Genomic DNA, 288,358 nt, shown 5'->3' with positions numbered 1-288,358 from the left:
CTGGATCCCTGTGGCCTGGGAACATGACGGAGGCGTGATTCTTGAAAATTGTGGCCTGGGAACATGACATCTGTTTAGATTGTGGAATAATGTGCCCCGGGAACTTGACTGAGCCTTGGTTCTGGAACCCTGTGGACTGGGAATATGACTGAGGTTTTATTCTGGAACCCTGTAGCCTGGGAATATGACATCGGTGGATTCTGGATCCCTGAGGCCTGGGAATATGAAAACGGTTTGATTCTGGAACCCTGTGGCCTGGGAACATGCCTGAGGTTTGATGGTGGAAACCTTTGGACTGGCAACATGACTGAGGTTTGATTGTGGAACCCTGTGAACGGGGAACATGACTGAGGCCTGATACTGGCACCCCGTGGCGTGGGAACATGACATTGGTTTGATTCGGTAGCCCTGTTTACTCGGAACATGACTGAGGTTTGATGGTTGAACCCTGTGGCCTGGCAACATGATTGAGGTTTCAGAGTGGAACCCTCAGGCTTGGGAACATGAGTGAGTCTTGATGGTGGAAACCAGTGGCCTGGCAACATGACTGAGGTTTGATGGTGGAACCCTGTGGCTTGGCAAGATGACTTAGGTTTGATTGGGGAACACTCTCCCTGGGAACATGACTGAGGCTTGATGGTGGAACCGTGGTCTGGCAACAGGACTGAGGTTTGATTGTGGAACCCTCTGGCCTGGGAATATGACTGAGGTTTAATTGTGGAACCCTGTGGCCTGGGAACATGACAGAGGATTGATTCTGGATCCCTGTGGCCTGGGAACATGACATCGGTGGATTCTGGAACCCTGAGGCCTGGGAATATGACATCTGTTTAGATTGTGTAATACTCTGCCCCGGGAACCTGTCTGAGCCTTGGTTCTGGAACCCTGTTGACTGGGAACATGACTGAGGTTTTATTCTGTAACTCTGTAGCCTGGGAACATAACTGAGGATTGATTCTGGAACCCGGTGGCCTGGGAACATGATATCGGTGGATTCTGGAACCCTGTGGACTGGGAATATGAGAACGGTTTGATTCTGGAACCCTGTGGCCTGGGAACATGTCTGAGGTTTGATGGTGGAAACGTGTGGCCTGGCAACATGACTGAGGTTTGATTCTGGAAGACTGTGACCAGGGAACATGACATCTGTTTAGATTTCGGAATACTGTGCCCCGGGAAACTGACTGAGCCTTGGTTCTGGAACCCTGTGGACTGGGAACATGACTGAGGTTTTATTCTGGAACCCTTTAGCCTGGGAACATAACAGAGGATTGATTCTGGAACCCTGTGGCCTGGGAACATGACATCGGTGGATTCTGGAACCCTGTGGACTGGGAATATGAGAACGGTTTGATTCTGGAACCCTGTGGCCTGGGAACATGTCTGAGGTTTGATGGTGGAAACGTGTGGCCTGGCAACATGACTGAGGTTTGATTCTGGAAGACTGTGACCAGGGAACATGACATCTGTTTAGATTTCGGAATACTGTGCCCCGGGAAACTGACTGAGCCTTGGTTCTGGAACCCTGTGGACTGGGAACATGACTGAGGTTTTATTCTGGAACCCTTTAGCCTGGGAACATAACAGAGGATTGATTCTGGAACCCTGTGGCCTGGGAACATGACATCGGTGGATTCTGGAAACCTTAGGCCTGGGAACATGACATCTGTTTAGATTGTGGAATACTGTGCCCCGGGAACCTGACTGAGCCTTGGTTCTGGAACCCTGTGGACTGGGAACATGACTGAGGTTTTATTCTGGAACCCTGTAGCCTGGGAACATAACTGGGGATTGATTCTGGAACCCTGTGGCCTGGGAACATGAAATCGGTGGATTCTGGAACCCTGTGGCCTGGGAACATGTTTGAGGTTTGATGGTGGAAACCTGTGGCCGGGCAACATGACTGAGGTTTGATTCTGGAAGACTGTGACCAGGGAACATGATATCGGGTTGATTCTGGAAACCTGTGTCCTGGGAACAAGACTGAGGTTTGATTTTGGAACCGTGTGGCCTGGGAACATGACTGAGGTTTGTTTCTGGAAGCCTGTTCCCTGGGAACATGACTGAGGTTTGATTCTGGACACCTGTGTCCTGGGATCATGACTGAGGATTGATTGTTGACACCTGTGGCCTGCGAACATGACTTAGGTTTGATTCTGGAACCGTGTGTCCTGGGAATATGACTGAGGTTTAATTCTGGAAACCTTTAGCCTGGGAAAATGACTGAGGTTTCATTTTGGAAACATGGGGCCTGGGATCATGACTGAGGTTTGATGGTGGAACACTATGGCCTGGCAAAATGACTGAGGCTTGATTCTAGAACCCTGTGCCCTGGCAAGCTGCCTTAGGTTTGATGGCAGAAACCTGTGGACTGGCAACATGACTGAGGTTTGATTGTGGAACCCTGTGGCCTGGGAATATGACTGGGATTTTATTTCTGAAACCTGTGTCCAGGGAACATGACTGAGGTTTGATTCTGGAACCCTGTGTCCTGGGAACACGACTGAGGTTTGATTCTGGAACCATGTGGCCTGGGAATATGACTGAGGTTTGATTCTGGATACCATTGGCCTGGGAAGATGACTGATGTTAGAGTGTGGAATCCTGTGGCCTGGGAACATGACATCGGTTTCATTCTGGAAACCTGTGCCCTGGAATATGACTGAGGTTTGATGGTGGTACCCTATGGCCTGGCAACATGACTGAAGTTTGATTCTGGATCCCTGTGGCCTGGGAACATGGCTGAGGCGTGATTCTTGAAAATTGTGGCCTGGGAACATGATATCTGTTTAGATTGTGGAATACTGTGCCCCGGGAACTTGACTGAGCATTGGTTCTGGAACCCTGTGGACTGGGAACATGACTGAGGTTTTATTCTGGAACCCTGTAGCCTGGGAATATGACATCGGTGGATTCTGGATCCCTGAGGCCTGGGAATATGAAAACGGTTTGATTCTGCAACCCTGTGGCCTGGGAACATGCCTGAGGTTTGATGGTGGAAACCTGTGGCCTGGCAACATGACTGAGGTTTGTTTCTGGAAGCCTGTTCCCTGGGCACATGACTGAGGATTTATTCTGGACACCTGTGTCCTGGGAACATGACTGAGATTTGATTGCTGAAACCTGTGGCCTGCGAACATGACTCAGGTTTGCTTCCGGAACCATGTGTCTTGGGAATATGACTGAGGTTTGATTCTGGAAACCTTTGGCCTGGGAAAATGACTGAGGTTTCATTGTGGAAACATGTGGCCTGGAATCATGCCTGAGGTTTGATGGTGGAACACTATGGCCTGGCAAAATGACTGAGGCTTGATTCTGGAACCCTGTGGCCTGGCAAGTTGACTGAGGTTTGATGGCAGAAACCTGTGGACTGGCAACATGACTGAGGTTTGATTGTGGAACCCTTTGCCCTGGGAACATGAAAGGGATTTTATTTCTGAAACCTGTGTCCAGGGAACATGACTGAGGTTTGATTCTGGAACCCTGTGTCCTAGGAACACGACTGAGGTTTGATTCTGGAACCATGTGGCCTGGGAATATGACTGAGGTTTGATTCTGGATACCATTGGCCTGGGAAGATGACTGATGTTAGAATGTGGAATCCTGTGGCCTGGGAACATGACATCGGTTTGGATTCTGATACCCTGTTGCCTGGGAACATGAAATCGGTTTGATTCTGGAAACCTGTGGCCTGGGAATATGACTGAGGTTTGATGGTGGTACCCTATGGCCTGGCAACATGACTGAAGTTTGATTCTGGATCCCTGTGGCCTGGGAACATGGCTGAGGCGTGATTCTTGAAAATTGTGGCCTGGGAACCTGACATCTGTTTAGATTGTGGAATACAGTGCCCCGGGAACTTGACTGAGCCTTGGTTCTGGAACCCTGTGGACTGGGAATATGACTGAGGTTTTATTCTGGAACCCTGTAGCCTGGGAATATGACATCGGTGGATTCTGGATCCCTGAGGCCTGGGAATATGAAAACGGTTTGATTCTGGAACCCTGTGGCCTGGGAACATGCCTGAGGTTTGATGGTGGAAACCTGTGGCCTGGCAACATGATTGAGGTTTCAGAGTGGAACCCTCAGGCTTGGGAACATGAGTGAGTCTTGATGGTGGAAACCAGTGGCCTGGCAACATGACTGAGGTTTGATGGTGGAACCCAGTGGCTTGGCAAGATGACTTAGTTTTGATTGTGGAACACTCTGGCCTGGGAACATGACTGACGTTTAATTGTGGAACCCTGTGGACTGGGAACATGACTGGGATTTTATTTCTGAAACCTGTGTTCAGGGAGCATGACTGAGGTTTTATTCTGGAACCCTGTGTCCTGGGAACACGACTGAGGTTTGATTCTGGAAACCATTGGCCTGGGAAGATGACTGATGTTAGAGTGTGGAATCCTGTGGCCTGGGAATATGAAATCGGTTTGATTCCGGAAACCTGTGGACTGGGAATATGACTGAGGTTTGATGGTGGTACCCTATGGCCTGGCAACATGACTGAAGGTTGATTCTGGATCCCTGTGGCCTGGGAACATGACTGAGGCGTGATTCTTGAAAACTGTGGCCTGGGAACATGACATCTGTTTAGATTGTGGAATACTGTGCCCCGGGAACCTGACTGAGCCTTGGTTCTGGAACTCTGTGGACAGGGAACATGACTGAGGTTTTATTCTGGAACCCTGTAGCCTGGGAACATAACAGAGGATTGATTCTGGAACCCTGTGGCCTGGGAACATGACATCGGTGGATTCTGGAACCCTGAGGCCTGGGAACATGACATCTGTTTAGATTGTGGAATACTGTGCCCCGTTAAACTGAGTGAGCCTTGGTTCTAGAAGCCTGTGGACTGGGAACATGAATGAGGTTTTATTCTGGAACTCTGTAGCCTGGGAACATAACAGAGCATTGATTCTGTAACCCTGTGGCCTGGGAACATGAAATCGGTGGATTCTGGTACCCTGTTGCCTGGGAACATGAAATCGGTTTCATTCTGGAAACCTGTGCCCTGGAATATGACTGAGGTTTGATGGTGGTACCCTATGGCCTGGCAACATGACTGAAGTTTGATTCTGGATCCCTGTGGCCTGGGAACATGGCTGAGGCGTGATTCTTGAAAATTGTGGCCTGGGAACATGACATCTGTTTAGATTGTGGAATACTGTGCCCCGGGAACTTGACTGAGCCTTGGTTCTGGAACCCTGTGGACTGGGAACATGACTGAGGTTTTATTCTGGAACCCTGTAGCCTGGGAATATGACATCGGTGGATTCTGGATCCCTGAGGCCTGGGAATATGAAAACGGTTTGATTCTGCAACCCTGTGGCCTGGGAACATGCCTGAGGTTTGATGGTGGAAACCTGTGGCCTGGCAACATGACTGAGGTTTGTTTCTGGAAGCCTGTTCCCTGGGCACATGACTGAGGTTTTATTCTGGACACCTGTGTCCTGGGAACATGACTGAGATTTGATTGCTGAAACCTGTGGCCTGCGAACATGACTCAGGTTTGCTTCCGGAACCATGTGTCCTGGGAATATGACTGAGGTTTGATTCTGGAAACCTTTGGCCTGGGAAAATGACTGAGGTTTCATTGTGGAAACATGTGGCCTGGAATCATGCCTGAGGTTTGATGGTGGAACACTATGTCCTGGCAAAATGACTGAGGCTTGATTCTGGAACCCTGTGGCCTGGCAAGTTGACTGAGGTTTGATGGCAGAAACCTGTGGACTGGCAACATGACTGAGGTTTGATTGTGGAACCCTTTGCCCTGGGAACATGACAGGGATTTTATTTCTGAAACCTGTGTCCAGGGAACATGACTGAGGTTTGATTCTGGAACCCTGTGTCCTAGGAACACGACTGAGGTTTGATTCTGGAACCATGTGGCCTGGGAATATGACTGAGGTTTGATTCTGGATACCATTGGCCTGGGAAGATGACTGATGTTAGAATGTGGAATCCTGTGGCCTGGGAACATGACATCGGTTTGGATTCTGATACCCTGTTGCCTGGGAACATGAAATCGGTTTGATTCTGGAAACCTGTGGCCTGGGAATATGACTGAGGTTTGATGGTGGTACCCTATGGCCTGGCAACATGACTGAAGTTTGATTCTGGATCCCTGTGGCCTGGGAACATGGCTGAGGCGTGATTCTTGAAAATTGTGGCCTGGGAACCTGACATCTGTTTAGATTGTGGAATACAGTGCCCCGGGAACTTGACTGAGCCTTGGTTCTGGAACCCTGTGGACTGGGAATATGACTGAGGTTTTATTCTGGAACCCTGTAGCCTGGGAATATGACATCGGTGGATTCTGGATCCCTGAGGCCTGGGAATATGAAAACGGTTTGATTCTGGAACCCTGTGGCCTGGGAACATGCCTGAGGTTTGATGGTGGAAACCTGTGGCCTGGCAACATGATTGAGGTTTCAGAGTGGAACCCTCAGGCTTGGGAACATGAGTGAGTCTTGATGGTGGAAACCAGTGGCCTGGCAACATGACTGAGGTTTGATGGTGGAACCCAGTGGCTTGGCAAGATGACTTAGTTTTGATTGTGGAACACTCTGGCCTGGGAACATGACTGACGTTTAATTGTGGAACCCTGTGGACTGGGAACATGACTGGGATTTTATTTCTGAAACCTGTGTTCAGGGAGCATGACTGAGGTTTTATTCTGGAACCCTGTGTCCTGGGAACACGACTGAGGTTTGATTCTGGAAACCATTGGCCTGGGAAGATGACTGATGTTAGAGTGTGGAATCCTGTGGCCTGGGAATATGAAATCGGTTTGATTCCGGAAACCTGTGGACTGGGAATATGACTGAGGTTTGATGGTGGTACCCTATGGCCTGGCAACATGACTGAAGGTTGATTCTGGATCCCTGTGGCCTGGGAACATGACTGAGGCGTGATTCTTGAAAACTGTGGCCTGGGAACATGACATCTGTTTAGATTGTGGAATACTGTGCCCGCGGAACCTGACTGAGCCTTGGTTCTGGAACTCTGTGGACAGGGAACATGACTGAGGTTTTATTCTGGAACCATGTGGCCTGGGAATATGACTGAGGTTTGATTCTGGATACCATTGGCCTGGGAAGATGACTGATGTTAGAATGTGGAATCCTTGGCCTGGGAACATGACATCGGTTTGGATTCTGATACCCTGTTGCCTGGGAACATGAAATCGGTTTGATTCTGGAAACCTGTGGCCTGGGAATATGACTGAGGTTTGATGGTGGTACCCTATGGCCTGGCAACATGACTGAAGTTTGATTCTGGATCCCTGTGGCCTGGGAACATGACGGAGGCGTGATTCTTGAAAATTGTGGCCTGGGAACATGACATCTGTTTAGATTGTGGAATAATGTGCCCCGGGAACTTGACTGAGCCTTGGTTCTGGAACCCTGTGGACTGGGAATATGACTGAGGTTTTATTCTGGAACCCTGTAGCCTGGGAATATGACATCGGTGGATTCTGGATCCCTGAGGCCTGGGAATATGAAAACGGTTTGATTCTGGAACCCTGTGGCCTGGGAACATGCCTGAGGTTTGATGGTGGAAACCTTTGGACTGGCAACATGACTGAGGTTTGATTGTGGAACCCTGTGAACGGGGAACATGACTGAGGCCTGATACTGGCACCCCGTGGCGTGGGAACATGACATTGGTTTGATTCGGTAGCCCTGTTTACTCGGAACATGACTGAGGTTTGATGGTTGAACCCTGTGGCCTGGCAACATGATTGAGGTTTCAGAGTGGAACCCTCAGGCTTGGGAACATGAGTGAGTCTTGATGGTGGAAACCAGTGGCCTGGCAACATGACTGAGGTTTGATGGTGGAACCCTGTGGCTTGGCAAGATGACTTAGGTTTGATTGGGGAACACTCTCCCTGGGAACATGACTGAGGCTTGATGGTGGAACCGTGGTCTGGCAACAGGACTGAGGTTTGATTGTGGAACCCTCTGGCCTGGGAATATGACTGAGGTTTAATTGTGGAACCCTGTGGCCTGGGAACATGACAGAGGATTGATTCTGGATCCCTGTGGCCTGGGAACATGACATCGGTGGATTCTGGAACCCTGAGGCCTGGGAATATGACATCTGTTTAGATTGTGTAATACTCTGCCCCGGGAACCTGTCTGAGCCTTGGTTCTGGAACCCTGTTGACTGGGAACATGACTGAGGTTTTATTCTGTAACTCTGTAGCCTGGGAACATAACTGAGGATTGATTCTGGAACCCTGTGGCCTGGGAACATGATATCGGTGGATTCTGGAACCCTGTGGCCTGGGAATATGAGAACGGTTTGATTCTGGAACCCTGTGGCCTGGGAACATGTCTGAGGTTTGATGGTGGAAACGTGTGGCCTGGCAACATGACTGAGGTTTGATTCTGGAAGACTGTGACCAGGGAACATGACATCTGTTTAGATTTCGGAATACTGTGCCCCGGGAAACTGACTGAGCCTTGGTTCTGGAACCCTGTGGACTGGGAACATGACTGAGGTTTTATTCTGGAACCCTTTAGCCTGGGAACATAACAGAGGATTGATTCTGGAACCCTGTGGCCTGGGAACATGACATCGGTGGATTCTGGAAACCTTAGGCCTGGGAACATGACATCTGTTTAGATTGTGGAATACTGTGCCCCGGGAACCTGACTGAGCCTTGGTTCTGGAACCCTGTGGACTGGGAACATGACTGAGGTTTTATTCTGGAACCCTGTAGCCTGGGAACATAACTGGGGATTGATTCTGGAACCCTGTGGCCTGGGAACATGAAATCGGTGGATTCTGGAACCCTGTGGCCTGGGAACATGTTTGAGGTTTGATGGTGGAAACCTGTGGCCGGGCAACATGACTGAGGTTTGATTCTGGAAGACTGTGACCAGGGAACATGATATCGGGTTGATTCTGGAAACCTGTGTCCTGGGAACAAGACTGAGGTTTGATTTTGGAACCGTGTGGCCTGGGAACATGACTGAGGTTTGTTTCTGGAAGCCTGTTCCCTGGGAACATGACTGAGGTTTGATTCTGGACACCTGTGTCCTGGGATCATGACTGAGGTTTGATTGTTGACACCTGTGGCCTGCGAACATGACTTAGGTTTGATTCTGGAACCGTGTGTCCTGGGAATATGACTGAGGTTTAATTCTGGAAACCTTTAGCCTGGGAAAATGACTGAGGTTTCATTTTGGAAACATGGGGCCTGGGATCATGACTGAGGTTTGATGGTGGAACACTATGGCCTGGCAAAATGACTGAGGCTTGATTCTAGAACCCTGTGCCCTGGCAAGCTGCCTTAGGTTTGATGGCAGAAACCTGTGGACTGGCAACATGACTGAGGTTTGATTGTGGAACCCTGTGGCCTGGGAATATGACTGGGATTTTATTTCTGAAACCTGTGTCCAGGGAACATGACTGAGGTTTGATTCTGGAACCCTGTGTCCTGGGAACACGACTGAGGTTTGATTCTGGAACCATGTGGCCTGGGAATATGACTGAGGTTTGATGGTGGTACCCTATGGCCTGGCAACATGACTGAAGTTTGATTCTGGATCCCTGTGGCCTGGGAACATGACTGAGGCGTGATTCTTGAAAATTGTGGCCTGGGAACATGACATCTGTTTAGATTGTGGAATACTGTGCCCCGGGAACTTGACTGAGCCTTGGTTCTGGAACCCTGTGGACTGGGAACATGACTGAGGTTTTTTTCTGGAACCCTGTAGCCTGGGAATATGACATCGGTGGATTCTGGATCCCTGAGGCCTGGGAATATGAAAACGGTTTGATTCTGCAACCCTGTGGCCTGAGAACATGCCTGAGGTTTGATGGTGGAAACCTGTGGCCTGGCAACATGACTGAGGTTTGTTTCTGGAAGCCTGTTCCCTGGGCACATGACTGAGGATTTATTCTGGACACCTGTGTCCTGGGAACATGACTGAGATTTGATTGCTGAAACCTGTGGCCTGCGAACATGACTCAGGTTTGCTTCCGGAACCATGTGTCCTGGGAATATGACTGAGGTTTGATTCTGGAAACCTTTGGCCTGGGAAAATGACTGAGGTTTCATTGTGGAAACATGTGGCCTGGAATCATGCCTGAGGTTTGATGGTGGAACACTATGGCCTGGCAAAATGACTGAGGCTTGATTCTGGAACCCTGTGGCCTGGCAAGTTGACTGAGGTTTGATGGCAGAAACCTGTGGACTGGCAACATGACTGAGGTTTGATTGTGGAACCCTTTGCCCTGGGAACATGAAAGGGATTTTATTTCTGAAACCTGTGTCCAGGGAACATGACTGAGGTTTGATTCTGGAACCCTGTGTCCTAGGAACACGACTGAGGTTTGATTCTGGAACCATGTGGCCTGGGAATATGACTGAGGTTTGATTCTGGATACCATTGGCCTGGGAAGATGACTGATGTTAGAATGTGGAATCCTGTGGCCTGGGAACATGACATCGGTTTGGATTCTGATACCCTGTTGCCTGGGAACATGAAATCGGTTTGATTCTGGAAACCTGTGGCCTGGGAATATGACTGAGGTTTGATGGTGGTACCCTATGGCCTGGCAACATGACTGAAGTTTGATTCTGGATCCCTGTGGCCTGGGAACATGGCTGAGGCGTGATTCTTGAAAATTGTGGCCTGGGAACATGACATCTGTTTAGATTGTGGAATACAGTGCCCCGGGAACTTGACTGAGCCTTGGTTCTGGAACCCTGTGGACTGGGAATATGACTGAGGTTTTATTCTGGAACCCTGTAGCCTGGGAATATGACATCGGTGGATTCTGGATCCCTGAGGCCTGGGAATATGAAAACGGTTTGATTCTGGAACCCTGTGGCCTGGGAACATGCCTGAGGTTTGATGGTGGAAACCTGTGGCCTGGCAACATGATTGAGGTTTCAGAGTGGAACCCTCAGGCTTGGGAACATGAGTGAGTCTTGATGGTGGAAACCAGTGGCCTGGCAACATGACTGAGGTTTGATGGTGGAACCCAGTGGCTTGGCAAGATGACTTAGTTTTGATTGTGGAACACTCTGGCCTGGGAACATGACTGACGTTTAATTGTGGAACCCTGTGGACTGGGAACATGACTGGGATTTTATTTCTGAAACCTGTGTTCAGGGAGCATGACTGAGGTTTTATTCTGGAACCCTGTATCCTGGGAACACGACTGAGGTTTGATTCTGGAAACCATTGGCCTGGGAAGATGACTGATGTTAGAGTGTGGAATCCTGTGGCCTGGGAATATGAAATCGGTTTGATTCCGGAAACCTGTGGACTGGGAATATGACTGAGGTTTGATGGTGGTACCCTATGGCCTGGCAACATGACTGAAGGTTGATTCTGGATCCCTGTGGCCTGGGAACATGACTGAGGCGTGATTCTTGAAAACTGTGGCCTGGGAACATGACTGAGCCTTGGTTCTGGAACTCTGTGGACAGGGAACATGACTGAGGTTTTATTCTGGAACCCTGTAGCCTGGGAACATAACAGAGGATTGATTCTGGAACCCTGTGGCCTGGGAACATGACATCGGTGGATTCTGGAACCCTGAGGCCTGGGAACATGACATCTGTTTAGATTGTGGAATACTGTGCCCCGTTAAACTGAGTGAGCCTTGGTTCTAGAAGCCTGTGGACTGGGAACATGAATGAGGTTTTATTCTGGAACTCTGTAGCCTGGGAACATATCAGAGGATTGATTCTGTAACCCTGTGGCCTGGGAACATGAAATCGGTGGATTCTGGTACCCTGTTGCCTGGGAACATGAAATCGGTTTCATTCTGGAAACCTGTGCCCTGGAATATGACTGAGGTTTGATGGTGGTACCCTATGGCCTGGCAACATGACTGAAGTTTGATTCTGGATCCCTGTGGCCTGGGAACATGGCTGAGGCGTGATTCTTGAAAATTGTGGCCTGGGAACATGACATCTGTTTAGATTGTGGAATACTGTGCCCCGGGAACTTGACTGAGCCTTGGTTCTGGAACCCTGTGGACTGGGAACATGACTGAGGTTTTATTCTGGAACCCTGTAGCCTGGGAATATGACATCGGTGGATTCTGGATCCCTGAGGCCTGGGAATATGAAAACGGTTTGATTCTGCAACCCTGTGGCCTGGGAACATGCCTGAGGTTTGATGGTGGAAACCTGTGGCCTGGCAACATGACTGAGGTTTGTTTCTGGAAGCCTGTTCCCTGGGCACATGACTGAGGTTTTATTCTGGACACCTGTGTCCTGGGAACATGACTGAGATTTGATTGCTGAAACCTGTGGCCTGCGAACATGACTCAGGTTTGCTTCCGGAACCATGTGTCCTGGGAATATGACTGAGGTTTGATTCTGGAAACCTTTGGCCTGGGAAAATGACTGAGGTTTCATTGTGGAAACATGTGGCCTGGAATCATGCCTGAGGTTTGATGGTGGAACACTATGTCCTGGCAAAATGACTGAGGCTTGATTCTGGAACCCTGTGGCCTGGCAAGTTGACTGAGGTTTGATGGCAGAAACCTGTGGACTGGCAACATGACTGAGGTTTGATTGTGGAACCCTTTGCCCTGGGAACATGACAGGGATTTTATTTCTGAAACCTGTGTCCAGGGAACATGACTGAGGTTTGATTCTGGAACCCTGTGTCCTAGGAACACGACTGAGGTTTGATTCTGGAACCATGTGGCCTGGGAATATGACTGAGGTTTGATTCTGGATACCATTGGCCTGGGAAGATGACTGATGTTAGAATGTGGAATCCTGTGGCCTGGGAACATGACATCGGTTTGGATTCTGATACCCTGTTGCCTGGGAACATGAAATCGGTTTGATTCTGGAAACCTGTGGCCTGGGAATATGACTGAGGTTTGATGGTGGTACCCTATGGCCTGGCAACATGACTGAAGTTTGATTCTGGATCCCTGTGGCCTGGGAACATGGCTGAGGCGTGATTCTTGAAAATTGTGGCCTGGGAACATGACATCTGTTTAGATTGTGGAATACAGTGCCCCGGGAACTTGACTGAGCCTTGGTTCTGGAACCCTGTGGACTGGGAATATGACTGAGGTTTTATTCTGGAACCCTGTAGCCTGGGAATATGACATCGGTGGATTCTGGATCCCTGAGGCCTGGGAATATGAAAACGGTTTGATTCTGGAACCCTGTGGCCTGGGAACATGCCTGAGGTTTGATGGTGGAAACCTGTGGCCTGGCAACATGATTGAGGTTTCAGAGTGGAACCCTCAGGCTTGGGAACATGAGTGAGTCTTGATGGTGGAAACCAGTGGCCTGGCAACATGACTGAGGTTTGATGGTGGAACCCAGTGGCTTGGCAAGATGACTTAGTTTTGATTGTGGAACACTCTGGCCTGGGAACATGACTGACGTTTAATTGTGGAACCCTGTGGACTGGGAACATGACTGGGATTTTATTTCTGAAACCTGTGTTCAGGGAGCATGACTGAGGTTTTATTCTGGAACCCTGTGTCCTGGGAACACGACTGAGGTTTGATTCTGGAAACCATTGGCCTGGGAAGATGACTGATGTTAGAGTGTGGAATCCTGTGGCCTGGGAATATGAAATCGGTTTGATTCCGGAAACCTGTGGAGTGGGAATATGACTGAGGTTTGATGGTGGTACCCTATGGCCTGGCAACATGACTGAAGGTTGATTCTGGATCCCTGTGGCCTGGGAACATGACTGAGCCTTGGTTCTGGAACTCTGTGGACAGGGAACATGACTGAGGTTTTATTCTGGAACCATGTGGCCTGGGAATATGACTGAGGTTTGATTCTGGATACCATTGGCCTGGGAAGATGACTGATGTTAGAATGTGGAATCCTGTGGCCTGGGAACATGACATCGGTTTGGATTCTGATACCCTGTTGCCTGGGAACATGAAATCGGTTTGATTCTGGAAACCTGTGGCCTGGGAATATGACTGAGGTTTGATGGTGGTCCCCTATGGCCTGGCAACATGACTGAAGTTTGATTCTGGATCCCTGTGGCCTGGGAACATGACGGAGGCGTGATTCTTGAAAATTGTGGCCTGGGAACATGACATCTGTTTAGATTGTGGAATAATGTGCCCCGGGAACTTGACTGAGCCTTGGTTCTGGAACCCTGTGGACTGGGAATATGACTGAGGTTTTATTCTGGAACCCTGTAGCCTGGGAATATGACATCGGTGGATTCTGGATCCCTGAGGCCTGGGAATATGAAAACGGTTTGATTCTGGAACCCTGTGGCCTGGGAACATGCCTGAGGTTTGATGGTGGAAACCTTTGGACTGGCAACATGACTGAGGTTTGATTGTGGAACCCTGTGAACGGGGAACATGACTGAGGCCTGATACTGGCACCCCGTGGCGTGGGAACATGACATTGGTTTGATTCGGTAGCCCTGTTTACTCGGAACATGACTGAGGTTTGATGGTTGAACCCTGTGGCCTGGCAACATGATTGAGGTTTCAGAGTGGAACCCTCAGGCTTGGGAACATGAGTGAGTCTTGATGGTGGAAACCAGTGGCCTGGCAACATGACTGAGGTTTGATGGTGGAACCCTGTGGCTTGGCAAGATGACTTAGGTTTGATTGGGGAACACTCTCCCTGGGAACATGACTGAGGCTTGATGGTGGAACCGTGGTCTGGCAACAGGACTGAGGTTTGATTGTGGAACCCTCTGGCCTGGGAATATGACTGAGGTTTAATTGTGGAACCCTGTGGCCTGGGAACATGACAGAGGATTGATTCTGGATCCCTGTGGCCTGGGAACATGACATCGGTGGATTCTGGAACCCTGAGGCCTGGGAATATGACATCTGTTTAGATTGTGTAATACTCTGCCCCGGGAACCTGTCTGAGCCTTGGTTCTGGAACCCTGTTGACTGGGAACATGACTGAGGTTTTATTCTGTAACTCTGTAGCCTGGGAACATAACTGAGGATTGATTCTGGAACCCTGTGGCCTGGGAACATGATATCGGTGGATTCTGGAACCCTGTGGCCTGGGAATATGAGAACGGTTTGATTCTGGAACCCTGTGGCCTGGGAACATGTCTGAGGTTTGATGGTGGAAACGTGTGGCCTGGCAACATGACTGAGGTTTGATTCTGGAAGACTGTGACCAGGGAACATGACATCTGTTTAGATTTCGGAATACTGTGCCCCGGGAAACTGACTGAGCCTTGGTTCTGGAACCCTGTGGACTGGGAACATGACTGAGGTTTTATTCTGGAACCCTTTAGCCTGGGAACATAACAGAGGATTGATTCTGGAACCCTGTGGCCTGGGAACATGACATCGGTGGATTCTGGAAACCTTAGGCCTGGGAACATGACATCTGTTTAGATTGTGGAATACTGTGCCCCGGGAACCTGACTGAGCCTTGGTTCTGGAACCCTGTGGACTGGGAACATGACTGAGGTTTTATTCTGGAACCCTGTAGCCTGGGAACATAACTGGGGATTGATTCTGGAACCCTGTGGCCTGGGAACATGAAATCGGTGGATTCTGGAACCCTGTGGCCTGGGAACATGTTTGAGGTTTGATGGTGGAAACCTGTGGCCGGGCAACATGACTGAGGTTTGATTGTGGAAGACTGTGACCAGGGAACATGATATCGGGTTGATTCTGGAAACCTGTGTCCTGGGAACAAGACTGAGGTTTGATTTTGGAACCGTGTGGCCTGGGAACATGACTGAGGTTTGTTTCTGGAAGCCTGTTCCCTGGGAACATGACTGAGGTTTGATTCTGGACACCTGTGTCCTGGGATCATGACTGAGGTTTGATTGTTGACACCTGTGGCCTGCGAACATGACTTAGGTTTGATTCTGGAACCGTGTGTCCTGGGAATATGACTGAGGTTTAATTCTGGAAACCTTTAGCCTGGGAAAATGACTGAGGTTTCATTTTGGAAACATGGGGCCTGGGATCATGACTGAGGTTTGATGGTGGAACACTATGGCCTGGCAAAATGACTGAGGCTTGATTCTAGAACCCTGTGCCCTGGCAAGCTGCCTTAGGTTTGATGGCAGAAACCTGTGGACTGGCAACATGACTGAGGTTTGATTGTGGAACCCTGTGGCCTGGGAATATGACTGGGATTTTATTTCTGAAACCTGTGTCCAGGGAACATGACTGAGGTTTGATTCTGGAACCCTGTGTCCTGGGAACACGACTGAGGTTTGATTCTGGAACCATGTGGCCTGGGAATATGACTGAGGTTTGATTCTGGATACCATTGGCCTGGGAAGATGACTGATGTTAGAGTGTGGAATCCTGTGGCCTGGGAACATGACATCGGTTTCATTCTGGAAACCTGTGCCCTGGAATATGACTGAGGTTTGATGGTGGTACCCTATGGCCTGGCAACATGACTGAAGTTTGATTCTGGATCCCTGTGGCCTGGGAACATGGCTGAGGCGTGATTCTTGAAAATTGTGGCCTGGGAACATGATATCTGTTTAGATTGTGGAATACTGTGCCCCGGGAACTTGACTGAGCCTTGGTTCTGGAACCCTGTGGACTGGGAACATGACTGAGGTTTTATTCTGGAACCCTGTAGCCTGGGAATATGACATCGGTGGATTCTGGATCCCTGAGGCCTGGGAATATGAAAACGGTTTGATTCTGCAACCCTGTGGCCTGGGAACATGCCTGAGGTTTGATGGTGGAAACCTGTGGCCTGGCAACATGACTGAGGTTTGTTTCTGGAAGCCTGTTCCCTGGGCACATGACTGAGGATTTATTCTGGACACCTGTGTCCTGGGAACATGACTGAGATTTGATTGCTGAAACCTGTGGCCTGCGAACATGACTCAGGTTTGCTTCCGGAACCATGTGTCTTGGGAATATGACTGAGGTTTGATTCTGGAAACCTTTGGCCTGGGAAAATGACTGAGGTTTCATTGTGGAAACATGTGGCCTGGAATCATGCCTGAGGTTTGATGGTGGAACACTATGGCCTGGCAAAATGACTGAGGCTTGATTCTGGAACCCTGTGGCCTGGCAAGTTGACTGAGGTTTGATGGCAGAAACCTGTGGACTGGCAACATGACTGAGGTTTGATTGTGGAACCCTTTGCCCTGGGAACATGAAAGGGATTTTATTTCTGAAACCTGTGTCCAGGGAACATGACTGAGGTTTGATTCTGGAACCCTGTGTCCTAGGAACACGACTGAGGTTTGATTCTGGAACCATGTGGCCTGGGAATATGACTGAGGTTTGATTCTGGATACCATTGGCCTGGGAAGATGACTGATGTTAGAATGTGGAATCCTGTGGCCTGGGAACATGACATCGGTTTGGATTCTGATACCCTGTTGCCTGGGAACATGAAATCGGTTTGATTCTGGAAACCTGTGGCCTGGGAATATGACTGAGGTTTGATGGTGGTACCCTATGGCCTGGCAACATGACTGAAGTTTGATTCTGGATCCCTGTGGCCTGGGAACATGGCTGAGGCGTGATTCTTGAAAATTGTGGCCTGGGAACCTGACATCTGTTTAGATTGTGGAATACAGTGCCCCGGGAACTTGACTGAGCCTTGGTTCTGGAACCCTGTGGACTGGGATTATGACTGAGGTTTTATTCTGGAACCCTGTAGCCTGGGAATATGACATCGGTGGATTCTGGATCCCTGAGGCCTGGGAATATGAAAACGGTTTGATTCTGGAACCCTGTGGCCTGGGAACATGCCTGAGGTTTGATGGTGGAAACCTGTGGCCTGGCAACATGATTGAGGTTTCAGAGTGGAACCCTCAGGCTTGGGAACATGAGTGAGTCTTGATGGTGGAAACCAGTGGCCTGGCAACATGACTGAGGTTTGATGGTGGAACCCAGTGGCTTGGCAAGATGACTTAGTTTTGATTGTGGAACACTCTGGCCTGGGAACATGACTGACGTTTAATTGTGGAACCCTGTGGACTGGGAACATGACTGGGATTTTATTTCTGAAACCTGTGTTCAGGGAGCATGACTGAGGTTTTATTCTGGAACCCTGTATCCTGGGAACACGACTGAGGTTTGATTCTGGAAACCATTGGCCTGGGAAGATGACTGATGTTAGAGTGTGGAATCCTGTGGCCTGGGAATATGAAATCGGTTTGATTCCGGAAACCTGTGGACTGGGAATATGACTGAGGTTTGATGGTGGTACCCTATGGCCTGGCAACATGACTGAAGGTTGATTCTGGATCCCTGTGGCCTGGGAACATGACTGAGGCGTGATTCTTGAAAACTGTGGCCTGGGAACATGACTGAGCCTTGGTTCTGGAACTCTGTGGACAGGGAACATGACTGAGGTTTTATTCTGGAACCCTGTAGCCTGGGAACATAACAGAGGATTGATTCTGGAACCCTGTGGCCTGGGAACATGACATCGGTGGATTCTGGAACCCTGAGGCCTGGGAACATGACATCTGTTTAGATTGTGGAATACTGTGCCCCGTTAAACTGAGTGAGCCTTGGTTCTAGAAGCCTGTGGACTGGGAACATGAATGAGGTTTTATTCTGGAACTCTGTAGCCTGGGAACATAACAGAGGATTGATTCTGTAACCCTGTGGCCTGGGAACATGAAATCGGTGGATTCTGGTACCCTGTTGCCTGGGAACATGAAATCGGTTTCATTCTGGAAACCTGTGCCCTGGAATATGACTGAGGTTTGATGGTGGTACCCTATGGCCTGGCAACATGACTGAAGTTTGATTCTGGATCCCTGTGGCCTGGGAACATGGCTGAGGCGTGATTCTTGAAAATTGTGGCCTGGGAACATGACATCTGTTTAGATTGTGGAATACTGTGCCCCGGGAACTTGACTGAGCCTTGGTTCTGGAACCCTGTGGACTGGGAACATGACTGAGGTTTTATTCTGGAACCCTGTAGCCTGGGAATATGACATCGGTGGATTCTGGATCCCTGAGGCCTGGGAATATGAAAACGGTTTGATTCTGCAACCCTGTGGCCTGGGAACATGCCTGAGGTTTGATGGTGGAAACCTGTGGCCTGGCAACATGACTGAGGTTTGTTTCTGGAAGCCTGTTCCCTGGGCACATGACTGAGGTTTTATTCTGGACACCTGTGTCCTGGGAACATGACTGAGATTTGATTGCTGAAACCTGTGGCCTGCGAACATGACTCAGGTTTGCTTCCGGAACCATGTGTCTTGGGAATATGACTGAGGTTTGATTCTGGAAACCTTTGGCCTGGGAAAATGACTGAGGTTTCATTGTGGAAACATGTGGCCTGGAATCATGCCTGAGGTTTGATGGTGGAACACTATGGCCTGGCAAAATGACTGAGGCTTGATTCTGGAACCCTGTGGCCTGGCAAGTTGACTGAGGTTTGATGGCAGAAACCTGTGGACTGGCAACATGACTGAGGTTTGATTGTGGAACCCTTTGCCCTGGGAACATGAAAGGGATTTTATTTCTGAAACCTGTGTCCAGGGAACATGACTGAGGTTTGATTCTGGAACCCTGTGTCCTAGGAACACGACTGAGGTTTGATTCTGGAACCATGTGGCCTGGGAATATGACTGAGGTTTGATTCTGGATACCATTGGCCTGGGAAGATGACTGATGTTAGAATGTGGAATCCTGTGGCCTGGGAACATGACATCGGTTTGGATTCTGATACCCTGTTGCCTGGGAACATGAAATCGGTTTGATTCTGGAAACCTGTGGCCTGGGAATATGACTGAGGTTTGATGGTGGTACCCTATGGCCTGGCAACATGACTGAAGTTTGATTCTGGATCCCTGTGGCCTGGGAACATGGCTGAGGCGTGATTCTTGAAAATTGTGGCCTGGGAACCTGACATCTGTTTAGATTGTGGAATACAGTGCCCCGGGAACTTGACTGAGCCTTGGTTCTGGAACCCTGTGGACTGGGATTATGACTGAGGTTTTATTCTGGAACCCTGTAGCCTGGGAATATGACATCGGTGGATTCTGGATCCCTGAGGCCTGGGAATATGAAAACGGTTTGATTCTGGAACCCTGTGGCCTGGGAACATGCCTGAGGTTTGATGGTGGAAACCTGTGGCCTGGCAACATGATTGAGGTTTCAGAGTGGAACCCTCAGGCTTGGGAACATGAGTGAGTCTTGATGGTGGAAACCAGTGGCCTGGCAACATGACTGAGGTTTGATGGTGGAACCCAGTGGCTTGGCAAGATGACTTAGTTTTGATTGTGGAACACTCTGGCCTGGGAACATGACTGACGTTTAATTGTGGAACCCTGTGGACTGGGAACATGACTGGGATTTTATTTCTGAAACCTGTGTTCAGGGAGCATGACTGAGGTTTTATTCTGGAACCCTGTATCCTGGGAACACGACTGAGGTTTGATTCTGGAAACCATTGGCCTGGGAAGATGACTGATGTTAGAGTGTGGAATCCTGTGGCCTGGGAATATGAAATCGGTTTGATTCCGGAAACCTGTGGACTGGGAATATGACTGAGGTTTGATGGTGGTACCCTATGGCCTGGCAACATGACTGAAGGTTGATTCTGGATCCCTGTGGCCTGGGAACATGACTGAGGCGTGATTCTTGAAAACTGTGGCCTGGGAACATGACTGAGCCTTGGTTCTGGAACTCTGTGGACAGGGAACATGACTGAGGTTTTATTCTGGAACCCTGTAGCCTGGGAACATAACAGAGGATTGATTCTGGAACCCTGTGGCCTGGGAACATGACATCGGTGGATTCTGGAACCCTGAGGCCTGGGAACATGACATCTGTTTAGATTGTGGAATACTGTGCCCCGTTAAACTGAGTGAGCCTTGGTTCTAGAAGCCTGTGGACTGGGAACATGAATGAGGTTTTATTCTGGAACTCTGTAGCCTGGGAACATAACAGAGGATTGATTCTGTAACCCTGTGGCCTGGGAACATGAAATCGGTGGATTCTGGTACCCTGTTGCCTGGGAACATGAAATCGGTTTCATTCTGGAAACCTGTGCCCTGGAATATGACTGAGGTTTGATGGTGGTACCCTATGGCCTGGCAACATGACTGAAGTTTGATTCTGGATCCCTGTGGCCTGGGAACATGGCTGAGGCGTGATTCTTGAAAATTGTGGCCTGGGAACATGACATCTGTTTAGATTGTGGAATACTGTGCCCCGGGAACTTGACTGAGCCTTGGTTCTGGAACCCTGTGGACTGGGAACATGACTGAGGTTTTATTCTGGAACCCTGTAGCCTGGGAATATGACATCGGTGGATTCTGGATCCCTGAGGCCTGGGAATATGAAAACGGTTTGATTCTGCAACCCTGTGGCCTGGGAACATGCCTGAGGTTTGATGGTGGAAACCTGTGGCCTGGCAACATGACTGAGGTTTGTTTCTGGAAGCCTGTTCCCTGGGCACATGACTGAGGTTTTATTCTGGACACCTGTGTCCTGGGAACATGACTGAGATTTGATTGCTGAAACCTGTGGCCTGCGAACATGACTCAGGTTTGCTTCCGGAACCATGTGTCCTGGGAATATGACTGAGGTTTGATTCTGGAAACCTTTGGCCTGGGAAAATGACTGAGGTTTCATTGTGGAAACATGTGGCCTGGAATCATGCCTGAGGTTTGATGGTGGAACACTATGTCCTGGCAAAATGACTGAGGCTTGATTCTGGAACCCTGTGGCCTGGCAAGTTGACTGAGGTTTGATGGCAGAAACCTGTGGACTGGCAACATGACTGAGGTTTGATTGTGGAACCCTTTGCCCTGGGAACATGACAGGGATTTTATTTCTGAAACCTGTGTCCAGGGAACATGACTGAGGTTTGATTCTGGAACCCTGTGTCCTAGGAACACGACTGAGGTTTGATTCTGGAACCATGTGGCCTGGGAATATGACTGAGGTTTGATTCTGGATACCATTGGCCTGGGAAGATGACTGATGTTAGAATGTGGAATCCTGTGGCCTGGGAACATGACATCGGTTTGGATTCTGATACCCTGTTGCCTGGGAACATGAAATCGGTTTGATTCTGGAAACCTGTGGCCTGGGAATATGATTGAGGTTTGATGGTGGTACCCTATGGCCTGGCAACATGACTGAAGTTTGATTCTGGATCCCTGTGGCCTGGGAACATGGCTGAGGCGTGATTCTTGAAAATTGTGGCCTGGGAACATGACATCTGTTTAGATTGTGGAATACAGTGCCCCGGGAACTTGACTGAGCCTTGGTTCTGGAACCCTGTGGACTGGGAATATGACTGAGGTTTTATTCTGGAACCCTGTAGCCTGGGAATATGACATCGGTGGATTCTGGATCCCTGAGGCCTGGGAATATGAAAACGGTTTGATTCTGGAACCCTGTGGCCTGGGAACATGCCTGAGGTTTGATGGTGGAAACCTGTGGCCTGGCAACATGATTGAGGTTTCAGAGTGGAACCCTCAGGCTTGGGAACATGAGTGAGTCTTGATGGTGGAAACCAGTGGCCTGGCAACATGACTGAGGTTTGATGGTGGAACCCAGTGGCTTGGCAAGATGACTTAGTTTTGATTGTGGAACACTCTGGCCTGGGAACATGACTGACGTTTAATTGTGGAACCCTGTGGACTGGGAACATGACTGGGATTTTATTTCTGAAACCTGTGTTCAGGGAGCATGACTGAGGTTTTATTCTGGAACCCTGTGTCCTGGGAACACGACTGAGGTTTGATTCTGGAAACCATTGGCCTGGGAAGATGACTGATGTTAGAGTGTGGAATCCTGTGGCCTGGGAATATGAAATCGGTTTGATTCCGGAAACCTGTGGAGTGGGAATATGACTGAGGTTTGATGGTGGTACCCTATGGCCTGGCAACATGACTGAAGGTTGATTCTGGATCCCTGTGGCCTGGGAACATGACTGAGCCTTGGTTCTGGAACTCTGTGGACAGGGAACATGACTGAGGTTTTATTCTGGAACCATGTGGCCTGGGAATATGACTGAGGTTTGATTCTGGATACCATTGGCCTGGGAAGATGACTGATGTTAGAATGTGGAATCCTGTGGCCTGGGAACATGACATCGGTTTGGATTCTGATACCCTGTTGCCTGGGAACATGAAATCGGTTTGATTCTGGAAACCTGTGGCCTGGGAATATGACTGAGGTTTGATGGTGGTCCCCTATGGCCTGGCAACATGACTGAAGTTTGATTCTGGATCCCTGTGGCCTGGGAACATGACGGAGGCGTGATTCTTGAAAATTGTGGCCTGGGAACATGACATCTGTTTAGATTGTGGAATAATGTGCCCCGGGAACTTGACTGAGCCTTGGTTCTGGAACCCTGTGGACTGGGAATATGACTGAGGTTTTATTCTGGAACCCTGTAGCCTGGGAATATGACATCGGTGGATTCTGGATCCCTGAGGCCTGGGAATATGAAAACGGTTTGATTCTGGAACCCTGTGGCCTGGGAACATGCCTGAGGTTTGATGGTGGAAACCTTTGGACTGGCAACATGACTGAGGTTTGATTGTGGAACCCTGTGAACGGGGAACATGACTGAGGCCTGATACTGGCACCCCGTGGCGTGGGAACATGACATTGGTTTGATTCGGTAGCCCTGTTTACTCGGAACATGACTGAGGTTTGATGGTTGAACCCTGTGGCCTGGCAACATGATTGAGGTTTCAGAGTGGAACCCTCAGGCTTGGGAACATGAGTGAGTCTTGATGGTGGAAACCAGTGGCCTGGCAACATGACTGAGGTTTGATGGTGGAACCCTGTGGCTTGGCAAGATGACTTAGGTTTGATTGGGGAACACTCTCCCTGGGAACATGACTGAGGCTTGATGGTGGAACCGTGGTCTGGCAACAGGACTGAGGTTTGATTGTGGAACCCTCTGGCCTGGGAATATGACTGAGGTTTAATTGTGGAACCCTGTGGCCTGGGAACATGACAGAGGATTGATTCTGGATCCCTGTGGCCTGGGAACATGACATCGGTGGATTCTGGAACCCTGAGGCCTGGGAATATGACATCTGTTTAGATTGTGTAATACTCTGCCCCGGGAACCTGTCTGAGCCTTGGTTCTGGAACCCTGTTGACTGGGAACATGACTGAGGTTTTATTCTGTAACTCTGTAGCCTGGGAACATAACTGAGGATTGATTCTGGAACCCGGTGGCCTGGGAACATGATATCGGTGGATTCTGGAACCCTGTGGCCTGGGAATATGAGAACGGTTTGATTCTGGAACCCTGTGGCCTGGGAACATGTCTGAGGTTTGATGGTGGAAACGTGTGGCCTGGCAACATGACTGAGGTTTGATTCTGGAAGACTGTGACCAGGGAACATGACATCTGTTTAGATTTCGGAATACTGTGCCCCGGGAAACTGACTGAGCCTTGGTTCTGGAACCCTGTGGACTGGGAACATGACTGAGGTTTTATTCTGGAACCCTTTAGCCTGGGAACATAACAGAGGATTGATTCTGGAACCCTGTGGCCTGGGAACATGACATCGGTGGATTCTGGAAACCTTAGGCCTGGGAACATGACATCTGTTTAGATTGTGGAATACTGTGCCCCGGGAACCTGACTGAGCCTTGGTTCTGGAACCCTGTGGACTGGGAACATGACTGAGGTTTTATTCTGGAACCCTGTAGCCTGGGAACATAACTGGGGATTGATTCTGGAACCCTGTGGCCTGGGAACATGAAATCGGTGGATTCTGGAACCCTGTGGCCTGGGAACATGTTTGAGGTTTGATGGTGGAAACCTGTGGCCGGGCAACATGACTGAGGTTTGATTCTGGAAGACTGTGACCAGGGAACATGATATCGGGTTGATTCTGGAAACCTGTGTCCTGGGAACAAGACTGAGGTTTGATTTTGGAACCGTGTGGCCTGGGAACATGACTGAGGTTTGTTTCTGGAAGCCTGTTCCCTGGGAACATGACTGAGGTTTGATTCTGGACACCTGTGTCCTGGGATCATGACTGAGGTTTGATTGTTGACACCTGTGGCCTGCGAACATGACTTAGGTTTGATTCTGGAACCGTGTGTCCTGGGAATATGACTGAGGTTTAATTCTGGAAACCTTTAGCCTGGGAAAATGACTGAGGTTTCATTTTGGAAACATGGGGCCTGGGATCATGACTGAGGTTTGATGGTGGAACACTATGGCCTGGCAAAATGACTGAGGCTTGATTCTAGAACCCTGTGCCCTGGCAAGCTGCCTTAGGTTTGATGGCAGAAACCTGTGGACTGGCAACATGACTGAGGTTTGATTGTGGAACCCTGTGGCCTGGGAATATGACTGGGATTTTATTTCTGAAACCTGTGTCCAGGGAACATGACTGAGGTTTGATTCTGGAACCCTGTGTCCTGGGAACACGACTGAGGTTTGATTCTGGAACCATGTGGCCTGGGAATATGACTGAGGTTTGATTCTGGATACCATTGGCCTGGGAAGATGACTGATGTTAGAGTGTGGAATCCTGTGGCCTGGGAACATGACATCGGTTTCATTCTGGAAACCTGTGCCCTGGAATATGACTGAGGTTTGATGGTGGTACCCTATGGCCTGGCAACATGACTGAAGTTTGATTCTGGATCCCTGTGGCCTGGGAACATGGCTGAGGCGTGATTCTTGAAAATTGTGGCCTGGGAACATGATATCTGTTTAGATTGTGGAATACTGTGCCCCGGGAACTTGACTGAGCCTTGGTTCTGGAACCCTGTGGACTGGGAACATGACTGAGGTTTTATTCTGGAACCCTGTAGCCTGGGAATATGACATCGGTGGATTCTGGATCCCTGAGGCCTGGGAATATGAAAACGGTTTGATTCTGCAACCCTGTGGCCTGGGAACATGCCTGAGGTTTGATGGTGGAAACCTGTGGCCTGGCAACATGACTGAGGTTTGTTTCTGGAAGCCTGTTCCCTGGGCACATGACTGAGGATTTATTCTGGACACCTGTGTCCTGGGAACATGACTGAGATTTGATTGCTGAAACCTGTGGCCTGCGAACATGACTCAGGTTTGCTTCCGGAACCATGTGTCTTGGGAATATGACTGAGGTTTGATTCTGGAAACCTTTGGCCTGGGAAAATGACTGAGGTTTCATTGTGGAAACATGTGGCCTGGAATCATGCCTGAGGTTTGATGGTGGAACACTATGGCCTGGCAAAATGACTGAGGCTTGATTCTGGAACCCTGTGGCCTGGCAAGTTGACTGAGGTTTGATGGCAGAAACCTGTGGACTGGCAACATGACTGAGGTTTGATTGTGGAACCCTTTGCCCTGGGAACATGAAAGGGATTTTATTTCTGAAACCTGTGTCCAGGGAACATGACTGAGGTTTGATTCTGGAACCCTGTGTCCTAGGAACACGACTGAGGTTTGATTCTGGAACCATGTGGCCTGGGAATATGACTGAGGTTTGATTCTGGATACCATTGGCCTGGGAAGATGACTGATGTTAGAATGTGGAATCCTGTGGCCTGGGAACATGACATCGGTTTGGATTCTGATACCCTGTTGCCTGGGAACATGAAATCGGTTTGATTCTGGAAACCTGTGGCCTGGGAATATGACTGAGGTTTGATGGTGGTACCCTATGGCCTGGCAACATGACTGAAGTTTGATTCTGGATCCCTGTGGCCTGGGAACATGGCTGAGGCGTGATTCTTGAAAATTGTGGCCTGGGAACCTGACATCTGTTTAGATTGTGGAATACAGTGCCCCGGGAACTTGACTGAGCCTTGGTTCTGGAACCCTGTGGACTGGGAATATGACTGAGGTTTTATTCTGGAACCCTGTAGCCTGGGAATATGACATCGGTGGATTCTGGATCCCTGAGGCCTGGGAATATGAAAACGGTTTGATTCTGGAACCCTGTGGCCTGGGAACATGCCTGAGGTTTGATGGTGCAAACCTGTGGCCTGGCAACATGATTGAGGTTTCAGAGTGGAACCCTCAGGCTTGGGAACATGAGTGAGTCTTGATGGTGGAAACCAGTGGCCTGGCAACATGACTGAGGTTTGATGGTGGAACCCAGTGGCTTGGCAAGATGACTTAGTTTTGATTGTGGAACACTCTGGCCTGGGAACATGACTGACGTTTAATTGTGGAACCCTGTGGACTGGGAACATGACTGGGATTTTATTTCTGAAACCTGTGTTCAGGGAGCATGACTGAGGTTTTATTCTGGAACCCTGTGTCCTGGGAACACGACTGAGGTTTGATTCTGGAAACCATTGGCCTGGGAAGATGACTGATGTTAGAGTGTGGAATCCTGTGGCCTGGGAATATGAAATCGGTTTGATTCCGGAAACCTGTGGACTGGGAATATGACTGAGGTTTGATGGTGGTACCCTATGGCCTGGCAACATGACTGAAGGTTGATTCTGGATCCCTGTGGCCTGGGAACATGACTGAGGCGTGATTCTTGAAAACTGTGGCCTGGGAACATGACATCTGTTTAGATTGTGGAATACTGTGCCCCGGGAACCTGACTGAGCCTTGGTTCTGGAACTCTGTGGACAGGGAACATGACTGAGGTTTTATTCTGGAACCCTGTAGCCTGGGAACATAACAGAGGATTGATTCTGGAACCCTGTGGCCTGGGAACATGACATCGGTGGATTCTGGAACCCTGAGGCCTGGGAACATGACATCTGTTTAGATTGTGGAATACTGTGCCCCGTTAAACTGAGTGAGCCTTGGTTCTAGAAGCCTGTGGACTGGGAACATGAATGAGGTTTTATTCTGGAACTCTGTAGCCTGGGAACATAACAGAGGATTGATTCTGTAACCCTGTGGCCTGGGAACATGAAATCGGTGGATTCTGGTACCCTGTTGCCTGGGAACATGAAATCGGTTTCATTCTGGAAACCTGTGCCCTGGAATATGACTGAGGTTTGATGGTGGTACCCTATGGCCTGGCAACATGACTGAAGTTTGATTCTGGATCCCTGTGGCCTGGGAACATGGCTGAGGCGTGATTCTTGAAAATTGTGGCCTGGGAACATGACATCTGTTTAGATTGTGGAATACTGTGCCCCGGGAACTTGACTGAGCCTTGGTTCTGGAACCCTGTGGACTGGGAACATGACTGAGGTTTTATTCTGGAACCCTGTAGCCTGGGAATATGACATCGGTGGATTCTGGATCCCTGAGGCCTGGGAATATGAAAACGGTTTGATTCTGCAACCCTGTGGCCTGGGAACATGCCTGAGGTTTGATGGTGGAAACCTGTGGCCTGGCAACATGACTGAGGTTTGTTTCTGGAAGCCTGTTCCCTGGGCACATGACTGAGGTTTTATTCTGGACACCTGTGTCCTGGGAACATGACTGAGATTTGATTGCTGAAACCTGTGGCCTGCGAACATGACTCAGGTTTGCTTCCGGAACCATGTGTCCTGGGAATATGACTGAGGTTTGATTCTGGAAACCTTTGGCCTGGGAAAATGACTGAGGTTTCATTGTGGAAACATGTGGCCTGGAATCATGCCTGAGGTTTGATGGTGGAACACTATGTCCTGGCAAAATGACTGAGGCTTGATTCTGGAACCCTGTGGCCTGGCAAGTTGACTGAGGTTTGATGGCAGAAACCTGTGGACTGGCAACATGACTGAGGTTTGATTGTGGAACCCTTTGCCCTGGGAACATGACAGGGATTTTATTTCTGAAACCTGTGTCCAGGGAACATGACTGAGGTTTGATTCTGGAACCCTGTGTCCTAGGAACACGACTGAGGTTTGATTCTGGAACCATGTGGCCTGGGAATATGACTGAGGTTTGATTCTGGATACCATTGGCCTGGGAAGATGACTGATGTTAGAATGTGGAATCCTGTGGCCTGGGAACATGACATCGGTTTGGATTCTGATACCCTGTTGCCTGGGAACATGAAATCGGTTTGATTCTGGAAACCTGTGGCCTGGGAATATGACTGAGGTTTGATGGTGGTACCCTATGGCCTGGCAACATGACTGAAGTTTGATTCTGGATCCCTGTGGCCTGGGAACATGGCTGAGGCGTGATTCTTGAAAATTGTGGCCTGGGAACCTGACATCTGTTTAGATTGTGGAATACAGTGCCCCGGGAACTTGACTGAGCCTTGGTTCTGGAACCCTGTGGACTGGGAATATGACTGAGGTTTTATTCTGGAACCCTGTAGCCTGGGAATATGACATCGGTGGATTCTGGATCCCTGAGGCCTGGGAATATGAAAACGGTTTGATTCTGGAACCCTGTGGCCTGGGAACATGCCTGAGGTTTGATGGTGGAAACCTGTGGCCTGGCAACATGATTGAGGTTTCAGAGTGGAACCCTCAGGCTTGGGAACATGAGTGAGTCTTGATGGTGGAAACCAGTGGCCTGGCAACATGACTGAGGTTTGATGGTGGAACCCAGTGGCTTGGCAAGATGACTTAGTTTTGATTGTGGAACACTCTGGCCTGGGAACATGACTGACGTTTAATTGTGGAACCCTGTGGACTGGGAACATGACTGGGATTTTATTTCTGAAACCTGTGTTCAGGGAGCATGACTGAGGTTTTATTCTGGAACCCTGTGTCCTGGGAACACGACTGAGGTTTGATTCTGGAAACCATTGGCCTGGGAAGATGACTGATGTTAGAGTGTGGAATCCTGTGGCCTGGGAATATGAAATCGGTTTGATTCCGGAAACCTGTGGACTGGGAATATGACTGAGGTTTGATGGTGGTACCCTATGGCCTGGCAACATGACTGAAGGTTGATTCTGGATCCCTGTGGCCTGGGAACATGACTGAGGCGTGATTCTTGAAAACTGTGGCCTGGGAACATGACATCTGTTTAGATTGTGGAATACTGTGCCCGCGGAACCTGACTGAGCCTTGGTTCTGGAACTCTGTGGACAGGGAACATGACTGAGGTTTTATTCTGGAACCATGTGGCCTGGGAATATGACTGAGGTTTGATTCTGGATACCATTGGCCTGGGAAGATGACTGATGTTAGAATGTGGAATCCTTGGCCTGGGAACATGACATCGGTTTGGATTCTGATACCCTGTTGCCTGGGAACATGAAATCGGTTTGATTCTGGAAACCTGTGGCCTGGGAATATGACTGAGGTTTGATGGTGGTACCCTATGGCCTGGCAACATGACTGAAGTTTGATTCTGGATCCCTGTGGCCTGGGAACATGACGGAGGCGTGATTCTTGAAAATTGTGGCCTGGGAACATGACATCTGTTTAGATTGTGGAATAATGTGCCCCGGGAACTTGACTGAGCCTTGGTTCTGGAACCCTGTGGACTGGGAATATGACTGAGGTTTTATTCTGGAACCCTGTAGCCTGGGAATATGACATCGGTGGATTCTGGATCCCTGAGGCCTGGGAATATGAAAACGGTTTGATTCTGGAACCCTGTGGCCTGGGAACATGCCTGAGGTTTGATGGTGGAAACCTTTGGACTGGCAACATGACTGAGGTTTGATTGTGGAACCCTGTGAACGGGGAACATGACTGAGGCCTGATACTGGCACCCCGTGGCGTGGGAACATGACATTGGTTTGATTCGGTAGCCCTGTTTACTCGGAACATGACTGAGGTTTGATGGTTGAACCCTGTGGCCTGGCAACATGATTGAGGTTTCAGAGTGGAACCCTCAGGCTTGGGAACATGAGTGAGTCTTGATGGTGGAAACCAGTGGCCTGGCAACATGACTGAGGTTTGATGGTGGAACCCTGTGGCTTGGCAAGATGACTTAGGTTTGATTGGGGAACACTCTCCCTGGGAACATGACTGAGGCTTGATGGTGGAACCGTGGTCTGGCAACAGGACTGAGGTTTGATTGTGGAACCCTCTGGCCTGGGAATATGACTGAGGTTTAATTGTGGAACCCTGTGGCCTGGGAACATGACAGAGGATTGATTCTGGATCCCTGTGGCCTGGGAACATGACATCGGTGGATTCTGGAACCCTGAGGCCTGGGAATATGACATCTGTTTAGATTGTGTAATACTCTGCCCCGGGAACCTGTCTGAGCCTTGGTTCTGGAACCCTGTTGACTGGGAACATGACTGAGGTTTTATTCTGTAACTCTGTAGCCTGGGAACATAACTGAGGATTGATTCTGGAACCCTGTGGCCTGGGAACATGATATCGGTGGATTCTGGAACCCTGTGGCCTGGGAATATGAGAACGGTTTGATTCTGGAACCCTGTGGCCTGGGAACATGTCTGAGGTTTGATGGTGGAAACGTGTGGCCTGGCAACATGACTGAGGTTTGATTCTGGAAGACTGTGACCAGGGAACATGACATCTGTTTAGATTTCGGAATACTGTGCCCCGGGAAACTGACTGAGCCTTGGTTCTGGAACCCTGTGGACTGGGAACATGACTGAGGTTTTATTCTGGAACCCTTTAGCCTGGGAACATAACAGAGGATTGATTCTGGAACCCTGTGGCCTGGGAACATGACATCGGTGGATTCTGGAAACCTTAGGCCTGGGAACATGACATCTGTTTAGATTGTGGAATACTGTGCCCCGGGAACCTGACTGAGCCTTGGTTCTGGAACCCTGTGGACTGGGAACATGACTGAGGTTTTATTCTGGAACCCTGTAGCCTGGGAACATAACTGGGGATTGATTCTGGAACCCTGTGGCCTGGGAACATGAAATCGGTGGATTCTGGAACCCTGTGGCCTGGGAACATGTTTGAGGTTTGATGGTGGAAACCTGTGGCCGGGCAACATGACTGAGGTTTGATTCTGGAAGACTGTGACCAGGGAACATGATATCGGGTTGATTCTGGAAACCTGTGTCCTGGGAACAAGACTGAGGTTTGATTTTGGAACCGTGTGGCCTGGGAACATGACTGAGGTTTGTTTCTGGAAGCCTGTTCCCTGGGAACATGACTGAGGTTTGATTCTGGACACCTGTGTCCTGGGATCATGACTGAGGTTTGATTGTTGACACCTGTGGCCTGCGAACATGACTTAGGTTTGATTCTGGAACCGTGTGTCCTGGGAATATGACTGAGGTTTAATTCTGGAAACCTTTAGCCTGGGAAAATGACTGAGGTTTCATTTTGGAAACATGGGGCCTGGGATCATGACTGAGGTTTGATGGTGGAACACTATGGCCTGGCAAAATGACTGAGGCTTGATTCTAGAACCCTGTGCCCTGGCAAGCTGCCTTAGGTTTGATGGCAGAAACCTGTGGACTGGCAACATGACTGAGGTTTGATTGTGGAACCCTGTGGCCTGGGAATATGACTGGGATTTTATTTCTGAAACCTGTGTCCAGGGAACATGACTGAGGTTTGATTCTGGAACCCTGTGTCCTGGGAACACGACTGAGGTTTGATTCTGGAACCATGTGGCCTGGGAATATGACTGAGGTTTGATGGTGGTACCCTATGGCCTGGCAACATGACTGAAGTTTGATTCTGGATCCCTGTGGCCTGGGAACATGACTGAGGCGTGATTCTTGAAAATTGTGGCCTGGGAACATGACATCTGTTTAGATTGTGGAATACTGTGCCCCGGGAACTTGACTGAGCCTTGGTTCTGGAACCCTGTGGACTGGGAACATGACTGAGGTTTTATTCTGGAACCCTGTAGCCTGGGAATATGACATCGGTGGATTCTGGATCCCTGAGGCCTGGGAATATGAAAACGGTTTGATTCTGCAACCCTGTGGCCTGAGAACATGCCTGAGGTTTGATGGTGGAAACCTGTGGCCTGGCAACATGACTGAGGTTTGTTTCTGGAAGCCTGTTCCCTGGGCACATGACTGAGGATTTATTCTGGACACCTGTGTCCTGGGAACATGACTGAGATTTGATTGCTGAAACCTGTGGCCTGCGAACATGACTCAGGTTTGCTTCCGGAACCATGTGTCCTGGGAATATGACTGAGGTTTGATTCTGGAAACCTTTGGCCTGGGAAAATGACTGAGGTTTCATTGTGGAAACATGTGGCCTGGAATCATGCCTGAGGTTTGATGGTGGAACACTATGGCCTGGCAAAATGACTGAGGCTTGATTCTGGAACCCTGTGGCCTGGCAAGTTGACTGAGGTTTGATGGCAGAAACCTGTGGACTGGCAACATGACTGAGGTTTGATTGTGGAACCCTTTGCCCTGGGAACATGAAAGGGATTTTATTTCTGAAACCTGTGTCCAGGGAACATGACTGAGGTTTGATTCTGGAACCCTGTGTCCTAGGAACACGACTGAGGTTTGATTCTGGAACCATGTGGCCTGGGAATATGACTGAGGTTTGATTCTGGATACCATTGGCCTGGGAAGATGACTGATGTTAGAATGTGGAATCCTGTGGCCTGGGAACATGACATCGGTTTGGATTCTGATACCCTGTTGCCTGGGAACATGAAATCGGTTTGATTCTGGAAACCTGTGGCCTGGGAATATGACTGAGGTTTGATGGTGGTACCCTATGGCCTGGCAACATGACTGAAGTTTGATTCTGGATCCCTGTGGCCTGGGAACATGGCTGAGGCGTGATTCTTGAAAATTGTGGCCTGGGAACATGACATCTGTTTAGATTGTGGAATACAGTGCCCCGGGAACTTGACTGAGCCTTGGTTCTGGAACCCTGTGGACTGGGAATATGACTGAGGTTTTATTCTGGAACCCTGTAGCCTGGGAATATGACATCGGTGGATTCTGGATCCCTGAGGCCTGGGAATATGAAAACGGTTTGATTCTGGAACCCTGTGGCCTGGGAACATGCCTGAGGTTTGATGGTGGAAACCTGTGGCCTGGCAACATGATTGAGGTTTCAGAGTGGAACCCTCAGGCTTGGGAACATGAGTGAGTCTTGATGGTGGAAACCAGTGGCCTGGCAACATGACTGAGGTTTGATGGTGGAACCCAGTGGCTTGGCAAGATGACTTAGTTTTGATTGTGGAACACTCTGGCCTGGGAACATGACTGACGTTTAATTGTGGAACCCTGTGGACTGGGAACATGACTGGGATTTTATTTCTGAAACCTGTGTTCAGGGAGCATGACTGAGGTTTTATTCTGGAACCCTGTATCCTGGGAACACGACTGAGGTTTGATTCTGGAAACCATTGGCCTGGGAAGATGACTGATGTTAGAGTGTGGAATCCTGTGGCCTGGGAATATGAAATCGGTTTGATTCCGGAAACCTGTGGACTGGGAATATGACTGAGGTTTGATGGTGGTACCCTATGGCCTGGCAACATGACTGAAGGTTGATTCTGGATCCCTGTGGCCTGGGAACATGACTGAGGCGTGATTCTTGAAAACTGTGGCCTGGGAACATGACTGAGCCTTGGTTCTGGAACTCTGTGGACAGGGAACATGACTGAGGTTTTATTCTGGAACCCTGTAGCCTGGGAACATAACAGAGGATTGATTCTGGAACCCTGTGGCCTGGGAACATGACATCGGTGGATTCTGGAACCCTGAGGCCTGGGAACATGACATCTGTTTAGATTGTGGAATACTGTGCCCCGTTAAACTGAGTGAGCCTTGGTTCTAGAAGCCTGTGGACTGGGAACATGAATGAGGTTTTATTCTGGAACTCTGTAGCCTGGGAACATATCAGAGGATTGATTCTGTAACCCTGTGGCCTGGGAACATGAAATCGGTGGATTCTGGTACCCTGTTGCCTGGGAACATGAAATCGGTTTCATTCTGGAAACCTGTGCCCTGGAATATGACTGAGGTTTGATGGTGGTACCCTATGGCCTGGCAACATGACTGAAGTTTGATTCTGGATCCCTGTGGCCTGGGAACATGGCTGAGGCGTGATTCTTGAAAATTGTGGCCTGGGAACATGACATCTGTTTAGATTGTGGAATACTGTGCCCCGGGAACTTGACTGAGCCTTGGTTCTGGAACCCTGTGGACTGGGAACATGACTGAGGTTTTATTCTGGAACCCTGTAGCCTGGGAATATGACATCGGTGGATTCTGGATCCCTGAGGCCTGGGAATATGAAAACGGTTTGATTCTGCAACCCTGTGGCCTGGGAACATGCCTGAGGTTTGATGGTGGAAACCTGTGGCCTGGCAACATGACTGAGGTTTGTTTCTGGAAGCCTGTTCCCTGGGCACATGACTGAGGTTTTATTCTGGACACCTGTGTCCTGGGAACATGACTGAGATTTGATTGCTGAAACCTGTGGCCTGCGAACATGACTCAGGTTTGCTTCCGGAACCATGTGTCCTGGGAATATGACTGAGGTTTGATTCTGGAAACCTTTGGCCTGGGAAAATGACTGAGGTTTCATTGTGGAAACATGTGGCCTGGAATCATGCCTGAGGTTTGATGGTGGAACACTATGTCCTGGCAAAATGACTGAGGCTTGATTCTGGAACCCTGTGGCCTGGCAAGTTGACTGAGGTTTGATGGCAGAAACCTGTGGACTGGCAACATGACTGAGGTTTGATTGTGGAACCCTTTGCCCTGGGAACATGACAGGGATTTTATTTCTGAAACCTGTGTCCAGGGAACATGACTGAGGTTTGATTCTGGAACCCTGTGTCCTAGGAACACGACTGAGGTTTGATTCTGGAACCATGTGGCCTGGGAATATGACTGAGGTTTGATTCTGGATACCATTGGCCTGGGAAGATGACTGATGTTAGAATGTGGAATCCTGTGGCCTGGGAACATGACATCGGTTTGGATTCTGATACCCTGTTGCCTGGGAACATGAAATCGGTTTGATTCTGGAAACCTGTGGCCTGGGAATATGACTGAGGTTTGATGGTGGTACCCTATGGCCTGGCAACATGACTGAAGTTTGATTCTGGATCCCTGTGGCCTGGGAACATGGCTGAGGCGTGATTCTTGAAAATTGTGGCCTGGGAACATGACATCTGTTTAGATTGTGGAATACAGTGCCCCGGGAACTTGACTGAGCCTTGGTTCTGGAACCCTGTGGACTGGGAATATGACTGAGGTTTTATTCTGGAACCCTGTAGCCTGGGAATATGACATCGGTGGATTCTGGATCCCTGAGGCCTGGGAATATGAAAACGGTTTGATTCTGGAACCCTGTGGCCTGGGAACATGCCTGAGGTTTGATGGTGGAAACCTGTGGCCTGGCAACATGATTGAGGTTTCAGAGTGGAACCCTCAGGCTTGGGAACATGAGTGAGTCTTGATGGTGGAAACCAGTGGCCTGGCAACATGACTGAGGTTTGATGGTGGAACCCAGTGGCTTGGCAAGATGACTTAGTTTTGATTGTGGAACACTCTGGCCTGGGAACATGACTGACGTTTAATTGTGGAACCCTGTGGACTGGGAACATGACTGGGATTTTATTTCTGAAACCTGTGTTCAGGGAGCATGACTGAGGTTTTATTCTGGAACCCTGTATCCTGGGAACACGACTGAGGTTTGATTCTGGAAACCATTGGCCTGGGAAGATGACTGATGTTAGAGTGTGGAATCCTGTGGCCTGGGAATATGAAATCGGTTTGATTCCGGAAACCTGTGGACTGGGAATATGACTGAGGTTTGATGGTGGTACCCTATGGCCTGGCAACATGACTGAAGGTTGATTCTGGATCCCTGTGGCCTGGGAACATGACTGAGCCTTGGTTCTGGAACTCTGTGGACAGGGAACATGACTGAGGTTTTATTCTGGAACCATGTGGCCTGGGAATATGACTGAGGTTTGATTCTGGATACCATTGGCCTGGGAAGATGACTGATGTTAGAATGTGGAATCCTGTGGCCTGGGAACATGACATCGGTTTGGATTCTGATACCCTGTTGCCTGGGAACATGAAATCGGTTTGATTCTGGAAACCTGTGGCCTGGGAATATGACTGAGGTTTGATGGTGGTCCCCTATGGCCTGGCAACATGACTGAAGTTTGATTCTGGATCCCTGTGGCCTGGGAACATGACGGAGGCGTGATTCTTGAAAATTGTGGCCTGGGAACATGACATCTGTTTAGATTGTGGAATAATGTGCCCCGGGAACTTGACTGAGCCTTGGTTCTGGAACCCTGTGGACTGGGAATATGACTGAGGTTTTATTCTGGAACCCTGTAGCCTGGGAATATGACATCGGTGGATTCTGGATCCCTGAGGCCTGGGAATATGAAAACGGTTTGATTCTGGAACCCTGTGGCCTGGGAACATGCCTGAGGTTTGATGGTGGAAACCTTTGGACTGGCAACATGACTGAGGTTTGATTGTGGAACCCTGTGAACGGGGAACATGACTGAGGCCTGATACTGGCACCCCGTGGCGTGGGAACATGACATTGGTTTGATTCGGTAGCCCTGTTTACTCGGAACATGACTGAGGTTTGATGGTTGAACCCTGTGGCCTGGCAACATGATTGAGGTTTCAGAGTGGAACCCTCAGGCTTGGGAACATGAGTGAGTCTTGATGGTGGAAACCAGTGGCCTGGCAACATGACTGAGGTTTGATGGTGGAACCCTGTGGCTTGGCAAGATGACTTAGGTTTGATTGGGGAACACTCTCCCTGGGAACATGACTGAGGCTTGATGGTGGAACCGTGGTCTGGCAACAGGACTGAGGTTTGATTGTGGAACCCTCTGGCCTGGGAATATGACTGAGGTTTAATTGTGGAACCCTGTGGCCTGGGAACATGACAGAGGATTGATTCTGGATCCCTGTGGCCTGGGAACATGACATCGGTGGATTCTGGAACCCTGAGGCCTGGGAATATGACATCTGTTTAGATTGTGTAATACTCTGCCCCGGGAACCTGTCTGAGCCTTGGTTCTGGAACCCTGTTGACTGGGAACATGACTGAGGTTTTATTCTGTAACTCTGTAGCCTGGGAACATAACTGAGGATTGATTCTGGAACCCTGTGGCCTGGGAACATGATATCGGTGGATTCTGGAACCCTGTGGCCTGGGAATATGAGAACGGTTTGATTCTGGAACCCTGTGGCCTGGGAACATGTCTGAGGTTTGATGGTGGAAACGTGTGGCCTGGCAACATGACTGAGGTTTGATTCTGGAAGACTGTGACCAGGGAACATGACATCTGTTTAGATTTCGGAATACTGTGCCCCGGGAAACTGACTGAGCCTTGGTTCTGGAACCCTGTGGACTGGGAACATGACTGAGGTTTTATTCTGGAACCCTTTAGCCTGGGAACATAACAGAGGATTGATTCTGGAACCCTGTGGCCTGGGAACATGACATCGGTGGATTCTGGAAACCTTAGGCCTGGGAACATGACATCTGTTTAGATTGTGGAATACTGTGCCCCGGGAACCTGACTGAGCCTTGGTTCTGGAACCCTGTGGACTGGGAACATGACTGAGGTTTTATTCTGGAACCCTGTAGCCTGGGAACATAACTGGGGATTGATTCTGGAACCCTGTGGCCTGGGAACATGAAATCGGTGGATTCTGGAACCCTGTGGCCTGGGAACATGTTTGAGGTTTGATGGTGGAAACCTGTGGCCGGGCAACATGACTGAGGTTTGATTGTGGAAGACTGTGACCAGGGAACATGATATCGGGTTGATTCTGGAAACCTGTGTCCTGGGAACAAGACTGAGGTTTGATTTTGGAACCGTGTGGCCTGGGAACATGACTGAGGTTTGTTTCTGGAAGCCTGTTCCCTGGGAACATGACTGAGGTTTGATTCTGGACACCTGTGTCCTGGGATCATGACTGAGGTTTGATTGTTGACACCTGTGGCCTGCGAACATGACTTAGGTTTGATTCTGGAACCGTGTGTCCTGGGAATATGACTGAGGTTTAATTCTGGAAACCTTTAGCCTGGGAAAATGACTGAGGTTTCATTTTGGAAACATGGGGCCTGGGATCATGACTGAGGTTTGATGGTGGAACACTATGGCCTGGCAAAATGACTGAGGCTTGATTCTAGAACCCTGTGCCCTGGCAAGCTGCCTTAGGTTTGATGGCAGAAACCTGTGGACTGGCAACATGACTGAGGTTTGATTGTGGAACCCTGTGGCCTGGGAATATGACTGGGATTTTATTTCTGAAACCTGTGTCCAGGGAACATGACTGAGGTTTGATTCTGGAACCCTGTGTCCTGGGAACACGACTGAGGTTTGATTCTGGAACCATGTGGCCTGGGAATATGACTGAGGTTTGAATCTGGATACCATTGGCCTGGGAAGATGACTGATGTTAGAGTGTGGAATCCTGTGGCCTGGGAACATGACATCGGTTTCATTCTGGAAACCTGTGCCCTGGAATATGACTGAGGTTTGATGGTGGTACCCTATGGCCTGGCAACATGACTGAAGTTTGATTCTGGATCCCTGTGGCCTGGGAACATGGCTGAGGCGTGATTCTTGAAAATTGTGGCCTGGGAACATGATATCTGTTTAGATTGTGGAATACTGTGCCCCGGGAACTTGACTGAGCCTTGGTTCTGGAACCCTGTGGACTGGGAACATGACTGAGGTTTTATTCTGGAACCCTGTAGCCTGGGAATATGACATCGGTGGATTCTGGATCCCTGAGGCCTGGGAATATGAAAACGGTTTGATTCTGCAACCCTGTGGCCTGGGAACATGCCTGAGGTTTGATGGTGGAAACCTGTGGCCTGGCAACATGACTGAGGTTTGTTTCTGGAAGCCTGTTCCCTGGGCACATGACTGAGGATTTATTCTGGACACCTGTGTCCTGGGAACATGACTGAGATTTGATTGCTGAAACCTGTGGCCTGCGAACATGACTCAGGTTTGCTTCCGGAACCATGTGTCTTGGGAATATGACTGAGGTTTGATTCTGGAAACCTTTGGCCTGGGAAAATGACTGAGGTTTCATTGTGGAAACATGTGGCCTGGAATCATGCCTGAGGTTTGATGGTGGAACACTATGGCCTGGCAAAATGACTGAGGCTTGATTCTGGAACCCTGTGGCCTGGCAAGTTGACTGAGGTTTGATGGCAGAAACCTGTGGACTGGCAACATGACTGAGGTTTGATTGTGGAACCCTTTGCCCTGGGAACATGAAAGGGATTTTATTTCTGAAACCTGTGTCCAGGGAACATGACTGAGGTTTGATTCTGGAACCCTGTGTCCTAGGAACACGACTGAGGTTTGATTCTGGAACCATGTGGCCTGGGAATATGACTGAGGTTTGATTCTGGATACCATTGGCCTGGGAAGATGACTGATGTTAGAATGTGGAATCCTGTGGCCTGGGAACATGACATCGGTTTGGATTCTGATACCCTGTTGCCTGGGAACATGAAATCGGTTTGATTCTGGAAACCTGTGGCCTGGGAATATGACTGAGGTTTGATGGTGGTACCCTATGGCCTGGCAACATGACTGAAGTTTGATTCTGGATCCCTGTGGCCTGGGAACATGGCTGAGGCGTGATTCTTGAAAATTGTGGCCTGGGAACCTGACATCTGTTTAGATTGTGGAATACAGTGCCCCGGGAACTTGACTGAGCCTTGGTTCTGGAACCCTGTGGACTGGGATTATGACTGAGGTTTTATTCTGGAACCCTGTAGCCTGGGAATATGACATCGGTGGATTCTGGATCCCTGAGGCCTGGGAATATGAAAACGGTTTGATTCTGGAACCCTGTGGCCTGGGAACATGCCTGAGGTTTGATGGTGGAAACCTGTGGCCTGGCAACATGATTGAGGTTTCAGAGTGGAACCCTCAGGCTTGGGAACATGAGTGAGTCTTGATGGTGGAAACCAGTGGCCTGGCAACATGACTGAGGTTTGATGGTGGAACCCAGTGGCTTGGCAAGATGACTTAGTTTTGATTGTGGAACACTCTGGCCTGGGAACATGACTGACGTTTAATTGTGGAACCCTGTGGACTGGGAACATGACTGGGATTTTATTTCTGAAACCTGTGTTCAGGGAGCATGACTGAGGTTTTATTCTGGAACCCTGTATCCTGGGAACACGACTGAGGTTTGATTCTGGAAACCATTGGCCTGGGAAGATGACTGATGTTAGAGTGTGGAATCCTGTGGCCTGGGAATATGAAATCGGTTTGATTCCGGAAACCTGTGGACTGGGAATATGACTGAGGTTTGATGGTGGTACCCTATGGCCTGGCAACATGACTGAAGGTTGATTCTGGATCCCTGTGGCCTGGGAACATGACTGAGGCGTGATTCTTGAAAACTGTGGCCTGGGAACATGACTGAGCCTTGGTTCTGGAACTCTGTGGACAGGGAACATGACTGAGGTTTTATTCTGGAACCCTGTAGCCTGGGAACATAACAGAGGATTGATTCTGGAACCCTGTGGCCTGGGAACATGACATCGGTGGATTCTGGAACCCTGAGGCCTGGGAACATGACATCTGTTTAGATTGTGGAATACTGTGCCCCGTTAAACTGAGTGAGCCTTGGTTCTAGAAGCCTGTGGACTGGGAACATGAATGAGGTTTTATTCTGGAACTCTGTAGCCTGGGAACATATCAGAGGATTGATTCTGTAACCCTGTGGCCTGGGAACATGAAATCGGTGGATTCTGGTACCCTGTTGCCTGGGAACATGAAATCGGTTTCATTCTGGAAACCTGTGCCCTGGAATATGACTGAGGTTTGATGGTGGTACCCTATGGCCTGGCAACATGACTGAAGTTTGATTCTGGATCCCTGTGGCCTGGGAACATGGCTGAGGCGTGATTCTTGAAAATTGTGGCCTGGGAACATGACATCTGTTTAGATTGTGGAATACTGTGCCCCGGGAACTTGACTGAGCCTTGGTTCTGGAACCCTGTGGACTGGGAACATGACTGAGGTTTTATTCTGGAACCCTGTAGCCTGGGAATATGACATCGGTGGATTCTGGATCCCTGAGGCCTGGGAATATGAAAACGGTTTGATTCTGCAACCCTGTGGCCTGGGAACATGCCTGAGGTTTGATGGTGGAAACCTGTGGCCTGGCAACATGACTGAGGTTTGTTTCTGGAAGCCTGTTCCCTGGGCACATGACTGAGGTTTTATTCTGGACACCTGTGTCCTGGGAACATGACTGAGATTTGATTGCTGAAACCTGTGGCCTGCGAACATGACTCAGGTTTGCTTCCGGAACCATGTGTCCTGGGAATATGACTGAGGTTTGATTCTGGAAACCTTTGGCCTGGGAAAATGACTGAGGTTTCATTGTGGAAACATGTGGCCTGGAATCATGCCTGAGGTTTGATGGTGGAACACTATGTCCTGGCAAAATGACTGAGGCTTGATTCTGGAACCCTGTGGCCTGGCAAGTTGACTGAGGTTTGATGGCAGAAACCTGTGGACTGGCAACATGACTGAGGTTTGATTGTGGAACCCTTTGCCCTGGGAACATGACAGGGATTTTATTTCTGAAACCTGTGTCCAGGGAACATGACTGAGGTTTGATTCTGGAACCCTGTGTCCTAGGAACACGACTGAGGTTTGATTCTGGAACCATGTGGCCTGGGAATATGACTGAGGTTTGATTCTGGATACCATTGGCCTGGGAAGATGACTGATGTTAGAATGTGGAATCCTGTGGCCTGGGAACATGACATCGGTTTGGATTCTGATACCCTGTTGCCTGGGAACATGAAATCGGTTTGATTCTGGAAACCTGTGGCCTGGGAATATGACTGAGGTTTGATGGTGGTACCCTATGGCCTGGCAACATGACTGAAGTTTGATTCTGGATCCCTGTGGCCTGGGAACATGGCTGAGGCGTGATTCTTGAAAATTGTGGCCTGGGAACATGACATCTGTTTAGATTGTGGAATACAGTGCCCCGGGAACTTGACTGAGCCTTGGTTCTGGAACCCTGTGGACTGGGAATATGACTGAGGTTTTATTCTGGAACCCTGTAGCCTGGGAATATGACATCGATGGATTCTGGATCCCTGAGGCCTGGGAATATGAAAACGGTTTGATTCTGGAACCCTGTGGCCTGGGAACATGCCTGAGGTTTGATGGTGGAAACCTGTGGCCTGGCAACATGATTGAGGTTTCAGAGTGGAACCCTCAGGCTTGGGAACATGAGTGAGTCTTGATGGTGGAAACCAGTGGCCTGGCAACATGACTGAGGTTTGATGGTGGAACCCAGTGGCTTGGCAAGATGACTTAGTTTTGATTGTGGAACACTCTGGCCTGGGAACATGACTGACGTTTAATTGTGGAACCCTGTGGACTGGGAACATGACTGGGATTTTATTTCTGAAACCTGTGTTCAGGGAGCATGACTGAGGTTTTATTCTGGAACCCTATGTCCTGGGAACACGACTGAGGTTTGATTCTGGAAACCATTGGCCTGGGAAGATTACTGATGTTAGAGTGTGGAATCCTGTGGCCTGGGAATATGAAATCGGTTTGATTCCGGAAACCTGTGGACTGGGAATATGACTGAGGTTTGATGGTGGTACCCTATGGCCTGGCAACATGACTGAAGGTTGATTCTGGATCCCTGTGGCCTGGGAACATGACTGAGGCGTGATTCTTGAAAACTGTGGCCTGGGAACATGACATCTGTTTAGATTGTGGAATACTGTGCCCGCGGAACCTGACTGAGCCTTGGTTCTGGAACTCTGTGGACAGGGAACATGACTGAGGTTTTATTCTGGAACCATGTGGCCTGGGAATATGACTGAGGTTTGATTCTGGATACCATTGGCCTGGGAAGATGACTGATGTTAGAATGTGGAATCCTGTGGCCTGGGAACATGACATCGGTTTGGATTCTGATACCCTGTTGCCTGGGAACATGAAATCGGTTTGATTCTGGAAACCTGTGGCCTGGGAATATGACTGAGGTTTGATGGTGGTACCCTATGGCCTGGCAACATGACTGAAGTTTGATTCTGGATCCCTGTGGCCTGGGAACATGACGGAGGCGTGATTCTTGAAAATTGTGGCCTGGGAACATGACATCTGTTTAGATTGTGGAATAATGTGCCCCGGGAACTTGACTGAGCCTTGGTTCTGGAACCCTGTGGACTGGGAATATGACTGAGGTTTTATTCTGGAACCCTGTAGCCTGGGAATATGACATCGGTGGATTCTGGATCCCTGAGGCCTGGGAATATGAAAACGGTTTGATTCTGGAACCCTGTGGCCTGGGAACATGCCTGAGGTTTGATGGTGGAAACCTTTGGACTGGCAACATGACTGAGGTTTGATTGTGGAACCCTGTGAACGGGGAACATGACTGAGGCCTGATACTGGCACCCCGTGGCGTGGGAACATGACATTGGTTTGATTCGGTAGCCCTGTTTACTCGGAACATGACTGAGGTTTGATGGTTGAACCCTGTGGCCTGGCAACATGATTGAGGTTTCAGAGTGGAACCCTCAGGCTTGGGAACATGAGTGAGTCTTGATGGTGGAAACCAGTGGCCTGGCAACATGACTGAGGTTTGATGGTGGAACCCTGTGGCTTGGCAAGATGACTTAGGTTTGATTGGGGAACACTCTCCCTGGGAACATGACTGAGGCTTGATGGTGGAACCGTGGTCTGGCAACAGGACTGAGGTTTGATTGTGGAACCCTCTGGCCTGGGAATATGACTGAGGTTTAATTGTGGAACCCTGTGGCCTGGGAACATGACAGAGGATTGATTCTGGATCCCTGTGGCCTGGGAACATGACATCGGTGGATTCTGGAACCCTGAGGCCTGGGAATATGACATCTGTTTAGATTGTGTAATACTCTGCCCCGGGAACCTGTCTGAGCCTTGGTTCTGGAACCCTGTGGACTGGGAACATGACTGAGGTTTTATTCTGTAACTCTGTAGCCTGGGAACATAACTGAGGATTGATTCTGGAACCCTGTGGCCTGGGAACATGATATCGGTGGATTCTGGAACCCTGTGGCCTGGGAATATGAGAACGGTTTGATTCTGGAACCCTGTGGCCTGGGAACATGTCTGAGGTTTGATGGTGGAAACGTGTGGCCTGGCAACATGACTGAGGTTTGATTCTGGAAGACTGTGACCAGGGAACATGACATCTGTTTAGATTTCGGAATACTGTGCCCCGGGAAACTGACTGAGCCTTGGTTCTGGAACCCTGTGGACTGGGAACATGACTGAGGTTTTATTCTGGAACCCTTTAGCCTGGGAACATAACAGAGGATTGATTCTGGAACCCTGTGGCCTGGGAACATGACATCGGTGGATTCTGGAAACCTTAGGCCTGGGAACATGACATCTGTTTAGATTGTGGAATACTGTGCCCCGGGAACCTGACTGAGCCTTGGTTCTGGAACCCTGTGGACTGGGAACATGACTGAGGTTTTATTCTGGAACCCTGTAGCCTGGGAACATAACTGGGGATTGATTCTGGAACCCTGTGGCCTGGGAACATGAAATCGGTGGATTCTGGAACCCTGTGGCCTGGGAACATGTTTGAGGTTTGATGATGGAAACCTGTGGCCGGGCAACATGACTGAGGTTTGATTCTGGAAGACTGTGACCAGGGAACATGATATCGGGTTGATTCTGGAAACCTGTGTCCTGGGAACAAGACTGAGGTTTGATTTTGGAACCGTGTGGCCTGGGAACATGACTGAGGTTTGTTTCTGGAAGCCTGTTCCCTGGGAACATGACTGAGGTTTGATTCTGGACACCTGTGTCCTGGGATCATGACTGAGGTTTGATTGTTGACACCTGTGGCCTGCGAACATGACTTAGGTTTGATTCTGGAACCGTGTGTCCTGGGAATATGACTGAGGTTTAATTCTGGAAACCTTTAGCCTGGGAAAATGACTGAGGTTTCATTTTGGAAACATGGGGCCTGGGATCATGACTGAGGTTTGATGGTGGAACACTATGGCCTGGCAAAATGACTGAGGCTTGATTCTAGAACCCTGTGCCCTGGCAAGCTGCCTTAGGTTTGATGGCAGAAACCTGTGGACTGGCAACATGACTGAGGTTTGATTGTGGAACCCTGTGGCCTGGGAATATGACTGGGATTTTATTTCTGAAACCTGTGTCCAGGGAACATGACTGAGGTTTGATTCTGGAACCCTGTGTCCTGGGAACACGACTGAGGTTTGATTCTGGAACCATGTGGCCTGGGAATATGACTGAGGTTTGATGGTGGTACCCTATGGCCTGGCAACATGACTGAAGTTTGATTCTGGATCCCTGTGGCCTGGGAACATGACTGAGGCGTGATTCTTGAAAATTGTGGCCTGGGAACATGACATCTGTTTAGATTGTGGAATACTGTGCCCCGGGAACTTGACTGAGCCTTGGTTCTGGAACCCTGTGGACTGGGAACATGACTGAGGTTTTATTCTGGAACCCTGTAGCCTGGGAATATGACATCGGTGGATTCTGGATCCCTGAGGCCTGGGAATATGAAAACGGTTTGATTCTGCAACCCTGTGGCCTGAGAACATGCCTGAGGTTTGATGGTGGAAACCTGTGGCCTGGCAACATGACTGAGGTTTGTTTCTGGAAGCCTGTTCCCTGGGCACATGACTGAGGATTTATTCTGGACACCTGTGTCCTGGGAACATGACTGAGATTTGATTGCTGAAACCTGTGGCCTGCGAACATGACTCAGGTTTGCTTCCGGAACCATGTGTCCTGGGAATATGACTGAGGTTTGATTCTGGAAACCTTTGGCCTGGGAAAATGACTGAGGTTTCATTGTGGAAACATGTGGCCTGGAATCATGCCTGAGGTTTGATGGTGGAACACTATGGCCTGGCAAAATGACTGAGGCTTGATTCTGGAACCCTGTGGCCTGGCAAGTTGACTGAGGTTTGATGGCAGAAACCTGTGGACTGGCAACATGACTGAGGTTTGATTGTGGAACCCTTTGCCCTGGGAACATGAAAGGGATTTTATTTCTGAAACCTGTGTCCAGGGAACATGACTGAGGTTTGATTCTGGAACCCTGTGTCCTAGGAACACGACTGAGGTTTGATTCTGGAACCATGTGGCCTGGGAATATGACTGAGGTTTGATTCTGGATACCATTGGCCTGGGAAGATGACTGATGTTAGAATGTGGAATCCTGTGGCCTGGGAACATGACATCGGTTTGGATTCTGATACCCTGTTGCCTGGGAACATGAAATCGGTTTGATTCTGGAAACCTGTGGCCTGGGAATATGACTGAGGTTTGATGGTGGTACCCTATGGCCTGGCAACATGACTGAAGTTTGATTCTGGATCCCTGTGGCCTGGGAACATGGCTGAGGCGTGATTCTTGAAAATTGTGGCCTGGGAACATGACATCTGTTTAGATTGTGGAATACAGTGCCCCGGGAACTTGACTGAGCCTTGGTTCTGGAACCCTGTGGACTGGGAATATGACTGAGGTTTTATTCTGGAACCCTGTAGCCTGGGAATATGACATCGGTGGATTCTGGATCCCTGAGGCCTGGGAATATGAAAACGGTTTGATTCTGGAACCCTGTGGCCTGGGAACATGCCTGAGGTTTGATGGTGGAAACCTGTGGCCTGGCAACATGATTGAGGTTTCAGAGTGGAACCCTCAGGCTTGGGAACATGAGTGAGTCTTGATGGTGGAAACCAGTGGCCTGGCAACATGACTGAGGTTTGATGGTGGAACCCAGTGGCTTGGCAAGATGACTTAGTTTTGATTGTGGAACACTCTGGCCTGGGAACATGACTGACGTTTAATTGTGGAACCCTGTGGACTGGGAACATGACTGGGATTTTATTTCTGAAACCTGTGTTCAGGGAGCATGACTGAGGTTTTATTCTGGAACCCTGTATCCTGGGAACACGACTGAGGTTTGATTCTGGAAACCATTGGCCTGGGAAGATGACTGATGTTAGAGTGTGGAATCCTGTGGCCTGGGAATATGAAATCGGTTTGATTCCGGAAACCTGTGGACTGGGAATATGACTGAGGTTTGATGGTGGTACCCTATGGCCTGGCAACATGACTGAAGGTTGATTCTGGATCCCTGTGGCCTGGGAACATGACTGAGGCGTGATTCTTGAAAACTGTGGCCTGGGAACATGACTGAGCCTTGGTTCTGGAACTCTGTGGACAGGGAACATGACTGAGGTTTTATTCTGGAACCCTGTAGCCTGGGAACATAACAGAGGATTGATTCTGGAACCCTGTGGCCTGGGAACATGACATCGGTGGATTCTGGAACCCTGAGGCCTGGGAACATGACATCTGTTTAGATTGTGGAATACTGTGCCCCGTTAAACTGAGTGAGCCTTGGTTCTAGAAGCCTGTGGACTGGGAACATGAATGAGGTTTTATTCTGGAACTCTGTAGCCTGGGAACATAACAGAGGATTGATTCTGTAACCCTGTGGCCTGGGAACATGAAATCGGTGGATTCTGGTACCCTGTTGCCTGGGAACATGAAATCGGTTTCATTCTGGAAACCTGTGCCCTGGAATATGACTGAGGTTTGATGGTGGTACCCTATGGCCTGGCAACATGACTGAAGTTTGATTCTGGATCCCTGTGGCCTGGGAACATGGCTGAGGCGTGATTCTTGAAAATTGTGGCCTGGGAACATGACATCTGTTTAGATTGTGGAATACTGTGCCCCGGGAACTTGACTGAGCCTTGGTTCTGGAACCCTGTGGACTGGGAACATGACTGAGGTTTTATTCTGGAACCCTGTAGCCTGGGAATATGACATCGGTGGATTCTGGATCCCTGAGGCCTGGGAATATGAAAACGGTTTGATTCTGCAACCCTGTGGCCTGGGAACATGCCTGAGGTTTGATGGTGGAAACCTGTGGCCTGGCAACATGACTGAGGTTTGTTTCTGGAAGCCTGTTCCCTGGGCACATGACTGAGGTTTTATTCTGGACACCTGTGTCCTGGGAACATGACTGAGATTTGATTGCTGAAACCTGTGGCCTGCGAACATGACTCAGGTTTGCTTCCGGAACCATGTGTCCTGGGAATATGACTGAGGTTTGATTCTGGAAACCTTTGGCCTGGGAAAATGACTGAGGTTTCATTGTGGAAACATGTGGCCTGGAATCATGCCTGAGGTTTGATGGTGGAACACTATGTCCTGGCAAAATGACTGAGGCTTGATTCTGGAACCCTGTGGCCTGGCAAGTTGACTGAGGTTTGATGGCAGAAACCTGTGGACTGGCAACATGACTGAGGTTTGATTGTGGAACCCTTTGCCCTGGGAACATGACAGGGATTTTATTTCTGAAACCTGTGTCCAGGGAACATGACTGAGGTTTGATTCTGGAACCCTGTGTCCTAGGAACACGACTGAGGTTTGATTCTGGAACCATGTGGCCTGGGAATATGACTGAGGTTTGATTCTGGATACCATTGGCCTGGGAAGATGACTGATGTTAGAATGTGGAATCCTGTGGCCTGGGAACATGACATCGGTTTGGATTCTGATACCCTGTTGCCTGGGAACATGAAATCGGTTTGATTCTGGAAACCTGTGGCCTGGGAATATGACTGAGGTTTGATGGTGGTACCCTATGGCCTGGCAACATGACTGAAGTTTGATTCTGGATCCCTGTGGCCTGGGAACATGGCTGAGGCGTGATTCTTGAAAATTGTGGCCTGGGAACATGACATCTGTTTAGATTGTGGAATACAGTGCCCCGGGAACTTGACTGAGCCTTGGTTCTGGAACCCTGTGGACTGGGAATATGACTGAGGTTTTATTCTGGAACCCTGTAGCCTGGGAATATGACATCGGTGGATTCTGGATCCCTGAGGCCTGGGAATATGAAAACGGTTTGATTCTGGAACCCTGTGGCCTGGGAACATGCCTGAGGTTTGATGGTGGAAACCTGTGGCCTGGCAACATGATTGAGGTTTCAGAGTGGAACCCTCAGGCTTGGGAACATGAGTGAGTCTTGATGGTGGAAACCAGTGGCCTGGCAACATGACTGAGGTTTGATGGTGGAACCCAGTGGCTTGGCAAGATGACTTAGTTTTGATTGTGGAACACTCTGGCCTGGGAACATGACTGACGTTTAATTGTGGAACCCTGTGGACTGGGAACATGACTGGGATTTTATTTCTGAAACCTGTGTTCAGGGAGCATGACTGAGGTTTTATTCTGGAACCCTATGTCCTGGGAACACGACTGAGGTTTGATTCTGGAAACCATTGGCCTGGGAAGATGACTGATGTTAGAGTGTGGAATCCTGTGGCCTGGGAATATGAAATCGGTTTGATTCCGGAAACCTGTGGACTGGGAATATGACTGAGGTTTGATGGTGGTACCCTATGGCCTGGCAACATGACTGAAGGTTGATTCTGGATCCCTGTGGCCTGGGAACATGACTGAGGCGTGATTCTTGAAAACTGTGGCCTGGGAACATGACATCTGTTTAGATTGTGGAATACTGTGCCCGCGGAACCTGACTGAGCCTTGGTTCTGGAACTCTGTGGACAGGGAACATGACTGAGGTTTTATTCTGGAACCATGTGGCCTGGGAATATGACTGAGGTTTGATTCTGGATACCATTGGCCTGGGAAGATGACTGATGTTAGAATGTGGAATCCTGTGGCCTGGGAACATGACATCGGTTTGGATTCTGATACCCTGTTGCCTGGGAACATGAAATCGGTTTGATTCTGGAAACCTGTGGCCTGGGAATATGACTGAGGTTTGATGGTGGTACCCTATGGCCTGGCAACATGACTGAAGTTTGATTCTGGATCCCTGTGGCCTGGGAACATGACGGAGGCGTGATTCTTGAAAATTGTGGCCTGGGAACATGACATCTGTTTAGATTGTGGAATAATGTGCCCCGGGAACTTGACTGAGCCTTGGTTCTGGAACCCTGTGGACTGGGAATATGACTGAGGTTTTATTCTGGAACCCTGTAGCCTGGGAATATGACATCGGTGGATTCTGGATCCCTGAGGCCTGGGAATATGAAAACGGTTTGATTCTGGAACCCTGTGGCCTGGGAACATGCCTGAGGTTTGATGGTGGAAACCTTTGGACTGGCAACATGACTGAGGTTTGATTGTGGAACCCTGTGAACGGGGAACATGACTGAGGCCTGATACTGGCACCCCGTGGCGTGGGAACATGACATTGGTTTGATTCGGTAGCCCTGTTTACTCGGAACATGACTGAGGTTTGATGGTTGAACCCTGTGGCCTGGCAACATGATTGAGGTTTCAGAGTGGAACCCTCAGGCTTGGGAACATGAGTGAGTCTTGATGGTGGAAACCAGTGGCCTGGCAACATGACTGAGGTTTGATGGTGGAACCCTGTGGCTTGGCAAGATGACTTAGGTTTGATTGGGGAACACTCTCCCTGGGAACATGACTGAGGCTTGATGGTGGAACCGTGGTCTGGCAACAGGACTGAGGTTTGATTGTGGAACCCTCTGGCCTGGGAATATGACTGAGGTTTAATTGTGGAACCCTGTGGCCTGGGAACATGACAGAGGATTGATTCTGGATCCCTGTGGCCTGGGAACATGACATCGGTGGATTCTGGAACCCTGAGGCCTGGGAATATGACATCTGTTTAGATTGTGGAATACTCTGCCCCGGGAACCTGTCTGAGCCTTGGTTCTGGAACCCTGTTGACTGGGAACATGACTGAGGTTTTATTCTGTAACTCTGTAGCCTGGGAACATAACTGAGGATTGATTCTGGAACCCTGTGGCCTGGGAACATGATATCGGTGGATTCTGGAACCCTGTGGCCTGGGAATATGAGAACGGTTTGATTCTGGAACCCTGTGGCCTGGGAACATGTCTGAGGTTTGATGGTGGAAACGTGTGGCCTGGCAACATGACTGAGGTTTGATTCTGGAAGACTGTGACCAGGGAACATGACATCTGTTTAGATTTCGGAATACTGTGCCCCGGGAAACTGACTGAGCCTTGGTTCTGGAACCCTGTGGACTGGGAACATGACTGAGGTTTTATTCTGGAACCCTTTAGCCTGGGAACATAACAGAGGATTGATTCTGGAACCCTGTGGCCTGGGAACATGACATCGGTGGATTCTGGAAACCTTAGGCCTGGGAACATGACATCTGTTTAGATTGTGGAATACTGTGCCCCGGGAACCTGACTGAGCCTTGGTTCTGGAACCCTGTGGACTGGGAACATGACTGAGGTTTTATTCTGGAACCCTGTAGCCTGGGAACATAACTGGGGATTGATTCTGGAACCCTGTGGCCTGGGAACATGAAATCGGTGGATTCTGGAACCCTGTGGCCTGGGAACATGTTTGAGGTTTGATGGTGGAAACCTGTGGCCGGGCAACATGACTGAGGTTTGATTCTGGAAGACTGTGACCAGGGAACATGATATCGGGTTGATTCTGGAAACCTGTGTCCTGGGAACAAGACTGAGGTTTGATTTTGGAACCGTGTGGCCTGGGAACATGACTGAGGTTTGTTTCTGGAAGCCTGTTCCCTGGGAACATGACTGAGGTTTGATTCTGGACACCTGTGTCCTGGGATCATGACTGAGGTTTGATTGTTGACACCTGTGGCCTGCGAACATGACTTAGGTTTGATTCTGGAACCGTGTGTCCTGGGAATATGACTGAGGTTTAATTCTGGAAACCTTTAGCCTGGGAAAATGACTGAGGTTTCATTTTGGAAACATGGGGCCTGGGATCATGACTGAGGTTTGATGGTGGAACACTATGGCCTGGCAAAATGACTGAGGCTTGATTCTAGAACCCTGTGCCCTGGCAAGCTGCCTTAGGTTTGATGGCAGAAACCTGTGGACTGGCAACATGACTGAGGTTTGATTGTGGAACCCTGTGGCCTGGGAATATGACTGGGATTTTATTTCTGAAACCTGTGTCCAGGGAACATGACTGAGGTTTGATTCTGGAACCCTGTGTCCTGGGAACACGACTGAGGTTTGATTCTGGAACCATGTGGCCTGGGAATATGACTGAGGTTTGATTCTGGATACCATTGGCCTGGGAAGATGACTGATGTTAGAGTGTGGAATCCTGTGGCCTGGGAACATGACATCGGTTTCATTCTGGAAACCTGTGCCCTGGAATATGACTGAGGTTTGATGGTGGTACCCTATGGCCTGGCAACATGACTGAAGTTTGATTCTGGATCCCTGTGGCCTGGGAACATGGCTGAGGCGTGATTCTTGAAAATTGTGGCCTGGGAACATGATATCTGTTTAGATTGTGGAATACTGTGCCCCGGGAACTTGACTGAGCCTTGGTTCTGGAACCCTGTGGACTGGGAACATGACTGAGGTCTTATTCTGGAACCCTGTAGCCTGGGAATATGACATCGGTGGATTCTGGATCCCTGAGGCCTGGGAATATGAAAACGGTTTGATTCTGCAACCCTGTGGCCTGGGAACATGCCTGAGGTTTGATGGTGGAAACCTGTGGCCTGGCAACATGACTGAGGTTTGTTTCTGGAAGCCTGTTCCCTGGGCACATGACTGAGGATTTATTCTGGACACCTGTGTCCTGGGAACATGACTGAGATTTGATTGCTGAAACCTGTGGCCTGCGAACATGACTCAGGTTTGCTTCCGGAACCATGTGTCTTGGGAATATGACTGAGGTTTGATTCTGGAAACCTTTGGCCTGGGAAAATGACTGAGGTTTCATTGTGGAAACATGTGGCCTGGAATCATGCCTGAGGTTTGATGGTGGAACACTGTGGCCTGGCAAAATGACTGAGGCTTGATTCTGGAACCCTGTGGCCTGGCAAGTTGACTGAGGTTTGATGGCAGAAACCTGTGGACTGGCAACATGACTGAGGTTTGATTGTGGAACCCTTTGCCCTGGGAACATGAAAGGGATTTTATTTCTGAAACCTGTGTCCAGGGAACATGACTGAGGTTTGATTCTGGAACCCTGTGTCCTAGGAACACGACTGAGGTTTGATTCTGGAACCATGTGGCCTGGGAATATGACTGAGGTTTGATTCTGGATACCATTGGCCTGGGAAGATGACTGATGTTAGAATGTGGAATCCTGTGGCCTGGGAACATGACATCGGTTTGGATTCTGATACCCTGTTGCCTGGGAACATGAAATCGGTTTGATTCTGGAAACCTGTGGCCTGGGAATATGACTGAGGTTTGATGGTGGTACCCTATGGCCTGGCAACATGACTGAAGTTTGATTCTGGATCCCTGTGGCCTGGGAACATGGCTGAGGCGTGATTCTTGAAAATTGTGGCCTGGGAACCTGACATCTGTTTAGATTGTGGAATACAGTGCCCCGGGAACTTGACTGAGCCTTGGTTCTGGAACCCTGTGGACTGGGAATATGACTGAGGTTTTATTCTGGAACCCTGTAGCCTGGGAATATGACATCGGTGGATTCTGGATCCCTGAGGCCTGGGAATATGAAAACGGTTTGATTCTGCAACCCTGTGGCCTGGGAACATGCCTGAGGTTTGATGGTGGAAACCTGTGGCCTGGCAACATGACTGAGGTTTGTTTCTGGAAGCCTGTTCCCTGGGCACATGACTGAGGTTTTATTCTGGACACCTGTGTCCTGGGAACATGACTGAGATTTGATTGCTGAAACCTGTGGCCTGCGAACATGACTCAGGTTTGCTTCCGGAACCATGTGTCCTGGGAATATGACTGAGGTTTGATTCTGGAAACCTTTGGCCTGGGAAAATGACTGAGGTTTCATTGTGGAAACATGTGGCCTGGAATCATGCCTGAGGTTTGATGGTGGAACACTATGTCCTGGCAAAATGACTGAGGCTTGATTCTGGAACCCTGTGGCCTGGCAAGTTGACTGAGGTTTGATGGCAGAAACCTGTGGACTGGCAACATGACTGAGGTTTGATTGTGGAACCCTTTGCCCTGGGAACATGACAGGGATTTTATTTCTGAAACCTGTGTCCAGGGAACATGACTGAGGTTTGATTCTGGAACCCTGTGTCCTAGGAACACGACTGAGGTTTGATTCTGGAACCATGTGGCCTGGGAATATGACTGAGGTTTGATTCTGGATACCATTGGCCTGGGAAGATGACTGATGTTAGAATGTGGAATCCTGTGGCCTGGGAACATGACATCGGTTTGGATTCTGATACCCTGTTGCCTGGGAACATGAAATCGGTTTGATTCTGGAAACCTGTGGCCTGGGAATATGACTGAGGTTTGATGGTGGTACCCTATGGCCTGGCAACATGACTGAAGTTTGATTCTGGATCCCTGTGGCCTGGGAACATGACGGAGGCGTGATTCTTGAAAATTGTGGCCTGGGAACATGACATCTGTTTAGATTGTGGAATAATGTGCCCCGGGAACTTGACTGAGCCTTGGTTCTGGAACCCTGTGGACTGGGAATATGACTGAGGTTTTATTCTGGAACCCTGTAGCCTGGGAATATGACATCGGTGGATTCTGGATCCCTGAGGCCTGGGAATATGAAAACGGTTTGATTCTGGAACCCTGTGGCCTGGGAACATGCCTGAGGTTTGATGGTGGAAACCTTTGGACTGGCAACATGACTGAGGTTTGATTGTGGAACCCTGTGAACGGGGAACATGACTGAGGCCTGATACTGGCACCCCGTGGCGTGGGAACATGACATTGGTTTGATTCGGTAGCCTTGTTTACTCGGAACATGACTGAGGTTTGATGGTTGAACCCTGTGGCCTGGCAACATGATTGAGGTTTCAGAGTGGAACCCTCAGGCTTGGGAACATGAGTGAGTCTTGATGGTGGAAACCAGTGGCCTGGCAACATGACTGAGGTTTGATGGTGGAACCCTGTGGCTTGGCAAGATGACTTAGGTTTGATTGGGGAACACTCTCCCTGGGAACATGACTGAGGCTTGATGGTGGAACCGTGGTCTGGCAACAGGACTGAGGTTTGATTGTGGAACCCTCTGGCCTGGGAATATGACTGAGGTTTAATTGTGGAACCCTGTGGCCTGGGAACATGACAGAGGATTGATTCTGGATCCCTGTGGCCTGGGAACATGACATCGGTGGATTCTGGAACCCTGAGGCCTGGGAATATGACATCTGTTTAGATTGTGGAATACTCTGCCCCGGGAACCTGTCTGAGCCTTGGTTCTGGAACCCTGTTGACTGGGAACATGACTGAGGTTTTATTCTGTAACTCTGTAGCCTGGGAACATAACTGAGGATTGATTCTGGAACCCTGTGGCCTGGGAACATGATATCGGTGGATTCTGGAACCCTGTGGCCTGGGAATATGAGAACGGTTTGATTCTGGAACCCTGTGGCCTGGGAACATGTCTGAGGTTTGATGGTGGAAACGTGTGGCCTGGCAACATGACTGAGGTTTGATTCTGGAAGACTGTGACCAGGGAACATGACATCTGTTTAGATTTCGGAATACTGTGCCCCGGGAAACTGACTGAGCCTTGGTTCTGGAACCCTGTGGACTGGGAACATGACTGAGGTTTTATTCTGGAACCCTTTAGCCTGGGAACATAACAGAGGATTGATTCTGGAACCCTGTGGCCTGGGAACATGACATCGGTGGATTCTGGAAACCTTAGGCCTGGGAACATGACATCTGTTTAGATTGTGGAATACTGTGCCCCGGGAACCTGACTGAGCCTTGGTTCTGGAACCCTGTGGACTGGGAACATGACTGAGGTTTTATTCTGGAACCCTGTAGCCTGGGAACATAACTGGGGATTGATTCTGGAACCCTGTGGCCTGGGAACATGAAATCGGTGGATTCTGGAACCCTGTGGCCTGGGAACATGTTTGAGGTTTGATGGTGGAAACCTGTGGCCGGGCAACATGACTGAGGTTTGATTCTGGAAGACTGTGACCAGGGAACATGATATCGGGTTGATTCTGGAAACCTGTGTCCTGGGAACAAGACTGAGGTTTGATTTTGGAACCGTGTGGCCTGGGAACATGACTGAGGTTTGTTTCTGGAAGCCTGTTCCCTGGGAACATGACTGAGGTTTGATTCTGGACACCTGTGTCCTGGGATCATGACTGAGGTTTGATTGTTGACACCTGTGGCCTGCGAACATGACTTAGGTTTGATTCTGGAACCGTGTGTCCTGGGAATATGACTGAGGTTTAATTCTGGAAACCTTTAGCCTGGGAAAATGACTGAGGTTTCATTTTGGAAACATGGGGCCTGGGATCATGACTGAGGTTTGATGGTGGAACACTATGGCCTGGCAAAATGACTGAGGCTTGATTCTAGAACCCTGTGCCCTGGCAAGCTGCCTTAGGTTTGATGGCAGAAACCTGTGGACTGGCAACATGACTGAGGTTTGATTGTGGAACCCTGTGGCCTGGGAATATGACTGGGATTTTATTTCTGAAACCTGTGTCCAGGGAACATGACTGAGGTTTGATTCTGGAACCCTGTGTCCTGGGAACACGACTGAGGTTTGATTCTGGAACCATGTGGCCTGGGAATATGACTGAGGTTTGATTCTGGATACCATTGGCCTGGGAAGATGACTGATGTTAGAGTGTGGAATCCTGTGGCCTGGGAACATGACATCGGTTTCATTCTGGAAACCTGTGCCCTGGAATATGACTGAGGTTTGATGGTGGTACCCTATGGCCTGGCAACATGACTGAAGTTTGATTCTGGATCCCTGTGGCCTGGGAACATGGCTGAGGCGTGATTCTTGAAAATTGTGGCCTGGGAACATGATATCTGTTTAGATTGTGGAATACTGTGCCCCGGGAACTTGACTGAGCCTTGGTTCTGGAACCCTGTGGACTGGGAACATGACTGAGGTCTTATTCTGGAACCCTGTAGCCTGGGAATATGACATCGGTGGATTCTGGATCCCTGAGGCCTGGGAATATGAAAACGGTTTGATTCTGCAACCCTGTGGCCTGGGAACATGCCTGAGGTTTGATGGTGGAAACCTGTGGCCTGGCAACATGACTGAGGTTTGTTTCTGGAAGCCTGTTCCCTGGGCACATGACTGAGGATTTATTCTGGACACCTGTGTCCTGGGAACATGACTGAGATTTGATTGCTGAAACCTGTGGCCTGCGAACATGACTCAGGTTTGCTTCCGGAACCATGTGTCTTGGGAATATGACTGAGGTTTGATTCTGGAAACCTTTGGCCTGGGAAAATGACTGAGGTTTCATTGTGGAAACATGTGGCCTGGAATCATGCCTGAGGTTTGATGGTGGAACACTGTGGCCTGGCAAAATGACTGAGGCTTGATTCTGGAACCCTGTGGCCTGGCAAGTTGACTGAGGTTTGATGGCAGAAACCTGTGGACTGGCAACATGACTGAGGTTTGATTGTGGAACCCTTTGCCCTGGGAACATGAAAGGGATTTTATTTCTGAAACCTGTGTCCAGGGAACATGACTGAGGTTTGATTCTGGAACCCTGTGTCCTAGGAACACGACTGAGGTTTGATTCTGGAACCATGTGGCCTGGGAATATGACTGAGGTTTGATTCTGGATACCATTGGCCTGGGAAGATGACTGATGTTAGAATGTGGAATCCTGTGGCCTGGGAACATGACATCGGTTTGGATTCTGATACCCTGTTGCCTGGGAACATGAAATCGGTTTGATTCTGGAAACCTGTGGCCTGGGAATATGACTGAGGTTTGATGGTGGTACCCTATGGCCTGGCAACATGACTGAAGTTTGATTCTGGATCCCTGTGGCCTGGGAACATGGCTGAGGCGTGATTCTTGAAAATTGTGGCCTGGGAACCTGACATCTGTTTAGATTGTGGAATACAGTGCCCCGGGAACTTGACTGAGCCTTGGTTCTGGAACCCTGTGGACTGGGAATATGACTGAGGTTTTATTCTGGAACCCTGTAGCCTGGGAATATGACATCGGTGGATTCTGGATCCCTGAGGCCTGGGAATATGAAAACGGTTTGATTCTGCAACCCTGTGGCCTGGGAACATGCCTGAGGTTTGATGGTGGAAACCTGTGGCCTGGCAACATGACTGAGGTTTGTTTCTGGAAGCCTGTTCCCTGGGCACATGACTGAGGTTTTATTCTGGACACCTGTGTCCTGGGAACATGACTGAGATTTGATTGCTGAAACCTGTGGCCTGCGAACATGACTCAGGTTTGCTTCCGGAACCATGTGTCCTGGGAATATGACTGAGGTTTGATTCTGGAAACCTTTGGCCTGGGAAAATGACTGAGGTTTCATTGTGGAAACATGTGGCCTGGAATCATGCCTGAGGTTTGATGGTGGAACACTATGTCCTGGCAAAATGACTGAGGCTTGATTCTGGAACCCTGTGGCCTGGCAAGTTGACTGAGGTTTGATGGCAGAAACCTGTGGACTGGCAACATGACTGAGGTTTGATTGTGGAACCCTTTGCCCTGGGAACATGACAGGGATTTTATTTCTGAAACCTGTGTCCAGGGAACATGACTGAGGTTTGATTCTGGAACCCTGTGTCCTAGGAACACGACTGAGGTTTGATTCTGGAACCATGTGGCCTGGGAATATGACTGAGGTTTGATTCTGGATACCATTGGCCTGGGAAGATGACTGATGTTAGAATGTGGAATCCTGTGGCCTGGGAACATGACATCGGTTTGGATTCTGATACCCTGTTGCCTGGGAACATGAAATCGGTTTGATTCTGGAAACCTGTGGCCTGGGAATATGACTGAGGTTTGATGGTGGTACCCTATGGCCTGGCAACATGACTGAAGTTTGATTCTGGATCCCTGTGGCCTGGGAACATGGCTGAGGCGTGATTCTTGAAAATTGTGGCCTGGGAACATGACATCTGTTTAGATTGTGGAATACAGTGCCCCGGGAACTTGACTGAGCCTTGGTTCTGGAACCCTGTGGACTGGGAATATGACTGAGGTTTTATTCTGGAACCCTGTAGCCTGGGAATATGACATCGGTGGATTCTGGATCCCTGAGGCCTGGGAATATGAAAACGGTTTGATTCTGGAACCCTGTGGCCTGGGAACATGCCTGAGGTTTGATGGTGGAAACCTGTGGCCTGGCAACATGATTGAGGTTTCAGAGTGGAACCCTCAGGCTTGGGAACATGAGTGAGTCTTGATGGTGGAAACCAGTGGCCTGGCAACATGACTGAGGTTTGATGGTGGAACCCAGTGGCTTGGCAAGATGACTTAGTTTTGATTGTGGAACACTCTGGCCTGGGAACATGACTGACGTTTAATTGTGGAACCCTGTGGACTGGGAACATGACTGGGATTTTATTTCTGAAACCTGTGTTCAGGGAGCATGACTGAGGTTTTATTCTGGAACCCTATGTCCTGGGAACACGACTGAGGTTTGATTCTGGAAACCATTGGCCTGGGAAGATGACTGATGTTAGAGTGTGGAATCCTGTGGCCTGGGAATATGAAATCGGTTTGATTCCGGAAACCTGTGGACTGGGAATATGACTGAGGTTTGATGGTGGTACCCTATGGCCTGGCAACATGACTGAAGGTTGATTCTGGATCCCTGTGGCCTGGGAACATGACTGAGGCGTGATTCTTGAAAACTGTGGCCTGGGAACATGACATCTGTTTAGATTGTGGAATACTGTGCCCGCGGAACCTGACTGAGCCTTGGTTCTGGAACTCTGTGGACAGGGAACATGACTGAGGTTTTATTCTGGAACCATGTGGCCTGGGAATATGACTGAGGTTTGATTCTGGATACCATTGGCCTGGGAAGATGACTGATGTTAGAATGTGGAATCCTGTGGCCTGGGAACATGACATCGGTTTGGATTCTGATACCCTGTTGCCTGGGAACATGAAATCGGTTTGATTCTGGAAACCTGTGGCCTGGGAATATGACTGAGGTTTGATGGTGGTACCCTATGGCCTGGCAACATGACTGAAGTTTGATTCTGGATCCCTGTGGCCTGGGAACATGACGGAGGCGTGATTCTTGAAAATTGTGGCCTGGGAACATGACATCTGTTTAGATTGTGGAATAATGTGCCCCGGGAACTTGACTGAGCCTTGGTTCTGGAACCCTGTGGACTGGGAATATGACTGAGGTTTTATTCTGGAACCCTGTAGCCTGGGAATATGACATCGGTGGATTCTGGATCCCTGAGGCCTGGGAATATGAAAACGGTTTGATTCTGGAACCCTGTGGCCTGGGAACATGCCTGAGGTTTGATGGTGGAAACCTTTGGACTGGCAACATGACTGAGGTTTGATTGTGGAACCCTGTGAACGGGGAACATGACTGAGGCCTGATACTGGCACCCCGTGGCGTGGGAACATGACATTGGTTTGATTCGGTAGCCCTGTTTACTCGGAACATGACTGAGGTTTGATGGTTGAACCCTGTGGCCTGGCAACATGATTGAGGTTTCAGAGTGGAACCCTCAGGCTTGGGAACATGAGTGAGTCTTGATGGTGGAAACCAGTGGCCTGGCAACATGACTGAGGTTTGATGGTGGAACCCTGTGGCTTGGCAAGATGACTTAGGTTTGATTGGGGAACACTCTCCCTGGGAACATGACTGAGGCTTGATGGTGGAACCGTGGTCTGGCAACAGGACTGAGGTTTGATTGTGGAACCCTCTGGCCTGGGAATATGACTGAGGTTTAATTGTGGAACCCTGTGGCCTGGGAACATGACAGAGGATTGATTCTGGATCCCTGTGGCCTGGGAACATGACATCGGTGGATTCTGGAACCCTGAGGCCTGGGAATATGACATCTGTTTAGATTGTGGAATACTCTGCCCCGGGAACCTGTCTGAGCCTTGGTTCTGGAACCCTGTTGACTGGGAACATGACTGAGGTTTTATTCTGTAACTCTGTAGCCTGGGAACATAACTGAGGATTGATTCTGGAACCCTGTGGCCTGGGAACATGATATCGGTGGATTCTGGAACCCTGTGGCCTGGGAATATGAGAACGGTTTGATTCTGGAACCCTGTGGCCTGGGAACATGTCTGAGGTTTGATGGTGGAAACGTGTGGCCTGGCAACATGACTGAGGTTTGATTCTGGAAGACTGTGACCAGGGAACATGACATCTGTTTAGATTTCGGAATACTGTGCCCCGGGAAACTGACTGAGCCTTGGTTCTGGAACCCTGTGGACTGGGAACATGACTGAGGTTTTATTCTGGAACCCTTTAGCCTGGGAACATAACAGAGGATTGATTCTGGAACCCTGTGGCCTGGGAACATGACATCGGTGGATTCTGGAAACCTTAGGCCTGGGAACATGACATCTGTTTAGATTGTGGAATACTGTGCCCCGGGAACCTGACTGAGCCTTGGTTCTGGAACCCTGTGGACTGGGAACATGACTGAGGTTTTATTCTGGAACCCTGTAGCCTGGGAACATAACTGGGGATTGATTCTGGAACCCTGTGGCCTGGGAACATGAAATCGGTGGATTCTGGAACCCTGTGGCCTGGGAACATGTTTGAGGTTTGATGGTGGAAACCTGTGGCCGGGCAACATGACTGAGGTTTGATTCTGGAAGACTGTGACCAGGGAACATGATATCGGGTTGATTCTGGAAACCTGTGTCCTGGGAACAAGACTGAGGTTTGATTTTGGAACCGTGTGGCCTGGGAACATGACTGAGGTTTGTTTCTGGAAGCCTGTTCCCTGGGAACATGACTGAGGTTTGATTCTGGACACCTGTGTCCTGGGATCATGACTGAGGTTTGATTGTTGACACCTGTGGCCTGCGAACATGACTTAGGTTTGATTCTGGAACCGTGTGTCCTGGGAATATGACTGAGGTTTAATTCTGGAAACCTTTAGCCTGGGAAAATGACTGAGGTTTCATTTTGGAAACATGGGGCCTGGGATCATGACTGAGGTTTGATGGTGGAACACTATGGCCTGGCAAAATGACTGAGGCTTGATTCTAGAACCCTGTGCCCTGGCAAGCTGCCTTAGGTTTGATGGCAGAAACCTGTGGACTGGCAACATGACTGAGGTTTGATTGTGGAACCCTGTGGCCTGGGAATATGACTGGGATTTTATTTCTGAAACCTGTGTCCAGGGAACATGACTGAGGTTTGATTCTGGAACCCTGTGTCCTGGGAACACGACTGAGGTTTGATTCTGGAACCATGTGGCCTGGGAATATGACTGAGGTTTGATTCTGGATACCATTGGCCTGGGAAGATGACTGATGTTAGAGTGTGGAATCCTGTGGCCTGGGAACATGACATCGGTTTCATTCTGGAAACCTGTGCCCTGGAATATGACTGAGGTTTGATGGTGGTACCCTATGGCCTGGCAACATGACTGAAGTTTGATTCTGGATCCCTGTGGCCTGGGAACATGGCTGAGGCGTGATTCTTGAAAATTGTGGCCTGGGAACATGATATCTGTTTAGATTGTGGAATACTGTGCCCCGGGAACTTGACTGAGCCTTGGTTCTGGAACCCTGTGGACTGGGAACATGACTGAGGTCTTATTCTGGAACCCTGTAGCCTGGGAATATGACATCGGTGGATTCTGGATCCCTGAGGCCTGGGAATATGAAAACGGTTTGATTCTGCAACCCTGTGGCCTGGGAACATGCCTGAGGTTTGATGGTGGAAACCTGTGGCCTGGCAACATGACTGAGGTTTGTTTCTGGAAGCCTGTTCCCTGGGCACATGACTGAGGATTTATTCTGGACACCTGTGTCCTGGGAACATGACTGAGATTTGATTGCTGAAACCTGTGGCCTGCGAACATGACTCAGGTTTGCTTCCGGAACCATGTGTCTTGGGAATATGACTGAGGTTTGATTCTGGAAACCTTTGGCCTGGGAAAATGACTGAGGTTTCATTGTGGAAACATGTGGCCTGGAATCATGCCTGAGGTTTGATGGTGGAACACTGTGGCCTGGCAAAATGACTGAGGCTTGATTCTGGAACCCTGTGGCCTGGCAAGTTGACTGAGGTTTGATGGCAGAAACCTGTGGACTGGCAACATGACTGAGGTTTGATTGTGGAACCCTTTGCCCTGGGAACATGAAAGGGATTTTATTTCTGAAACCTGTGTCCAGGGAACATGACTGAGGTTTGATTCTGGAACCCTGTGTCCTAGGAACACGACTGAGGTTTGATTCTGGAACCATGTGGCCTGGGAATATGACTGAGGTTTGATTCTGGATACCATTGGCCTGGGAAGATGACTGATGTTAGAATGTGGAATCCTGTGGCCTGGGAACATGACATCGGTTTGGATTCTGATACCCTGTTGCCTGGGAACATGAAATCGGTTTGATTCTGGAAACCTGTGGCCTGGGAATATGACTGAGGTTTGATGGTGGTACCCTATGGCCTGGCAACATGACTGAAGTTTGATTCTGGATCCCTGTGGCCTGGGAACATGGCTGAGGCGTGATTCTTGAAAATTGTGGCCTGGGAACCTGACATCTGTTTAGATTGTGGAATACAGTGCCCCGGGAACTTGACTGAGCCTTGGTTCTGGAACCCTGTGGACTGGGAATATGACTGAGGTTTTATTCTGGAACCCTGTAGCCTGGGAATATGACATCGGTGGATTCTGGATCCCTGAGGCCTGGGAATATGAAAACGGTTTGATTCTGGAACCCTGTGGCCTGGGAACATGCCTGAGGTTTGATGGTGGAAACCTGTGGCCTGGCAACATGATTGAGGTTTCAGAGTGGAACCCTCAGGCTTGGGAACATGAGTGAGTCTTGATGGTGGAAACCAGTGGCCTGGCAACATGACTGAGGTTTGATGGTGGAACCCAGTGGCTTGGCAAGATGACTTAGTTTTGATTGTGGAACACTCTGGCCTGGGAACATGACTGACGTTTAATTGTGGAACCCTGTGGACTGGGAACATGACTGGGATTTTATTTCTGAAACCTGTGTTCAGGGAGCATGACTGAGGTTTTATTCTGGAACCCTGTGTCCTGGGAACACGACTGAGGTTTGATTCTGGAAACCATTGGCCTGGGAAGATGACTGATGTTAGAGTGTGGAATCCTGTGGCCTGGGAATATGAAATCGGTTTGATTCCGGAAACCTGTGGACTGGGAATATGACTGAGGTTTGATGGTGGTACCCTATGGCCTGGCAACATGACTGAAGGTTGATTCTGGATCCCTGTGGCCTGGGAACATGACTGAGGCGTGATTCTTGAAAACTGTGGCCTGGGAACATGACATCTGTTTAGATTGTGGAATACTGTGCCCCGGGAACCTGACTGAGCCTTGGTTCTGGAACTCTGTGGACAGGGAACATGACTGAGGTTTTATTCTGGAACCCTGTAGCCTGGGAACATAACAGAGGATTGATTCTGGAACCCTGTGGCCTGGGAACATGACATCGGTGGATTCTGGAACCCTGAGGCCTGGGAACATGACATCTGTTTAGATTGTGGAATACTGTGCCCCGTTAAACTGAGTGAGCCTTGGTTCTAGAAGCCTGTGGACTGGGAACATGAATGAGATTTTATTCTGGAACTCTGTAGCCTGGGAACATAACAGAGGATTGATTCTGTAACCCTGTGGCCTGGGAACATGAAATCGGTGGATTCTGGAACCCTGTGGCCTGGGAATATGAGAACGGTTTGATTCTGGAACCCTGTGGCCTGGGAACATGTCTGAGGTTTGATGGTGGAAACCTGTGGCCTGGCAATATGACTGAGGTTTGATTCTGGAAGACTGTGACCAGGGAACCTGATATCGGGTTTATTCTGGAAACCTGTGTCCTGGGAACAAGACTGAGGTTTGATTCTGGAACCCTGTGGCCTGGGAACATGACTGAGGTTTGTTTCTGGAAGCCTGTTCCCTCGGCACATGACTGAGGTTTGATTCTGGACACCTGTGTCCTGGGAACATGCCTGAGATTTGATTGCTGAAACCTGTGGCCTGCAAACATGACTCAGGTTTGCTTCCGGAACCATGTGTCCTGGGAATATGACTGAGGTTTGATTCTGGAAACCTTTGGCCTGGGAAAATGACTGAGGTTTCATTGTGGAAACATGGGGCCTGGGATCATGACTGAGGTTTGATGGTGGAACACTATGGCCTGGCAAAATGACTGAGGCTTGATTCTGGAACCCTGTGGCCTGGCAAGTTGCCTTAGGTTTGATGGCAGAAACCTGTGGACTGGCAACATGACTGAGGTTTGATTGTGGAACCCTGTGAACGGGGAACATGACTGAGGCCTGATACTGGCACCCCGTGGCGTGGGAACATGACATTGGTTTGATTCTGGAGCCCTGTTTACTCGGAACATGACTGAGGTTTGATGGTTGAACCCTGGGGCCTGGCAACATGATTGAGGTTTCAGAGTGGAACCCTCAGGCTTGAGAACATGAGTGAGTATTGATGGTGGAAAGCAGTGGCCTGGCAACATGACTGAGGTTTGATGGTGGAACCCTGTGGCTTGGCAAGATGACTTAGTTTTGATTGTGGAACACTCTGGCCTGGGAACATGACTGAGGCTTGATGGTGGAACCGTGGTCTGGCAACAGGACTGAGGTTTGATTGTGGAACCCTCTGGCCTGGGAATATGACTGAGGTTTAATTGTGGAACCCTGTGGCCTGGGAACATGACTGGGATTTTATTTCTGAAACCTGTGTCCAGGGAGCATGACTGAGGTTTTATTCTGGAACCCTGGGTCCTGGGAACACGACTGAGGTTTGATTCTGGAAACCATTGGCCTGGGAAGATGACTGATGTTAGAGTGTGGAATCCTGTGGCCTGGGAACATGACATCGGTTTGGATTCTGGTACCCTGTTGCCTGGGAACATGAAATCGGTTTGATTCCGGAAACCTGTGGCCTGGGAATATGACTGAGGTTTGATGGTGGTACCCTATGGCCTGGCAACTTGACTGAAGGTTGATTCTGGATCCATGTGGCCTGGGAACATGACTGAGGCGTGATTCTTGAAAACTGTGTCCGGGGAACATGACATCAGTTTAGATTGTGGAATACTGTGCCCCGGGAACCTGACGGAGCCTTGGTTCTGGAACCCTGTGGACTGGGAACATGACTGAGGTTTTATTCTGGAACCCTGTAGCCTGGGAACATAACAGAGGATTGATTCTGGAACCCTGTGGATTGGGAACATGACATCGGTGGATTCTGGAACCCTGAGGCCTGGGAACATGACATCTGTTTAGATTGTGGAATACTGTGCCCCGTTAAACTGAGTGAGCCTTGGTTCTAGAACCCTGTGGACTGGGAACATGAGTGAGGTTTTATTCTGGAACTCTGTAGCCTGGGAACATAACAGAGGATTGATTCTGGAACCCTGTGGCCTGGGAACATGAAATCGGTGGATGTTGGAACCCTGTGGCCTGGGAATATGAGAACGGTTTGATTCTGGAACCATGTGTCCTGGGAATATGACTGAGGTTTGATTCTGGAAACCCTTGGCCTGGGAAAATGACTGAGGTTTCATTGTGGAAACATGGGGCCTGGGATCATGACTGAGGTTTGACGGTGGAACACTAAGGCATGGCAAAATGACTGAGGTTTGATTCTGGAACCCTGTGGCCTGGCAAGTTGACTGAGGTTTGATGGCAGAAACCTGTGGACTGGCAACATGACTGAGGTTTGATTGTGGAACCCTTTGCCCTGGGAACATGACAGGGATTTTATTTCTGAAACCTGTGTCCAGGGAACATGACTGAGGTTTGATTCTGGAACCCTGTGTCCTGGGAACACGACTGAGGTTTGATTCTGGAACCATGTGGCCTGGGAATATGACTGAGGTTTGATTCTGGATACCATTGGCCTGGGAAGATGACTGATGTTAGAATGTGGAATCCTGTGGCCTGGGAACATGACATCGGTTTGGATTCTGATACCCTGTTGCCTGGGAACATGAAATCGGTTTGATTCTGGAAACCTGTGGCCTGGGAATATGACTGAGGTTTGATGGTGGTACCCTATGGCCTGGCAACATGACTGAAGTTTGATTCTGGATCCCTGTGGCCTGGGAACATGACGGAGGCGTGATTCTTGAAAATTGTGGCCTGGGAACATGACATCTGTTTAGATTGTGGAATAATGTGCCCCGGGAACTTGACTGAGCCTTGGTTCTGGAACCCTGTGGACTGGGAATATGACTGAGGTTTTATTCTGGAACCCTGTAGCCTGGGAATATGACATCGGTGGATTCTGGATCCCTGAGGCCTGGGAATATGAAAACGGTTTGATTCTGGAACCCTGTGGCCTGGGAACATGCCTGAGGTTTGATGGTGGAAACCTTTGGACTGGCAACATGACTGAGGTTTGATTGTGGAACCCTGTGAACGGGGAACATGACTGAGGCCTGATACTGGCACCCCGTGGCGTGGGAACATGACATTGGTTTGATTCGGTAGCCCTGTTTACTCGGAACATGACTGAGGTTTGATGGTTGAACCCTGTGGCCTGGCAACATGATTGAGGTTTCAGAGTGGAACCCTCAGGCTTGGGAACATGAGTGAGTCTTGATGGTGGAAACCAGTGGCCTGGCAACATGACTGAGGTTTGATGGTGGAACCCTGTGGCTTGGCAAGATGACTTAGGTTTGATTGGGGAACACTCTCCCTGGGAACATGACTGAGGCTTGATGGTGGAACCGTGGTCTGGCAACAGGACTGAGGTTTGATTGTGGAACCCTCTGGCCTGGGAATATGACTGAGGTTTAATTGTGGAACCCTGTGGCCTGGGAACATGACAGAGGATTGATTCTGGATCCCTGTGGCCTGGGAACATGACATCGGTGGATTCTGGAACCCTGAGGCCTGGGAATATGACATCTGTTTAGATTGTGGAATACTCTGCCCCGGGAACCTGTCTGAGCCTTGGTTCTGGAACCCTGTTGACTGGGAACATGACTGAGGTTTTATTCTGTAACTCTGTAGCCTGGGAACATAACTGAGGATTGATTCTGGAACCCTGTGGCCTGGGAACATGATATCGGTGGATTCTGGAACCCTGTGGCCTGGGAATATGAGAACGGTTTGATTCTGGAACCCTGTGGCCTGGGAACATGTCTGAGGTTTGATGGTGGAAACGTGTGGCCTGGCAACATGACTGAGGTTTGATTCTGGAAGACTGTGACCAGGGAACATGACATCTGTTTAGATTTCGGAATACTGTGCCCCGGGAAACTGACTGAGCCTTGGTTCTGGAACCCTGTGGACTGGGAACATGACTGAGGTTTTATTCTGGAACCCTTTAGCCTGGGAACATAACAGAGGATTGATTCTGGAACCCTGTGGCCTGGGAACATGACATCGGTGGATTCTGGAAACCTTAGGCCTGGGAACATGACATCTGTTTAGATTGTGGAATACTGTGCCCCGGGAACCTGACTGAGCCTTGGTTCTGGAACCCTGTGGACTGGGAACATGACTGAGGTTTTATTCTGGAACCCTGTAGCCTGGGAACATAACTGGGGATTGATTCTGGAACCCTGTGGCCTGGGAACATGAAATCGGTGGATTCTGGAACCCTGTGGCCTGGGAACATGTTTGAGGTTTGATGGTGGAAACCTGTGGCCGGGCAACATGACTGAGGTTTGATTCTGGAAGACTGTGACCAGGGAACATGATATCGGGTTGATTCTGGAAACCTGTGTCCTGGGAACAAGACTGAGGTTTGATTTTGGAACCGTGTGGCCTGGGAACATGACTGAGGTTTGTTTCTGGAAGCCTGTTCCCTGGGAACATGACTGAGGTTTGATTCTGGACACCTGTGTCCTGGGATCATGACTGAGGTTTGATTGTTGACACCTGTGGCCTGCGAACATGACTTAGGTTTGATTCTGGAACCGTGTGTCCTGGGAATATGACTGAGGTTTAATTCTGGAAACCTTTAGCCTGGGAAAATGACTGAGGTTTCATTTTGGAAACATGGGGCCTGGGATCATGACTGAGGTTTGATGGTGGAACACTATGGCCTGGCAAAATGACTGAGGCTTGATTCTAGAACCCTGTGCCCTGGCAAGCTGCCTTAGGTTTGATGGCAGAAACCTGTGGACTGGCAACATGACTGAGGTTTGATTGTGGAACCCTGTGGCCTGGGAATATGACTGGGATTTTATTTCTGAAACCTGTGTCCAGGGAACATGACTGAGGTTTGATTCTGGAACCCTGTGTCCTGGGAACACGACTGAGGTTTGATTCTGGAACCATGTGGCCTGGGAATATGACTGAGGTTTGATTCTGGATACCATTGGCCTGGGAAGATGACTGATGTTAGAGTGTGGAATCCTGTGGCCTGGGAACATGACATCGGTTTCATTCTGGAAACCTGTGCCCTGGAATATGACTGAGGTTTGATGGTGGTACCCTATGGCCTGGCAACATGACTGAAGTTTGATTCTGGATCCCTGTGGCCTGGGAACATGGCTGAGGCGTGATTCTTGAAAATTGTGGCCTGGGAACATGATATCTGTTTAGATTGTGGAATACTGTGCCCCGGGAACTTGACTGAGCCTTGGTTCTGGAACCCTGTGGACTGGGAACATGACTGAGGTTTTATTCTGGAACCCTGTAGCCTGGGAATATGACATCGGTGGATTCTGGATCCCTGAGGCCTGGGAATATGAAAACGGTTTGATTCTGCAACCCTGTGGCCTGGGAACATGCCTGAGGTTTGATGGTGGAAACCTGTGGCCTGGCAACATGACTGAGGTTTGTTTCTGGAAGCCTGTTCCCTGGGCACATGACTGAGGATTTATTCTGGACACCTGTGTCCTGGGAACATGACTGAGATTTGATTGCTGAAACCTGTGGCCTGCGAACATGACTCAGGTTTGCTTCCGGAACCATGTGTCTTGGGAATATGACTGAGGTTTGATTCTGGAAACCTTTGGCCTGGGAAAATGACTGAGGTTTCATTGTGGAAACATGTGGCCTGGAATCATGCCTGAGGTTTGATGGTGGAACACTATGGCCTGGCAAAATGACTGAGGCTTGATTCTGGAACCCTGTGGCCTGGCAAGTTGACTGAGGTTTGATGGCAGAAACCTGTGGACTGGCAACATGACTGAGGTTTGATTGTGGAACCCTTTGCCCTGGGAACATGAAAGGGATTTTATTTCTGAAACCTGTGTCCAGGGAACATGACTGAGGTTTGATTCTGGAACCCTGTGTCCTAGGAACACGACTGAGGTTTGATTCTGGAACCATGTGGCCTGGGAATATGACTGAGGTTTGATTCTGGATACCATTGGCCTGGGAAGATGACTGATGTTAGAATGTGGAATCCTGTGGCCTGGGAACATGACATCGGTTTGGATTCTGATACCCTGTTGCCTGGGAACATGAAATCGGTTTGATTCTGGAAACCTGTGGCCTGGGAATATGACTGAGGTTTGATGGTGGTACCCTATGGCCTGGCAACATGACTGAAGTTTGATTCTGGATCCCTGTGGCCTGGGAACATGGCTGAGGCGTGATTCTTGAAAATTGTGGCCTGGGAACCTGACATCTGTTTAGATTGTGGAATACAGTGCCCCGGGAACTTGACTGAGCCTTGGTTCTGGAACCCTGTGGACTGGGAATATGACTGAGGTTTTATTCTGGAACCCTGTAGCCTGGGAATATGACATCGGTGGATTCTGGATCCCTGAGGCCTGGGAATATGAAAACGGTTTGATTCTGGAACCCTGTGGCCTGGGAACATGCCTGAGGTTTGATGGTGGAAACCTGTGGCCTGGCAACATGATTGAGGTTTCAGAGTGGAACCCTCAGGCTTGGGAACATGAGTGAGTCTTGATGGTGGAAACCAGTGGCCTGGCAACATGACTGAGGTTTGATGGTGGAACCCAGTGGCTTGGCAAGATGACTTAGTTTTGATTGTGGAACACTCTGGCCTGGGAACATGACTGACGTTTAATTGTGGAACCCTGTGGACTGGGAACATGACTGGGATTTTATTTCTGAAACCTGTGTTCAGGGAGCATGACTGAGGTTTTATTCTGGAACCCTGTGTCCTGGGAACACGACTGAGGTTTGATTCTGGAAACCATTGGCCTGGGAAGATGACTGATGTTAGAGTGTGGAATCCTGTGGCCTGGGAATATGAAATCGGTTTGATTCCGGAAACCTGTGGACTGGGAATATGACTGAGGTTTGATGGTGGTACCCTATGGCCTGGCAACATGACTGAAGGTTGATTCTGGATCCCTGTGGCCTGGGAACATGACTGAGGCGTGATTCTTGAAAACTGTGGCCTGGGAACATGACATCTGTTTAGATTGTGGAATACTGTGCCCGCGGAACCTGACTGAGCCTTGGTTCTGGAACTCTGTGGACAGGGAACATGACTGAGGTTTTATTCTGGAACCCTGTAGCCTGGGAACATAACAGAGGATTGATTCTGGAACCCTGAGGCCTGGGAACATGACATCTGTTTAGATTGTGGAATACTGTGCCCCGTTAAACTGAGTGAGCCTTGGTTCTAGAAGCCTGTGGACTGGGAACATGAATGAGGTTTTATTCTGGAACTCTGTAGCCTGGGAACATAACAGAGGATTGATTCTGTAACCCTGTGGCCTGGGAACATGAAATCGGTGGATTCTGATACCCTGTTGCCTGGGAACATGAAATCGGTTTCATTCTGGAAACCTGTGCCCTGGAATATGACTGAGGTTTGATGGTGGTACCCTATGGCCTGGCAACATGACTGAAGTTTGATTCTGGATCCCTGTGGCCTGGGAACATGGCTGAGGCGTGATTCTTGAAAATTGTGGCCTGGGAACATGACATCTGTTTAGATTGTGGAATACTGTGCCCCGGGAACTTGACTGAGCCTTGGTTCTGGAACCCTGTGGACTGGGAACATGACTGAGGTTTTATTCTGGAACCCTGTAGCCTGGGAATATGACATCGGTGGATTCTGGATCCCTGAGGCCTGGGAATATGAAAACGGTTTGATTCTGCAACCCTGTGGCCTGGAAACATGCCTGAGGTTTGATGGTGGAAACCTGTGGCCTGGCAACATGACTGAGGTTTGTTTCTGGAAGCCTGTTCCCTGGGCACATGACTGAGGTTTTATTCTGGACACCTGTGTCCTGGGAACATGACTGAGATTTGATTGCTGAAACCTGTGGCCTGCGAACATGACTCAGGTTTGCTTCCGGAACCATGTGTCCTGGGAATATGACTGAGGTTTGATTCTGGAAACCTTTGGCCTGGGAAAATGACTGAGGTTTCATTGTGGAAACATGTGGCCTGGAATCATGCCTGAGGTTTGATGGTGGAACACTATGGCCTGGCAAAATGACTGAGGCTTGATTCTGGAACCCTGTGGCCTGGCAAGTTGACTGAGGTTTGATGGCAGAAACCTGTGGACTGGCAACATGACTGAGGTTTGATTGTGGAACCCTTTGCCCTGGGAACATGACAGGGATTTTATTTCTGAATCCTGTGTCCAGGGAACATGACTGAGGTTTGATTCTGGAACCCTGTGTCCTAGGAACACGACTGAGGTTTGATTCTGGAACCATGTGGCCTGGGAATATGACTGAGGTTTGATTCTGGATACCATTGGCCTGGGAAGATGACTGATGTTAGAATGTGGAATCCTGTGGCCTGGGAACATGACATCGGTTTGGATTCTGATACCCTGTTGCCTGGGAACATGAAATCGGTTTGATTCTGGATCCCTGTGGCCTGGGAACATGGCTGAGGCGTGATTCTTGAAAATTGTGGCCTGGGAACATGACATCTGTTTAGATTGTGGAATACAGTGCCCCGGGAACTTGACTGAGCCTTGGTTCTGGAACCCTCTGGACTGGGAATATGACTGAGGTTTTATTCTGGAACCCTGTAGCCTGGGAATATGACATCGGTGGATTCTGGATCCCTGAGGCCTGGGAATATGAAAACGGTTTGATTCTGGAACCCTGTGGCCTGGGAACATGCCTGAGGTTTGATGGTGGAAACCTGTGGCCTGGCAACATGATTGAGGTTTCAGAGTGGAACCCTCAGGCTTGGGAACATGAGTGAGTCTTGATGGTGGAAACCAGTGGCCTGGCAACATGACTGAGGTTTGATGGTGGAACCCAGTGGCTTGGCAAGATGACTTAGTTTTGATTGTGGAACACTCTGGCCTGGGAACATGACTGACGTTTAATTGTGGAACCCTGTGGACTGGGAACATGACTGGGATTTTATTTCTGAAACCTGTGTTCAGGGAGCATGACTGAGGTTTTATTCTGGAACCCTGTGTCCTGGGAACACGACTGAGGTTTGATTCTGGAAACCATTGGCCTGGGAAGATGACTGATGTTAGAGTGTGGAATCCTGTGGCCTGGGAATATGAAATCGGTTTGATTCCGGAAACCTGTGGACTGGGAATATGACTGAGGTTTGATGGTGGTACCCTATGGCCTGGCAACATGACTGAAGGTTGATTCTGGATCCCTGTGGCCTGGGAACATGACTGAGACGTGATTCTTGAAAACTGTGGCCTGGGAACATGACATCTGTTTAGATTGTGGAATACTGTGCCCCGGGAACCTGACTGAGCCTTGGTTCTGGAACTCTGTGGACAGGGAACATGACTGAGGTTTTATTCTGGAACCCTGTAGCCTGGGAACATAACAGAGGATTGATTCTGGAACCCTGTGGCCTGGGAACATGACATCGGTGGATTCTGGAACCCTGAGGCCTGGGAACATGACATCTGTTTAGATTGTGGAATACTGTGCCCCGTTAAACTGAGTGAGCCTTGGTTCTAGAAGCCTGTGGACTGGGAACATGAATGAGGTTTTATTCTGGAACTCTGTAGCCTGGGAACATAACAGAGGATTGATTCTGTAACCCTGTGGCCTGGGAACATGAAATCGGTGGATTCTGGAACCCTGTGGCCTGGGAATATGAGAACGGTTTGATTCTGGAACCCTGTGGCCTGGGAACATGTCTGAGGTTTGATGGTGGAAACCTGTGGCCTGGCAACATGACTGAGGTTTGATTCTGGAAGACTGTGACCAGGGAACCTGATATCGGGTTTATTCTGGAAACCTGTGTCCTGGGAACAAGACTGAGGTTTGATTCTGGAACCCTGTGGCCTGGGAACATGACTGAGGTTTGTTTCTGGAAGCCTGTTCCCTCGGCACATGACTGAGGTTTGATTCTGGACACCTGTGTCCTGGGAACATGCCTGAGATTTGATTGCTGAAACCTGTGGCCTGCGAACATGACTCAGGTTTGCTTCCGGAACCATGTGTCCTGGGAATATGACTGAGGTTTGATTCTGGAAACCTTTGGCCTGGGAAAATGACTGAGGTTTCATTGTGGAAACATGGGGCCTGGGATCATGACTGAGGTTTGATGGTGGAACACTATGGCCTGGCAAAATGACTGAGGCTTGATTCTGGAACCCTGTGGCCTGGCAAGTTGCCTTAGGTTTGATGGCAGAAACCTGTGGACTGGCAACATGAAAGAGGTTTGATTGTGGAACCCTGTGAACGGGGAACATGACTGAGGCCTGATACTGGCACCCCGTGGCGTGGGAACATGACATTGGTTTGATTCTGGAGCCCTGTTTACTCGGAACATGACTGAGGTTTGATGGTTGAACCCTGGGGCCTGGCAACATGATTGAGGTTTCAGAGTGGAACCCTCAGGCTTGAGAACATGAGTGAGTATTGATGGTGGAAAGCAGTGGCCTGGCAACATGACTGAGGTTTGATGGTGGAACCCTGTGGCTTGGCAAGATGACTTAGTTTTGATTGTGGAACACTCTGGCCTGGGAACATGACTGAGGCTTGATGGTGGAACCGTGGTCTGGCAACAGGACTGAGGTTTGATTGTGGAACCCTCTGGCCTGGGAATATGACTGAGGTTTAATTGTGGAACCCTGTGGCCTGGGAACATGACTGGGATTTTATTTCTGAAACCTGTGTCCAGGGAGCATGACTGAGGTTTTATTCTGGAACCCTGGGTCCTGGGAACACGACTGAGGTTTGATTCTGGAAACCATTGGCCTGGGAAGATGACTGATGTTAGAGTGTGGAATCCTGTGGCCTGGGAACATGACATCGGTTTGGATTCTGGTACCCTGTTGCCTGGGAACATGAAATCGGTTTGATTCCGGAAACCTGTGGCCTGGGAATATGACTGAGGTTTGATGGTGGTACCCTATGGCCTGGCAACTTGACTGAAGGTTGATTCTGGATCCATGTGGCCTGGGAACATGACTGAGGCGTGATTCTTGAAAACTGTGTCCGGGGAACATGACATCAGTTTAGATTGTGGAATACTGTGCCCCGGGAACCTGACTGAGCCTTGGTTCTGGAACCCTGTGGACTGGGAACATGAGTGAGGTTTTATTCTGGAACCCTGTAGCCTGGGAACATAACAGAGGATTGATTCTGGAACCCTGTGGATTGGGAACATGACATCGGTGGATTCTGGAACCCTGAGGCCTGGGAACATGACATCTGTTTAGATTGTGGAATACTGTGCCCCGTTAAACTGAGTGAGCCTTGGTTCTAGAACCCTGTGGACTGGGAACATGAGTGAGGTTTTATTCTGGAACTCTGTAGCCTGGGAACATAACAGAGGATTGATTCTGGAACCCTGTGGCCTGGGAACATGAAATCGGTGGATGTTGGAACCCTGTGGCCTGGGAATATGAGAACGGTTTGATTCTGGAACCATGTGTCCTGGGAATATGACTGAGGTTTGATTCTGGAAACCCTTGGCCTGGGAAAATGACTGAGGTTTCATTGTGGAAACATGGGGCCTGGGATCATGACTGAGGTTTGACGGTGGAACACTAAGGCATGGCAAAATGACTGAGGTTTGATTCTGGAACCCTGTGGCCTGGCAAGTTGACTGAGGTTTGATGGCAGAAACCTGTGGACTGGCAACATGACTGAGGTTTGATTGTGGAACCCTTTGCCCTGGGAACATGACAGGGATTTTATTTCTGAAACCTGTGTCCAGGGAACATGACTGAGGTTTGATTCTGGAACCCTGTGTCCTGGGAACACGACTGAGGTTTGATTCTGGAACCATGTGGCCTGGGAATATGACTGAGGTTTGATTCTGGATACCATTGGCCTGGGAAGATGACTGATGTTAGAATGTGGAATCCTGTGGCCTGGGAACATGACATCGGTTTGGATTCTGATACCCTGTTGCCTGGGAACATGAAATCGGTTTGATTCTGGAAACCTGTGGCCTGGGAATATGACTGAGGTTTGATGGTGGTACCCTATGGCCTGGCAACATGACTGAAGTTTGATTCTGGATCCCTGTGGCCTGGGAACATGGCGGAGGCGTGATTCTTGAAAATTGTGGCCTGGGAACATGACATCTGTTTAGATTGTGGAATAATGTGCCCCGGGAACTTGACTGAGCCTTGGTTCTGGAACCCTGTGGACTGGGAATATGACTGAGGTTTTATTCTGGAACCCTGTAGCCTGGGAATATGACATCGGTGGATTCTGGATCCCTGAGGCCTGGGAATATGAAAACGGTTTGATTCTGGAACCCTGTGGCCTGGGAACATGCCTGAGGTTTGATGGTGGAAACCTTTGGACTGGCAACATGACTGAGGTTTGATTGTGGAACCCTGTGAACGGGGAACATGACTGAGGCCTGATACTGGCACCCCGTGGCGTGGGAACATGACATTGGTTTGATTCGGTAGCCCTGTTTACTCGGAACATGACTGAGGTTTGATGGTTGAACCCTGTGGCCTGGCAACATGATTGAGGTTTCAGAGTGGAACCCTCAGGCTTGGGAACATGAGTGAGTCTTGATGGTGGAAACCAGTGGCCTGGCAACATGACTGAGGTTTGATGGTGGAACCCTGTGGCTTGGCAAGATGACTTAGGTTTGATTGGGGAACACTCTCCCTGGGAACATGACTGAGGCTTGATGGTGGAACCGTGGTCTGGCAACAGGACTGAGGTTTGATTGTGGAACCCTCTGGCCTGGGAATATGACTGAGGTTTAATTGTGGAACCCTGTGGCCTGGGAACATGACAGAGGATTGATTCTGGATCCCTGTGGCCTGGGAACATGACATCGGTGGATTCTGGAACCCTGAGGCCTGGGAATATGACATCTGTTTAGATTGTGTAATACTCTGCCCCGGGAACCTGTCTGAGCCTTGGTTCTGGAACCCTGTGGACTGGGAACATGACTGAGGTTTTATTCTGTAACTCTGTAGCCTGGGAACATAACTGAGGATTGATTCTGGAACCCGGTGGCCTGGGAACATGATATCGGTGGATTCTGGAACCCTGTGGCCTGGGAATATGAGAACGGTTTGATTCTGGAACCCTGTGGCCTGGGAACATGTCTGAGGTTTGATGGTGGAAACGTGTGGCCTGGCAACATGACTGAGGTTTGATTCTGGAAGACTGTGACCAGGGAACATGACATCTGTTTAGATTTCGGAATACTGTGCCCCGGGAAACTGACTGAGCCTTTGTTCTGGAACCCTGTGGACTGGGAACATGACTGAGGTTTTATTCTGAAACCCTTTAGCCTGGGAACATAACAGAGGATTGATTCTGGAACCCTGTGGCCTGGGAACATGACATCGGTGGATTCTGGAAACCTTAGGCCTGGGAACATGACATCTGTTTAGATTGTGGAATACTGTGCCCCGGGAACCTGACTGAGCCTTGGTTCTGGAACCCTGTGGACTGGGAACATGACTGAGGTTTTATTCTGGAACCCTGTAGCCTGGGAACATAACTGGGGATTGATTCTGGAACCCTGTGGCCTGGGAACATGAAATCGGTGGATTCTGGAACCCTGTGGCCTGGGAACATGTTTGAGGTTTGATGGTGGAAACCTGTGGCCGGGCAACATGACTGAGGTTTGATTCTGGAAGACTGTGACCAGGGAACATGATATCGGGTTGATTCTGGAAACCTGTGTCCTGGGAACAAGACAGAGGTTTGATTTTGGAACCGTGTGGCCTGGGAACATGACTGAGGTTTGTTTCTGGAAGCCTGTTCCCTGGGAACATGACTGAGGTTTGATTCTGGACACCTGTGTCCTGGGATCATGACTGAGGTTTGATTGTTGACACCTGTGGCCTGCGAACATGACTTAGGTTTGATTCTGGAACCGTGTGTCCTGGGAATATGACTGAGGTTTAATTCTGGAAACCTTTAGCCTGGGAAAATGACTGAGGTTTCATTTTGGAAACATGGGGCCTGGGATCATGACTGAGGTTTGATGGTGGAACACTATGGCCTGGCAAAATGACTGAGGCTTGATTCTAGAACCCTGTGGCCTGGCAAGCTGCCTTAGGTTTGATGGCAGAAACCTGTGGACTGGCAACATGACTGAGGTTTGATTGTGGAACCCTGTGGCCTGGGAATATGACTGGGATTTTATTTCTGAAACCTGTGTCCAGGGAACATGACTGAGGTTTGATTCTGGAACCCTGTGTCCTGGGAACACGACTGAGGTTTGATTCTGGAACCATGTGGCCTGGGAATATGACTGAGGTTTGATGGTGGTACCCTATGGCCTGGCAACATGACTGAAGTTTGATTCTGGATCCCTGTGGCCTGGGAACATGACTGAGGCGTGATTCTTGAAAATTGTGGCCTGGGAACATGACATCTGTTTAGATTGTGGAATACTGTGCCCCGGGAACTTGACTGAGCCTTGGTTCTGGAACCCTGTGGACTGGGAACATGACTGAGGTTTTATTCTGGAACCCTGTAGCCTGGGAATATGACATCGGTGGATTCTGGATCCCTGAGGCCTGGGAATATGAAAACGGTTTGATTCTGCAACCCTGCGGCCTGAGAACATGCCTGAGGTTTGATTGTGGAACCCTGTGGCCTGGGAACATGACATCGGTTTGGATTCTGGAACCCTATGGACTGGGAACATGACTGAGGTTTTATTCTGGAACCCTGTAGCCTGGGAACATAACAGAGGATTGATTCTGGAACCCTGTGGCCTGGGAACATGACATCGGTGGATTCTGGAACCCTGAGGCCTGGGAACATGACATCTGTTTAGATTGTAGAATACTGTGCCCCGGGAAACTGACTGAACTTTGGATCTGGAACCCTGTGGACTGGGAACATGACTGAAGTTTTATTCTGGAACCCTGTAGCCTGGGAACATAACTGAGGATTGATTCTGGAACGCTCTGGCCTGGGAACATGAAATCGGTGGATTCTGGAACCCTGTGGCCTGGGAATATGAGAACGGTTTGATTCTGGAACCCTGTGGCCTGGGAACATGTCTGAGGTTTGATGGTGGAATCCTGTGGCCTGGCAACATGACTGAGGTTTGATTCTGGAAGACTGTGACCAGGGAACATGGTATCGGGTTTATTCTGGAAACCTGTTTCCTGGGAACAAGACTGAGGTTTGATTCTGGAAACCTGTGGCCTGGGAACATGACTGAGGTTTGTTTCTGGAAGCCTGTTCCCTGCGGACATGACTGAATTTTGATTCTGGACACCTGTGTCCTGGGATCATGACTGAGGTTTGATTGTTGAAACCTGTGGCCTGCGAACATGACTCAGGTTTTATTCTGGAACCATGTGTCCTGGGAATATGAATGAGGTTTGATTCTGGAAACCTTTGGCCTGGGAAAATGACAGAGGTTTCATTGTGGAAACATGGGGCCTGGGATCATGACTGAGGTTTGATGGTGGAACACTATGGCCTGGCAAAATGACTGAGGCTTGATTCTGGAACCCTGTGGTCTGGCAAGTTGACTGAGGTTTGATGGCAGAAACCTGTGGACTGGCAACATGACTGAGGTTTGATTGTGGAATCCTGTGGCCTGGGAACATGACTGGGATTTTATTTCTGAAACCTGTGTCCAGGGAACATGACTGAGGTTTGATTCTGGAACCCTGTGTCCTGGGAACACGACTGAGGTTTGATTCTGGAACCATGTGTCCTGGGAATATGACTGAGGTTTGATTCTGGATACCATTGGCCTGGGAAGATGACTGACGTTAGAGTGTGGAATACTCTAGCCTGGGAACATGACATCGGTTTGGATTCTGGTCCCCTGTTGCCAGGGAACATGAAATCGGTTTGGATTCTGGTCCCCTGTTGCCTGGGAACATGAAATCGGTTTCATTCTGGAAACCTGTGCCCTGGAATATGACTGAGGTTTGATGGTGGTACCCTATGGTCTGGCAACATGACTGAAGTTTGATTCTGGATCCCTGTGGCCTGGGAACATGGCTGAGGCGTGATTCTTGAAAATTGTGGCCTGGGAAAATGACATCTGTTTAGATTGTGGAATACTGTGCCCTGGGAACTTGACTGAGCCTTGGTTCTGGAACCCTGTGGACTGGGAACATGACTGAGGTTTTATTCTGGAATCCTGTAGCCTGGGAATATGACATCGGTGGATTCTGGATCCCTGAGGCCTGGGAATATGAAAACGGTTTGATTCTGGAACCCTGTGGCCTGGGAACATGCCTGAGGTTTGATGGTGGAAACCTGTGGCCTGGCAACATGACTGAGGATTGTTTCTGGAAGCCTGTTGCCTCGGCACATGACTGAGGTTTGATTCTGGACACCTGTGTCCTGGGAACATGACTGAGATTTGATTGCTGAAACCTTTGACCTGCGAACATGACTCAGGTTTGCTTCCGGAACCATGTGTCCTGGGAATATGACTGAGGTTTCATTCTGGAAACCTTTGGCCTGGGAAAATGACTGAGGTTTCATTGTGGAAACATGTGGCCTGGAATCATGACTTAGGTTTGATGGTGGAACACTATGGCCAGGCAAAATGACTGAGACTAGATTCTGGAACCCTGTGGCCTGGCAAGTTGCCTTAGGTTTGGTGGCAGAAACCTGTGGACTGGCAACTTGACTGAGGTTTGATTGTGGAACCCTGTGAACGGGGAACATGACTGAGGCCTGATACTGGAACCCGGGGCGTGGGAACATGACATTGGTTTGATTCTGGAGCCCTGTTTACTCGGAACATGACTGAGGTTTGATGGTGGAACCCTGTGGCCTGGCAACAGGAATGAGGTTTGATTGTCGAACATTCTGGCCTGGGAACATGACTGAGGCTTAATGGTGGAACCGTGGTCTGGCAACAGGACTGAGGTTTGATTGTGGAAACCTCTGGCCTGGGAATATGACTGAGGTTTAATTGTGGAACCCTGTGGCCTGGGAAAATGACTGGGATTTTATTTCTGAAACCTGTGTCCAGGGAAAATGACTGTGGTTTTATTCTGGAACCCTGTGTCCTGGGAACACGACTGAGGTTTGATTCTGGAACCATGTGGCCTGGGAACATTACTGAGGTTTGATTCTGGAAACCTTTGGCCTGGGAAGATGACTGATGTTAGAGTGTGGAATCCTGTGGCCTGGGAACATGACATCTGTTTGGATTCTGGTACCCTGTTGCCTGAGAACATGAAATCGGTTGGATTCTGGAAATCTGTGGCCTGGGAATATGACTGAGGTTTGATGGTGGTACCCGATGGCCTGGCAACATGACTGAAGTTTGATTCTGGATCCCTGTGGCCTGGGAACATGACTGAGGCGTGATTCTTGAAGACTGTAGCCTGGGAATATGACATCTGTTTAGACTTTGGAATACTGTGCCCCGGGAACCAGACTGAGCCTTGGTTCTGGAACCCTGTGGAATGGGAACATGACTGAGGTTTTATTCTGGAACCCTGTAGCTTGGGAACATAACAGAGGATTGATTCTGGAACCCTCTGGCCTGGGAACATGACATCGGTGGATTCTGGAATCCTGAGGCCTCGGAACATGACATCTGTTTAGATTGTGGAATACTGTGCCCAGGGAACCTGACTGAGCCTTGGTTCTGGAACCCTGTGGACTGGGAACATGACTGAGGTTTTATTCTGGAACCCTGTGGCCTGGGAACATAATTGAGGATTGATTCTTGAACCCTGTGGCCTGGGAACATGAAATCGGTGGATTCTGGAACCCTGTGGCCATGGAATATGAGAACGGTTTGATTCTGGAACCCTGTGGCCTGGGAACATGTCTGAGGTTTGATGGTGGAAACCTGTGGCCTGGCAACATGATTGAGGTTTGATTCTGGAAGACTGTGACCAGGGAACATGATATCGGGTTTATTCTGGAAACCTGTTTCCTGGGAAAAAGACTGAGGTTTGATTCTGGAACCCTGTGGCCTGGGAACATGACTGAGGTTTGTTTCTGGAAGCCTGTTCCCTGGGAACATGACTGAGGTTTGATTCTGGACACCTGTGTCCTGGGATCATGACTGATGTTTGATTGTTGAAACCTGTGGCCTGGGAACATGACTGAGGTTTGATTGTGGAACCCTGTGGCCTGGGAACATGACTGAGGTTTGATTGTTGAAACCTGTGGCCTGCGAACATGACTCAGGTTTGATTCTGGAACCATGTGTCCTGGGAATATGACTGAGGTTTGATTCTGGAAATCTTTGGCCTGGGAAAATGACTGAGGTTTCATTGTGGAAACATGGGGCCTGGGATCATGACTGAGGTTTGATGGTGGAACACTATGGCCTGGCAAAATGACTGAGGCTTGATTCTGGAACCCTGTGGCCTGGCAAGTTGCCTTAGGTTTGATGGCAGAAACCTGTGGACTGGCAACATGACTGAGGTTTGATTGTGGAACCCTGTGACCTGGGAACATGGCTGGGATTTTATTTCTGAAACCTGTGTCCAGGGAACATGACATTGGTTTGATTCTGAAACCCTGTGTCCTGGGAACACGACTGAGGTTTGATTCTGGAACCATGTGGCCTGGGAATATGACTGAGGTTTGATTCTGGATACCATTGGCCTGGGAAGACGACTGATGTTAGAGTATGGAATCCTGTGGCCTGGGAACATGACGTCGGTTTGTATTCTGGTACCCTATTGCCTGGGAACATGAAATCGGTTTGATTCTGGAATCCTGTGGCCTGGGAATATGACTGAGGTTTGATGGTGGTACCCTATGGCCTGGCAACATGACTGAAATTTGATTCTGGATCCCTGTGGCCTTGGAATATGGCTGAGGCGTGATTCTTGAAAATTGTGGCCTGGGAACATGACATCTGTTTAGATTGGGGAATACTGTGCCCCGGGAACTTGACTGAGCCTTGGTTCTGCAACCCTGTGGACTGGGAACATGACTGAGGTTTTATTCTGGAAACCTGTAGCCTGGGAATATGACATCGGTGGATTCTGGATCCCTGAGGCCTGGGAATATGAAAACGGGTTGACTCTGGAACCCTGTGGCCTGGGAACATGCCTGAGGTTTGATGGTGGAAACCTGTGGCCTGGCAACATGTTTGAGGTTTCAGAGTGGAACCCTCAGGCTTGGGAACATGAGTGAGGCTTGATGGTGGAACCGTGGTCTGGCAACAGGACTGAGGTTTGATTGTGGAACCCTCTGGCCTGGGAATATGACTGAGGTTTAATTGTGGAATCCTGTGGCCTGGGAACATGACTGGGATTTTATTTCTGAAACCTGTGTCCAGGCAACATGACTGAGGTTTTATTATGGAACCCTGTGTCCTGGGAACACGACTGAGGGTTGATTCTGAAAACCATTGGCCTGGGAAGATGACTGATGTTAGAGTGTGGAATCCTGTGGCCTGGGAACATGACATCGGTTTGGATTCTGTTACCCTGTTGCCTGGGAACATGAAATCGGTTTGATTCTGGAAACCTGTGGCCTGGGAATATGACTGAAGTTTGATGGTTGTACCCTATGGCCTGGCAACATGACTGAAGTTTGATTCTGGATCCCTGTGACCTGGGAACATGACATCTGTTTAGATTGTGGAATACTGTGCCCCGGGAACCTGACTGAGCCTTGGTTCTGGAACCCTGTGGACTGGGAACATGACTGAGGTTTTATTCTGGAACCCTGTGGCCTGGGAACATGACAGAGGATTGATTCTGGAACCCTGTGGCCTGGGAACATGACATCGGTGGATTCTGGAACCCTGAGGCCTGGGAACATGACATCTGTTTAGATTGTGGAATACTCTGCCCCGGGAACCTGACTGAGCCTTGGTTCTGGAACCCTGTGGACTGGGAATATGACTGAGGTTTGATTCTGGAAACCTTTGGCCTGGGAAAATGACTGAGGTTTCATTGTGGAAACATGGGGCCTGGGATCATGACTGAGGTTTGATGGTGGAACACTATGGCCTGGCAAAATGACTGAGGCTTGATTCTGGAACCCTGTGGCCTGGCAAGTTGACTGAGGTTTGATGGCAGAAACCTGTGGACTGGCAACATGACTGAGGTTTGATTGAGGAACCCTGTGGCCTGGGAACATGACTGGGATTTTATTTCTGAAACCTTTGTCCAGGGAACATGACATTGGTTTGATTCTGGAACCATGTGGCCTGGGAATATGACTGAGGTTTGATTCTGGAACCATGTGGCCTGGGAACATGAAATCGGTGGATTCTGGTACCCTGTTGCCTGGGAACATGAAATCGGTTTCATTCTGGAAACCTGTGCCCTGGAATATGACTGAGGTTTGATGGTGGTACCCTATGGCCTGGCAACATGACTGAAGTTTGATTCTGGATCCCTGTGGCCTGGGAACATGGCTGAGGCGTGATTCTTGAAAATTGTGGCCTGGGAACATGACATGTGTTTAGATTGTGGAATACTGTGCCCCGGGAACTTGACTGAGCCTTGGTTCTGGAACCCTGTGGACTGGGAACATGACTGAGGTTTTATTCTGGAACCCTTTAGCCTGGGAACATAACAGAGGATTGATTCTGGAACCCTGTGGCCTGGGAACATGACATCGGTGGATTCTGGAACCCTGAGGCCTGGGAACATGACATTTGTTTAGATTGTGGAATACTGTGCCCCGGGAACCTGACTGAGCCTTGTTTCTGGAACCCTGTGGACTGGGAACATGACTGATGTTTTATTCTGGAACCCTGTGGCCTGGGAACATGAAATCGGTGGATTCTGGAACCCTGTGGCCTGGGAACATGTTTGAGGTTTGATGGAGGAAACCTGTGGCCGGGCAACATGACTAAGGTTTGATTCTGGAAGACTGTGACCAGGGAACATGATATCGGGTTGATTCTGGAAACCTGTGTCCTGGGAACAAGACTGAGGTTTGATTCTGGAACCGTTTGGCCTGGGAACATGACTGAGGTTTGTTTCTGGAAGCCTGTTCCCTGTGAACATGACTGAGGTTTGATTCTGGACACCTGTGTCCTGGGATCATGACTGAGGTTTGATTGTTGACACCTGTGGCCTGCACACATGACTTAGGTTTGATTTTGGAACCGTGTGTCCTGGGAATATGACTGAGGTTTGATTCTGGAAACCTTTAGCCTGGGAAAATGACTAAGGTTTCATTGTGAAAACATGGGGCCTGGGAACATGACTGAGGTTTGATGGTGGAACACTATGGCCTGGCAAAATGACTGAGGCTTGATTCTGGAACCCTGTGGCCTGGCAAGTTGCCTTGGGTTTGATGGCAGAAACCTGTGGACTGGCAACATGACTGAGGTTTGATTGTGGAACCCTGGGCCTGGGAACATGACTGGGATTTTATTTCTGAAACCTGTGTCCAGGGAACATGACTGAGGTTTGATTCTGGAACCCTGTGTCCTGGGAACACGACTGAGGTTTGATTCTGGAACCATGTGGCCTGGGAATATGACTGAGGTTTGATTCTGGATACCATTGGTCTGGGAAGATGACTGATGTTAGAGTGTTGAATCCTGTGGCCTGGGAACATGACATCGGTTTCATTCTGGAAACCTGTGCCCTGGAATATGACTGAGGTTTGATGGTGGTACCCTATGGCCTGGCAACATGACTGAAGTTTGATTCTGGATCCCTGTGGACTGGGAACATGGCTGAGGCGTGATTCTTGAAAATTGTGGCCTGGGAACATGACATCTGTTTAGATTGTGGAATACTGTGCCCCGGGAACTAGACTGAGCATTGGTTCTGGAACCCTGTGGACTGGGAACATGACTGAGGTTTTATTCTGGAACCCTGTAGCCTGGGAATATGACATCGGTGGATTCTGGATCCCTGAGGCCTGGGAATATGAAAACGGTTTGATTCTGGAAACCTGTGGCCTGGGAACATGCCTGAGGTTTGATGGTGGAAACCTGTGGCCTGGCAACATGACTGAGGTTTGATTCTGGACACCAGTGTCCTGGGAACATGACTGAGATTTGATTGCTGAAACCTGTGGCCTGCGAACATGACTCAGGTTTGCTTCCGGAACCATGTGTCCTGGGAATATGTCTGAGGTTTGATGGTGGAACCCTGTGGCTGGGCAAGATGACTTAGTTTTGATTGTGGAACACTCTGGCCTGGGAACATGACTGAGGCTTGATGGTGGAACCGTGGTCTGGCAACAGGACTGAGGTTTGATGGTGGAACCCTCTGGCCTGGGAATATGACTGAGGTTTAATTGTGGAACCCTGTGGCCTGGGAACATGACTGGGATTTTATTTCTGAAACCTGTGTCCAGGGAGCATGACTGAGGTTTTATTCTGGAACCCTGTGTCCTGGAAACACGACTGAGGTTTGATTCTGGAAACCATTGGCCTGGGAAGATGACTGATGTTAGAGTGTGGAATCCTGTGGCCTGGGAACGTGACATCGGTTTGGATTCTGTTACCCTGTTGCCTGGGAACATGAAATCGGTTTGATTCTGGAAACCTGTGGCCTGGGAATATGACTGAGGTTTGATGGTGGTAACCTATGGCCTGACAACATGACTGAAGTTTGATTCTGGATCCCTGTGGCCTGGGAACATGACTGAGGCGTGATTCTTGAAAACTGTGGCCAGGGAACATGACATCTGTTTAGATTTCGGAATACTGTGCCCCGGGAACCTGACTGAGCCTTGGTTCTGGAACCCTGTGGACAGGGAACATGACTGAGGTTTTATTCTGGAACTCTTTAGCCTGGGAACATAACAGAGGATTGATTCTGGAACCCTGTGGCCTGGGAACATGACATCGGTGGATTCTGGAACCCTGAGGCCTGGGAACATGACATCTGTTTAGATTGTGGAATACTGTGCCCCGGGAACCTGACTGAGCCTTGTTTCTGGAACCCTGTGGACTGGGAACATGACTGATGTTTTATTCTGGAACCCTGTAGCCTGGGAACATAACTGGGGATTGATTCTGGAACCCTGTGGCCTGGGAACATGAAATCGGTGGATTCTGGAACCCTGTGGCCTGGGAACATGGTTGAGGTTTGATGGTGGAAACCTGTGGCCGGGCAACATGACTAAGGTTTGATTCTGGAAGACTGTGACCAGGGAACATGATATCGGGTTGATTCTGGAAACCTGTGTCCTGGGAACAAGACTGAGGTTTGATTCTGGAACCGTTTGTCCTGGGAACATGACTGAGGTTTGTTTCTGGAAGCCTGTTCCCTGGGAACATGACTGAGGTTTGATTCTGGACACCTGTGTCCTGGGATCATGACTGAGGTTTGATTGTTGACACCTGTGGCCTGCAAACATGACTTAGGTTTGCTTCCGGAACCATGTGTCCTGGGAATATGACAGTGGTTTGATGGTGGAACCCTGTGGCTGGGCAAGATGACTTAGTTTTGATTGTGGAACACTCTGGCCTGGGAATATGACTGAGGCTTGATGGAGGAACCGTGGTCTGGCAACAGGACTGAGGTTTGATGGTGGAACCCTCTGGCCTGGGAATATGACTGAGGTTTAATTGTGGAACCCTGTGGCCTGGGAACATGACTGGGATTTTATTTCTGAAACCTGTGTCCAGGGAGCATGACTGAGGTTTTATTCTGGAACCCTGTGTCCTGGAAACACGACTGAGGTTTGATTCTGGAAACCATTGGCCTGGGAAGATGACTGATGTTAGAGTGTGGAATCCTGTGGCCTGGGAACATGACATCGGTTTGGATTCTGGTACCCTGTTGCCTGGGAACATGAAATCGGTTTGATTCCGGAAACCTGTGGCCTGGGAATATGACTGAGGTTTGATGGTGGTACCCTATGGCCTGGCAACATGACTGAAGGTTGATTCTGGATCCCTGTGGCCTGGGAACATGACTGAGGCGTGATTCTTGAAAACTGTGGCCTGGGAACATGACATCTGTTTAGATTGTGGAATACTGTGCCCCGGAACATGACTGAGCCTTGGTTCTGGAACACTGTGGACTGGGAACATGACTGAGGTTTTATTCTGGAACCCTGTAGCCTGGGAACATAACAGAGGATTGATTCTGGAACCCTGTGGCATGGGAACATGAAATCGGTGGATTCTGGAACCTTGTGGCCTGAGAATATGAGAACGGTTTGATTCTGGAACCCTGTGGCCTGGGAACATGTCTGAGGTTTGATGGTGGAAACCTGTGGCCTGGCAATATGACTGAGGTTTGATTCTGGAAGACTGTGACCAGGGAACCTGATATCGGATTTATTCTGGAAACCTGTGTCCTGGGAACAAGACTGAGGTTTGATTCTGGAAAACTGTGGCCTGGGAACATGACTGAGGTTTGATTGTTGAAACCTGTGGCCTGCGAACATGACTCAGGTTTGATTCTGGAACCCTGTGGCCTGGGATCATGACTGAGGTTTGATTGTTGAAACCTGTGGCCTGCGAACATGACTCAGGTTTGATTCTGGAACCATGTGTCCTGGGAATATGACTGAGGTTTGATTCTGGAAACCTTTGACCTGGGAAAATGACTGAGGTTTCATTGTGGAAACATGGGGTGTGGGATCATGACTGAGGTTTGATGGTGGAACACTATGGCCTGGCAAAATGACTGAGGCTTGATTCTGGAACCCTGTGGCCTGGCAAGTTGACTGAGGTTTGATGGCAGAATCCTGTGGACTGGCAACATGACTGAGGTTTGATTGTGGAACCCTGTGGCGTGGCAAGATAACTTAGGTTTGATTGTGGAACACTCTGGCCTCGGAATATGACTGAGGTTTAATTGTGGAACCCTGTGGCCTGGGAACATGACTGCGATTTTATTTCTGAAACCTGTGTCCAGGGAACATGACTGAGATTTAATGGTGGAAACCTGTGGCCCGGCAACATGACTGAGGTTTGTTTCTGGAAGCCTGTACCCTGGGCACATGACTGAGGTTTGATTCTGGACACCTGTGTCCTGGGAACATGACTGAGATTTGATTGCTGAAACCTGTGGCCTGCGAACATGACCCAGGTTTGCTTCCGGAACCATGTGTCCTGGGAATATGACTGAGGTTTGATTCTGGAAACCATTGGCCTGGGAAGATGACTGATGTTAGAGTGTGGAATCCTGTGGCCTGGGAACATGACATCGGTTTGGATTCTGGTACCCTGTTGCTTGGGAACATGAAATCGGTTTGATTCTGGAAACAAGTTGCCTGGGAATATGACTGAGGTTTGATGGTTGTACTCTATGGCCTGGCAACATGACTGAAGTTTGATTCTGGATCCCTGTGGCCTGGGAACATGACTGAGGCGTGACTCTTGAAAACTGTGGCCTGGGAACATGACATATGTTTAGATTTTGGAATACTGTGCCCCGGGAAACTGACTGAGCCTTGGTTCTGGAACCCTGTGGACTGGGAATATGACTGAGGTTTGATGGTGGTACCCTATGGCCTGGCAACATGACTGAAGTTTGATTCTGGATCCCTGTGGCCTGGGAACATGACTGAGGCGTGATTCTTGAAAACTGTGTCCTGGGAACATGACATCTGTTTAGATTGTGGAATACTGTGCCCCGGGAACATGACTGAGCCTTGGTTCTGGAACCCTGTGGACTGGGAACATGACTGAGGTTTTATTCTGGAACCCTGTGGCCTGGGAACATGACAGAGGATTGATTCTGGAACCCTGTGGAATGGGAACATGACATCGGTGGATTCTGGAACCCTGAGGCCTGGGAACAGGACATCTGTTTAGATTGTGGCATACTCTGCCCCGGGAACCTGACTGAGCCTTGGTTCTGGAACCCTGTGGACTGGGAACATGACTGAGGTTTTATTCTGGAACCCTGTAGCCTGGGAACATGACAGAGGATTGATTCTGGAACCCTGTGGCCTGGGAACATGATATCGGTGGATTCTGGAAGCCTGTGGCCTGGGAATATGAGAACGGTTTGATTCTGGAACCCTGTGGCCTGGGAACATGTCTGAGGTTTGATGGTGGAAACCTGTGGCCTGGCAACATGACTGAGGTTTGATTCTGGAAGACTGTGACCAGGGAACATGATATCGGGTTTATTCTGGAAACCTGTTTCCTGAGAAAAAGACTGAGGTTTGATTCTGGAACCCTGTGGCCTGGGAACATGACTGAGGTTTGTTTCTGGAAGCCTGTTCCCTGGAAACATGACTGAGGTTTGATTCTGGACACCTGTGTCCTGGGATCATGACTGAGGTTTGATTGTTGAAACCTGTGGCCTGCAAACATGACTCAGGTTTGATTCTGGAACCATGTGTCCTGGGAATATGACTGAGGTTTGATTCTGGAAACCTTTGGCCTGGGAAAATGACTGAGGTTTCATTGTGGAAACATGGGGCCTGGGATCATGACTGAGGTTTGATGGTGGAACACTATGGCCTGGCAAAATGACTGAGGCTTGATTCTGGAACCCTGTGGCCTGGCAAGTTGACTGAGGTTTGATGGCAGAAACCTGTAGAATGGCAACATGACTGAGGTTTGATTGTGGAACCCTGTGGCCTGGGAACATGACTGGGATTTTATTTCTAAAACCTGTGTCCAGGGAACATGACTGAGGTTTGATTCTGAAACCCTGTGTCCTGGGAACACGACTGAGGTTTGATTCTGGAACCATGTGGCCTGGGAATATGACTGAGGTTTGATTCTGGATACCATTGGCCTGGGAAGATGACTGATGTTAGAGTGTGGAATCCTGTGGCCTGGGAACATGACATCGGTTTGTATTCTGGTACCCTGTTGCCTGGGAACATGAAATCGGTTTGATTCTGGAATCCTGTGGCCTGGGAATATGACTGAGGTTTAATGGTGGTACCGTATGGCCTGGCAACATGACTGAAATTTGATTCTGGATCCCTGTGGCCTGGGAATATGGCTAAGGCGTGATTCTTGAAAATTGTGGCCTGGGAACATGACCTCTGTTTAGATTTGGGAATACTGTGCCCCGGGAACTTGACTGAGCCTTGGTTCTGGAACCCTGTGGACTGGGAACTTGACTGAGGTTTTATTCTGGAACCCTGTAGCCTGGGAATATGACATTGGTGGATTCTGGATCCCTGAGGCCTGGGAATATGAAAACGGTTTGATTCTGGAACCCTGTGGCCTGGGAACATGCCTGAGGTTTGAAGGTGGAAACCTGTGGCCTGGCAACATGTTTGAGGTTTCAGAGTGGAACCCTCAGGCTTGGGAACATAAGTGAGGCTTGATGGTGGAAACCAGTGGCCTGGCAACATGACTGAGGTTTGATGGTGGAACCCTGTGGCTTGGCAAGATGACTTAGGTTTGATTGGGGAACACTCTCCCTGGGAACATGACTGAGGTTTGATGGTGGAACCGTGGTCTGGCAACAGGACTGAGGTTTGATTGTGGAACCCTCTGGCCTGGGAATATGACTGAGGTTTAATTGTGGAATCCTGTGGCCTGGGAAAATGACTGGGAATTTATTTCTGAAACCTGTGTCCAGGCAACATGACTGAGGTTTTATTATGGAACCCTGTGCCCTGGGAACACGACTGAGGGTTGATTCTGGAAACCATTGGCCTGGGAAGATGACTGATGTTAGAGTGTGGAACCCTGAGGCCTGGGAACATGACATCTGTTTAGATTGTGGAATACTCTGCACCGGGAACCTGACTGAGCCTTGGTTCTGGAACCCTGTGAACCTGGAACATGACTGAGGTTTTATTCTGGAACCCTGTAGCCTGGGAACATAACTGAGGATTGATTCTGGAACCCTGTGGCCTGGGAACATGATATCGGTGGATTCTGGAAGCCTGTGGCCTGGGAATATGAGAACGGTTTGATTCTGGAACCCTGTGGCCTGGGAACATGTCTGAGGTTTGATGGTGGAAACCTGTGGCCTGGCAACATGACTGAGGTTTGATTCTGGAAGACTGTGACCAGGGAACATGATATCGGGTTTATTCTGGAAACCTGTTTCCTGGGAAAAAGACTGAGGTTTGATTCTGGAACCCTGTGGCCTGGGAACATGACTGAGGTTTGTTTCTGGAAGCCTGTTCCCTGGAAACATGACTGAGGTTTGATTCTGGACACCTGTGTCCTGGGATCATGACTGAGGTTTGATTGTTGAAACCTGTGGCCTGCGAACATGACTCAGGTTTGATTCTGGAACCATGTGTCCTGGGAATATGACTGAGGTTTGATTCTGGAAACCTTTGGCCTGGGAAAATGACTGAGGATTCATTGTGGAAACATGGGGCCTGGGATCATGACTGAGGTTTGATGGTGGAACACTATGGCCTGGCAAAATGACTGAGGCTTGATTCTGGAACCCTGTGGCCTGGCAAGTTGCCTTGGGTATGATGGCAGAAACCTGTGGACTGGCAACATGACTGAGGCTTGATTCTGGAACCCTGTGGCCTGGCAAGTTGACTGAGGTTTGATGGCAGAAACCTGTGGATTGGCAACATGACTGAGGTTTGATTGTGGAACCCTTTGCCCTGGGAACATGACAGGGATTTTATTTTTGAAACCTGTGTCCAGGGAACATGACTGAGGTTTGATTCTGGAACCCTGTGTCCTGGGAACACGACTGAGGTTTGATTCTGGAACCATGTGGCCTGGGAACATGATATCGGTGGATTCTGGAACCCTGTGGCCTGGGAATATGAGAACGGTTTGATTCTGGAACCATGTGGACTGGGAACATGTCTGAGGTTTGATGGTGGAAACGTGTGGCCTGGCAATATGACTGAGGTTTGATTCTGGAAGACTGTGACCAGGGAACATGATATCGGGTTTATTCTGGAAACCTGTGTCCTGGGAACAAGACTGAGGTTTCATTCTGGAACCCTGTGGCCTGGGAACATGACTGAGGTTTGTTTCTGGAAGCCTGTTCCCTGGGAACATGACTGAGGTTTGATTCTGGACACCTGTGTCCTGGGATCATGACTGACGTTTGATTGTTGAAACCTGTGGCCTGGGAACATGACTCAGGTTTGCTTCCGGAACCATGTGTCCTAGGAATATGACTGAGGTTTGATTCTGGAAACCTTTGGCCTGGGAAAATGACTGAGGTTTCACTGTGGAAACATGGGGCCTGGGATCATGACTGAGGTTTGATGGTGGAACACTATGGCCTGGCAAAATGACTGAGGCTTGATTCTGGAACCCTGTGGCCTGGCAAGTTGACTGAGGTTTGATGGCAGAAACCTGTGGACTGGCAACATGACTGAGGTTTGATTGTGGAACCCTGTGGCCTGGGAACATGACTGGGATTTTATTTCTGAAACCTGTGTCCAGGGAACATGACTGAGGTTTGATTCTGAAACCCTGTGTCCTGGGAACACGACTGAGGTTTGATTCTGGAACCATGTGGCCTGGGAATATGACTGAGGTTTGATTCTGGATACCATTGGCCTGGGAAGATGACTGATGTTAGAGTGTGGAATCCTGTGGCCTGGGAACATGACATCGGTTTGGATTCTGTTACCCTGTTACCCTATTTCATGTTTCAAAACATGAAATCGGTTTGATTCTGGAAACCTGTGGCCTGGGAATATGACTGAGGTTTGATGTTTGTACCCTATGGCCTAGCAACATGACTGAAGTTTGATTCTGGATCCCTGTGACCTGAGAACATGACTGAGGCGTGATTCTTGAAAACTGTGGCCTGGGAACATGACATCTGTTTAGATTGTGGAATACGGTGCCCCGGGAACCTGACTGAGCCTTGGTTCTGGATCCCTGTGGACTGGGAACATGACTGAGGTTTTATTCTGGAACCCTGTGGCCTGGGAACATGACAGAGGATTGATTCTGGAACCCTGTGGCCTGGGAACATGACATCGGTGGATTCTGGAACCCTGAGGCCTGGGAACATGACATCTGTTTAGATTGTGTAATACTCTGCCCCGGGAACCTGACTGAGCCTTGGTTCTGGAACCCTGTGGACTGGGAACATGACTGAGGTTTTATTCTGGAACCCTGTAGCCTGGGAACATAACTGAGGATTGATTCTGGAACCCTGTGGCCTGGGAACATGATATCGGTGGATTCTGGAAGCCTGTGGCCTGGGAATATGAGAACGGTTTGATTCTGGAACCCTGTGGCCTGGGAACATGTCTGAGGTTTGATGGTGGAAACCTGTGGCCTGGCAACATGACTGAGGTTTCATTCTGGAAGACTGTGACCAGGGAACATGATATCGGGTTTATTCTGGAAACCTGTGTCCTGGGAACAAGACTGAGGTTTGATTCTGGAACCCTGTGGCCTGGGAACATGACTGAGGTTTGTTTCTGGAAGCCTGTTCCCTGGGAACATGACTGAGGTTTGATTCTGGACACCTGTGTCCTGGGATCATGACTGAGGTTTGATTGTTGAAACCTGTGGCCTGCGAACATGACTTAGGTTTGATTCTGGTACCGTGTGTCCTGGGAATATGACTGAGGTTTGATTCTGGAAACCTTTAGCCTGGGAAAATGACTGAGGTTTCATTGTGGAAACATGGGGCCTGGGATCATGACTGAAGTTTGATGGTGGAACACTATGGCCTGGCAAAATGACTGAGGCTTGATTCTGGAACCCTGTGGCCTGGCAAGTTGCCTTGGGTATGATGGCAGAAACCTGTGGACTCGCAACATGACTGAGGCTTGATTCTGGAACCCTGTGGCCTGGCAAGTTGACTGAGGTTTGATGGCAGAAACCTGTGGACTGGCAACATGACTGAGGTTTGATTGTGGAACCCTTTGCCCTGGGAACATGACAGGGATTTTATTTTTGAAACCTGTGTCCAGGGAACATGACTGAGGTTTGATTCTGGAACCCTGTGTCCTGGGAACACGACTGAGGTTTGATTCTGGAACCATGTGGCCTGGGAACATGATATCGGTGGATTCTGGAACCCTGTGGCCTGGGAATATGAGAACGGTTTGATTCTGGAACCATGTGGACTGGGAACATGTCTGAGGTTTGATGGTGGAAACGTGTGGCCTGGCAATATGACTGAGGTTTGATTCTGGAAGACTGTGACCAGGGAACATGATATCGGGTTTATTCTGGAAACCTGTGTCCTGGGAACAAGACTGAGGTTTGATTCTGGAACCCTGTGGCCTGGGAACATGACTGAGGTTTGTTTCTGGAAGCCTGTTCCCTGGGAACATGACTGAGGTTTGATTCTGGACACCTGTGTCCTGGGATCATGACTGACGTTTGATTGTTGAAACCTGTGGCCTGGGAACATGACTCAGGTTTGCTTCCGGAACCATGTGTCCTAGGAATATGACTGAGGTTTGATTCTGGAAACCTTTGGCCTGGGAAAATGACTGAGGTTTCACTGTGGAAACATGGGGCCTGGGATCATGACTGAGGTTTGATGGTGGAACACTATGGCCTGGCAAAATGACTGAGGCTTGATTCTGGAACCCTGTGGCCTGGCAAGTTGACTGAGGTTTGATGGCAGAAACCTGTGGACTGGCAACATGACTGAGGTTTGATTGTGGAACCCTGTGGCCTGGGAACATGACTGGGATTTTATTTCTGAAACCTGTGTCCAGGGAACATGACTGAGGTTTGATTCTGAAACCCTGTGTCCTGGGAACACGACTGAGGTTTGATTCTGGAACCATGTGGCCTGGGAATATGACTGAGGTTTGATTCTGGATACCATTGGCCTGGGAAGATGACTGATGTTAGAGTGTGGAATCCTGTGGCCTGGGAACATGACATCGGTTTGGATTCTGTTACCCTGTTACCCTATTTCATGTTTCAAAACATGAAATCGGTTTGATTCTGGAAACCTGTGGCCTGGGAATATGACTGAGGTTTGATGTTTGTACCCTATGGCCTAGCAACATGACTGAAGTTTGATTCTGGATCCCTGTGACCTGAGAACATGACTGAGGCGTGATTCTTGAAAACTGTGGCCTGGGAACATGACATCTGTTTAGATTGTGGAATACGGTGCCCCGGGAACCTGACTGAGCCTTGGTTCTGGATCCCTGTGGACTGGGAACATGACTGAGGTTTTATTCTGGAACCCTGTGGCCTGGGAACATGACAGAGGATTGATTCTGGAACCCTGTGGCCTGGGAACATGACATCGGTGGATTCTGGAACCCTGAGGCCTGGGAACATGACATCTGTTTAGATTGTGTAATACTCTGCCCCGGGAACCTGACTGAGCCTTGGTTCTGGAACCCTGTGGACTGGGAACATGATTGAGGTTTTATTCTGGAACCCTGTAGCCTGGGAACATAACTGAGGATTGATTCTGGAACCCTGTGGCCTGGGAACATGATATCGGTGGATTCTGGAAGCCTGTGGCCTGGGAATATGAGAACGGTTTGATTCTGGAACCCTGTGGCCTGGGAACATGTCTGAGGTTTGATGGTGGAAACCTGTGGCCTGGCAACATGACTGAGGTTTCATTCTGGAAGACTGTGACCAGGGAACATGATATCGGGTTTATTCTGGAAACCTGTGTCATGGGAAGAAGACTGAGGTTTGATTCTGGAACCCTGTGGCCTGGGAACATGACTGAGGTTTGTTTCTGGAAGCCTGTTCCCTGGGAACATGACTGAGGTTTGTTCTGGACACCTGTGTCCTGGGATCATGACTGAGGTTTGATTGTTGAAACCTGTGGCCTGCGAACATGACTTAGGTTTGATTCTGGTACCGTGTGTCCTGGGAATATGACTGAGGTTTGATTCTGGAAACCTTTAGCCTGGGAAAATGACTGAGGTTTCATTGTGGAAACATGGGGCCTGGGATCATGACTGAAGTTTGATGGTGGAACACTATGGCCTGGCAAAATGACTGAGGCTTGATTCTGGAACCCTGTGGCCTGGCAAGTTGCCTTGGGTTTGATGGCAGAAACCTGTGGACTGGCAACATGACTGAGATTTGATTGTGGAACCCTGTGAACGGGGAACATGACTGAGGCCTGATACTGGCACCCCGTGGCGTGGGAACATGACATTGGTTTGATTCTGGAGCCCTGTTTACTCGGAAAATGACTGAGGTTTGATGGTTGAACCCTGTGACCTGGCAACATAATTGAGGTTTCAGAGTGGAACCCTCAGGCTTCGGAACATGAGTGAGTCTTGATGGTGGAAACCAGTGGCCTGGCAACATGACTGAGGTTTGATGGTGGAACCCTGTGTCTTGTCAAGATGACTTAGTTTTGATTGTGGAACACTCTGGCCTGGGAACATGACTGAGGCTTGATGGTGGAACCGTGGTCTGGCAACAGGACTGAGGTTTGATTGTGGAACCCTCTGGCCTGGGAATATGACTGAGGTTTAATTGTGGAACCCTGTGGCCTGGGAACATGACTGGGATTTTATTTCTGAAACCTGTGTCCAGGGAGCATGACTGAGGTTTTATTCTGGAACCCTGTGTCCTGGGAACACGACTGAGGTTTGATTCTGGAAACAATTGGCCTGGGAAGATGACTGATGTTAGAGTGTGGAATCCTGTGGCCTGGGAACATGACATCGGTTTGGATTCTGGTACCCTGTTGCCTGGGAACATAAAATCGGTTTGATTCCGGAAACCTGTGGCCTGGGAATATGACTGAGGTTTGATGGTGGTACCCTATGTCCTGGCAACATGACTGAAGGTTGATTCTGGATCCCTGTGGCCTGGGAACATGACTGAGGCGTGATTCTTGAAAACTGTGGCCTGGGAACATGACATCTGTTTAGATTGTGGAATACTGTGCCCCGGGAACCTGACTGAGCCTTGGTTCTGGAACCCTGTGGACTGGGAACATGACTGAGGTTTTATTCTGGAACCCTGTAGCCTGGGAACATAACAGAGGATTGATTCTGGAACCCTGTGGCCTGGGAACATGAAATCGGTGGATTCTGGGACCCTGTGGCCTGGGAATATGAGAACGGTTTGATTCTGGAACCATGTGTCCTGGGAATATGACTGAGGTTTGATTCTGGAAACCCTTGGCCTGGGAAAATGACTGAGGTTTCATTGTGGAAACATGGGGCCTGGGATCATGACTGAGGTTTGACGGTGGAACACTATGGCATGGCAAAATGACTGAGGATTGATTCTGGAACCCTGTGGCCTGGCAAGTTGACTGACGTTTGATGGCAGAAACCTGTGGACTGGCAACATGACTGAGGTTTGATTATGGAACCGTTGCCCTGGGAACATGACTGGGATTTTATTTCTGAAACCTTTGTCTAGGGAACATGACATTGGTTTGATTCTGGAATCCTGTGTCCTGCTAACACGACGGAGGTTTGATTCTGGAACCATGTGGCCTGGGAATATGACTGAGGTTTGATTCTGGATACCATTGGCCTGGGAAGATGACTGATGTTAGAATGTGGAATCCTGTGGCCTGGGAACATGACATCGGTTTGGATTCTGATACCCTGTTGCCTGGGAACATGAAATCGGTTTGATTCTGGAAACCTGTGGCCTGGGAATATGACTGAGGTTTGATGGTGGTACCCTATGGCCTGGCAACATGACTGAAGTTTGATTCTGGATCCCTGTGGCCTGGGAACATGGCTGAGGCGTGATTCTTGAAAATTTTGGCCTGGGAACATGACATCTGTTTAGATTGTGGAATACTGTGCCCCGAGAACTTGACAGAGCCTTGGTTCTGGAACCCTGTGGACTGGGAATATGACTGAGGTTTTATTCTGGAACCCTGTAGCATGGGAATATGACATCGGTGGATTCTGGATCCCTGAGGCCTGGGAATATGAAAACGGTTTGATTCTGGAACCCTGTGGCCTGGGAACATGCCTGAGGTTTGATGATGGAAACCTTTGGCCTGGTAACATGACTGAGGTTTGATTGTGGAACCCTGTGAACGGGGAACATGACTGAGGCCTGATACTGGCACCCCGTGGCGTGGGAACATGACATTGGTTTGATTCTGGAGCCCTGTTTACTCGGAACATGACTGAGGTTTGATGGTTGAACCCTGTGGCCTGGCAACATGATTGAGGTTTCAGAGTGGAACCCTCAGGCTTGGGAACATGAGTGAGTCTTGATGGTGGAAACCAGTGGCCTGGCAACATGACTGAGGATTGATGGTGGAACCCTGTGGCTTGGCAAGATGACTTAGTTTTGATTGTGGAACACTCTGGCCTGGGAACATGACTGAGGTTTAATTGTGGAACCCTGTTGCCTGGGAACATGACTGGGATTTTATTTCTGAAACCTGTGTCCAGGGAACATGACTGAGGTTTTATTCTGGAACCCTGTGTCCTGGGAACACGACTGAGGTTTGATTCTGGAAACCATTGGCCTGGGAAGATGACTGATGTTAGAGTGTGGAATCCTGTGGCCTGGGAACATGACATCGGTTTGGATTCTGGTACCCTGTTGCCTGGGAACATGAAATCGGTTTGATTCCGGAAACCTGTGGCCTGGGAATATGACTGAGGTTTGATGGTGGTACCCTATGGCCTGGCAACATGACTGAAGGTTGATTCTGGATCCCTGTGGCCTGGGAACATGACTGAGGCGTGATTCTTGAAAAGTGTGGCCTGGGAACATGACATCTGTTTAGATTGTGGAATACTGTGCCCCGTTAAACTGAGTGAGCCTTGCTTCTAGAACCCTGTGGACTGGGAACATGAGTGAGGTTTTATTCTGGAACTCTGTAGCCTGGGAACATAACAGAGGATTGATTCTGGAACCCTGTGGCCTGGAACATGAAATCGGTGGATTCTGGAACCCTGTGGCCTGGGAATATGAGAACGGTTTGATTCTGGAACCCTGTGGCCTGGGAACATGTCTGAGGTTTGATGGTGGAAACCTGTGGCCTGGCAACATGACTGAGGTTTGATTCTGGAAGACTGTGACCAGGGAACCTGATATCGGGTTTATTCTGGAAACCTGTGTCCTGGGAACAAGACTGAGGTTTGATTCTGGAACCCTGTGGCCTGGGAACATGACTGAGGTTTGTTTCTGGAAGCCTGTTCCCTCGGCACATGACTGAGGTTTGATTCTGGACACCTGTGTCCTGGGAACATGCCTGAGATTTGATTGCTGAAACCTGTGGCCTGCGAACATGACTCAGGTTTGCTTCCGGAACCATGTATCCTGGGAATATGACTGAGGTTTGATTCTGGAATCCTTTGACCTGGGAAAATGACTGAGGTTTCATGGTGGAAACATGGGGCCTGGGATCATGACTGAGGTTTGACGGTGGAACACTATGGCCTGGCACAATGACTGAGGCTTGATTCTGGAACCCTGTGGCCTGGCAAGTTGCCTTAGGTTTGATGGCAGAAACCTGTGGACTGGCAACATGACTGAGGTTTGATTGTGGAACCCTGTGAATGGGGAACATGACTGAGGCCTGATACTGGCACCCCGTGGCGTGGGAACATGACATTGGTTTGATTCTGGAGCCCTGTTTACTCGGAACATGACTGAGGTTTTATTCTGGAACCCTGTGTCCTGGGAACACGACTGAGGTTTGATTCTGGAAACCATTGGCCTGGGAAGATGACTGATGTTAGAGTGTGGAATCCTGTGGCCTGGGAACATGACATCGGTTTGGATTCTGGTACCCTGTTGCTTGGGAACATGAAATCGGTTTGATTCTGGAAACAAGTTGCCTGAGAATATGACTGAGGTTTGATGGTTGTACTCTATGGCCTGGCAACATGACTGAAGTTTGATTCTGGATCCCTGTGGCCTGGGAACATGACTGAGGCGTGACTCTTGAAAACTGTGGCCTGGGAACATGACATATGTTTAGATTTTGGAATACTGTGCCCCGGGAAACTGACTGAGCCTTGGTTCTGGAACCCTGTGGACTGGGAATATGACTGAGGTTTGATGGTGGTACCCTATGGCCTGGCAACATGACTGAAGTTTGATTCTGGATCCCTGTGGCCTGGGAACATGACTGAGGCGTGATTCTTGAAAATTGTGTCCTGGGAACATGACATCTGTTTAGATTGTGGAATACTGTGCCCCGGGAACCTGACTGAGCCTTGGTTCTGGAACCCTGTGGACTGGGAACATGACTGAGGTTTTATTCTGGAACCCTGTGGCCTGGGAACATGACAGAGGATTGATTCTGGAACCCTGTGGAATGGGAACATGACATCGGTGGATTCTGGAACCCTGAGGCCTGGGAACAGGACATCTGTTTAGATTGTGGCATACTCTGCCCCGGGAACCTGACTGAGCCTTGGTTCTGGAACCCTGTGGACTGGGAACATGACTGAGGTTTTATTCTGGAACCCTGTAGCCTGGGAACATGACAGAGGATTGATTCTGGAACCCTGTGGCCTGGGAACATGATATCGGTGGATTCTGGAAGCCTATGGCCTGGGAATATGAGAACGGTTTGATTCTGGAACCCTGTGGCCTGGGAACATGTCTGAGGTTTGATGGTGGAAACCTGTGGCCTGGCAACATGACTGAGGTTTGATTCTGGAAGACTGTGACCAGGGAACATGATATCGGGTTTATTCTGGAAACCTGTTTCCTGAGAAAAAGACTGAGGTTTGATTCTGGAACCCTGTGGCCTGGGAACATGACTGAGGTTTGTTTCTGGAAGCCTGTTCCCTGGAAACATGACTGAGGTTTGATTCTGGACACCTGTGTCCTGGGATCATGACTGAGGTTTGATTGTTGAAACCTGTGGCCTGCAAACATGACTCAGGTTTGATTCTGGAACCATGTGTCCTGGGAATATGACTGAGGTTTGATTCTGGAAACCTTTGGCCTGGGAAAATGACTGAGGTTTCATTGTGGAAACATGGGGCCTGGGATCATGACTGAGGTTTGATGGTGGAACACTATGGCCTGGCAAAATGACTGAGGCTTGATTCTGAAACCCTGTGTCCTGGGAACACGACTGAGGTTTGATTCTGGAACCATGTGGCCTGGGAATATGACTGAGGTTTGATTCTGGATACCATTGGCCTGGGAAGATGACTGATGTTAGAGTGTGGAATCCTGTGGCCTGGGAACATGACATCGGTTTGTATTCTGGTACCCTGTTGCCTGGGAACATGAAATCGGTTTGATTCTGGAATCCTGTGGCCTGGGAATATGACTGAGGTTTAATGGTGGTACCATATGGCCTGGCAACATGACTGAAATTTGATTCTGGATCCCTGTGGCCTGGGAATATGGCTAAGGCGTGATTCTTGAAAATTGTGGCCTGGGAACATGACCTCTGTTTAGATTTGGGAATACTGTGCCCCGGGAACTTGACTGAGCCTTGGTTCTGGAACCCTGTGGACTGGGAACTTGACTGAGGTTTTATTCTGGAACCCTGTAGCCTGGGAATATGACATCGGTGGATTCTGGATCCCTGAGGCCTGGGAATATGAAAACGGTTTGATTCTGGAACCCTGTGGCCTGGGAACATGCCTGAGGTTTGAAGGTGGAAACCTGTGGCCTGGCAACATGTTTGAGGTTTCAGAGTGGAACCCTCAGGCTTGGGAACATAAGTGAGGCTTGATGGTGGAAACCAGTGGCCTGGCAACATGACTGAGGTTTGATGGTGGAACCCTGTGGCTTGGCAAGATGACTTAGGTTTGATTGGGGAACACTCTCCCTGGGAAAATGACTGAGGTTTGATGGTGGAACCGTGGTCTGGCAACAGGACTGAGGTTTGATTGTGGAACCCTCTGGCCTGGGAATATGACTGAGGTTTAATTGTGGAATCCTGTGGCCTGGGAACATGACTGGGAATTTATTTCTGAAACCTGTGTCCAGGCAACATGACTGAGGTTTTATTATGGAACCCTGTGCCCTGGGAACACGACTGAGGGTTGATTCTGGAAACCATTGGCCTGGGAAGATGACTGATGTTAGAGTGTGGAACCCTGAGGCCTGGGAACATGACATCTGTTTAGATTGTGGAATACTCTGCACCGGGAACCTGACTGAGCCTTGGTTCTGGAACCCTGTGAACCTGGAACATAACTGAGGTTTTATTCTGGAACCCTGTAGCCTGGGAACATAACTGAGGATTGATTCTGGAACCCTGTGGCCTGGGAACATGATATCGGTGGATTCTGGAAGCCTGTGGCCTGGGAATATGAGAACTGTTTGATTCTGGAACCCTGTGGCCTGGGAACATGTCTGAGGTTTGATGGTGGAAACCTGTGGCCTGGCAACATGACTGAGGTTTGATTCTGGAAGACTGTGACCAGGGAACATGATATCGGGTTTATTCTGGAAACCTGTTTCCTGGGAAAAAGACTGAGGTTTGATTCTGGAACCCTGTGGCCTGGGAACATGACTGAGGTTTGTTTCTGGAAGCCTGTTCCCTGGAAACATGACTGAGGTTTGATTCTGGACACCTGTGTCCTGGGATCATGACTGAGGTTTGATTGTTGAAACCTGTGGCCTGCGAACATGACTCAGGTTTGATTCTGGAACCATGTGTCCTGGGAATATGACTGAGGTTTGATTCTGGAAACCTTTGGCCTGGGAAAATGACTGAGGTTTCATTGTGGAAACATGGGGCCTGGGATCATGACTGAGGTTTGATGGTGGAACACTATGGCCTGGCAAAATGACTGAGGCTTGATTCTGGAACCCTGTGGCCTGGCAAGTTGACTGAGGTTTGATGGCAGAAACCTGTGGACTGACAACATGACTGAGGTTTGATTGTGGAACCCTGTGGCCTGGGAACATGACTGGGATTTTATTTCTAAAACCTGTGTCCAGGGAACATGACTGAGGTTTGATTCTGAAACCCTGTGTCCTGGGAACACGACTGAGGTTTGATTCTGGAACCATGTGGCCTGGGAATATTACTGAGGTATGATTCTGGATACCATTGGCCTGGGAAGATGACTGATGTTAGAGTGTGGAATCCTGTGGCCTGGGAACATGACATCGGTTTGTATTCTGGTACCCTGTTGCCTGGGAACATGAAATCGGTTTGATTCTGGAATCCTGTGGACTGGGAATATGACTGAGGTTTAATGGTGGTACCGTATGGCCTGGCAACATGACTGAAATTTGATTCTGGATCCCTGTTTCCTGGGAATATGGCTAAGGCGTGATTCTTGAAAATTGTGGCCTGGGAACATGACCTCTGTTTAGATTGGGGAATACTGTGCCCCGGGAATTTGACTGAGCCTTGGTTCTGGAACCCTGTGGACTGGGAACTTGACTGAGGTTTTATTCTGGAACCCTGTAGCCAAGGAATATGACATCGGTGGATTCTGGATCCCTGAGGCCTGGGAACATGCCTGAGGTTTGACGGTGGAAACCTGTGGCCTGGCAACATGTTTGAGGTTTCAGAGTGGAACCCTCAGGCTTGGGAACATGAGTGAGGCTTGACGGTGGAAACCAGTGGCCTGGCAACATGACTGAGGTTTGGTGGTGGAACCCTGTGGCTTGGCAAGATGACTTAGGTTTGATTGTGGAACACTCTCCCTGGGAACATGACTGAGGTTTGATGGTGGAACCGTGGTCTGGCAACAGGACTGAGGTTTGATTGTGGAACCCTCTGGCCTGGGAATATGACTGAGGTTTAATTGTGGAATCCTGTGGCCTGGGAACATGACTGGGATTTTATTTCTGTAACCTGTGTCCAGGCAACATGACTGAGGTTTTATTATGGAACCCTGTGCCCTGGGAACACGACTGAGGGTTGATTCTGGAAACCATTGTCCTGGGAAGATGACTGATGTTAGAGTGTGGAATCCTGTGGCCTGGGAACATGACATCGGTTTGGATTCTGTTACCCTGTTGCCTGGGAACATGAAATCGGTTTGATTCTGGAAACCTGTGGCCTGGGAATATGACTGAGGTTTGATGGTTGTACCCTATGGCCTGGCATCATGACTGAAGTTTCATTCTGGATCCCTGTGACCTGGGAACATGACTGAGGCGTGATTCGTGAAAACTGTGGCCTGGGAACATGACATCTGTTTAGATTGTGGAATACTGTTCCCCGGGAACCTGACTGAGCCTTCGTTCTGGAACCCTGTGGACTGAGAACATGACTGAGGTTTTATTCTGGAACCCTGTGGCCTGGGAACATGACAGAGGATTGATTCTGGAACCCTGTGGCCTGGGAACATGACATCGGTGGATTCTGGAACCCTGAGGCCTGGGAACATGACATCTGTTTAGATTGTGGAATACTCTGCCCCGGGAACCTGACTGAGCCTTGGTTCTGGAACCCTGTGGACTGGTAACATGACTGAGGTTTTATTCTGGAACCCTGTAGCCTGGGAACATAACTGAGGATTGATTCTGGAACCCTGTGGCCTGGGAACATGATATCGGTGGATTCTGGAAGCCTGTGGCCTGGGAATATGAGAACGGTTTGATTCTGGAACCCTGTGGCCTGGGAACATGTCTGAGGTTTGATGGTGGAAACCTGTGGCCTGGCAACATGACTGAGGTTTGATTCTGGAAGACTGTGACCAGGGAATATGATATCGGGTTTATTCTGGAAACCTGTTTCCTGGGAAAAAGACTGAGGTTTGATTCTGGAACCCTGTCGCCTGGGAACATGACTGAGGTTTGATGGTGGAAACGTGTGGCCTGGCAACATGACTGAGGTTTGATTCTGGAAGACTGTGACCAGGGAATATGATATCGGGTTTATTCTGGAAACCTGTGTCCTGGGAACAAGACTGAGGTTTGATTCTGGAACCGTGTGGCCTGGGAACATGACTGAGGTTTGTTTCTGGAAGCCTGTTCCCTGGGAACATGACTGAGGTTTGATTCTGGACACCTGTGTCCTGGGATCATGACTGAGGTTTGATTGTTGACACCTGTGGCCTGCGAACATGATTTAGGTTTGATACTGGAACAGTGTGTCCTGGGAATATGACTGAGGTTTGATTCTGGAAACCTTTGGCCTGGGAAAATGACTGAGGTTTCATTGTGGAAACATGGGGCCTGGGATCATGACTGAGGTTTGATGGTGGAACACTATGGCCTGGCAAAATGACTGAGGCTTGATTCTGGAACCCTGTGGCCTGGCAAGTTGCCTTGGGTATGATGGCAGAAACCTGTGGACTGGCAACATGACTGAGGCTTGATTCTGGAACCCTGTGGCCTGGCAAGTTGCCTTGGGTTTGATGGCAGAAACCTGTGGACTGGCAACATGACTGAGATTTGATTGTGGAACCCTGTGAACGGGGAACATGACTGAGGCCTGATACTGGCACCCCCTGGCGTGGGAACATGACATTGGTTTGATTCTTGAGCCCTGTTTACTCGGAACATGACTGAGGTTTGATGGTTGAACCCTGTGACCTGGCAACATAATTGAGGTTTCAGAGTGGAACCCTCAGGATTCGGAACATGAGTGAGTCTTGATGGTGGAAACCAGTGGCCTGGCAACATGACTGAGGTTTGATGGTGGAACCCTGTGTCTTGTCAAGATGACTTAGTTTTGATTGTGGAACACTCTGGCCTGGGAACATGACTGAGGCTTGATGGTGGAACCGTGGTCTGGCAACAGGACTGAGGTTTGATTGTGGAACCCTCTGGCCTGGGAATATGACTGAGGTTTAATTGTGGAACCCTGTGGCCTGGGAACATGACTGGGATTTTATTTCTGAAACCTGTGTCCAGGGAGCATGACTGAGGTTTTATTCTGGAACCCTGTGTCCTGGGAACACGACTGAGGTTTGATTCTGGAAACAATTGGCCTGGGAAGATGACTGATGTTAGAGTGTGGAATCCTGTGGCCTGGGAACATGACATCGGTTTGGATTCTGGTACCCTGTTGCCTGGGAACATAAAATCGGTTTGATTCCGGAAACCTGTGGCCTGGGAATATGACTGAGGTTTGATGGTGGTACCCTATGTCCTGGCAACATGACTGAAGGTTGATTCTGGATCCCTGTGGCCTGGGAACATGACTGAGGCGTGATTCTTGAAAACTGTGGCCTGGGAACATGACATCAGTTTAGATTGTGGAATACTGTGCCCCGGGAACCTGACTGAGCCTTGGTTCTGGAACCCTGTGGACTGGGAACATGACTGAGGTTTTATTCTGGAACCCTGTAGCCTGGGAACATAACAGAGGATTGATTCTGGAACCCTGTGGCCTGGGAACATGAAATCGGTGGATTCTGGGACCCTGTGGCCTGGGAATATGAGAACGGTTTGATTCTGGAACCATGTGTCCTGGGAATATGACTGAGGTTTGATTCTGGATACCCTTGGCCTGGGAAAATGACTGAGGTTTCATTGTGGAAACATGGGGCCTGGGATCATGACTGAGGTTTGACGGTGGAACACTATGGCATGGCAAAATGACTGAGGATTGATTCTGGAACCCTGTGGCCTGGCAAGTTGACTGACGTTTGATGGCAGAAACCTGTGGACTGGCAACATGACTGAGGTTTGATTATGGAACCGTTGCCCTGGGAACATGACTGGGATTTTATTTCTGAAACCTTTGTCTAGGGAACATGACATTGGTTTGATTCTGGAATCCTGTGTCCTGCTAACACGACGGAGGTTTGATTCTGGAACCATGTGGCCTGGGAATATGACTGAGGTTTGATTCTGGATACCATTGGCCTGGGAAGATGACTGATGTTAGAATGTGGAATCCTGTGGCCTGGGAACATGACATCGGTTTGGATTCTGATACCCTGTTGCCTGGGAACATGAAATCGGTTTGATTCTGGAAACCTGTGGCCTGGGAATATGACTGAGGTTTGATGGTGGTACCCTATGGCCTGGCAACATGACTGAAGTTTGATTCTGGATCCCTGTGGCCTGGGAACATGGCTGAGGCGTGATTGTTGAAAATTTTGGCCTGGGAACATGACATCTGTTTAGATTGTGGAATACTGTGCCCCGAGAACTTGACAGAGCCTTGGTTCTGGAACCCTGTGGACTGGGAATATGACTGAGGTTTTATTCTGGAACCCTGTAGCATGGGAATATGACATCGGTGGATTCTGGATCCCTGAGGCCTGGGAATATGAAAACGGTTTGATTCTGGAACCCTGTGGCCTGGGAACATGCCTGAGGTTTGATGATGGAAACCTTTGGCCTGGTAACATGACTGAGGTTTGATTGTGGAACCCTGTGAACGGGGAACATGACTGAGGCCTGATACTGGCACCCCGTGGCGTGGGAACATGACATTGGTTTGATTCTGGAGCCCTGTTTACTGGGAACATGACTGAGGATTGATGGTGGAACCCTGTGGCTTGGCAAGATGACTTAGTTTTGATTGTGGAACACTCTGGCCTGGGAACATGACTGAGGTTTAATTGTGGAACCCTGTTGCCTGGGAACATGACTGGGATTTTATTTCTGAAACCTGTGTCCAGGGAACATGACTGAGGTTTTATTCTGGAACCCTGTGTCCTGGGAACACGACTGAGGTTTGATTCTGGAAACCATTGGCCTGGGAAGATGACTGATGTTAGAGTGTGGAATCCTGTGGCCTGGGAACATGACATCGGTTTGGATTCTGGTACCCTGTTGCCTGGGAACATGAAATCGGTTTGATTCCGGAAACCTGTGGCCTGGGAATATGACTGAGGTTTGATGGTGGTACCCTATGGCCTGGCAACATGACTGAAGGTTGATTCTGGATCCCTGTGGCCTGGGAACATGACTGAGGCGTGATTCTTGAAAAGTGTGGCCTGGGAACATGACATCTGTTTAGATTGTGGAATACTGTGCCCCGTTAAACTGAGTGAGCCTTGCTTCTAGAACCCTGTGGACTGGGAACATGAGTGAGGTTTTATTCTGGAACTCTGTAGCCTGGGAACATAACAGAGGATTGATTCTGGAACCCTGTGGCCTGGAACATGAAATCGGTGGATTCTGGAACCCTGTGGCCTGGGAATATGAGAACGGTTTGATTCTGGAACCCTGTGGCCTGGGAACATGTCTGAGGTTTGATGGTGGAAACCTGTGGCCTGGCAACATGACTGAGGTTTGATTCTGGAAGACTGTGACCAGGGAACCTGATATCGGGTTTATTCTGGAAACCTGTGTCCTGGGAACAAGACTGAGGTTTGATTCTGGAACCCTGTGGCCTGGGAACATGACTGAGGTTTGTTTCTGGAAGCCTGTTCCCTCGGCACATGACTGAGGTTTTATTCTGGACACCTGTGTCCTGGGAACATGCCTGAGATTTGATTGCTGAAACCTGTGGCCTGCGAACATGACTCAGGTTTGCTTCCGGAACCATGTATCCTGGGAATATGACTGAGGTTTGATTCTGGAATCCTTTGACCTGGGAAAATGACTGAGGTTTCATGGTGGAAACATGGGGCCTGGGATCATGACTGAGGTTTGACGGTGGAACACTATGGCCTGGCACAATGACTGAGGCTTGATTCTGGAACCCTGTGGCCTGGCAAGTTGCCTTAGGTTTGATGGCAGAAACCTGTGGACTGGCAACATGACTGAGGTTTGATTGTGGAACCCTGTGAATGGGGAACATGACTGAGGCCTGATACTGGCACCCCGTGGCGTGGGAACATGACATTGGTTTGATTCTGGAGCCCTGTTTACTCGGAACATGACTGAGGTTTTATTCTGGAACCCTGTGTCCTGGGAACACGACTGAGGTTTGATTCTGGAAACCATTGGCCTGGGAAGATGACTGATGTTAGAGTGTGGAATCCTGTGGCCTGGGAACATGACATCGGTTTGGATTCTGGTACCCTGTTGCTTGGGAACATGAAATCGGTTTGATTCTGGAAACAAGTTGCCTGGGAATATGACTGAGGTTTGATGGTTGTACTCTATGGCCTGGCAACATGACTGAAGTTTGATTCTGGATCCCTGTGGCCTGGGAACATGACTGAGGCGTGACTCTTGAAAACTGTGGCCTGGGAACATGACATATGTTTAGATTTTGGAATACTGTGCCCCGGGAAACTGACTGAGCCTTGGTTCTGGAACCCTGTGGACTGGGAATATGACTGAGGTTTGATGGTGGTACCCTATGGCCTGGCAACATGACTGAAGTTTGATTCTGGATCCCTGTGGCCTGGGAACATGACTGAGGCGTGATTCTTGAAAATTGTGTCCTGGGAACATGACATCTGTTTAGATTGTGGAATACTGTGCCCCGGGAACCTGACTGAGCCTTGGTTCTGGAACCCTGTGGACTGGGAACATGACTGAGGTTTTATTCTGGAACCCTGTGGCCTGGGAACATGACAGAGGATTGATTCTGGAACCCTGTGGAATGGGAACATGACATCGGTGGATTCTGGAACCCTGAGGCCTGGGAACAGGACATCTGTTTAGATTGTGGCATACTCTGCCCCGGGAACCTGACTGAGCCTTGGTTCTGGAACCCTGTGGACTGGGAACATGACTGAGGTTTTATTCTGGAACCCTGTAGCCTGGGAACATGACAGAGGATTGATTCTGGAACCCTGTGGCCTGGGAACATGATATCGGTGGATTCTGGAAGCCTGTGGCCTGGGAATATGAGAACGGTTTGATTCTGGAACCCTGTGGCCTGGGAACATGTCTGAGGTTTGATGGTGGAAACCTGTGGCCTGGCAACATGACTGAGGTTTGATTCTGGAAGACTGTGACCAGGGAACATGATATCGGGTTTATTCTGGAAACCTGTTTCCTGAGAAAAAGACTGAGGTTTGATTCTGGAACCCTGTGGCCTGGGAACATGACTGAGGTTTGTTTCTGGAAGCCTGTTCCCTGGAAACATGACTGAGGTTTGATTCTGGACACCTGTGTCCTGGGATCATGACTGAGGTTTGATTGTTGAAACCTGTGGCCTGCAAACATGACTCAGGTTTGATTCTGGAACCATGTGTCCTGGGAATATGACTGAGGTTTGATTCTGGAAACCTTTGGCCTGGGAAAATGACTGAGGTTTCATTGTGGAAACATGGGGCCTGGGATCATGACTGAGGTTTGATGGTGGAACACTATGGCCTGGCAAAATGACTGAGGCTTGATTCTGAAACCCTGTGTCCTGGGAACACGACTGAGGTTTGATTCTGGAACCATGTGGCCTGGGAATATGACTGAGGTTTGATTCTGGATACCATTGGCCTGGGAAGATGACTGATGTTAGAGTGTGGAATCCTGTGGCCTGGGAACATGACATCGGTTTGTATTCTGGTACCCTGTTGCCTGGGAACATGAAATCGGTTTGATTCTGGAATCCTGTGGCCTGGGAATATGACTGAGGTTTAATGGTGGTACCATATGGCCTGGCAACATGACTGAAATTTGATTCTGGATCCCTGTGGCCTGGGAATATGGCTAAGGCGTGATTCTTGAAAATTGTGGCCTGGGAACATGACCTCTGTTTAGATTTGGGAATACTGTGCCCCGGGAACTTGACTGAGCCTTGGTTCTGGAACCCTGTGGACTGGGAACTTGACTGAGGTTTTATTCTGGAACCCTGTAGCCTGGGAATATGACATCGGTGGATTCTGGATCCCTGAGGCCTGGGAATATGAAAACGGTTTGATTCTGGAACCCTGTGGCCTGGGAACATGCCTGAGGTTTGAAGGTGGAAACCTGTGGCCTGGCAACATGTTTGAGGTTTCAGAGTGGAACCCTCAGGCTTGGGAACATAAGTGAGGCTTGATGGTGGAAACCAGTGGCCTGGCAACATGACTGAGGTTTGATGGTGGAACCCTGTGGCTTGGCAAGATGACTTAGGTTTGATTGGGGAACACTCTCCCTGGGAAAATGACTGAGGTTTGATGGTGGAACCGTGGTCTGGCAACAGGACTGAGGTTTGATTGTGGAACCCTCTGGCCTGGGAATATGACTGAGGTTTAATTGTGGAATCCTGTGGCCTGGGAACATGACTGGGAATTTATTTCTGAAACCTGTGTCCAGGCAACATGACTGAGGTTTTATTATGGAACCCTGTGCCCTGGGAACACGACTGAGGGTTGATTCTGGAAACCATTGGCCTGGGAAGATGACTGATGTTAGAGTGTGGAATCCTGAGGCCTGGGAACATGACATCTGTTTAGATTGTGGAATACTCTGCACCGGGAACCTGACTGAGCCTTGGTTCTGGAACCCTGTGAACCTGGAACATAACTGAGGTTTTATTCTGGAACCCTGTAGCCTGGGAACATAACTGAGGATTGATTCTGGAACCCTGTGGCCTGGGAACATGATATCGGTGGATTCTGGAAGCCTGTGGCCTGGGAATATGAGAACTGTTTGATTCTGGAACCCTGTGGCCTGGGAACATGTCTGAGGTTTGATGGTGGAAACCTGTGGCCTGGCAACATGACTGAGGTTTGATTCTGGAAGACTGTGACCAGGGAACATGATATCGGGTTTATTCTGGAAACCTGTTTCCTGGGAAAAAGACTGAGGTTTGATTCTGGAACCCTGTGGCCTGGGAACATGACTGAGGTTTGTTTCTGGAAGCCTGTTCCCTGGAAACATGACTGAGGTTTGATTCTGGACACCTGTGTCCTGGGATCATGACTGAGGTTTGATTGTTGAAACCTGTGGCCTGCGAACATGACTCAGGTTTGATTCTGGAACCATGTGTCCTGGGAATATGACTGAGGTTTGATTCTGGAAACCTTTGGCCTGGGAAAATGACTGAGGTTTCATTGTGGAAACATGGGGCCTGGGATCATGACTGAGGTTTGATGGTGGAACACTATGGCCTGGCAAAATGACTGAGGCTTGATTCTGGAACCCTGTGGCCTGGCAAGTTGACTGAGGTTTGATGGCAGAAACCTGTGGACTGGCAACATGACTGAGGTTTGATTGTGGAACCCTGTGGCCTGGGAACATGACTGGGATTTTATTTCTAAAACCTGTGTCCAGGGAACATGACTGAGGTTTGATTCTGAAACCCTGTGTCCTGGGAACACGACTGAGGTTTGATTCTGGAACCATGTGGCCTGGGAATATTACTGAGGTATGATTCTGGATACCATTGGCCTGGGAAGATGACTGATGTTAGAGTGTGGAATCCTGTGGCCTGGGAACATGACATCGGTTTGTATTCTGGTACCCTGTTGCCTGGGAACATGAAATCGGTTTGATTCTGGAATCCTGTGGACTGGGAATATGACTGAGGTTTAATGGTGGTACCGTATGGCCTGGCAACATGACTGAAATTTGATTCTGGATCCCTGTTTCCTGGGAATATGGCTAAGGCGTGATTCTTGAAAATTGTGGCCTGGGAACATGACCTCTGTTTAGATTGGGGAATACTGTGCCCCGGGAATTTGACTGAGCCTTGGTTCTGGAACCCTGTGGACTGGGAACTTGACTGAGGTTTTATTCTGGAACCCTGTAGCCAAGGAATATGACATCGGTGGATTCTGGATCCCTGAGGCCTGGGAACATGCCTGAGGTTTGACGGTGGAAACCTGTGGCCTGGCAACATGTTTGAGGTTTCAGAGTGGAACCCTCAGGCTTGGGAACATGAGTGAGGCTTGACGGTGGAAACCAGTGGCCTGGCAACATGACTGAGGTTTGGTGGTGGAACCCTGTGGCTTGGCAAGATGACTTAGGTTTGATTGTGGAACACTCTCCCTGGGAACATGACTGAGGTTTGATGGTGGAACCGTGGTCTGGCAACAGGACTGAGGTTTGATTGTGGAACCCTCTGGCCTGGGAATATGACTGAGGTTTAATTGTGGAATCCTGTGGCCTGGGAACATGACTGGGATTTTATTTCTGTAACCTGTGTCCAGGCAACATGACTGAGGTTTTATTATGGAACCCTGTGCCCTGGGAACACGACTGAGGGTTGATTCTGGAAACCATTGTCCTGGGAAGATGACTGATGTTAGAGTGTGGAATCCTGTGGCCTGGGAACATGACATCGGTTTGGATTCTGATACCCTGTTGCCTGGGAACATGAAATCGGTTTGATTCTGGAAACCTGTGGCCTGGGAATATGACTGAGGTTTGATGGTTGTACCCTATGGCCTGGCATCATGACTGAAGTTTCATTCTGGATCCCTGTGACCTGGGAACATGACTGAGGCGTGATTCGTGAAAACTGTGGCCTGGGAACATGACATCTGTTTAGATTGTGGAATACTGTTCCCCGGGAACCTGACTGAGCCTTCGTTCTGGAACCCTGTGGACTGAGAACATGACTGAGGTTTTATTCTGGAACCCTGTGGCCTGGGAACATGACAGAGGATTGATTCTGGAACCCTGTGGCCTGGGAACATGACATCGGTGGATTCTGGAACCCTGAGGCCTGGGAACATGACATCTGTTTAGATTGTGGAATACTCTGCCCCGGGAACCTGACTGAGCCTTGGTTCTGGAACCCTGTGGACTGGTAACATGACTGAGGTTTTATTCTGGAACCCTGTAGCCTGGGAACATAACTGAGGATTGATTCTGGAACCCTGTGGCCTGGGAACATGATATCGGTGGATTCTGGAAGCCTGTGGCCTGGGAATATGAGAACGGTTTGATTCTGGAACCCTGTGGCCTGGGAACATGTCTGAGGTTTGATGGTGGAAACCTGTGGCCTGGCAACATGACTGAGGTTTGATTCTGGAAGACTGTGACCAGGGAATATGATATCGGGTTTATTCTGGAAACCTGTTTCCTGGGAAAAAGACTGAGGTTTGATTCTGGAACCCTGTCGCCTGGGAACATGACTGAGGTTTGATGGTGGAAACGTGTGGCCTGGCAACATGACTGAGGTTTGATTCTGGAAGACTGTGACCAGGGAATATGATATCGGGTTTATTCTGGAAACCTGTGTCCTGGGAACAAGACTGAGGTTTGATTCTGGAACCGTGTGGCCTGGGAACATGACTGAGGTTTGTTTCTGGAAGCCTGTTCCCTGGGAACATGACTGAGGTTTGATTCTGGACACCTGTGTCCTGGGATCATGACTGAGGTTTGATTGTTGACACCTGTGGCCTGCGAACATGATTTAGGTTTGATACTGGAACAGTGTGTCCTGGGAATATGACTGAGGTTTGATTCTGGAAACCTTTGGCCTGGGAAAATGACTGAGGTTTCATTGTGGAAACATGGGGCCTGGGATCATGACTGAGGTTTGATGGTGGAACACTATGGCCTGGCAAAATGACTGAGGCTTGATTCTGGAACCCTGTGGCCTGGCAAGTTGCCTTGGGTATGATGGCAGAAACCTGTGGACTGGCAACATGACTGAGGCTTGATTCTGGAACCCTGTGGCCTGGCAAGTTGCCTTGGGTTTGATGGCAGAAACCTGTGGACTGGCAACATGACTGAGATTTGATTGTGGAACCCTGTGAACGGGGAACATGACTGAGGCCTGATACTGGCACCCCCTGGCGTGGGAACATGACATTGGTTTGATTCTGGAGCCCTGTTTACTCGGAACATGACTGAGGTTTGATGGTTGAACCCTGTGACCTGGCAACATAATTGAGGTTTCAGAGTGGAACCCTCAGGATTCGGAACATGAGTGAGTCTTGATGGTGGAAACCAGTGGCCTGGCAACATGACTGAGGTTTGATGGTGGAACCCTGTGTCTTGTCAAGATGACTTAGTTTTGATTGTGGAACACTCTGGCCTGGGAACATGACTGAGGCTTGATGGTGGAACCGTGGTCTGGCAACAGGACTGAGGTTTGATTGTGGAACCCTCTGGCCTGGGAATATGACTGAGGTTTAATTGTGGAACCCTGTGGCCTGGGAACATGACTGGGATTTTATTTCTGAAACCTGTGTCCAGGGAGCATGACTGAGGTTTTATTCTGGAACCCTGTGTCCTGGGAACACGACTGAGGTTTGATTCTGGAAACAATTGGCCTGGGAAGATGACTGATGTTAGAGTGTGGAATCCTGTGGCCTGGGAACATGACATCGGTTTGGATTCTGGTACCCTGTTGCCTGGGAACATAAAATCGGTTTGATTCCGGAAACCTGTGGCCTGGGAATATGACTGAGGTTTGATGGTGGTACCCTATGTCCTGGCAACATGACTGAAGGTTGATTCTGGATCCCTGTGGCCTGGGAACATGACTGAGGCGTGATTCTTGAAAACTGTGGCCTGGGAACATGACATCAGTTTAGATTGTGGAATACTGTGCCCCGGGAACCTGACTGAGCCTTGGTTCTGGAACCCTGTGGACTGGGAACATGACTGAGGTTTTATTCTGGAACCCTGTAGCCTGGGAACATAACAGAGGATTGATTCTGGAACCCTGTGGCCTGGGAACATGAAATCGGTGGATTCTGGGACCCTGTGGCCTGGGAATATGAGAACGGTTTGATTCTGGAACCATGTGTCCTGGGAATATGACTGAGGTTTGATTCTGGATACCCTTGGCCTGGGAAAATGACTGAGGTTTCATTGTGGAAACATGGGGCCTGGGATCATGACTGAGGTTTGACGGTGGAACACTATGGCATGGCAAAATGACTGAGGATTGATTCTGGAACCCTGTGGCCTGGCAAGTTGACTGACGTTTGATGGCAGAAACCTGTGGACTGGCAACATGACTGAGGTTTGATTATGGAACCGTTGCCCTGGGAACATGACTGGGATTTTATTTCTGAAACCTTTGTCTAGGGAACATGACATTGGTTTGATTCTGGAATCCTGTGTCCTGCTAACACGACGGAGGTTTGATTCTGGAACCATGTGGCCTGGGAATATGACTGAGGTTTGATTCTGGATACCATTGGCCTGGGAAGATGACTGATGTTAGAATGTGGAATCCTGTGGCCTGGGAACATGACATCGGTTTGGATTCTGATACCCTGTTGCCTGGGAACATGAAATCGGTTTGATTCTGGAAACCTGTGGCCTGGGAATATGACTGAGGTTTGATGGTGGTACCCTATGGCCTGGCAACATGACTGAAGTTTGATTCTGGATCCCTGTGGCCTGGGAACATGGCTGAGGCGTGATTGTTGAAAATTTTGGCCTGGGAACATGACATCTGTTTAGATTGTGGAATACTGTGCCCCGAGAACTTGACAGAGCCTTGGTTCTGGAACCCTGTGGACTGGGAATATGACTGAGGTTTTATTCTGGAACCCTGTAGCATGGGAATATGACATCGGTGGATTCTGGATCCCTGAGGCCTGGGAATATGAAAACGGTTTGATTCTGGAACCCTGTGGCCTGGGAACATGCCTGAGGTTTGATGATGGAAACCTTTGGCCTGGTAACATGACTGAGGTTTGATTGTGGAACCCTGTGAACGGGGAACATGACTGAGGCCTGATACTGGCACCCCGTGGCGTGGGAACATGACATTGGTTTGATTCTGGAGCCCTGTTTACTGGGAACATGACTGAGGATTGATGGTGGAACCCTGTGGCTTGGCAAGATGACTTAGTTTTGATTGTGGAACACTCTGGCCTGGGAACATGACTGAGGTTTAATTGTGGAACCCTGTTGCCTGGGAACATGACTGGGATTTTATTTCTGAAACCTGTGTCCAGGGAACATGACTGAGGTTTTATTCTGGAACCCTGTGTCCTGGGAACACGACTGAGGTTTGATTCTGGAAACCATTGGCCTGGGAAGATGACTGATGTTAGAGTGTGGAATCCTGTGGCCTGGGAACATGACATCGGTTTGGATTCTGGTACCCTGTTGCCTGGGAACATGAAATCGGTTTGATTCCGGAAACCTGTGGCCTGGGAATATGACTGAGGTTTGATGGTGGTACCCTATGGCCTGGCAACATGACTGAAGGTTGATTCTGGATCCCTGTGGCCTGGGAACATGACTGAGGCGTGATTCTTGAAAAGTGTGGCCTGGGAACATGACATCTGTTTAGATTGTGGAATACTGTGCCCCGTTAAACTGAGTGAGCCTTGCTTCTAGAACCCTGTGGACTGGGAACATGAGTGAGGTTTTATTCTGGAACTCTGTAGCCTGGGAACATAACAGAGGATTGATTCTGGAACCCTGTGGCCTGGAACATGAAATCGGTGGATTCTGGAACCCTGTGGCCTGGGAATATGAGAACGGTTTGATTCTGGAACCCTGTGGCCTGGGAACATGTCTGAGGTTTGATGGTGGAAACCTGTGGCCTGGCAACATGACTGAGGTTTGATTCTGGAAGACTGTGACCAGGGAACCTGATATCGGGTTTATTCTGGAAACCTGTGTCCTGGGAACAAGACTGAGGTTTGATTCTGGAACCCTGTGGCCTGGGAACATGACTGAGGTTTGTTTCTGGAAGCCTGTTCCCTCGGCACATGACTGAGGTTTGATTCTGGACACCTGTGTCCTGGGAACATGCCTGAGATTTGATTGCTGAAACCTGTGGCCTGCGAACATGACTCAGGTTTGCTTCCGGAACCATGTATCCTGGGAATATGACTGAGGTTTGATTCTGGAATCCTTTGACCTGGGAAAATGACTGAGGTTTCATGGTGGAAACATGGGGCCTGGAATCATGACTGAGGTTTGACGGTGGAACACTATGGCCTGGCACAATGACTGAGGCTTGATTCTGGAACCCTGTGGCCTGGCAAGTTGCCTTAGGTTTGATGGCAGAAACCTGTGGACTGGCAACATGACTGAGGTTTGATTGTGGAACCCTGTGAATGGGGAACATGACTGAGGCCTGATACTGGCACCCCGTGGCGTGGGAACATGACATTGGTTTGATTCTGGAGCCCTGTTTACTCGGAACATGACTGAGGTTTGATGGTGGAACCCTGTGGCTTGGCAAGATGACTTAGTTTTGATTGTGGAACACTCTGGCCTGGGAACATGACTGAGGCTTGATGGTGGAACCGTGGTCTGGCAACAGGACTGAGGTTTGATTGTGGAACCCTCTGGCCTGGGAATATGACTGAGGTTTAATTGTGGGACCCTGTGGCCTGGGAACATGACTGGGATTTTATTTCTGTAACCTGTGTCCAGGGAGCATGACTGAGGTTTTATTCTGGAACCCTGTGTCCTGGGAACACGACTGAGGTTTGATTCTGGAAACCATTGGCATGGGAAGATGACTGATGTTAGAGTGTGGAATCCTGTGGCCTGGGAACATGACATCGGTTTGGATTCTGGTACCCTGTTGCCTGGGAACATGAAATCGGTTTGATTCCGGAAACCTGTGGCCTGGGAATATGACTGAGGTTTGATGGTGGTACCCTATGGCCTGGCAACATGACTGAATGTTGATTCTGGATCCCTGTGGCCTGGGAACATGCCTGAGGCGTGATTCTTGAAAACTGTGGCCTGGGAACATGACATCTGTTTAGATTGTGGAATACTGTGCCCCGTTAAACTGAGTGAGCCTTGGTTCTAGAACCCTGTGGACTGGGAACATGAGTGAGGTTTTATTCTGGAACTCTGTAGCCTGGGAACATAACAGAGGATTGATTCTGGAACCCTGTGGCCTGGAACATGAAATCGGTGGATTCTGGAACCCTGTGGCCTGGGAATATGAGAACGGTTTGATTCTGGAACCCTGTGGCCTGGGAACATGTCTGAGGTTTGATGGTGGAAACCTGTGGCCTGGCAACATGACTGAGGTTTGATTCTGGAAGACTGTGACCAGGGAACCTGATATCGGGTTTATTCTGGAAACCTGTGTCCTGGGAACAAGACTGAGGTTTGATTCTGGAACCCTGTGGCCTGGGAACATGACTGAGGTTTTTTTCTGGAAGCCTGTTCCCTCGGCACATGACTGAGGTTTGATTCTGGACACCTGTGTCCTGGGAACATGCCTGAGATTTGATTGCTGAAACCTGTGGCCTGCGAACATGACTCAGGTTTGCTTCCGGAACCATGTGTCCTGGGAATATGACGGAGGTTTGATTGTGGAACCCTGTGAATGGGGAACATGACTGAGGCCTGATAATGGCACCCCGTGGCGTGGGAACATGACATTGGTTTGATTCTGGAGCCCTGTTTACTCGGAACATGACTGAGGTTTGATGGTTGAACCCTGGGGCCTGGCAACATGATTGAGGTTTCAGAGTGGAACCCTCAGGCTTGGGAACATGAGTGAGTCTTGATGGTGGAAACCAGTGGCCTGGCAACATGACTGAGGTTTGATGGTGGAACCCTGTGGCTTTGCAAGATGACTTAGTTTTGATTGTGGAACACTCTAGCCTGGGAACATGACTGAGGCTTGATGGTGGAACCGTGGTCTGGCAACAGGACTGAGGTTTGATTGTGGAACCCTCTGGCCTGGGAATATGACTGAGGTTTAATTGTGGAACCCTGTGGCCTGGGAACATGACTGGGATTTTATTTCTGAAACCTGTGTCCAGGGAACATGACTGAGGTTTTATTCTGGAACCCTGTGTCCTGGGAACACGACTGAGGTTTGATTCTGGAAACCATTGGCCTGGGAAGATGACTGATGTTAGAGTGTGGAATCCTGTGGCCTGGGAACATGACATCGGTTTGATTCTGGAAACCTGTGGCCTGGGAATATGACTGAGGTTTGATGGTTGTACCCTATGGCCTGGCAACATGAGTGAAGTTTGATTCTGGATCCCTGTGGCCTGGGAACATGACTGAGGCGTGATTCTTGAAAACTGTGGCCTGGGAACATGACATATGTTTAGATTTTGGAATACTGTGCCCCGGGAAAGTGACTGAGCCTTGGTTCTGGAACCCTGTGGACTGGGAATATGACTGAGGTTTGATTCTGGATACCATTGGCCTGGGAAGATGACTGATATTAGTGTGTAGAATCCTGTGGCCTGGAAACATGATATCGGTTTGGCTTATGATACCCTGTTGCCTGGGAAGATGAAATCGGTTTGATTCTGGAAACCTGTGGCCTGGGGATATGACTGAGGTTTGATGGTGTTACCCTATGGCCTGGCAACATGACTGAAGTTTGATTCTGGAACCCTGTGGCCTGGGAACATGACATCAGTGGATTCTGGAAGCCTGAGGCCTGGGAACATGACCTCTGTTTAGATTGTGGAATACTGTGCCCCGGGATCCTGACTGAGCCTTGGTTGTGGAACCCTGTGGACTGGGAACATGACTGAGGTTTTATTCTGGAACCCTGTAGCCTGGGAACATGAAATTGGTGGATTCTGGAACCCTGTGGCCTGGGAATATGAGAACGGTTTGATTCTGGAACCCTGTGGCCTGGGAACATGTCTGAGATTTGATGGTGGAAACGTGTGGCCTGGCAACATGACTGAGGTTTGACTCTGGAAGACTGTGACCAGGGAACATGATATCGGGTTTATTCTGGAAACCTGTGTCCTGGGAAAAAGACTGAGGTTTGATTCTGGAACCGTGTGCCCTGGGAACATGACTGAGGTTTGTTTTTGGAAGGCTGTTCCCTGGGAACATGACTGAGGTTTGATTCTGGAAACCATTGGCCTGGGAAGATGACTGATGTTAGAATGTGGAATCCTGTGGCCTGGGAACATGATATTGGTTTGGAATCTGGTACCCTGTTGCCTGGGAACATGAAATCGGTTTGATTCTGGAAACATGTGGCCTGGGAATATGACTGAGGTTTGATGGTTGTCCTCTATGGCCTGGCAACATGACTAAAGTTTGATTCTGGATCCCTGTGGCCTGGGAACATGACTGAGGCGTGATTCTTGAAAACTGTGGCCTGGGAACATGACATCTGTTTAGATTGTGGAATACTGTGCCCCGGGAACTTGACTGAGCCTTGGTTCTGGAACCCTGTGGACTGGGAACATGACTGAGGTTTTATTCTGGAACCCTGTAGCCTGGGAACCTGACATCGGTGGATTCTGGATCCCTGAGGCCTGGGAATATGAAAATGGATTGATTCTGGAACCCTGTGGCCTGGGAACATGCCTGAAGTTTGATGGTTGAAACCTGTGGCCCGGCAACATGACTGAGGTTTGTTTCTGGAAGCCTGTACCTTGGGCACATGACTGAGGTTTGATTCTGGACACCTGTGTCCTGGGATCATGACTGAGGTTTGATTGTTGATACCTGTGGCCTGCGAACATGACTCAGGTTTGATTCTGGAACCATGTGTCCTGGCGATATGAATGAGGTTTGATTCTGGAAACCTTTGGCCTGGGAAAATGACTGAGGTTTCATTGTGGAAACATGTGGCCTGGAATCATGACTGAGGTTTGATGGTGGAACCCTGTGGCCTGGCAACATGATTGAGGTTTCAGAGTGGAACCCTCAGGCTTGGGAACATGTGTGAGGCTTGATGGTGGAAACCAGTGGCCTGGGAACATGACTGAGGCTTGATGGTGGAACCGTGGTCTGGCAACAGGACTGAGGTTTGATTGTGGAACCCTCTGGCCTGGGAATATGACTGAGGTTTAATTGTGGAACCCTGTGGCCTGGGAACATGACTGGGATTTTATTTCTGAAACCTGTGTCCAGGGAACATGACTGAGGTTTTATTCTGGAACCCTGTGTCCTGGGAACACGACTGAGGTTTGATTCTGGAAACCATTGGCCTGGGAAGATGACTGATGTTAGAGTGTGGAATCCTGTGGCCTGGGAACATGACATCGGTTTGGATTCTGGTACCCTGTTGCCTGGGAACATGAAATCGATTTGATTCTGGAAACCTGTGGCCTGGGAATATGACTGAGGTTTGATGGTGGTACCCTATGGCCTGGCAACATGACTGAAGTTTGATTCTGGATCCCTGTGGCCTGGGAACATGACTGAGGAAAGATTCTTGAAAACTGTGGCCTGGGAACATGACATATGTTTAGATTTTGGAATACTGTGCCCCGGGAAACTGACTGAGCCTTGGTTCTGGAACCCTGTGGACTGGGAATATGACTGAGGTTTGATGGTGGTACCCTATGGCCTGGCAACATGACTGAAGTTTGATTCTGGATCCCTGTGGCCTGGGAACATGACTGAGGCGTGATTCTTGAAAACTGTGGCCTGGGAACATGACATCTGTTTAGATTGTGGAATACTGTGCCCCGGGAACTTGACTGAGCCTTGGTTCTGGAACCCTGTGGACAGGGAACATGACTGAGGTTTTATTCTCGAACCCTGTGGCCTGGGAACATGACAGAGGATTGATTCTGGAAGCCTGTGGCCTGGGAACATGACATCGGTGGATTCTGGAACCCTGAGGCCTGGGAACATGACATCTGTTTAGATTGTGGAATACTCTGCCCCGGGAACCTGACTGAGCCTTGGTTCTGGAACCCTGTGGACTGGGAACATGACTGAGGTTTTATTCTGGAACCCTGTAGCCTGGGAACATAACTGAGGATTGATTCTGGAACCCTGTGGCCTGGGAACATGATATCGGTGGATTCTGGAACCCTGTGGCCTGGGAATATGAGAACGGTTTGATTCTGGAAACCTGTGGCCTGGGAACTTGTCTGAGGTTTGATGGTGGAAACCTGTGGCCTGGCAACATGACTGAGGTTTGATTCTGGAAGACTGTGACCAGGGAACATGATATAGGGTTGATTCTGGAAACTTGTGTCCTGGGAACAAGACTGAGGTTTGATTCTGGAAACCTGTGGCCTGGCAAGTTGCCTTAGGTTTGATGGCAGAAACCTGTAGACTGGCAACATGACTGAGGTTTGATTGTGGAACCCTGTGTCCTGGGAACATGACTGGGATTTTATTTCTGAAACCTGTGTCCAGGGAACATGACTGAGGTTTGATTCTGGAACCCTGTGTCCTGGGAACACGACTGAGGTTTGATTCTGGAACCATGTGGCCTGGGAATATGACTGAGGTTTGATTCTGGAAACCATTGGCCTGGGAAGATGACTGATGTTAGAGTGTGGAATCCTGTGTCCTGGGAACATGACATCGGTTTGGATTCTGGTACCCTGTTGCCTGGGAACATGAAATCGATTTGATTCTGGAAACCTGTGGCCTGGGAATATGACTGAGGTTTGATGGTGGTACCCTATGGCCTGGCAACATGACTGAAGTTTGATTCTGGATCCTTGTGGCCTGGGAAAATGGCTGAGGCGTGATTCTTGAAAATTGTGGCCTGGGAACATGACATCTGTTTAGATTGTGGAATACTGTGCCCCGGGAACTTGACTGAGCCTTGGTTCTGGGACCCTGTGGACTGGGAAAATGACTGAGGTTTTATTCTGGAACCCTGTAGCCTGGGAATATGACATCGGTGGATTCTGGATCCCTGAGGCCTGGGAATATGAAAACGGTTTGTTTCTGGAACCCTGTGGCCTTGGAACATGCCTGAGGTTTGATGGTGGAAACCTGTGGCCTGGCAACATGACTGAGGTTTGTTTCTGGAAGCCTGTTTCCTGGGCACATGACTGAGGTTTGATTCTGGACACCTGTGTCCTGGGAACATGACTGAGATTTGATTGCTGAAACCTGTGGCCTGCGTACATGACTCAGGTTTGCTTCCGGAACCATGTGTCCTGGGAATATGACTGAGGTTTGATTCTGGAAACCTTTGGCCTGGGAAAATGACTGAGGTTTCATTGTGAAAACATGTGGCCTGGAATCATGCCTGAGGTTTGATGGTGGAACACTATGGCCTGGCAAAATGACTGAGGCTTGATTCTGGAACCCTGTGGCCTGGCAAGTTGACTGAGGTTTGATGGCAGGAACCTGTGGACTGGCAACATGACTGAGGTTTGATTGTGGAACCCTGTGGCCTGGGAACATGACTGGGATTTTATTTCTGAAACCTGTGTCCAGGGAACATGACATTGGTTTGATTCTCGAACGCTGTGTCCTGGGAACACGACTGAGGTTTGATTCTGGAACCATGTGGCCTGGGAATATGACTGAGGTTTGATTCTGGAAACCTTTGGCCTGGGAAAATGACTGAGGTTTCATTGTGGAAACATGGGGCCTGGGATCATGACTGAGGTTTGATGGTGGAACACTATGGCATGGCAAAATGCCTGAGGCTTGATTCTGGAACCCTGTGGCCTGGCAAGTTGCCTTAGGTTTCATTGCAGAAACCTGTGGACTGGCAACATGACTGAGGTTTGATTGTGGAACCCTGTGAACGGGGAACATGACTGAGGCCTGATACTGGCACCCCGTGGCGTGGGAACATGACATTGGTTTGATTCTGGAGCCCTGTTTACTGGGAACATGACTGAGGTTTGATGGTGGAACCCTGTGGCCTGGCAACAGGAATGTGGTTTGATTGTCGAACATTCTGGCCTGGGAATATGACTGAGGCTTAATGGTGGAACCGTGGTCTGGCAAGAGGACTGAGGTTTGATTGAGGAAACCTCTGGCCTGGGAATATGACTGAGGTTGAATTGTCGAACCCTGTGGCCTGGGAACATGACTGGGATTTTATTTCTGAAACCTGTGTCCAGGGAACATGACTGTGGTTTTATTCTGGAAACCTGTGTCCTGGGAAAACGACTGAGGTTTGATTCTGGAACCATGTGTCCTGGGAATATGACTGAGGTTTGATTCTGGAAACCCTTGGCCTGGGAAAATGACTAAGGTTTCACTGTGGAAACATGGGGCCTGGGATCATGACTGAGGTTTGATGGTGGAACACTATGGCCTGGCAAAATAACTGAGGCTTGATTCTGGAACCCTGTGGCCTGGCAATTTGGCTGAGGTTTGATGGCAGAAACCTGTGGACTGGCAACATGACTGAGGTTTGATTGTGGAACCCTGTGGCCAGGGAACATGACTGGGATTTTATTTCTGAAACCTGTGTCCAGGGAACATGACTGAGGTTTGATTCTGAAACCCTGTGTCCTGGGAACACAAGTGAGGTTTGATTCTGGAACCATGTGGCCTGGGAATATGACTGAGCTTTGATTCTGGATACCATTGGCCTAGGAAGATGACTGATGTTAGAGTGTGGAATCCTGTGGCCTGGGAACATGACATCGGTTTGGATTCTGGTACCCTGTTTCCTGGGAAAATGAAATCGGTTTGATTCTGGAAACCTGTGGCCTGGGAATATGACTGAGGTTTGATGGTGGTACCCTATGGCCTGGCAACATGACTGAAGTTTGATTCTGGATCCCTGTGGCCTGGGAACATGGCTGAGGCGTGATTTTTGAAAATTGTGGCCTGGAAACATGACATCTGTTTATATTGTGGAATACTGTGCCCCGGGAACTTGAATGAGCCTTGGTTCTGGAACCCTGTGGACTGGGAACATAACTGAGGACTGATTCTGGAAGCCTGTGGCCTGGGAATATGAGAACTGTTTGATTCTGGAACCCTGTGGCCTGGGAACATGTCTGAAGTTTGATGGTGGAAACGTGTGGCCTGGCAACATGACTGAGGTTTGATTCTGGAAGACTGTGACCAGGGAACATGATATCGGGTTTATTCTGGAAACCTGTGTCCTGGGAACAAGACTGAAGTTTGATTCTGGAAACGTGTGGCCTGGGAACATGACTGAGGTTTGTTTTTGGAAGCCTGTTCCCTGGGAACATGACTGAGGTTTGATTCTGGACACCTGTGTCCTGGGATCATGACTGAGGTTTGATTTTTGATACCTGTGGCCTGCGAACATGACTCAGGTTTGATTCTGGAACCATGTGTCCTGGGAATATGACTGAGGTTTGATTCTGGAAACCTTTGGCCTGGGAAAATGACTGAGGTTTCATTGTGGAAACATGGGGCCTGGGATCATGACTGAGGTTTGATGGTGGAACACTACGGCCTGGCAAAATGACTGAGGCTTGATTCTGGAACCCTGTGGCCTGGCAAGTTGACTGAGGTATGATGGCAGAAACCTGTGGACTGGCAACATGACTGAGGTTTGATTGTGGAACCCTGTGGCGTGGCAAGATAACTTAGGTTTGATTGTGGAACACTATGGCCTGGAAACATGACTGAGGCTTCATGGTGGAACCGTGGTCTGGCAACAGGACTGAGGTTTGATTGTGGAACCCTCTGGCCTGGGAATATGACTGAGGCTTAATTGTGGAACCCTGTGGCCTGGGAACATGACTGGGATTTTATTTCTGAAACCTGTGTCCAGGGAACATGACTGAGGTTTTATTATGGAACCCTGTGTCCTGGGAACACGACTGAGGTTTAATTCTGGAAACCATTGGCCTGGGAAGATGACTGATGTTAGAGTGTGGAATCCTGTGGCCTGGGAACATGACATCGGTTTGGATTCTGGTACCCTGTTGCCTGGGAACATGAAATCGGTTTGATTCTGGAAACCTGTGGCCTGGGAATATGACTGAGGTTTGATGGTTGTACCCTAAGGCCTGGCAACATGACTGAAGTTTGATTCTGGATCCCTGTGGCCTGGGAACATGTCTGAGGCGTGATTCTTGAAAACTGTGGCCTGGGAACATGACATATGTTTAGATTTTGGAATACTGTGCCCCGGGAAACTGACTGAGCCTTGGTTCTGGAACCCTGTGGACTGGGAATATGACTGAGGTTTGATTCTGGATACCATTGGCCTGGGAAGATGACTGATGTTAGAGTGTAGAATCCTGTGGCCTGGAAACATGACATCGGTTTGGCTTATGATACCCTGTTGCCTGGGAAGATGAAATCGGTTTGATTCTGGAAACCTGTGGCCTGGGGATATGACTGAGGTTTGATGGTGGTACCCTATGGCCTGGCAACATGACTGAGGTTTTATTCTGGAACCCTGTAGCCTGGGAACATAACAGAGGATTGATTCTGGAACCCTGTGGCCTGGGAACATGACATCAGTGTATTCTGGATCCCTGTGGCCTGGGAACATGACATCTGTTTAGATTGTGGAATACTGTGCCCCGGGAACCTGACTGAGCCTTGGTTCTGGAACCCTGTGGACTGGGAACATGACTGAGGTTTTACTCTGGAACCCTGTAGCCTGGGAACCTGATATCGGTGGATTGTGGATCCCTGAGGCCTGGGAATATGAAAATGGTTTGATTCTGGAACCCTGTGGCCTGGGAACATGCCTGAAGTTTGATGGTTGAAACCTGTGGCCCGGCAACATGACTGAGGTTTGTTTCTGGAAGCCTGTACCTTGGGCACATGACTGAGGTTTGATTCTGGACACCTGTGTCCTGGGATCATGACTGAGGTTTGATTGTTGATACCTGTGGCCTGCGAACATGACTCAGGTTTGATTCTGGAACCATGTGTCCTGGGAATATGACTGAGGTTTGATTCTGGAAAACTTTGGCCTGGGAAAATGACTGAGGTTTCATTGTGGAAACATGTGGCCTGGAATCATGACTGAGGTTTGATGGTGGAACCCTGTGGCCTGGCAACATGATTGAGGTTTCAGAGTGGAACCCTCAGGCTTGGGAACATGAGTGAGGCTTGATGGTGGAAACCAGTGGCCTGGCAACATGACTGAGGTTTGATGGTGGAACCCTGTGGCTTGGCAAGATAACTTAGGTTTGATTGTGGAACACTCTGGCCTGGGAACATGACTGAGGCTTGATGGTGGAACCGTGGTCTGGCAACAGGACTGAGGTTTGATTGTGGAACCCTCTGGCCTGGGAATATGACTGAGGTTTAATTGTGGAACCCTGTGGCCTGGGAACATGACTGGGATTTTATTTCTGAAACCTGTGTCCAGGGAACATGACTGAGGTTTTATTCTGGAACCCTGTGTCCTGGAAACACGACTGAGGTTTGATTCTGGAAACCATTGGCCTGGGAAGATGACTGATGTTAGAGTGTGGAATCCTGTGGCCTGGGAACATGACATCGGTTTGGATTCTGGTACCCTTTTGCCTGGGAACATGAAATCGGTTTGATTCTGGAAACATGTGGCCTGGGAATATGACTGAGGTTTCATGGTTGTACTCTATGGCCTGGCAACATGACTGAAGTTTGATTCTGGATCCCTGTGGCCTGGGAACATGACTGAGGAATGATTCTTGAAAACTGTGGCCTGGGAACATGACATATGTTTAGATTTTGGAATACTGTGCCCAGGGAAACTGACTGAGCCTTGGTTCTGGAACCCTGTGGACTGGGAATATGACTGAGGTTTGATGGTGGTACCCTATGGCCTGGAAACATGACTGAAGTTTGATTCTGGATCCCTGTGGCCTGGGAATATGACTGAGGCGTGATTCTTGAAAACTGTGGCCTGGGAACATGACATCTGTTTAGATTGTGGAATACTGTGCCCCGGGAACCTGACTGAGCCTTGGTTCTGGAACCCTGTGGACAGGGAACATGACTGAGGTTTTATTCTGGAACCCTGTTGCCTGGGAACATGACAGAGGATTGATTCTGGATCCCTGTGGCCTGGGAACATGACATCGGTGGATTCTGGAACCCTGAGGCATGGGAACATGACATCTGTTTAGATTGTGTAATACTCTGCCCCGGGAACCTGACTGAGCCTTGGTTCTGGAACCCTGTGGACTGGGAACATGAATGAGGTTTATTCTGGAACTCTGTAGCCTGGGAACATAACTGAGGATTGATTCTGGAACCCTGTGGCCTGGGAACATGATATCGGTGGATTCTGGAACCCTGTGGCCTGGGAATATGAGAACGGTTTGATTCTGGAACCCTGTGGCCTGGGAACATGTCTGAGGTTTGATGGTGGAAACGTGTGGCCTGGCAACATGACTGAGGTTTGATTCTGGAAGACTGTGACCAGCGAACATGACATCTGTTTAGATTTCGGAATACTGTGCACCGGGAAACTGACTGAGCCTTGGTTCTGGAACCCTGTGGAGTGGGAACATGACTGAGGTTTTATTCTGGAACCCTTTAGCCTGGGAACATAACAAAGGATTGATTCTGGAACCCTGTGGCCTGGGAACATGACATCGGTGGATTCTGGAACCCTGAGGCCTGGGAACATGACATCTGTTTAGATTGTGGAATACTGTGCCCCGGAAACCTGACTGAGCCTTGGTTCTGGAACCCTGTGGACTGGGAACATGACTGAGGTTTTATTCTGGAACCCTGTAGCCTGGGAACATAACTGGGGATTGATTCTGGAACCCTGTGGCCTGGGAACATGAAATAGGTGGATTCTGGAACCCTGTGGCCTGGGAAGATGTTTGAGGTTTGATGGTGGAAACCTGTGGCCGGGCAACATGACTGAGGTTTGATTCTGGAACACTGTGACCAGGGAACATGATATCGGGTTGATTCTGGAAACCTGTGTCCTGGGAACAAGACTGAGGTTTGATTCTGGAACCGTGTGGCCTGGGAACATGACTGAGGTTTGTTTCTGGGAGCCTGTTCCCTGGGAACATGACTGAGGTTTGATTCTGGACACCTGTGTCCTGGGATCATGACTGAGGTTTGATTGTTGACACCTGTGGCCTGCGAACATGACTTAGGTTTGACTCTGGAACCGTGTGTCCTGGGAATATGACTGAGGTTTAATTCTGGAAACCTTTAGCCTGGGAAAATGACTGAGGTTTCATTGTGGAAACATGGGGCCTGGGATCATGACTGAGGTTTGATGGTGGAACACTATGGCCTGGCAAAATGACTGAGGCTTGATTCTGGAACCCTGTGGCGTGTCAAGTTGCCTTAGGTTTGATGGCAGAAACCTGTGGACTGGCAACATGACTGAGGTTTGATTGTGGAACCCTGTGGCCTGGGAATATGACTGGGATTTTATTTCTGAAACCTGTGTCCAGGGAACATGACTGAGGTTTGCTTCTGGAACCCTGTGTCCTGGGAACACGACTGAGGTTTGATTCTGGAACCATGTGGCCTGGGAATATGACTGAGGTTTGATTCTGGATACCATTGGCCTGGGAAGATGACTGATGTTAGAGTGTGGAATACTGTGGCCTGGGAACATGACATCGGTTTGGATTCTGGTACCCTGTTGCCTGGGAACATGAAATCGGTTTCATTCTGGAAACCTGTGCCCTGGAATATGACTGAGGTTTGATGGTGGTACCCTATGGCCTGGCAACATGACTGAAGGTTGATTCTGGATCCCTGTGGCCTGGGAACATGACTGAGGCGTGATTCTTGAAAACTGTGGCCTGGGAACATGACATCTGTTTAGCTTGTGGAATACTGTGCCCCGGGAACCTGACTGAGCCTTGGTTCTGGAACCCTGTGGACTGGGAACATGACTGAGGTTTTATTCTGGAACCCTGTGGCCTGGGAACATGACAGAGGATTGATTCTGGATCCCTGTGGCCTGGGAACATGACATCGGTGGATTCTGGAACCCTGAGGCCTGGGAACATGACATCTGTTTAGATTGTGGAATACTCTGCCCCGGGAACCTGACTGAGCCTTGGTTCTGGAACCCTGTGGACTGGGAACATGACTGAGGTTTTATTCTGGAACCCTGTAGCCTGGGAACATAACTGAGGATTGATTCTGGAACCCTGTGGCCTGGGAACATGATATCGGTGGATTCTGGAACCCTGTGGCCTGGGAATATGAGAACGGTTTGATTCTGGAAACCTGTGGCCTGGGAACTTGTCTGAGGTTTGATGGTGGAAACCTGTGGCCTGGCAACATGACTGAGGTTTGATTCTGGAAGACTGTGACCAGGGAACATGATATCGGGTTGATTCTGGAAACCTGTGTCCTGGGAACAAGACTGAGGTTTGATTCTGGAAACCTGTGGCCTGGCAAGTTGCCTTAGGTTTGATGGCAGAAACCTGTAGACTGGCAACATGACTGAGGTTTGATTGTGGAACCCTGTGTCCTGGGAACATGACTGGGATTTTATTTCTGAAACCTGTGTCCAGGGAACATGACTGAGGTTTGATTCTGGAACCCTGTGTCCTGGGAACACGACTGAGGTTTGATTCTGGAACCATGTGGCCTGGGAATATGACTGAGGTTTGATTCTGGAAACCATTGGCCTGGGAAGATGACTGATGTTAGAGTGTGGAATCCTGTGGCCTGGGAACATGACATCGGTTTGGATTCTGGTACCCTGTTGCCTGGGAACATGAAATCGGTTTGATTCTGGAAACCTGTGGCCTGGGAATATGACTGAGGTTTGATGGTGGTACCCTATGGCCTGGCAACATGACTGAAGTTTGATTCTGGATCCTTGTGGCCTGGGAAAATGGCTGAGGCGTGATTCTTGAAAATTGTGGCCTGGGAACATGACATCTGTTTAGATTGTGGAATACTGTGCCCCGGGAACTTGACTGAGCCTTGGTTCTGGGACCCTGTGGACTGGGAAAATGACTGAGGTTTTATTCTGGAACCCTGTAGCCTGGGAATATGACATCGGTGGATTCTGGATCCCTGAGGCCTGGGAATATGAAAACGGTTTGTTTCTGGAACCCTGTGGCCTTGGAACATGCCTGAGGTTTGATGGTGGAAACCTGTGGCCTGGCAACATGACTGAGGTTTGTTTCTGGAAGCCTGTTTCCTGGGCACATGACTGAGGTTTGATTCTGGACACCTGTGTCCTGGGAACATGACTGAGATTTGATTGCTGAAACCTGTGGCCTGCGTACATGACTCAGGTTTGCTTCCGGAACCATGTGTCCTGGGAATATGACTGAGGTTTGATTCTGGAAACCTTTGGCCTGGGAAAATGACTGAGGTTTCATTGTGAAAACATGTGGCCTGGAATCATGCCTGAGGTTTGATGGTGGAACACTATGGCCTGGCAAAATGACTGAGGCTTGATTCTGGAACCCTGTGGCCTGGCAAGTTGCCTTAGGTTTGATGGCAGGAACCTGTGGACTGGCAACATGACTGAGGTTTGATTGTGGAACCCTGTGGCCTGGGAACATGACTGGGATTTTATTTCTGAAACCTGTGTCCAGGGAACATGACATTGGTTTGATTCTGGAACGCTGTGTCCTGGGAACACGACTGAGGTTTGATTCTGGAACCATGTGGCCTGGGAATATGACTGAGGTTTGATTCTGGAAACCTTTGGCCTGGGAAAATGACTGAGGTTTCATTGTGGAAACATGGGGCCTGGGATCATGACTGAGGTTTGATGGTGGAACCCTGTGAACGGGGAACATGACTGAGGCCTGATACTGGCACCCCGTGGCGTGGGAACATGACATTGGTTTGATTCTGGAGCCCTGTTTACTGGGAACATGACTGAGGTTTGATGGTGGAACCCTGTGGCCTGGCAACAGGAATGTGGTTTGATTGTCGAACATTCTGGCCTGGGAATATGACTGAGGCTTAATGGTGGAACCGTGGTCTGGCAACAGGACTGAGGTTTGATTGAGGAAACCTCTGGTCTGGGAATATGACTGAGGTTGAATTGTCGAACCCTGTGGCCTGGGAACATGACTGGGATTTTATTTCTGAAACCTGTGTCCAGGGAACATGACTGTGGTTTTATTCTGGAAACCTGTGTCCTGGGAAAACGACTGAGGTTTGATTCTGGAACCATGTGTCCTGGGAATATGACTGAGGTTTGATTCTGGAAACCCTTGGCCTGGGAAAATGACTAAGGTTTCACTGTGGAAACATGGGGCCTGGGATCATGACTGAGGTTTGATGGTGGAACACTATGGCCTGGCAAAATAACTGAGGCTTGATTCTGGAACCCTGTGGCCTGGCAAGTTGGCTGAGGTTTGATGGCAGAAACCTGTGGACTGGCAACATGACTGAGGTTTGATTGTGGAACCCTGTGGCCAGGGAACATGACTGGGATTTTATTTCTGAAACCTGTGTCCAGGGAACATGACTGAGGTTTGATTCTGAAACCCTGTGTCCTGGGAACACAAGTGAGGTTTGATTCTGGAACCATGTGGCCTGGGAATATGACTGAGCTTTGATTCTGGATACCATTGGCCTAGGAAGATGACTGATGTTAGAGTGTGGAATCCTGTGGCCTGGGAACATGACATCGGTTTGGATTCTGGTACCCTGTTTCCTGGGAAAATGAAATCGGTTTGATTCTGGAAACCTGTGGCCTGGGAATATGACTGAGGTTTGATGGTGGTACCCTATGGCCTGGCAACATGACTGAAGTTTGATTCTGGATCCCTGTGGCCTGGGAACATGGCTGAGGCGTGATTTTTGAAAATTGTGGCCTGGAAACATGACATCTGTTTATATTGTGGAATACTGTGCCCCGGGAACTTGAATGAGCCTTGGTTCTGGAACCCTGTGGACTGGGAACATAACTGAGGACTGATTCTGGAAGCCTGTGGCCTGGGAATATGAGAACTGTTTGATTCTGGAACCCTGTGGCCTGGGAACATGTCTGAAGTTTGATGGTGGAAACGTGTGGCCTGGCAACATGACTGAGGTTTGATTCTGGAAGACTGTGACCAGGGAACATGATATCGGGTTTATTCTGGAAACCTGTGTCCTGGGAACAAGACTGAAGTTTGATTCTGGAACCGTGTGGCCTGGGAACATGACTGAGGTTTGTTTTTGGAAGCCTGTTCCCTGGGAACATGACTGAGGTTTGATTCTGGACACCTGTGTCCTGGGATCATGACTGAGGTTTGATTTTTGATACCTGTGGCCTGCGAACATGACTCAGGTTTGATTCTGGAACCATGTGTCCTGGGAATATGACTGAGGTTTGATTCTGGAAACCTTTGGCCTGGGAAAATGACTGAGGTTTCATTGTGGAAACATGGGGCCTGGGATCATGACTGAGGTTTGATGGTGGAACACTACGGCCTGGCAAAATGACTGAGGCTTGATTCTGGAACCCTGTGGCCTGGCAAGTTGACTGAGGTATGATGGCAGAAACCTGTGGACTGGCAACATGACTGAGGTTTGATTGTGGAACCCTGTGGCGTGGCAAGATAACTTAGGTTTGATTGTGGAACACTATGGCCTGGAAACATGACTGAGGCTTCATGGTGGAACCGTGGTCTGGCAACAGGACTGAGGTTTGATTGTGGAACCCTCTGGCCTGGGAATATGACTGAGGCTTAATTGTGGAACCCTGTGGCCTGGGAACATGACTGGGATTTTATTTCTGAAACCTGTGTCCAGGGAACATGACTGAGGTTTTATTATGGAACCCTGTGTCCTGGGAACACGACTGAGGTTTAATTCTGGAAACCATTGGCCTGGGAAGATGACTGATGTTAGAGTGTGGAATCCTGTGGCCTGGGAACATGACATCGGTTTGGATTCTGGTACCCTGTTGCCTGGGAACATGAAATCGGTTTGATTCTGGAAACCTGTGGCCTGGGAATATGACTGAGGTTTGATGGTTGTACCCTATGGCCTGGCAACATGACTGAAGTTTGATTCTGGATCCCTGTGGCCTGGGAACATGTCTGAGGCGTGATTCTTGAAAACTGTGGCCTGGGAACATGACATATGTTTAGATTTTGGAATACTGTGCCCCGGGAAACTGACTGAGCCTTGGTTCTGGAACCCTGTGGACTGGGAATATGACTGAGGTTTGATTCTGGATACCATTGGCCTGGGAAGATGACTGATGTTAGAGTGTAGAATCCTGTGGCCTGGAAACATGACATCGGTTTGGCTTATGATACCCTGTTGCCTGGGAAGATGAAATCGGTTTGATTCTGGAAACCTGTGGCCTGGGGATATGACTGAGGTTTGATGGTGGTACCCTATGGCCTGGCAACATGACTGAGGTTTTATTCTGGAACCCTGTAGCCTGGGAACATAACAGAGGATTGATTCTGGAACCCTGTGGCCTGGGAACATGACATCAGTGTATTCTGGATCCCTGTGGACTGGGAACATGACATCTGTTTAGATTGTGGAATACTGTGCCCCGGGAACCTGACTGAGCCTTGGTTCTGGAACCCTGTGGACTGGGAACATGACTGAGGTTTTACTCTGGAACCCTGTAGCCTGGGAACCTGATATCGGTGGATTCTGGATCCCTGAGGCCTGGGAATATGAAAATGGTTTGATTCTGGAACCCTGTGGCCTGGGAACATGCCTGAAGTTTGATGGTTGAAACCTGTGGCCCGGCAACATGACTGAGGTTTGTTTCTGGAAGCCTGTACCTTGGGCACATGACTGAGGTTTGATTCTGGACACCTGTGTCCTGGGATCATGACTGAGGTTTGATTGTTGATACCTGTGGCCTGCGAACATGACTCAGGTTTGATTCTGGAACCATGTGTCCTGGGAATATGACTGAGGTTTGATTCTGGAAAACTTTGGCCTGGGAAAATGACTGAGGTTTCATTGTGGAAACATGTGGCCTGGAATCATGACTGAGGTTTGATGGTGGAACCCTGTGGCCTGGCAACATGATTGAGGTTTCAGAGTGGAACCCTCAGGCTTGGGAACATGAGTGAGGCTTGATGGTGGAAACCAGTGGCCTGGCAACATGACTGAGGTTTGATGGTGGAACCCTGTGGCTTGGCAAGATAACTTAGGTTTGATTGTGGAACACTCTGGCCTGGGAACATGACTGAGGCTTGATGGTGGAACCGTGGTCTGGCAACAGGACTGAGGTTTGATTGTGGAACCCTCTGGCCTGGGAATATGACTGAGGTTTAATTGTGGAACCCTGTGGCCTGGGAACATGACTGGGATTTTATTTCTGAAACCTGTGTCCAGGGAACATGACTGAGGTTTTATTCTGGAACCCTGTGTCCTGGAAACACGACTGAGGTTTGATTCTGGAAACCATTGGCCTGGGAAGATGACTGATGTTAGAGTGTGGAATCCTGTGGCCTGGGAACATGACATCGGTTTGGATTCTGGTACCCTTTTGCCTGGGAACATGAAATCGGTTTGATTCTGGAAACATGTGGCCTGGGAATATGACTGAGGTTTCATGGTTGTACTCTATGGCCTGGCAACATGACTGAAGTTTGATTCTGGATCCCTGTGGCCTGGGAACATGACTGAGGAATGATTCTTGAAAACTGTGGCCTGGGAACATGACATATGTTTAGATTTTGGAATACTGTGCCCCGGGAAACTGACTGAGCCTTGGTTCTGGAACCCTGTGGACTGGGAATATGACTGAGGTTTGATGGTGGTACCCTATGGCCTGGAAACATGACTGAAGTTTGATTCTGGATCCCTGTGGCCTGGGAATATGACTGAGGCGTGATTCTTGAAAACTGTGGCCTGGGAACATGACATCTGTTTAGATTGTGGAATACTGTGCCCCGGGAACCTGACTGAGCCTTGGTTCTGGAACCCTGTGGACAGGGAACATGACTGAGGTTTTATTCTGGAACCCTGTTGCCTGGGAACATGACAGAGGATTGATTCTGGATCCCTGTGGCCTGGGAACATGACATCGGTGGATTCTGGAACCCTGAGGCATGGGAACATGACATCTGTTTAGATTGTGTAATACTCTGCCCCGGGAACCTGACTGAGCCTTGGTTCTGGAACCCTGTGGACTGGGAACATGAATGAGGTTTTATTCTGGAACTCTGTAGCCTGGGAACATAACTGAGGATTGATTCTGGAACCCTGTGGCCTGGGAACATGATATCGGTGGATTCTGGAACCCTGTGGCCTGGGAATATGAGAACGGTTTGATTCTGGAACCCTGTGGCCTGGGAACATGTCTGAGGTTTGATGGTGGAAACGTGTGGCCTGGCAACATGACTGAGGTTTGATTCTGGAAGACTGTGACCAGCGAACATGACATCTGTTTAGATTTCGGAATACTGTGCACCGGGAAACTGACTGAGCCTTGGTTCTGGAACCCTGTGGAGTGGGAACATGACTGAGGTTTTATTCTGGAACCCTTTAGCCTGGGAACATAACAAAGGATTGATTCTGGAACCCTGTGTCCTGGGAACATGACATCGGTGGATTCTGGAACCCTGAGGCCTGGGAACATGACATCTGTTTAGATTGTGGAATACTGTGCCCCGGAAACCTGACTGAGCCTTGGTTCTGGAACCCTGTGGACTGGGAACATGACTGAGGTTTTATTCTGGAACCCTGTAGCCTGGGAACATAACTGGGGATTGATTCTGGAACCCTGTGGCCTGGGAACATGAAATCGGTGGATTCTGGAACCCTGTGGCCTGGGAAGATGTTTGAGGTTTGATGGTGGAAACCTGTGGCAGGGCAACATGACTGAGGTTTGATTCTGGAACACTGTGACCAGGGAACATGATATCGGGTTGATTCTGGAAACCTGTGTCCTGGGAACAAGACTGAGGTTTGATTCTGGAACCGTGTGGCCTGGGAACATGACTGAGGTTTGTTTCTGGCAGCCTGTTCCCTGGGAACATGACTGAGGTTTGATTCTGGACACCTGTGTCCTGGGATCATGACTGAGGTTTGATTGTTGACACCTGTGGCCTGCGAACATGACTTAGGTTTGACTCTGGAACCGTGTGTCCTGGGAATATGACTGAGGTTTAATTCTGGAAACCTTTAGCCTGGGAAAATGACTGATGTTTCATTGTGGAAACATGGGGCCTGGGATCATGACTGAGGTTTGATGGTGGAACACTATGGCCTGGCAAAATGACTGAGGCTTGATTCTGGAACCCTGTGGCGTGTCAAGTTGCCTTAGGTTTGATGGCAGAAACCTGTGGACTGGCAACATGACTGAGGTTTGATTGTGGAACCCTGTGGCCTGGGAATATGACTGGGATTTTATTTCTGAAACCTGTGTCCAGGGAACATGACTGAGGTTTGCTTCTGGAACCCTGTGTCCTGGGAACACGACTGAGGTTTGATTCTGGAACCATGTGGCCTGGGAATATGACTGAGGTTTGATTCTGGATACCATTGGCCTGGGAAGATGACTGATGTTAGAGTGTGGAATACTGTGGCCTGGGAACATGACATCGGTTTGGATTCTGGTACCCTGTTGCCTGGGAACATGAAATCGGTTTCATTCTGGAAACCTGTGCCCTGGAATATGACTGAGGTTTGATGGTGGTACCCTATGGCCTGGCAACATGACTGAAGTTTGATTCTGGATCCCTGTGGCCTGGGAACATGGCTGAGGCGTGATTCTTGAAAATTGTGGCCTGGGAACATGACATCTGTTTAGATTGTGGAATACTGTGCCCCGGAAACTTGACTGAGCCTTGGTTCTGGAACCCTGTGGACTGGGAATATGACTGAGGTTTTATTCTGGAACGCTGTAGCCTGGGAATATGACATCGGTGGATTCTGGATCCCTGAGGCCTGGGAATATGAAAACGGTTTGATTCTGGAACCCTGTGGCCTGGGAACATGCCTGAGGTTTGATGGTGGAAACCTGTGGCCTGGCAACATGACTGAGGTTTGTTTCTGGAAGCCTGTTCCCTGGGCACATGACTGAGGTTTGATTCTGGACACCTGTGTCCTGGGAACATGACTGAGGTTTGATTGTGGAACCCTGTGAACGGGGAACATGACTGAGGCCTGATACTGGCACCCCGTGGCGTGGGAACATGACATTGGTTTGATTCTGGAGCCCTGTTTACTCGGAACATGACTGAGGTTTGATGGTTGAACCCTGTGGCCTGGCAACATGATTGAGGTTTCAGAGTGGAACCCTCAGGCTTGGGAACATGAGTGAGTCTTGATGGTGGAAAGCAGTGGCCTGGCAACATGACTGAGGTTTGATGGTGGAACCCTGTGGCTTGGCAAGATGACTTAGTTTTGATTGTGGAACACTCTGGCCTGGGAACATGACTGAGGCTTGATGGTGGAACCGTGGTCTGGCAACAGGACTGAGGTTTGATTGTGGAACCCTCTGGCCTGGGAATATGACTGAGGTTTAATTGTGGAACCCTGTGGCCTGGGAACATGACTGGGATTTTATTTCTGAAACCTGTGTCCCGGGAGCATGACTGAGGTTTTATTCTGGAACCCTGTGTCCTGGGAACACGACTGAGGTTTGATTCTGGAAACCATTGGCCTGGGAAGATGACTGATGTTAGAGTGTGGAATCCTGTGGCCTGGGAACATGACATCGGTTTGGATTCTGGTACCCTGTTGCCTGGGAACATGAAATCGGTTTGATTCCGGAAACCTGTGGCCTGGGAATATGACTGAGGTTTGATGGTGGTACCCTATGGCCTGGCAACATGACTGAAGGTTGATTCTGGATCCCTGTGGCCTGGGAACATGACTGAGGCGTGATTCTTGAAAACTGTGGCCTGGGAACATGACATCTGTTTAGCTTGTGGAATACTGTGCCCCGGGAACCTGACTGAGCCTTGGTTCTGGAACCCTGTGGACTGGGAACATGACTGAGGTTTTATTCTGGAACCCTGTGGCCTGGGAACATGACAGAGGATTGATTCTGGATCCCTGTGGCCTGGGAACATGACATCGGTGGATTCTGGAACCCTGAGGCCTGGGAACATGACATCTGTTTAGATTGTGGAATACTCTGCCCCGGGAACCTGACTGAGCCTTGGTTCTGGAACCCTGTGGACTGGGAACATGACTGAGGTTTTATTCTGGAACCCTGTAGCCTGGGAACATAACTGAGGATTGATTCTGGAACCCTGTGGCCTGGGAACATGATATCGGTGGATTCTGGAACCCTGTGGCCTGGGAATATGAGAACGGTTTGATTCTGGAAACCTGTGGCCTGGGAACTTGTCTGAGGTTTGATGGTGGAAACCTGTGGCCTGGCAACATGACTGAGGTTTGATTCTGGAAGACTGTGACCAGGGAACATGATATCGGGTTGATTCTGGAAACCTGTGTCCTGGGAACAAGACTGAGGTTTGATTCTGGAAACCTGTGGCCTGGCAAGTTGCCTTAGGTTTGATGGCAGAAACCTGTAGACTGGCAACATGACTGAGGTTTGATTGTGGAACCCTGTGTCCTGGGAACATGACTGGGATTTTATTTCTGAAACCTGTGTCCAGGGAACATGACTGAGGTTTGATTCTGGAACCCTGTGTCCTGGGAACACGACTGAGGTTTGATTCTGGAACCATGTGGCCTGGGAATATGACTGAGGTTTGATTCTGGAAACCATTGGCCTGGGAAGATGACTGATGTTAGAGTGTGGAATCCTGTGGCCTGGGAACATGACATCGGTTTGGATTCTGGTACCCTGTTGCCTGGGAACATGAAATCGGTTTGATTCTGGAAACCTGTGGCCTGGGAATATGACTGAGGTTTGATGGTGGTACCCTATGGCCTGGCAACATGACTGAAGTTTGATTCTGGATCCTTGTGGCCTGGGAAAATGGCTGAGGCGTGATTCTTGAAAATTGTGGCCTGGGAACATGACATCTGTTTAGATTGTGGAATACTGTGCCCCGGGAACTTGACTGAGCCTTGGTTCTGGGACCCTGTGGACTGGGAAAATGACTGAGGTTTTATTCTGGAACCCTGTAGCCTGGGAATATGACATCGGTGGATTCTGGATCCCTGAGGCCTGGGAATATGAAAACGGTTTGTTTCTGGAACCCTGTGGCCTTGGAACATGCCTGAGGTTTGATGGTGGAAACCTGTGGCCTGGCAACATGACTGAGGTTTGTTTCTGGAAGCCTGTTTCCTGGGCACATGACTGAGGTTTGATTCTGGACACCTGTGTCCTGGGAACATGACTGAGATTTGATTGCTGAAACCTGTGGCCTGCGTACATGACTCAGGTTTGCTTCCGGAACCATGTGTCCTGGGAATATGACTGAGGTTTGATTCTGGAAACCTTTGGCCTGGGAAAATGACTGAGGTTTCATTGTGAAAACATGTGGCCTGGAATCATGCCTGAGGTTTGATGGTGGAACACTATGGCCTGGCAAAATGACTGAGGCTTGATTCTGGAACCCTGTGGCCTGGCAAGTTGCCTTAGGTTTGATGGCAGGAACCTGTGGACTGGCAACATGACTGAGGTTTGATTGTGGAACCCTGTGGCCTGGGAACATGACTGGGATTTTATTTCTGAAACCTGTGTCCAGGGAACATGACATTGGTTTGATTCTGGAACGCTGTGTCCTGGGAACACGACTGAGGTTTGATTCTGGAACCATGTGGCCTGGGAATATGACTGAGGTTTGATTCTGGAAACCTTTGGCCTGGGAAAATGACTGAGGTTTCATTGTGGAAACATGGGGCCTGGGATCATGACTGAGGTTTGATGGTGGAACACTATGGCATGGCAAAATGCCTGAGGCTTGATTCTGGAACCCTGTGGCCTGGCAAGTTGCCTTAGGTTTCATTGCAGAAACCTGTGGACTGGCAACATGACTGAGGTTTGATTGTGGAACCCTGTGAACGGGGAACATGACTGAGGCCTGATACTGGCACCCCGTGGCGTGGGAACATGACATTGGTTTGATTCTGGAGCCCTGTTTACTGGGAACATGACTGAGGTTTGATGGTGGAACCCTGTGGCCTGGCAACAGGAATGTGGTTTGATTGTCGAACATTCTGGCCTGGGAATATGACTGAGGCTTAATGGTGGAACCGTGGTCTGGCAACAGGACTGAGGTTTGATTGAGGAAACCTCTGGCCTGGGAATATGACTGAGGTTGAATTGTCGAACCCTGTGCCCTGGGAACATGACTGGGATTTTATTTCTGAAACCTGTGTCCAGGGAACATGACTGTGGTTTTATTCTGGAAACCTGTGTCCTGGGAAAACGACTGAGGTTTGATTCTGGAACCATGTGTCCTGGGAATATGACTGAGGTTTGATTCTGGAAACCCTTGGCCTGGGAAAATGACTAAGGTTTCACTGTGGAAACATGGGGCCTGGGATCATGACTGAGGTTTGATGGTGGAACACTATGGCCTGGCAAAATAACTGAGGCTTGATTCTGGAACCCTGTGGCCTGGCAAGTTGGCTGAGGTTTGATGGCAGAAACCTGTGGACTGGCAACATGACTGAGGTTTGATTGTGGAACCCTGTGGCCAGGGAACATGACTGGGATTTTATTTCTGAAACCTGTGTCCAGGGAATATGACTGAGGTTTGATTCTGAAACCCTGTGTCCTGGGAACACAAGTGAGGTTTGATTCTGGAACCATGTGGCCTGGGAATATGACTGAGCTTTGATTCTGGATACCATTGGCCTAGGAAGATGACTGATGTTAGAGTGTGGAATCCTGTGGCCTGGGAACATGACATCGGTTTGGATTCTGGTACCCTGTTTCCTGGGAAAATGAAATCGGTTTGATTCTGGAAACCTGTGGCCTGGGAATATGACTGAGGTTTGATGGTGGTACCCTATGGCCTGGCAACATGACTGAAGTTTGATTCTGGATCCCTGTGGCCTGGGAACATGGCTGAGGCGTGATTTTTGAAAATTGTGGCCTGGAAACATGACATCTGTTTATATTGTGGAATACTGTGCCCCGGGAACTTGAATGAGCCTTGGTTCTGGAACCCTGTGGACTGGGAACATAACTGAGGACTGATTCTGGAAGCCTGTGGCCTGGGAATATGAGAACTGTTTGATTCTGGAACCCTGTGGCCTGGGAACATGTCTGAAGTTTGATGGTGGAAACGTGTGGCCTGGCAACATGACTGAGGTTTGATTCTGGAAGACTGTGACCAGGGAACATGATATCGGGTTTATTCTGGAAACCTGTGTCCTGGGAACAAGACTGAAGTTTGATTCTGGAACCGTGTGGCCTGGGAACATGACTGAGGTTTGTTTTTGGAAGCCTGTTCCCTGGGAACATGACTGAGGTTTGATTCTGGACACCTGTGTCCTGGGATCATGACTGAGGTTTGATTTTTGATACCTGTGGCCTGCGAACATGACTCAGGTTTGATTCTGGAACCATGTGTCCTGGGAATATGACTGAGGTTTGATTCTGGAAACCTTTGGCCTGGGAAAATGACTGAGGTTTCATTGTGGAAACATGGGGCCTGGGATCATGACTGAGGTTTGATGGTGGAACACTACGGCCTGGCAAAATGACTGAGGCTTGATTCTGGAACCCTGTGGCCTGGCAAGTTGACTGAGGTATGATGGCAGAAACCTGTGGACTGGCAACATGACTGAGGTTTGATTGTGGAACCCTGTGGCGTGGCAAGATAACTTAGGTTTGATTGTGGAACACTATGGCCTGGGAACATGACTGAGGCTTCATGGTGGAACCGTGGTCTGGCAACAGGACTGAGGTTTGATTGTGGAACCCTCTGGCCTGGGAATATGACTGAGGCTTAATTGTGGAACCCTGTGGCCTGGGAACATGACTGGGATTTTATTTCTGAAACCTGTGTCCAGGGAACATGACTGAGGTTTTATTATGGAACCCTGTGTCCTGGGAACACGACTGAGGTTTGATTCTGGAAACCATTGGCCTGGGAAGATGACTGATGTTAGAGTGTGGAATCCTGTGGCCTGGGAACATGACATCGGTTTGGATTCTGGTACCCTGTTGCCTGGGAACATGAAATCGGTTTGATTCTGGAAACCTGTGGCCTGGGAATATGACTGAGGTTTGATGGTTGTACCCTATGGCCTGGCAACATGACTGAAGTTTGATTCTGGATCCCTGTGGCCTGGGAACATGTCTGAGGCGTGATTCTTGAAAACTGTGGCCTGGGAACATGACATATGTTTAGATTTTGGAATACTGTGCCCCGGGAAACTGACTGAGCCTTGGTTCTGGAACCCTGTGGACTGGGAATATGACTGAGGTTTGATTCTGGATACCATTGGCCTGGGAAGATGACTGATGTTAGAGTGTAGAATCCTGTGGCCTGGAAACATGACATCGGTTTGGCTTATGATACCCTGTTGCCTGGGAAGATGAAATCGGTTTGATTCTGGAAACCTGTGGCCTGGGGATATGACTGAGGTTTGATGGTGGTACCCTATGGCCTGGCAACATGACTGAGGTTTTATTCTGGAACCCTGTAGCCTGGGAACATAACAGAGGATTGATTCTGGAACCCTGTGGCCTGGGAACATGACATCAGTGTATTCTGGATCCCTGTGGCCTGGGAACATGACATCTGTTTAGATTGTGGAATACTGTGCCCCGGGAACCTGACTGAGCCTTGGTTCTGGAACCCTGTGGACTGGGAACATGACTGAGGTTTTACTCTGGAACCCTGTAGCCTGGGAACCTGATATCGGTGGATTCTGGATCCCTGAGGCCTGGGAATATGAAAATGGTTTGATTCTGGAACCCTGTGGCCTGGGAACATGCCTGAAGTTTGATGGTTGAAACCTGTGGCCCGGCAACATGACTGAGGTTTGTTTCTGGAAGCCTGTACCTTGGGCACATGACTGAGGTTTGATTCTGGACACCTGTGTCCTGGGATCATGACTGAGGTTTGATTGTTGATACCTGTGGCCTGCGAATATGACTCAGGTTTGATTCTGGAACCATGTGTCCTGGGAATATGACTGAGGTTTGATTCTGGAAAACTTTGGCCTGGGAAAATGACTGAGGTTTCATTGTGGAAACATGTGGCCTGGAATCATGACTGAGGTTTGATGGTGGAACCCTGTGGCCTGGCAACATGATTGAGGTTTCAGAGTGGAACCCTCAGGCTTGGGAACATGAGTGAGGCTTGATGGTGGAAACCAGTGGCCTGGCAACATGACTGAGGTTTGATGGTGGAACCCTGTGGCTTGGCAAGATAACTTAGGTTTGATTGTGGAACACTCTGACCTGGGAACATGACTGAGGCTTGATGGTGGAACCGTGGTCTGGCAACAGGACTGAGGTTTGATTGTGGAACCCTCTGGCCTGGGAATATGACTGAGGTTTAATTGTGGAACCCTGTGGCCTGGGAACATGACTGGGATTTTATTTCTGAAACCTGTGTCCAGGGAACATGACTGAGGTTTTATTCTGGAACCCTGTGTCCTGGAAACACGACTGAGGTTTGATTCTGGAAACCATTGGCCTGGGAAGATGACTGATGTTAGAGTGTGGAATCCTGTGGCCTGGGAACATGACATCGGTTTGGATTCTGGTACCCTTTTGCCTGGGAACATGAAATCGGTTTGATTCTGGAAACATGTGGCCTGGGAATATGACTGAGGTTTCATGGTTGTACTCTATGGCCTGGCAACATGACTGAAGTTTGATTCTGGATCCCTGTGGCCTGGGAACATGACTGAGGAATGATTCTTGAAAACTGTGGCCTGGGAACATGACATATGTTTAGACTTTGGAATACTGTGCCCCGGGAAACTGACTGAGCCTTGGTTCTGGAACCCTGTGGACTGGGAATATGACTGAGGTTTGATGGTGGTACCCTATGGCCTGGCAACATGACTGAAGTTTGATTCTGGATCCCTGTGGCCTGGGAATATGACTGAGGCGTGATTCTTGAAAACTGTGGCCTGGGAACATGACATCTGTTTAGATTGTGGAATACTGTGCCCCGGGAACCTGACTGAGCCTTGGTTCTGGAACCCTGTGGACAGGGAACATGACTGAGGTTTTATTCTGGAACCCTGTTGCCTGGGAACATGACAGAGGATTGATTCTGGATCCCTGTGGCCTGGGAACATGACATCGGTGGATTCTGGAACCCTGAGGCATGGGAACATGACATCTGTTTAGATTGTGTAATACTCTGCCCCGGGAACCTGACTGAGCCTTGGTTCTGGAACCCTGTGGACTGGGAACATGAATGAGGTTTATTCTGGAACTCTGTAGCCTGGGAACATAACTCAGGATTGATTCTGGAACCCTGTGGCCTGGGAATATGATATCGGTGGATTCTGGAACCCTGTGGCCTGGGAATATGAGAACGGTTTGATTCTGGAACCCTGTGGCCTGGGAACATGTCTGAGGTTTGATGGTGGAAACGTGTGGCCTGGCAACATGACTGAGGTTTGATTCTGGAAGACTGTGACCAGCGAACATGACATCTGTTTAGATTTCGGAATACTGTGTACCGGGAAACTGACTGAGCCTTGGTTCTGGAACCCTGTGGAGTGGGAACATGACTGAGGTTTTATTCTGGAACCCTTTAGCCTGGGAACATAACAAAGGATTGATTCTGGAACCCTGTGGCCTGGGAACATGACATCGGTGGATTCTGGAACCCTGAGGCCTGGGAACATGACATCTGTTTAGATTGTGGAATACTGTGCCCCGGAAACCTGACTGAGCCTTGGTTCTGGAACCCTGTGGACTGGGAACATGACTGAGGTTTTATTCTGGAACCCTGTAGCCTGGGAACATAACTGGGGATTGATTCTGGAACCCTGTGGCCTGGGAACATGAAATCGGTGGATTCTGGAACCCTGTGGCCTGGGAAGATGTTTGACGTTTGATGGTGGAAACCTGTGGCCGGGCAACATGACTGAGGTTTGATTCTGGAACACTGTGACCAGGGAACATGATATCGGGTTGATTCTGGAAACCTGTGTCCTGGGAACAAGACTGAGGTTTGATTCTGGAACCGTGTGGCCTGGGAACATGACTGAGGTTTGTTTCTGGAAGCCTGTTCCCTGGGAACATGACTGAGGTTTGATTCTGGACACCTGTGTCCTGGGATCATGACTGAGGTTTGATTGTTGACACCTGTGGCCTGCGAACATGACTTAGGTTTGACTCTGGAACCGTGTGTCCTGGGAATATGACTGAGGTTTAATTCTGGAAACCTTTAGCCTGGGAAAATGACTGAGGTTTCATTGTGGAAACATGGGGCCTGGGATCATGACTGAGGTTTGATGGTGGAACACTATGGCCTGGCAAAATGACTGAGGCTTGATTCTGGAACCCTGTGGCGTGTCAAGTTGCCTTAGGTTTGATGGCAGAAATCTGTGGACTGGCAACATGACTGAGGTTTGATTGTGGAACCCTGTGGCCTGGGAATATGACTGGGATTTTATTTCTGAAACCTGTGTCCTGGGAACATGACTGAGGTTTGCTTCTGGAACCCTGTGTCCTGGGAACACGACTGAGGTTTGATTCTGGAACCAGGTGGCCTGGGAATATGACTGAGGTTTGATTCTGGATACCATTGGCCTGGGAAGATGACTGATGTTAGAGTGTGGAATACTGTGGCCTGGGAACATGACATCGGTTTGGATTCTGGTACCCTGTTGCCTGGGAACATGAAATCGGTTTCATTCTGGAAACCTGTGCCCTGGAATATGACTGAGGTTTGATGGTGGTACCCTATGGCCTGGCAACATGACTGAAGTTTGATTCTGGATCCCTGTGGCCTGGGAACATGGCTGAGGCGTGATTCTTGAAAATTGTGGCCTGGGAACATGACATCTGTTTAGATTGTGGAATACTGTGCCCCGGAAACTTGACTGAGCCTTGGTTCTGGAACCCTGTGGACTGGGAATATGACTGAGGTTTTATTCTGGAACCCTGTAGCCTGGGAATATGACATCGGTGGATTCTGGATCCCTGAGGCCTGGGAATATGAAAACGGTTTGATTCTGGAACCCTGTGGCCTGGGAACATGCCTGAGGTTTGATGGTGGAAACCTGTGGCCTGGCAACATGACTGAGGTTTGTTTCTGGAAGCCTGTTCCCTGGGCACATGACTGAGGTTTGATTCTGGACACCTGTGTCCTGGGAACATGACTGAGGTTTGATTGTGGAACCCTGTGAACGGGGAACATGACTGAGGCCTGATACTGGCACCCCGTGGCGTGGGAACATGACATTGGTTTGATTCTGGAGCCCTGTTTACTCGGAACATGACTGAGGTTTGATGGTTGAACCCTGTGGCCTGGCAACATGATTGAGGTTTCAGAGTGGAACCCTCAGGCTTGGGAACATGAGTGAGTCTTGATGGTGGAAAGCAGTGGCCTGGCAACATGACTGAGGTTTGATGGTGGAACCCTGTGGCTTGGCAAGATGACTTAGTTTTGATTGTGGAACACTCTGGCCTGGGAACATGACTGAGGCTTGATGGTGGAACCGTGGTCTGGCAACAGGACTGAGGTTTGATTGTGGAACCCTCTGGCCTGGGAATATGACTGAGGTTTAATTGTGGAACCCTGTGGCCTGGGAACATGACTGGGATTTTATTTCTGAAACCTGTGTCCCGGGAGCATGACTGAGGTTTTATTCTGGAACCCTGTGTCCTGGGAACACGACTGAGGTTTGATTCTGGAAACCATTGGCCTGGGAAGATGACTGATGTTAGAGTGTGGAATCCTGTGGCCTGGGAACATGACATCGGTTTGGATTCTGGTACCCTGTTGCCTGGGAACATGAAATCGGTTTGATTCCGGAAACCTGTGGCCTGGGAATATGACTGAGGTTTGATGGTGGTACCCTATGGCCTGGCAACATGACTGAAGGTTGATTCTGGATCCCTGTGGCCTGGGAACATGACATCGGTGGATTCTGGAACCCTGAGGCCTGGGAACATGACATCTGTTTAGATTGTGGAATACTCTGCCCCGGGAACCTGACTGAGCCTTGGTTCTGGAACCCTGTGGACTGGGAACATGACTGAGGTTTTATTCTGGAACCCTGTAGCCTGGGAACATAACTGAGGATTGATTCTGGAACCCTGTGGCCTGGGAACATGATATCGGTGGATTCTGGAACCCTGTGGCCTGGGAATATGAGAACGGTTTGATTCTGGAAACCTGTGGCCTGGGAACTTGTCTGAGGTTTGATGGTGGAAACCTGTGGCCTGGCAACATGACTGAGGTTTGATTCTGGAAGACTGTGACCAGGGAACATGATATCGGGTTGATTATGGAAACCTGTGTCCTGGGAACAAGACTGAGGTTTGATTCTGGAAACCTGTGGCCTGGCACGTTGCCTTAGGTTTGATGGCAGAAACCTGTAGACTGGCAACATGACTGAGGTTTGATTGTGGAACCCTGTGTCCTGGGAACATGACTGGGATTTTATTTCTGAAACCTGTGTCCAGGGAACATGACTGAGGTTTGATTTTGGAACCCTGTGTCCTGGGAACACGACTGAGGTTTGATTCTGGAACCATGTGGCCTGGGAATATGACTGAGGTTTGATTCTGGAAACCATTGGCCTGGGAAGATGACTGATGTTAGAGTGTGGAATCCTGTGGCCTGGGAACATGACATCGGTTTGGATTCTGGTACCCTGTTGCCTGGGAACATGAAATCGGTTTGATTCTGGAAACCTGTGGCCTGGGAATATGACTGAGGTTTGATGGTGGTACCCTATGGCCTGGCAACATGACTGAAGTTTGATTCTGGATCCTTGTGGCCTGGGAAAATGGCTGAGGCGTGATTCTTGAAAATTGTGGCCTGGGAACATGACATCTGTTTAGATTGTGGAATACTGTGCCCCGGGAACTTGACTGAGCCTTGGTTCTGGGACCCTGTGGACTGGGAAAATGACTGAGGTTTTATTCTGGAACCCTGTAGCCTGGGAATATGACATCGGTGGATTCTGGATCCCTGAGGCCTGGGAATATGAAAACGGTTTGTTTCTGGAACCCTGTGGCCTTGGAACATGCCTGAGGTTTGATGGTGGAAACCTGTGGCCTGACAACATGACTGAGGTTTGTTTCTGGAAGCCTGTTTCCTGGGCACATGACTGAGGTTTGATTCTGGACACCTGTGTCCTGGGAACATGACTGAGATTTGATTGCTGAAACCTGTGGCCTGCGTACATGACTCAGGTTTGCTTCCGGAACCATGTGTCCTGGGAATATGACTGAGGTTTGATTCTGGAAACCTTTGGCCTGGGAAAATGACTGAGGTTTCATTGTGAAAACATGTGGCCTGGAATCATGCCTGAGGTTTGATGGTGGAACACTATGGCCTGGCAAAATGACTGAGGCTTGATTCTGGAACCCTGTGGCCTGGCAAGTTGCCTTAGGTTTGATGGCAGGAACCTGTGGACTGGCAACATGACTGAGGTTTGATTGTGGAACCCTGTGGCCTGGGAACATGACTGGGATTTTATTTCTGAAACCTGTGTCCAGGGAACATGACATTGGTTTGATTCTGGAACGCTGTGTCCTGGGAACACGACTGAGGTTTGATTCTGGAACCATGTGGCCTGGGAATATGACTGAGGTTTGATTCTGGAAACCTTTGGCCTGGGAAAATGACTGAGGTTTCATTGTGGAAACATGGGGCCTGGGATCATGACTGAGGTTTGATGGTGGAACCCTGTGAACGGGGAACATGACTGAGGCCTGATACTGGCACCCCGTGGCGTGGGAACATGACATTGGTTTGATTCTGGAGCCCTGTTTACTGGGAACATGACTGAGGTTTGATGGTGGAACCCTGTGGCCTGGCAACAGGAATGTGGTTTGATTGTCGAACATTCTGGCCTGGGAATATGACTGAGGCTTAATGGTGGAACCGTGGTCTGGCAACAGGACTGAGGTTTGATTGAGGAAACCTCTGGTCTGGGAATATGACTGAGGTTGAATTGTCGAACCCTGTGGCCTGGGAACATGACTGGGATTTTATTTCTGAAACCTGTGTCCAGGGAACATGACTGTGGTTTTATTCTGGAAACCTGTGTCCTGGGAAAACGACTGAGGTTTGATTCTGGAACCATGTGTCCTGGGAATATGACTGAGGTTTGATTCTGGAAACCCTTGGCCTGGGAAAATGACTAAGGTTTCACTGTGGAAACATGGGGCCTGGGATCATGACTGAGGTTTGATGGTGGAACACTATGGCCTGGCAAAATAACTGAGGCTTGATTCTGGAACCCTGTGGCCTGGCAAGTTGGCTGAGGTTTGATGGCAGAAACCTGTGGACTGGCAACATGACTGAGGTTTGATTGTGGAACCCTGTGGCCAGGGAACATGACTGGGATTTTATTTCTGAAACCTGTGTCCAGGGAACATGACTGAGGTTTGATTCTGAAACCCTGTGTCCTGGGAACACAAGTGAGGTTTGATTCTGGAACCATGTGGCCTGGGAATATGACTGAGCTTTGATTCTGGATACCATTGGCCTGGGAAGATGACTGATGTTAGAGTGTGGAATCCTGTGGCCTGGGAACATGACATCGGTTTGGATTCTGGTACCCTGTAGCCTGGGAACATGAAATCGGTTTGATTCTGGAAACCTGTGGCCTGGGAATATGACTGAGGTTTGATGGTGGTACCCTATGGCCTGGCAACATGACTGAAGTTTGATTCTGGATCCCTGTGGCCTGGGAACATGGCTGAGGCGTGATTTTTGAAAATTGTGGCCTGGAAACATGACATCTGTTTATATTGTGGAATACTGTGCCCCGGGAACTTGAATGAGCCTTGGTTCTGGAACCCTGTGGACTGGGAACATAACTGAGGACTGATTCTGGAAGCCTGTGGCCTGGGAATATGAGAACTGTTTGATTCTGGAACCCTGTGGCCTGGGAACATGTCTGAAGTTTGATGGTGGAAACGTGTGGCCTGGCAACATGACTGAGGTTTGATTCTGGAAGACTGTGACCAGGGAACATGATATCGGGTTTATTCTGGAAACCTGTGTCCTGGGAACAAGACTGAAGTTTGATTCTGGAACCGTGTGGCCTGGGAACATGACTGAGGTTTGTTTTTGGAAGCCTGTTCCCTGGGAACATGACTGAGGTTTGATTCTGGACACCTGTGTCCTGGGATCATGACTGAGGTTTGATTTTTGATACCTGTGGCCTGCGAACATGACTCAGGTTTGATTCTGGAACCATGTGTCCTGGGAATATGACTGAGGTTTGATTCTGGAAACCTTTGGCCTGGGAAAATGACTGAGGTTTCATTGTGGAAACATGGGGCCTGGGATCATGACTGAGGTTTGATGGTGGAACACTACGGCCTGGCAAAATGACTGAGGCTTGATTCTGGAACCCTGTGGCCTGGCAAGTTGACTGAGGTATGATGGCAGAAACCTGTGGACTGGCAACATGACTGAGGTTTGATTGTGGAACCCTGTGGCGTGGCAAGATAACTTAGGTTTGATTGTGGAACACTATGGCCTGGGAACATGACTGAGGCTTCATGGTGGAACCGTGGTCTGGCAACAGGACTGAGGTTTGATTGTGGAACCCTCTGGCCTGGGAATATGACTGAGGCTTAATTGTGGAACCCTGTGGCCTGGGAACATGACTGGGATTTTATTTCTGAAACCTGTGTCCAGGGAACATGACTGAGGTTTTATTATGGAACCCTGTGTCCTGGGAACACGACTGAGGTTTGATTCTGGAAACCATTGGCCTGGGAAGATGACTGATGTTAGAGTGTGGAATCCTGTGGCCTGGGAACATGACATCGGTTTGGATTCTGGTACCCTGTTGCCTGGGAACATGAAATCGGTTTGATTCTGGAAACCTGTGGCCTGGGAATATGACTGAGGTTTGATGGTTGTACCCTATGGCCTGGCAACATGACTGAAGTTTGATTCTGGATCCCTGTGGCCTGGGAACATGTCTGAGGCGTGATTCTTGAAAACTGTGGCCTGGGAACATGACATATGTTTAGATTTTGGAATACTGTGCCCCGGGAAACTGACTGAGCCTTGGTTCTGGAACCCTGTGGACTGGGAATATGACTGAGGTTTGATTCTGGATACCATTGGCCTGGGAAGATGACTGATGTTAGAGTGTAGAATCCTGTGGCCTGGAAACATGACATCGGTTTGGCTTATGATACCCTGTTGCCTGGGAAGATGAAATCGGTTTGATTCTGGAAACCTGTGGCCTGGGGATATGACTGAGGTTTGATGGTGGTACCCTATGGCCTGGCAACATGACTGAGGTTTTATTCTGGAACCCTGTAGCCTGGGAACATAACAGAGGATTGATTCTGGAACCCTGTGGCCTGGGAACATGACATCAGTGTATTCTGGATCCCTGTGGCCTGGGAACATGACATCTGTTTAGATTGTGGAATACTGTGCCCCGGGAACCTGACTGAGCCTTGGTTCTGGAACCCTGTGGACTGGGAACATGACTGAGGTTTTACTCTGGAACCCTGTAGCCTGGGAACCTGATATCGGTGGATTCTGGATCCCTGAGGCCTGGGAATATGAAAATGGTTTGATTCTGGAACCCTGTGGCCTGGGAACATGCCTGAAGTTTGATGGTTGAAACCTGTGGCCCGGCAACATGACTGAGGTTTGTTTCTGGAAGCCTGTACCTTGGGCACATGACTGAGGTTTGATTCTGGACACCTGTGTCCTGGGATCATGACTGAGGTTTGATTGTTGATACCTGTGGCCTGCGAACATGACTCAGGTTTGATTCTGGAACCATGTGTCCTGGGAATATGACTGAGGTTTGATTCTGGAAAACTTTGGCCTGGGAAAATGACTGAGGTTTCATTGTGGAAACATGTGGCCTGGAATCATGACTGAGGTTTGATGGTGGAACCCTGTGGCCTGGCAACATGATTGAGGTTTCAGAGTGGAACCCTCAGGCTTGGGAACATGAGTGAGGCTTGATGGTGGAAACCAGTGGCCTGGCAACATGACTGAGGTTTGATGGTGGAACCCTGTGGCTTGGCAAGATAACTTAGGTTTGATTGTGGAACACTCTGGCCTGGGAACATGACTGAGGCTTGATGGTGGAACCGTGGTCTGGCAACAGGACTGAGGTTTGATTGTGGAACCCTCTGGTCTGGGAATATGACTGAGGTTTAATTGTGGAACCCTGTGGCCTGGGAACATGACTGGGATTTTATTTCTGAAACCTGTGTCCAGGGAACATGACTGAGGTTTTATTCTGGAACCCTGTGTCCTGGAAACACGACTGAGGTTTGATTCTGGAAACCATTGGCCTGGGAAGATGACTGATGTTAGAGTGTGGAATCCTGTGGCCTGGGAACATGACATCGGTTTGGATTCTGGTACCCTTTTGCCTGGGAACATGAAATCGGTTTGATTCTGGAAACATGTGGCCTGGGAATATGACTGAGGTTTCATGGTTGTACTCTATGGCCTGGCAACATGACTGAAGTTTGATTCTGGATCCCTGTGGCCTGGGAACATGACTGAGGAATGATTCTTGAAAACTGTGGCCTGGGAACATGACATATGTTTAGATTTTGGAATACTGTGCCCCGGGAACCTGACTGAGCCTTGGTTCTGGAACCCTGTGGACAGGGAACATGACTGAGGTTTTATTCTGGAACCCTGTTGCCTGGGAACATGACAGAGGATTGATTCTGGATCCCTGTGGCCTGGGAACATGACATCGGTGGATTCTGGAACCCTGAGGCATGGGAACATGACATCTGTTTAGATTGTGTAATACTCTGCCCCGGGAACCTGACTGAGCCTTGGTTCTGGAACCCTGTGGACTGGGAACATGAATGAGGTTTTATTCTGGAACTCTGTAGCCTGGGAACATAACTGAGGATTGATTCTGGAACCCTGTGGCCTGGGAACATGATATCGGTGGATTCTGGAACCCTGTGGCCTGGGAATATGAGAACGGTTTGATTCTGGAACCCTGTGGCCTGGGAACATGTCTGAGGTTTGATGGTGGAAACGTGTGGCCTGGCAACATGACTGAGGTTTGATTCTGGAAGACTGTGACCAGCGAACATGACATCTGTTTAGATTTCGGAATACTGTGCACCGGGAAACTGACTGAGCCTTGGTTCTGGAACCCTGTGGAGTGGGAACATGACTGAGGTTTTATTCTGGAACCCTTTAGCCTGGGAACATAACAAAGGATTGATTCTGGAACCCTGTGTCCTGGGAACATGACATCGGTGGATTCTGGAACCCTGAGGCCTGGGAACATGACATCTGTTTAGATTGTGGAATACTGTGCCCCGGAAACCTGACTGAGCCTTGGTTCTGGAACCCTGTGGACTGGGAACATGACTGAGGTTTTATTCTGGAACCCTGTAGCCTGGGAACATAACTGGGGATTGATTCTGGAACCCTGTGGCCTGGGAACATGAAATCGGTGGATTCTGGAACCCTGTGGCCTGGGAAGATGTTTGAGGTTTGATGGTGGAAACCTGTGGCAGGGCAACATGACTGAGGTTTGATTCTGGAACACTGTGACCAGGGAACATGATATCGGGTTGATTCTGGAAACCTGTGTCCTGGGAACAAGACTGAGGTTTGATTCTGGAACCGTGTGGCCTGGGAACATGACTGAGGTTTGTTTCTGGAAGCCTGTTCCCTGGGAACATGACTGAGGTTTGATTCTGGACACCTGTGTCCTGGGATCATGACTGAGGTTTGATTGTTGACACCTGTGGCCTGCGAACATGACTTAGGTTTGACTCTGGAACCGTGTGTCCTGGGAATATGACTGAGGTTTAATTCTGGAAACCTTTAGCCTGGGAAAATGACTGAGGTTTCATTGTGGAAACATGGGGCCTGGGATCATGACTGAGGTTTGATGGTGGAACACTATGGCCTGGCAAAATGACTGAGGCTTGATTCTGGAACCCTGTGGCGTGTCAAGTTGCCTTAGGTTTGATGGCAGAAACCTGTGGACTGGCAACATGACTGAGGTTTGATTGTGGAACCCTGTGGCCTGGGAATATGACTGGGATTTTATTTCTGAAACCTGTGTCCAGGGAACATGACTGAGGTTTGCTTCTGGAACCCTGTGTCCTGGGAACACGACTGAGGTTTGATTCTGGAACCATGTGGCCTGGGAATATGACTGAGGTTTGATTCTGGATACCATTGGCCTGGGAAGATGACTGATGTTAGAGTGTGGAATACTGTGGCCTGGGAACATGACATCGGTTTGGATTCTGGTACCCTGTTGCCTGGGAACATGAAATCGGTTTCATTCTGGAAACCTGTGCCCTGGAATATGACTGAGGTTTGATGGTGGTACCCTATGGCCTGGCAACATGACTGAAGTTTGATTCTGGATCCCTGTGGCCTGGGAACATGGCTGAGGCGTGATTCTTGAAAATTGTGGCCTGGGAACATGACATCTGTTTAGATTGTGGAATACTGTGCCCCGGAAACTTGACTGAGCCTTGGTTCTGGAACCCTGTGGACTGGGAATATGACTGAGGTTTTATTCTGGAACCCTGTAGCCTGGGAATATGACATCGGTGGATTCTGGATCCCTGAGGCCTGGGAATATGAAAACGGTTTGATTCTGGAACCCTGTGGCCTGGGAACATGCCTGAGGTTTGATGGTGGAAACCTGTGGCCTGGCAACATGACTGAGGTTTGTTTCTGGAAGCCTGTTCCCTGGGCACATGACTGAGGTTTGATTCTGGACACCTGTGTCCTGGGAACATGACTGAGGTTTGATTGTGGAACCCTGTGAACGGGGAACATGACTGAGGCCTGATACTGGCACCCCGTGGCGTGGGAACATGACATTGGTTTGATTCTGGAGCCCTGTTTACTCGGAACATGACTGAGGTTTGATGGTTGAACCCTGTGGCCTGGCAACATGATTGAGGTTTCAGAGTGGAACCCTCAGGCTTGGGAACATGAGTGAGTCTTGATGGTGGAAAGCAGTGGCCTGGCAACATGACTGAGGTTTGATGGTGGAACCCTGTGGCTTGGCAAGATGACTTAGTTTTGATTGTGGAACACTCTGGCCTGGGAACATGACTGAGGCTTGATGGTGGAACCGTGGTCTGGCAACAGGACTGAGGTTTGATTGTGGAACCCTCTGGCCTGGGAATATGACTGAGGTTTAATTGTGGAACCCTGTGGCCTGGGAACATGACTGGGATTTTATTTCTGAAACCTGTGTCCCGGGAGCATGACTGAGGTTTTATTCTGGAACCCTGTGTCCTGGGAACACGACTGAGGTTTGATTCTGGAAACCATTGGCCTGGGAAGATGACTGATGTTAGAGTGTGGAATCCTGTGGCCTGGGAACATGACATCGGTTTGGATTCTGGTACCCTGTTGCCTGGGAACATGAAATCGGTTTGATTCCGGAAACCTGTGGCCTGGGAATATGACTGAGGTTTGATGGTGGTACCCTATGGCCTGGCAACATGACTGAAGGTTGATTCTGGATCCCTGTGGCCTGGGAACATGACTGAGGCGTGATTCTTGAAAACTGTGGCCTGGGAACATGACATCTGTTTAGCTTGTGGAATACTGTGCCCCGGGAACCTGACTGAGCCTTGGTTCTGGAACCCTGTGGACTGGGAACATGACTGAGGTTTTATTCTGGAACCCTGTGGCCTGGGAACATGACAGAGGATTGATTCTGGATCCCTGTGGCCTGGGAACATGACATCGGTGGATTCTGGAAACCTGAGGCCTGGGAACATGACATCTGTTTAGGTTGTGTAATACTCTGCCCCGGTAACCTGACTGAGCCTTGGTTCTGGAACCCTGTGGACTGGGAACATGACTGAGGTTTTATTCTGGAACTCTGTAGCCTGGGAACATAACTGAGGATTGATTCTGGAACCCTGTGGCCTGGGAACATGATATCGGTGCATTCTGGAACCCTGTGGCTTGGGAATATTAGAACGGTTTGATTCTGGAACCATGTGTCCTGGGAATATGACTGAGGTTTGATTTTGGAAACCCTTGGCCTGGGAAAATGACTGAGGTTTCATTGTGGAAACATGGGGCCTGGGATCATGACTGAGGTTTGACGGTGGAACACTATGGCATGGCAAAATGACTGAGGTTTGATTCTGGAACCCTGTGGCCTGGCAAGTTGACTGAGGTTTGATTGCAGAAACCTGTGGACTGGCAACATGACTGAGGTTTGATTGTGGAACCCTTTGCCCTGGGAACATGACAGGGATTTTATTTCTGAAACATGTGTCCAGGGAACATGACTGAGGTTTGATTCTGGAACCCTGTATCCTGGGAACACGACTGAGGTTTGATTCTGGAACCATGTGGCCTGGGAATATGACTGAGGTTTGATTCTGGATACCATTGGCCTGGGAAGATGACTGATGTTAGAATGTGGAATCCTGTGGCCTGGGAACATGACATCGGTTTGGATTCTGATACCCTGTTGCCTGGGAACATGAAATCGGTTTGATTCTGGAAACCTGTGGCCTGGGAATATGACTGAGGTTTGATGGTGGAAACCTGTGGCCTGGCAACATGACTGAGGTTTGATTCTGGAAGACTGTGACCAGGGAACCTGATATCGGGTTTATTCTGGAAACCTGTTTCCTGGGAACAAGACTGAGGTTTGATTCTGGAACCCTGTGGCCTGGGAACATGACTGAGGTTTGTTTCTGGAAGCCTGTTCCCACGGCACATGACTGAGGTTTGATTCTGGACACCTGTGTCCTGAGAATATGCCTGAGATTTGATTGCTGAAACCTGTGGCCTGCGAACATGACTCAGGTTTGCTTCCGGAACCATGTGTCCTGGGAATATGACTGAGGTTTGATTCTGGAAACCTTTGGCCTGGGAAAATGACTGAGGTTTCATTGTGGAAACATGTGGCCTGGAATCATGACTGAGGTTTGATGGTGGAACACTATGGCCTGGCAAAATGACTGAGGCTTGATTCTGGAACCCTGTGGCCTGTCAAGTTGCCTTAGGTTTGATGGCAGAAAAATGTGGACTGGCAACATGACTGAGGTTTGATTGTGGAACCCTGTGAACGGGGAACATGACTGAGGCCTGATACTGGCACCCCGTGGCGTGGGAACATGACATTGGTTTGATTCTGGAGCCCTGTTTACTCGGAACATGACTGAGGTTTGATGGTTGAACCCTGGGGCCTGGCAACATGATTGAGGTTTCAGAGTGGAACCCTCAGGCTTGAGAACATGAGTGAGTATTGATGGTGGAAAGCAGTGGCCTGGCAACATGACTGAGGTTTGATGGTGGAACCCTGTGGCTTGGCAAGATGACTTAGTTTTGATTGTGGAACACTCTGGCCTGGGAACATGACTGAGGCTTGATGGTGGAACCGTGGTCTGGCAACAGGACTGAGGTTTGATTGTGGAACCCTCTGGCCTGGGAATATGACTGAGGTTTAATTGTGGAACCCTGTGGCCTGGGAACATAACTGGGATTTTATTTCTGAAACCTGTGTCCAGGGAGCATGACTGAGGTTTTCTTCTGGAACCCTGTGTCCTGGGAACACGACTGAGGTTTGATTCTGGAAACCATTGGCCTGGGAAGATGACTGAGCTTTGATGGTGGTACCCTATGGCCTGGCAACATGACTGAAGTTTGATTCTGGATCCCTGTGGCCTGGGAACATGGCTGAGGCGTGATTCTTGAAAATTGTGGCCTGGGAACATGACATCTGTTTAGATTGTGGAATAATGTGCCCCGGGAACTTGACTGAGCCTTGGTTCTGAAACCCTGTGGACTGGGAATATGACTGAGGTTTTATTCTGGAACCCTGTAGCCTGGGAATATGACATCGGTGGATTCTGGATCCCTGAGGCCTGGGAATATGAAAACGGTTTGATTCTGGAACCCTGTGGCCTGGGAACATGCCTGAGGTTTGATGGTGGAAACCTTTGGACTGGCAACATGACTGAGGTTTGATTGTGGAACCCTGTGAACGGGGAACATGACTGAGGCCTGATACTGGCACCCCGTGGCGTGGGAACATGACATTGGTTTGATTCGGTAGCCCTGTTTACTCGGAACATGACTGAGGTTTGATGGTTGAACCCTGTGGCCTGGCAACATGATTGAGGTTTCAGAGTGGAACCCTCAGGCTTGGGAACATGAGTGAGTCTTGATGGTGGAAACCAGTGGCCTGGCAACATGACTGGGATTTTTTTTCTGAAACCTGTGTCCAGGGAGCATGACTGAGGTTTTATTCTGGAACCCTGTGTCCTGGGAACACGACTGAGGTTTGATTCTGGAAACCATTGGCCTGGGAAGATGACTGATGTTAGAGTGTGGAATCCTGTGGCCTGGGAACATGACATCGGTTTGGATTCTGGTACCCTGTTGCCTGGGAACATGAAATCGGTTTGATTCCGGAAACCTGTGGCCTGGGAATATGACTGAGGTTTGATGGTGGTACCCTATGTCCTGGCAACATGACTGAAGGTTGATTCTGGATCCATGTGGCCTGGGAACATGACTGAGGCGTGATTCTTGAAAACTGTGTCCGGGGAACATGACATCAGTTTAGATTGTGGAATACTGTGCCCCGGGAACCTGACGGAGCCTTGGTTCTTCAACCCTGTGGACTGGGAACATGACTGAGGTTTTATTCTGGAACCCTGTAGCCTGGGAACATAACAGAGGATTGATTCTGGAACCCTGTGGATTGGGAACATGACATCGGTGGATTCTGGAACCCTGAGGCCTGGGAACATAACATCTGTTTAGATTGTGGAATACTGTGCCCCGTTAAACTGAGTGAGCCTTGGTTCTAGAACCCTGTGGACTGGGAACATGAGTGAGGTTTTATTCTGGAACTCTGTAGCCTGGGAACATAACAGAGGATTGATTCTGGAACCCTGTGGCCTGGGAACATGAAATCGGTGGATTCTGGAACCCTGTGGCCTGGGAATATGAGAACGGTTTGATTCTGGAACCCTGTGGCCTGGGAACATGTCTGAGGTTTGATGGTGGAAAAATGTGGCCTGCCAAAATGACTGAGGTTTGATTCTGGAAGACTGTAACCAGGGAACCTGATATCGGGTTTATTCTGGAAACCTGTGTCCTGGGAACAAGACTGAGGTTTGATTTTGGAACCCTGTGGCCTGGGAATATGACTGAGGTTTGTTTCTGGAAGCCTGTTCCTTCGGCACATGACTGAGGTTTGATTCTGGACACCTGTGTCCTGGGAACATGCCTGAGATTTGATTGCTAAAACCTGTGGCCTGCGAACATGACTCAGGTTTGCTTCCAGAAACATGTGTCCTGGGAACATGCCTGAGATTTGATTGCTGAAACCTGTGGCCTGCGAACATGACTCAGGTTTGCTTCCGGAACCATGTGTCCTGGGAATATGACTGAGGTTTGATTCTGGAAACCTTTGGCCTGGGAAAATGACTGAGGTTTCATTGTGGAAACATGTGGCCTGGAATCATGACTGAGGTTTCATGGTGGAACACTATGGCCTGGCAAAATGACTGAGGCTTGATTCTGGAACCCTGTGGCCTGGCAAGTTGCCTTAGGTTTGATGGCAGAAACCTGTGGACTGGCAACATGACTGAGGTTTGATTGTGGAACCCTGTGAACGGGGAACATGACTGAGGCCTGATACTGGCACCCCTTGGCGTGGGAACATGACATTGGTTTGATTCTGGAGCCCTGTTTACTCGGAACATGACTGAGGTTTGATGGTGGAACCCTGTGGCCTGGCAACATGATTGAGGTTTCAGAGTGGAACCCTCAGGCTTGGGAACATGAGTGAGTCTTGATGGTGGAAACCAGTGGCCTGGCAACATGACTGAGTTTTGATGGTGGAACCCTGTGGCTTGGCAAGATGACTTAGTTTTGATTGTGGAACACTCTGGCCTGGGAACATGACTGAGGCTTGATGGTGGAACCGTGGTCTGGCAACAGGACTGAGGTTTGATTGTGGAACCCTCTGGCCTGGGAATATGACTGAGGTTTAATTGTGGAACCCTGTGGCCTGGGAACATGACTGGGATTTTATTTCTGAAACCTGTGTCCAGGGAGCATGACTGAGGTTTTATTCTGGAACCCTGTGTCCTGGGAACACGACTGAGGTTTGATTCTGGAAACCTTTGGCCTGGGAAGATGACTGATGTTAGAGTGTGGAATCCTGTGGTCTGGGAACATGACATCGGTTTGGATTCTGGTACCCTGTTGCCTGGGAACATTAAATCGGTTTAATTCCGGAAACCTGTGGCCTGGGAATATGACTGAGGTTTGATGGTGGTACCCTATGGCCTGGCAACATGACTGAAGGTTGATTCTGGATCCCTGTGGCCTGGGAACATGACTGAGGCGTGATTCTTGAAAACTGTGGCCTGGGAACATGACATCTGTTTAGATTGTGGAATACTGTGCCCCGGGAACCTGACTGAGCCTTGGTTCTGGAACCCTGTGGACTGGGAACATGACTGAGGTTTTATTCTGGAACCCTGTAGCCTGGGAATATGACATCGGTGGATTCTGGATCCCTGAGGCCTGGGAATATGAAAACGGTTTGATTCTGGAACCCTGTGGCCTGGGAACATGCCTGAGTCTTGATGGTGGAAACCAGTGGCCTGGCAACATGACTGAGGTTTGATGGTGGAACCCAGTGGCTTGGCAAGATGACTTAGTTTTGATTGTGGAACACTCTGGCCTGGGAACATGACTGACGTTTAATTGTGGAACCCTGTGGACTGGGAACATGACTGGGATTTTATTTCTGAAACCTGTGTTCAGGGAGCATGACTGAGGTTTTATTCTGGAACCCTGTGTCCTGGGAACACGACTGAGGTTTGATTCTGGAAACCATTGGCCTGGGAAGATGACTGATGTTAGAGTGTGGAATCCTGTGGCCTGGGAATATGAAATCGGTTTGATTCCGGAAACCTGTGGACTGGGAATATGACTGAGGTTTGATGGTGGTACCCTATGGCCTGGCAACATGACTGAAGGTTGATTCTGGATCCCTGTGGCCTGGGAACATGACTGAGGCGTGATTCTTGAAAACTGTGGCCTGGGAACATGACATCTGTTTAGATTGTGGAATACTGTGCCCCGGGAACCTGACTGAGCCTTGGTTCTGGAACTCTGTGGACAGGGAACATGACTGAGGTTTTATTCTGGAACCCTGTAGCCTGGGAACATAACAGAGGATTGATTCTGGAACCCTGTGGCCTGGGAACATGACATCGGTGGATTCTGGAACCCTGAGGCCTGGGAACATGACATCTGTTTAGATTGTGGAATACTGTGCCCCGTTAAACTGAGTGAGCCTTGGTTCTAGAAGCCTGTGGACTGGGAACATGAATGAGGTTTTATTCTGGAACTCTGTAGCCTGGGAACATAACAGAGGATTGATTCTGTAACCCTGTGGCCTGGGAACATGAAATCGGTGGATTCTGGAACCCTGTGGCCTGGGAATATGAGAACGGTTTGATTCTGGAACCCTGTGGCCTGGGAACATGTCTGAGGTTTGATGGTGGAAACCTGTGGCCTGGCAACATGACTGAGGTTTGATTCTGGAAGACTGTGACCAGGGAACCTGATATCGGGTTTATTCTGGAAACCTGTGTCCTGGGAACAAGACTGAGGTTTGATTCTGGAACCCTGTGGCCTGGGAACATGACTGAGGTTTGTTTCTGGAAGCCTGTTCCCTCGGCACATGACTGAGGTTTGATTCTGGACACCTGTGTCCTGGGAACATGCCTGAGATTTGATTGCTGAAACCTGTGGCCTGCGAACATGACTCAGGTTTGCTTCCGGAACCATGTGTCCTGGGAATATGACTGAGGTTTGATTCTGGAAACCTTTGGCCTGGGAAAATGACTGAGGTTTCATTGTGGAAACATGGGGCCTGGGATCATGACTGAGGTTTGATGGTGGAACACTATGGCCTGGCAAAATGACTGAGGCTTGATTCTGGAACCCTGTGGCCTGGCAAGTTGCCTTAGGTTTGATGGCAGAAACCTGTGGACTGGCAACATGACTGAGGTTTGATTGTGGAACCCTGTGAACGGGGAACATGACTGAGGCCTGATACTGGCACCCCGTGGCGTGGGAACATGACATTGGTTTGATTCTGGAGCCCTGTTTACTCGGAACATGACTGAGGTTTGATGGTTGAACCCTGGGGCCTGGCAACATGATTGAGGTTTCAGAGTGGAACCCTCAGGCTTGAGAACATGAGTGAGTATTGATGGTGGAAAGCAGTGGCCTGGCAACATGACTGAGGTTTGATGGTGGAACCCTGTGGCTTGGCAAGATGACTTAGTTTTGATTGTGGAACACTCTGGCCTGGGAACATGACTGAGGCTTGATGGTGGAACCGTGGTCTGGCAACAGGACTGAGGTTTGATTGTGGAACCCTCTGGCCTGGGAATATGACTGAGGTTTAATTGTGGAACCCTGTGGCCTGGGAACATGACTGGGATTTTATTTCTGAAACCTGTGTCCAGGGAGCATGACTGAGGTTTTATTCTGGAACCCTGGGTCCTGGGAACACGACTGAGGTTTGATTCTGGAAACCATTGGCCTGGGAAGATGACTGATGTTAGAGTGTGGAATCCTGTGGCCTGGGAACATGACATCGGTTTGGATTCTGGTACCCTGTTGCCTGGGAACATGAAATCGGTTTGATTCCGGAAACCTGTGGCCTGGGAATATGACTGAGGTTTGATGGTGGTACCCTATGGCCTGGCAACTTGACTGAAGGTTGATTCTGGATCCATGTGGCCTGGGAACATGACTGAGGCGTGATTCTTGAAAACTGTGTCCGGGGAACATGACATCAGTTTAGATTGTGGAATACTGTGCCCCGGGAACCTGACGGAGCCTTGGTTCTGGAACCCTGTGGACTGGGAACATGACTGAGGTTTTATTCTGGAACCCTGTAGCCTGGGAACATAACAGAGGATTGATTCTGGAACCCTGTGGATTGGGAACATGACATCGGTGGATTCTGGAACCCTGAGGCCTGGGAACATGATATCTGTTTAGATTGTGGAATACTGTGCCCCGTTAAACTGAGTGAGCCTTGGTTCTAGAACCCTGTGGACTGGGAACATGAGTGAGGTTTTATTCTGGAACTCTGTAGCCTGGGAACATAACAGAGGATTGATTCTGGAACCCTGTGGCCTGGGAACATGAAATCGGTGGATGTTGGAACCCTGTGGCCTGGGAATATGAGAACGGTTTGATTCTGGAACCATGTGTCCTGGGAATATGACTGAGGTTTGATTCTGGAAACCCTTGGCCTGGGAAAATGACTGAGGTTTCATTGTGGAAACATGGGGCCTGGGATCATGACTGAGGTTTGACGGTGGAACACTAAGGCATGGCAAAATGACTGAGGTTTGATTCTGGAACCCTGTGGCCTGGCAAGTTGACTGAGGTTTGATGGCAGAAACCTGTGGACTGGCAACATGACTGAGGTTTGATTGTGGAACCCTTTGCCCTGGGAACATGACAGGGATTTTATTTCTGAAACCTGTGTCCAGGGAACATGACTGAGGTTTGATTCTGGAACCCTGTGTCCTGGGAACACGACTGAGGTTTGATTCTGGAACCATGTGGCCTGGGAATATGACTGAGGTTTGATTCTGGATACCATTGGCCTGGGAAGATGACTGATGTTAGAATGTGGAATCCTGTGGCCTGGGAACATGACATCGGTTTGGATTCTGATACCCTGTTGCCTGGGAACATGAAATCGGTTTGATTCTGGAAACCTGTGGCCTGGGAATATGACTGAGGTTTGATGGTTGTACCCTATGGCCTGGCAACATGACTGAAGTTTGATTCTGGATCCCTGTGGCCTGGGAACATGTCTGAGGCGTGATTCTTGAAAACTGTGGCCTGGGAACATGACATATGTTTAGATTTTGGAATACTGTGCCCCGGGAAACTGACTGAGCCTTGGTTCTGGAACCCTGTGGACTGGGAATATGACTGAGGTTTGATTCTGGATACCATTGGCCTGGGAAGATGACTGATGTTAGAGTGTAGAATCCTGTGGCCTGGAAACATGACATCGGTTTGGCTTATGATACCCTGTTGCCTGGGAAGATGAAATCGGTTTGATTCTGGAAACCTGTGGCCTGGGGATATGACTGAGGTTTGATGGTGGTACCCTATGGCCTGGCAACATGACTGAGGTTTTATTCTGGAACCCTGTAGCCTGGGAACATAACAGAGGATTGATTCTGGAACCCTGTGGCCTGGGAACATGACATCAGTGTATTCTGGATCCCTGTGGCCTGGGAACATGACATCTGTTTAGATTGTGGAATACTGTGCCCCGGGAACCTGACTGAGCCTTGGTTCTGGAACCCTGTGGACTGGGAACATGACTGAGGTTTTACTCTGGAACCCTGTAGCCTGGGAACCTGATATCGGTGGATTCTGGATCCCTGAGGCCTGGGAATATGAAAATGGTTTGATTCTGGAACCCTGTGGCCTGGGAACATGCCTGAAGTTTGATGGTTGAAACCTGTGGCCCGGCAACATGACTGAGGTTTGTTTCTGGAAGCCTGTACCTTGGGCACATGACTGAGGTTTGATTCTGGACACCTGTGTCCTGGGATCATGACTGAGGTTTGATTGTTGATACCTGTGGCCTGCGAACATGACTCAGGTTTGATTCTGGAACCATGTGTCCTGGGAATATGACTGAGGTTTGATTCTGGAAACCTTTGGCCTGGGAAAATGACTGAGGTTTCATTGTGGAAACATGTGGCCTGGAATCATGACTGAGGTTTGATGGTGGAACCCTGTGGCCTGGCAACATGATTGAGGTTTCAGAGTGGAACCCTCAGGCTTGGGAACATGAGTGAGGCTTGATGGTGGAAACCAGTGGCCTGGCAACATGACTGAGGTTTGATGGTGGAACCCTGTGGCTTGGCAAGATAACTTAGGTTTGATTGTGGAACACTCTGGCCTGGGAACATGACTGAGGCTTGATGGTGGAACCGTGGTCTGGCAACAGGACTGAGGTTTGATTGTGGAACCCTCTGGCCTGGGAATATGACTGAGGTTTAATTGTGGAACCCTGTGGCCTGGGAACATGACTGGGATTTTATTTCTGAAACCTGTGTCCAGGGAACATGACTGAGGTTTTATTCTGGAACCCTGTGTCCTGGAAACACGACTGAGGTTTGATTCTGGAAACCATTGGCCTGGGAAGATGACTGATGTTAGAGTGTGGAATCCTGTGGCCTGGGAACATGACATCGGTTTGGATTCTGGTACCCTTTTGCCTGGGAACATGAAATCGGTTTGATTCTGGAAACATGTGGCCTGGGAATATGACTGAGGTTTCATGGTTGTACTCTATGGCCTGGCAACATGACTGAAGTTTGATTCTGGATCCCTGTGGCCTGGGAACATGACTGAGGAATGATTCTTGAAAACTGTGGCCTGGGAACATGACATATGTTTAGATTTTGGAATACTCTGCCCCGGGAAACTGACTGAGCCTTGGTTCTGGAACCCTGTGGACTGGGAATATGACTGAGGTTTGATGGTAGTACCCTATGGCCTGGCAACATGACTGAAGTTTGATTCTGGATCCCTGTGGCCTGGGAATATGACTGAGGCGTGATTCTTGAAAACTGTGGCCTGGGAACATGACATCTGTTTAGATTGTGGAATACTGTGCCCCGGGAACCTGACTGAGCCTTGGTTCTGGAACCCTGTGGACAGGGAACATGACTGAGGTTTTATTCTGGAACCCTGTTGCCTGGGAACATGACAGAGGATTGATTCTGGATCCCTGTGGCCTGGGAACATGACATCGGTGGATTCTGGAACCCTGAGGCATGGGAACATGACATCTGTTTAGATTGTGTAATACTCTGCCCCGGGAACCTGACTGAGCCTTGGTTCTGGAACCCTGTGGACTGGGAACATGAATGAGGTTTTATTCTGGAACTCTGTAGCCTGGGAACATAACTGAGGATTGATTCTGGAACCCTGTGGCCTGGGAACATGATATCGGTGGATTCTGGAACCCTGTGGCCTGGGAATATGAGAACGGTTTGATTCTGGAACCCTGTGGCCTGGGAACATGTCTGAGGTTTGATGGTGGAAACGTGTGGCCTGGCAACATGACTGAGGTTTGATTCTGGAAGACTGTGACCAGCGAACATGACATCTGTTTAGATTTCGGAATACTGTGCACCGGGAAACTGACTGAGCCTTGGTTCTGGAACCCTGTGGAGTGGGAACATGACTGAGGTTTTATTCTGGAACCCTTTAGCCTGGGAACATAACAAAGGATTGATTCTGGAACCCTGTGTCCTGGGAACATGACATCGGTGGATTCTGGAACCCTGAGGCCTGGGAACATGACATCTGTTTAGATTGTGGAATACTGTGCCCCGGAAACCTGACTGAGCCTTGGTTCTGGAACCCTGTGGACTGGGAACATGACTGAGGTTTTATTCTGGAACCCTGTAGCCTGGGAACATAACTGGGGATTGATTCTGGAACCCTGTGGCCTGGGAACATGAAATCGGTGGATTCTGGAACCCTGTGGCCTGGGAAGATGTTTGAGGTTTGATGGTGGAAACCTGTGGCAGGGCAACATGACTGAGGTTTGATTCTGGAACACTGTGACCAGGGAACATGATATCGGGTTGATTCTGGAAACCTGTGTCCTGGGAACAAGACTGAGGTTTGATTCTGGAACCGTGTGGCCTGGGAACATGACTGAGGTTTGTTTCTGGAAGCCTGTTCCCTGGGAACATGACTGAGGTTTGATTCTGGACACCTGTGTCCTGGGATCATGACTGAGGTTTGATTGTTGACACCTGTGGCCTGCGAACATGACTTAGGTTTGACTCTGGAACCGTGTGTCCTGGGAATATGACTGAGGTTTAATTCTGGAAACCTTTAGCCTGGGAAAATGACTGAGGTTTCATTGTGGAAACATGGGGCCTGGGATCATGACTGAGGTTTGATGGTGGAACACTATGGCCTGGCAAAATGACTGAGGCTTGATTCTGGAACCCTGTGGCGTGTCAAGTTGCCTTAGGTTTGATGGCAGAAACCTGTGGACTGGCAACATGACTGAGGTTTGATTGTGGAACCCTGTGGCCTGGGAATATGACTGGGATTTTATTTCTGAAACCTGTGTCCAGGGAACATGACTGAGGTTTGCTTCTGGAACCCTGTGTCCTGGGAACACGACTGAGGTTTGATTCTGGAACCATGTGGCCTGGGAATATGACTGAGGTTTGATTCTGGATACCATTGGCCTGGGAAGATGACTGATGTTAGAGTGTGGAATACTGTGGCCTGGGAACATGACATCGGTTTGGATTCTGGTACCCTGTTGCCTGGGAACATGAAATCGGTTTCATTCTGGAAACCTGTGCCCTGGAATATGACTGAGGTTTGATGGTGGTACCCTATGGCCTGGCAACATGACTGAAGTTTGATTCTGGATCCCTGTGGCCTGGGAACATGGCTGAGGCGTGATTCTTGAAAATTGTGGCCTGGGAACATGACATCTGTTTAGATTGTGGAATACTGTGCCCCGGAAACTTGACTGAGCCTTGGTTCTGGAACCCTGTGGACTGGGAATATGACTGAGGTTTTATTCTGGAACCCTGTAGCCTGGGAATATGACATCGGTGGATTCTGGATCCCTGAGGCCTGGGAATATGAAAACGGTTTGATTCTGGAACCCTGTGGCCTGGGAACATGCCTGAGGTTTGATGGTGGAAACCTGTGGCCTGGCAACATGACTGAGGTTTGTTTCTGGAAGCCTGTTCCCTGGGCACATGACTGAGGTTTGATTCTGGACACCTGTGTCCTGGGAACATGACTGAGGTTTGATTGTGGAACCCTGTGAACGGGGAACATGACTGAGGCCTGATACTGGCACCCCGTGGCGTGGGAACATGACATTGGTTTGATTCTGGAGCCCTGTTTACTCGGAACATGACTGAGGTTTGATGGTTGAACCCTGTGGCCTGGCAACATGATTGAGGTTTCAGAGTGGAACCCTCAGGCTTGGGAACATGAGTGAGTCTTGATGGTGGAAAGCAGTGGCCTGGCAACATGACTGAGGTTTGATGGTGGAACCCTGTGGCTTGGCAAGATGACTTAGTTTTGATTGTGGAACACTCTGGCCTGGGAACATGACTGAGGCTTCATGGTGGAACCGTGGTCTGGCAACAGGACTGAGGTTTGATTGTGGAACCCTCTGGCCTGGGAATATGACTGAGGTTTAATTGTGGAACCCTGTGGCCTGGGAACATGACTGGGATTTTATTTCTGAAACCTGTGTCCCGGGAGCATGACTGAGGTTTTATTCTGGAACCCTGTGTCCTGGGAACACGACTGAGGTTTGATTCTGGAAACCATTGGCCTGGGAAGGTGACTGATGTTAGAGTGTGGAATCCTGTGGCCTGGGAACATGACATCGGTTTGGATTCTGGTACCCTGTTGCCTGGGAACATGAAATCGGTTTGATTCCGGAAACCTGTGGCCTGGGAATATGACTGAGGTTTGATGGTGGTACCCTATGGCCTGGCAACATGACTGAAGGTTGATTCTGGATCCCTGTGGCCTGGGAACATGACTGAGGCGTGATTCTTGAAAACTGTGGCCTGGGAACATGACATCTGTTTAGCTTGTGGAATACTGTGCCCCGGGAACCTGACTGAGCCTTGGTTCTGGAACCCTGTGGACTGGGAACATGACTGAGGTTTTATTCTGGAACCCTGTGGCCTGGGAACATGACAGAGGATTGATTCTGGATCCCTGTGGCCTGGGAACATGACATCGGTGGATTCTGGAACCCTGAGGCCTGGGAACATGACATCTGTTTAGATTGTGGAATACTCTGCCCCGGGAACCTGACTGAGCCTTGGTTCTGGAACCCTGTGGACTGGGAACATGACTGAGGTTTTATTCTGGAATCCTGTAGCCTGGGAACATAACTGAGGATTGATTCTGGAACCCTGTGGCCTGGGAACATGATATCGGTGGATTCTGGAACCCTGTGGCCTGGGAATATGAGAACGGTTTGATTCTGGAAACCTGTGGCCTGGGAACTTGTCTGAGGTTTGATGGTGGAAACCTGTGGCCTGGCAACATGACTGAGGTTTGATTCTGGAAGACTGTGACCAGGGAACATGATATCGGGTTGATTCTGGAAACCTGTGTCCTGGGAACAAGACTGAGGTTTGATTCTGGAAACCTGTGGCCTGGCAAGTTGCCTTAGGTTTGATGGCAGAAACCTGTAGACTGGCAACATGACTGAGGTTTGATTGTGGAACCCTGTGTCCTGGGAACATGACTGGGATTTTATTTCTGAGACCTGTGTCCAGGGAACATGACTGAGGTTTGATTCTGGAACCCTGTGTCCTGGGAACACGACTGAGGTTTGATTCTGGAACCATGTGGCCTGGGAATATGACTGAGGTTTGATTCTGGAAACCATTGGCCTGGGAAGATGACTGATGTTAGAGTGTGGAATCCTGTGGCCTGGGAACATGACATCGGTTTGGATTCTGGTACCCTGTTGCCTGGGAACATGAAATCGGTTTGATTCTGGAAACCTGTGGCCTGGGAATATGACTGAGGTTTGATGGTGGTACCCTATGGCCTGGCAACATGACTGAAGTTTGATTCTGGATCCTTGTGGCCTGGGAAAATGGCTGAGGCGTGATTCTTGAAAATTGTGGCCTGGGAACATGACATCTGTTTAGATTGTGGAATACTGTGCCCCGGGAACTTGACTGAGCCTTGGTTCTGGAACCCTGTGGACTGGGAACATGACTGAGGTTTTATTCTGGAACTCTGTAGCCTGGGAACATAACTGAGGATTGATTCTGGAACCCTGTGGCCTGGGAACATGATATCGGTGCATTCTGGAACCCTGTGGCTTGGGAATATTAGAACGGTTTGATTCTGGAACCATGTGTCCTGGGAATATGACTGAGGTTTGATTTTGGAAACCCTTGGCCTGGGAAAATGACTGAGGTTTCATTGTGGAAACATGGGGCCTGGGATCATGACTGAGGTTTGACGGTGGAACACTATGGCATGGCAAAATGACTGAGGTTTGATTCTGGAACCCTGTGGCCTGGCAAGTTGACTGAGGTTTGATTGCAGAAACCTGTGGACTGGCAACATGACTGAGGTTTGATTGTGGAACCCTTTGCCCTGGGAACATGACAGGGATTTTATTTCTGAAACATGTGTCCAGGGAACATGACTGAGGTTTGATTCTGGAACCCTGTATCCTGGGAACACGACTGAGGTTTGATTCTGGAACCATGTGGCCTGGGAATATGACTGAGGTTTGATTCTGGATACCATTGGCCTGGGAAGATGACTGATGTTAGAATGTGGAATCCTGTGGCCTGGGAACATGACATCGGTTTGGATTCTGATACCCTGTTGCCTGGGAACATGAAATCGGTTTGATTCTGGAAACCTGTGGCCTGGGAATATGACTGAGGTTTGATGGTGGAAACCTGTGGCCTGGCAACATGACTGAGGTTTGATTCTGGAAGACTGTGACCAGGGAACCTGATATCGGGTTTATTCTGGAAACCTGTTTCCTGGGAACAAGACTGAGGTTTGATTCTGGAACCCTGTGGCCTGGGAACATGACTGAGGTTTGTTTCTGGAAGCCTGTTCCCACGGCACATGACTGAGGTTTGATTCTGGACACCTGTGTCCTGGGAATATGCCTGAGATTTGATTGCTGAAACCTGTGGCCTGCGAACATGACTCAGGTTTGCTTCCGGAACCATGTGTCCTGGGAATATGACTGAGGTTTGATTCTGGAAACCTTTGGCCTGGGAAAATGACTGAGGTTTCATTGTGGAAACATGTGGCCTGGAATCATGACTGAGGTTTGATGGTGGAACACTATGGCCTGGCAAAATGACTGAGGCTTGATTCTGGAACCCTGTGGCCTGTCAAGTTGCCTTAGGTTTGATGGCAGAAAAATGTGGACTGGCAACATGACTGAGGTTTGATTGTGGAACCCTGTGAACGGGGAACATGACTGAGGCCTGATACTGGCACCCCGTGGCGTGGGAACATGACATTGGTTTGATTCTGGAGCCCTGTTTACTCGGAACATGACTGAGGTTTGATGGTTGAACCCTGGGGCCTGGCAACATGATTGAGGTTTCAGAGTGGAACCCTCAGGCTTGAGAACATGAGTGAGTATTGATGGTGGAAAGCAGTGGCCTGGCAACATGACTGAGGTTTGATGGTGGAACCCTGTGGCTTGGCAAGATGACTTAGTTTTGATTGTGGAACACTCTGGCCTGGGAACATGACTGAGGCTTGATGGTGGAACCGTGGTCTGGCAACAGGACTGAGGTTTGATTGTGGAACCCTCTGGCCTGGGAATATGACTGAGGTTTAATTGTGGAACCCTGTGGCCTGGGAACATGACTGGGATTTTATTTCTGAAACCTGTGTCCAGGGAGCATGACTGAGGTTTTCTTCTGGAACCCTGTGTAGTGGGAACACGACTGAGGTTTGATTCTGGAAACCATTGGCCTGGGAAGATGACTGAGCTTTGATGGTGGTACCCTATGGCCTGGCAACATGACTGAAGTTTGATTCTGGATCCCTGTGGCCTGGGAACATGGCTGAGGCGTGATTCTTGAAAATTGTGGCCTGGGAACATGACATCTGTTTAGATTGTGGAATAATGTGCCCCGGGAACTTGACTGAGCCTTGGTTCTGAAACCCTGTGGACTGGGAATATGACTGAGGTTTTATTCTGGAACCCTGTAGCCTGGGAATATGACATCGGTGGATTCTGGATCCCTGAGGCCTGGGAATATGAAAACGGTTTGATTCTGGAACCCTGTGGCCTGGGAACATGCCTGAGGTTTGATGGTGGAAACCTTTGGACTGGCAACATGACTGAGGTTTGATTGTGGAACCCTGTGAACGGGGAACATGACTGAGGCCTGATACTGGCACCCCGTGGCGTGGGAACATGACATTGGTTTGATTCGGTAGCCCTGTTTACTCGGAACATGACTGAGGTTTGATGGTTGAACCCTGTGGCCTGGCAACATGATTGAGGTTTCAGAGTGGAACCCTCAGGCTTGGGAACATGAGTGAGTCTTGATGGTGGAAACCAGTGGCCTGGCAACATGACTGGGATTTTTTTTCTGAAACCTGTGTCCAGGGAGCATGACTGAGGTTTTATTCTGGAACCCTGTGTCCTGGGAACACGACTGAGGTTTGATTCTGGAAACCATTGGCCTGGGAAGATGACTGATGTTAGAGTGTGGAATCCTGTGGCCTGGGAACATGACATCGGTTTGGATTCTGGTACCCTGTTGCCTGGGAACATGAAATCGGTTTGATTCCGGAAACCTGTGGCCTGGGAATATGACTGAGGTTTGATGGTGGTACCCTATGTCCTGGCAACATGACTGAAGGTTGATTCTGGATCCATGTGGCCTGGGAACATGACTGAGGCGTGATTCTTGAAAACTGTGTCCGGGGAACATGACATCAGTTTAGATTGTGGAATACTGTGCCCCGGGAACCTGACGGAGCCTTGGTTCTTCAACCCTGTGGACTGGGAACATGACTGAGGTTTTATTCTGGAACCCTGTAGCCTGGGAACATAACAGAGGATTGATTCTGGAACCCTGTGGATTGGGAACATGACATCGGTGGATTCTGGAACCCTGAGGCCTGGGAACATGACATCTGTTTAGATTGTGGAATACTGTGCCCCGTTAAACTGAGTGAGCCTTGGTTCTAGAACCCTGTGGACTGGGAACATGAGTGAGGTTTTATTCTGGAACTCTGTAGCCTGGGAACATAACAGAGGATTGATTCTGGAACCCTGTGGCCTGGGAACATGAAATCGGTGGATTCTGGAACCCTGTGGCCTGGGAATATGAGAACGGTTTGATTCTGGAACCCTGTGGCCTGGGAACATGTCTGAGGTTTGATGGTGGAAAAATGTGGCCTGCCAAAATGACTGAGGTTTGATTCTGGAAGACTGTAACCAGGGAACCTGATATCGGGTTTATTCTGGAAACCTGTGTCCTGGGAACAAGACTGAGGTTTGATTTTGGAACCCTGTGGCCTGGGAATATGACTGAGGTTTGTTTCTGGAAGCCTGTTCCTTCGGCACATGACTGAGGTTTGATTCTGGACACCTGTGTCCTGGGAACATGCCTGAGATTTGATTGCTAAAACCTGTGGCCTGCGAACATGACTCAGGTTTGCTTCCGGAAACATGTGTCCTGGGAACATGCCTGAGATTTGATTGCTGAAACCTGTGGCCTGCGAACATGACTCAGGTTTGCTTCCGGAACCATGTGTCCTGGGAATATGACTGAGGTTTGATTCTGGAAACCTTTGGCCTGGGAAAATGACTGAGGTTTCATTGTGGAAACATGTGGCCTGGAATCATGACTGAGGTTTCATGGTGGAACACTATGGCCTGGCAAAATGACTGAGGCTTGATTCTGGAACCCTGTGGCCTGGCAAGTTGCCTTAGGTTTGATGGCAGAAACCTGTGGACTGGCAACATGACTGAGGTTTGATTGTGGAACCCTGTGAACGGGGAACATGACTGAGGCCTGATACTGGCACCCCTTGGCGTGGGAACATGACATTGGTTTGATTCTGGAGCCCTGTTTACTCGGAACATGACTGAGGTTTGATGGTGGAACCCTGTGGCCTGGCAACATGATTGAGGTTTCAGAGTGGAACCCTCAGGCTTGGGAACATGAGTGAGTCTTGATGGTGGAAACCAGTGGCCTGGCAACATGACTGAGTTTTGATGGTGGAACCCTGTGGCTTGGCAAGATGACTTAGTTTTGATTGTGGAACACTCTGGCCTGGGAACATGACTGAGGCTTGATGGTGGAACCGTGGTCTGGCAACAGGACTGAGGTTTGATTGTGGAACCCTCTGGCCTGGGAATATGACTGAGGTTTAATTGTGGAACCCTGTGGCCTGGGAACATGACTGGGATTTTATTTCTGAAACCTGTGTCCAGGGAGCATGACTGAGGTTTTATTCTGGAACCCTGTGTCCTGGGAACACGACTGAGGTTTGATTCTGGAAACCTTTGGCCTGGGAAGATGACTGATGTTAGAGTGTGGAATCCTGTGGTCTGGGAACATGACATCGGTTTGGATTCTGGTACCCTGTTGCCTGGGAACATTAAATCGGTTTAATTCCGGAAACCTGTGGCCTGGGAATATGACTGAGGTTTGATGGTGGTACCCTATGGCCTGGCAACATGACTGAAGGTTGATTCTGGATCCCTGTGGCCTGGGAACATGACTGAGGCGTGATTCTTGAAAACTGTGGCCTGGGAACATGACATCTGTTTAGATTGTGGAATACTGTGCCCCGGGAACCTGACTGAGCCTTGGTTCTGGAACCCTGTGGACTGGGAACATGACTGAGGTTTTATTCTGGAACCTTGTAGCCTGGGAATATGACATCGGTGGATTCTGGATCCCTGAGGCCTGGGAATATGAAAACGGTTTGATTCTGGAACCCTGTGGCCTGGGAACATGCCTGAGGTTTGATGGTGGAAACCTGTGGCCTGGCAACATGATTGAGGTTTCAGAGTGGAACCCTCAGGCTTGGGAACATGAGTGAGTCTTGATGGTGGAAACCAGTGGCCTGGCAACATGACTGAGGTTTGATGGTGGAACCCAGTGGCTTGGCAAGATGACTTAGTTTTGATTGTGGAACACTCTGGCCTGGGAACATGACTGACGTTTAATTGTGGAACCCTGTGGACTGGGAACATGACTGGGATTTTATTTCTGAAACCTGTGTTCAGGGAGCATGACTGAGGTTTTATTCTGGAACCCTGTGTCCTGGGAACACGACTGAGGTTTGATTCTGGAAACCATTGGCCTGGGAAGATGACTGATGTTAGAGTGTGGAATCCTGTGGCCTGGGAATATGAAATCGGTTTGATTCCGGAAACCTGTGGACTGGGAATATGACTGAGGTTTGATGGTGGTACCCTATGGCCTGGCAACATGACTGAAGGTTGATTCTGGATCCCTGTGGCCTGGGAACATGACTGAGGCGTGATTCTTGAAAACTGTGGCCTGGGAACATGACATCTGTTTAGATTGTGGAATACTGTGCCCGCGGAACCTGACTGAGCCTTGGTTCTGGAACTCTGTGGACAGGGAACATGACTGAGGTTTTATTCTGGAACCCTGTAGCCTGGGAACATAACAGAGGATTGATTCTGGAACCCTGTGGCCTGGGAACATGACATCGGTGGATTCTGGAACCCTGAGGCCTGGGAACATGACATCTGTTTAGATTGTGGAATACTGTGCCCCGTTAAACTGAGTGAGCCTTGGTTCTAGAAGCCTGTGGACTGGGAACATGAATGAGGTTTTATTCTGGAACTCTGTAGCCTGGGAACATAACAGAGGATTGATTCTGTAACCCTGTGGCCTGGGAACATGAAATCGGTGGATTCTGGTACCCTGTTGCCTGGGAACATGAAATCGGTTTCATTCTGGAAACCTGTGCCCTGGAATATGACTGAGGTTTGATGGTGGTACCCTATGGCCTGGCAACATGACTGAAGTTTGATTCTGGATCCCTGTGGCCTGGGAACATGGCTGAGGCGTGATTCTTGAAAATTGTGGCCTGGGAACATGACATTTGTTTAGATTGTGGAATACTGTGCCCCGGGAACTTGACTGAGCCTTGGTTCTGGAACCCTGTGGACTGGGAACATGACTGAGGTTTTATTCTGGAACCCTGTAGCCTGGGAATATGACATCGGTGGATTCTGGATCCCTGAGGCCTGGGAATATGAAAACGGTTTGATTCTGCAACCCTGTGGCCTGGAAACATGCCTGAGGTTTGATGGTGGAAACCTGTGGCCTGGCAACATGACTGAGGTTTGTTTCTGGAAGCCTGTTCCCTGGGCACATGACTGAGGTTTTATTCTGGACACCTGTGTCCTGGGAACATGACTGAGATTTGATTGCTGAAACCTGTGGCCTGCGAACATGACTCAGGTTTGCTTCCGGAACCATGTGTCCTGGGAATATGACTGAGGTTTGATTCTGGAAACCTTTGGCCTGGGAAAATGACTGAGGTTTCATTGTGGAAACATGTGGCCTGGAATCATGCCTGAGGTTTGATGGTGGAACACTATGGCCTGGCAAAATGACTGAGGCTTGATTCTGGAACCCTGTGGCCTGGCAAGTTGACTGAGGTTTGATGGCAGAAACCTGTGGACTGGCAACATGACTGAGGTTTGATTGTGGAACCCTTTGCCCTGGGAACATGACAGGGATTTTATTTCTGAATCCTGTGTCCAGGGAACATGACTGAGGTTTGATGGTGGAAAAATGTGGCCTGCCAAAATGACTGAGGTTTGATTCTGGAAGACTGTAACCAGGGAACCTGATATCGGGTTTATTCTGGAAACCTGTGTCCTGGGAACAAGACTGAGGTTTGATTTTGGAACCCTGTGGCCTGGGAATATGACTGAGGTTTGTTTCTGGAAGCCTGTTCCTTCGGCACATGACTGAGGTTTGATTCTGGACACCTGTGTCCTGGGAACATGCCTGAGATTTGATTGCTAAAACCTGTGGCCTGCGAACATGACTCAGGTTTGCTTCCGGAAACATGTGTCCTGGGAACATGCCTGAGATTTGATTGCTGAAACCTGTGGCCTGCGAACATGACTCAGGTTTGCTTCCGGAACCATGTGTCCTGGGAATATGACTGAGGTTTGATTCTGGAAACCTTTGGCCTGGGAAAATGACTGAGGTTTCATTGTGGAAACATGTGGCCTGGAATCATGACTGAGGTTTCATGGTGGAACACTATGGCCTAGCAAAATGACTGAGGCTTGATTCTGGAACCCTGTGGCCTGGCAAGTTGCCTTAGGTTTGATGGCAGAAACCTTTGGACTGGCAACATGACTGAGGTTTGATTGTGGAACCCTGTGAACGGGGAACATGACTGAGGCCTGATACTGGCACCCCTTGGCGTGGGAACATGACATTGGTTTGATTCTGGAGCCCTGTTTACTCGGAACATGACTGAGGTTTGATGGTGGAACCCTGTGGCCTGGCAACATGATTGAGGTTTCAGAGTGGAACCCTCAGGCTTGGGAACATGAGTGAGTCTTGATGGTGGAAACCAGTGGCCTGCCAACATGACTGAGTTTTGATGGTGGAACCCTGTGGCTTGGCAAGATGACTTAGTTTTGATTGTGGAACACTCTGGCCTGGGAACATGACTGAGGCTTGATGGTGGAACCGTGGTCTGGCAACAGGACTGAGGTTTGATTGTGGAACCCTCTGGCCTGGGAATATGACTGAGGTTTAATTGTGGAACCCTGTGGCCTGGGAACATGACTGGGATTTTATTTCTGAAACCTGTGTCCAGGGAGCATGACTGAGGTTTTATTCTGGAACCCTGTGTCCTGGGAACACGACTGAGGTTTGATTCTGGAAACCTTTGGCCTGGGAAGATGACTGATGTTAGAGTGTGGAATCCTGTGGTCTGGGAACATGACATCGGTTTGGATTCTGGTACCCTGTTGCCTGGGAACATTAAATCGGTTTAATTCCGGAAACCTGTGGCCTGGGAATATGACTGAGGTTTGATGGTGGTACCCTATGGCCTGGCAACATGACTGAAGGTTGATTCTGGATCCCTGTGGCCTGGGAACATGACTGAGGCGTGATTCTTGAAAACTGTGGCCTGGGAACATGACATCTGTTTAGATTGTGGAATACTGTGCCCCGGGAACCTGACTGAGCCTTGGTTCTGGAACCCTGTGGACTGGGAACATGACTGAGGTTTTATTCTGGAACCCTGTAGCCTGGGAACATAATAGAGGATTGATTCTGGAACCCTGTGGCCTGGGAACATGACATCGGTGGATTCTGAAACCCTGAGGCCTGGGAACATGACATCTGTTTAGATTGTGGAATACTGTGCCCCGTTAAACTGAGTGAGCCTTGGTTCTAGAACCCTGTGGACTGGGAACATGAGTGAGGTTTTATTCTGGAACTCTGTAGCCTGGGAACATAACAGAGGATTGATTCTGGAACCCTGTGGCCTGGGAATATGAAATCGGTGGATTCTGCATCCCTGTGGCCTGGGAATATGAGAACGGTTTGATTCTGGAACCCTGTGGCCTGGGAACATGTCTGAGGTTTGATGGTGGAAACCTGTGGCGTGGCAACATGACTGAGGTTTGATTCTGGAAGACTGTGACCAGGGAACCTGATATCGGGTTTATTCTGGAAAGCTGTGTCCTGGGAACAAGACTGAGGTTTGATTCTGGAACCCTGTGGCCTGCGAACATGACTGAGGTTTGTTTCTGAAAGCCTGTTCTCTGGGAACATGACTGAGGTTTGATTCTGGACACCTGTGTCCTGGGATCATGACTGAGGTTTGATTGTTGAAACCTGTGGCCTGCGAACATGACTCAGGTTTGATTCTGGAACCATGTGTCCTGGGAATATGACTGAGGTTTGATTCTGGAAACCTTTGGCCTGGGAAAATGACTGAGGTTTCATTGTGGAAACATGGGGCCTGGGATCATGACTGAGGTTTGATGGTGGAACACTATGGCCTGGCAAAATGACTGAGGCTTGATTGTGGAACCCTGTGGCCTGTCAAGTTGACTGAGGTTTGATGGCAGAAACCTGTGGACTGGCAACATGACTGAGGTTTGATTGTGGAACCCTGTGGCCTGGGAACATGACTGGGATTTTATTTCTGAAACCTGTGTCCAGGGAACATGACTGAGGTTTGATTCTGAAACCCTGTGTCCTGAGAACACGACTGAGGTTTGATTCTGGAACCATGTGGCCTGGGAATATGACTGAGGTTTGATTCTGGATACCATTGGCCTGGGAAGATGACTGATGTTAGAGTGTGGAATCCTGTGGCCTGGGAACATGACATCGGTTTGTATTCTGGTACCCTGTTGCCTGGGAACATGAAATCGTTTTGATTCTGGAATCCTGTGACCTGGGAATATGACTGAGGTTTGATGGTGGTACCCTATGGCCTGGCAACATGACTGAAATTTGATTCTGGATCCCTGTGGCCTGGGAATATGGCTGAGGCGTGATTCTTGAAAATTGTGGCCTGGGAACATGACATCTGTTTAGATTGGGGAATACTGTGCCCCGGGAACTTGACTGAGCCTTGGTTCTGGAACCCTGTGGACTGGGAACATGACTGAGGTTTTATTCTGGAACCCTGTAGCCTGGGAATATGACATCGGTGGATTCTGGATCCCTGAGGCCTGGGAATATGCAAACGGTTTGATTCTTGAACCCTGTGGTCTGGGAACATGCCTGAGGTTTGATGGTGGAAACCTGTGGCCTGGCAACATGTTTGAGGTTTCAGAGTGGAACCCTCAGGCTTGGGAACATGAGTGAGGCTTGATGGTGGAAACCAGTGGCCTGGCAACATGACTGAGGTTTGATGGTGGAACCCTGTGGCTTGGCAAGATGACTTAGGTTTGATTGGGGAACACTCTCCCTGGGAACATGACTGAGGCTTGATGGTGGAACCGTGGTCTGGCAACAGGACTGAGGTTTGATTGTGGAACCCTCTGGCCTGGGAATATGACTGAGGTTTAATTGTGGAACCCTGTGGCCTGGGAACATGACAGAGGATTGATTCTGGATCCCTGTGGCCTGGGAACATGACATCGGTGGATTCTGGAACCCTGAGGTCTGGGAATATGACATCTGTTTAGATTGTGTAATACTCTGCCCCGGGAACCTGTCTGAGCCTTGGTTCTGGAACCCTGTGGACTGGGAACATGACTGAGGTTTTATTCTGTAACTCTGTAGCCTGGGAACATAACTGAGGATTGATTCTGGAACCCGGTGGCCTGGGAACATGATATCGGTGGATTCTGGAACCCTGTGGCCTGGGAATATGAGAACGGTTTGATTCTGGAACCCTGTGGCCTGGGAACATGTCTGAGGTTTGATGGTGGAAACGTGTGGCCTGGCAACATGACTGAGGTTTGATTCTGGAAGACTGTGACCAGGGAACATGACATCTGTTTAGATTTCGGAATACTGTGCCCCGGGAAACTGACTGAGCCTTGGTTCTGGAACCCTGTGGACTGGGAACATGACTGAGGTTTTATTCTGGAACCCTTTAGCCTGGGAACATAACAGAGGATTGATTCTTGAACCCTGTGGCCTGGGAACATGCCTGAGGTTTGATGGTGGAAACCTGTGGCCTGGCAACATGACTGAGGTTTGTTTCTGGAAGCCTGTTCCCTGGGCACATGACTGAGGTTTGATTCTGGACACCTGTGTCCTGGGAACATGACTGAGATTTGATTGCTGAAACCTGTGGCCTGCGAACATGACTCAGGTTTGCTTCCTGAACCATGTGTCCTGGGAATATGACTGAGGTTTGATTCTGGAAACCTTTGGCCTGGGAAAATGACTGAGGTTTCATTGTGGAAACATGTGGCCTGGAATCATGCCTGAGGTTTGATGGTGGAACACTATGGCCTGGCAAAATGACTGAGGCTTGATTCTGGAACCCTGTGGCCTGGCAAGTTGACTGAGGTTTGATGGCAGAAACCTGTGGACTGGCAACATGACTGAGGTTTGATTGTGGAACCCTTTGCCCTGGGAACATGAAAGGGATTTTATTTCTGAAACCTGTGTCCAGGGAACATGACTGAGGTTTGATTCTGGAACCCTGTGTCCTAGGAACACGACTGATGTTTGATTCTGGAACCATGTGGCCTGGGAATATGACTGAGGTTTGATTCTGGATACCATTGGCCTGGGAAGATGACTGATGTTAGAATGTGGAATCCTGTGGCCTGGGAACATGACATCGGTTTGGATTCTGATACCCTGTTGCCTGGGAACATGAAATCGGTTTGATTCTGGAAACCTGTGGCCTGGGAATATGACTGAGGTTTGATGGTGGTACCCTATGGCCTGGCAACATGACTGAAGTTTGATTCTGGATCCCTGTGGCCTGGGAACATGGCTGAGGCGTGATTCTTGAAAATTGTGGCCTGGGAACATGACATCTGTTTAGATTGTGGAATACAGTGCCCCGGGAACTTGACTGAGCCTTGGTTCTGGAACCCTGTGGACTGGGAATATGACTGAGGTTTTATTCTGGAACCCTGTAGCCTGGGAATATGACATCGGTGGATTCTGGATCCCTGAGGCCTGGGAATATGAAAACGGTTTGATTCTGGAACCCTGTGGCCTGGGAACATGCCTGAGGTTTGATGGTGGAAACCTGTGGCCTGGCAACATGATTGAGGTTTCAGAGTGGAACCCTCAGGCTTGGGAACATGAGTGAGTCTTGATGGTGGAAACCAGTGGCCTGGCAACATGACTGAGGTTTGATGGTGGAACCCAGTGGCTTGGCAAGATGACTTAGTTTTGATTGTGGAACACTCTGGCCTGGGAACATGACTGACGTTTAATTGTGGAACCCTGTGGACTGGGAACATGACTGGGATTTTATTTCTGAAACCTGTGTTCAGGGAGCATGACTGAGGTTTTATTCTGGAACCCTGTGTCCTGGGAACACGACTGAGGTTTGATTCTGGAAACCATTGGCCTGGGAAGATGACTGATGTTAGAGTGTGGAATCCTGTGGCCTGGGAATATGAAATCGGTTTGATTCCGGAAACCTGTGGACTGGGAATATGACTGAGGTTTGATGGTGGTACCCTATGGCCTGGCAACATGACTGAAGGTTGATTCTGGATCCCTGTGGCCTGGGAACATGACTGAGGCGTGATTCTTGAAAACTGTGGCCTGGGAACATGACATCTGTTTAGATTGTGGAATACTGTGCCCCGGGAACCTGACTGAGCCTTGGTTCTGGAACTCTGTGGACAGGGAACATGACTGAGGTTTTATTCTGGAACCCTGTAGCCTGGGAACATAACAGAGGATTGATTCTGGAACCCTGTGGACTGGGAACATGACATCGGTGGATTCTGGAACCCTGAGGCCTGGGAACATGACATCTGTTTAGATTGTGGAATACTGTGCCCCGTTAAACTGAGTGAGCCTTGGTTCTAGAAGCCTGTGGACTGGGAACATGAATGAGGTTTTATTCTGGAACTCTGTAGCCTGGGAACATAACAGAGGATTGATTCTGTAACCCTGTGGCCTGGGAACATGAAATCGGTGGATTCTGGTACCCTGTTGCCTGGGAACATGAAATCGGTTTCATTCTGGAAACCTGTGCCCTGGAATATGACTGAGGTTTGATGGTGGTACCCTATGGCCTGGCAACATGACTGAAGTTTGATTCTGGATCCCTGTGGCCTGGGAACATGGCTGAGGCGTGATTCTTGAAAATTGTGGCCTGGGAACATGACATCTGTTTAGATTGTGGAATACTGTGCCCCGGGAACTTGACTGAGCCTTGGTTCTGGAACCCTGTGGACTGGGAACATGACTGAGGTTTTATTCTGGAACCCTGTAGCCTGGGAATATGACATCGGTGGATTCTGGATCCCTGAGGCCTGGGAATATGAAAACGGTTTGATTCTGCAACCCTGTGGCCTGGGAACATGCCTGAGGTTTGATGGTGGAAACCTGTGGCCTGGCAACATGACTGAGGTTTGTTTCTGGAAGCCTGTTCCCTGGGCACATGACTGAGGTTTTATTCTGGACACCTGTGTCCTGGGAACATGACTGAGATTTGATTGCTGAAACCTGTGGCCTGCGAACATGACTCAGGTTTGCTTCCGGAACCATGTGTCCTGGGAATATGACTGAGGTTTGATTCTGGAAACCTTTGGCCTGGGAAAATGACTGAGGTTTCATTGTGGAAACATGTGGCCTGGAATCATGCCTGAGGTTTGATGGTGGAACACTATGGCCTGGCAAAATGACTGAGGCTTGATTCTGGAACCCTGTGGCCTGGCAAGTTGACTGAGGTTTGATGGCAGAAACCTGTGGACTGGCAACATGACTGAGGTTTGATTGTGGAACCCTTTGCCCTGGGAACATGAAAGGGATTTTATTTCTGAAACCTGTGTCCAGGGAACATGACTGAGGTTTGATTCTGGAACCCTGTGTCTTAGGAACACGACTGAGGTTTGATTCTGGAACCATGTGGCCTGGGAATATGACTGAGGTTTGATTCTGGATACCATTGGCCTGGGAAGATGACTGATGTTAGAATGTGGAATCCTGTGGTCTGGGAACATGACATCGGTTTGGATTCTGATACCCTGTTGCCTGGGAACATGAAATCGGTTTGATTCTGGAAACCTGTGGCCTGGGAATATGACTGAGGTTTGATGGTGGTACCCTATGGCCTGGCAACATGACTGAAGTTTGATTCTGGATCCCTGTGGCCTGGGAACATGGCTGAGGCGTGATTCTTGAAAATTGTGGCCTGGGAACATGACATCTGTTTAGATTGTGGAATACAGTGCCCCGGGAACTTGACTGAGCCTTGGTTCTGGAACCCTGTGGACTGGGAATATGACTGAGGTTTTATTCTGGAACCCTGTAGCCTGGGAATATGACATCGGTGGATTCTGGATCCCTGAGGCCTGGGAATATGAAAACGGTTTGATTCTGGAACCCTGTGGCCTGGGAACATGCCTGAGGTTTGATGGTGGAAACCTGTGGCCTGGCAACATGATTGAGGTTTCAGAGTGGAACCCTCAGGCTTGGGAACATGAGTGAGTCTTGATGGTGGAAACCAGTGGCCTGGCAACATGACTGAGGTTTGATGGTGGAACCCAGTGGCTTGGCAAGATGACTTAGTTTTGATTGTGGAACACTCTGGCCTGGGAACATGACTGACGTTTAATTGTGGAACCCTGTGGACTGGGAACATGACTGGGATTTTATTTCTGAAACCTGTGTTCAGGGAGCATGACTGAGGTTTTATTCTGGAACCCTGTGTCCTGGGAACACGACTGAGGTTTGATTCTGGAAACCATTGGCCTGGGAAGATGACTGATGTTAGAGTGTGGAATCCTGTGGCCTGGGAATATGAAATCGGTTTGATTCCGGAAACCTGTGGACTGGGAATATGACTGAGGTTTGATGGTGGTACCCTATGGCCTGGCAACATGACTGAAGGTTGATTCTGGATCCCTGTGGCCTGGGAACATGACTGAGGCGTGATTCTTGAAAACTGTGGCCTGGGAACATGACATCTGTTTAGATTGTGGAATACTGTGCCCCGGGAACCTGACTGAGCCTTGGTTCTGGAACTCTGTGGACAGGGAACATGACTGAGGTTTTATTCTGGAACCCTGTAGCCTGGGAACATAACAGAGGATTGATTCTGGAACCCTGTGGCCTGGGAACATGACATCGGTGGATTCTGGAACCCTGAGGCCTGGGAACATGACATCTGTTTAGATTGTGGAATACTGTGCCCCGTTAAACTGAGTGAGCCTTGGTTCTAGAAGCCTGTGGACTGGGAACATGAATGAGGTTTTATTCTGGAACTCTGTAGCCTGGGAACATAACAGAGGATTGATTCTGTAACCCTGTGGCCTGGGAACATGAAATCGGTGGATTCTGGAACCCTGTGGCCTGGGAATATGAGAACGGTTTGATTCTGGAACCCTGTGGCCTGGGAACATGTCTGAGGTTTGATGGTGGAAACCTGTGGCCTGGCAACATGACTGAGGTTTGATTCTGGAAGACTGTGACCAGGGAACCTGATATCGGGTTTATTCTGGAAACCTGTGTCCTGGGAACAAGACTGAGGTTTGATTCTGGAACCCTGTGGCCTGGGAACATGACTGAGGTTTGTTTCTGGAAGCCTGTTCCCTCGGCACATGACTGAGGTTTGATTCTGGACACCTGTGTCCTGGGAACATGCCTGAGATTTGATTGCTGAAACCTGTGGCCTGCGAACATGACTCAGGTTTGCTTCCGGAACCATGTGTCCTGGGAATATGACTGAGGTTTGATTCTGGAAACCTTTGGCCTGGGAAAATGACTGAGGTTTCATTGTGGAAACATGGGGCCTGGGATCATGACTGAGGTTTGATGGTGGAACACTATGGCCTGGCAAAATGACTGAGGCTTGATTCTGGAACCCTGTGGCCTGGCAAGTTGCCTTAGGTTTGATGGCAGAAACCTGTGGACTGGCAACATGACTGAGGTTTGATTGTGGAACCCTGTGAACGGGGAACATGACTGAGGCCTGATACTGGCACCCCGTGGCGTGGGAACATGACATTGGTTTGATTCTGGAGCCCTGTTTACTCGGAACATGACTGAGGTTTGATGGTTGAACCCTGGGGCCTGGCAACATGATTGAGGTTTCAGAGTGGAACCCTCAGGCTTGAGAACATGAGTGAGTATTGATGGTGGAAAGCAGTGGCCTGGCAACATGACTGAGGTTTGATGGTGGAACCCTGTGGCTTGGCAAGATGACTTAGTTTTGATTGTGGAACACTCTGGCCTGGGAACATGACTGAGGCTTGATGGTGGAACCGTGGTCTGGCAACAGGACTGAGGTTTGATTGTGGAACCCTCTGGCCTGGGAATATGACTGAGGTTTAATTGTGGAACCCTGTGGCCTGGGAACATGACTGGGATTTTATTTCTGAAACCTGTGTCCAGGGAGCATGACTGAGGTTTTATTCTGGAACCCTGGGTCCTGGGAACACGACTGAGGTTTGATTCTGGAAACCATTGGCCTGGGAAGATGACTGATGTTAGAGTGTGGAATCCTGTGGCCTGGGAACATGACATCGGTTTGGATTCTGGTACCCTGTTGCCTGGGAACATGAAATCGGTTTGATTCCGGAAACCTGTGGCCTGGGAATATGACTGAGGTTTGATGGTGGTACCCTATGGCCTGGCAACTTGACTGAAGGTTGATTCTGGATCCATGTGGCCTGGGAACATGACTGAGGCGTGATTCTTGAAAACTGTGTCCGGGGAACATGACATCAGTTTAGATTGTGGAATACTGTGCCCCGGGAACCTGACGGAGCCTTGGTTCTGGAACCCTGTGGACTGGGAACATGACTGAGGTTTTATTCTGGAACCCTGTAGCCTGGGAACATAACAGAGGATTGATTCTGGAACCCTGTGGATTGGGAACATGACATCGGTGGATTCTGGAACCCTGAGGCCTGGGAACATGACATCTGTTTAGATTGTGGAATACTGTGCCCCGTTAAACTGAGTGAGCCTTGGTTCTAGAACCCTGTGGACTGGGAACATGAGTGAGGTTTTATTCTGGAACTCTGTAGCCTGGGAACATAACAGAGGATTGATTCTGGAACCCTGTGGCCTGGGAACATGAAATCGGTGGATGTTTGAACCCTGTGGCCTGGGAATATGAGAACGGTTTGATTCTGGAACCATGTGTCCTGGGAATATGACTGAGGTTTGATTCTGGAAACCCTTGGCCTGGGAAAATGACTGAGGTTTCATTGTGGAAACATGGGGCCTGGGATCATGACTGAGGTTTGACGGTGGAACACTAAGGCATGGCAAAATGACTGAGGTTTGATTCTGGAACCCTGTGGCCTGGCAAGTTGACTGAGGTTTGATGGCAGAAACCTGTGGACTGGCAACATGACTGAGGTTTGATTGTGGAACCCTTTGCCCTGGGAACATGACAGGGATTTTATTTCTGAAACCTGTGTCCAGGGAACATGACTGAGGTTTGATTCTGGAACCCTGTGTCCTGGGAACACGACTGAGGTTTGATTCTGGAACCATGTGGCCTGGGAATATGACTGAGGTTTGATTCTGGATACCATTGGCCTGGGAAGATGACTGATGTTAGAATGTGGAATCCTGTGGCCTGGGAACATGACATCGGTTTGGATTCTGATACCCTGTTGCCTGGGAACATGAAATCGGTTTGATTCTGGAAACCTGTGGCCTGGGAATATGACTGAGGTTTGATGGTGGTACCCTATGGCCTGGCAACATGACTGAAGTTTGATTCTGGATCCCTGTGGCCTGGGAACATGACGGAGGCGTGATTCTTGAAAATTGTGGCCTGGGAACATGACATCTGTTTAGATTGTGGAATAATGTGCCCCGGGAACTTGACTGAGCCTTGGTTCTGGAACCCTGTGGACTGGGAATATGACTGAGGTTTTATTCTGGAACCCTGTAGCCTGGGAATATGACATCGGTGGATTCTGGATCCCTGAGGCCTGGGAATATGAAAACGGTTTGATTCTGGAACCCTGTGGCCTGGGAACATGCCTGAGGTTTGATGGTGGAAACCTTTGGACTGGCAACATGACTGAGGTTTGATTGTGGAACCCTGTGAACGGGGAACATGACTGAGGCCTGATACTGGCACCCCGTGGCGTGGGAACATGACATTGGTTTGATTCGGTAGCCCTGTTTACTCGGAACATGACTGAGGTTTGATGGTTGAACCCTGTGGCCTGGCAACATGATTGAGGTTTCAGAGTGGAACCCTCAGGCTTGGGAACATGAGTGAGTCTTGATGGTGGAAACCAGTGGCCTGGCAACATGACTGAGGTTTGATGGTGGAACCCTGTGGCTTGGCAAGATGACTTAGGTTTGATTGGGGAACACTCTCCCTGGGAACATGACTGAGGCTTGATGGTGGAACCGTGGTCTGGCAACAGGACTGAGGTTTGATTGTGGAACCCTCTGGCCTGGGAATATGACTGAGGTTTAATTGTGGAACCCTGTGGCCTGGGAACATGACAGAGGATTGATTCTGGATCCCTGTGGCCTGGGAACATGACATCGGTGGATTCTGGAACCCTGAGGCCTGGGAATATGACATCTGTTTAGATTGTGTAATACTCTGCCCCGGGAACCTGTCTGAGCCTTGGTTCTGGAACCCTGTTGACTGGGAACATGACTGAGGTTTTATTCTGTAACTCTGTAGCCTGGGAACATAACTGAGGATTGATTCTGGAAACCTGTGGCCTGGGAACATGATATCGGTGGATTCTGGAACCCTGTGGCCTGGGAATATGAGAACGGTTTGATTCTGGAACCCTGTGGCCTGGGAACATGTCTGAGGTTTGATGGTGGAAACGTGTGGCCTGGCAACATGACTGAGGTTTGATTCTGGAAGACTGTGACCAGGGAACATGACATCTGTTTAGATTTCGGAATACTGTGCCCCGGGAAACTGACTGAGCCTTGGTTCTGGAACCCTGTGGACTGGGAATATGACTGAGGTTTTATTCTGGAACCCTTTAGCCTGGGAACATAACAGAGGATTGATTCTGGAACCCTGTGGCCTGGGAACATGACATCGGTGGATTCTGGAAACCTTAGGCCTGGGAACATGACATCTGTTTAGATTGTGGAATACTGTGCCCCGGGAACCTGACTGAGCCTTGGTTCTGGAACCCTGTGGACTGGGAACATGACTGAGGATTTATTCTGGAACCCTGTAGCCTGGGAACATAACTGGGGATTGATTCTGGAACCCTGTGGCCTGGGAACATGAAATCGGTGGATTCTGGAACCTTGTGGCCTGGGAACATGTTTGAGGTTTGATGGTGGAAACCTGTGGCCGGGCAACATGACTGAGGTTTGATTCTGGAAGACTGTGACCAGGGAACATGATATCGGGTTGATTCTGGAAACCTGTGTCCTGGGAACAAGACTGAGGTTTGATTTTGGAACCGTGTGGCCTGGGAACATGACTGAGGTTTGTTTCTGGAAGCCTGTTCCCTGGGAACATGACTGAGGTTTGATTCTGGACACCTGTGTCCTGGGATCATGACTGAGGTTTGATTGTTGACACCTGTGGCCTGCGAACATGACTTAGGTTTGATTCTGGAACCGTGTGTCCTGGGAATATGACTGAGGTTTAATTCTGGAAACCTTTAGCCTGGGAAAATGACTGAGGTTTCATTTTGGAAACATGGGGCCTGGGATCATGACTGAGGTTTGATGGTGGAACACTATGGCCTGGCAACATGACTGAAGTTTGATTCTGGATCCCTGTGGCCTGGGAACATGGCTGAGGCGTGATTCTTGAAAATTGTGGCCTGGGAACCTGACATCTGTTTAGATTGTGGAATACAGTGCCCCGGGAACTTGACTGAGCCTTGGTTCTGGAACCCTGTGGACTGGGAATATGACTGAGGTTTTATTCTGGAACCCTGTAGCCTGGGAATATGACATCGGTGGATTCTGGATCCCTGAGGCCTGGGAATATGAAAACGGTTTGATTCTGGAACCCTGTGGCCTGGGAACATGCCTGAGGTTTGATGGTGGAAACCTGTGGCCTGGCAACATGATTGAGGTTTCAGAGTGGAACCCTCAGGCTTGGGAACATGAGTGAGTCTTGATGGTGGAAACCAGTGGCCTGGCAACATGACTGAGGTTTGATGGTGGAACCCAGTGGCTTGGCAAGATGACTTAGTTTTGATTGTGGAACACTCTGGCCTGGGAACATGACTGACGTTTAATTGTGGAACCCTGTGGACTGGGAACATGACTGGGATTTTATTTCTGAAACCTGTGTTCAGGGAGCATGACTGAGGTTTTATTCTGGAACCCTGTGTCCTGGGAACACGACTGAGGTTTGATTCTGGAAACCATTGGCCTGGGAAGATGACTGATGTTAGAGTGTGGAATCCTGTGGCCTGGGAATATGAAATCGGTTTGATTCCGGAAACCTGTGGACTGGGAATATGACTGAGGTTTGATGGTGGTACCCTATGGCCTGGCAACATGACTGAAGGTTGATTCTGGATCCCTGTGGCCTGGGAACATGACTGAGGCGTGATTCTTGAAAACTGTGGCCTGGGAACATGACATCTGTTTAGATTGTGGAATACTGTGCCCCGGGAACCTGACTGAGCCTTGGTTCTGGAACTCTGTGGACAGGGAACATGACTGAGGTTTTATTCTGGAACCCTGTAGCCTGGGAACATAACAGAGGATTGATTCTGGAACCCTGTGGCCTGGGAACATGACATCGGTGGATTCTGGAACCCTGAGGCCTGGGAACATGACATCTGTTTAGATTGTGGAATACTGTGCCCCGTTAAACTGAGTGAGCCTTGGTTCTAGAAGCCTGTGGACTGGGAACATGAATGAGGTTTTATTCTGGAACTCTGTAGCCTGGGAACATAACAGAGGATTGATTCTGTAACCCTGTGGCCTGGGAACATGAAATCGGTGGATTCTGGAACCCTGTGGCCTGGGAATATGAGAACGGTTTGATTCTGGAACCCTGTGGCCTGGGAACATGTCTGAGGTTTGATGGTGGAAACCTGTGGCCTGGCAACATGACTGAGGTTTGATTCTGGAAGACTGTGACCAGGGAACCTGATATCGGGTTTATTCTGGAAACCTGTGTCCTGGGAACAAGACTGAGGTTTGATTCTGGAACCCTGTGGCCTGGGAACATGACTGAGGTTTGTTTCTGGAAGCCTGTTCCCTCGGCACATGACTGAGGTTTGATTCTGGACACCTGTGTCCTGGGAACATGCCTGAGATTTGATTGCTGAAACCTGTGGCCTGCGAACATGACTCAGGTTTGCTTCCGGAACCATGTGTCCTGGGAATATGACTGAGGTTTGATTCTGGAAACCTTTGGCCTGGGAAAATGACTGAGGTTTCATTGTGGAAACATGGGGCCTGGGATCATGACTGAGGTTTGATGGTGGAACACTATGGCCTGGCAAAATGACTGAGGCTTGATTCTGGAACCCTGTGGCCTGGCAAGTTGCCTTAGGTTTGATGGCAGAAACCTGTGGACTGGCAACATGACTGAGGTTTGATTGTGGAACCCTGTGAACGGGGAACATGACTGAGGCCTGATACTGGCACCCCGTGGCGTGGGAACATGACATTGGTTTGATTCTGGAGCCCTGTTTACTCGGAACATGACTGAGGTTTGATGGTTGAACCCTGGGGCCTGGCAACATGATTGAGGTTTCAGAGTGGAACCCTCAGGCTTGAGAACATGAGTGAGTATTGATGGTGGAAAGCAGTGGCCTGGCAACATGACTGAGGTTTGATGGTGGAACCCTGTGGCTTGGCAAGATGACTTAGTTTTGATTGTGGAACACTCTGGCCTGGGAACATGACTGAGGCTTGATGGTGGAACCGTGGTCTGGCAACAGGACTGAGGTTTGATTGTGGAACCCTCTGGCCTGGGAATATGACTGAGGTTTAATTGTGGAACCCTGTGGCCTGGGAACATGACTGGGATTTTATTTCTGAAACCTGTGTCCAGGGAGCATGACTGAGGTTTTATTCTGGAACCCTGGGTCCTGGGAACACGACTGAGGTTTGATTCTGGAAACCATTGGCCTGGGAAGATGACTGATGTTAGAGTGTGGAATCCTGTGGCCTGGGAACATGACATCGGTTTGGATTCTGGTACCCTGTTGTCTGGGAACATGAAATCGGTTTGATTCCGGAAACCTGTGGCCTGGGAATATGACTGAGGTTTGATGGTGGTACCCTATGGCCTGGCAACTTGACTGAAGGTTGATTCTGGATCCATGTGGCCTGGGAACATGACTGAGGCGTGATTCTTGAAAACTGTGTCCGGGGAACATGACATCAGTTTAGATTGTGGAATACTGTGCCCCGGGAACCTGACGGAGCCTTGGTTCTGGAACCCTGTGGACTGGGAACATGACTGAGGTTTTATTCTGGAACCCTGTAGCCTGGGAACATAACAGAGGATTGATTCTGGAACCCTGTGGATTGGGAACATGACATCGGTGGATTCTGGAACCCTGAGGCCTGGGAACATGACATCTGTTTAGATTGTGGAATACTGTGCCCCGTTAAACTGAGTGAGCCTTGGTTCTAGAACCCTGTGGACTGGGAACATGAGTGAGGTTTTATTCTGGAACTCTGTAGCCTGGGAACATAACAGAGGATTGATTCTGGAACCCTGTGGCCTGGGAACATGAAATCGGTGGATGTTGGAACCCTGTGGCCTGGGAATATGAGAACGGTTTGATTCTGGAACCATGTGTCCTGGGAATATGACTGAGGTTTGATTCTGGAAACCCTTGGCCTGGGAAAATGACTGAGGTTTCATTGTGGAAACATGGGGCCTGGGATCATGACTGAGGTTTGACGGTGGAACACTAAGGCATGGCAAAATGACTGAGGTTTGATTCTGGAACCCTGTGGCCTGGCAAGTTGACTGAGGTTTGATGGCAGAAACCTGTGGACTGGCAACATGACTGAGGTTTGATTGTGGAACCCTTTGCCCTGGGAACATGACAGGGATTTTATTTCTGAAACCTGTGTCCAGGGAACATGACTGAGGTTTGATTCTGGAACCCTGTGTCCTGGGAACACGACTGAGGTTTGATTCTGGAACCATGTGGCCTGGGAATATGACTGAGGTTTGATTCTGGATACCATTGGCCTGGGAAGATGACTGATGTTAGAATGTGGAATCCTGTGGCCTGGGAACATGACATCGGTTTGGATTCTGATACCCTGTTGCCTGGGAACATGAAATCGGTTTGATTCTGGAAACCTGTGGCCTGGGAATATGACTGAGGTTTGATGGTGGTACCCTATGGCCTGGCAACATGACTGAAGTTTGATTCTGGATCCCTGTGGCCTGGGAACATGACGGAGGCGTGATTCTTGAAAATTGTGGCCTGGGAACATGACATCTGTTTAGATTGTGGAATAATGTGCCCCGGGAACTTGACTGAGCCTTGGTTCTGGAACCCTGTGGACTGGGAATATGACTGAGGTTTTATTCTGGAACCCTGTAGCCTGGGAATATGACATCGGTGGATTCTGGATCCCTGAGGCCTGGGAATATGAAAACGGTTTGATTCTGGAACCCTGTGGCCTGGGAACATGCCTGAGGTTTGATGGTGGAAACCTTTGGACTGGCAACATGACTGAGGTTTGATTGTGGAACCCTGTGAACGGGGAACATGACTGAGGCCTGATACTGGCACCCCGTGGCGTGGGAACATGACATTGGTTTGATTCGGTAGCCCTGTTTACTCGGAACATGACTGAGGTTTGATGGTTGAACCCTGTGGCCTGGCAACATGATTGAGGTTTCAGAGTGGAACCCTCAGGCTTGGGAACATGAGTGAGTCTTGATGGTGGAAACCAGTGGCCTGGCAACATGACTGAGGTTTGATGGTGGAACCCTGTGGCTTGGCAAGATGACTTAGGTTTGATTGGGGAACACTCTCCCTGGGAACATGACTGAGGCTTGATGGTGGAACCGTGGTCTGGCAACAGGACTGAGGTTTGATTGTGGAACCCTCTGGCCTGGGAATATGACTGAGGTTTAATTGTGGAACCCTGTGGCCTGGGAACATGACAGAGGATTGATTCTGGATCCCTGTGGCCTGGGAACATGACATCGGTGGATTCTGGAACCCTGAGGCCTGGGAATATGACATCTGTTTAGATTGTGTAATACTCTGCCCCGGGAACCTGTCTGAGCCTTGGTTCTGGAACCCTGTTGACTGGGAACATGACTGAGGTTTTATTCTGTAACTCTGTAGCCTGGGAACATAACTGGGGAATGATTCTGGAACCCTGTGGCCTGGGAACATGATATCGGTGGATTCTGGAACCCTGTGGCCTGGGAATATGAGAACGGTTTGATTCTGGAACCCTGTGGCCTGGGAACATGTCTGAGGTTTGATGGTGGAAACGTGTGGCCTGGCAACATGACTGAGGTTTGATTCTGGAAGACTGTGACCAGGGAACATGACATCTGTTTAGATTTCGGAATACTGTGCCCCGGGAAACTGACTGAGCCTTGGTTCTGGAACCCTGTGGACTGGGAACATGACTGAGGTTTTATTCTGGAACCCTTTAGCCTGGGAACATAACAGAGGATTGATTCTGGAACCCTGTGGCCTGGGAACATGACATCGGTGGATTCTGGAAACCTTAGGCCTGGGAACATGACATCTGTTTAGATTGTGGAATACTGTGCCCCGGGAACCTGACTGAGCCTTGGTTCTGGAACCCTGTGGACTGGGAACATGACTGAGGTTTTATTCTGGAACCCTGTAGCCTGGGAACATAACTGGGGAATGATTCTGGAACCCTGTGGCCTGGGAACATGAAATCGGTGGATTCTGGAACCCTGTGGCCTGGGAACATGTTTGAGGTTTGATGGTGGAAACCTGTGGCCGGGCAACATGACTGAGGTTTGATTCTGGAAGACTGTGACCAGGGAACATGATATCGGGTTGATTCTGGAAACCTGTGTCCTGGGAACAAGACTGAGGTTTGATTTTGGAACCGTGTGGCCTGGGAACATGACTGAGGTTTGTTTCTGGAAGCCTGTTCCCTGGGAACATGACTGAGGTTTGATTCTGGACACCTGTGTCCTGGGATCATGACTGAGGTTTGATTGTTGACACCTGTGGCCTGCGAACATGACTTAGGTTTGATTCTGGAACCGTGTGTCCTGGGAATATGACTGAGGTTTAATTCTGGAAACCTTTAGCCTGGGAAAATGACTGAGGTTTCATTTTGGAAACATGGGGCCTGGGATCATGACTGAGGTTTGATGGTGGAACACTATGGCCTGGCAAAATGACTGAGGCTTGATTCTAGAACCCTGTGCCCTGGCAAGCTGCCTTAGGTTTGATGGCAGAAACCTGTGGACTGGCAACATGACTGAGGTTTGATTGTGGAACCCTGTGGCCTGGGAATATGACTGGGATTTTATTTCTGAAACCTGTGTCCAGGGAACATGACTGAGGTTTGATTCTGGAACCCTGTGTCCTGGGAACACGACTGAGGTTTGATTCTGGAACCATGTGGCCTGGGAATATGACTGAGGTTTGATTCTGGATACCATTGGCCTGGGAAGATGACTGATGTTAGAGTGTGGAATCCTGTGGCCTGGGAACATGACATCGGTTTCATTCTGGAAACCTGTGCCCTGGAATATGACTGAGGTTTGATGGTGGTACCCTATGGCCTGGCAACATGACTGAAGTTTGATTCTGGATCCCTGTGGCCTGGGAACATGGCTGAGGCGTGATTCTTGAAAATTGTGGCCTGGGAACATGATATCTGTTTAGATTGTGGAATACTGTGCCCCGGGAACTTGACTGAGCCTTGGTTCTGGAACCCTGTGGACTGGGAACATGACTGAGGTTTTATTCTGGAACCCTGTAGCCTGGGAATATGACATCGGTGGATTCTGGATCCCTGAGGCCTGGGAATATGAAAACGGTTTGATTCTGCAACCCTGTGGCCTGGGAACATGCCTGAGGTTTGATGGTGGAAACCTGTGGCCTGGCAACATGACTGAGGTTTGTTTCTGGAAGCCTGTTCCCTGGGCACATGACTGAGGATTTATTCTGGACACCTGTGTCCTGGGAACATGACTGAGATTTGATTGCTGAAACCTGTGGCCTGCGAACATGACTCAGGTTTGCTTCCGGAACCATGTGTCTTGGGAATATGACTGAGGTTTGATTCTGGAAACCTTTGGCCTGGGAAAATGACTGAGGTTTCATTGTGGAAACATGTGGCCTGGAATCATGCCTGAGGTTTGATGGTGGAACACTATGGCCTGGCAAAATGACTGAGGCTTGATTCTGGAACCCTGTGGCCTGGCAAGTTGACTGAGGTTTGATGGCAGAAACCTGTGGACTGGCAACATGACTGAGGTTTGATTGTGGAACCCTTTGCCCTGGGAACATGAAAGGGATTTTATTTCTGAAACCTGTGTCCAGGGAACATGACTGAGGTTTGATTCTGGAACCCTGTGTCCTAGGAACACGACTGAGGTTTGATTCTGGAACCATGTGGCCTGGGAATATGACTGAGGTTTGATTCTGGATACCATTGGCCTGGGAAGATGACTGATGTTAGAATGTGGAATCCTGTGGCCTGGGAACATGACATCGGTTTGGATTCTGATACCCTGTTGCCTGGGAACATGAAATCGGTTTGATTCTGGAAACCTGTGGCCTGGGAATATGACTGAGGTTTGATGGTGGTACCCTATGGCCTGGCAACATGACTGAAGTTTGATTCTGGATCCCTGTGGCCTGGGAACATGGCTGAGGCGTGATTCTTGAAAATTGTGGCCTGGGAACATGACATCTGTTTAGATTGTGGAATACAGTGCCCCGGGAACTTGACTGAGCCTTGGTTCTGGAACCCTGTGGACTGGGAATATGACTGAGGTTTTATTCTGGAACCCTGTAGCCTGGGAATATGACATCGGTGGATTCTGGATCCATGAGGCCTGGGAATATGAAAACGGTTTGATTCTGGAACCCTGTGGCCTGGGAACATGCCTGAGGTTTGATGGTGGAAACCTGTGGCCTGGCAACATGATTGAGGTTTCAGAGTGGAACCCTCAGGCTTGGGAACATGAGTGAGTCTTGATGGTGGAAACCAGTGGCCTGGCAACATGACTGAGGTTTGATGGTGGAACCCAGTGGCTTGGCAAGATGACTTAGTTTTGATTGTGGAACACTCTGGCCTGGGAACATGACTGACGTTTAATTGTGGAACCCTGTGGACTGGGAACATGACTGGGATTTTATTTCTGAAACCTGTGTTCAGGGAGCATGACTGAGGTTTTATTCTGGAACCCTGTATCCTGGGAACACGACTGAGGTTTGATTCTGGAAACCATTGGCCTGGGAAGATGACTGATGTTAGAGTGTGGAATCCTGTGGCCTGGGAATATGAAATCGGTTTGATTCCGGAAACATGTGGACTGGGAATATGACTGAGGTTTGATGGTGGTACCCTATGGCCTGGCAACATGACTGAAGGTTGATTCTGGATCCCTGTGGCCTGGGAACATGACTGAGGCGTGATTCTTGAAAACTGTGGCCTGGGAACATGACTGAGCCTTGGTTCTGGAACTCTGTGGACAGGGAACATGACTGAGGTTTTATTCTGGAACCCTGTAGCCTGGGAACATAACAGAGGATTGATTCTGGAACCCTGTGGCCTGGGAACATGACATCGGTGGATTCTGGAACCCTGAGGCCTGGGAACATGACATCTGTTTAGATTGTGGAATACTGTGCCCCGTTAAACTGAGTGAGCCTTGGTTCTAGAAGCCTGTGGACTGGGAACATGAATGAGGTTTTATTCTGGAACTCTGTAGCCTGGGAACATAACAGAGGATTGATTCTGTAACCCTGTGGCCTGGGAACATGAAATCGGTGGATTCTGGTACCCTGTTGCCTGGGAACATGAAATCGGTTTCATTCTGGAAACCTGTGCCCTGGAATATGACTGAGGTTTGATGGTGGTACCCTATGGCCTGGCAACATGACTGAAGTTTGATTCTGGATCCCTGTGGCCTGGGAACATGGCTGAGGCGTGATTCTTGAAAATTGTGGCCTGGGAACATGACATCTGTTTAGATTGTGGAATACTGTGCCCCGGGAACTTGACTGAGCCTTGGTTCTGGAACCCTGTGGACTGGGAACATGACTGAGGTTTTATTCTGGAACCCTGTAGCCTGGGAATATGACATCGGTGGATTCTGGATCCCTGAGGCCTGGGAATATGAAAACGGTTTGATTCTGCAACCCTGTGGCCTGGAAACATGCCTGAGGTTTGATGGTGGAAACCTGTGGCCTGGCAACATGACTGAGGTTTGTTTCTGGAAGCCTGTTCCCTGGGCACATGACTGAGGTTTTATTCTGGACACCTGTGTCCTGGGAACATGACTGAGATTTGATTGCTGAAACCTGTGGCCTGCGAACATGACTCAGGTTTGCTTCCGGAACCATGTGTCCTGGGAATATGACTGAGGTTTGATTCTGGAAACCTTTGGCCTGGGAAAATGACTGAGGTTTCATTGTGGAAACATGTGGCCTGGAATCATGCCTGAGGTTTGATGGTGGAACACTATGGCCTGGCAAAATGACTGAGGCTTGATTCTGGAACCCTGTGGCCTGGCAAGTTGACTGAGGTTTGATGGCAGAAACCTGTGGACTGGCAACATGACTGAGGTTTGATTGTGGAACCCTTTGCCCTGGGAACATGACAGGGATTTTATTTCTGAATCCTGTGTCCAGGGAACATGACTGAGGTTTGATTCTGGAACCCTGTGTCCTAGGAACACGACTGAGGTTTGATTCTGGAACCATGTGGCCTGGGAATATGACTGAGGTTTGATTCTGGATACCATTGGCCTGGGAAGATGACTGATGTTAGAATGTGGAATCCTGTGGCCTGGGAACATGACATCGGTTTGGATTCTGATACCCTGTTGCCTGGGAACATGAAATCGGTTTGATTCTGGAAACCTGTGGCCTGGGAATATGACTGAGGTTTGATGGTGGTACCCTATGGCCTGGCAACATGACTGAAGTTTGATTCTGGATCCCTGTGGCCTGGGAACATGGCTGAGGCGTGATTCTTGAAAATTGTGGCCTGGGAACATGACATCTGTTTAGATTGTGGAATACAGTGCCCCGGGAACTTGACTGAGCCTTGGTTCTGGAACCCTGTGGACTGGGAATATGACTGAGGTTTTATTCTGGAACCCTGTAGCCTGGGAATATGACATCGGTGGATTCTGGATCCCTGAGGCCTGGGAATATGAAAACGGTTTGATTCTGGAACCCTGTGGCCTGGGAACATGCCTGAGGTTTGATGGTGGAAACCTGTGGCCTGGCAACATGATTGAGGTTTCAGAGTGGAACCCTCAGGCTTGGGAACATGAGTGAGTCTTGATGGTGGAAACCAGTGGCCTGGCAACATGACTGAGGTTTGATGGTGGAACCCAGTGGCTTGGCAAGATGACTTAGTTTTGATTGTGGAACACTCTGGCCTGGGAACATGACTGACGTTTAATTGTGGAACCCTGTGGACTGGGAACATGACTGGGATTTTATTTCTGAAACCTGTGTTCAGGGAGCATGACTGAGGTTTTATTCTGGAACCCTGTATCCTGGGAACACGACTGAGGTTTGATTCTGGAAACCATTGGCCTGGGAAGATGACTGATGTTAGAGTGTGGAATCCTGAGGCCTGGGAATATGAAATCGGTTTGATTCCGGAAACATGTGGACTGGGAATATGACTGAGGTTTGATGGTGGTACCCTATGGCCTGGCAACATGACTGAAGGTTGATTCTGGATCCCTGTGGCCTGGGAACATGACTGAGGCGTGATTCTTGAAAACTGTGGCCTGGGAACATGACTGAGCCTTGGTTCTGGAACTCTGTGGACAGGGAACATGACTGAGGTTTTATTCTGGAACCCTGTAGCCTGGGAACATAACAGAGGATTGATTCTGGAACCCTGTGGCCTGGGAACATGACATCGGTGGATTCTGGAACCCTGAGGCCTGGGAACATGACATCTGTTTAGATTGTGGAATACTGTGCCCCGTTAAACTGAGTGAGCCTTGGTTCTAGAAGCCTGTGGACTGGGAACATGAATGAGGTTTTATTCTGGAACTCTGTAGCCTGGGAACATAACAGAGGATTGATTCTGTAACCCTGTGGCCTGGGAACATGAAAACGGTGGATTCTGGTACCCTGTTGCCTGGGAACATGAAATCGGTTTCATTCTGGAAACCTGTGCCCTGGAATATGACTGAGGTTTGATGGTGGTACCCTATGGCCTGGCAACATGACTGAAGTTTGATTCTGGATCCCTGTGGCCTGGGAACATGGCTGAGGCGTGATTCTTGAAAATTGTGGCCTGGGAACATGACATCTGTTTAGATTGTGGAATACTGTGCCCCGGGAACTTGACTGAGCCTTGGTTCTGGAACCCTGTGGACTGGGAACATGACTGAGGTTTTATTCTGGAACCCTGTAGCCTGGGAATATGACATCGGTGGATTCTGGATCCCTGAGGCCTGGGAATATGAAAACGGTTTGATTCTGCAACCCTGTGGCCTGGGAACATGCCTGAGGTTTGATGGTGGAAACCTGTGGCCTGGCAACATGACTGAGGTTTGTTTCTGGAAGCCTGTTCCCTGGGCACATGACTGAGGTTTTATTCTGGACACCTGTGTCCTGGGAACATGACTGAGATTTGATTGCTGAAACCTGTGGCCTGCGAACATGACTCAGGTTTGCTTCCGGAACCATGTGTCCTGGGAATATGACTGAGGTTTGATTCTGGAAACCTTTGGCCTGGGAAAATGACTGAGGTTTCATTGTGGAAACATGTGGCCTGGAATCATGCCTGAGGTTTGATGGTGGAACACTATGTCCTGGCAAAATGACTGAGGCTTGATTCTGGAACCCTGTGGCCTGGCAAGTTGACTGAGGTTTGATGGCAGAAACCTGTGGACTGGCAACATGACTGAGGTTTGATTGTGGAACCCTTTGCCCTGGGAACATGACAGGGATTTTATTTCTGAAACCTGTGTCCAGGGAACATGACTGAGGTTTGATTCTGGAACCCTGTGTCCTAGGAACACGACTGAGGTTTGATTCTGGAACCATGTGGCCTGGGAATATGACTGAGGTTTGATTCTGGATACCATTGGCCTGGGAAGATGACTGATGTTAGAATGTGGAATCCTGTGGCCTGGGAACATGACATCGGTTTGGATTCTGATACCCTGTTGCCTGGGAACATGAAATCGGTTTGATTCTGGAAACCTGTGGCCTGGGAATATGACTGAGGTTTGATGGTGGTACCCTATGGCCTGGCAACATGACTGAAGTTTGATTCTGGATCCCTGTGGCCTGGGAACATGGCTGAGGCGTGATTCTTGAAAATTGTGGCCTGGGAACATGACATCTGTTTAGATTGTGGAATACAGTGCCCCGGGAACTTGACTGAGCCTTGGTTCTGGAACCCTGTGGACTGGGAATATGACTGAGGTTTTATTCTGGAACCCTGTAGCCTGGGAATATGACATCGGTGGATTCTGGATCCCTGAGGCCTGGGAATATGAAAACGGTTTGATTCTGGAACCCTGTGGCCTGGGAACATGCCTGAGGTTTGATGGTGGAAACCTGTGGCCTGGCAACATGATTGAGGTTTCAGAGTGGAACCCTCAGGCTTGGGAACATGAGTGAGTCTTGATGGTGGAAACCAGTGGCCTGGCAACATGACTGAGGTTTGATGGTGGAACCCAGTGGCTTGGCAAGATGACTTAGTTTTGATTGTGGAACACTCTGGCCTGGGAACATGACTGACGTTTAATTGTGGAACCCTGTGGACTGGGAACATGACTGGGATTTTATTTCTGAAACCTGTGTTCAGGGAGCATGACTGAGGTTTTATTCTGGAACCCTGTGTCCTGGGAACACGACTGAGGTTTGATTCTGGAAACCATTGGCCTGGGAAGATGACTGATGTTAGAGTGTGGAATCCTGTGGCCTGGGAATATGAAATCGGTTTGATTCCGGAAACCTGTGGACTGGGAATATGACTGAGGTTTGATGGTGGTACCCTATGGCCTGGCAACATGACTGAAGGTTGATTCTGGATCCCTGTGGCCTGGGAACATGACTGAGGCGTGATTCTTGAAAACTGTGGCCTGGGAACATGACATCTGTTTAGATTGTGGAATACTGTGCCCGCGGAACCTGACTGAGCCTTGGTTCTGGAACTCTGTGGACAGGGAACATGACTGAGGTTTTATTCTGGAACCATGTGGCCTGGGAATATGACTGAGGTTTGATTCTGGATACCATTGGCCTGGGAAGATGACTGATGTTAGAATGTGGAATCCTGTGGCCTGGGAACATGACATCGGTTTGGATTCTGATACCCTGTTGCCTGGGAACATGAAATCGGTTTGATTCTGGAAACCTGTGGCCTGGGAATATGACTGAGGTTTGATGGTGGTCCCCTATAGCCTGGCAACATGACTGAAGTTTGATTCTGGATCCCTGTGGCCTGGGAACATGACGGAGGCGTGATTCTTGAAAATTGTGGCCTGGGAACATGACATCTGTTTAGATTGTGGAATAATGTGCCCCGGGAACTTGACTGAGCCTTGGTTCTGGAACCCTGTGGACTGGGAATATGACTGAGGTTTTATTCTGGAACCCTGTAGCCTGGGAATATGACATCGGTGGATTCTGGATCCCTGAGGCCTGGGAATATGAAAACGGTTTGATTCTGGAACCCTGTGGCCTGGGAACATGCCTGAGGTTTGATGGTGGAAACCTTTGGACTGGCAACATGACTGAGGTTTGATTGTGGAACCCTGTGAACGGGGAACATGACTGAGGCCTGATACTGGCACCCCGTGGCGTGGGAACATGACATTGGTTTGATTCGGTAGCCCTGTTTACTCGGAACATGACTGAGGTTTGATGGTTGAACCCTGTGGCCTGGCAACATGATTGAGGTTTCAGAGTGGAACCCTCAGGCTTGGGAACATGAGTGAGGCTTGATGGTGGAAACCAGTGGCCTGGCAACATGACTGAGGTTTGATGGTGGAACCCTGTGGCTTGGCAAGATGACTTAGGTTTGATTGGGGAACACTCTCCCTGGGAACATGACTGAGGCTTGATGGTGGAACCGTGGTCTGGCAACAGGACTGAGGTTTGATTGTGGAACCCTCTGGCCTGGGAATATGACTGAGGTTTAATTGTGGAACCCTGTGGCCTGGGAACATGACAGAGGATTGATTCTGGATCCCTGTGGCCTGGGAACATGACATCGGTGGATTCTGGAACCCTGAGGCCTGGGAATATGACATCTGTTTAGATTGTGTAATACTCTGCCCCGGGAACCTGTCTGAGCCTTGGTTCTGGAACCCTGTTGACTGGGAACATGACTGAGGTTTTATTCTGTAACTCTGTAGCCTGGGAACATAACTGAGGATTGATTCTGGAACCCGGTGGCCTGGGAACATGATATCGGTGGATTCTGGAACCCTGTGGCCTGGGAATATGAGAACGGTTTGATTCTGGAACCCTGTGGCCTGGGAACATGTCTGAGGTTTGATGGTGGAAACGTGTGGCCTGGCAACATGACTGAGGTTTGATTCTGGAAGACTGTGACCAGGGAACATGACATCTGTTTAGATTTCGGAATACTGTGCCCCGGGAAACTGACTGAGCCTTGGTTCTGGAACCCTGTGGACTGGGAACATGACTGAGGTTTTATTCTGGAACCCTTTAGCCTGGGAACATAACAGAGGATTGATTCTGGAACCCTGTGGCCTGGGAACATGACATCGGTGGATTCTGGAAACCTTAGGCCTGGGAACATGACATCTGTTTAGATTGTGGAATACTGTGCCCCGGGAACCTGACTGAGCCTTGGTTCTGGAACCCTGTGGACTGGGAACATGACTGAGGTTTTATTCTGGAACCCTGTAGCCTGGGAACATAACTGGGGATTGATTCTGGAACCCTGTGGCCTGGGAACATGAAATCGGTGGATTCTGGAACCCTGTGGCCTGGGAACATGTTTGAGGTTTGATGGTGGAAACCTGTGGCCGGGCAACATGACTGAGGTTTGATTCTGGAAGACTGTGACCAGGGAACATGATATCGGGTTGATTCTGGAAACCTGTGTCCTGGGAACAAGACTGAGGTTTGATTTTGGAACCGTGTGGCCTGGGAACATGACTGAGGTTTGTTTCTGGAAGCCTGTTCCCTGGGAACATGACTGAGGTTTGATTCTGGACACCTGTGTCCTGGGATCATGACTGAGGTTTGATTGTTGACACCTGTGGCCTGCGAACATGACTTAGGTTTGATTCTGGAACCGTGTGTCCTGGGAATATGACTGAGGTTTAATTCTGGAAACCTTTAGCCTGGGAAAATGACTGAGGTTTCATTTTGGAAACATGGGGCCTGGGATCATGACTGAGGTTTGATGGTGGAACACTATGGCCTGGCAAAATGACTGAGGCTTGATTCTAGAACCCTGTGCCCTGGCAAGCTGCCTTAGGTTTGATGGCAGAAACCTGTGGACTGGCAACATGACTGAGGTTTGATTGTGGAACCCTGTGGCCTGGGAATATGACTGGGATTTTATTTCTGAAACCTGTGTCCAGGGAACATGACTGAGGTTTGATTCTGGAACCCTGTGTCCTGGGAACACGACTGAGGTTTGATTCTGGAACCATGTGGCCTGGGAATATGACTGAGGTTTGATGGTGGTACCCTATGGCCTGGCAACATGACTGAAGTTTGATTCTGGATCCCTGTGGCCTGGGAACATGACTGAGGCGTGATTCTTGAAAATTGTGGCCTGGGAACATGACATCTGTTTAGATTGTGGAATACTGTGCCCCGGGAACTTGACTGAGCCTTGGTTCTGGAACCCTGTGGACTGGGAACATGACTGAGGTTTTATTCTGGAACCCTGTAGCCTGGGAATATGACATCGGTGGATTCTGGATCCCTGAGGCCTGGGAATATGAAAACGGTTTGATTCTGCAACCCTGTGGCCTGAGAACATGCCTGAGGTTTGATGGTGGAAACCTGTGGCCTGGCAACATGACTGAGGTTTGTTTCTGGAAGCCTGTTCCCTGGGCACATGACTGAGGATTTATTCTGGACACCTGTGTCCTGGGAACATGACTGAGATTTGATTGCTGAAACCTGTGGCCTGCGAACATGACTCAGGTTTGCTTCCGGAACCATGTGTCCTGGGAATATGACTGAGGTTTGATTCTGGAAACCTTTGGCCTGGGAAAATGACTGAGGTTTCATTGTGGAAACATGTGGCCTGGAATCATGCCTGAGGTTTGATGGTGGAACACTATGGCCTGGCAAAATGACTGAGGCTTGATTCTGGAACCCTGTGGCCTGGCAAGTTGACTGAGGTTTGATGGCAGAAACCTGTGGACTGGCAACATGACTGAGGTTTGATTGTGGAACCCTTTGCCCTGGGAACATGAAAGGGATTTTATTTCTGAAACCTGTGTCCAGGGAACATGACTGAGGTTTGATTCTGGAACCCTGTGTCCTAGGAACACGACTGAGGTTTGATTCTGGAACCATGTGGCCTGGGAATATGACTGAGGTTTGATTCTGGATATCATTGGCCTGGGAAGATGACTGATGTTAGAATGTGGAATCCTGTGGCCTGGGAACATGACATCGGTTTGGATTCTGATACCCTGTTGCCTGGGAACATGAAATCGGTTTGATTCTGGAAACCTGTGGCCTGGGAATATGACTGAGGTTTGATGGTGGTACCCTATGGCCTGGCAACATGACTGAAGTTTGATTCTGGATCCCTGTGGCCTGGGAACATGGCTGAGGCGTGATTCTTGAAAATTGTGGCCTGGGAACATGACATCTGTTTAGATTGTGGAATACAGTGCCCCGGGAACTTGACTGAGCCTTGGTTCTGGAACCCTGTGGACTGGGAATATGACTGAGGTTTTATTCTGGAACCCTGTAGCCTGGGAATATGACATCGGTGGATTCTGGATCCATGAGGCCTGGGAATATGAAAACGGTTTGATTCTGGAACCCTGTGGCCTGGGAACATGCCTGAGGTTTGATGGTGGAAACCTGTGGCCTGGCAACATGATTGAGGTTTCAGAGTGGAACCCTCAGGCTTGGGAACATGAGTGAGTCTTGATGGTGGAAACCAGTGGCCTGGCAACATGACTGAGGTTTGATGGTGGAACCCAGTGGCTTGGCAAGATGACTTAGTTTTGATTGTGGAACACTCTGGCCTGGGAACATGACTGACGTTTAATTGTGGAACCCTGTGGACTGGGAACATGACTGGGATTTTATTTCTGAAACCTGTGTTCAGGGAGCATGACTGAGGTTTTATTCTGGAACCCTGTATCCTGGGAACACGACTGAGGTTTGATTCTGGAAACCATTGGCCTGGGAAGATGACTGATGTTAGAGTGTGGAATCCTGTGGCCTGGGAATATGAAATCGGTTTGATTCCGGAAACATGTGGACTGGGAATATGACTGAGGTTTGATGGTGGTACCCTATGGCCTGGCAACATGACTGAAGGTTGATTCTGGATCCCTGTGGCCTGGGAACATGACTGAGGCGTGATTCTTGAAAACTGTGGCCTGGGAACATGACTGAGCCTTGGTTCTGGAACTCTGTGGACAGGGAACATGACTGAGGTTTTATTCTGGAACCCTGTAGCCTGGGAACATAACAGAGGATTGATTCTGGAACCCTGTGGCCTGGGAACATGACATCGGTGGATTCTGGAACCCTGAGGCCTGGGAACATGACATCTGTTTAGATTGTGGAATACTGTGCCCCGTTAAACTGAGTGAGCCTTGGTTCTAGAAGCCTGTGGACTGGGAACATGAATGAGGTTTTATTCTGGAACTCTGTAGCCTGGGAACATAACAGAGGATTGATTCTGTAACCCTGTGGCCTGGGAACATGAAATCGGTGGATTCTGGTACCCTGTTGCCTGGGAACATGAAATCGGTTTCATTCTGGAAACCTGTGCCCTGGAATATGACTGAGGTTTGATGGTGGTACCCTATGGCCTGGCAACATGACTGAAGTTTGATTCTGGATCCCTGTGGCCTGGGAACATGGCTGAGGCGTGATTCTTGAAAATTGTGGCCTGGGAACATGACATCTGTTTAGATTGTGGAATACTGTGCCCCGGGAACTTGACTGAGCCTTGGTTCTGGAACCCTGTGGACTGGGAACATGACTGAGGTTTTATTCTGGAACCCTGTAGCCTGGGAATATGACATCGGTGGATTCTGGATCCCTGAGGCCTGGGAATATGAAAACGGTTTGATTCTGCAACCCTGTGGCCTGGGAACATGCCTGAGGTTTGATGGTGGAAACCTGTGGCCTGGCAACATGACTGAGGTTTGTTTCTGGAAGCCTGTTCCCTGGGCACATGACTGAGGTTTTATTCTGGACACCTGTGTCCTGGGAACATGACTGAGATTTGATTGCTGAAACCTGTGGCCTGCGAACATGACTCAGGTTTGCTTCCGGAACCATGTGTCCTGGGAATATGACTGAGGTTTGATTCTGGAAACCTTTGGCCTGGGAAAATGACTGAGGTTTCATTGTGGAAACATGTGGCCTGGAATCATGCCTGAGGTTTGATGGTGGAACACTATGTCCTGGCAAAATGACTGAGGCTTGATTCTGGAACCCTGTGGCCTGGCAAGTTGACTGAGGTTTGATGGCAGAAACCTGTGGACTGGCAACATGACTGAGGTTTGATTGTGGAACCCTTTGCCCTGGGAACATGACAGGGATTTTATTTCTGAAACCTGTGTCCAGGGAACATGACTGAGGTTTGATTCTGGAACCCTGTGTCCTAGGAACACGACTGAGGTTTGATTCTGGAACCATGTGGCCTGGGAATATGACTGAGGTTTGATTCTGGATACCATTGGCCTGGGAAGATGACTGATGTTAGAATGTGGAATCCTGTGGCCTGGGAACATGACATCGGTTTGGATTCTGATACCCTGTTGCCTGGGAACATGAAATCGGTTTGATTCTGGAAACCTGTGGCCTGGGAATATGACTGAGGTTTGATGGTGGTACCCTATGGCCTGGCAACATGACTGAAGTTTGATTCTGGATCCCTGTGGCCTGGGAACATGGCTGAGGCGTGATTCTTGAAAATTGTGGCCTGGGAACATGACATCTGTTTAGATTGTGGAATACAGTGCCCCGGGAACTTGACTGAGCCTTGGTTCTGGAACCCTGTGGACTGGGAATATGACTGAGGTTTTATTCTGGAACCCTGTAGCCTGGGAATATGACATCGGTGGATTCTGGATCCCTGAGGCCTGGGAATATGAAAACGGTTTGATTCTGGAACCCTGTGGCCTGGGAACATGCCTGAGGTTTGATGGTGGAAACCTGTGGCCTGGCAACATGATTGAGGTTTCAGAGTGGAACCCTCAGGCTTGGGAACATGAGTGAGTCTTGATGGTGGAAACCAGTGGCCTGGCAACATGACTGAGGTTTGATGGTGGAACCCAGTGGCTTGGCAAGATGACTTAGTTTTGATTGTGGAACACTCTGGCCTGGGAACATGACTGACGTTTAATTGTGGAACCCTGTGGACTGGGAACATGACTGGGATTTTATTTCTGAAACCTGTGTTCAGGGAGCATGACTGAGGTTTTATTCTGGAACCCTGTGTCCTGGGAACACGACTGAGGTTTGATTCTGGAAACCATTGGCCTGGGAAGATGACTGATGTTAGAGTGTGGAATCCTGTGGCCTGGGAATATGAAATCGGTTTGATTCCGGAAACCTGTGGACTGGGAATATGACTGAGGTTTGATGGTGGTACCCTATGGCCTGGCAACATGACTGAAGGTTGATTCTGGATCCCTGTGGCCTGGGAACATGACTGAGGCGTGATTCTTGAAAACTGTGGCCTGGGAACATGACATCTGTTTAGATTGTGGAATACTGTGCCCGCGGAACCTGACTGAGCCTTGGTTCTGGAACTCTGTGGACAGGGAACATGACTGAGGTTTTATTCTGGAACCATGTGGCCTGGGAATATGACTGAGGTTTGATTCTGGATACCATTGGCCTGGGAAGATGACTGATGTTAGAATGTGGAATCCTGTGGCCTGGGAACATGACATCGGTTTGGATTCTGATACCCTGTTGCCTGGGAACATGAAATCGGTTTGATTCTGGAAACCTGTGGCCTGGGAATATGACTGAGGTTTGATGGTGGTACCCTATGGCCTGGCAACATGACTGAAGTTTGATTCTGGATCCCTGTGGCCTGGGAACATGACGGAGGCGTGATTCTTGAAAATTGTGGCCTGGGAACATGACATCTGTTTAGATTGTGGAATAATGTGCCCCGGGAACTTGACTGAGCCTTGGTTCTGGAACCCTGTGGACTGGGAATATGACTGAGGTTTTATTCTGGAACCCTGTAGCCTGGGAATATGACATCGGTGGATTCTGGATCCCTGAGGCCTGGGAATATGAAAACGGTTTGATTCTGGAACCCTGTGGCCTGGGAACATGCCTGAGGTTTGATGGTGGAAACCTTTGGACTGGCAACATGACTGAGGTTTGATTGTGGAACCCTGTGAACGGGGAACATGACTGAGGCCTGATACTGGCACCCCGTGGCGTGGGAACATGACATTGGTTTGATTCGGTAGCCCTGTTTACTCGGAACATGACTGAGGTTTGATGGTTGAACCCTGTGGCCTGGCAACATGATTGAGGTTTCAGAGTGGAACCCTCAGGCTTGGGAACATGAGTGAGTCTTGATGGTGGAAACCAGTGGCCTGGCAACATGACTGAGGTTTGATGGTGGAACCCTGTGGCTTGGCAAGATGACTTAGGTTTGATTGGGGAACACTCTCCCTGGGAACATGACTGAGGCTTGATGGTGGAACCGTGGTCTGGCAACAGGACTGAGGTTTGATTGTGGAACCCTCTGGCCTGGGAATATGACTGAGGTTTAATTGTGGAACCCTGTGGCCTGGGAACATGACAGAGGATTGATTCTGGATCCCTGTGGCCTGGGAACATGACATCGGTGGATTCTGGAACCCTGAGGCCTGGGAATATGACATCTGTTTAGATTGTGTAATACTCTGCCCCGGGAACCTGTCTGAGCCTTGGTTCTGGAACCCTGTTGACTGGGAACATGACTGAGGTTTTATTCTGTAACTCTGTAGCCTGGGAACATAACTGAGGATTGATTCTGGAACCCGGTGGCCTGGGAACATGATATCGGTGGATTCTGGAACCCTGTGGACTGGGAATATGAGAACGGTTTGATTCTGGAACCCTGTGGCCTGGGAACATGTCTGAGGTTTGATGGTGGAAACGTGTGGCCTGGCAACATGACTGAGGTTTGATTCTGGAAGACTGTGACCAGGGAACATGACATCTGTTTAGATTTCGGAATACTGTGCCCCGGGAAACTGACTGAGCCTTGGTTCTGGAACCCTGTGGACTGGGAACATGACTGAGGTTTTATTCTGGAACCCTTTAGCCTGGGAACATAACAGAGGATTGATTCTGGAACCCTGTGGCCTGGGAACATGACATCGGTGGATTCTGGAACCCTGTGGACTGGGAATATGAGAACGGTTTGATTCTGGAACCCTGTGGCCTGGGAACATGTCTGAGGTTTGATGGTGGAAACGTGTGGCCTGGCAACATGACTGAGGTTTGATTCTGGAAGACTGTGACCAGGGAACATGACATCTGTTTAGATTTCGGAATACTGTGCCCCGGGAAACTGACTGAGCCTTGGTTCTGGAACCCTGTGGACTGGGAACATGACTGAGGTTTTATTCTGGAACCCTTTAGCCTGGGAACATAACAGAGGATTGATTCTGGAACCCTGTGGCCTGGGAACATGACATCGGTGGATTCTGGAAACCTTAGGCCTGGGAACATGACATCTGTTTAGATTGTGGAATACTGTGCCCCGGGAACCTGACTGAGCCTTGGTTCTGGAACCCTGTGGACTGGGAACATGACTGAGGTTTTATTCTGGAACCCTGTAGCCTGGGAACATAACTGGGGATTGATTCTGGAACCCTGTGGCCTGGGAACATGAAATCGGTGGATTCTGGAACCCTGTGGCCTGGGAACATGTTTGAGGTTTGATGGTGGAAACCTGTGGCCGGGCAACATGACTGAGGTTTGATTCTGGAAGACTGTGACCAGGGAACATGATATCGGGTTGATTCTGGAAACCTGTGTCCTGGGAACAAGACTGAGGTTTGATTTTGGAACCGTGTGGCCTGGGAACATGACTGAGGTTTGTTTCTGGAAGCCTGTTCCCTGGGAACATGACTGAGGTTTGATTCTGGACACCTGTGTCCTGGGATCATGACTGAGGTTTGATTGTTGACACCTGTGGCCTGCGAACATGACTTAGGTTTGATTCTGGAACCGTGTGTCCTGGGAATATGACTGAGGTTTAATTCTGGAAACCTTTAGCCTGGGAAAATGACTGAGGTTTCATTTTGGAAACATGGGGCCTGGGATCATGACTGAGGTTTGATGGTGGAACACTATGGCCTGGCAAAATGACTGAGGCTTGATTCTAGAACCCTGTGCCCTGGCAAGCTGCCTTAGGTTTGATGGCAGAAACCTGTGGACTGGCAACATGACTGAGGTTTGATTGTGGAACCCTGTGGCCTGGGAATATGACTGGGATTTTATTTCTGAAACCTGTGTCCAGGGAACATGACTGAGGTTTGATTCTGGAACCCTGTGTCCTGGGAACACGACTGAGGTTTGATTCTGGAACCATGTGGCCTGGGAATATGACTGAGGTTTGATTCTGGATACCATTGGCCTGGGAAGATGACTGATGTTAGAGTGTGGAATCCTGTGGCCTGGGAACATGACATCGGTTTCATTCTGGAAACCTGTGCCCTGGAATATGACTGAGGTTTGATGGTGGTACCCTATGGCCTGGCAACATGACTGAAGTTTGATTCTGGATCCCTGTGGCCTGGGAACATGGCTGAGGCGTGATTCTTGAAAATTGTGGCCTGGGAACATGATATCTGTTTAGATTGTGGAATACTGTGCCCCGGGAACTTGACTGAGCCTTGGTTCTGGAACCCTGTGGACTGGGAACATGACTGAGGTTTTATTCTGGAACCCTGTAGCCTGGGAATATGACATCGGTGGATTCTGGATCCCTGAGGCCTGGGAATATGAAAACGGTTTGATTCTGCAACCCTGTGGCCTGGGAACATGCCTGAGGTTTGATGGTGGAAACCTGTGGCCTGGCAACATGACTGAGGTTTGTTTCTGGAAGCCTGTTCCCTGGGCACATGACTGAGGATTTATTCTGGACACCTGTGTCCTGGGAACATGACTGAGATTTGATTGCTGAAACCTGTGGCCTGCGAACATGACTCAGGTTTGCTTCCGGAACCATGTGTCTTGGGAATATGACTGAGGTTTGATTCTGGAAACCTTTGGCCTGGGAAAATGACTGAGGTTTCATTGTGGAAACATGTGGCCTGGAATCATGCCTGAGGTTTGATGGTGGAACACTATGGCCTGGCAAAATGACTGAGGCTTGATTCTGGAACCCTGTGGCCTGGCAAGTTGACTGAGGTTTGATGGCAGAAACCTGTGGACTGGCAACATGACTGAGGTTTGATTGTGGAACCCTTTGCCCTGGGAACATGAAAGGGATTTTATTTCTGAAACCTGTGTCCAGGGAACATGACTGAGGTTTGATTCTGGAACCCTGTGTCCTAGGAACACGACTGAGGTTTGATTCTGGAACCATGTGGCCTGGGAATATGACTGAGGTTTGATTCTGGATACCATTGGCCTGGGAAGATGACTGATGTTAGAATGTGGAATCCTGTGGCCTGGGAACATGACATCGGTTTGGATTCTGATACCCTGTTGCCTGGGAACATGAAATCGGTTTGATTCTGGAAACCTGTGGCCTGGGAATATGACTGAGGTTTGATGGTGGTACCCTATGGCCTGGCAACATGACTGAAGTTTGATTCTGGATCCCTGTGGCCTGGGAACATGGCTGAGGCGTGATTCTTGAAAATTGTGGCCTGGGAACCTGACATCTGTTTAGATTGTGGAATACAGTGCCCCGGGAACTTGACTGAGCCTTGGTTCTGGAACCCTTTGGACTGGGAATATGACTGAGGTTTTATTCTGGAACCCTGTAGCCTGGGAATATGACATCGGTGGATTCTGGATCCCTGAGGCCTGGGAATATGAAAACGGTTTGATTCTGGAACCCTGTGGCCTGGGAACATGCCTGAGGTTTGATGGTGGAAACCTGTGGCCTGGCAACATGATTGAGGTTTCAGAGTGGAACCCTCAGGCTTGGGAACATGAGTGAGTCTTGATGGTGGAAACCAGTGGCCTGGCAACATGACTGAGGTTTGATGGTGGAACCCAGTGGCTTGGCAAGATGACTTAGTTTTGATTGTGGAACACTCTGGCCTGGGAACATGACTGACGTTTAATTGTGGAACCCTGTGGACTGGGAACATGACTGGGATTTTATTTCTGAAACCTGTGTTCAGGGAGCATGACTGAGGTTTTATTCTGGAACCCTGTGTCCTGGGAACACGACTGAGGTTTGATTCTGGAAACCATTGGCCTGGGAAGATGACTGATGTTAGAGTGTGGAATCCTGTGGCCTGGGAATATGAAATCGGTTTGATTCCGGAAACCTGTGGACTGGGAATATGACTGAGGTTTGATGGTGGTACCCTATGGCCTGGCAACATGACTGAAGGTTGATTCTGGATCCCTGTGGCCTGGGAACATGACTGAGGCGTGATTCTTGAAAACTGTGGCCTGGGAACATGACATCTGTTTAGATTGTGGAATACTGTGCCCCGGGAACCTGACTGAGCCTTGGTTCTGGAACTCTGTGGACAGGGAACATGACTGAGGTTTTATTCTGGAACCCTGTAGCCTGGGAACATAACAGAGGATTGATTCTGGAACCCTGTGGCCTGGGAACATGACATCGGTGGATTCTGGAACCCTGAGGCCTGGGAACATGACATCTGTTTAGATTGTGGAATACTGTGCCCCGTTAAACTGAGTGAGCCTTGGTTCTAGAAGCCTGTGGACTGGGAACATGAATGAGGTTTTATTCTGGAACTCTGTAGCCTGGGAACATAACAGAGGATTGATTCTGTAACCCTGTGGCCTGGGAACATGAAATCGGTGGATTCTGGTACCCTGTTGCCTGGGAACATGAAATCGGTTTCATTCTGGAAACCTGTGCCCTGGAATATGACTGAGGTTTGATGGTGGTACCCTATGGCCTGGCAACATGACTGAAGTTTGATTCTGGATCCCTGTGGCCTGGGAACATGGCTGAGGCGTGATTCTTGAAAATTGTGGCCTGGGAACATGACATCTGTTTAGATTGTGGAATACTGTGCCCCGGGAACTTGACTGAGCCTTGGTTCTGGAACCCTGTGGACTGGGAACATGACTGAGGTTTTATTCTGGAACCCTGTAGCCTGGGAATATGACATCGGTGGATTCTGGATCCCTGAGGCCTGGGAATATGAAAACGGTTTGATTCTGCAACCCTGTGGCCTGGGAACATGCCTGAGGTTTGATGGTGGAAACCTGTGGCCTGGCAACATGACTGAGGTTTGTTTCTGGAAGCCTGTTCCCTGGGCACATGACTGAGGTTTTATTCTGGACACCTGTGTCCTGGGAACATGACTGAGATTTGATTGCTGAAACCTGTGGCCTGCGAACATGACTCAGGTTTGCTTCCGGAACCATGTGTCCTGGGAATATGACTGAGGTTTGATTCTGGAAACCTTTGGCCTGGGAAAATGACTGAGGTTTCATTGTGGAAACATGTGGCCTGGAATCATGCCTGAGGTTTGATGGTGGAACACTATGTCCTGGCAAAATGACTGAGGCTTGATTCTGGAACCCTGTGGCCTGGCAAGTTGACTGAGGTTTGATGGCAGAAACCTGTGGACTGGCAACATGACTGAGGTTTGATTGTGGAACCCTTTGCCCTGGGAACATGACAGGGATTTTATTTCTGAAACCTGTGTCCAGGGAACATGACTGAGGTTTGATTCTGGAACCCTGTGTCCTAGGAACACGACTGAGGTTTGATTCTGGAACCATGTGGCCTGGGAATATGACTGAGGTTTGATTCTGGATACCATTGGCCTGGGAAGATGACTGATGTTAGAATGTGGAATCCTGTGGCCTGGGAACATGACATCGGTTTGGATTCTGATACCCTGTTGCCTGGGAACATGAAATCGGTTTGATTCTGGAAACCTGTGGCCTGGGAATATGACTGAGGTTTGATGGTGGTACCCTATGGCCTGGCAACATGACTGAAGTTTGATTCTGGATCCCTGTGGCCTGGGAACATGGCTGAGGCGTGATTCTTGAAAATTGTGGCCTGGGAACATGACATCTGTTTAGATTGTGGAATACAGTGCCCCGGGAACTTGACTGAGCCTTGGTTCTGGAACCCTGTGGACTGGGAATATGACTGAGGTTTTATTCTGGAACCCTGTAGCCTGGGAATATGACATCGGTGGATTCTGGATCCCTGAGGCCTGGGAATATGAAAACGGTTTGATTCTGGAACCCTGTGGCCTGGGAACATGCCTGAGGTTTGATGGTGGAAACCTGTGGCCTGGCAACATGATTGAGGTTTCAGAGTGGAACCCTCAGGCTTGGGAACATGAGTGAGTCTTGATGGTGGAAACCAGTGGCCTGGCAACATGACTGAGGTTTGATGGTGGAACCCAGTGGCTTGGCAAGATGACTTAGTTTTGATTGTGGAACACTCTGGCCTGGGAACATGACTGACGTTTAATTGTGGAACCCTGTGGACTGGGAACATGACTGGGATTTTATTTCTGAAACCTGTGTTCAGGGAGCATGACTGAGGTTTTATTCTGGAACCCTGTGTCCTGGGAACACGACTGAGGTTTGATTCTGGAAACCATTGGCCTGGGAAGATGACTGATGTTAGAGTGTGGAATCCTGTGGCCTGGGAATATGAAATCGGTTTGATTCCGGAAACCTGTGGACTGGGAATATGACTGAGGTTTGATGGTGGTACCCTATGGCCTGGCAACATGACTGAAGGTTGATTCTGGATCCCTGTGGCCTGGGAACATGACTGAGGCGTGATTCTTGAAAACTGTGGCCTGGGAACATGACATCTGTTTAGATTGTGGAATACTGTGCCCGCGGAACCTGACTGAGCCTTGGTTCTGGAACTCTGTGGACAGGGAACATGACTGAGGTTTTATTCTGGAACCATGTGGCCTGGGAATATGACTGAGGTTTGATTCTGGATACCATTGGCCTGGGAAGATGACTGATGTTAGAATGTGGAATCCTTGGCCTGGGAACATGACATCGGTTTGGATTCTGATACCCTGTTGCCTGGGAACATGAAATCGGTTTGATTCTGGAAACCTGTGGCCTGGGAATATGACTGAGGTTTGATGGTGGTACCCTATGGCCTGGCAACATGACTGAAGTTTGATTCTGGATCCCTGTGGCCTGGGAACATGACGGAGGCGTGATTCTTGAAAATTGTGGCCTGGGAACATGACATCTGTTTAGATTGTGGAATAATGTGCCCCGGGAACTTGACTGAGCCTTGGTTCTGGAACCCTGTGGACTGGGAATATGACTGAGGTTTTATTCTGGAACCCTGTAGCCTGGGAATATGACATCGGTGGATTCTGGATCCCTGAGGCCTGGGAATATGAAAACGGTTTGATTCTGGAACCCTGTGGCCTGGGAACATGCCTGAGGTTTGATGGTGGAAACCTTTGGACTGGCAACATGACTGAGGTTTGATTGTGGAACCCTGTGAACGGGGAACATGACTGAGGCCTGATACTGGCACCCCGTGGCGTGGGAACATGACATTGGTTTGATTCGGTAGCCCTGTTTACTCGGAACATGACTGAGGTTTGATGGTTGAACCCTGTGGCCTGGCAACATGATTGAGGTTTCAGAGTGGAACCCTCAGGCTTGGGAACATGAGTGAGTCTTGATGGTGGAAACCAGTGGCCTGGCAACATGACTGAGGTTTGATGGTGGAACCCTGTGGCTTGGCAAGATGACTTAGGTTTGATTGGGGAACACTCTCCCTGGGAACATGACTGAGGCTTGATGGTGGAACCGTGGTCTGGCAACAGGACTGAGGTTTGATTGTGGAACCCTCTGGCCTGGGAATATGACTGAGGTTTAATTGTGGAACCCTGTGGCCTGGGAACATGACAGAGGATTGATTCTGGATCCCTGTGGCCTGGGAACATGACATCGGTGGATTCTGGAACCCTGAGGCCTGGGAATATGACATCTGTTTAGATTGTGTAATACTCTGCCCCGGGAACCTGTCTGAGCCTTGGTTCTGGAACCCTGTTGACTGGGAACATGACTGAGGTTTTATTCTGTAACTCTGTAGCCTGGGAACATAACTGAGGATTGATTCTGGAACCCTGTGGCCTGGGAACATGATATCGGTGGATTCTGGAACCCTGTGGCCTGGGAATATGAGAACGGTTTGATTCTGGAACCCTGTGGCCTGGGAACATGTCTGAGGTTTGATGGTGGAAACGTGTGGCCTGGCAACATGACTGAGGTTTGATTCTGGAAGACTGTGACCAGGGAACATGACATCTGTTTAGATTTCGGAATACTGTGCCCCGGGAAACTGACTGAGCCTTGGTTCTGGAACCCTGTGGACTGGGAACATGACTGAGGTTTTATTCTGGAACCCTTTAGCCTGGGAACATAACAGAGGATTGATTCTGGAACCCTGTGGCCTGGGAACATGACATCGGTGGATTCTGGAAACCTTAGGCCTGGGAACATGACATCTGTTTAGATTGTGGAATACTGTGCCCCGGGAACCTGACTGAGCCTTGGTTCTGGAACCCTGTGGACTGGGAACATGACTGAGGTTTTATTCTGGAACCCTGTAGCCTGGGAACATAACTGGGGATTGATTCTGGAACCCTGTGGCCTGGGAACATGAAATCGGTGGATTCTGGAACCCTGTGGCCTGGGAACATGTTTGAGGTTTGATGGTGGAAACCTGTGGCCGGGCAACATGACTGAGGTTTGATTGTGGAAGACTGTGACCAGGGAACATGATATCGGGTTGATTCTGGAAACCTGTGTCCTGGGAACAAGACTGAGGTTTGATTTTGGAACCGTGTGGCCTGGGAACATGACTGAGGTTTGTTTCTGGAAGCCTGTTCCCTGGGAACATGACTGAGGTTTGATTCTGGACACCTGTGTCCTGGGATCATGACTGAGGTTTGATTGTTGACACCTGTGGCCTGCGAACATGACTTAGGTTTGATTCTGGAACCGTGTGTCCTGGGAATATGACTGAGGTTTAATTCTGGAAACCTTTAGCCTGGGAAAATGACTGAGGTTTCATTTTGGAAACATGGGGCCTGGGATCATGACTGAGGTTTGATGGTGGAACACTATGGCCTGGCAAAATGACTGAGGCTTGATTCTAGAACCCTGTGCCCTGGCAAGCTGCCTTAGGTTTGATGGCAGAAACCTGTGGACTGGCAACATGACTGAGGTTTGATTGTGGAACCCTGTGGCCTGGGAATATGACTGGGATTTTATTTCTGAAACCTGTGTCCAGGGAACATGACTGAGGTTTGATTCTGGAACCCTGTGTCCTGGGAACACGACTGAGGTTTGATTCTGGAACCATGTGGCCTGGGAATATGACTGAGGTTTGATTCTGGATACCATTGGCCTGGGAAGATGACTGATGTTAGAGTGTGGAATCCTGTGGCCTGGGAACATGACATCGGTTTCATTCTGGAAACCTGTGCCCTGGAATATGACTGAGGTTTGATGGTGGTACCCTATGGCCTGGCAACATGACTGAAGTTTGATTCTGGATCCCTGTGGCCTGGGAACATGGCTGAGGCGTGATTCTTGAAAATTGTGGCCTGGGAACATGATATCTGTTTAGATTGTGGAATACTGTGCCCCGGGAACTTGACTGAGCCTTGGTTCTGGAACCCTGTGGACTGGGAACATGACTGAGGTTTTATTCTGGAACCCTGTAGCCTGGGAATATGACATCGGTGGATTCTGGATCCCTGAGGCCTGGGAATATGAAAACGGTTTGATTCTGCAACCCTGTGGCCTGGGAACATGCCTGAGGTTTGATGGTGGAAACCTGTGGCCTGGCAACATGACTGAGGTTTGTTTCTGGAAGCCTGTTCCCTGGGCACATGACTGAGGATTTATTCTGGACACCTGTGTCCTGGGAACATGACTGAGATTTGATTGCTGAAACCTGTGGCCTGCGAACATGACTCAGGTTTGCTTCCGGAACCATGTGTCTTGGGAATATGACTGAGGTTTGATTCTGGAAACCTTTGGCCTGGGAAAATGACTGAGGTTTCATTGTGGAAACATGTGGCCTGGAATCATGCCTGAGGTTTGATGGTGGAACACTATGGCCTGGCAAAATGACTGAGGCTTGATTCTGGAACCCTGTGGCCTGGCAAGTTGACTGAGGTTTGATGGCAGAAACCTGTGGACTGGCAACATGACTGAGGTTTGATTGTGGAACCCTTTGCCCTGGGAACATGAAAGGGATTTTATTTCTGAAACCTGTGTCCAGGGAACATGACTGAGGTTTGATTCTGGAACCCTGTGTCCTAGGAACACGACTGAGGTTTGATTCTGGAACCATGTGGCCTGGGAATATGACTGAGGTTTGATTCTGGATACCATTGGCCTGGGAAGATGACTGATGTTAGAATGTGGAATCCTGTGGCCTGGGAACATGACATCGGTTTGGATTCTGATACCCTGTTGCCTGGGAACATGAAATCGGTTTGATTCTGGAAACCTGTGGCCTGGGAATATGACTGAGGTTTGATGGTGGTACCCTATGGCCTGGCAACATGACTGAAGTTTGATTCTGGATCCCTGTGGCCTGGGAACATGGCTGAGGCGTGATTCTTGAAAATTGTGGCCTGGGAAACTGACATCTGTTTAGATTGTGGAATACAGTGCCCCGGGAACTTGACTGAGCCTTGGTTCTGGAACCCTGTGGACTGGGATTATGACTGAGGTTTTATTCTGGAACCCTGTAGCCTGGGAATATGACATCGGTGGATTCTGGATCCCTGAGGCCTGGGAATATGAAAACGGTTTGATTCTGGAACCCTGTGGCCTGGGAACATGCCTGAGGTTTGATGGTGGAAACCTGTGGCCTGGCAACATGATTGAGGTTTCAGAGTGGAACCCTCAGGCTTGGGAACATGAGTGAGTCTTGATGGTGGAAACCAGTGGCCTGGCAACATGACTGAGGTTTGATGGTGGAACCCAGTGGCTTGGCAAGATGACTTAGTTTTGATTGTGGAACACTCTGACCTGGGAACATGACTGACGTTTAATTGTGGAACCCTGTGGACTGGGAACATGACTGGGATTTTATTTCTGAAACCTGTGTTCAGGGAGCATGACTGAGGTTTTATTCTGGAACCCTGTATCCTGGGAACACGACTGAGGTTTGATTCTGGAAACCATTGGCCTGGGAAGATGACTGATGTTAGAGTGTGGAATCCTGTGGCCTGGGAATATGAAATCGGTTTGATTCCGGAAACCTGTGGACTGGGAATATGACTGAGGTTTGATGGTGGTACCCTATGGCCTGGCAACATGACTGAAGGTTGATTCTGGATCCCTGTGGCCTGGGAACATGACTGAGGCGTGATTCTTGAAAACTGTGGCCTGGGAACATGACTGAGCCTTGGTTCTGGAACTCTGTGGACAGGGAACATGACTGAGGTTTTATTCTGGAACCCTGTAGCCTGGGAACATAACAGAGGATTGATTCTGGAACCCTGTGGCCTGGGAACATGACATCGGTGGATTCTGGAACCCTGAGGCCTGGGAACATGACATCTGTTTAGATTGTGGAATACTGTGCCCCGTTAAACTGAGTGAGCCTTGGTTCTAGAAGCCTGTGGACTGGGAACATGAATGAGGTTTTATTCTGGAACTCTGTAGCCTGGGAACATAACAGAGGATTGATTCTGTAACCCTGTGGCCTGGGAACATGAAATCGGTGGATTCTGGTACCCTGTTGCCTGGGAACATGAAATCGGTTTCATTCTGGAAACCTGTGCCCTGGAATATGACTGAGGTTTGATGGTGGTACCCTATGGCCTGGCAACATGACTGAAGTTTGATTCTGGATCCCTGTGGCCTGGGAACATGGCTGAGGCGTGATTCTTGAAAATTGTGGCCTGGGAACATGACATCTGTTTAGATTGTGGAATACTGTGCCCCGGGAACTTGACTGAGCCTTGGTTCTGGAACCCTGTGGACTGGGAACATGACTGAGGTTTTATTCTGGAACCCTGTAGCCTGGGAATATGACATCGGTGGATTCTGGATCCCTGAGGCCTGGGAATATGAAAACGGTTTGATTCTGCAACCCTGTGGCCTGGGAACATGCCTGAGGTTTGATGGTGGAAACCTGTGGCCTGGCAACATGACTGAGGTTTGTTTCTGGAAGCCTGTTCCCTGGGCACATGACTGAGGTTTTATTCTGGACACCTGTGTCCTGGGAACATGACTGAGATTTGATTGCTGAAACCTGTGGCCTGCGAACATGACTCAGGTTTGCTTCCGGAACCATGTGTCTTGGGAATATGACTGAGGTTTGATTCTGGAAACCTTTGGCCTGGGAAAATGACTGAGGTTTCATTGTGGAAACATGTGGCCTGGAATCATGCCTGAGGTTTGATGGTGGAACACTATGGCCTGGCAAAATGACTGAGGCTTGATTCTGGAACCCTGTGGCCTGGCAAGTTGACTGAGGTTTGATGGCAGAAACCTGTGGACTGGCAACATGACTGAGGTTTGATTGTGGAACCCTTTGCCCTGGGAACATGAAAGGGATTTTATTTCTGAAACCTGTGTCCAGGGAACATGACTGAGGTTTGATTCTGGAACCCTGTGTCCTAGGAACACGACTGAGGTTTGATTCTGGAACCATGTGGCCTGGGAATATGACTGAGGTTTGATTCTGGATACCATTGGCCTGGGAAGATGACTGATGTTAGAATGTGGAATCCTGTGGCCTGGGAACATGACATCGGTTTGGATTCTGATACCCTGTTGCCTGGGAACATGAAATCGGTTTGATTCTGGAAACCTGTGGCCTGGGAATATGACTGAGGTTTGATGGTGGTACCCTATGGCCTGGCAACATGACTGAAGTTTGATTCTGGATCCCTGTGGCCTGGGAACATGGCTGAGGCGTGATTCTTGAAAATTGTGGCCTGGGAACCTGACATCTGTTTAGATTGTGGAATACAGTGCCCCGGGAACTTGACTGAGCCTTGGTTCTGGAACCCTGTGGACTGGGATTATGACTGAGGTTTTATTCTGGAACCCTGTAGCCTGGGAATATGACATCGGTGGATTCTGGATCCCTGAGGCCTGGGAATATGAAAACGGTTTGATTCTGGAACCCTGTGGCCTGGGAACATGCCTGAGGTTTGATGGTGGAAACCTGTGGCCTGGCAACATGATTGAGGTTTCAGAGTGGAACCCTCAGGCTTGGGAACATGAGTGAGTCTTGATGGTGGAAACCAGTGGCCTGGCAACATGACTGAGGTTTGATGGTGGAACCCAGTGGCTTGGCAAGATGACTTAGTTTTGATTGTGGAACACTCTGGCCTGGGAACATGACTGACGTTTAATTGTGGAACCCTGTGGACTGGGAACATGACTGGGATTTTATTTCTGAAACCTGTGTTCAGGGAGCATGACTGAGGTTTTATTCTGGAACCCTGTATCCTGGGAACACGACTGAGGTTTGATTCTGGAAACCATTGGCCTGGGAAGATGACTGATGTTAGAGTGTGGAATCCTGTGGCCTGGGAATATGAAATCGGTTTGATTCCGGAAACCTGTGGACTGGGAATATGACTGAGGTTTGATGGTGGTACCCTATGGCCTGGCAACATGACTGAAGGTTGATTCTGGATCCCTGTGGCCTGGGAACATGACTGAGGCGTGATTCTTGAAAACTGTGGCCTGGGAACATGACTGAGCCTTGGTTCTGGAACTCTGTGGACAGGGAACATGACTGAGGTTTTATTCTGGAACCCTGTAGCCTGGGAACATAACAGAGGATTGATTCTGGAACCCTGTGGCCTGGGAACATGACATCGGTGGATTCTGGAACCCTGAGGCCTGGGAACATGACATCTGTTTAGATTGTGGAATACTGTGCCCCGTTAAACTGAGTGAGCCTTGGTTCTAGAAGCCTGTGGACTGGGAACATGAATGAGGTTTTATTCTGGAACTCTGTAGCCTGGGAACATAACAGAGGATTGATTCTGTAACCCTGTGGCCTGGGAACATGAAATCGGTGGATTCTGGTACCCTGTTGCCTGGGAACATGAAATCGGTTTCATTCTGGAAACCTGTGCCCTGGAATATGACTGAGGTTTGATGGTGGTACCCTATGGCCTGGCAACATGACTGAAGTTTGATTCTGGATCCCTGTGGCCTGGGAACATGGCTGAGGCGTGATTCTTGAAAATTGTGGCCTGGGAACATGACATCTGTTTAGATTGTGGAATACTGTGCCCCGGGAACTTGACTGAGCCTTGGTTCTGGAACCCTGTGGACTGGGAACATGACTGAGGTTTTATTCTGGAACCCTGTAGCCTGGGAATATGACATCGGTGGATTCTGGATCCCTGAGGCCTGGGAATATGAAAACGGTTTGATTCTGCAACCCTGTGGCCTGGGAACATGCCTGAGGTTTGATGGTGGAAACCTGTGGCCTGGCAACATGACTGAGGTTTGTTTCTGGAAGCCTGTTCCCTGGGCACATGACTGAGGTTTTATTCTGGACACCTGTGTCCTGGGAACATGACTGAGATTTGATTGCTGAAACCTGTGGCCTGCGAACATGACTCAGGTTTGCTTCCGGAACCATGTGTCCTGGGAATATGACTGAGGTTTGATTCTGGAAACCTTTGGCCTGGGAAAATGACTGAGGTTTCATTGTGGAAACATGTGGCCTGGAATCATGCCTGAGGTTTGATGGTGGAACACTATGTCCTGGCAAAATGACTGAGGCTTGATTCTGGAACCCTGTGGCCTGGCAAGTTGACTGAGGTTTGATGGCAGAAACCTGTGGACTGGCAACATGACTGAGGTTTGATTGTGGAACCCTTTGCCCTGGGAACATGACAGGGATTTTATTTCTGAAACCTGTGTCCAGGGAACATGACTGAGGTTTGATTCTGGAACCCTGTGTCCTAGGAACACGACTGAGGTTTGATTCTGGAACCATGTGGCCTGGGAATATGACTGAGGTTTGATTCTGGATACCATTGGCCTGGGAAGATGACTGATGTTAGAATGTGGAATCCTGTGGCCTGGGAACATGACATCGGTTTGGATTCTGATACCCTGTTGCCTGGGAACATGAAATCGGTTTGATTCTGGAAACCTGTGGCCTGGGAATATGACTGAGGTTTGATGGTGGTACCCTATGGCCTGGCAACATGACTGAAGTTTGATTCTGGATCCCTGTGGCCTGGGAACATGGCTGAGGCGTGATTCTTGAAAATTGTGGCCTGGGAACATGACATCTGTTTAGATTGTGGAATACAGTGCCCCGGGAACTTGACTGAGCCTTGGTTCTGGAACCCTGTGGACTGGGAATATGACTGAGGTTTTATTCTGGAACCCTGTAGCCTGGGAATATGACATCGGTGGATTCTGGATCCCTGAGGCCTGGGAATATGAAAACGGTTTGATTCTGGAACCCTGTGGCCTGGGAACATGCCTGAGGTTTGATGGTGGAAACCTGTGGCCTGGCAACATGATTGAGGTTTCAGAGTGGAACCCTCAGGCTTGGGAACATGAGTGAGTCTTGATGGTGGAAACCAGTGGCCTGGCAACATGACTGAGGTTTGATGGTGGAACCCAGTGGCTTGGCAAGATGACTTAGTTTTGATTGTGGAACACTCTGGCCTGGGAACATGACTGACGTTTAATTGTGGAACCCTGTGGACTGGGAACATGACTGGGATTTTATTTCTGAAACCTGTGTTCAGGGAGCATGACTGAGGTTTTATTCTGGAACCCTATGTCCTGGGAACACGACTGAGGTTTGATTCTGGAAACCATTGGCCTGGGAAGATTACTGATGTTAGAGTGTGGAATCCTGTGGCCTGGGAATATGAAATCGGTTTGATTCCGGAAACCTGTGGACTGGGAATATGACTGAGGTTTGATGGTGGTACCCTATGGCCTGGCAACATGACTGAAGGTTGATTCTGGATCCCTGTGGCCTGGGAACATGACTGAGGCGTGATTCTTGAAAACTGTGGCCTGGGAACATGACATCTGTTTAGATTGTGGAATACTGTGCCCGCGGAACCTGACTGAGCCTTGGTTCTGGAACTCTGTGGACAGGGAACATGACTGAGGTTTTATTCTGGAACCATGTGGCCTGGGAATATGACTGAGGTTTGATTCTGGATACCATTGGCCTGGGAAGATGACTGATGTTAGAATGTGGAATCCTGTGGCCTGGGAACATGACATCGGTTTGGATTCTGATACCCTGTTGCCTGGGAACATGAAATCGGTTTGATTCTGGAAACCTGTGGCCTGGGAATATGACTGAGGTTTGATGGTGGTACCCTATGGCCTGGCAACATGACTGAAGTTTGATTCTGGATCCCTGTGGCCTGGGAACATGACGGAGGCGTGATTCTTGAAAATTGTGGCCTGGGAACATGACATCTGTTTAGATTGTGGAATAATGTGCCCCGGGAACTTGACTGAGCCTTGGTTCTGGAACCCTGTGGACTGGGAATATGACTGAGGTTTTATTCTGGAACCCTGTAGCCTGGGAATATGACATCGGTGGATTCTGGATCCCTGAGGCCTGGGAATATGAAAACGGTTTGATTCTGGAACCCTGTGGCCTGGGAACATGCCTGAGGTTTGATGGTGGAAACCTTTGGACTGGCAACATGACTGAGGTTTGATTGTGGAACCCTGTGAACGGGGAACATGACTGAGGCCTGATACTGGCACCCCGTGGCGTGGGAACATGACATTGGTTTGATTCGGTAGCCCTGTTTACTCGGAACATGACTGAGGTTTGATGGTTGAACCCTGTGGCCTGGCAACATGATTGAGGTTTCAGAGTGGAACCCTCAGGCTTGGGAACATGAGTGAGTCTTGATGGTGGAAACCAGTGGCCTGGCAACATGACTGAGGTTTGATGGTGGAACCCTGTGGCTTGGCAAGATGACTTAGGTTTGATTGGGGAACACTCTCCCTGGGAACATGACTGAGGCTTGATGGTGGAACCGTGGTCTGGCAACAGGACTGAGGTTTGATTGTGGAACCCTCTGGCCTGGGAATATGACTGAGGTTTAATTGTGGAACCCTGTGGCCTGGGAACATGACAGAGGATTGATTCTGGATCCCTGTGGCCTGGGAACATGACATCGGTGGATTCTGGAACCCTGAGGCCTGGGAATATGACATCTGTTTAGATTGTGTAATACTCTGCCCCGGGAACCTGTCTGAGCCTTGGTTCTGGAACCCTGTGGACTGGGAACATGACTGAGGTTTTATTCTGTAACTCTGTAGCCTGGGAACATAACTGAGGATTGATTCTGGAACCCTGTGGCCTGGGAACATGATATCGGTGGATTCTGGAACCCTGTGGCCTGGGAATATGAGAACGGTTTGATTCTGGAACCCTGTGGCCTGGGAACATGTCTGAGGTTTGATGGTGGAAACGTGTGGCCTGGCAACATGACTGAGGTTTGATTCTGGAAGACTGTGACCAGGGAACATGACATCTGTTTAGATTTCGGAATACTGTGCCCCGGGAAACTGACTGAGCCTTGGTTCTGGAACCCTGTGGACTGGGAACATGACTGAGGTTTTATTCTGGAACCCTTTAGCCTGGGAACATAACAGAGGATTGATTCTGGAACCCTGTGGCCTGGGAACATGACATCGGTGGATTCTGGAAACCTTAGGCCTGGGAACATGACATCTGTTTAGATTGTGGAATACTGTGCCCCGGGAACCTGACTGAGCCTTGGTTCTGGAACCCTGTGGACTGGGAACATGACTGAGGTTTTATTCTGGAACCCTGTAGCCTGGGAACATAACTGGGGATTGATTCTGGAACCCTGTGGCCTGGGAACATGAAATCGGTGGATTCTGGAACCCTGTGGCCTGGGAACATGTTTGAGGTTTGATGGTGGAAACCTGTGGCCGGGCAACATGACTGAGGTTTGATTCTGGAAGACTGTGACCAGGGAACATGATATCGGGTTGATTCTGGAAACCTGTGTCCTGGGAACAAGACTGAGGTTTGATTTTGGAACCGTGTGGCCTGGGAACATGACTGAGGTTTGTTTCTGGAAGCCTGTTCCCTGGGAACATGACTGAGGTTTGATTCTGGACACCTGTGTCCTGGGATCATGACTGAGGTTTGATTGTTGACACCTGTGGCCTGCGAACATGACTTAGGTTTGATTCTGGAACCGTGTGTCCTGGGAATATGACTGAGGTTTAATTCTGGAAACCTTTAGCCTGGGAAAATGACTGAGGTTTCATTTTGGAAACATGGGGCCTGGGATCATGACTGAGGTTTGATGGTGGAACACTATGGCCTGGCAAAATGACTGAGGCTTGATTCTAGAACCCTGTGCCCTGGCAAGCTGCCTTAGGTTTGATGGCAGAAACCTGTGGACTGGCAACATGACTGAGGTTTGATTGTGGAACCCTGTGGCCTGGGAATATGACTGGGATTTTATTTCTGAAACCTGTGTCCAGGGAACATGACTGAGGTTTGATTCTGGAACCCTGTGTCCTGGGAACACGACTGAGGTTTGATTCTGGAACCATGTGGCCTGGGAATATGACTGAGGTTTGATGGTGGTACCCTATGGCCTGGCAACATGACTGAAGTTTGATTCTGGATCCCTGTGGCCTGGGAACATGACTGAGGCGTGATTCTTGAAAATTGTGGCCTGGGAACATGACATCTGTTTAGATTGTGGAATACTGTGCCCCGGGAACTTGACTGAGCCTTGGTTCTGGAACCCTGTGGACTGGGAACATGACTGAGGTTTTATTCTGGAACCCTGTAGCCTGGGAATATGACATCGGTGGATTCTGGATCCCTGAGGCCTGGGAATATGAAAACGGTTTGATTCTGCAACCCTGTGGCCTGAGAACATGCCTGAGGTTTGATGGTGGAAACCTGTGGCCTGGCAACATGACTGAGGTTTGTTTCTGGAAGCCTGTTCCCTGGGCACATGACTGAGGATTTATTCTGGACACCTGTGTCCTGGGAACATGACTGAGATTTGATTGCTGAAACCTGTGGCCTGCGAACATGACTCAGGTTTGCTTCCGGAACCATGTGTCCTGGGAATATGACTGAGGTTTGATTCTGGAAACCTTTGGCCTGGGAAAATGACTGAGGTTTCATTGTGGAAACATGTGGCCTGGAATCATGCCTGAGGTTTGATGGTGGAACACTATGGCCTGGCAAAATGACTGAGGCTTGATTCTGGAACCCTGTGGCCTGGCAAGTTGACTGAGGTTTGATGGCAGAAACCTGTGGACTGGCAACATGACTGAGGTTTGATTGTGGAACCCTTTGCCCTGGGAACATGAAAGGGATTTTATTTCTGAAACCTGTGTCCAGGGAACATGACTGAGGTTTGATTCTGGAACCCTGTGTCCTAGGAACACGACTGAGGTTTGATTCTGGAACCATGTGGCCTGGGAATATGACTGAGGTTTGATTCTGGATACCATTGGCCTGGGAAGATGACTGATGTTAGAATGTGGAATCCTGTGGCCTGGGAACATGACATCGGTTTGGATTCTGATACCCTGTTGCCTGGGAACATGAAATCGGTTTGATTCTGGAAACCTGTGGCCTGGGAATATGACTGAGGTTTGATGGTGGTACCCTATGGCCTGGCAACATGACTGAAGTTTGATTCTGGATCCCTGTGGCCTGGGAACATGGCTGAGGCGTGATTCTTGAAAATTGTGGCCTGGGAACATGACATCTGTTTAGATTGTGGAATACAGTGCCCCGGGAACTTGACTGAGCCTTGGTTCTGGAACCCTGTGGACTGGGAATATGACTGAGGTTTTATTCTGGAACCCTGTAGCCTGGGAATATGACATCGGTGGATTCTGGATCCCTGAGGCCTGGGAATATGAAAACGGTTTGATTCTGGAACCCTGTGGCCTGGGAACATGCCTGAGGTTTGATGGTGGAAACCTGTGGCCTGGCAACATGATTGAGGTTTCAGAGTGGAACCCTCAGGCTTGGGAACATGAGTGAGTCTTGATGGTGGAAACCAGTGGCCTGGCAACATGACTGAGGTTTGATGGTGGAACCCAGTGGCTTGGCAAGATGACTTAGTTTTGATTGTGGAACACTCTGGCCTGGGAACATGACTGACGTTTAATTGTGGAACCCTGTGGACTGGGAACATGACTGGGATTTTATTTCTGAAACCTGTGTTCAGGGAGCATGACTGAGGTTTTATTCTGGAACCCTGTATCCTGGGAACACGACTGAGGTTTGATTCTGGAAACCATTGGCCTGGGAAGATGACTGATGTTAGAGTGTGGAATCCTGTGGCCTGGGAATATGAAATCGGTTTGATTCCGGAAACCTGTGGACTGGGAATATGACTGAGGTTTGATGGTGGTACCCTATGGCCTGGCAACATGACTGAAGGTTGATTCTGGATCCCTGTGGCCTGGGAACATGACTGAGGCGTGATTCTTGAAAACTGTGGCCTGGGAACATGACTGAGCCTTGGTTCTGGAACTCTGTGGACAGGGAACATGACTGAGGTTTTATTCTGGAACCCTGTAGCCTGGGAACATAACAGAGGATTGATTCTGGAACCCTGTGGCCTGGGAACATGACATCGGTGGATTCTGGAACCCTGAGGCCTGGGAACATGACATCTGTTTAGATTGTGGAATACTGTGCCCCGTTAAACTGAGTGAGCCTTGGTTCTAGAAGCCTGTGGACTGGGAACATGAATGAGGTTTTATTCTGGAACTCTGTAGCCTGGGAACATAACAGAGGATTGATTCTGTAACCCTGTGGCCTGGGAACATGAAATCGGTGGATTCTGGTACCCTGTTGCCTGGGAACATGAAATCGGTTTCATTCTGGAAACCTGTGCCCTGGAATATGACTGAGGTTTGATGGTGGTACCCTATGGCCTGGCAACATGACTGAAGTTTGATTCTGGATCCCTGTGGCCTGGGAACATGGCTGAGGCGTGATTCTTGAAAATTGTGGCCTGGGAACATGACATCTGTTTAGATTGTGGAATACTGTGCCCCGGGAACTTGACTGAGCCTTGGTTCTGGAACCCTGTGGACTGGGAACATGACTGAGGTTTTATTCTGGAACCCTGTAGCCTGGGAATATGACATCGGTGGATTCTGGATCCCTGAGGCCTGGGAATATGAAAACGGTTTGATTCTGCAACCCTGTGGCCTGGGAACATGCCTGAGGTTTGATGGTGGAAACCTGTGGCCTGGCAACATGACTGAGGTTTGTTTCTGGAAGCCTGTTCCCTGGGCACATGACTGAGGTTTTATTCTGGACACCTGTGTCCTGGGAACATGACTGAGATTTGATTGCTGAAACCTGTGGCCTGCGAACATGACTCAGGTTTGCTTCCGGAACCATGTGTCCTGGGAATATGACTGAGGTTTGATTCTGGAAACCTTTGGCCTGGGAAAATGACTGAGGTTTCATTGTGGAAACATGTGGCCTGGAATCATGCCTGAGGTTTGATGGTGGAACACTATGTCCTGGCAAAATGACTGAGGCTTGATTCTGGAACCCTGTGGCCTGGCAAGTTGACTGAGGTTTGATGGCAGAAACCTGTGGACTGGCAACATGACTGAGGTTTGATTGTGGAACCCTTTGCCCTGGGAACATGACAGGGATTTTATTTCTGAAACCTGTGTCCAGGGAACATGACTGAGGTTTGATTCTGGAACCCTGTGTCCTAGGAACACGACTGAGGTTTGATTCTGGAACCATGTGGCCTGGGAATATGACTGAGGTTTGATTCTGGATACCATTGGCCTGGGAAGATGACTGATGTTAGAATGTGGAATCCTGTGGCCTGGGAACATGACATCGGTTTGGATTCTGATACCCTGTTGCCTGGGAACATGAAATCGGTTTGATTCTGGAAACCTGTGGCCTGGGAATATGACTGAGGTTTGATGGTGGTACCCTATGGCCTGGCAACATGACTGAAGTTTGATTCTGGATCCCTGTGGCCTGGGAACATGGCTGAGGCGTGATTCTTGAAAATTGTGGCCTGGGAACATGACATCTGTTTAGATTGTGGAATACAGTGCCCCGGGAACTTGACTGAGCCTTGGTTCTGGAACCCTGTGGACTGGGAATATGACTGAGGTTTTATTCTGGAACCCTGTAGCCTGGGAATATGACATCGGTGGATTCTGGATCCCTGAGGCCTGGGAATATGAAAACGGTTTGATTCTGGAACCCTGTGGCCTGGGAACATGCCTGAGGTTTGATGGTGGAAACCTGTGGCCTGGCAACATGATTGAGGTTTCAGAGTGGAACCCTCAGGCTTGGGAACATGAGTGAGTCTTGATGGTGGAAACCAGTGGCCTGGCAACATGACTGAGGTTTGATGGTGGAACCCAGTGGCTTGGCAAGATGACTTAGTTTTGATTGTGGAACACTCTGGCCTGGGAACATGACTGACGTTTAATTGTGGAACCCTGTGGACTGGGAACATGACTGGGATTTTATTTCTGAAACCTGTGTTCAGGGAGCATGACTGAGGTTTTATTCTGGAACCCTATGTCCTGGGAACACGACTGAGGTTTGATTCTGGAAACCATTGGCCTGGGAAGATGACTGATGTTAGAGTGTGGAATCCTGTGGCCTGGGAATATGAAATCGGTTTGATTCCGGAAACCTGTGGACTGGGAATATGACTGAGGTTTGATGGTGGTACCCTATGGCCTGGCAACATGACTGAAGGTTGATTCTGGATCCCTGTGGCCTGGGAACATGACTGAGGCGTGATTCTTGAAAACTGTGGCCTGGGAACATGACATCTGTTTAGATTGTGGAATACTGTGCCCGCGGAACCTGACTGAGCCTTGGTTCTGGAACTCTGTGGACAGGGAACATGACTGAGGTTTTATTCTGGAACCATGTGGCCTGGGAATATGACTGAGGTTTGATTCTGGATACCATTGGCCTGGGAAGATGACTGATGTTAGAATGTGGAATCCTGTGGCCTGGGAACATGACATCGGTTTGGATTCTGATACCCTGTTGCCTGGGAACATGAAATCGGTTTGATTCTGGAAACCTGTGGCCTGGGAATATGACTGAGGTTTGATGGTGGTACCCTATGGCCTGGCAACATGACTGAAGTTTGATTCTGGATCCCTGTGGCCTGGGAACATGACGGAGGCGTGATTCTTGAAAATTGTGGCCTGGGAACATGACATCTGTTTAGATTGTGGAATAATGTGCCCCGGGAACTTGACTGAGCCTTGGTTCTGGAACCCTGTGGACTGGGAATATGACTGAGGTTTTATTCTGGAACCCTGTAGCCTGGGAATATGACATCGGTGGATTCTGGATCCCTGAGGCCTGGGAATATGAAAACGGTTTGATTCTGGAACCCTGTGGCCTGGGAACATGCCTGAGGTTTGATGGTGGAAACCTTTGGACTGGCAACATGACTGAGGTTTGATTGTGGAACCCTGTGAACGGGGAACATGACTGAGGCCTGATACTGGCACCCCGTGGCGTGGGAACATGACATTGGTTTGATTCGGTAGCCCTGTTTACTCGGAACATGACTGAGGTTTGATGGTTGAACCCTGTGGCCTGGCAACATGATTGAGGTTTCAGAGTGGAACCCTCAGGCTTGGGAACATGAGTGAGTCTTGATGGTGGAAACCAGTGGCCTGGCAACATGACTGAGGTTTGATGGTGGAACCCTGTGGCTTGGCAAGATGACTTAGGTTTGATTGGGGAACACTCTCCCTGGGAACATGACTGAGGCTTGATGGTGGAACCGTGGTCTGGCAACAGGACTGAGGTTTGATTGTGGAACCCTCTGGCCTGGGAATATGACTGAGGTTTAATTGTGGAACCCTGTGGCCTGGGAACATGACAGAGGATTGATTCTGGATCCCTGTGGCCTGGGAACATGACATCGGTGGATTCTGGAACCCTGAGGCCTGGGAATATGACATCTGTTTAGATTGTGGAATACTCTGCCCCGGGAACCTGTCTGAGCCTTGGTTCTGGAACCCTGTTGACTGGGAACATGACTGAGGTTTTATTCTGTAACTCTGTAGCCTGGGAACATAACTGAGGATTGATTCTGGAACCCTGTGGCCTGGGAACATGATATCGGTGGATTCTGGAACCCTGTGGCCTGGGAATATGAGAACGGTTTGATTCTGGAACCCTGTGGCCTGGGAACATGTCTGAGGTTTGATGGTGGAAACGTGTGGCCTGGCAACATGACTGAGGTTTGATTCTGGAAGACTGTGACCAGGGAACATGACATCTGTTTAGATTTCGGAATACTGTGCCCCGGGAAACTGACTGAGCCTTGGTTCTGGAACCCTGTGGACTGGGAACATGACTGAGGTTTTATTCTGGAACCCTTTAGCCTGGGAACATAACAGAGGATTGATTCTGGAACCCTGTGGCCTGGGAACATGACATCGGTGGATTCTGGAAACCTTAGGCCTGGGAACATGACATCTGTTTAGATTGTGGAATACTGTGCCCCGGGAACCTGACTGAGCCTTGGTTCTGGAACCCTGTGGACTGGGAACATGACTGAGGTTTTATTCTGGAACCCTGTAGCCTGGGAACATAACTGGGGATTGATTCTGGAACCCTGTGGCCTGGGAACATGAAATCGGTGGATTCTGGAACCCTGTGGCCTGGGAACATGTTTGAGGTTTGATGGTGGAAACCTGTGGCCGGGCAACATGACTGAGGTTTGATTCTGGAAGACTGTGACCAGGGAACATGATATCGGGTTGATTCTGGAAACCTGTGTCCTGGGAACAAGACTGAGGTTTGATTTTGGAACCGTGTGGCCTGGGAACATGACTGAGGTTTGTTTCTGGAAGCCTGTTCCCTGGGAACATGACTGAGGTTTGATTCTGGACACCTGTGTCCTGGGATCATGACTGAGGTTTGATTGTTGACACCTGTGGCCTGCGAACATGACTTAGGTTTGATTCTGGAACCGTGTGTCCTGGGAATATGACTGAGGTTTAATTCTGGAAACCTTTAGCCTGGGAAAATGACTGAGGTTTCATTTTGGAAACATGGGGCCTGGGATCATGACTGAGGTTTGATGGTGGAACACTATGGCCTGGCAAAATGACTGAGGCTTGATTCTAGAACCCTGTGCCCTGGCAAGCTGCCTTAGGTTTGATGGCAGAAACCTGTGGACTGGCAACATGACTGAGGTTTGATTGTGGAACCCTGTGGCCTGGGAATATGACTGGGATTTTATTTCTGAAACCTGTGTCCAGGGAACATGACTGAGGTTTGATTCTGGAACCCTGTGTCCTGGGAACACGACTGAGGTTTGATTCTGGAACCATGTGGCCTGGGAATATGACTGAGGTTTGATTCTGGATACCATTGGCCTGGGAAGATGACTGATGTTAGAGTGTGGAATCCTGTGGCCTGGGAACATGACATCGGTTTCATTCTGGAAACCTGTGCCCTGGAATATGACTGAGGTTTGATGGTGGTACCCTATGGCCTGGCAACATGACTGAAGTTTGATTCTGGATCCCTGTGGCCTGGGAACATGGCTGAGGCGTGATTCTTGAAAATTGTGGCCTGGGAACATGATATCTGTTTAGATTGTGGAATACTGTGCCCCGGGAACTTGACTGAGCCTTGGTTCTGGAACCCTGTGGACTGGGAACATGACTGAGGTTTTATTCTGGAACCCTGTAGCCTGGGAATATGACATCGGTGGATTCTGGATCCCTGAGGCCTGGGAATATGAAAACGGTTTGATTCTGCAACCCTGTGGCCTGGGAACATGCCTGAGGTTTGATGGTGGAAACCTGTGGCCTGGCAACATGACTGAGGTTTGTTTCTGGAAGCCTGTTCCCTGGGCACATGACTGAGGATTTATTCTGGACACCTGTGTCCTGGGAACATGACTGAGATTTGATTGCTGAAACCTGTGGCCTGCGAACATGACTCAGGTTTGCTTCCGGAACCATGTGTCTTGGGAATATGACTGAGGTTTGATTCTGGAAACCTTTGGCCTGGGAAAATGACTGAGGTTTCATTGTGGAAACATGTGGCCTGGAATCATGCCTGAGGTTTGATGGTGGAACACTGTGGCCTGGCAAAATGACTGAGGCTTGATTCTGGAACCCTGTGGCCTGGCAAGTTGACTGAGGTTTGATGGCAGAAACCTGTGGACTGGCAACATGACTGAGGTTTGATTGTGGAACCCTTTGCCCTGGGAACATGAAAGGGATTTTATTTCTGAAACCTGTGTCCAGGGAACATGACTGAGGTTTGATTCTGGAACCCTGTGTCCTAGGAACACGACTGAGGTTTGATTCTGGAACCATGTGGCCTGGGAATATGACTGAGGTTTGATTCTGGATACCATTGGCCTGGGAAGATGACTGATGTTAGAATGTGGAATCCTGTGGCCTGGGAACATGACATCGGTTTGGATTCTGATACCCTGTTGCCTGGGAACATGAAATCGGTTTGATTCTGGAAACCTGTGGCCTGGGAATATGACTGAGGTTTGATGGTGGTACCCTATGGCCTGGCAACATGACTGAAGTTTGATTCTGGATCCCTGTGGCCTGGGAACATGGCTGAGGCGTGATTCTTGAAAATTGTGGCCTGGGAACCTGACATCTGTTTAGATTGTGGAATACAGTGCCCCGGGAACTTGACTGAGCCTTGGTTCTGGAACCCTGTGGACTGGGAATATGACTGAGGTTTTATTCTGGAACCCTGTAGCCTGGGAATATGACATCGGTGGATTCTGGATCCCTGAGGCCTGGGAATATGAAAACGGTTTGATTCTGGAACCCTGTGGCCTGGGAACATGCCTGAGGTTTGATGGTGGAAACCTGTGGCCTGGCAACATGATTGAGGTTTCAGAGTGGAACCCTCAGGCTTGGGAACATGAGTGAGTCTTGATGGTGGAAACCAGTGGCCTGGCAACATGACTGAGGTTTGATGGTGGAACCCAGTGGCTTGGCAAGATGACTTAGTTTTGATTGTGGAACACTCTGGCCTGGGAACATGACTGACGTTTAATTGTGGAACCCTGTGGACTGGGAACATGACTGGGATTTTATTTCTGAAACCTGTGTTCAGGGAGCATGACTGAGGTTTTATTCTGGAACCCTGTGTCCTGGGAACACGACTGAGGTTTGATTCTGGAAACCATTGGCCTGGGAAGATGACTGATGTTAGAGTGTGGAATCCTGTGGCCTGGGAATATGAAATCGGTTTGATTCCGTAAACCTGTGGACTGGGAATATGACTGAGGTTTGATGGTGGTACCCTATGGCCTGGCAACATGACTGAAGGTTGATTCTGGATCCCTGTGGCCTGGGAACATGACTGAGGCGTGATTCTTGAAAACTGTGGCCTGGGAACATGACATCTGTTTAGATTGTGGAATACTGTGCCCCGGGAACCTGACTGAGCCTTGGTTCTGGAACTCTGTGGACAGGGAACATGACTGAGGTTTTATTCTGGAACCCTGTAGCCTGGGAACATAACAGAGGATTGATTCTGGAACCCTGTGGCCTGGGAACATGACATCGGTGGATTCTGGAACCCTGAGGCCTGGGAACATGACATCTGTTTAGATTGTGGAATACTGTGCCCCGTTAAACTGAGTGAGCCTTGGTTCTAGAAGCCTGTGGACTGGGAACATGAATGAGATTTTATTCTGGAACTCTGTAGCCTGGGAACATAACAGAGGATTGATTCTGTAACCCTGTGGCCTGGGAACATGAAATCGGTGGATTCTGGAACCCTGTGGCCTGGGAATATGAGAACGGTTTGATTCTGGAACCCTGTGGCCTGGGAACATGTCTGAGGTTTGATGGTGGAAACCTGTGGCCTGGCAATATGACTGAGGTTTGATTCTGGAAGACTGTGACCAGGGAACCTGATATCGGGTTTATTCTGGAAACCTGTGTCCTGGGAACAAGACTGAGGTTTGATTCTGGAACCCTGTGGCCTGGGAACATGACTGAGGTTTGTTTCTGGAAGCCTGTTCCCTCGGCACATGACTGAGGTTTGATTCTGGACACCTGTGTCCTGGGAACATGCCTGAGATTTGATTGCTGAAACCTGTGGCCTGCAAACATGACTCAGGTTTGCTTCCGGAACCATGTGTCCTGGGAATATGACTGAGGTTTGATTCTGGAAACCTTTGGCCTGGGAAAATGACTGAGGTTTCATTGTGGAAACATGGGGCCTGGGATCATGACTGAGGTTTGATGGTGGAACACTATGGCCTGGCAAAATGACTGAGGCTTGATTCTGGAACCCTGTGGCCTGGCAAGTTGCCTTAGGTTTGATGGCAGAAACCTGTGGACTGGCAACATGACTGAGGTTTGATTGTGGAACCCTGTGAACGGGGAACATGACTGAGGCCTGATACTGGCACCCCGTGGCGTGGGAACATGACATTGGTTTGATTCTGGAGCCCTGTTTACTCGGAACATGACTGAGGTTTGATGGTTGAACCCTGGGGCCTGGCAACATGATTGAGGTTTCAGAGTGGAACCCTCAGGCTTGAGAACATGAGTGAGTATTGATGGTGGAAAGCAGTGGCCTGGCAACATGACTGAGGTTTGATGGTGGAACCCTGTGGCTTGGCAAGATGACTTAGTTTTGATTGTGGAACACTCTGGCCTGGGAACATGACTGAGGCTTGATGGTGGAACCGTGGTCTGGCAACAGGACTGAGGTTTGATTGTGGAACCCTCTGGCCTGGGAATATGACTGAGGTTTAATTGTGGAACCCTGTGGCCTGGGAACATGACTGGGATTTTATTTCTGAAACCTGTGTCCAGGGAGCATGACTGAGGTTTTATTCTGGAACCCTGGGTCCTGGGAACACGACTGAGGTTTGATTCTGGAAACCATTGGCCTGGGAAGATGACTGATGTTAGAGTGTGGAATCCTGTGGCCTGGGAACATGACATCGGTTTGGATTCTGGTACCCTGTTGCCTGGGAACATGAAATCGGTTTGATTCCGGAAACCTGTGGCCTGGGAATATGACTGAGGTTTGATGGTGGTACCCTATGGCCTAGCAACTTGACTGAAGGTTGATTCTGGATCCATGTGGCCTGGGAACATGACTGAGGCGTGATTCTTGAAAACTGTGTCCGGGGAACATGACATCAGTTTAGATTGTGGAATACTGTGCCCCGGGAACCTGACGGAGCCTTGGTTCTGGAACCCTGTGGACTGGGAACATGACTGAGGTTTTATTCTGGAACCCTGTAGCCTGGGAACATAACAGAGGATTGATTCTTGAACCCTGTGGATTGGGAACATGACATCGGTGGATTCTGGAACCCTGAGGCCTGGGAACATGACATCTGTTTAGATTGTGGAATACTGTGCCCCGTTAAACTGAGTGAGCCTTGGTTCTAGAACCCTGTGGACTGGGAACATGAGTGAGGTTTTATTCTGGAACTCTGTAGCCTGGGAACATAACAGAGGATTGATTCTGGAACCCTGTGGCCTGGGAACATGAAATCGGTGGATGTTGGAACCCTGTGGCCTGGGAATATGAGAACGGTTTGATTCTGGAACCATGTGTCCTGGGAATATGACTGAGGTTTGATTCTGGAAACCCTTGGCCTGGGAAAATGACTGAGGTTTCATTGTGGAAACATGGGGCCTGGGATCATGACTGAGGTTTGACGGTGGAACACTAAGGCATGGCAAAATGACTGAGGTTTGATTCTGGAACCCTGTGGCCTGGCAAGTTGACTGAGGTTTGATGGCAGAAACCTGTGGACTGGCAACATGACTGAGGTTTGATTGTGGAACCCTTTGCCCTGGGAACATGACAGGGATTTTATTTCTGAAACCTGTGTCCAGGGAACATGACTGAGGTTTGATTCTGGAACCCTGTGTCCTGGGAACACGACTGAGGTTTGATTCTGGAACCATGTGGCCTGGGAATATGACTGAGGTTTGATTCTGGATACCATTGGCCTGGGAAGATGACTGATGTTAGAATGTGGAATCCTGTGGCCTGGGAACATGACATCGGTTTGGATTCTGATACCCTGTTGCCTGGGAACATGAAATCGGTTTGATTCTGGAAACCTGTGGCCTGGGAATATGACTGAGGTTTGATGGTGGTACCCTATGGCCTGGCAACATGACTGAAGTTTGATTCTGGATCCCTGTGGCCTGGGAACATGACGGAGGCGTGATTCTTGAAAATTGTGGCCTGGGAACATGACATCTGTTTAGATTGTGGAATAATGTGCCCCGGGAACTTGACTGAGCCTTGGTTCTGGAACCCTGTGGACTGGGAATATGACTGAGGTTTTATTCTGGAACCCTGTAGCCTGGGAATATGACATCGGTGGATTCTGGATCCCTGAGGCCTGGGAATATGAAAACGGTTTGATTCTGGAACCCTGTGGCCTGGGAACATGCCTGAGGTTTGATGGTGGAAACCTTTGGACTGGCAACATGACTGAGGTTTGATTGTGGAACCCTGTGAACGGGGAACATGACTGAGGCCTGATACTGGCACCCCGTGGCGTGGGAACATGACATTGGTTTGATTCGGTAGCCCTGTTTACTCGGAACATGACTGAGGTTTGATGGTTGAACCCTGTGGCCTGGCAACATGATTGAGGTTTCAGAGTGGAACCCTCAGGCTTGGGAACATGAGTGAGTCTTGATGGTGGAAACCAGTGGCCTGGCAACATGACTGAGGTTTGATATTGGAACCCTGTGGCTTGGCAAGATGACTTAGGTTTGATTGGGGAACACTCTCCCTGGGAACATGACTGAGGCTTGATGGTGGAACCGTGGTCTGGCAACAGGACTGAGGTTTGATTGTGGAACCCTCTGGCCTGGGAATATGACTGAGGTTTAATTGTGGAACCCTGTGGCCTGGGAACATGACAGAGGATTGATTCTGGATCCCTGTGGCCTGGGAACATGACATCGGTGGATTCTGGAACCCTGAGGCCTGGGAATATGACATCTGTTTAGATTGTGTAATACTCTGCCCCGGGAACCTGTCTGAGCCTTGGTTCTGGAACCCTGTTGACTGGGAACATGACTGAGGTTTTATTCTGTAACTCTGTAGCCTGGGAACATAACTGAGGATTGATTCTGGAACCCTGTGGCCTGGGAACATGATATCGGTGGATTCTGGAACCCTGTGGCCTGGGAATATGAGAACGGTTTGATTCTGGAACCCTGTGGCCTGGGAACATGTCTGAGGTTTGATGGTGGAAACGTGTGGCCTGGCAACATGACTGAGGTTTGATTCTGGAAGACTGTGACCAGGGAACATGACATCTGTTTAGATTTCGGAATACTGTGCCCCGGGAAACTGACTGAGCCTTGGTTCTGGAACCCTGTGGACTGGGAACATGACTGAGGTTTTATTCTGGAACCCTTTAGCCTGGGAACATAACAGAGGATTGATTCTGGAACCCTGTGGCCTGGGAACATGACATCGGTGGATTCTGGAAACCTTAGGCCTGGGAACATGACATCTGTTTAGATTGTGGAATACTGTGCCCCGGGAACCTGACTGAGCCTTGGTTCTGGAACCCTGTGGACTGGGAACATGACTGAGGTTTTATTCTGGAACCCTGTAGCCTGGGAACATAACTGGGGATTGATTCTGGAACCCTGTGGCCTGGGAACATGAAATCGGTGGATTCTGGAACCCTGTGGCCTGGGAACATGTTTGAGGTTTGATGGTGGAAACCTGTGGCCGGGCAACATGACTGAGGTTTGATTCTGGAAGACTGTGACCAGGGAACATGATATCGGGTTGATTCTGGAAACCTGTGTCCTGGGAACAAGACTGAGGTTTGATTTTGGAACCGTGTGGCCTGGGAACATGACTGAGGTTTGTTTCTGGAAGCCTGTTCCCTGGGAACATGACTGAGGTTTGATTCTGGACACCTGTGTCCTGGGATCATGACTGAGGTTTGATTGTTGACACCTGTGGCCTGCGAACATGACTTAGGTTTGATTCTGGAACCGTGTGTCCTGGGAATATGACTGAGGTTTAATTCTGGAAACCTTTAGCCTGGGAAAATGACTGAGGTTTCATTTTGGAAACATGGGGCCTGGGATCATGACTGAGGTTTGATGGTGGAACACTATGGCCTGGCAAAATGACTGAGGCTTGATTCTAGAACCCTGTGCCCTGGCAAGCTGCCTTAGGTTTGATGGCAGAAACCTGTGGACTGGCAACATGACTGAGGTTTGATTGTGGAACCCTGTGGCCTGGGAATATGACTGGGATTTTATTTCTGAAACCTGTGTCCAGGGAACATGACTGAGGTTTGATTCTGGAACCCTGTGTCCTGGGAACACGACTGAGGTTTGATTCTGGAACCATGTGGCCTGGGAATATGACTGAGGTTTGATTCTGGATACCATTGGCCTGGGAAGATGACTGATGTTAGAGTGTGGAATCCTGTGGCCTGGGAACATGACATCGGTTTCATTCTGGAAACCTGTGCCCTGGAATATGACTGAGGTTTGATGGTGGTACCCTATGGCCTGGCAACATGACTGAAGTTTGATTCTGGATCCCTGTGGCCTGGGAACATGGCTGAGGCGTGATTCTTGAAAATTGTGGCCTGGGAACATGATATCTGTTTAGATTGTGGAATACTGTGCCCCGGGAACTTGACTGAGCCTTGGTTCTGGAACCCTGTGGACTGGGAACATGACTGAGGTTTTATTCTGGAACCCTGTAGCCTGGGAATATGACATCGGTGGATTCTGGATCCCTGAGGCCTGGGAATATGAAAACGGTTTGATTCTGCAACCCTGTGGCCTGGGAACATGCCTGAGGTTTGATGGTGGAAACCTGTGGCCTGGCAACATGACTGAGGTTTGTTTCTGGAAGCCTGTTCCCTGGGCACATGACTGAGGATTTATTCTGGACACCTGTGTCCTGGGAACATGACTGAGATTTGATTGCTGAAACCTGTGGCCTGCGAACATGACTCAGGTTTGCTTCCGGAACCATGTGTCTTGGGAATATGACTGAGGTTTGATTCTGGAAACCTTTGGCCTGGGAAAATGACTGAGGTTTCATTGTGGAAACATGTGGCCTGGAATCATGCCTGAGGTTTGATGGTGGAACACTATGGCCTGGCAAAATGACTGAGGCTTGATTCTGGAACCCTGTGGCCTGGCAAGTTGACTGAGGTTTGATGGCAGAAACCTGTGGACTGGCAACATGACTGAGGTTTGATTGTGGAACCCTTTGCCCTGGGAACATGAAAGGGATTTTATTTCTGAAACCTGTGTCCAGGGAACATGACTGAGGTTTGATTCTGGAACCCTGTGTCCTAGGAACACGACTGAGGTTTGATTCTGGAACCATGTGGCCTGGGAATATGACTGAGGTTTGATTCTGGATACCATTGGCCTGGGAAGATGACTGATGTTAGAATGTGGAATCCTGTGGCCTGGGAACATGACATCGGTTTGGATTCTGATACCCTGTTGCCTGGGAACATGAAATCGGTTTGATTCTGGAAACCTGTGGCCTGGGAATATGACTGAGGTTTGATGGTGGTACCCTATGGCCTGGCAACATGACTGAAGTTTGATTCTGGATCCCTGTGGCCTGGGAACATGGCTGAGGCGTGATTCTTGAAAATTGTGGCCTGGGAACCTGACATCTGTTTAGATTGTGGAATACAGTGCCCCGGGAACTTGACTGAGCCTTGGTTCTGGAACCCTGTGGACTGGGAATATGACTGAGGTTTTATTCTGGAACCCTGTAGCCTGGGAATATGACATCGGTGGATTCTGGATCCCTGAGGCCTGGGAATATGAAAACGGTTTGATTCTGGAACCCTGTGGCCTGGGAACATGCCTGAGGTTTGATGGTGGAAACCTGTGGCCTGGCAACATGATTGAGGTTTCAGAGTGGAACCCTCAGGCTTGGGAACATGAGTGAGTCTTGATGGTGGAAACCAGTGGCCTGGCAACATGACTGAGGTTTGATGGTGGAACCCAGTGGCTTGGCAAGATGACTTAGTTTTGATTGTGGAACACTCTGGCCTGGGAACATGACTGACGTTTAATTGTGGAACCCTGTGGACTGGGAACATGACTGGGATTTTATTTCTGAAACCTGTGTTCAGGGAGCATGACTGAGGTTTTATTCTGGAACCCTGTGTCCTGGGAACACGACTGAGGTTTGATTCTGGAAACCATTGCCCTGGGAAGATGACTGATGTTAGAGTGTGGAATCCTGTGGCCTGGGAATATGAAATCGGTTTGATTCCGGAAACCTGTGGACTGGGAATATGACTGAGGTTTGATGGTGGTACCCTATGGCCTGGCAACATGACTGAAGGTTGATTCTGGATCCCTGTGGCCTGGGAACATGACTGAGGCGTGATTCTTGAAAACTGTGGCCTGGGAACATGACATCTGTTTAGATTGTGGAATACTGTGCCCGCGGAACCTGACTGAGCCTTGGTTCTGGAACTCTGTGGACAGGGAACATGACTGAGGTTTTATTCTGGAACCCTGTAGCCTGGGAACATAACAGAGGATTGATTCTGGAACCCTGTGGCCTGGGAACATGACATCGGTGGATTCTGGAACCCTGAGGCCTGGGAACATGACATCTGTTTAGATTGTGGAATACTGTGCCCCGTTAAACTGAGTGAGCCTTGGTTCTAGAAGCCTGTGGACTGGGAACATGAATGAGGTTTTATTCTGGAACTCTGTAGCCTGGGAACATAACAGAGGATTGATTCTGTAACCCTGTGGCCTGGGAACATGAAATCGGTGGATTCTGATACCCTGTTGCCTGGGAACATGAAATCGGTTTCATTCTGGAAACCTGTGCCCTGGAATATGACTGAGGTTTGATGGTGGTACCCTATGGCCTGGCAACATGACTGAAGTTTGATTCTGGATCCCTGTGGCCTGGGAACATGGCTGAGGCGTGATTCTTGAAAATTGTGGCCTGGGAACATGACATCTGTTTAGATTGTGGAATACTGTGCCCCGGGAACTTGACTGAGCCTTGGTTCTGGAACCCTGTGGACTGGGAACATGACTGAGGTTTTATTCTGGAACCCTGTAGCCTGGGAATATGACATCGGTGGATTCTGGATCCCTGAGGCCTGGGAATATGAAAACGGTTTGATTCTGCAACCCTGTGGCCTGGAAACATGCCTGAGGTTTGATGGTGGAAACCTGTGGCCTGGCAACATGACTGAGGTTTGTTTCTGGAAGCCTGTTCCCTGGGCACATGACTGAGGTTTTATTCTGGACACCTGTGTCCTGGGAACATGACTGAGATTTGATTGCTGAAACCTGTGGCCTGCGAACATGACTCAGGTTTGCTTCCGGAACCATGTGTCCTGGGAATATGACTGAGGTTTGATTCTGGAAACCTTTGGCCTGGGAAAATGACTGAGGTTTCATTGTGGAAACATGTGGCCTGGAATCATGCCTGAGGTTTGATGGTGGAACACTATGGCCTGGCAAAATGACTGAGGCTTGATTCTGGAACCCTGTGGCCTGGCAAGTTGACTGAGGTTTGATGGCAGAAACCTGTGGACTGGCAACATGACTGAGGTTTGATTGTGGAACCCTTTGCCCTGGGAACATGACAGGGATTTTATTTCTGAATCCTGTGTCCAGGGAACATGACTGAGGTTTGATTCTGGAACCCTGTGTCCTAGGAACACGACTGAGGTTTGATTCTGGAACCATGTGGCCTGGGAATATGACTGAGGTTTGATTCTGGATACCATTGGCCTGGGAAGATGACTGATGTTAGAATGTGGAATCCTGTGGCCTGGGAACATGACATCGGTTTGGATTCTGATACCCTGTTGCCTGGGAACATGAAATCGATTTGATTCTGGAAACCTGTGGCCTGGGAATATGACTGAGGTTTGATGGTGGTACCCTATGGCCTGGCAACATGACTGAAGTTTGATTCTGGATCCCTGTGGCCTGGGAACATGGCTGAGGCGTGATTCTTGAAAATTGTGGCCTGGGAACATGACATCTGTTTAGATTGTGGAATACAGTGCCCCGGGAACTTGACTGAGCCTTGGTTCTGGAACCCTCTGGACTGGGAATATGACTGAGGTTTTATTCTGGAACCCTGTAGCCTGGGAATATGACATCGGTGGATTCTGGATCCCTGAGGCCTGGGAATATGAAAACGGTTTGATTCTGGAACCCTGTGGCCTGGGAACATGCCTGAGGTTTGATGGTGGAAACCTGTGGCCTGGCAACATGATTGAGGTTTCAGAGTGGAACCCTCAGGCTTGGGAACATGAGTGAGTCTTGATGGTGGAAACCAGTGGCCTGGCAACATGACTGAGGTTTGATGGTGGAACCCAGTGGCTTGGCAAGATGACTTAGTTTTGATTGTGGAACACTCTGGCCTGGGAACATGACTGACGTTTAATTGTGGAACCCTGTGGACTGGGAACATGACTGGGATTTTATTTCTGAAACCTGTGTTCAGGGAGCATGACTGAGGTTTTATTCTGGAACCCTGTGTCCTGGGAACACGACTGAGGTTTGATTCTGGAAACCATTGGCCTGGGAAGATGACTGATGTTAGAGTGTGGAATCCTGTGGCCTGGGAATATGAAATCGGTTTTATTCCGGAAACCTGTGGACTGGGAATATGACTGAGGTTTGATGGTGGTACCCTATGGCCTGGCAACATGACTGAAGGTTGATTCTGGATCCCTGTGGCCTGGGAACATGACTGAGACGTGATTCTTGAAAACTGTGGCCTGGGAACATGACATCTGTTTAGATTGTGGAATACTGTGCCCCGGGAACCTGACTGAGCCTTGGTTCTGGAACTCTGTGGACAGGGAACATGACTGAGGTTTTATTCTGGAACCCTGTAGCCTGGGAACATAACAGAGGATTGATTCTGGAACCCTGTGGCCTGGGAACATGACATCGGTGGATTCTGGAACCCTGAGGCCTGGGAACATGACATCTGTTTAGATTGTGGAATACTGTGCCCCGTTAAACTGAGTGAGCCTTGGTTCTAGAAGCCTGTGGACTGGGAACATGAATGAGGTTTTATTCTGGAACTCTGTAGCCTGGGAACATAACAGAGGATTGATTCTGTAACCCTGTGGCCTGGGAACATGAAATCGGTGGATTCTGGAACCCTGTGGCCTGGGAATATGAGAACGGTTTGATTCTGGAACCCTGTGGCCTGGGAACATGTCTGAGGTTTGATGGTGGAAACCTGTGGCCTGGCAACATGACTGAGGTTTGATTCTGGAAGACTGTGACCAGGGAACCTGATATCGGGTTTATTCTGGAAACCTGTGTCCTGGGAACAAGACTGAGGTTTGATTCTGGAACCCTGTGGCCTGGGAACATGACTGAGGTTTGTTTCTGGAAGCCTGTTCCCTCGGCACATGACTGAGGTTTGATTCTGGACACCTGTGTCCTGGGAACATGCCTGAGATTTGATTGCTGAAACCTGTGGCCTGCGAACATGACTCAGGTTTGCTTCCGGAACCATGTGTCCTGGGAATATGACTGAGGTTTGATTCTGGAAACCTTTGGCCTGGGAAAATGACTGAGGTTTCATTGTGGAAACATGGGGCCTGGGATCATGACTGAGGTTTGATGGTGGAACACTATGGCCTGGCAAAATGACTGAGGCTTGATTCTGGAACCCTGTGGCCTGGCAAGTTGCCTTAGGTTTGATGGCAGAAACCTGTGGACTGGCAACATGACTGAGGTTTGATTGTGGAACCCTGTGAACGGGGAACATGACTGAGGCCTGATACTGGCACCCCGTGGCGTGGGAACATGACATTGGTTTGATTCTGGAGCCCTGTTTACTCGGAACATGACTGAGGTTTGATGGTTGAACCCTGGGGCCTGGCAACATGATTGAGGTTTCAGAGTGGAACCCTCAGGCTTGAGAACATGAGTGAGTATTGATGGTGGAAAGCAGTGGCCTGGCAACATGACTGAGGTTTGATGGTGGAACCCTGTGGCTTGGCAAGATGACTTAGTTTTGATTGTGGAACACTCTGGCCTGGGAACATGACTGAGGCTTGATGGTGGAACCGTGGTCTGGCAACAGGACTGAGGTTTGATTGTGGAACCCTCTGGCCTGGGAATATGACTGAGGTTTAATTGTGGAACCCTGTGGCCTGGGAACATGACTGGGATTTTATTTCTGAAACCTGTGTCCAGGGAGCATGACTGAGGTTTTATTCTGGAACCCTGGGTCCTGGGAACACGACTGAGGTTTGATTCTGGAAACCATTGGCCTGGGAAGATGACTGATGTTAGAGTGTGGAATCCTGTGGCCTGGGAACATGACATCGGTTTGGATTCTGGTACCCTGTTGCCTGGGAACATGAAATCGGTTTGATTCCGGAAACCTGTGGCCTGGGAATATGACTGAGGTTTGATGGTGGTACCCTATGGCCTGGCAACTTGACTGAAGGTTGATTCTGGATCCATGTGGCCTGGGAACATGACTGAGGCGTGATTCTTGAAAACTGTGTCCGGGGAACATGACATCAGTTTAGATTGTGGAATACTGTGCCCCGGGAACCTGACTGAGCCTTGGTTCTGGAACCCTGTGGACTGGGAACATGAGTGAGGTTTTATTCTGGAACCCTGTAGCCTGGGAACATAACAGAGGATTGATTCTGGAACCCTGTGGATTGGGAACATGACATCGGTGGATTCTGGAACCCTGAGGCCTGGGAACATGACATCTGTTTAGATTGTGGAATACTGTGCCCCGTTAAACTGAGTGAGCCTTGGTTCTAGAACCCTGTGGACTGGGAACATGAGTGAGGTTTTATTCTGGAACTCTGTAGCCTGGGAACATAACAGAGGATTGATTCTGGAACCCTGTGGCCTGGGAACATGAAATCGGTGGATGTTGGAACCCTGTGGCCTGGGAATATGAGAACGGTTTGATTCTGGAACCATGTGTCCTGGGAATATGACTGAGGTTTGATTCTGGAAACCCTTGGCCTGGGAAAATGACTGAGGTTTCATTGTGGAAACATGGGGCCTGGGATCATGACTGAGGTTTGACGGTGGAACACTAAGGCATGGCAAAATGACTGAGGTTTGATTCTGGAACCCTGTGGCCTGGCAAGTTGACTGAGGTTTGATGGCAGAAACCTGTGGACTGGCAACATGACTGAGGTTTGATTGTGGAACCCTTTGCCCTGGGAACATGACAGGGATTTTATTTCTGAAACCTGTGTCCAGGGAACATGACTGAGGTTTGATTCTGGAACCCTGTGTCCTGGGAACACGACTGAGGTTTGATTCTGGAACCATGTGGCCTGGGAATATGACTGAGGTTTGATTCTGGATACCATTGGCCTGGGAAGATGACTGATGTTAGAATGTGGAATCCTGTGGCCTGGGAACATGACATCGGTTTGGATTCTGATACCCTGTTGCCTGGGAACATGAAATCGGTTTGATTCTGGAAACCTGTGGCCTGGGAATATGACTGAGGTTTGATGGTGGTACCCTATGGCCTGGCAACATGACTGAAGTTTGATTCTGGATCCCTGTGGCCTGGGAACATGGCGGAGGCGTGATTCTTGAAAATTGTGGCCTGGGAACATGACATCTGTTTAGATTGTGGAATAATGTGCCCCGGGAACTTGACTGAGCCTTGGTTCTGGAACCCTGTGGACTGGGAATATGACTGAGGTTTTATTCTGGAACCCTGTAGCCTGGGAATATGACATCGGTGGATTCTGGATCCCTGAGGCCTGGGAATATGAAAACGGTTTGATTCTGGAACCCTGTGGCCTGGGAACATGCCTGAGGTTTGATGGTGGAAACCTTTGGACTGGCAACATGACTGAGGTTTGATTGTGGAACCCTGTGAACGGGGAACATGACTGAGGCCTGATACTGGCACCCCGTGGCGTGGGAACATGACATTGGTTTGATTCGGTAGCCCTGTTTACTCGGAACATGACTGAGGTTTGATGGTTGAACCCTGTGGCCTGGCAACATGATTGAGGTTTCAGAGTGGAACCCTCAGGCTTGGGAACATGAGTGAGTCTTGATGGTGGAAACCAGTGGCCTGGCAACATGACTGAGGTTTGATGGTGGAACCCTGTGGCTTGGCAAGATGACTTAGGTTTGATTGGGGAACACTCTCCCTGGGAACATGACTGAGGCTTGATGGTGGAACCGTGGTCTGGCAACAGGACTGAGGTTTGATTGTGGAACCCTCTGGCCTGGGAATATGACTGAGGTTTAATTGTGGAACCCTGTGGCCTGGGAACATGACAGAGGATTGATTCTGGATCCCTGTGGCCTGGGAACATGACATCGGTGGATTCTGGAACCCTGAGGCCTGGGAATATGACATCTGTTTAGATTGTGTAATACTCTGCCCCGGGAACCTGTCTGAGCCTTGGTTCTGGAACCCTGTGGACTGGGAACATGACTGAGGTTTTATTCTGTAACTCTGTAGCCTGGGAACATAACTGAGGATTGATTCTGGAACCCGGTGGCCTGGGAACATGATATCGGTGGATTCTGGAACCCTGTGGCCTGGGAATATGAGAACGGTTTGATTCTGGAACCCTGTGGCCTGGGAACATGTCTGAGGTTTGATGGTGGAAACGTGTGGCCTGGCAACATGACTGAGGTTTGATTCTGGAAGACTGTGACCAGGGAACATGACATCTGTTTAGATTTCGGAATACTGTGCCCCGGGAAACTGACTGAGCCTTTGTTCTGGAACCCTGTGGACTGGGAACATGACTGAGGTTTTATTCTGAAACCCTTTAGCCTGGGAACATAACAGAGGATTGATTCTGGAACCCTGTGGCCTGGGAACATGACATCGGTGGATTCTGGAAACCTTAGGCCTGGGAACATGACATCTGTTTAGATTGTGGAATACTGTGCCCCGGGAACCTGACTGAGCCTTGGTTCTGGAACCCTGTGGACTGGGAACATGACTGAGGTTTTATTCTGGAACCCTGTAGCCTGGGAACATAACTGGGGATTGATTCTGGAACCCTGTGGCCTGGGAACATGAAATCGGTGGATTCTGGAACCCTGTGGCCTGGGAACATGTTTGAGGTTTGATGGTGGAAACCTGTGGCCGGGCAACATGACTGAGGTTTGATTCTGGAAGACTGTGACCAGGGAACATGATATCGGGTTGATTCTGGAAACCTGTGTCCTGGGAACAAGACAGAGGTTTGATTTTGGAACCGTGTGGCCTGGGAACATGACTGAGGTTTGTTTCTGGAAGCCTGTTCCCTGGGAACATGACTGAGGTTTGATTCTGGACACCTGTGTCCTGGGATCATGACTGAGGTTTGATTGTTGACACCTGTGGCCTGCGAACATGACTTAGGTTTGATTCTGGAACCGTGTGTCCTGGGAATATGACTGAGGTTTAATTCTGGAAACCTTTAGCCTGGGAAAATGACTGAGGTTTCATTTTGGAAACATGGGGCCTGGGATCATGACTGAGGTTTGATGGTGGAACACTATGGCCTGGCAAAATGACTGAGGCTTGATTCTAGAACCCTGTGGCCTGGCAAGCTGCCTTAGGTTTGATGGCAGAAACCTGTGGACTGGCAACATGACTGAGGTTTGATTGTGGAACCCTGTGGCCTGGGAATATGACTGGGATTTTATTTCTGAAACCTGTGTCCAGGGAACATGACTGAGGTTTGATTCTGGAACCCTGTGTCCTGGGAACACGACTGAGGTTTGATTCTGGAACCATGTGGCCTGGGAATATGACTGAGGTTTGATGGTGGTACCCTATGGCCTGGCAACATGACTGAAGTTTGATTCTGGATCCCTGTGGCCTGGGAACATGACTGAGGCGTGATTCTTGAAAATTGTGGCCTGGGAACATGACATCTGTTTAGATTGTGGAATACTGTGCCCCGGGAACTTGACTGAGCCTTGGTTCTGGAACCCTGTGGACTGGGAACATGACTGAGGTTTTATTCTGGAACCCTGTAGCCTGGGAATATGACATCGGTGGATTCTGGATCCCTGAGGCCTGGGAATATGAAAACGGTTTGATTCTGCAACCCTGCGGCCTGAGAACATGCCTGAGGTTTGATGGTGGAAACCTGTGGCCTGGCAACATGACTGAGGTTTGTTTCTGGAAGCCTGTTCCCTGGGCACATGACTGAGGATTTATTCTGGACACCTGTGTCCTGGGAACATGACTGAGATTTGATTGCTGAATCCTGTGGCCTGCGAACATGACTCAGGTTTGCTTCCGGAACCATGTGTCCTGGGAATATGACTGAGGTTTGATTCTGGAAACCTTTGGCCTGGGAAAATGACTGAGGTTTCATTGTGGAAACATGTGGCCTGGAATCATGCCTGAGGTTTGATGGTGGAACACTATGGCCTGGCAAAATGACTGAGGCTTGATTCTGGAACCCTGTGGCCTGGCAAGTTGACTGAGGTTTGATGGCAGAAACCTGTGGACTGGCAACATGACTGAGGTTTGATTGTGGAACCCTTTGCCCTGGGAACATGAAAGGGATTTTATTTCTGAAACCTGTGTCCAGGGAACATGACTGAGGTTTGATTCTGGAACCCTGTGTCCTAGGAACACGACTGAGGTTTGATTCTGGAACCATGTGGCCTGGGAATATGACTGAGGTTTGATTCTGGATACCATTGGCCTGGGAAGATGACTGATGTTAGAATGTGGAATCCTGTGGCCTGGGAACATGACATCGGTTTGGATTCTGATACCCTGTTGCCTGGGAACATGAAATCGGTTTGATTCTGGAAACCTGTGGCCTGGGAATATGACTGAGGTTTGATGGTGGTACCCTATGGCCTGGCAACATGACTGAAGTTTGATTCTGGATCCCTGTGGCCTGGGAACATGGCTGAGGCGTGATTCTTGAAAATTGTGGCCTGGGAACATGACATCTGTTTAGATTGTGGAATACAGTGCCCCGGGAACTTGACTGAGCCTTGGTTCTGGAACCCTGTGGACTGGGAATATGACTGAGGTTTTATTCTGGAACCCTGTAGCCTGGGAATATGACATCGGTGGATTCTGGATCCCTGAGGCCTGGGAATATGAAAACGGTTTGATTCTGGAACCCTGTGGCCTGGGAACATGCCTGAGGTTTGATGGTGGAAACCTGTGGCCTGGCAACATGATTGAGGTTTCAGAGTGGAACCCTCAGGCTTGGGAACATGAGTGAGTCTTGATGGTGGAAACCAGTGGCCTGGCAACATGACTGAGGTTTGATGGTGGAACCCAGTGGCTTGGCAAGATGACTTAGTTTTGATTGTGGAACACTCTGGCCTGGGAACATGACTGACGTTTAATTGTGGAACCCTGTGGACTGGGAACATGACTGGGATTTTATTTCTGAAACCTGTGTTCAGGGAGCATGACTGAGGTTTTATTCTGGAACCCTGTGTCCTGGGAACACGACTGAGGTTTGATTCTGGAAACCATTGGCCTGGGAAGATGACTGATGTTAGAGTGTGGAATCCTGTTGCCTGGGAATATGAAATCGGTTTGATTCCGGAAACCTGTGGACTGGGAATATGACTGAGGTTTGATGGTGGTACCCTATGGCCTGGCAACATGACTGAAGGTTGATTCTGGATCCCTGTGGCCTGGGAACATGACTGAGGTGTGATTCTTGAAAACTGTGGCCTGGGAACATGACTGAGCCTTGGTTCTGGAACTCTGTGGACAGGGAACATGACTGAGGTTTTATTCTGGAACCCTGTAGCCTGGGAACATAACAGAGGATTGATTCTGGAACCCTGTGGCCTGGGAACATGACATCGGTGGAATCTGGAACCCTGAGGCCTGGGAACATGACATCTGTTTAGATTGTGGAATACTGTGCCCCATTAAACTGAGTGAGCCTTGGTTCTAGAAGCCTGTGGACTGGGAACATGAATGAGGTTTTATTCTGGAACTCTGTAGCCTGGGAACATAACAGAGGATTGATTCTGTAACCCTGTGGCCTGGGAACATGAAATCGGTGGATTCTGGTACCCTGTTGCCTGGGAACATGAAATCGGTTTCATTCTGGAAACCTGTGCCCTGGAATATGACTGAGGTTTGATGGTGGTACCCTATGGCCTGGCAACATGACTGAAGTTTGATTCTGGATCCCTGTGGCCTGGGAACATGGCTGAGGCGTGATTCTTGAAAATTGTGGCCTGGGAACATGACATCTGTTTAGATTGTGGAATACTGTGCCCCGGGAACTTGACTGAGCCTTGGTTCTGGAACCCTGTGGACTGGGAACATGACTGAGGTTTTATTCTGGAACCCTGTAGCCTGGGAATATGACATCGGTGGATTCTGGATCCCTGAGGCCTGGGAATATGAAAACGGTTTGATTCTGCAACCCTGTGGCCTGGGAACATGCCTGAGGTTTGATGGTGGAAACCTGTGGCCTGGCAACATGACTGAGGTTTGTTTCTGGAAGCCTGTTCCCTGGGCACATGACTGAGGTTTTATTCTGGACACCTGTGTCCTGGGAACATGACTGAGATTTGATTGCTGAAACCTGTGGCCTGCGAACATGACTCAGGTTTGCTTCCGGAACCATGTGTCCTGGGAATATGACTGAGGTTTGATTCTGGAAACCTTTGGCCTGGGAAAATGACTGAGGTTTCATTGTGGAAACATGTGGCCTGGAATCATGCCTGAGGTTTGATGGTGGAACACTATGGCCTGGCAAAATGACTGAGGCTTGATTCTGGAACCCTGTGGCCTGGCAAGTTGACTGAGGTTTGATGGCAGAAACCTGTGGACTGGCAACATGACTGAGGTTTGATTGTGGAACCCTTTGCCCTGGGAACATGACAGGGATTTTATTTCTGAAACCTGTGTCCAGGGAACATGACTGAGGTTTGATTCTGGAACCCTGTGTCCTAGGAACACGACTGAGGTTTGATTCTGGAACCATGTGGCCTGGGAATATGACTGAGGTTTGATTCTGGATACCATTGGCCTGGGAAGATGACTGATGTTAGAATGTGGAATCCTGTGGCCTGGGAACATGACATCGGTTTGGATTCTGATACCCTGTTGCCTGGGAACATGAAATCGGTTTGATTCTGGAAACCTGTGGCCTGGGAATATGACTGAGGTTTGATGGTGGTACCCTATGGCCTGGCAACATGACTGAAGTTTGATTCTGGATCCCTGTGGCCTGGGAACATGGCTGAGGCGTGATTCTTGAAAATTGTGGCCTGGGAACATGACATCTGTTTAGATTGTGGAATACAGTGCCCCGGGAACTTGACTGAGCCTTGGTTCTGGAACCCTGTGGACTGGGAATATGACTGAGGTTTTATTCTGGAACCCTGTAGCCTGGGAATATGACATCGGTGGATTCTGGATCCCTGAGGCCTGGGAATATGAAAACGGTTTGATTCTGGAACCCTGTGGCCTGGGAACATGCCTGAGGTTTGATGGTGGAAACCTGTGGCCTGGCAACATGATTGAGGTTTCAGAGTGGAACCCTCAGGCTTGGGAACATGAGTGAGTCTTGATGGTGGAAACCAGTGGCCTGGCAACATGACTGAGGTTTGATGGTGGAACCCAGTGGCTTGGCAAGATGACTTAGTTTTGATTGTGGAACACTCTGGCCTGGGAACATGACTGACGTTTAATTGTGGAACCCTGTGGACTGGGAACATGACTGGGATTTTATTTCTGAAACCTGTGTTCAGGGAGCATGACTGAGGTTTTATTCTGGAACCCTGTGTCCTGGGAACACGACTGAGGTTTGATTCTGGAAACCATTGGCCTGGGAAGATGACTGATGTTAGAGTGTGGAATCCTGTTGCCTGGGAATATGAAATCGGTTTGATTCCGGAAACCTGTGGACTGGGAATATGACTGAGGTTTGATGGTGGTACCCTATGGCCTGGCAACATGACTGAAGGTTGATTCTGGATCCCTGTGGCCTGGGAACATGACTGAGGTGTGATTCTTGAAAACTGTGGCCTGGGAACATGACTGAGCCTTGGTTCTGGAACTCTGTGGACAGGGAACATGACTGAGGTTTTATTCTGGAACCCTGTAGCCTGGGAACATAACAGAGGATTGATTCTGGAACCCTGTGGCCTGGGAACATGACATCGGTGGAATCTGGAACCCTGAGGCCTGGGAACATGACATCTGTTTAGATTGTGGAATACTGTGCCCCATTAAACTGAGTGAGCCTTGGTTCTAGAAGCCTGTGGACTGGGAACATGAATGAGGTTTTATTCTGGAACTCTGTAGCCTGGGAACATAACAGAGGATTGATTCTGTAACCCTGTGGCCTGGGAACATGAAATCGGTGGATTCTGGTACCCTGTTGCCTGGGAACATGAAATCGGTTTCATTCTGGAAACCTGTGCCCTGGAATATGACTGAGGTTTGATGGTGGTACCCTATGGCCTGGCAACATGACTGAAGTTTGATTCTGGATCCCTGTGGCCTGGGAACATGGCTGAGGCGTGATTCTTGAAAATTGTGGCCTGGGAACATGACATCTGTTTAGATTGTGGAATACTGTGCCCCGGGAACTTGACTGAGCCTTGGTTCTGGAACCCTGTGGACTGGGAACATGACTGAGGTTTTATTCTGGAACCCTGTAGCCTGGGAATATGACATCGGTGGATTCTGGATCCCTGAGGCCTGGGAATATGAAAACGGTTTGATTCTGCAACCCTGTGGCCTGGGAACATGCCTGAGGTTTGATGGTGGAAACCTGTGGCCTGGCAACATGACTGAGGTTTGTTTCTGGAAGCCTGTTCCCTGGGCACATGACTGAGGTTTTATTCTGGACACCTGTGTCCTGGGAACATGACTGAGATTTGATTGCTGAAACCTGTGGCCTGCGAACATGACTCAGGTTTGCTTCCGGAACCATGTGTCCTGGGAATATGACTGAGGTTTGATTCTGGAAACCTTTGGCCTGGGAAAATGACTGAGGTTTCATTGTGGAAACATGTGGCCTGGAATCATGCCTGAGGTTTGATGGTGGAACACTATGGCCTGGCAAAATGACTGAGGCTTGATTCTGGAACCCTGTGGCCTGGCAAGTTGACTGAGGTTTGATGGCAGAAACCTGTGGACTGGCAACATGACTGAGGTTTGATTGTGGAACCCTTTGCCCTGGGAACATGACAGGGATTTTATTTCTGAAACCTGTGTCCAGGGAACATGACTGAGGTTTGATTCTGGAACCCTGTGTCCTAGGAACACGACTGAGGTTTGATTCTGGAACCATGTGGCCTGGGAATATGACTGAGGTTTGATTCTGGATACCATTGGCCTGGGAAGATGACTGATGTTAGAATGTGGAATCCTGTGGCCTGGGAACATGACATCGGTTTGGATTCTGATACCCTGTTGCCTGGGAACATGAAATCGGTTTGATTCTGGAAACCTGTGGCCTGGGAATATGACTGAGGTTTGATGGTGGTACCCTATGGCCTGGCAACATGACTGAAGTTTGATTCTGGATCCCTGTGGCCTGGGAACATGGCTGAGGCGTGATTCTTGAAAATTGTGGCCTGGGAACATGACATCTGTTTAGATTGTGGAATACAGTGCCCCGGGAACTTGACTGAGCCTTGGTTCTGGAACCCTGTGGACTGGGAATATGACTGAGGTTTTATTCTGGAACCCTGTAGCCTGGGAATATGACATCGGTGGATTCTGGATCCCTGAGGCCTGGGAATATGAAAACGGTTTGATTCTGGAACCCTGTGGCCTGGGAACATGCCTGAGGTTTGATGGTGGAAACCTGTGGCCTGGCAACATGATTGAGGTTTCAGAGTGGAACCCTCAGGCTTGGGAACATGAGTGAGTCTTGATGGTGGAAACCAGTGGCCTGGCAACATGACTGAGGTTTGATGGTGGAACCCAGTGGCTTGGCAAGATGACTTAGTTTTGATTGTGGAACACTCTGGCCTGGGAACATGACTGACGTTTAATTGTGGAACCCTGTGGACTGGGAACATGACTGGGATTTTATTTCTGAAACCTGTGTTCAGGGAGCATGACTGAGGTTTTATTCTGGAACCCTGTGTCCTGGGAACACGACTGAGGTTTGATTCTGGAAACCATTGGCCTGGGAAGATGACTGATGTTAGAGTGTGGAATCCTGTTGCCTGGGAATATGAAATCGGTTTGATTCCGGAAACCTGTGGACTGGGAATATGACTGAGGTTTGATGGTGGTACCCTATGGCCTGGCAACATGACTGAAGGTTGATTCTGGATCCCTGTGGCCTGGGAACATGACTGAGGCGTGATTCTTGAAAACTGTGGCCTGGGAACATGACATCTGTTTAGATTGTGGAATACTGTGCCCGCGGAACCTGACTGAGCCTTGGTTCTGGAACTCTGTGGACAGGGAACATGACTGAGGTTTTATTCTGGAACCCTGTAGCCTGGGAACATAACAGAGGATTGATTCTGGAACCCTGTGGCCTGGGAACATGAAATCGGTGGATTCTGGAACCCTGTGGCCTGGGAATATGAGAACGGTTTGATTCTGGAACCCTGTGGCCTGGGAACATGTCTGAGGTTTGATTCTGGAAGACTGTGACCAGGGAACCTGATATCGGGTTTATTCTGGAAACCTGTGTCCTGGGAACAAGACTGAGGTTTGATTCTGGAACCCTGTGGCCTGGGAACATGACTGAGGTTTGTTTCTGGAAGCCTGTTCCCTCGGCACATGACTGAGGTTTGATTCTGGACACCTGTGTCCTGGGAACATGCCTGAGATTTGATTGCTGAAACCTGTGGCCTGCGAACATGACTCAGGTTTGCTTCCGGAACCATGTGTCCTGGGAATATGACTGAGGTTTGATTCTGGAAACCTTTGGCCTGGGAAAATGACTGAGGTTTCATTGTGGAAACATGGGGCCTGGGATCATGACTGAGGTTTGATGGTGGAACACTATGGCCTGGCAAAATGACTGAGGCTTGATTCTGGAACCCTGTGGCCTGGCAAGTTGCCTTAGGTTTGATGGCAGAAACCTGTGGACTGGCAACATGACTGAGGTTTGATTGTGGAACCCTGTGAACGGGGAACATGACTGAGGCCTGATACTGGCACCCCGTGGCGTGGGAACATGACATTGGTTTGATTCTGGAGCCCTGTTTACTCGGAACATGACTGAGGTTTGATGGTTGAACCCTGGGGCCTGGCAACATGATTGAGGTTTCAGAGTGGAACCCTCAGGCTTGAGAACATGAGTGAGTATTGATGGTGGAAAGCAGTGGCCTGGCAACATGACTGAGGTTTGATGGTGGAACCCTGTGGCTTGGCAAGATGACTTAGTTTTGATTGTGGAACACTCTGGCCTGGGAACATGACTGAGGCTTGATGGTGGAACCGTGGTCTGGCAACAGGACTGAGGTTTGATTGTGGAACCCTCTGGCCTGGGAATATGACTGAGGTTTAATTGTGGAACCCTGTGGCCTGGGAACATGACTGGGATTTTATTTCTGAAACCTGTGTCCAGGGAGCATGACTGAGGTTTTATTCTGGAACCCTGGGTCCTGGGAACACGACTGAGGTTTGATTCTGGAAACCATTGGCCTGGGAAGATGACTGATGTTAGAGTGTGGAATCCTGTGGCCTGGGAACATGACATCGGTTTGGATTCTGGTACCCTGTTGCCTGGGAACATGAAATCGGTTTGATTCCGGAAACCTGTGGCCTGGGAATATGACTGAGGTTTGATGGTGGTACCCTATGGCCTGGCAACTTGACTGAAGGTTGATTCTGGATCCATGTGGCCTGGGAACATGACTGAGGCGTGATTCTTGAAAACTGTGTCCGGGGAACATGACATCAGTTTAGATTGTGGAATACTGTGCCCCGGGAACCTGACGGAGCCTTGGTTCTGGAACCCTGTGGACTGGGAACATGACTGAGGTTTTATTCTGGAACCCTGTAGCCTGGGAACATAACAGAGGATTGATTCTGGAACCCTGTGGATTGGGAACATGACATCGGTGGATTCTGGAACCCTGAGGCCTGGGAACATGACATCTGTTTAGATTGTGGAATACTGTGCCCCGTTAAACTGAGTGAGCCTTGGTTCTAGAACCCTGTGGACTGGGAACATGAGTGAGGTTTTATTCTGGAACTCTGTAGCCTGGGAACATAACAGAGGATTGATTCTGGAACCCTGTGGCCTGGGAACATGAAATCGGTGGATGTTGGAACCCTGTGGCCTGGGAATATGAGAACGGTTTGATTCTGGAACCATGTGTCCTGGGAATATGACTGAGGTTTGATTCTGGAAACCCTTGGCCTGGGAAAATGACTGAGGTTTCATTGTGGAAACATGGGGCCTGGGATCATGACTGAGGTTTGACGGTGGAACACTAAGGCATGGCAAAATGACTGAGGTTTGATTCTGGAACCCTGTGGCCTGGCAAGTTGACTGAGGTTTGATGGCAGAAACCTGTGGACTGGCAACATGACTGAGGTTTGATTGTGGAACCCTTTGCCCTGGGAACATGACAGGGATTTTATTTCTGAAACCTGTGTCCAGGGAACATGACTGAGGTTTGATTCTGGAACCCTGTGTCCTGGGAACACGACTGAGGTTTGATTCTGGAACCATGTGGCCTGGGAATATGACTGAGGTTTGATTCTGGATACCATTGGCCTGGGAAGATGACTGATGTTAGAATGTGGAATCCTGTGGCCTGGGAACATGACATCGGTTTGGATTCTGATACCCTGTTGCCTGGGAACATGAAATCGGTTTGATTCTGGAAACCTGTGGCCTGGGAATATGACTGAGGTTTGATGGTGGTACCCTATGGCCTGGCAACATGACTGAAGTTTGATTCTGGATCCCTGTGGCCTGGGAACATGGCGGAGGCGTGATTCTTGAAAATTGTGGCCTGGGAACATGACATCTGTTTAGATTGTGGAATACTGTGCCCCGGGAACTTGACTGAGCCTTGGTTCTGGAACCCTGTGGACTGGGAATATGACTGAGGTTTTATTCTGGAACCCTGTAGCCTGGGAATATGACATCGGTGGATTCTGGATCCCTGAGGCCTGGGAATATGAAAACGGTTTGATTCTGGAACCCTGTGGCCTGGGAACATGCCTGAGGTTTGATGGTGGAAACCTTTGGACTGGCAACATGACTGAGGTTTGATTGTGGAACCCTGTGAACGGGGAACATGACTGAGGCCTGATACTGGCACCCCGTGGCGTGGGAACATGACATTGGTTTGATTCGGTAGCCCTGTTTACTCGGAACATGACTGAGGTTTGATGGTTGAACCCTGTGGCCTGGCAACATGATTGAGGTTTCAGAGTGGAACCCTCAGGCTTGGGAACATGAGTGAGTCTTGATGGTGGAAACCAGTGGCCTGGCAACATGACTGAGGTTTGATGGTGGAACCCTGTGGCTTGGCAAGATGACTTAGGTTTGATTGGGGAACACTCTCCCTGGGAACATGACTGAGGCTTGATGGTGGAACCGTGGTCTGGCAACAGGACTGAGGTTTGATTGTGGAAACCTCTGGCCTGGGAATATGACTGAGGTTTAATTGTGGAACCCTGTGGCCTGGGAACATGACAGAGGATTGATTCTGGATCCCTGTGGCCTGGGAACATGACATCGGTGGATTCTGGAACCCTGAGGCCTGGGAATATGACATCTGTTTAGATTGTGTAATACTCTGCCCCGGGAACCTGTCTGAGCCTTGGTTCTGGAACCCTGTGGACTGGGAACATGACTGAGGTTTTATTCTGTAACTCTGTAGCCTGGGAACATAACTGAGGATTGATTCTGGAACCCGGTGGCCTGGGAACATGATATCGGTGGATTCTGGAAACCTGTGGCCTGGGAATATGAGAACGGTTTGATTCTGGAACCCTGTGGCCTGGGAACATGACTTAGGTTTGATTCTGGAACCGTGTGTCCTAGGAATATGACTGAGGTTTAATTCTGGAAACCTTTAGCCTGGGAAAATGACTGAGGTTTCATTTTGGAAACATGGGGCCTGGGATCATGACTGAGGTTTGATGGTGGAACACTATGGCCTGGCAAAATGACTGAGGCTTGATTCTAGAACCCTGTGGCCTGGCAAGCTGCCTTAGGTTTGATGGCAGAAACCTGTGGACTGGCAACATGACTGAGGTTTGATTGTGGAACCCTGTGGCCTGGGAATATGACTGGGATTTTATTTCTGAAACCTGTGTCCAGGGAACATGACTGAGGTTTGATTCTGGAACCCTGTGTCCTGGGAACACGACTGAGGTTTGATTCTGGAACCATGTGGCCTGGGAATATGACTGAGGTTTGATTCTGGATACCATTGGCCTGGGAAGATGACTGATGTTAGAGTGTGGAATACTGTGGCCTGGGAACATGACATCGGTTTGGATTCTGGTACCCTGTTGCCTGGGAACATGAAATCGGTTTCATTCTGGAAACCTGTGCCCTGGAATATGACTGAGGTTTGATGGTGGTACCCTATGGCCTGGCAACATAACTGAAGTTTGATTCTGGATCCCTGTGGCCTGGGAACATGGCTGAGGCGTGATTCTTGAAAATTGTGGCCTGGGAACATGACATCTGTTTAGATTGTGGAATACTGTGCCCCGGGAACTTGACTGAGCCTTGGTTCTGGAACCCTGTGGACTGGGAACATGACTGAGGTTTTATTCTGGAACCCTGTAGCCTGGGAATATGACATCGGTGGATTCTGGATCCCTGAGGCCTGGGAATATGAAAACGGTTTGATTCTGCAACCCTGTGGCCTGGGAACATGCCTGAGGTTTGATGGTGGAAACCTGTGGCCTGGCAACATGACTGAGGTTTGTTTCTGGAAGCCTGTTCCCTGGGCACATGACTGAGGTTTTATTCTGGACACCTGTGTCCTGGGAACATGACTGAGATTTGATTGCTGAAACCTGTGGCCTGCGAACATGACTCAGGTTTGCTTCCGGAACCATGTGTCCTGGGAATATGACTGAGGTTTGATTCTGGAAACCTTTGGCCTGGGAAAATGACTGAGGTTTCATTGTGGAAACATGTGGCCTGGAATCATGCCTGAGGTTTGATGGTGGAACACTATGGCCTGGCAAAATGACTGAGGCTTGATTCTAGAACCCTGTGGCCTGGCAAGTTGACTGAGGTTTGATGGCAGAAACCTGTGGACTGGCAACATGACTGAGGTTTGATTGTGGAACCCTTTGCCCTGGGAACATGAAAGGGATTTTATTTCTGAAACCTCTGTCCAGGGAACATGACTGAGGTTTGATTCTGGAACCCTGTGTCCTAGGAACACGACTGAGGTTTGATTCTGGAACCATGTGGCCTGGGAATATGACTGAGGTTTGATTCTGGATACCATTGGCCTGGGAAGATGACTGATGTTAGAATGTGGAATCCTGTGGCCTGGGAACATGACATCGGTTTGGATTCTGATACCCTGTTGCCTGGGAACATGAAATCGGTTTGATTCTGGAAACCTGTGGCCTGGGAATATGACTGAGGTTTGATGGTGGTACCCTATGGCCTGGCAACATGACTGAAGTTTGATTCTGGATCCCTGTGGCCTGGGAACATGGCTGAGGCGTGATTCTTGAAAATTGTGGCCTGGGAACATGACATCTGTTTAGATTGTGGAATACAGTGCCCCGGGAACTTGACTGAGCCTTGGTTCTGGAACCCTGTGGACTGGGAATATGACTGAGGTTTTATTCTGGAACCCTGTAGCCTGGGAATATGACATCGGTGGATTCTGGATCCCTGAGGCCTGGGAATATGAAAACGGTTTGATTCTGGAACCCTGTGGCCTGGGAACATGCCTGAGGTTTGATGGTGGAAACCTGTGGCCTGGCAACATGATTGAGGTTTCAGAGTGGAACCCTCAGGCTTGGGAACATGAGTGAGTCTTGATGGTGGAAACCAGTGGCCTGGCAACATGACTGAGGTTTGATGGTGGAACCCAGTGGCTTGGCAAGATGACTTAGTTTTGATTGTGGAACACTCTGGCCTGGGAACATGACTGACGTTTAATTGTGGAACCCTGTGGACTGGGAACATGACTGGGATTTTATTTCTGAAACCTGTGTTCAGGGAGCATGACTGAGGTTTTATTCTGGAACCCTGTGTCCTGGGAACACGACTGAGGTTTGATTCTGGAAACCATTGGCCTGGGAAGATGACTGATGTTAGAGTGTGGAATCCTGTGGCCTGGGAATATGAAATCGGTTTGATTCCGGAAACCTGTGGACTGGGAATATGACTGAGGTTTGATGGTGGTACCCTATGGCCTGGCAACATGACTGAAGGTTGATTCTGGATCCCTGTGGCCTGGGAACATGACTGAGGCGTGATTCTTGAAAACTGTGGCCTGGGAACATGACATCTGTTTAGATTGTGGAATACTGTGCCCGCGGAACCTGACTGAGCCTTGGTTCTGGAACTCTGTGGACAGGGAACATGACTGAGGTTTTATTCTGGAACCCTGTAGCCTGGGAACATAACAGAGGATTGATTCTGGAACCCTGTGGCCTGGGAACATGAAATCGGTGGATTCTGGAACCCTGTGGCCTGGGAATATGAGAACGGTTTGATTCTGGAACCCTGTGGCCTGGGAACATGTCTGAGGTTTGATTCTGGAAGACTGTGACCAGGGAACCTGATATCGGGTTTATTCTGGAAACCTGTGTCCTGGGAACAAGACTGAGGTTTGATTCTGGAACCCTGTGGCCTGGGAACATGACTGAGGTTTGTTTCTGGAAGCCTGTTCCCTCGGCACATGACTGAGGTTTGATTCTGGACACCTGTGTCCTGGGAACATGCCTGAGATTTGATTGCTGAAACCTGTGGCCTGCGAACATGACTCAGGTTTGCTTCCGGAACCATGTGTCCTGGGAATATGACTGAGGTTTGATTCTGGAAACCTTTGGCCTGGGAAAATGACTGAGGTTTCATTGTGGAAACATGGGGCCTGGGATCATGACTGAGGTTTGATGGTGGAACACTATGGCCTGGCAAAATGACTGAGGCTTGATTCTGGAACCCTGTGGCCTGGCAAGTTGCCTTAGGTTTGATGGCAGAAACCTGTGGACTGGCAACATGACTGAGGTTTGATTGTGGAACCCTGTGAACGGGGAACATGACTGAGGCCTGATACTGGCACCCCGTGGCGTGGGAACATGACATTGGTTTGATTCTGGAGCCCTGTTTACTCGGAACATGACTGAGGTTTGATGGTTGAACCCTGGGGCCTGGCAACATGATTGAGGTTTCAGAGTGGAACCCTCAGGCTTGAGAACATGAGTGAGTATTGATGGTGGAAAGCAGTGGCCTGGCAACATGACTGAGGTTTGATGGTGGAACCCTGTGGCTTGGCAAGATGACTTAGTTTTGATTGTGGAACACTCTGGCCTGGGAACATGACTGAGGCTTGATGGTGGAACCGTGGTCTGGCAACAGGACTGAGGTTTGATTGTGGAACCCTCTGGCCTGGGAATATGACTGAGGTTTAATTGTGGAACCCTGTGGCCTGGGAACATGACTGGGATTTTATTTCTGAAACCTGTGTCCAGGGAGCATGACTGAGGTTTTATTCTGGAACCCTGGGTCCTGGGAACACGACTGAGGTTTGATTCTGGAAACCATTGGCCTGGGAAGATGACTGATGTTAGAGTGTGGAATCCTGTGGCCTGGGAACATGACATCGGTTTGGATTCTGGTACCCTGTTGCCTGGGAACATGAAATCGGTTTGATTCCGGAAACCTGTGGCCTGGGAATATGACTGAGGTTTGATGGTGGTACCCTATGGCCTGGCAACTTGACTGAAGGTTGATTCTGGATCCATGTGGCCTGGGAACATGACTGAGGCGTGATTCTTGAAAACTGTGTCCGGGGAACATGACATCAGTTTAGATTGTGGAATACTGTGCCCCGGGAACCTGACGGAGCCTTGGTTCTGGAACCCTGTGGACTGGGAACATGACTGAGGTTTTATTCTGGAACCCTGTAGCCTGGGAACATAACAGAGGATTGATTCTGGAACCCTGTGGATTGGGAACATGACATCGGTGGATTCTGGAACCCTGAGGCCTGGGAACATGACATCTGTTTAGATTGTGGAATACTGTGCCCCGTTAAACTGAGTGAGCCTTGGTTCTAGAACCCTGTGGACTGGGAACATGAGTGAGGTTTTATTCTGGAACTCTGTAGCCTGGGAACATAACAGAGGATTGATTCTGGAACCCTGTGGCCTGGGAACATGAAATCGGTGGATGTTGGAACCCTGTGGCCTGGGAATATGAGAACGGTTTGATTCTGGAACCATGTGTCCTGGGAATATGACTGAGGTTTGATTCTGGAAACCCTTGGCCTGGGAAAATGACTGAGGTTTCATTGTGGAAACATGGGGCCTGGGATCATGACTGAGGTTTGACGGTGGAACACTAAGGCATGGCAAAATGACTGAGGTTTGATTCTGGAACCCTGTGGCCTGGCAAGTTGACTGAGGTTTGATGGCAGAAACCTGTGGACTGGCAACATGACTGAGGTTTGATTGTGGAACCCTTTGCCCTGGGAACATGACAGGGATTTTATTTCTGAAACCTGTGTCCAGGGAACATGACTGAGGTTTGATTCTGGAACCCTGTGTCCTGGGAACACGACTGAGGTTTGATTCTGGAACCATGTGGCCTGGGAATATGACTGAGGTTTGATTCTGGATACCATTGGCCTGGGAAGATGACTGATGTTAGAATGTGGAATCCTGTGGCCTGGGAACATGACATCGGTTTGGATTCTGATACCCTGTTGCCTGGGAACATGAAATCGGTTTGATTCTGGAAACCTGTGGCCTGGGAATATGACTGAGGTTTGATGGTGGTACCCTATGGCCTGGCAACATGACTGAAGTTTGATTCTGGATCCCTGTGGCCTGGGAACATGGCGGAGGCGTGATTCTTGAAAATTGTGGCCTGGGAACATGACATCTGTTTAGATTGTGGAATAATGTGCCCCGGGAACTTGACTGAGCCTTGGTTCTGGAACCCTGTGGACTGGGAATATGACTGAGGTTTTATTCTGGAACCCTGTAGCCTGGGAATATGACATCGGTGGATTCTGGATCCCTGAGGCCTGGGAATATGAAAACGGTTTGATTCTGGAACCCTGTGGCCTGGGAACATGCCTGAGGTTTGATGGTGGAAACCTTTGGACTGGCAACATGACTGAGGTTTGATTGTGGAACCCTGTGAACGGGGAACATGACTGAGGCCTGATACTGGCACCCCGTGGCGTGGGAACATGACATTGGTTTGATTCGGTAGCCCTGTTTACTCGGAACATGACTGAGGTTTGATGGTTGAACCCTGTGGCCTGGCAACATGATTGAGGTTTCAGAGTGGAACCCTCAGGCTTGGGAACATGAGTGAGTCTTGATGGTGGAAACCAGTGGCCTGGCAACATGACTGAGGTTTGATGGTGGAACCCTGTGGCTTGGCAAGATGACTTAGGTTTGATTGGGGAACACTCTCCCTGGGAACATGACTGAGGCTTGATGGTGGAACCGTGGTCTGGCAACAGGACTGAGGTTTGATTGTGGAACCCTCTGGCCTGGGAATATGACTGAGGTTTAATTGTGGAACCCTGTGGCCTGGGAACATGACAGAGGATTGATTCTGGATCCCTGTGGCCTGGGAACATGACATCGGTGGATTCTGGAACCCTGAGGCCTGGGAATATGACATCTGTTTAGATTGTGTAATACTCTGCCCCGGGAACCTGTCTGAGCCTTGGTTCTGGAACCCTGTGGACTGGGAACATGACTGAGGTTTTATTCTGTAACTCTGTAGCCTGGGAACATAACTGAGGATTGATTCTGGAACCCGGTGGCCTGGGAACATGATATCGGTGGATTCTGGAAACCTGTGGCCTGGGAATATGAGAACGGTTTGATTCTGGAACCCTGTGGCCTGGGAACATGACTTAGGTTTGATTCTGGAACCGTGTGTCCTAGGAATATGACTGAGGTTTAATTCTGGAAACCTTTAGCCTGGGAAAATGACTGAGGTTTCATTTTGGAAACATGGGGCCTGGGATCATGACTGAGGTTTGATGGTGGAACACTATGGCCTGGCAAAATGACTGAGGCTTGATTCTAGAACCCTGTGGCCTGGCAAGCTGCCTTAGGTTTGATGGCAGAAACCTGTGGACTGGCAACATGACTGAGGTTTGATTGTGGAACCCTGTGGCCTGGGAATATGACTGGGATTTTATTTCTGAAACCTGTGTCCAGGGAACATGACTGAGGTTTGATTCTGGAACCCTGTGTCCTGGGAACACGACTGAGGTTTGATTCTGGAACCATGTGGCCTGGGAATATGACTGAGGTTTGATTCTGGATACCATTGGCCTGGGAAGATGACTGATGTTAGAGTGTGGAATACTGTGGCCTGGGAACATGACATCGGTTTGGATTCTGGTACCCTGTTGCCTGGGAACATGAAATCGGTTTCATTCTGGAAACCTGTGCCCTGGAATATGACTGAGGTTTGATGGTGGTACCCTATGGCCTGGCAACATAACTGAAGTTTGATTCTGGATCCCTGTGGCCTGGGAACATGGCTGAGGCGTGATTCTTGAAAATTGTGGCCTGGGAACATGACATCTGTTTAGATTGTGGAATACTGTGCCCCGGGAACTTGACTGAGCCTTGGTTCTGGAACCCTGTGGACTGGGAACATGACTGAGGTTTTATTCTGGAACCCTGTAGCCTGGGAATATGACATCGGTGGATTCTGGATCCCTGAGGCCTGGGAATATGAAAACGGTTTGATTCTGCAACCCTGTGGCCTGGGAACATGCCTGAGGTTTGATGGTGGAAACCTGTGGCCTGGCAACATGACTGAGGTTTGTTTCTGGAAGCCTGTTCCCTGGGCACATGACTGAGGTTTTATTCTGGACACCTGTGTCCTGGGAACATGACTGAGATTTGATTGCTGAAACCTGTGGCCTGCGAACATGACTCAGGTTTGCTTCCGGAACCATGTGTCCTGGGAATATGACTGAGGTTTGATTCTGGAAACCTTTGGCCTGGGAAAATGACTGAGGTTTCATTGTGGAAACATGTGGCCTGGAATCATGCCTGAGGTTTGATGGTGGAACACTATGGCCTGGCAAAATGACTGAGGCTTGATTCTAGAACCCTGTGGCCTGGCAAGTTGACTGAGGTTTGATGGCAGAAACCTGTGGACTGGCAACATGACTGAGGTTTGATTGTGGAACCCTTTGCCCTGGGAACATGAAAGGGATTTTATTTCTGAAACCTCTGTCCAGGGAACATGACTGAGGTTTGATTCTGGAACCCTGTGTCCTAGGAACACGACTGAGGTTTGATTCTGGAACCATGTGGCCTGGGAATATGACTGAGGTTTGATTCTGGATACCATTGGCCTGGGAAGATGACTGATGTTAGAATGTGGAATCCTGTGGCCTGGGAACATGACATCGGTTTGGATTCTGATACCCTGTTGCCTGGGAACATGAAATCGGTTTGATTCTGGAAACCTGTGGCCTGGGAATATGACTGAGGTTTGATGGTGGTACCCTATGGCCTGGCAACATGACTGAAGTTTGATTCTGGATCCCTGTGGCCTGGGAACATGGCTGAGGCGTGATTCTTGAAAATTGTGGCCTGGGAACATGACATCTGTTTAGATTGTGGAATACAGTGCCCCGGGAACTTGACTGAGCCTTGGTTCTGGAACCCTGTGGACTGGGAATATGACTGAGGTTTTATTCTGGAACCCTGTAGCCTGGGAATATGACATCGGTGGATTCTGGATCCCTGAGGCCTGGGAATATGAAAACGGTTTGATTCTGGAACCCTGTGGCCTGGGAACATGCCTGAGGTTTGATGGTGGAAACCTGTGGCCTGGCAACATGATTGAGGTTTCAGAGTGGAACCCTCAGGCTTGGGAACATGAGTGAGTCTTGATGGTGGAAACCAGTGGCCTGGCAACATGACTGAGGTTTGATGGTGGAACCCAGTGGCTTGGCAAGATGACTTAGTTTTGATTGTGGAACACTCTGGCCTGGGAACATGACTGACGTTTAATTGTGGAACCCTGTGGACTGGGAACATGACTGGGATTTTATTTCTGAAACCTGTGTTCAGGGAGCATGACTGAGGTTTTATTCTGGAACCCTGTGTCCTGGGAACACGACTGAGGTTTGATTCTGGAAACCATTGGCCTGGGAAGATGACTGATGTTAGAGTGTGGAATCCTGTGGCCTGGGAATATGAAATCGGTTTGATTCCGGAAACCTGTGGACTGGGAATATGACTGAGGTTTGATGGTGGTACCCTATGGCCTGGCAACATGACTGAAGGTTGATTCTGGATCCCTGTGGCCTGGGAACATGACTGAGGCGTGATTCTTGAAAACTGTGGCCTGGGAACATGACATCTGTTTAGATTGTGGAATACTGTGCCCCAGGAACCTGACTGAGCCTTGGTTCTGGAACTCTGTGGACAGGGAACATGACTGAGGTTTTATTCTGGAACCCTGTAGCCTGGGAACATAACAGAGGATTGATTCTGGAACCCTGTGGCCTGGGAACATGACATCGGTGGATTCTGGAACCCTGAGGCCTGGGAACATGACATCTGTTTAGATTGTGGAGTACTGTGCCCCGTTAAACTGAGTGAGCCTTGGTTCTAGAAGCCTGTGGACTGGGAACATGAATGAGGTTTTATTCTGGAACTCTGTAGCCTGGGAACATAACAGAGGATTGATTCTGTAACCCTGTGGCCTGGGAACATGAAATCGGTGGATTCTGGAACCCTGTGGCCTGGGAATATGAGAACGGTTTGATTCTGGAACCCTGTGGCCTGGGAACATGTCTGAGGTTTGATGGTGGAAACCTGTGGCCTGGCAACATGACTGAGGTTTGATTCTGGAAGACTGTGACCAGGGAACCTGATATCGGGTTTATTCTGGAAACCTGTGTCCTGGGAACAAGACTGAGGTTTGATTCTGGAACCCTGTGGCCTGGGAACATGACTGAGGTTTGTTTCTGGAAGCCTGTTCCCTCGGCACATGACTGAGGTTTGATTCTGGACACCTGTGTCCTGGGAACATGCCTGAGATTTGATTGCTGAAACCTGTGGCCTGCGAACATGACTCAGGTTTGCTTCCGGAACCATGTGTCCTGGGAATATGACTGAGGTTTGATTCTGGAAACCTTTGGCCTGGGAAAATGACTGAGGTTTCATTGTGGAAACATGGGGCCTGGGATCATGACTGAGGTTTGATGGTGGAACACTATGGCCTGGCAAAATGACTGAGGCTTGATTCTGGAACCCTGTGGCCTGGCAAGTTGCCTTAGGTTTGATGGCAGAAACCTGTGGACTGGCAACATGACTGAGGTTTGATTGTGGAACCCTGTGAACGGGGAACATGACTGAGGCCTGATACTGGCACCCCGTGGCGTGGGAACATAACATTGGTTTGATTCTGGAGCCCTGTTTACTCGGAACATGACTGAGGTTTGATGGTTGAACCCTGGGGCCTGGCAACATGATTGAGGTTTCAGAGTGGAACCCTCAGGCTTGGGAACATGAGTGAGTCTTGATGGTGGAAACCAGTGGCCTGGCAACATGACTGAGGTTTGATGGTGGAACCCTGTGGCTTGGCAAGATGACTTAGTTTTGATTGTGGAACACTCTGGCCTGGGAACATGACTGAGGTTTAATTGTGGAACCCTGTGGCCTGGGAACATGACTGGGATTTTATTTCTGAAACCTGTGTCCAGGGAGCATGACTGAGGTTTTATTCTGGAACCCTGGGTCCTGGGAACACGACTGAGGTTTGATTCTGGAAACCATTGGCCTGGGAAGATGACTGATGTTAGAGTGTGGAATCCTGTGGCCTGGGAACATGACATCGGTTTGGATTCTGGTACCCTGTTGCCTGGGAACATGAAATCGGTTTGATTCCGGAAACCTATGGCCTGGCAACATGACTGAAGGTTGATTCTGGATCCATGTGGCCTGGGAACATGACTGAGGCGTGATTCTTGAAAACTGTGTCCGGGGAACATGACATCAGTTTAGATTGTGGAATACTGTGCCCCGGGAAACTGACGGAGCCTTGGTTCTGGAACCCTGTGGACTGGGAACATGACTGAAGTTTTATTCTGGAACCCTGTACCCTGGGAACATAACAGAGGATTGATTCTGGAACCCTGTGGATTGGGAACATGACATCGGTGGATTCTGGAACCCTGAGGCCAGGGAACATGACATCTGTTTAGATTGTGGAATACTGTGCCCCGTTAAACTGAGTGAGCCTTGGTTCTAGAACCCTGTGGACTGGGAACATGAGTGAGGTTTTATTCTGGAACTCTGTAGCCTGGGAACATAACAGAGGATTGATTCTGGAACCCTGTGGCCTGGGAACATGAAATCGGTGGATTCTGGAACCCTGTGGCCTGGGAATATGAGAACGGTTTGATTCTGGAACCATGTGTCCTGGGAATATGACTGAGGTTTGATTCTGGAAACCCTTGGCCTGGGAAAATGACTGAGGTTTCATTGTGGAAACATGGGGCCTGGGATCATGACTGAGGTTTGACGGTGGAACACTATGGCATGGCAAAATGACTGAGGTTTGATTCTGGAACCCTGTGGCCTGGCAAGTTGACTGAGGTTTGATGGCAGAAACCTATGGACTGGCAACATGACTGAGGTTTGATTGTGGAACCCTTTGCCCTGAGAACATGACAGGGATTTTATTTCTGAAACCTGTGTCCAGGGAACATGACTGAGGTTTGATTCTGGAACCCTGTGTCCTGGGAACACGACTGAGGTTTGATTCTGGAACCATGTGGCCTGGGAATATGACTGAGGTTTGATTCTGGATAACATTGGCCTGGGAAGATGACTGATGTTAGAATGTGGAATCCTGTGGCCTGGGAACATGACATCGGTTTGGATTCTGATACCCTGTTGCCTGGGAACATGAAATCGGTTTGATTCTGGAAACCTGTGGCCTGGGAATATGACTGAGGTTTGATGGTGGTACCCTATGGCCTGGCAACATTACTGAAGTTTGATTCTGGATCCCTGTAGCCTGGGAACATGGCTGAGGCGTGATTCTTGAAAATTGTGGCCTGGGAACATGACATCTGTTTAGATTGTGGAATACTGTGCCCCGGGAACTTGACTGAGCCTTGGTTCTGGAACCCTGTGGACTGGGAATATGACTGAGGTTTTATTCTGGAACCCTGTAGCCTGGGAATATGACATCGGTGGATTCTGGATCCCTGAGGCCTGGGAATATGAAAACGGTTTGATTCTGTAACCCTGTGGCCTGGGAACATGCCTGAGGTTTGATGGTGGAAACCTTTGGACTGGCAACATGACTGAGGTTTGATTGTGGAACCCTGTGAACGGGGAACATGACTGAGGCCTGATACTGGCAACCCGTGGCGTGGGAACATGACATTGGTTTGATTCGGGAGACCTGTTTACTCGGAACATGACTGAGGTTTGATGGTGGAACCCTGTGGCCTGGCAACATGATTGAGGTTTCAGAGTGGAACCCTCAGGCTTGGGAACATGAGTGAGTCTTGATGGTGAAAACCAGTGGCCTGGCAAAATGACTGAGGTTTGATGGTGGAACCGTGTGGCTTGGCACGATGACTTAGTTTTGATTGTGGAACACTCTGGCCTGGGAACATGACTGAGGTTTAATTGTGGAACCCTGTGGCCTGGGAACATGACTGGGATTTTATTTCTGAAACCTGTGTCCAGGGAGCATGACTGAGGTTTTATTCTGGAACCCTGTGTCCTGGGAACACGACTGAGGTTTGATTCTGGAAACCATTGGCCTGAGAAGATGACTGATGTTAGAGTGTGGAATCCTGTGGCCTGGGAACATGACATCGGTTTGGATTCTGGTACCCTGTTGCCTGGGAACATAAAATCGGTTTGATTCCGGAAACCTGTGGCCTGGGAATATGACTGAGGTTTGATGGTGGTACCCTATGGCCTGGCAACATGACTGAAGGTTGATTCTGGATCTATGTGGCCTGGGAACATGACTGAGGCGTGATTCTTTAAAACTGTGTCCGGGGAACATGACATCAGTTTAGATTGTGGAATACTGTGCCCCGGGAACCTGACGGAGCCTTGGTTCTGGAACCCTGTGGACTGGGAACATGACTGAGGTTTTATTCTGGAACCCTGTAGCCTGGGACATTAACGGAGGATTGATTCTGGAACCCTGTGGATTGGGAACATGACATCGGTGGATTCTGGAACCCTGAGGCCTGGGAACATGACATCTGTTTAGATTGTGGAATTCTGTGCCCCGTTAAACTGAGTGAGCCTTGGTTCTAGATCCCTGTGGACTGGGAACATGAGTGAGGTTTTATTCTGGAACTCTGTAGCCTGGGAACATAACAGAGGATTGATTCTGGAACCCTGTGGCCTGGGAACATGAAATCGGTGGATTCTGGAACCCTGTGGCCTGGGAATATGAGAACGGTTTGATTCTGGAACCATGTGTCCTGGGAATATGACTGAGGTTTGATTCTGGAAACCCTTGGCCTGGGAAAATGACTGAGGTTTCATTGTGGAAACATGGGGCCTGGGATCATGACTGAGGTTTGACGGTGGAACACTATGGCATGGCAAAATGACTGAGGTTTGATTCTGGAACCCTGTGGCCTGGCAAGTTGACTGAGGTTTGATGGCAGAAACCTGTGGACTGGCAACATGACTGAGGTTTGATTGTGGAACCCTTTGCCCTGGGAACATGACAGGGATTTTATTTCTGAAACCTGTGTCCAGGGAACATGACTGAGGTTTGATTCTGGAACCCTGTGTCCTGGGAACACGACTGAGGTTTGATTCTGGAACCATGTGGCCTGGGAATATGACTGAGGTTTGATTCTGGATACCATTGGCCTGGGAAGATGACTGATGTTAGAATGTGGAATCCTGTGGCCTGGGAACATGACATCGGTTTGGATTCTGATACCCTGTTGCCTGGGAACATGAAATCGGTTTGATTCTGGAATCCTGTGGCCTGGGAATATGACTGAGGTTTGATGGTGGTACCCTATGGCCTGGCAACATGACTGAAGTTTGATTCTGGATCCCTGTGGCCTGGGAACATGGCTGAGGCGTGATTCTTGAAAATTGTGGCCTGGGAACATGACATCTGTTTAGATTGTGGAATACTGTGCCCCGGGAACTTGACTGAGCCTTGGTTCTGGAACCCTGTGGACTGGGAATATGACTGAGGTTTTATTCTGGAACCCTGTAGCCTGGGAATATGACATCGGTGGATTCTGGATCCCTGAGGCCTGGGAATATGAAAACGGTTTGATTCTGGAACCCTGTGGCCTGGGAACATGCCTGAGGTTTGATGGTGGAAACCTTTGGACTGGCAACATGACTGAGGTTTGATTGTGGAACCCTGTGAACGGGGAACATGACTGAGGCCTGATACTGGCACGCCGTGGCGTGGGAACATGACATTGGTTTGATTCGGGAGCCCTGTTTACTCGGAACATGACTGAGGTTTGATGGTTGAACCCTGTGGCCTGGCAACATGATTGAGGTTTCAGAGTGGAACCCTCAGGCTTGGGAACATGAGTGAGGCTTGATGGTGGAAACCAGTGGCCTGGCAACATGACTGAGGTTTGATGGTGGAACCCTGTGGCTTGGCAAGATGACTTAGTTTTGATTGTGGAACACTCTGGCCTGGGAACATGACTGAGGTTTAATTGTGGAACCCTGTGGCCTGGGAACATGACTGGGATTTTATTTCTGAAACCTGTGTCCAGGGAGCATGACTGAGGTTTTATTCTGGAACCCTGTGTCCTGGGAACACGACTGAGGTTTGATTCTGGAAACCATTGGCCTGGGAAGATGACTGATGTTAGAGTGTGGAATCCTGTGGCCTGGGAACATGACATCGGTTTGGATTCTGGTACCCTGTTGCCTGGGAACATGAAATCGGTTTGATTCCGGAAACCTGTGGCCTGGGAATATGACTGAGGTTTGAAGGTGGTACCCTATGGCCTGGTAACATGACTGAAGGTTGATTCTGGATCCCTGTGGCCTGGGAACATGACTGAGGCGTGATTCTTGAAAACTGTGGCCTGGGAATATGACCTCTGTTTAGATTGTGGAATACTGTGCCCCGGGAACCTGACTGAGCCTTGGTTCTGGAACCCTGTGGACTGGGAACATGACTGAGGTTTTATTCTGGAACCCTGTAGCCTGGGAACATAACGGAGGATTGATTCTGGAACCCTGTGGCCTGGGAACTGACATCGGTGGATTCTGGAACCCTGAGGCCTGGGAACATGTCATCTGTTTAGATTGTGGAATACTGTGCCCCGTTAAACTGAGTGAGCCTTGGTTCTAGAACCCTGTGGACTGGGAACATGAGTGAGGTTTTATTCTGTAACTCTGTAGCCTGGGAACATAACAGAGGATTGATTCTGTAACCCTGTGGCCTGGGAACATGAAATCGGTGGATTCTGGAACCCTGTGGCCTGGGAATATGAGAACGGTTTGATTCTGGAACCCTGTGGCCTGGGAACATGTCTGAGGTTTGATGGTGGAAACCTGTGGCCTGGCAACATGACTGAGGTTTGATTCTGGAAGACTGTGACCAGGGAACATGATATCGGGTTTATTCTGGAAACCTGTGTCCTGGGAACAAGACTGAGGTTTGATTCTGGAACCCTGTGGCCTGGGAACATGACTGAGGTTTGTTTCTGGAAGCCTGTTCCCTCGGCACATGACTGAGGTTTGATTCTGGACACCTGTGTCCTGGGAACATGCCTGAGATTTGATTGCTGAAACCTGTGGCCTGCGAACATGACTCAGGTTTGCTTTCGGAACCATGTGTCCTGGGAATATGACTGAGGTTTGATTCTGGAAACCTTTGGCCTGGGAAAATGACTGAGGTTTCATTGTGGAAACATGGGGCCTGGGATCATGACTGCGGTTTGATGGTGGAACACTATGGCCTGGCAAAATGACTGAGGCTTGATTCTGGAACCCTGTGGCCTGGCAAGTTGCCTTAGGTTTGATGGCAGAAACCTGTGGACTGGCAACATGACTGAGGTTTGATTGTGGAACCCTGTGAACGGGGAACATGACTGAGGCCTGATACTGGCACCCCGTGGCGTGGGAACATGACATTGGTTTGATTCTGGAGCCCTGTTTACTCGGAACATGACTGAGGTTTGATGGTTGAACCCTGGGGCCTGGCAACATGATTGAGGTTTCAGAGTGGAACCCTCAGGCTTGAGAACATGAGTGAGTATTGATGGTGGAAAGCAGTGGCCTGGCAACATGACTGAGGTTTGATGGTGGAACCCTGTGGCTTGGCAAGATGACTTAGTTTTGATTGTGGAACACTCTGGCCTGGGAACATGACTGAGGCTTGATGGTGGAACCGTGGTCTGGCAACAGGACTGAGGTTTGATTGTGGAACCCTCTGGCCTGGGAATATGACTGAGGTTTAATTGTGGAACCCTGTGGCCTGGGAACATGACTGGGATTTTATTTCTGAAACCTGTGTCCAGGGAGCATGACTGAGGTTTTCTTCTGGAACCCTGTGTCCTGGGAACACGACTGAGGTTTGATTCTGGAAACCATTGGCCTGGGAAGATGACTGATGTTAGAGTGTGGAATCCTGTGGCCTGGGAACATGACATCGGTTTGGATTCTGGTACCCTGTTGCCTGGGAACATGAAATCGGTTTGATTCCGGAAACCTGTGGCCTGGGAATATGACTGAGGTTTGATGGTGGTACCCTATGGCCTGGCAACTTGACTGAAGGTTGATTCTGGATCCATGTGGCCTGGGAACATGACTGAGGCGTGATTCTTGAAAACTGTGTCCGGGGAACATGACATCAGTTTAGATTGTGGAATACTGTGCCCCGGGAACCTGACGGAGCCTTGGTTCTGGAACCCTGTGGACTGGGAACATGACTGAGGTTTTATTCTGGAACCCTTTAGCCTGGGAACATAACAGAGGATTGATTCTGGAACCCTGTGGATTGGGAACATGACATCGGTGGATTCTGGAACCCTGAGGCCTGGGAACATGACATCTGTTTAGATTGTGGAATACTGTGCCCCGTTAAACTGAGTGAGCCTTGGTTCTAGAACCCTGTGGACTGGGAACATGAGTGAGGTTTTATTCTGGAACTCTGTAGCCTGGGAACATAACAGAGGATTGATTCTGGAACCCTGTGGCCTGGGAACATGAAATCGGTGGATTCTGGAACCCTGTGGCCTGGGAATATGAGAACGGTTTGATTCTGGAACCATGTGTCCTGGGAATATGACTGAGGTTTGATTCTGGAAACCCTTGGCCTGGGAAAATGACTGAGGTTTCATTGTGGAAACATGGGGCCTGGGATCATGACTGAGGTTTGACGGTGGAACACTATGGCATGGCAAAATGACTGAGGTTTGATTCTGGAACCCTGTGGCCTGGCAAGTTGACTGAGGTTTGATGGCAGAAACCTGTGGACTGGCAACATGACTGAGGTTTGATTGTGGAACCCTTTGCCCTGGGAACATGACAGGGATTTTATTTCTGAAACCTGTGTCCAGGGAACATGACTGAGGTTTGATTCTGGAACCCTGTGTCCTGGGAACACGACTGAGGTTTGATTCTGGAACCATGTGGCCTGGGAATATGACTGAGGTTTGATTCTGGATACCATTGGCCTGGGAAGATGACTGATGTTAGAATGTGGAATCCTGTGGCCTGGGAACATGACATCGGTTTGGATTCTGATACCCTGTTGCCTGGGAACATGAAATCGGTTTGATTCTGGAAACCTGTGGCCTGGGAATATGACTGAGGTTTGATGGTGGTACCCTATGGCCTGGCAACATGACTGAAGTTTGATTCTGGATCCCTGTGGCCTGGGAACATGGCGGAGGCGTGATTCTTGAAAATTGTGGCCTGGGAACATGACATCTGTTTAGATTGTGGAATAATGTGCCCCGGGAACTTGACTGAGCCTTGGTTCTGGAACCCTGTGGACTGGGAATATGACTGAGCTTTTATTCTGGAACCCTGTAGCCTGGGAATATGACATTGGTGGATTCTGGATCCCTGAGGCCTGGGAATATGAAAACGGTTTGATTCTGGAACCCTGTGGTCTGGGAACATGCCTGAGGTTTGATGGTGGAAACCTTTGGACTGGCAACATGACTGAGGTTTGATTGTGGAACCCTGTGAACGGGGAACATGACTGAGGCCTGATACTGGCACCCCGTGGCGTGGGAACATGACATTGGTTTGATTCGGTAGCCCTGTTTACTCGGAACATGACTGAGGTTTGATGGTTGAACCCTGTGGCCTGGCAACATGATTGAGGTTTCAGAGTGGAACCCTCAGGCTTGGGAACATGAGTGAGTCTTGATGGTGGAAACCAGTGTCCTGGCAACATGACTGAGGTTTGATGGTGGAACCCTGTGGCTTGGCAAGATGACTTAGTTTTGATTGTGGAACACTCTGGCCTGGGAACATGACTGAGGTTTAATTGTGGAAACCTGTGGCCTGGGAACATGACTGGGATTTTATTTCTGAAACCTGTGTCCAGGGAGCATGACTGAGGTTTTATTCTGGAACCCTGGGTCCTGGGAACACGACTGAGGTTTGATTCTGGAAACCATTGGCCTGGGAAGATGACTGATGTTAGAGTGTGGAATCCTGTGGCCTGGGAACATGACATCGGTTTGGATTCTGGTACCCTGTTGCCTGGGAACATGAAATCGGTTTGATTCCGGAAACCTGTGGCCTGGGAATATGACTGAGGTTTGATGGTGGTACCCTATGGCCTGGCAACATGACTGAAGGTTGATTCTGGATCCATGTGGCCTGGGAACATGACTGAGGTGTGATTCTTTAAAACTGTGTCCGGGGAACATGACATCAGTTTAGATTGTGGAATACTGTGCCCCGTTAAACTGAGTGAGCCTTGGTTCTAGAACCCTGTGGACTGGGAATATGAGTGAGGTTTTATTATGGAACTCTGTAGCCTGGGAACATAACAGAGGATTGATTCTGGAACCCTGTGGCCTGGGGACATGAAATCGGTGGATTCTGGAACCCTGTGGCCTGGGAATATGAGAACGGTTTGATTCTGGAACCCTGTGGCCTGGGAACATGTCTGAGGTTTGATGGTGGAAACCTGTGGCCTGCCAAAATGACTGAGGTTTGATTCTGGAAGACTGTAACCAGGGAACCTGATAACGGGTTTATTCTGGAAACCTGTGTCCTGGGAACAAGACTGAGGTTTGATTCTGGAACCCTGTGGCCTGGGAATATGACTGAGGTTTGTTTCTGGAAGCCTGTTCCTTCGGCACATGACTGAGGTTTGATTCTGGACACCTGTGTCCTGGGAACATGCCTGAGATTTGATTGCTAAAACCTGTGGCCTGCGAACATGACTCAGGTTTGCTTCCGGAAACATGTGTCCTGGGAACATGCCTGAGATTTGATTGCTGAAACCTGTGGCCTGCAAACATGACTCAGGTTTGCTTCCGGAACCATGTGTCCTGGGAATATGACTGAGGTTTGATTCTGGAAAACTTTGGCCTGGGAAAATGACTGAGGTTTCATTGTGGAAACATGTGGCCTGGAATCATGACTGAGGTTTGATGGTGGAACACTATGGCCTGGCAAAATGACTGAGGCTTGATTCTGGAACCCTGTGGCCTGGCAAGTTGCCTTAGGTTTGATGGCAGAAACCTGTGGACTGGCAACATGACTGAGGTTTGATTGTGGAACCCTGTGAACGGGGAACTTGACTGAGGCCTGATACTGGCACCCCGTGGCGTGGGAACATGACATTGGTTTGATTCTGGAGCCCTGTTTACTCGGAACATGACTGAGGTTTGATGGTTGAACCCTGTGGCCTGGCAACATGATTGAGGTTTCAGAGTGGAACCCTCAGGCTTGGGAACATGAGTGAGTCTTGATGGTGGAAACCAGTGGCCTGGCAACATGAGTGAGTTTTGATGGTGGAACCCTGTGGCTTGGCAAGATGACTTAGTTTTGATTGTGGAACACTCTGGCCTGGGAATATGACTGAGGTTTAATTGTGGAACCCTGTGGCCTGGGAACATGACTGGGATTTTATTTCTGAAACCTGTGTCCAGGGAGCATGACTGAGGTTTTATTCTGGAACCCTGTGTCCTGGGAACACGACTGAGGTTTGATTCTGGAACCCTGTGGCCTGGGAATATGAAATCGGTGGATTCTGGAACCCTGTGGCCTGGGAATATGAGAACGGTTTGATTCTGGAACCCTGTGGCCTGGGAACATGTCTGAGGTTTGATGGTGGAAACCTGTGGCCTGGCAACATGACTGAGGTTTGTTTCTGAAAGCCTGTTCTCTGGGAACATGACTGAGGTTTGATTCTGGACACCTGTGTCCTGGGATCATGACTGAGGTTTGATTGTTGAAACCTGTGGCCTGCGAACATGACTCAGGTTTGATTCTGGAACCATGTGTCCTGGGAATATGACTGAGGCTTGATTGTGGAACCCTGTGGCCTGTCAAGTTGACTAAGGTTTGATGGCAGAAACCTGTGGACTGGCAACATGACTGAGGTTTGATTGTGGAACCCTGTGGCCTGGGAAAATGACTGGGATTTTATTTCTGAAACCTGTGTCCAGGGAACATGACTGAGGTTTGATTCTGAAACCCTGTGTCCTGAGAACACGACTGAGGTTTGATTCTGGAACCATGTGCCCTGGGAATATGACTGAGGTTTGATTCTGGATACCATTGGCCTGGGAAGATGACTGATGTTAGAGTGTGGAATCCTGTGGCCTGGGAACATGACATCGGTTTGTATTCTGGTACCCTGTTGCCTGGGAACATGAAATCGTTTTGATTCTGGAATCCTGTGGCCTGGCAACATGACTGAAATTTGATTCTGGATCCCTGTGGCCTGGGAATATGGCTGAGGCGTGATTCTTGAAAATTGTGGCCTGGGAACATGACATCTGTTTAGATTTGGGAATACTGTGCCCCGGGAACTTGACTGAGCCTTGGTTCTGGAACCCTGTGGACTGGGAACATGACTGAGGTTTTATTCTGGAACCCTGTAGCCTGGGAATATGACATCGGTGGATTCTGGATCCCTGAGGCCTGGGAATATGAAAACGGTTTGATTCTGGAACCCTGTGGCCTGGGAACATGCCTGAGGTTTGATGGTGGAAACCTGTGGCCTGGCAACATGTTTGAGGTTTCAGAGTGGAACCCTCAGGCTTGGGAACATGAGTGAGGCTTGATGGTGGAAACCAGTGGCCTGGCAACATGACTGAGGTTTGATGGTGGAACCCTGTGGCTTGGCAAGATCACTTAGGTTTGATTGGGGAACACTCTCCCTGGGAACATGACTGAGGCTTGATGGTGGAACCGTGGTCTGGCAACAGGACTGAGGTTTGATTGTGGAACCCTCTGGCCTGGGAATATGACTGAGGTTTAAATGTGGAACCCTGTGGCCTGGGAACATGACAGAGGATTGATTCTGGATCCCTGTGGCCTTGGAACATGACATCGGTGGATTCTGGAACCCTGAGGCCTGGGAACATGACATCTGTTTAGATTGTGTAATACTATGCCCCGGGAAACTGACTGAGCCTTGGTTCTGGAACCCTGTGGACTGGGAACATGACTGAGGTTTTATTCTGTAACTCTGTAGCCTGGGAACATAACTGAGGATTGATTCTGGAACCCTGTGGCCTGGGAACATGATATCGGTGGATTCTGGAACCCTGTGGCCTGGGAATATGAGAACGGTTTGATTCTGGAACCCTGTGGCCTGGGAACATGTCTGAGGTTTGATGGTGGAAACGTGTGGCCTGGCAACATGACTGAGGTTTGATTCTGGAAGACTGTGACCAGGGAACATGACATCTGTTTAGATTTCGGAATACTGTGCCCCGGGAAACTGACTGAGCCTTGGTTCTGGAACCCTGTGGACTGGGAACATGACTGAGGTTTTATTCTGGAAACCTTTAGCCTGGGAACATAACAGAGGATTGATTCTGGAACCCTGTGGCCTGGGAACATGACATCGGTGGATTCTGGAAACCTGAGGCCTGGGAACATGACATCTGTTTAGATTGTGGAATACTGTGCCCCGGGAACCTGACTGAGCCGTGGTTCTGGAACCCTGTGGACTGGGAACATGACTGAGGTTTTATTCTGGAACCCTGTAGCCTGGGAACATAACTGGGGATTGATTCTGGAACCCTGTGGCCTGGGAACATGAAATCGGTGGATTCTGGAACCCTGTGGCCTGGGAACATGTTTGAGGTTTGATGGTGGAAACCTGTGGCCGGGCACCATGACTGAGGTTTGATTCTGGAAGACTGTGACCAGGGAACATGATATCGGGTTGATTCTGGAAACCTGTGTCCTGGGAACAAGACTGAGGTTTGATTTTGGAACCGTGTGACCTGGGAACATGACTGAGGTTTGTTTCTGGAAGCCTGTTCCCTGGGAACATGACTGAGGTTTGATTCTGGACACCTGTGTCCTGGGATCATGACTGAGGTTTGATTGTTGACACCTGTGGCCTGCGAACATGACTTAGGTTTGATTCTGGAACCGTGTGTCCTGGGAATATGACTGAGGTTTAATTCTGGAAACCTTTAGCCTGGGAAAATGACTGAGGTTTCATTGTGGAAACATGGGGCCTGGGATCATGACTGAGGTTTGATGGTGGAACACTATGGCCTGGCAAAATGACTGAGGCTTGATTCTGGAACCCTGTGGCCTGGCAAGTTGACTGAGGTTTGATGGCAGAAACCTGTGGACTGGCAACATGACTGAGGTTTGATTGTGGAACCCTGTGGCCTGGGAATATGACTGGGATTTTATTTCTGAAACCTGTGTCCAGGGAACATGACTGAGGTTTGATTCTGGAACCCTGTGTCCTGGGAACACGACTGAGGTTTGATTCTGGAACCATGTGGCCTGGGAATATGACTGAGGTTTGATTCTGGATACCATTGTCCTGGGAAGATGACTGATGTTAGAGTGTGGAATACTGTGGCCTGGGAACATGACATCGGTTTGGATTCTGGTACCCTGTTGCCTGGGAACATGAAATCGGTTTCATTCTGGAAACCTGTGCCCTGGAATATGACTGAGGTTTGATGGTGGTACCCTATGGCCTGGCAACATGACTGAAGTTTGATTCTGGATCCCAGTGGCCTGGGAACATGGCTGAGGCGTGATTCTTGAAAACTGTGGCCTGGGAACATGACATCTGTTTAGATTGTGGAATACTGTGCCCCGGGAACTTGACTGAGCCTTGGTTCTGGAACCCTGTGGACTGGGAACATGACTGAGGTTTTATTCTGGAACCCTGTAGCCTGGGAATATGACATCGGTGGATTCTGGATCCCTGAGGCCTGGCAATATGAAAACGGTTTGATTCTGGAACCCTGTGGCCTGGGAACATGCCTGAGGTTTGATGGTGGAAACCTGTGGCCAGGCAACATGACTGAGGTTTGTTTCTGGAAGCCTGTTCCCTGGGCACATGACTGAGGTTTGATTCTGGACACCTGTGTCCTGGGAACATGACTGAGATTTGATTGCTGAAACCTGTGGCCTGCGAACATGACTCAGGTTTGCTTCCGGAACCATGTGTCCTGGGAATATGACTGAGGTTTGATTCTGGAAACCTTTGGCCTGGGAAAATGACTGAGGTTTTATTGTGGAAACATGTGGCCTGGAATCATGCGTGAGGTTTGATGGTGGAACACTATGGCCTGGCAAAATGACTGAGGCTTGATTCTGGAACCCTGTGGCCTGGCAAGTTGACTGAGGTTTGATGGCAGAAACCTGTGGACTGGCAACATGACTGAGGTTTGATTGTGGAACCCTGTGAACGGGGAACATGACTGAGGCCTGATACTGGCACCCCGTGGCGTGGGAACATGACATTGGTTTGATTATGGAGCCCTGTTTACTCGGAACATGACTGAGGTTTGATGGTTGAACCCTGTGGCCTGGCAACATGATTGAGGTTTCAGAGTGGAACCCTCAGGCTTTGGAACATGAGTGAGTCTTGATGGTGGAAACCAGTGGCCTGGCAACATGACTGAGGTTTGATGGTGGAACCCTGTGGCTTGGCAAGATGACTTAGTTTTGTTTGTGGAACACTCTAGCCTGGGAACATGACTGAGGCTTGATGGTGGAACCGTGGTCTGGCAACAGGACTGAGGTTTGATTGTGGAACCCTCTGGCCTGGGAATATGACTTAGGTTTAATTGTGGAACCCTGTGGCCTGGGAACATGACTGGGATTTTATTTCTGAAACCTGTGTCCAGGGAGCATGACTGAGGTTTTATTCTGGAACCCTGTGTCCTGGGAACACGACTGAGGTTTGATTCTGGAAACCATTGGCCTGGGAAGATGACTGATGTTAGAGTGTGGAATCCGGTGGCCTGGGAACATGACATCAGTTTGGATTCTGGTACCCTGTTGCCTGGGAACATGAAATCGGTTTGATTCCGGAAACCTGTGGCCTGGGAATATGACTGAGGTTTGATGGTGGTACCCTATGGCCTGGCAACATGACTGAAGTTTGATTCTGGATCCCTGTGGCCTGGGACCATGACAGAGGATTGATTCTGGAACCCTGTGGCCTGGATACATGACATCGGTGGATTCTGGAACACTGAGGCCTGGGAACATGACATCTGTTTAGATTGTGGAATACTCTGCCCCGGGAACCTGACTGAGCCTTGTTTCTGGAACCCTGTGGACTGGGAACATGACTGAGGTTTTATTCTGAAACCCTGTAGCCTGGGGACATAACTGAGGATTGATTCTGGAACCCTGTGGCCTGGCAACATGACTGAGGTTTGATTCTGGAAGACTGTGACCAGGGAACATGATATCGGTTTTATTCTGGAAACCTGTGTCCTGGGAACAATACTGAGGTTTGATTCTGGAACCCTGTGGCCTGGGAACATGTCTGAGGTTTGTTTCTGGAAGCCTGTTCCCTGGGAACATGACTGAGGTTTGATTCTGGACACCTGTGTCCTGGGATCATGACTGAGGTTTGATTGTTGAAACCTCTGGCCTGCGAACATGACTCAGGTTTGATTCTGGAACCATGTGTCCTGGGAATATGACTGAGGTTTGATTCTGGAAACCTTTGGCCTGGGAAAATGACTGAGGTTTCATTGTGGAAACATGGGGCCTGGGATCATGACTGAGGTTTGATGGTTGAACACTACGGCCTGGCAAAATGACTGAGGCTTGATTGTGGAACCCTGTGGCCTGTCAAGTTGACTGAGGTTTGATGGCAGAAACCTGTGGACTGGCAACATGACTGAGGTTTGATTGCGGAACCCTGTGGCCTGGGAAAATGACTGGGATTTTATTTCTGAAACCTGTGTCCAGGGAACATGACTGAGGTTTGATTCTGAAACCCTGTGTCCTGGGAACACGACTGAGGTTTGATTCTGGAACCATGTGTCCTGGGAATATGACTGAGGTTTGATTCTGGATACCATTGGCCTGGGAAGATGACTGATGTTAGAGTGTGGAATCCTGTGGCCTGGGAACATGACATCGGTTTGTATTCTGGTACCCTGTTGCCTGGGAACATGAAATCGTTTTGATTCTGGAATCCTGTGGCCTGGGAATATGACTG

Source organism: Balaenoptera physalus (genome assembly GCF_965194825.1).
Source record: "Balaenoptera physalus genome assembly, chromosome: 20".
NCBI classification, from domain to species: Eukaryota; Metazoa; Chordata; class Mammalia; order Artiodactyla; family Balaenopteridae; genus Balaenoptera; species Balaenoptera physalus.
Note: the sequence above shows the minus strand (reverse complement) of the source record.